This window comes from Sus scrofa, chromosome X (assembly GCF_054392235.1).
Source record: "Sus scrofa isolate SSC_HxYL_T2T_F1_AM1 chromosome X, Sscrofa_HxYL_maternal_Yorkshire_Landrace_v2.0, whole genome shotgun sequence".
Lineage (NCBI taxonomy): Eukaryota > Metazoa > Chordata > Mammalia > Artiodactyla > Suidae > Sus > Sus scrofa.
Window position 1 is genome coordinate 96,711,565 of NC_139401.1, and position 288,358 is coordinate 96,999,922.

At 36.4% G+C, this 288,358-nt stretch overlaps 3 protein-coding genes and 1 pseudogene across 23 annotated transcripts; 3 read left to right on the forward strand and 1 right to left on the reverse strand.

Moving 5' to 3' along the window:
* Positions 1-48,343: 48,343 nt before the first annotated feature.
* On the forward strand, positions 48,344-177,207 carry NRK (Nik related kinase). Of its 19 annotated transcripts, none has more exons than XM_085008028.1 (30): positions 48,344-48,703; positions 55,736-55,801; positions 102,039-102,095; positions 103,936-104,007; positions 111,843-111,968; positions 115,346-115,456; positions 118,156-118,246; positions 121,361-121,491; positions 123,130-123,184; positions 128,320-128,398; positions 129,723-129,898; positions 131,491-131,554; positions 131,960-133,127; positions 135,296-135,403; positions 138,700-138,767; positions 140,568-140,662; positions 143,651-143,748; positions 144,882-145,246; positions 146,783-147,119; positions 149,806-149,992; positions 150,556-150,711; positions 154,854-155,021; positions 156,601-156,744; positions 158,927-159,085; positions 163,481-163,579; positions 165,164-165,309; positions 165,593-165,742; positions 168,791-168,950; positions 171,567-171,706; positions 174,075-177,207. In XM_085008028.1, the coding sequence occupies exons 1-30, from the start codon at positions 48,647-48,649 to the stop codon at positions 174,168-174,170; spliced, it is 4,929 nt and encodes a 1,642-aa protein (XP_084864154.1). In that variant the 5' UTR covers positions 48,344-48,646; the 3' UTR covers positions 174,171-177,207. The 19 variants fall into 19 exon arrangements, with proteins under 19 accessions (XP_084864154.1, XP_084864155.1, XP_084864156.1 ...); XM_085008029.1 differs by having other exon boundaries at positions 168,815-168,950; XM_085008030.1 differs by having other exon boundaries at positions 145,008-145,246.
* Positions 177,208-222,519: 45,312 nt separating this feature from the next.
* Positions 222,520-248,244, reverse strand: SERPINA7 (serpin family A member 7). Of its 3 annotated transcripts, XR_014834585.1 has the most exons (6): positions 228,170-228,199; positions 225,588-226,223; positions 224,803-225,005; positions 224,254-224,527; positions 223,386-223,533; positions 222,520-222,787 (listed from the first exon to the last, which is right to left on the reverse strand). XR_014834585.1 is itself a non-coding variant. In XM_085006311.1 (5 exons), the coding sequence occupies exons 2-5, from the start codon at positions 226,204-226,206 to the stop codon at positions 222,590-222,592; spliced, it is 1,239 nt and encodes a 412-aa protein (XP_084862437.1). In that variant the 5' UTR covers positions 226,207-226,223; positions 248,121-248,244; the 3' UTR covers positions 222,520-222,589.
* Positions 248,245-261,878: 13,634 nt separating this feature from the next.
* LOC146394729 (uncharacterized) lies at positions 261,879-263,824 on the forward strand. Its single transcript, XM_085007420.1, has 2 exons — positions 261,879-262,516; positions 263,602-263,824. Exon 1 carries the CDS (start codon positions 262,157-262,159, stop codon positions 262,511-262,513), a length of 357 nt encoding a protein of 118 aa, XP_084863546.1. The 5' UTR covers positions 261,879-262,156; the 3' UTR covers positions 262,514-262,516; positions 263,602-263,824.
* On the forward strand, positions 262,562-263,525 carry LOC146394730 (nucleosome assembly protein 1-like 1-A; annotated as a pseudogene).
* Positions 263,825-288,358: the final 24,534 nt, after the last annotated feature.

A 288,358-nucleotide genomic window follows, 5' to 3' on the forward strand; every position in this document is an offset into this window, starting at 1 on the left:
CTTAGCAGCTGTGGGTTTTGTGGGTGCATGTACACGGGGGCTTGGCCAGACCAGGGTCTGAGCTGCCTCCATATTTCTCATAGTGGGTCCAGGTGCACAACTATTGCAGTCCAGGAAACTGACTGCAGTGGATCAAGGCTGATGACCTTGTGAAAACAACACCTGAGAGATACCACTGCTGATTGCTGGCATTCCCACAGTTGAGGTGGGACCAAGGGCAGTGCCAACAGTGGTGTACTTTGTGAGCCCACATAACCAGTGTCAAGTGACATAACAGAGCACACTCACCAATAAACATCTCCAGTGGGGGAATATTCTGTGGCTCCTCTCCCAGTGGGATTGCTCTAATACCACCTACCTCACACCACAGCTCAGGAATGGATCTTGGGGTTTTATTAACAACAACTAGGGAGCCAATCCTATCCCTTATAGGAAAGTGACAACCATAGAGCAACAACGCAGACAACTCAATATCCAGTGCAGGCTCTGGTCACCACAACACCAGTCACACCTCCTGTCAAGGGGATAACAGCCAGCATACACTGAGGAAAGAGGTGGCAGGCATCCATACTAAAAACAGCCCACAGATGAAAAAGTTAAATAATAAACCCATGCAGGACACACAGGGACGTTTCCAAAACTAGCTTAACAAGAACACAATAGATAATTATTTTCTTTGTTCTATGATTTTAGGAGAAACATAAGCAAAATGAAGGAGAGGAACCACTCTTGAATAAAAAGTCAAGGGAATTCCCATCAAAAAACAGTGGAACAGACTTTTTCAGTCTAATAGACACTAAGTTCAAAAAGGAGATAATGAAAATAGTGGAGGAATTAAGAAATGATATCAATAGAAATGTTGGTTACTATAAAAAGAAACTAGAAATTACAAGAAGGAGCCAAGAAAAATTGAAAATTCATTTGCAGAGACAAAAGCCAAAAAAATTTCAGAGATGGAAGATGAGCTAAAGGCAATGAATATCAGAATGAATAATGCAGAAGAACAAATAAGTTATCTGGGAGATAGAATAATGGATATCACTCAATGAGAATAGGAGACAGACACCCAAATGTAAATAAGTGAAAGCAATATGAGAGACCTGTGGGATAATATAAAGCATTTCAATCTATACACAATAGGGATCCCAGATGGAGAGGAGAAAGAATGGGGGATTGAAAATATATTTGAAGAAATCATGGCTGAAAACTTCCAAAATCTAAAGAAGGAAACAGATATCCAGACAAAGGAAGCACAGAAGGTCCCAAACAGACCTATGTGAAGACATATTACAATAAAAATGGCAAAATTTAAAGATAAAGAGAGGATTCTAAAGACAGCAGGAGAAAAACAAAGAGTTAATCACAAGGGAACCTTCAAAAGATTATCACCTGATTTCTCTATAGAAATGTTTCAGGACAGAAGTGAGTGGCAAGATATATTCAAAGTCCAGAAAGAGAAAAACCTGCAACCTAGGATACTCTATGCTGCAAGATTATCATTTAGAATAGGAGAGAGAACGAATTTCTCAGACAAGCAAAAACTAAAAGACTAGAGCAATACTAAACCTATCCCAAAGGAAATACTGAAGTCTATTCTAAACAGAAAATAAGAATTTGCAGGAAAAATAAACTCACAATTGGAAATCAAATCACTTAAGCCAGAAGACAGCACTACAAAAAATCAAAAATTTTCTGTGAAAGGAAAGATAACCATAATAAACAGCGAAAGGATGAACACAAGATGTAAAAGAGGACATCAAAATCATAAAATATGGGAGAGGAGAGTAAGAAAACATAGATTTTTTTTCTAGAATGTGTTTGAGCCTATATGACTACAAGTATAAAGCAAGCAGATATAGCAAAGGGTTAACATATTTCAAAAACATGGCAACCCCAAATCAATAACATAATAGATTCACAAAAACCACAAAGATAACATAGGCATAATACAACAGAAAATCATCAAAACACAAAAAGAAAATAAAGGGACAAAGAAGAAATATAAAATCAACAGGAAAACAAGGTTTAAAATGGCAATAAATATCAATAATTACCTTAAATGTCAATGAACTAATTGCTACAATCAAAAGACAAAGAATAGCAGATTGGATTAAAAAAAGAGCCTATAATATGTTGCCTACAATAGTCTCTCTTTAGGGCAAAGGACACATAGATTGAAAGTGAAGAGATAAAAAATGTATTTCATTCAAACGGAAATGACATGTAAGGGGGGGGTCACAATATGGGTATCAGATAAAAAGAGATGTTAAAACAAAAAGCCATGAAGAAAGATAAAAACACTATATAATGATAAAAGGATCAATACAAGAAGAGGATATTATACTTGTCAACATACATGCACCCAATATAGGAGTATCCAAACACATAAAACAAATACTAACAGACATAAAGAATATAGAAATAATAAAGAAAAGAAATTAATGGGAATACAATAATAGTAGGAGACTTTAACAACCCACTGACATCAGTGGATAGTTTTTTGACACAGAAAATCAATAAGGCAACAGAGATCCTAAATGATACAATAGAATATTTAAACTTGATTGATATTTTCAGGACATTACATCCAAAAAAAGCAGAACACATGTTCTTTTCAAGTACACATGGAACATTCCTTAGGCCTGACCACATAGTAAGCCACAAAACAAGCTTCAACAAATTTAAAGTCTAGAAATAATTTTAAGCATCTTTTCTGATCACAACAGCAGGAAACTACAAATCAACCACACAAAAAAATAAATGAGGGGGAAAAAACAATAACATGAAGACTAAACAACATGCTCTAAAACACCAGTGGGTGAATGATAAAATCAAAGCAGAAATTTAAAAATACCTTGAGGGAGATGACAATGAAAACAATATACAATATACAGGATACAGAAAAAGTAGTTTTTAGAGAGAAGTTTATAGTGATACAGAATTTCTTTAAGAAATAAGAAAAATCTGAAATAAACAACCTAACTCCCTACCTAAAAGAAATAGAAAAAGAAAAACCTACAAAATCGAAAGTCAGTAGAAGGAGATAATAATGACCAGAGAGGAAATAAGAGTTTTAAAAAAAATAGGGAAAAAAATCAATAAAACCAAGGGCTGGTTCATTGAAAAAGTAAACAAAATTGACAATCTCTGGCCAGGCTCACCAAGAAGAAAAAAGAGGGGACTCAAATAAACAAAATAAGAAATGAAAGAGAAGAAATAACAAACTATCCTGCAGAAATAGAAAAAAAAAAGAATACTATGAACAATTATATGCCAACAAATTCTACAACCTAGAAGAAATAGATGACTTTCTAGAAACTACAGCCCACAAAAACTGAATCAAGAAGAGATAACTTGAAAAGACCAATCACTAGAAGTGAAATACAATCTGTAATTAAAAAAAAAAAAAACAACAACAACAAAAAAACACATCCCTGCAAACAAAATTCCAGGACCAGATGGCCTCATTGGGGAATTCTATGAAACATACAGAGAAGAAGAACTTACACTGATCTTTCTTAAACTCTTCCAAAAGACTAAAGAAGGAACACTCCCAAAGACATTCTATGAAGACATCATTACCCTGATATCAAAACCAAAGCCACTACCAAAGAAGAAAATTATAGGCAAATATCTTTGATGAGTATATGAGTATGAAAAATTCTCAGCAAAATATTAGCAAACTGAATCCAAGAACACATTTTAAAAAAATCATACACCAAGACCAAGTTAGATTCATCCCAGGATCACTAGGATGGTCCAACATATGCAAAATCAATATGGTACACCACATCAAAAAAAGACAAAAACCACATGATCATATGGATAGATGCAGGGGAAAAAAAGCATGTGATAAAATTCAACTTCCATTTGTGATTTTAAAAAAAACCCTTACAAAAGTGGGTTTAGAGGGAATATATCTCAACATAATAAAAGATATTTATGACAAAATACAGCCAATATAATACTCAATGGAAAAGCTGGAAATCCTTCACACTAAAATATGAAATAAGAAAAGGATGCTCCCTCTCACCACTTCACTTCAACATAATATTGGAAGTCACAGCAATCAGACCAGAAAAGGAAATAAAAATGTATTCAAATTGGCAGAGGTAAAATTTTCATTATATGCAGATTATATGATACTATATATAGAAAAACCTTAAAGACTCCACACAAAACTACTATAACTTATAAACAAATTCAGAAAAGTAGCAGGATACAAGATCAACACACAGAAATATGCTGCATTTCTTTACACTAACAATGAAATATCAGAAAAGGAATGTAAAAAAATCCCTTTTAAAACTGTATCAAGAATAAACATCACTCAGGAATAAATCTCACCAAGAAGATGAAAGACATATGCCGATATAACTATAAAACATTAATAAAGGAAATTGAAGATGATTCAAAGAAATGGAAAGATATTCCATGCTCTTGGATTGGAAGAATTAATATTGTTAAAATTGCCATGCTACTCAGAACATCTACTGATTTAATGTGATCCCTATCAAATTACCCATGACATTTTTCACAGAACTAAAGAAATAATCCTAAAATTTATATGGAACTATAAATGGCTCAGACTTGCCAGGGCAATCCTGAGGAAAAAGAACAAAGCAGGAGGCATAATCCTCCCAGACTTCAGACAATACTATAAAGCCATAATAATCAAAACAGCTTCGCATTAGCAGAAAAACAGACAAATGGATCAATGGAATGGAATAGAGACCAGAAATAAACCCATACACCTATGGTCTATTAATCTTAGACAAAGGAGGCAAGAATACACAATGGAGAGAAGACAATCTGTTCAGCAAATTTTGTTTGGGAAAGCTGGAGAGCTGCACTTAATCAACAAAGTTAAAACACACCCTCACATACACAAAAATAAACTCAAGATGGCATAAAGACTTAAATATAAGACAAGACACCGTAAAACTAGAAGAGAAACATAGGCAAAACATTCTCTGACATAAATCTTATCAATGTTTTGTTAGGTCTTCATCCTAAGGCAATAAAAATAAAAACAAAAATATACAAATGGGATGTAATCAAACTTATAAGCTTTTGCATAGCAAAGGAAACCATAAACAAAATGAAAAATCAGTTGTTCCTGTTGTGACTCAGCAGGTAAAGATCCCCATGTTGTCTCTATGACAATGAGGGTTCAATCCCTGGCCTTGCTCAGTGGGTTAAGGATCCAGTGTTGTCACAATCTGAAGTATAGGTCACAGAAGTGACTTGGATCCGGTTTTGCCATGGCCATGGCATAGGATTGCAGCTGCCTGGGAATGTCATATGCTGCAGGGGCTGTCATAAAAGGAAAAAAAAAAAGACGATATATAGATTGGGAGAAAATATTTGCAAATGAGGCAACAGACAAGCATTTTGTTTCCAAAATACACAAGCAGCTTATACAATTCAACAACAAAAAAACAGAAACAACCCAGTCAATAAATGGACAGAAGACATAAATAGGTATTTCTCCAAAGACATTCAGATGACCAATAGGTACATGAAAAAATGCTCATCATCCCTAAATAATAGAGAAATGCAAATCAAAAGCTACGATGAGGTACCACTTCACACTGATCAGAATGGTCATCATCAAAAATCTACAAATAATAAACGCTGGAGAGGTTGCAAAGCAAAAGGAATCCTCTTACATTGTTGGTGGGAATGTAAATTGGTACAACCACTATGGAAAACAGTATGGAGTTTCCTTTAAAAACTAAAATAGAATTGCCATATGATCCAACACTGCCACTTCTGGTCATATATCCAGATAAAACTATAATTTGAAAAGATACACGCATCCTAATTTCATAGCAGCACTATTTACAATGGAAGCAACCTAAATGTCCACTGACAGAAGAATGGATATAGAAGATGTGGTATTGAAGTCCCCATCGTGGTGCAGTGGTTAACGAATACAACTAGGAACCATGAGGTTGTGGGTTCTATCCCTGGCCTTGCTCAATGGGTTAAGGATCCGGCATGGCCATGAGCTGTGGTGTAGGGTGCAGATACAGCTCAGATCCCATGTTGCTGTGGCTCTGGCATAGGCCAGAGGCTACAGCTCTGATTAGACCCCTAGTCTGGGAACCTCCATATACCGCAGGAAGTGGCCCTAGAAAAGGCAAAAGGACAAAAAAAAAAAGATTTGGTATTTATGTACAGTGGAATGTTATCCAGCCATCAAATTAATGAAATAATGCCACTTGCAGCAATGTGTACAGAGCTAGAGATTATCCTAGAAGGTGAAGTAATCAGAAAAAGAAAGACAAATGCTGTATGATATCGCTGATATGTGGAGTCTAAAATACGATGCAAATAAACATATCTCAAAACAAAAACAGACTCACAGACATAGAGAAGAGATTTGTGGTAACCAAAGAGAAGGGGTGTGGGGAGGGGAAGTCTTGGGAGTTTGGGTAGGAGATTCAAACTATTATATATCATATGGATAAACAAAAAGGTCCTACTGTTGCACAGGGAGCTATATTCAACATCTTGTCATAAACCATAATGGATAAAAATATGAAAAAGAATATATATAAATATATATGTGAGTAACTTGGATGTATAGCAGAAATTAACACAATGTTATAAATCATCTATACTTCTAAAATTAATGTTTTTAAAAAAGAAAGTACAGTACAGAATTTGGGGAAACATTTCATGGTTTCCACCACATATATTTTACCCCATTGATTATTATAATTACCCTGTAAGATAAATATTATCCTTTATACAGATGAGAACTTTAATAAGGCTCAGTCTCTTTTGTTGTCATTTTTTTTGCTTTTTAGGGCTGCACCTGCACCACATGGAAGTTCCCAGGCTAGGGGTCAAATTAGAGCTACAGCCACTGGCCTACACCACAGCCACAGCAACACGGGATCCAAGCCGTGAATGCAACCTATACCACAGCTCACAGCAACAACAGATCCCCCACCCACTGAGCAAGACAAGATATCAAACCTGCATCCCCATGGACACTAGTCAGATTCATTTCTGCTGGGCCACAACAGGAAGTCCCAAGGCTCAGTCTGTTAAGTAACATTTCCAGAGTTAAAAAACTGCTTAGGTTGGGTAGAAAGTATTGTGATTATTATGGCATAACCTAGCCAATAGTAACTGAGATATCAAGGGGATTTTACAAGTTGGTAAACTACTAGAAGAATAGCAGTTAGATTTTAAATTCCTTGAGGATTGCATACATGACTATTTCCAAAGGTACAGTGATGGTAATCACCTGAATTTTCTTTAGGCATTATGGGGTTTATCTTCTTTAAGCTGATCAAGATACTGTAATTAATACACTGATAATTTGCATAGATAAGTACAATACAGAAAGAAATAAATGTCTAACAGTGAGATCACTGACCTTGATTATACAAATGGCTGATTCAATAAACCAGCTGATCAGATACTAGAAATGAGAAAAGAAAATGATTTCAGTGAGTCCTAGTCCTATATAAAGTTGGAGAAAATTTTTTTTTCTTTTTTTAATTTAATTTTTTTTTTTATTTTCCCACTGTACAGCAAGGGGGTCAGGTTATCCTTACATGTATACATTACAATTACATTTTTTCCCCACCCTTTGTTCTGTTGCAATATGAGTATCTAGACAAAGTTCTCAATGCTATTCAGCAGGATCTCCTTGTAAATCTATTCTAAGTTGTGTCTGATAAGCCCAAGCTCCCGATCCCTCCCACTCCCTCCCCCTCCCATCAGGCAGCCACATTTTTTATAACCAAAAACCAAGACTAGTACTTAAATTTGATTTTAACAAAGAAAAGTATAATTCTAGTTCTCTTGTGAGCTCAATTTCCCAGCACCTTCTCAAAGCCAACCAACTACTTTCCAGCTAGACCCTTAAGACCACCACAGTCTCTTGAGTTCCTAGTCCCAAGTTTCCTTTTCTTTTGCTGCCCAAATCCCAATGTGACACCCCACTTAATTTTATCTTGATATTTTCTCTATTCTCTGCCTTCTTGTTTTCCCCCACTTTTCCTTTGCTTTATCTCTCTCTCTTTTTTTTCCTCTGAATGACTCTTCTATGAGAATGGGGAACATGTCTGTATGAAAGAAGAAAAGGAAAATGAACAAAACTTACTCGTATTCCTTTTACCCCTCATTTCAATTCCAGGCTCAACTTGGAATATGTCTATTATTGTACCCACTGAGCTGGGGCCCAAATGATTCCTTGACTTTGGTTAAACTTAATCATTAAGATTCTCTAAGTTCTCTGGGATATTTTGAAAGAGAAAGCCTCCATAATCAATCTGTCTGCATACTTCTGCATGTTAAGTTTACCACCTCAACTTTGCAGAAGCCCTCAGATCTATGTTTAAAATATGGGTAGGCATGTAAACCTAATGCTGATAGGCATCACAGAAAAATCCTTATAACTGGGGCTGCAATGTAGGAAGGCTGAGCTATGGCTATAACATCTATGATCTGTTATTTACACTTTGTCCTACATAAGTAATTAAACCATGTTTGTAATAGAACCTTGAAAGCCTCTTACTTCTGGAAGAGCTTCCATGAATGTCTTAAAAGGCAAAAGAAACATAGAACATAAGGGATACTTGGAAGATAATGCCTAGTTTGGAAAGGCAAGAATATCATTAAGACATGAAATCTTCATTTTTTAGTTATAACCAGAGATGAGGTTGATATCAATAAATATATGTGCATTTCAAGCATTCTAAAAGCAAACCTTGGAAGATAACTGATGTGTTAAGGTCCACATACAGAAACCACTGGGCTCTGTTATAGCTAAGCCCTACTTTGCTAGGAAATGGCCTATCAAATTTACCTAAACATATTAAAATATCAAGAGCTACTCAAAGGCAACAGAAATATCAACACACATAGAAAAAGTTATCAGAAGTGACAATGCCTTTGTTTGGAGGCTTTTTTATAGGAGTGCTCAGTTGCTCCCATAAGCTTAATGAAAGAACATTCTTCTTTCTGAAGGTTAGTTTCTTCCAACATGTGTGCAGTTCCATGAGAGATCCATAAGGAAAACTGAGCAATGCTTTACACTAATCATTTCAATTTTCATTATAAACCAGCCTTGGTAATCACCATCTTAACCAAACTGCAAAATCCAGACGATACTTAGGGGATCTTGACATTTTGCAAAAGTAGGATTCAACAAGTAAGACAAAATAGAGTTTCTACTTTGACAAAGTGTTCTTCATGCTTTTCATGGCCACCTACAATGGTACCAATGGGGAGGGACCTACATCGCATTAAGTACCTACTGTGTTCTACGCACTGTGCATTTATTTGCTTTTCATATCATATTTAAACCTCTCAATATTTTTGTAGATATCCTTTCTTTTAGAGAAGAAATCAAAGCCCATAAAAGTAAGTGACTAGTTCAGTGATAACACACAGGTAGAAAGTGACAGAAAATAGAACCAAGAGAGTCTGGGTCAAGGACTAATGCTCACAGCATGTCGCTGCTGTGGTATGGGTTCAATTCCTGGCCCCAGGAACTTCCACATGCCATGGACATGTCCAAAACCAAACAAACAAAAAAGATGAAAATTATAAGTGTACTTTTCATGTGGGCCTTTTAGTTTTTGCTATGTTCCAGAACCAAATAAATAAACAAATAAATCTTTTAGAAAAATATTTCAGGAATGTCCACATCTTTGCATTTCTGTCATACTAGCTTCTATTCCTTGTGAAAAATATCCATCCCAATTAACACTCCTTGTTTCAACTTGCTTCTTCCTTTTTCTTTTGATCACTTACTTTCATTTTTAAGTATCATTAGAGTACCACCCAAGAAGCTTTGGAAAGGGACCACTATGACCTGAAAGGTGAGCATTTGGAAACTACAATGTAAGCCTCATTATTCTGAATTCTATTAATTGGAGGAAATATATTAACCTTGGAGTAGAGATAGTTAATATAACCTATAGCATTTTACTTCAGTACGGTAAAAAGATAGCAGATAGAATGTCCCTTGTGTGAAAGTAAAAGAGAAAATAAAGGAAATTCACTGTTGGTCCTTGAATGCTATAAAAATTGCAAAAAGTTAGATTTTTTTAGACAGAAAAGTAACTATCTCAGTTTTTATCTGAATAAACCTATCAGTAAGCAAGTTCCAAACTTATGTCTCTGAAGTTAGAGCCCACTTAGAAAGAAGAATGTAACATTTAAATGGCCTTCAAAAGAGAATCTAAAATGAGTCTTTAAAAAGAGAAACTAACATTCTCTAGGATTGATGACAATCCGGGCCACAAATCAAGCCTCAATAACTTTAAGAAAACTGAAATCATATCAAGCATCTTTTCCAACCATAATGCTATACAATGGAAATCAACAAGAAAAAAACTGCAAAAACACAAACACATGGAGACTAAACAACATGCCACGAAACAACCAATGGATCACTGAAGAAATCAAAGAGGAAATTGAAAAATACATGGAAGCAAATGGCAACAAAGATACAACACTCCAAAACCTATGGGATGCAGCAAAAGCAGTTCTAAGAGGCAATACGAGCCTACCTCAGGAAACAGGAAAAAGCTCAAACAACCTAACTTTACATCTAAAGCAGCTAGAGAGAGAAGAACAAACAAGACCCAAAGTTAGCAGAAGGAAAGAAATCATAAAGATCGGAGCAGAAATCAATTAAATAGAAACGAAGAAAACCATAGAAAATATCAATGAAATTAAAAGCTGGTTATTTGAAAAGATTAACAACATTGATAAACCCTTAGCCAGACTTATCAAGAAAAAAAGTGAGAGGATTCAAATCAATAAAAATCAGAAATGAAAAAGAAGTTACAATGGGCATCACAGAAATACAAAGGATCATAAGAGACTACTACATGTAACTATTTGGATAGTTGCATGCAATAAAATGTAAAACCTAGACGATATGGACAAATTCTTAGAAAAGTGCAACCTTTCAAGACTAAACCAAGATGAAATAGAAAAGATGAATGGACCAAACACAAGTACTGAAATTGAAACAGTTATTAAAAAACTTCCAACAAATAAAAGTCCAGGACCAGATGGCTTCACAGGCAAATTCTATCAAACATTTAGAGAAGAGCTAACACCTATCCTTCAGAAACTATTCCAAAAAATTGCAGAGGAAGGAACACTCCCAAACCCATTCTATGAGGCTACCATTACCCTGATAACAAAACCAGACAAAGACACCACAAAAAGAGAAAATTAAAGACCAATTTCACATAGATGCAAAAATCCTCAACAAAATACTAGCAAACCAAATCTAATAATACATTAAAAATATTGTACATCATAATCAAGTGAGATTTATCCCAGGAATGAAAAGATTCTTCAATATCTGAAAACCAATCAGTGTGCTACACCACATTAAGAAACTGAAGAAGAAAAACCATATGATCCTCTCAAAAGATGCAGAAAAAGCCTTTGACAAAATCCAACACTCATTTCTGATAAAAACTCTTCAGCAAGTGGACATAGAGGGAACCTACCTCAACATAATAAAGGCCATACATGACAAACCCAGAGCTAACATTACTCTCAATGATGAAAAGCTGAAAGAATTCCCGCTGAGATCAAGAACAAGACAAGGATGTCTGCTCTCACCACTACTATTCAACATAATTTTGGAAGTCCCTAGCCTAGCCACAGCAATCAGAGAAGTAAAAGAAATAAAAGGAATCCAAATTGGAAAGGAAGAAGTAAAACTATCACTATTTGCAGATGACATGATAGTATGCCTAGAAAATCCTGAAGACGCTACCAGAAAAATCTTAGAGCTCATCGATGAATTTGGCAAAGTGGCAGGATACAAAATTAATACACAGAAATCAACTGCATTTCTATATAGTAACAATGAAAGATCAGAAATAGAAATTAGGGAAATGATCCCATTTACCATTGCATCAAAAAAATAAAATAAAATACTTAGGAATAAACCTCCCTAAAGAGACAAAAGACCTGTAATCTGAAAACTATAAAATGCTGATGAAAGAAATCAAAGGTTAAACAAAAAGATGGAAAGACATACCATGCTCTTGGATTGGAAGAATCAATAATAACAAAATGACTATACTATACAAGGAAATTTACAGATTCAATGCAATCCCTATCAAATTACCAAGGACATTTTTCACAGAACTAGAACAAAATATTCTAAAGTTAGTTTGGAAGCACAAAAGACCAGAATAGCCAAAGCCATCCTGAGAAAGAAAAATAGAGCTGGAAGAATCAGGCTCCCTGATTTCAGATTATATTGCAAAGCTATAGTCATCAAACCTCTATGGTACTGGCACAAAGACAGAAATATAGAGCAGTGGAACAGGATAGACAGCCCAGAATTAAACCCATGGACCTATAGTCAACCAATCTATGACAAAGGAGGCTAGAATGTACAATGGAGAAAAGACAGTCCCTTCAATAAGTGGTGCTGAGAAAACTGGATAGCTACAAGCAAAAGAATGAAATTAGAACACTTCATAACACCATACATAAAAATAAACTCAAAATTGGTTAAAGCCCTAAATATAAGACCAGATACTATAAAACTCTTAGAAGAAAACATAGGCCAAACACTCTCTGATATAAACCACAGCAATATCTTCTCAGATCCACCTCCTAGACTAATGACAATAAAAACAAAAATAAACAAATTAGACATAAAATTTTCTGCACAGCAAAGGAAACCCTAAACAAAACAAAAACACAACCCACAGAATGGGAGAAAATATTTTAAAATGAAGTGACTGACAAGGAATTAATCTCCAAAATTTATAAACACCTTCTGCAACTCAATACCAAAAAAACAAACAATGCCATCAAAAAATAGGCAGAAGATATAAAGAGACAATTCTCCAAAGAAGACAGATAGTAAAAAAACGCATGAAAAGATGTTCAATATCACTAATTATTAGAGAAATGTAAATCAAAACCACTATGAGGTACCACCTTACACCACCCAGAATGGCCATCATCAAAAATTCTACAAGTAATAAATGTTGGAGGGGGTGTGGAGAAAAGAGAACACTATCACACTGTTGGTGGGAATGTAAATTTGTGCAACCGCAGTGGAAAACAGTATGGAGATTCCTAAAAAAACTAAAAATAGAATTACCGTTTGATCCAGCAATCCTACTCCTGGGTATTTATCCAGAGAAAAGCATGTCTTGGAAAGATACATGTACCCCAATGTTCATTGCAGCACTATATACAATAGCCAAGACGTGGAAGAAACCTAAATGTCCATCGACATTGGAGTAGATAAAGAAGATGTGGTACATATACACAATGGAGTATTACGGAGCCATTAAAAGGAAAGAAATAACGGCATTTGCAGCAACATGGATGGACTTAGAAATTACCATGCTAAGTGAAAGTAGTCAGACACCAAGACATTGACATCATATGCTATCACTTACATGTAAAAATCTAAAAAAAAAAAAAAAAAAAGGACATGATGAACTTCTTTGCAGAACAGATACTGACTCATGGACTTTGAAAAACTTATGGTTTCCAGATGACAGGTTGAGGGGTGGAGGGATTCACTGGGGATTTGGGATGGAAATGCTATAAAATTGGGTTGTGATGATCATTATACAACTATAAATGTAATAAAATTCATTGAGTAGTAAAAAAGAGAGAAACTAAAAAAGAAATAATTCCAACATAGTTTGCAAGGTGGGAAAAGGGGGGAGGGAAACAAGGTAAATAAAAACAAGTAACAACGATATGGAAACCATTGAGATAGGCAATGTTTAATATTATATACTGCTATATCAGGAGGGGTAGCCCACTTAATGTGTCTTTAATTGGGATAAATAGGCAAAATTGTTGATTTTATTCAACCTAGATTCCCAGTTTGCTCTCCAATCTCCAAAAACATTCATATATTTCCTCCCCACTTCTTCCTCTTTATATTTCCTTATCCTGTGTCATAGTATTTTAGCAGCCTGTTTAATACTAGATATAATATGATAAAATTCTATCAGCTAAGGAAGTAAAGGCTCAGAGTGATTTATTAACTCCCACATATATATAAATTTTAACAGGAGTCTTCAACAAAAATAAAATCCAAAGGATCAAAGGATATTCTAAGATGGGAATGTCAGGCACTGGCACAGACTGACTAGAGAGTCATTGGGGAGCAGAAAGGGATGGATTTCAGCATATTTCAACACATACCATGGAATATTACACATAGGTAATATACAAATTGCTGAGAAACAGGGCCATTTTAAAGTTGATAAACTACACAAGAAAACAAATACAATAATATAATAGGGTTAGAACCATTGCATTAGGCAATAACTTAAAAGTTCAATACTAGTCAAGTCTTGGGGAGGGGGAGAACGTATCTCCCAATAACATCTATTTCCCACCAGCTATCCCCAAGTCCACACATAAGCAACGCATTTTTTTGGCCCTTGCCTGGAAAGAAGAGCAAAAGGAATATCCAGGAAGAGGGATCTTGGAAGTGGGCAGCTTCCAAGTCAAAGACCAGAGCTAATGTCACCAAACACAGAAGCAATGCTCTTCCTGGTCTATTATTATTAAACCAACACTTGCAAGTACTAGGATCCCTACCACTGGGCTTGGCTAACTGAAAATACATATATATAGCATGAGTGTCCTGTTTAAAAATACACACAAAATAATAATGTTTCTTCATAATATGGCAAGATATTAAATCAAGGATGAATCAATCAGGCTGTGAAAATTCAGGCAACTCTTTTGCCCAAGAGGACCAGGGTGTTAAACAGAATATAGTAAACACATAAACAACCATTCATATAAAGCTACTCATCCTTAAATGGGTATCCCCAGTGATACTGAATACAGAGCTAAGCTCTCATTTCATCTTCTGAGGCCATCTAGCTAACGATGTAGGCACTCAGATATGATGGGGGTTAGCAGGGTGCTTCCTTTCCTCATAAAGTTGCTGTCATCACATTGCTAACAGCCAAGTGACCAAATAGTTTATATAAAAATTAACATTGGCACCAAAAAAGTCAAATAAAAGGATATTAAAAGTTTCAATTCAAGTTGAGAATAAAAACAAAATAGAATGTCTTCTTTTCCCCATCAGAATTTCTGTAGAAAACATTTAGACACCAGGGTGAAATATTTTTCAAGTAAATATTTAGAGAAAAACATTCCAAATATATGTTTAGAAAAAACCAAGTACATAATGAGGGAACATTTTCCTTTCACTGCAAGTAAGTTTATCCTGATCCTATAACAATATATACATCCCGTAACAATACAAACAGTTATACATTAGAGTGAAACTGCATTAAATAAACAGAGAAGGTAGCTATGCTAACCATTATACCAAAAACACTTCTGCATTAAATGAACCTAGAAGCACTTTTTTGTCCTTTAGGAAACAAAGTATAGTATTTGTGTTGATGAGTTTGAGGATTCTTTTTATGGCAAAGTACTTTGTTTTAAAGACACTTTAAGAGTATTTAAGTAATGTTACTGAAAATTTTATTTTAATCTATAAATTTAAAATACTTAATATTTGAAGACTATTCATCCCAAAACAGAAAAAGCTCTCATTAGCTGGGGTTCTCATTTACAAATAAGTTTACATTCCAAGCCAAGAGCATAGACCAAAGGAAGCCGAATCCTAGCCCAGTACGCAAAAAATAAATAAATAAAAAATAAAAGAGGAATTTGATAGTGACACAAGCCTGTGCAAACAAATACTGTTGAGAATGTCCCCAAAGGAAATTTCACTGTGTGTGTCTGTAAATATAAACAGAAAACCTCTAATGACCAGTGTTACTTGAGAAATAATGTCATGACATTGTGGGATAGAATTTGAGCATAGAAGCTATGTTGAACACATACATACACACACAAACACACATATACACATATACATATCTCTATCCTGAGAAACCTGGAAACATCACTGAAAATGCTACTTTGCACAAATTTAATTGGTGGTGTTTTTGAATAAAGCACCAAGGACTACCTTGTCAAGTGACTAAAGCATGGTGTGATTGAAACTTGGAGCTCAAGTTTGGCTAAGGAAATAAAGGCAACAAAGGGTACGATTTGATTAGCATATTAAGGCCCTCTTCCAACTTGACTCCTTCAACAGGGAATACTTGGGGGAAGGGAAAAACAGAACTTGTGAAAAATTTTGAGGAATTCATTGAAAAAAACTCCAAATTTGAGAAAAATAAGATTTGTTTAAAAATCACCATCTACTAAAGTAAGGATATTAAATCACAAGTAGCAACATTTCTTCTGTTAGTAGATCCAGAAGAAGAAAAGGCCAATTGTTTTTTTTTCCCCTTATTAATGTAAGACCAACGTAATTTAAGATCCCCAAAGTAATGCCCATACCACCTAAATCAGAATTCAATATATTCTTCTGGGAATTGGGATTATTTCATTCACCCGCATACTGATCATGGCACAATGATCAAAGTGGATAGAACCCACAAATCAACAAGAGTAAGCTTGAGTACACTTTTGGATTGTTGCACCATCTGAGCGATGTTTATTCACTTTCAAAAGGTGTTAACAAGTCAAAGGTTAGTGTCAAGTAGTATATAGATTTAAGTCTTTTGGGACATATGCTAACAATTCTCTAGAGAAAAATCTTTTTTCCTTTTCTCCAAAATAATATGATTTAGTATTAGAACCAGCTTGTTTTGCTCATGCGTAGAATCACAAAATATTTTCACCCATTTAATAATGATCTAGACCAAGAGACACTGGGCTTGGAAGAGCTATTCTTCATCATTATGAGTAGTGATCAGAATAGGCAACTTAAATCATGGTGTCATTATGAGGATATCATGAAGACACCTCTGTCTCCTTTCCTTTCCCTTACCCTGCAATTATTTCCCTCATCTTGTTTGCTGATATCTAAATTTCAGTTATTGCTTTATCTTTTTGGCTTAAGGCACAGTAGTATTGGTTAAGAACACAGACTTAAGATTCATTCAAGATTGTATTCGAATCTTATCTTTACTACTTATTAGCTGGGGGGCCTTCGGGAAATTATTCAATCTCTCTGAGCCTATTTTCCCAAGTTATAAAATAAGCATGGTGCTAATAATAATAATGCCTACTTTATTGGATTATCATGTAGGTTAAATGAGATAACACTTAACAGCATCATGTACTAAGTCTGGAATACATATTAACTATTAGTATTATTAGAATTCCACCACCCCCAAGAGAGAAAACATATTTAGCTTTATCCATAATTTTCTAATTAATTTAGCAGCTCTCTTTCTTTAGAGCAGGCCGTGAGGAGGTAAAAATCCAGAGAGGATGCCAGGTTATGGAGGGAGCAGCACAGTCACTCTAGGTGAGGGGAGAGGATGCATGAAGATAAATGCAGAACTTAAGATATGCCCTCAACCTCACAAGTTGTCTAGGGTTCAGCCTTTCTTCTGCTTCATATATTTTCCAGCTACTTAAACAAATCAGGTTTGTGAGCACTGATTTTGGGGGTAGAACTACAAAATCTCCATCCTTATAATGAAAATGTTAAAAAAACATATCTTGAAAAAATAGATGTATTAAAAACAATGCCTAAAAGAAAGGGATGTTTACATAGGAGGAGCATTTCACTTCTCGCTAAGCCTCCCTTGTGACTTCTGGCTTATATTTTCTAGGGGAAATGGCATGTCTTTTACAAAGGAAAACACAAACACCTCTGTCTTATTCATTTGTTTTTCATTTAAAGAGTGATCTTGTTTTACTGCCTCACTTTTGATCCCAGAAAATCTGGACCTGGACTGAAGAAATATGAAGACCCAACTGAAAGATTAGTAATTTCTTTCAACCTGACCTTAAGACAAAGCCACTTTAGGAACACAGTGGTCCGTATTAGTCTAATGCTTGACAAGAAGAGTAACTCGTAAAAAATTATCAGGTGGTGAAAGTGTGTATCTGTAATTGACTAGCCATGTGACTTGAGTTGCTTAAGCTCTCTAGGCCTTGCTTGCTTTCTTCATAGGATAATAGCAATTCCTAAAGGAAATAATTGTGGATGAAGTGAAATCATGTCCCTAAAGCTTGTTAGTGCAGTAGCCCCCTCCCAAATGTAACAATCAGTATTCTTGCTGAATTAACTCACAATACTGGGTAACATCATGGTATAATGACATGAACATGGTATAATGACATGAACATGGTATAATGACATGAACATGGTATAATGACATGAACATGGATTTCAGAGGCAATCAATCTCAATATGCTTTTTTATGGCTGTGCCTGCAGCATATAGAAGTTTCCAGGCCAGGGATTGAATCCAAGCCACAATTGTGACCTATGCTGCAGCTGTGGCAATGACAAATCTTTTAACCGACTGCAGCAGGCCAGGAATTGAATATGTGCCTCCACAGCAACCCAAGCTACTGCAGCTGGATTCTTAACCCAATGCACCACAGCAGTAACTCCCAATCCTAATATTTTTTTTTTTTGCTTTTTTTTTTCAGGGCCACACCTGTGGCATATGGAAGTTCTGAAACCAGGGGTCGAATCAGAGCTACAGCAGCTGGCCTATGCCGCAGCCACAGCAATGCAGGATCTGAGTCACGTCTGTGACCTACACCACAGCTTACAGAAATGCAGGATCCTTAACCTGAGTGAGGCCAGGGATCGAACCTGCATCCTCATGGATACTAGTCAGGTTTGTCACAGCTGAGCAACAATGGGAACTCCCCCAATTTTAATTTTGAATCCCAGACTCCCATGTTACCTTGGGTGAGTTATTTTACCTTCTTGAGTCTCAGTCTGGTCATCCACAAATGGAAATAATAACACAGACTACCTTGAGCTCTTTGAGGAAATAAATATAATGAAATAGTGTATGTGATGAGTCTGGCTTGTGGAAAAGTCTCAATAAATGTCAATTCCTTTCCTTTCTGCATAGACCTTAAAAAATGCTAATATCTAGGTATTATTCCTATAGTAGGAAAAATTCTCATTTAGAAAATATTCTCCCCAACTCAATAAAACAGTTGCACTTAGAGTAAAATGAGGCATGAAACATACCTATCAGGTATTATTCCCAGCTAAATGACACCTCTTCACTGAGGCTTTACTTTTACTACATTATATAAGGCGAGTCTCATAATTATTCTTTCTCTTATCCTTTTTATTATTTCCCTAGCACGTGTTAAAAGACAGGGATTTTTTTGCTTATATGACACATAATAACAGGTACCCCATAAATATTCCTTAAATGAATGAAACCCACCTATTTCAAGAAAGTGTAATCAGTGCCTAGAGAAATGGCAGGTAGTTTCCTTATTTTTCACACTGAAATAATAATCTACTGTCACTTCCCACTTACTTTAATTTCCCTTCAGAAACCTTATTTTTATTTCCCTTTGAAAATCTTTTCCAGGGTGATGAACACTTCTAACCCAGCACCACTAGGAAGAAATAGGCTTTGAACTTACTTTAAGGTAGTAGAGGAGGGTTTTATATTGAGCTATTCACACACATTCTGCCCATCTTGTGAGGAAAGCAACAGATACCCAAAGAGTTGACAATGGCTAGTGTTGCAGTCTGTAATTCTGGAACACAACAAAAACTAAAAGGCCCACATGAAAACAACATCCATAAATTTTATCTTTTGTTCATTTTGGCTTTTTGACCATGTCCATGGTATGTGGAAGTTCCCAGGCCAAGGATCAAATCCATGCCACAGCAGTGACCTGTGCCACTGCAGTGACAATGCTGGATCATTTACCAACTGTTCCCCAAGAGAACTTCCTCATTTTATTAACTTGTTACTTCTCACACTTATTCAGATAAGAAGAGCATACAAATCAAAGCCAAGCCTACAGGCACCAAGAATTGACTTCACAATCCCCCTTGCCAGATAGTAACGCTGGCCTAAATGATGATCTTCAAGTTATCAAGTAACTTGGGGGACTCTCCACCCCATCAATCACTAGAAGTTGTGGAAGATGAGTCAGTACCATTCTAAAGTCCCTGTTTTCTGGCCTAACAGGGAATCCTCTAACAAAGAAAAAGCCTTGAAAATATCTGTTTTTCTTCCTCCCAAAGCTTTAGAATCTCTATGATCTGACAGCATTTTGGGGAATAGTAAATCCTTTTGAAGAGACTGTCATGTTGTGTCTCATCAAAATCATCAAGGCCCATGATCTGATGAATGTGCAAAATTTCCAGATAACCTGGGAAGTTTAATTCAGTCATTTAAAAAGTGAGCACCTATTCTATGAGAGGCACTGTGCTAGACACTGGTGAGCAAGACATATTCTGTCATTGATCTCATTATCTCTCAGTATTGAGGGATATACTGCAAAAAATAATGTTTAAAGCTATCAGGAAAAAAAAGGCTTTTCTTGGAATATATGGCATTGTCTAAGGGCTTTTTAGTAAGTTTGTCTACTGTTGAAATCATTGACAAAAGTATAATCCTTCAATCACTCTTAATACTTAAAAAGTTACATAGTTGTTATTTTTATAAGTCATTAATTGTTGTGTAGAAGATGCCCTTAAGCTGTTGGAGGATGAATATGTTATAGAACAAATGTTGGCACGGTGGGTAAACCTTTGGCATGGTATGTGAAATAAAGAAGAGCCAGGTTTGAAAAAAAAAAAAAAAGAAAGAAAGAACCCAATAAATACAGGCTTGTTCAGCGAAGGCTAGAACATTTGAATAGATCCTTAGAAAAGGATCACTTTGTAAGAGATAAAATCAGTACATATATGGTACTGAATAGACAAACATCTCCAAAAAAAAGGCTTAGATGTAGGCATGAACGATTGACCATATTGAGCTATTAAGGGAAAGTTAATGGCTGACACAGTCTTTCAATTATGTGCTTGATAAGCTCTACAACCTTTGAGATGACATAGATTAGGGGTCAGCAAACTATGGCCCCACAAGCCAAATCTGGACCACCACTTCTTTTTAGATGACCCATGACCTAAGAACAGTTTTTACATTTTTAAATGGTTGAAAGAAAAAGAAAATGTTATTTCATGACACATGAAAATTATGTGACATTAAAATTTTAGTATCTGTAAATAAAGATTCAGTGGCACACAGCCATGTTCATTTGTTTATTTATCACCTATGGCTGTTTTCCTGTGACAATTAGTTGCAGAGACTATATTGTCTACAAAGCCAAAAATATTTACTATATGACCATTTATAGAAAAAGTTTGCTGACCCCTGCCATAGACCATAATAGCTTTAAAGTTTCACAGATTTGAGTTCAAGTCTTCAGTCTATCTTGGGCAAATTAACTTCTATGAGCCTCAGTTCCCTGTACGAAAGTTGAAATATTAATAGCCCTCTCATAGAAATTATATGAGATGATTAATGTAAAACATTAGCCCAGTGCTTTTCATGATTTAAGCATTCAATAAATCAAACGTATTACAAATAAACTTCTCTGGGTCTGAGAAAAAATACTGGGCTGTATGGCCCATGAGAAAGCCATAGGTGACAGTTATGATGTTTTTACTGAGATCCTTGACCAAGAAGTTCTAAGCTGAAATCTGGAAAACCAATATTTGTTATTCTTTTTCTTACCCCAAATTAAGCATCTTCTTTTTAGAAAGTTGTTAATCTCCTTGATAATCTCCATAAAAGCATACCACTACAATGATAATTTCATTCCTCAGTGAAGAGATGATCATTATGCTAGTCCAGCCAGGTGTGTAAAAATATTGACTCTAAATTTTGGCTGGCACATTGGCAGTGTTAGTTGAGAATCTCATCAGTCTACCAGTTATGCTAACATCAGACACCAAAGGGATGAACTGAGATTTCTGTACAGTTAGATAAAATTAAGTGAATGATAGGCCTCAAAATAATAATACTTTTCACTATATTTAAAACACTTTCCCCCCACTATCACCACCCCCTCCCACAAACCCATACTACTGAAAGAAGAATAGCAATAGATTTAAGAACTTTTTCTGTATGTAAGGTGTTTGGAAATCACCACTCTAGCAAACAAGTAAAAAGCTGAACAGTTCAAAAAGAAAGAAAAATCCAACAACTCTTCTTAGATCCATAAGAGAAGGGAGGACACAGGTCAAACCACTGCTGCCAAAGACTGGAGAGACAGGCAGAATACATAAAATTGCAGCTTATAGGAATGGAAATTCATGAGCAGGAATTGCTGTGGGAACCAGCGCCTGGGTAGAAAAACCTGAACTGTAAATGAAGAATTGCTGGAGGCTTCGTGTGGACAAGTCTGAGAGTTAAAACTCCAAGGGGATGCAGTCAGAGGGGCCCCAATGATATTGTGAAATTTACCTCCAGGAGCTTGAACAGGTTCTCAGTAAATACTGGAGAAAAAACCCTTGTGCTTCCAGCAGGGAGAGAGGTAAAGAACCATCTTGAAATCTATCAGAGTACTCTGTTCTAAACAATGCCCACCCTCATGGGAAACTTGTTAACCAGAGCCTAACCTTCCAGGGTATAATCAGAGCTTAATTGACTAGGGAGAAGTGAAATATCCAATTCCAGCCCATTCTAACCATTCTGTCCCATCTAAAAAACAGGCAAAAAAAGAGAGAGAGAGAGAGAGAAAAAAATCACATGAAAATAAATGCAGGAAAAAAAGTCATCATAATGGACAAAATCCAAGACCTGTTTGTGATAAAAACTCTCATAAAATAGAAATAGATTGGAACTTTCTTAACTTGATAAAGAATATCTACAACAAATCTATAGTTAACATCATATTTAATGAGAAACTAGACGCTTTTCCACTAAGATCAGGAGTAAGGCAAGGATGTCCTCTCTTACCACTCTGTTGGGTTGCACCCCAAGGTCTTGTAGTTCCACAGCCTCAAGGAAGAGCCTGGAGACAGAAACAGAGACACAAGAGGTCTATTGGACAGAGGTACTTACACATGCAAAACAAAGGTTCTGGAGCAACACCCCACTATAGACAGCAGACAGGACATGATAGCAATATTTGCTACTCTAAGAAGAGGGAGTCTACAATTTAAAGGGGAAATTGACATCTGGTAGGCTCATCAGTTACCAGGGAAACCAGCAGCTGGAACAGGAAGTAAGTACATAGGCAGTTACTAATTAACCCAGATAGTAAAAGGTTAGATTTTCATGTGAGAGAAGCAGGAACTGGTTGAGCGGGAATGTACAGAGAGCAAGAGAACAGCCATCTTGAGTGGCCTGATCATACACTCCACCTGTTCATACCCTGCACAACCTTTATAATCTTGGTCTGGCCCTTTTCCATGATATCCCTGGGGTCAGGTATGTAGAGGTGCACTGCAAGCAAATGCCAAAGTTCAATGCAGACAGCAGCTAAATAGTACCAAGAGTCCCAAAGGTAGGCAAACTTTGGAGCCAAAACTGCTTATTGGGTCAGATTTTCACCGAAGTACAGAAGAGGACAACAGTGCCATCTCACTGTAGACCCAGCAGTCAAACTTATTTCCTGGCGAGACCACCATTTTTGCCCAGATTCCCTCCAATTAGGAACAAAATGTAAAATGTTTAACCAGCACAATACAGAGAATGTCATAACCATTAAGCAAAATACAAGCAGTAACAGAATCCTCAGATAATTCCACCCATAACTGTGGCTTTTGTCTTAGTTTGCAGTTCCACACCTCCTATCTACCTTCAGTCCCCATGGCCACTGTCGAATATTGGAGAAGCAGAATAATAACAGACCACAGGTTAATATAATGGTGACTTTCTCCATTAGGAAGCCCTGATTAATTACCTTAGTAGCCTTAGGTGGAACTGGGTAAAATACAGGTAAAATCTGTAAGTACCTTTCAATTCTATTACCCATGAGGCAGCATACCCAAATCTTCGGGGATTTACCTGCCAGTCCTAGGGCCATTCTATAATGTGCTCCTCTGGGAGTAGATCCTGTAGCAAATGGAAAGCAAGTTACTGTCCTGACAGTAACAGTCTTTGGTGGTCAACAGTTGAATTCAGATGGTGTGCTTCTGGGTTAAAATGGCTAAACAGGATAATTGCTCTTGGGATGTTCAGTTATAGTACATAGGGCTTTAGTTAGCCTCCTGGTCCATATGTTGAGAGAGCAGAAGTTTCCTGTCTCATTTGTTATGTAGTCCACTCATACCTTCAATTAGCCCAGCAGCAGTGGGGTTGTAGGGCAGTTGAAAATGCCAGTGAATGTCATTTTATTGGCCCATTCCTGAAGTTCATTGCAAGTAAAGTGGATTCCTTGGTCACTATAGATATCCATTGGGGTCCTTTATGTCACATACAGCTGTTCTAGACTCCAAATAATGTTTGTTTTGTTTTTTTTTTTTTTTTGCATTGCTCAATGACTTGGGTAGGCTCATTTGTAATGTCCTCCACCTGTTGTAATGCATGTTAGACCGCATAAAATTGTTCCATCACACTATACTATTGCTCCGCCTCCTTCCACAGCTGAGACCATAAGATCAAGGGTACTCTTTTATAATTCTGCCATTACCACAGGCCCCAACCAAACTCTTCTGCGTAACTGGCCATGTCCAATTCACAAGCCTGTCTCTGTAATTGTTTAGGGGTGGTACATTGAGTGTATGCTTCTCTTTTGTAGATAATACAGGTTCTTGTGTTTTGTCTGCCTTCACCAGCCATCCCTTTGCACTCAGATGAGCCACAAGTATGGGGCTGCAACTTTTAAACTAGAAAGAGGCTCTGAGGTAAACATGATATCATCAACGTAATGGAAGATAAATACATTTCTCATGGTAGTCAGCTACCACAGGCCCCCTTATGCTAGTGGACAGCCACTTTGAGATCACCCCCAGCACCTTCCCATTCCTTGTCTTTATTTTCCCAACATCTTTGTGCTCACAGGAGTTTCCTCGACCTCCTGGCTGCCTCACAAATTGTTGGGCTATACCCCACAGGCCTGCAAGACTTGTAGTTGCCCAGCCTTAAAACTGAAGAAAGAGCCTGGAGACATAGACATCAAAGGTTTACTGGACAGGGAATCTTACATGTCTGAAAAATGGAAACTGGAACAACTCACCATAAAGAGCAATTAACAAGTAGTAAACGGCATCCATCTTTACTACTTGGGGTAGAAGAAGGCTACTATTTATAGGGGGAATTGATGTCAGATTGGCTCATCAATTACCAGGGAAACCAGCAGCTGGGGCAGGAGGCAAATTTGTAGGCAGTTACTAATCAAGCCTTATAATTAAGAGGATTGAATGGTCATGTGAGAGAAGCAGGGACTGGTTGAGACAGGGATGTAAAGAGAATGAGAACAACTACCTTTTTTTATTATTTGCTGGTAATTTATTTTAGCTTTTTCTTTTTTAAATTTTTTTCAAATATAATTGCATATTCTTCATTATTTTTTTAATAGATATTTCCCAAATAAATTTTTGTCTACAGCATGGTGACCCAGTTATATATACATGTACACATTCTATTTTCGTACATTATCATGCTCCATCATAAGTGACTAGACATAGTTCCCAGTGCTACACAGCAGGATCTCATTGCTAATCCATTCCAAAGACAATAGTTTGTATCTATTAACTCCAAGCTCCCCAACCACCCCACTCCCTCCTCCTCCCCCTTAGCAACAACAAGTCTATTCTGAAAGTCCATGATTTTCTTTTCTGTGGAAAGGTTCATTTGTGCCATATATTAGATTCAAGATATAAGTGATATAATATGGTATTTGTCTTCTTCTTTCTGACTTAACTTCACTCAGTATGAGAGTCTCTAGTTCCATCCATGTTGCTGCAAATGGCATTATTTCATTCTTTTTCATGACTGAATAGTATTCCATTGTGAATATATACCACATCTTCCTAATCCAGTCGTCTATCGATGGACATTTCGGTTGTTTCCATGTCTCGGCTGTTGTGAATAGAGCTGCAATGAACATGTGGGGTGCATGTGTCTTTTTCAAGGAAAGTTTTGTCCAGATATATGCCCAAGAGTGGGATTGCTTGGTCATATGGTAGTTCAATGTATAGATTTCTAAGGTATTTCCATAATGATCTCCATAGTGGTTGTACCAGCTTCCATTCCCACCAACACTGCAGGAGGGTTCCCTTTTCTCCACAACCACTCCAGCATTTGCCATTCGTGGACTTATTAATGATGGCCATTCTGACTAGTGTGAGGTGGTATCTCATGGTAGTTTTGATTTGCATTTCTCTAATAATCAGGGATGTTGAGCATTTTTTCATGTACTTGTTGGCCATCTGTATATCTTCCTTGGAAAAAAAAATGTCTATTCAGGTCTTTTGCCCATTTTTCCACTGGGTTGTTGTATTTTTTGCTGTTGAGTTGTGTAAGTTGCTTAAATATTCTAGAGATTAAGCCCTTGTCAGTCACATCAATAGAAAATATTTTCTCCCATTCTGTAAGTTGTCTTTTGCTTTCTTTTTGTTTCCTTTGCTGTGCAAAAGCTTTTCAGTTTGATTAGGTCCCATGGGTTTATTTTGGCTCTTATGTCTGTTGCTTTGGGAGACTGACCTGAGAAAATATTCATAAAGTTGATGGCAGAGAATGTTTTGCCTATGTTCTCTTCCAGGAGTTTGATGGTGTCTTGTTTATATTTAAGTCTTTCAGCCATTTTGAGTTTATTTTTGTGCATGGTGTGAGGGTGTGTTCTAGTTTCATTGCTTTGCATGCAGCTGTCCAGGTTTCCCAGCAATGCTTGCTGAATAGACTTTCCTTTTCCCATTTTATGTTCTTGCCTCCCTTGTCAAAGATTAATTGACCATAGATGTCAGGGTTTATTTCCGGGTTCTCTATTCTGTTCCATTGGTCTGTCTGTCTGTTTTGATACCAGTACCACACTGTTTTGATGACTGTGGCTTTGTAGTATTTCTTGAAGTCTGGGAGAGTTATGCCTCCTGCTTGGTTTTTGTTTCTCAGGATTGCTGTGGCAATTCTGGGTCTTTTGTTGTTCCATATAAATGTTTGGATTGTTTGTTCTAGTTCTGTGAAAATTGTCATGGGTATTTTTTGCATTGAATCTGTAGATTGCTTTGGGTAGTATGGCCATTTTTACAAAATTAATTTTTCCAGCCCAGGAACATGGAATATCTTTTCATTTCTTTACATCTTCTTTAATTTCCTTGATTAATGTTCTATAGTTCTCATCATACAAGCCCTTTACCTCCTTGGTCAGGTGTATTCCCAGGTATTTGATTTTTGAGGGGGTGCAATTTTAAAAGGTATTGTATTTTTGTATTCCTTTTCTAATTTTTCATTGTTAGTATACAGAAATGTGACTGATTTCTGAATGTTAATCTTATATCCTGCTACTTTGCTGAATTTGTTGATCATTGCAAGTAGTTTTTGGGTTGAGTCCTTAAGGTTTTCTATATATAGTATCATGTCATCTGCATACAGTGACAGTTTGACCTCTTCTCTTCCTATTTGGATGCCTTTTATCTCTTTCATTTGTCTGATTGCTGTGCCTAGGACTTCCAAAACTATGTTGAACAGCAGTGGTGAGAGTGGACATCCTTGTCTTGTTCCAGATTTTAGTGGAAAGGCTTTCAGCTTTTCTCCATTGAGTAGTATATTTGCTGTGGGTTTGTCATAAATGGCTTTGATTATGTTAACGTATATTCCCTCTATACCCACTTTGGTAAGAGTTTTGATCATGAATGGATGTTGGACTTTGTCAAATGCTTTTTCTGCATCTATTGAGATGATCATGTGGTTTTTGTCTTTTCTTTTGTTAATGTGGTATATGACATTGATTGATTTGCATATGTTGAACCATCTTTGTGCCCCTGGGATGAATCCCACCTGGTCGTGATATATGATCTATTTTATATGTTGTTGGATTCAGATGGCTAAAATTTTGTTGAAAATTTTTGTGTCTATACTCATCAAAGATATTGTACTATAGTTTTATTTTTGGTGGAGTCCTTGTCTAATTTTGCTACTAGGGTGATGGTGATATCATAGAATGTCTTTGGGAGTGTTGCTTCTTCTTCAACCTTTTGGAGAAGTTTAAGGAGAATGGGTACAAATTCCTCTTTGTATGTTTGGTAGAATTCACCTGTGAAGCCATCTGGTCCTGGACTTTTATTTGTAGGGAGTGTTTTTATGACATATTCAATTTCATTTCTAGTGATTGGTCTGTTCAGTTGATAGCTTTTTTTGATTCAGTTCTTGATTCAGTTTTGGCAGGCTGTAAGTCTCTAGAAAGTTGTTCGTTTCTTCTAGGTTGTCAAATTTGTTGTCATACAATTGTTCATAGTATTCTCTCATGGTTTTTTGTATTTCTGTAGTATCCGTTGTGACTTCTCTTTTTTCATTTCTGATTTTGTTTATTTGGGTTTTTTCTCTCCTAGTCTTGGTGAGTCTGGCCAGAGGTTTGTCAATTTTGTTTACCTTTTCAAAGAATCAGCTCTTGGTTTTACTGATTTCTTCAATTGTTTTTTGAATCTCTATTTTATTGACTTCCTCTTTGATTTTAATGATTTCCTTCCTTCTGCTGACTTTAGGTTTTGTTTGTTCTTTTTCTAATTCATTTAGATGTTGGGTTAAGTTGTCAATTTGAGATTTTTCTTCTTTTTTGAGGAAGGCCTGTATCACTATGAATTTCCTTCTGAGCACTGCTTTTGTGGCATCCCATAGATTTTGAGTGGTTTTTCTCCTCATTATCATTTGTCTCAAGGTATTTTTTAATTTCCTTCTTGATTTCCTCATTGACCCATTGGTTTTTTAGTAGCATGTTGTTTGGTCTCCATGTATTTAGTTTTTTCTCATTTTTTCCCCTTGATTGAATTCTTCTTTCATGCCATTGTGATCAGAGAAGATACTTGAAATAATTTCTATATTCCTAAATTTATTGAGGTTAGCTTTGTGCCCCAGTATGTGATCAATTCTTGAGAATGTTCCATGTGCACTTAAGAAGAATGTATACTCTGATTTTTTTGGATGTAGTGTCCTGAAAATGTCGATGAAGTCTAACTTTTCTATTGTGTCCTTTAGGAACTCTGTTGCCTTATTGATTTTCTGTCTAGAGGATCTGTCCATTGTTGTGAATGGGGTGTTAAAGACTCCTACTATGATTGTATTCCCATCAATTTCTCCTTTTATGTCTGTTAGTATTTGTTGAAGGTATCTGGGGGCTCCTATATTAGGGGCATATATATTGATGATTGTAATATCCTCTTCTTGAATGGATCCTTCAACCATTAAATAGTGTCCTTCTTTGTCTTTCCTTATGGCCTTCATTTTTTCTGATATGAGTATTGCTACTCCTACTTTCCTGTCTTGTCCATTGGCATGAAATATCTTTTCCCATCCCCTCACTTTCAATCTATATGTGTAATTTGCTCTAAGGTAAGTTTCTTGTAGGCAAGGGTTGAAGGTTTTTGCTTTTTTTATTCAATCTGCCACTCCATGTCTTTTGATTGGAGCATTCAGTCCATTGACATTTGAGGAGATTATTGATAGATATGCCTTAATTGCCATTTTAAACTTTGTTTTCCAGTTGATTCTGTTTCTCCTTTGTTCCTTTCTTTTTTTGGTTGGATGGTTTCCATTTATTTTATGCTTGAGTACTTTTCTTTTCAGTTTTTGCAAATGTAATCTTTGGTTTTGATTTGTGGTTGCCTTATCTTTTAAGCACGTTAAGCCCTTCCTATATCTGGTTGCTGTTGCCTGATAGTCATATAGGCTCATACACATCATTAAAATTAAAAAAAAAGAATCTATATTTTATTACTTTCCTTCCCCACATGGTATGATTTTGATGTCTTCTTTTTTTTAACATCTTCATGTTTAGATCTGTATGCTGGCTTACTTAAGTGATTGCTTTCCAATTGTGGTTTCCACCATCCTAATTCTTCTTTTTCTCTATTTTTTCTCTGTCTCTTTTTTAATTTAGAGAAGCCTTTTCAGTATTTCTTTTAGAATGGGTTTAGTATTGCTGTACTATTTCAGCTTTTGTTTGTTGGAGAAATTCTTTATTTCCCCTTCTAATTTAAATGATATTCTTGCTGGATAGAGTATTTTAGATTGCCAATTTTTTCCTTTCATCACTTTAAATATATCTTGCCACTCCCTTCTGGCCTGTAGTGTTTCTGTAGAGAAATCAGCTGATAGCCATATGGGGCTTCCCTTATAATTAATGCTTTGCTTTTCTCTTGCTGCTTTTAGAATCCTCTCTTTATCTTTAAATTTTTCCATTTTTATTATAATATGTCTTGGTGTGGGCCTGTTTAGGTTCAGCTTGTTTGGGGCCCTCTGTGCTTCCCGTATCTTGATATCACTATGCTTTAGACTTGGAAAGTTTTCAGCCATAATTTCTTCAAATACATTCTCAATCCCCTTTTATTCTTCTTTTCCTTCTGGAATTCCTATTGTATGTAGATTGCCCTGCTTTATATTATCTCACAGGTCTCTTATATTGCTTTCATGTTTTTTCACTTAGTTTTATGTATGCTGTCCTGATTGGGTGATTTCCATTATTTTATCTTCCACACCACTAATTCATTCCTCTGCATTATTCATTCTGCTCTTTATTGCCTTAATCTCAGTTTGTCTCTCTGCAAATGAATTTTCTAGTTTTTCTTGGCTCCTCCTTATATATTCTAGTTCCTTTCTAAAGGAATCTGCATTACTGTTAATATCCTCTCTTAATTCCTTCAGAATTTTCAATACCTCCCTTTTGAACTCAATGTCTGTCAGACTGCAGAGGTCTGTTTCATTGTTGTCTGCTTTCCTTGAATTCTCCTATTCCTTTAACTGGGAATGGTTTCTGTGCTTCTTCATCTTGCTTGTGTTTTTCTTTTTCCATAAGTCTGGGGAAGCCAAACTGTAGTCTTGTAAGGCTACTTCTATTCAAGAATACCCCTTTGTATTTTTCTGGGGGGTTACTATTTATTTTTGGTGTGGGAGTTTGAATATTTGCTGTCTCTTTCTTTGGTGTGAGAAGGCTGTTGTTCCGAGGATGCTCAGTGTGTTTTCAGGGAGAAGGAAGAAATGGGTAGGGCCAGCAGTCAGTGCCTGGTCATTGGGCTCTCAATAGCAGCAAGGACCTCCAGAGCCTGAGTCTCAGCACCCAGCCCCCGCCTGAGCATCTCAGGCTATGGTGTCCAGGCTGGTTGTTCATATGGTCTGTGCAGCTCTCACTCTGCCTTGCTGTTCTCAGTCCAGCTGTTATGCTTTTCTTGGCACCTTTGAGGTCCCACCGACTCAGCTGATATTTCCTCATTTAGGTGGCTTCCCAGGAGGTGGGTTCCTTTTCTCCTTCACGGATCCCTCTCAGGAAAGCTAGCCCCATCCTGATTCCTTTTCTCTCTCTCATTTTCTTTTATTCTACCCAGTTATGTCAAGAGTTTCTTGCCCTTTTTGGAGGTTTAGGATCTTCTGCCAGCACTCAGTTGATCTTCTGTGCAAGTAGTTTTACATGTAGATGTATTTTTTTGATGTGTTTGTGGGAGAAGGTGTGCACAACCTCTTACTCCTCCACCATCTTGCTCTATTTTCAAGAACAACTATCTTGAATGATCTAACCATACATACTCCTTTTCAACATCACACTGCAAGTCCTAGCTAATGCAATAAGACAAAAAAAGGAAAGCAAAGCTATAGAGATTAAGAAAGAAATGAAATACTTAGCTATACATCTAAAAATATATATTAAAACCTGCATGACAAAAACTGCATAAATGTGATAAATGAAATCAAAGAACAAAATAAAAAGAAAGATGTTTCCATTTTCATGGAGAGGAAGACTCAAAATTATTAAGATGTCAGTTTTTCCCAACTGGATGTATAGATTCCATGCAATCCCAATCAAAATACCAGCAAGTTATTTTGTGAATATTAACAAACGAGCTGTAAAGTTTATATGGAGCAGCAAGAGACCCAGAATAACTGACACGATATTGAAGATCAACAAAGTTGGAAGGCTGACTCTACCAGAATTCAAGACTTAATATAAAGCTACACTAATCAAGACAATGTGATATTAGTGAAAGAACAGACAAATAAATCCAGGGAACAGAGTACAAAGCTAACAAAAACCCACATAAATATAGTCAACTGATCTTTATCAAAGGAGCAAAGGCAATACAATAGAGAAAAAATAGTCTTTTAAACCAAATGTGCCCAGGGAACTCTACCCAATACTCTGTGATAATCTATATAGGAAAATAATCTGAAAAAGAACCAATGTGTGTATATGTATAACTGAACCACATTGCTATACAGCAGGAATTATCACAACATTGTAAATCAACTATACTTCAATAAAACTTTTTTAAAAATTAAAAGAAAAGATAGGTAGGAGTAGAAGAGATGCAGTCTTGTCAAAATTCACACTCCTGGTGCAGCAACCTGAAAGCAGGAGAGAGATCACAACCATAAATATCTGCTCCAAGTGACAAGGGGACTGAGTCCCATGTCAGACTCCCTAGCTCAGGGGACTGCATGGGGAAGATAGTCTCACATCATGTGTGTGGCTTTGAAAACCATATAGACTTATGTATAGAAGAGCCAGAGGGCTGTGGGAAATAGAGACTCAATTCTTGAAGGGTTCACATATATACTCACTCACTCCAAGGTCCAAATACAGATGTAGCAGCCTAAAGAGTCCCTGAGTTGACTGATTTTAGGACATGTGCTAGAGGGGCAGGAATATAATGGAACTTTCTCTGAGGCTAGAAGTGCAAATAGGTACCATTTTTTTGAAAAAAAAAATCTCCATCTGCCTAGCTAGCCTGGCACTAATAGATGCCATTTCTGTCATTCTCAACCAACCTAAATATTACCACGTTCCCACCCCACTGGCCCCAATTCTTCCTTGCTGCACCCAGTGGGCCACCTTGGCTAATACCAGTGCCCCTCCAAATGTGCTTTTTATCCAGGGGGCCAGCCCTATACACCAGCATGCCAGGCCTCATCATCAGAAGAGCCAGGGACAGGCCCCATCTACCAGGGCATCCATAGAAGTCGTGACCAAGCCACACAGCCAGCAGTACTGGAGACCAGTCCCACACCCACAACAACAGCAAGCAAATCACAGAATACCTGGAACACCTGGCTTTGGCGACTGGGAGAATTGTGCCACTGGGCCCCATAGGACATTTTCCATATACAGCCACCCTTTTAAGATATACCTAACACATAGAATCAAACACAGAGAGTTAGATGGATAAAATGAAGAGACAAAGGAATACTTTCCAAACAAAAGAACAAAACAAATTCACATAAAACAGAACTAAAGGAAAGGCAGGTAAGCAATTTACCAGAGAAATATTTTAAAACAATAGTCATAAGCATGCTCAACAAACTCAGAAGAATGGGTGAGTTCAGTGAGAATTTCGCTAGTTGGAACTGAAGAGTACAATAGCTGAAATGAAAGTACAATAGAGGGAATCAACAGCAGATTAGAGCATGCAGAAGAATGGATCAGCAATCTGGAAGACAAGGTAGTGGAAATCACCCAATCAGAACAGAAATCATCATTAATATTTTGGCTTACTTGCTTTCAGAATTTATTTCCATTATGAAATTACTGACATTTGGTCCTTTTTGACCTACAAAAATCTTAATTTCATGTGTTTGCCCTAATTTATCTAAACAATGTCATATACATAATATTTTTCTTAAAGGCATGCTAAACAGATTGTTTTTTACTTTGATTTTTCTCATTTAATATTATAATTTGTGTTTGCTCATTATATAAATTTTTTTGAAAACATTATTATGAATAACAATTATACTCTAATGTATGAATGTAACAAAATTTATATAATAATTCCCCCACTATTGGCCATGTCAGTTGTTTTCATTTGCAACTATTACAAATAGTGCTCTGCTAAACATCTCTATGTACAACTTTTAAAAAAAGAATAGCAAGAAGAAAGAAAAAAAACCTTTAAAATGAAGACAGTTTAAGGGACCTCTGGAACAACATCAGTCATACTAGCATTCACATTATAGGGTCCAGGAAGGAAAAGAGAGTGATAGAAAGGTACGGGAAACCTATTTGAAGAAATAATGGCTGAAAACTGCCTTAAGCTGGTAAAGGAAACAGCTAAGTCCAGGAAGCACAAAGAGTTCCAAACAAGATGAACCTAAAGTGACCCACACTAAGACAAATTATAATTAAATTGTCAATACTTAAAGAGAGAATTTTAAAATGAGCAAGAGGAAAGCAACTATATACAAGGGAATTCCCAGAAGACTACAAGCTGATTTTTCAGCAGAAATGTTACAGGCAAGAAGGGACTGGAATGATGTATTCAAAGTTCTAAAAGAAAAAAAAAACAAACCTTACAACCAAAAGTATTCTACTTGGCAAATTCGTCCATAATTGAAGAAGAGATCAGGGATTTCCCAGGCAAGCAAAAGCTAAAGTAGTTTTTCACCACTAAACTGGACTTATAAGAAACATTAGAAAGACTTATTTTAACAGAAAAGAAAAGGCCATATCTAGAAATAAGAAAATTATGAAAGGAAAAGGCAAACATATAGTAAAAATAGTAGGTCAATTAAATATAATGCTAGTATGAAGGTTAAAAAGCAAAATTAGTAAAATCACCTATGTCTAAAATAATTAGTTAAGCATAAATAACATTAAAGATGTAAAGTATGATGTTGAAAACATCAAACATGAGGGGGAGAGAGAAAATATAGTGCTTTTAAAATGTGCTAGAACTTAAGCAAACGTCAAGTTAAAGTAGACTGCTGTTGTTATATGTGAATCTCCTGGTAACCTCAAAGCAAAAACTTATAAGACATAAGCAAAAAATAAAAAGAAAGGAATACAAACATAACACAGAAAGTCATCAAATTACAGGAGAAGAGAATGAGAGATGAAAGAGACAGACAACTACAAAAATAAGCAATAGTAAAACAACCAAAAATCAGTTAAAATGATGGCAATAAGTACCTGCTTATCAATGATTACCTTAAATTTAAATGAACTAAATGCTCCAATTAAAAGATATATGGTGGCTGAATGGATATAACATAAGACTAATATATATGCTGCCTGCAAGAGAATCATTTCAGAGCTAAAGACACACACAGACTGAAAATGTTGGGATATTCCATGAAAACGGAAACCAAAAAAAAAAAAATAGTTGGGGTAGCAATACATATATCTGACTAAATGGTCTTTAAAAGAAAGACTGTAGCAATAGACAAAGAAAGAAGGCCCTCATGCAATGATAAAGGTGTCAATCCAACAATTGGATATAACACTTGTAATCTGCTGGGGTTGATCATGATAGAAAAGAATATAAAAAAGAATATATATACATGTAAAACTGAGTCATTTGCTGTACAGCAGAAACTGGCACAACATTGTAAATCAACTATAATTTAACTAGAAAGGAATAAAGGAAGAGAGGAAGAAAGAAAGGAAAGAAGGAAGGGAGGGAGGGAAGGAAGGAGGGAAAAAGGAAGGGAGAAAGAAAAATTCCATCATGACCTATTCCAACAAACTGGATATAGTTCCCTAAGTTATAAGTAGGATCTTGTTGTCTATCCATTCTAAATGTAATAGTTTGCATCTACTACTCCCAGACTCACAGTCCATCCAACTCCCTTCTGCCTTCTTCTTGGCAACCACAAGTCAGAACAAACAATCTTAAAATTTGTATAGCCAAGGCAATCTTAAGAAAAACAAAGGTGGATATTGTAAATAGTGCTGCAATGAACATTGGGGTACATGTGTTTTTGCGATTCATGGTTTTCTCTGGGTAGATGCCCAGGAGTGGGATTGCTGGATCAAATGGTAGTTCTATGTTTGGTTTTCTGGGGAATCTCCATACTGCTTTCCACAGTGGCTGCACCAATTTACAATCCCACCAACAGTGTACTAGTGTTCCTTTTTCTCCACACCCTCTCCAGCACTTATTATTGTTTGTAGACTTTTGGATGATGGCCATTCTGGCTGGTGCAAGGTGGTACCTCAGAGTGGTTTTGATTTGCATCTCTCTAATAATGAGTGATGTTGTACATCCTTTCATGTGTTTCTCAGCCATCTGTAGGTCTTCTTTGGGGAACTGTCTCTTTAGATCTTCTGCCCATTTGTTGAAGCCTTGTTTGTTTGTTTGTTTGTTTGTTTTTTGGTATGGAGCTGCAGAAGTTGTTTATAAATTTTGGAGATTAATCCCTTGTCCATCAATTCACTTGCAAAGATTTTCTCCCATTCTGTGGGTTGTCTTTTCCTTTTGTTGAGGGTTTCCTTTGCTGTGCAGAAACTTTGAAATTTGATTAGGTCCCATTTGTTTATTTTTGTTTTTGTTGTCAATACTCTGAGAGGTGGATCTGAGAAGATGTTGCTGTCATTTATGTCAGAAAGTGTTTGGCCTGTGTTTTCCCCTAAGATTTCCTCTAAGAATTTTATAGTGTCTGGTCTTATATCTAGGTCTTTAATCCACTTGGAGTTTATTTTTGTGTATGGTGTTAGGGAGTGTTCTAATTTCCTTCCTTTCCATGTGGCTGTCCAGTTTTCCCAGCACCACTTATTGAAGAAGCTGTCCTTTCTCCACTGTATATTCTTGCCTCCTTTGTCATAGATTGGTTGGCTGTAGGTGCATGGGTTTAATTCTGGGTTTTCTATCCTGTTCCAGTTCCACTGATCTATATTTCTGTCTTTGTGCTAGTACCATGCAGTTTTGACGACTGTTGCTTTGTAGTATAGTCTGAAGTCCGGGAACCTGATTCCTCCAGCTCCATTTTTCTTTTTCGGGATGTCTTTGGCTATTCTGGGTCTTTTGTGCTTCCAAACAAACTTTAAAATATTTTGCTCAAGTTCTAATGGAAACAACCAAAATGTCCATTGACAGAGGAGTGGATCAAGAAGATGTGGTACATATACACAATGGAATATTACTCAGCCATTAAAAAGAACGAAAGACCAGCATTTTTTACAACATGGACAGACCTAAAAGCTATCATGCTAAATGAAGTCAGCCATACAACGAGACACCAACATCCAATGCTTTCACTGCCATGTGTAATCTGAAAAAAGGACAGACTGAACTTCTTTGCAGAACAGGTGCTGACTCACAGACATTGAAAAACTTACCATCTCCGGAGGAGACAGTTTGGAGGGTGGGGGGATGTGCTTGGGCTGTGGGATGGAAATCCTGTGAAATCAGATTGTTATGATCATTATACAACTACAAATGTGATAAATTCATTTGAGTAATAAAAAGAAAAAAAGAAAAAAAAAGAAAAAAAGAAAAACAAAGGTGGAGATTTTACATTCCCTAATTTTAAACTTTACATGCAAAACTATAGTGATCAAAACTGCATGGTACAAGCACCAAAACAAAGGCAAATGCATTGATCAATGGAACAGAAAAGAGAGCCCAGAAATAACCTATGCTTATATGGTCAAGTAATTGATGACAAAAAGGCTGTAAATATTCAGTGGGGAAAAGACACTTTCTTCAGTAAATGATGTTGGGAAAAGTGGGTATCTACATGCAAAAGAATAAAAGTGGACCACTTTCTTATTCCCTACACACACACAAAAAAAAAACCTCACACTGTATCAAAGACTTAAATAGAGATCTGAATTATAAAACTCCTTGAAAAAACCATAGGCAATATGCTCTTTGATATTTGTCTTAACAATAATTTTTCGGATCTGCCTCCTCAGGAAGGGAAGCAAAGGCAAAAATATACAAATGGGACTACATCAAACTAAAAGGCTTTTGCACAACAAAGTAAATCCTCAACAAAATGAAAAAGCAACCTATGATATTGGAGAAAATATTTGCAAATCATATGTCTGACAAAGTGATAATATCCAAAATATACAAAAAACTCATTGAATTCAATATAAAAATTTTGATTAAAAATGTGCAGATCTGAATAGACATTTTCCCAAAGACATACAGATGCCCAGGAAGTACATGAAAATATGCTGAACATCACAAGTTATCATGGGAACACAAATCCAAATCACCATATCACTGTATGCCTGTCAAAATGTCTATTACCAAAGAGACTAGAACTAAAAAGTGTTGGCAAGGGTGAGGGAAACCTTGTGCACTGTTTGAAGGAAAGAAAATTGGTACAAACTCTATGGAAAAGTGTATGGAAATTCCTCATAAAGTTAAAAATAGAACTACCATATGACCCTTCAATTCCACTTCTGGGAGTTTATCAAAAGAAAATTAAAATACTAATTATAAAATATATATGCACCCCTATGTTTATTGCAACCTAACTTACAATACCCAAATATGGAAGAAACCTAAGTGTCCATCAATAGATGAATGAATAAAGAAGATGTGGCTTTTATGAGTATGCTATTATATATATATATATATATATATATATATAAAACAGAATATATACCCATAAAAAAGAATGAAATTGTGTCATTTGCAACAATATGGATAGACCTAGATGGTGTTATGATAAGTCAAATAAGTCAGTCAGAGAAAGAAAAATACCATATGATTTCACTTAAATGTGGAATCTAAAAAACAAACCAAATAAAACAGAAACAGACCCACGGATACAGAAGAAATAAGTGATGGTACTTAGAGAGGCGGGAGTTGAGGAGTTGGATGAAATAGGAGAAAAGGATTAAGTAAAAACTTCCAGTTATAAAACAAGTAATTCACTGTTAAGTAATGTACAGCATAGGAAATATAGCCAATAATATTATAAAACTTAATATGGTGACACATTATTACAGTCATTGTGTGATCAATTCATACTGTATAGAAATGTCAATTGCATATATTGTACACCTGAAACTAATTTAATGTTTTTAAGAACTATATATACCTCAACAAAAAAGTTAAAAAGAAAAAATAATATAAAAGAATAGCTTTTGTTATGGGTTTGTTTAGGTTTGTAAGAGCATGGAAAATTGTGCAGTAAGTAGTAAATTCTATTAATGCATGGAAAGTGAGACTGCAAATGTAAAACACTTTATAAATGCTATTATGCTTTATATACCTGTATTTTATAGTTTTACTATTTTACCCTCTTTTTACAATGAAATTTTATTACTTTCACAATTTTAATGAAATATACTTTTTCTCTGGATTTACATTTCCCTGACTACTATGAAGTAGAATACGTTTTCATATATTTATTGATTACTTGTTTATCTTCTGTGAATTTTCTATCCATATCTTTTGCCCATTTTTCCATTGAGGAGGTTTTATTTTGCTATCCATTTTAGCAGCTCCTTGTCTATTAGTAATATTAATAATTTATATATTAATGATATATATTATAAATATTGTTCTAGGTCAGTTTTTATGTGATCAAACCTATCAGTAAAAGCTCTTAAAACAGTGTTAGATCTATATGTTCTGATATGTATAACATATTCAATGAAATAAAACGAGTTGCTGAGTAATATGATAGGAACAGTATGATCTTGTCCTCTTATTTGTAAAAGAGGAAAATAGATTGTGTATTTTGCATATTTTTTTTATGAGCAAAGATAAATGTATGGAAAGATAAAGCCCAGGCTGTTAACACTGATTGTCTCAATAGTGTGAGATGGGAGGAGAAAAGATTATTTTTTCTTTACACATCCCTTGTTATAGCAAGTATGTCTAATTATTGGATTTTTTAAACATCCAATCAATGGAAAAATAATAAAGAATACTATCAAAGTGCTTTCAATATCTTCCTTGGATGAGAATGTATATCAGGTAGTACACGTACTACTCTCACAGATTTCTCTTGGAATCACTATAAGAGAAATAATTGGATTTGTTCCATAAATTTTGCTTGTGAGAATTGCATAGTCATTCAGACACATTCCGGAAGGTAAGTACCCCCTCGACGTGCGCATGTGCAAGCGTGCATGCATGCGCGCACACGTGCACGCGCACACACACACACACACGCTATACGACCTTAAAGGCTTTCTGTAAAGTTTCAATACCACAAAGAGAAAAACAGAAGAGTTAGAAGTAGATATTTTCAGATTGTGATGAGAGTACACTTTGCATGGTAACGCCTGGGATCAGGAGGAGGCTGAAGTGAGAGGGAAGGAGTGGTGGCAATGTTTGCATTGCTTGGCACTTGCTCCACGTATAAAAATAGCTAGTTATGTCTTTGCATTCTAACCAAGCATAGCATTTGTTCTGTGACTTTATATAAAATGTAGTTTCATGGGTATGATTTAAGGATTCTACAGGTCCCTAAGTTGGAAACAGAATAGCAATGTCTTCTGAGTGAATAGCCAGAGACCACAATACATGGAGGAAAAGAACAGTAGTTGCACACTTTCTCAGAACCAGAAAGGATTTAGAGTTGCTTTAGTTCAATCTATCTTCTAATCCTTGAGTTCTTTGTACAAATCCAGGGCAGATGATCATGTAGGCTCTACTTGAAATATTTCCAGTTAGAGAGAGTTATTTCCTTTATAAAGCAGTTAATTCTTTATAGTGATAACTATTAGAGTGATCTTTCTTAAATTGCTGTAAGTTGTAACTTTTTGAAACATCTATCAATGTTTCTTTCTTATGACTTCTCATTAAAAATATATGAAGACAGCTACTCCATCTCCCTAACTCTTCTCAGAAGGCTAAACATCACCAGTCCCTCAGCCTTTCCAAATGTGATAATTTTTAAGTCATTCACCATAATTCACTTTCCCTAGTTTCGATACCATTTAATTTGCTTAAAATGTAATACTGGAAAATAATCACCCCTCTCCAGGTGTCTTTACCGGGGTACAATTAATAAAATTGTCCTTGATTTGGTTATCTTACTGGTCTTTCCGGTATCACTGCAATGTTAGATTAACGTTAACTTTTAAAGTTAAGGTTCTCACTTCATGTGCTTATGGAATTGATTATTTGTTTTGCAACCTGAAATGCAAAATTTCACACTTGTATCTGTAAAATGTCATCTGGTTGGTTTTGGCCAATAATTCTAGGCTCTTGCACAGTCTGATTCTTTATAGAATATCCCTGCAACTTTAATGCTCTAGCCCATGCCAGAGGGAATGCAAAATGTCATAAGCAAGAGCAACCAGAGGAACAAGACAGCCCAAAACCAGCAAGAGCTGGTCTTTGTTTGTGCTTATTTTTTATTCTCCTTCGGTTTGCCCCCACCTCCCTTTCCTAACCCCCTGCTCATTCATCATTCAGCTTCTTGGCAGCTTCAGTCTCATCTCTAGTTTTATCTTCTAAGCTTGTCTGCTTCACTGCCTCCCAAACCTATGCCCAATTTATTGCTTGTCTACTCTACCCTGTTCTGGCCTTGGGACCTTTCCTTTGAATTAACCCTAAAGACTACCTTACATCTCAGCCCAATCACCTCCTTAGCTCTACTCCCATCTTGCTTGATCTTGGATTGGCAGGCCCAGGAAAAATGCTGTCACCCTATATATTAAAAATTCTTTCCAGTTTGGATTAATCAACAAAAGTCATATACATGTCTTTCATGCTGTCACCTAAAACATTGATAAATAAGTTGAACACCTAGCCAAGGACAGATGATCTATATCACGTTCCTTTTAGAGTTTCTACCCTTAGAATTCTATTTATGTTTCCACTAAACTTTAAGAAACCTCATTTCTTAAATCATATAATATTGCACTGTCCCATATAGTGGCCTCTGGCCAGTCTATAATTTTAAATTTTACACTGTATTAATTATGCAATGTAAAAATAAATTGAAAATTACCTTAATTAAATTTAAATAAAATTAAAGATTCAGTTCCTAAATTGTAATAGCCACATTTCAAGTACTCAGCCAAATGTTTCTGGAGGATATCATAATTAACAGTGCAGATATATAATATTTTTACCACCGCAGAAGTTCTATTGGACAGTGCTACTCTGGAATATATATTTCACTATGCTCAACATATCAGTATCACAAATGCTCTTCAATTTGCTATTGATTCATTACTCAACTGTTACGTTCAGCTAGTCATGCCTTTCTTTGCTATTCCAGCCCACATTTTTTTATCTATCCTGAAATAAAAATACATTGACTATATTAGTATCCTGATCTACTTGGCGAGCAACTCATTTGATTAGTTATTTATTGCTTTGCAAAAATTCATTCCAAAATGTTGTGGTCTAAAACAATAATCTTTCCTTATCTCTCACATTTTCTGTAGGTTAGAAATTAATCCTTAATGGCTTAGCTCAGGGTCTGTCATGAATTTGCAGTCAGATGTCACCGGTGAGTATCATCTCAAGGCTTGAATGGGGCTGAGAAATTCACTTCCGAAGTGACTCATTACATAATTGGCAAGACGGTATTGGATGTTGTCCACAGGCCTCACGTAGGTTTCACCACAGGGCTGCTTCAGTGTCTTCAATCCCTGGCAAATGGTTTCCACGAGCAGTCTGAGCAGCCTAGATAGAAGCTTCAATGTCTTCTATGACCTAGCTTTATAAATCATATATTATCACTTCATATATAGTCTACTGGCCACACAGACCAGCCCTCATTAATTGCGGGAGGATACCACACAAGGTCAGGTCATGAATAACAAAATGCCTAGTTCATTGGGGTTGGGGATAACTTGAAGTTTGATATTCCATCATTCAAAATAGAACATGAGCTGGTTTCTCATGTTTCCTTATTAATGTAACCTCGAGTGCTTGCTCCTGGGAAGCACCTTCTAGGAGCCATCTATATAATATTCTGTTAGAATTCCCTTAGAACCAAAATCAGGCTTACTGGTCTATAGTCTCTGGAATACATCTTGTTCCATTTGGAAAATTGGAATTTTGCCTGTTTTCAAACTTGCCATGCTTCTTTTATGTTCCAAACATCACCACAATCACATATGCATGTGTTTTTTTTTAAGTCTGTCATTTTTATGAGCCTAGAGATTTGCCCCTAAACACAACAGATGAGGACTCTATATAAATTATCTTTCTTCTCCTATTGTGTAGTGTATCACAGTATTGTTTTGTTGAAGTAATGTTCCCCTGGAACATTCTTGATTCTGTGCTTATGCGTGTATGTGTTGCACTCTACAAAACAGAACCATGAACAAGAATCCAACTTTTTGAGATATAAGAGAAAAAAAGGATAAGGAGAGAGAACTATGTGGGTGTGTGTTTTCCTAAAGTTAATTGCCACAGAGAATGGTGTGGAAGGATATACACCAAATAGTTAACATCTTGGGAGAGGGGGTTGTGGTGGTAGTATGTGATTGGATGGACAATGTAGAGACTGTTACCTCTTTCTACATTCAACTTTGAGTTGTTTGATTTATTACAATGACTTTATATTTCCTAATACAATAATATATGACATTAAAAATATACTATCATTATTGCTTCTGCCCCCAGTGACAGTGCTGTGACCTAGATTTAGGAAAGCATTGCCCATATATTTCCTGTCATCAGTCTGTAGCATACTCTCATAATGATCCCACTTCCGTTTCTTCTTACCTTTTAATCCTCAAAAGATATCCATCCTACTTAAAATGTACTCCTTTCTATATAGATATTTAATTTCTTAAACTCCAGTACTATTTATCTTTTCCTTCTTTCATTTTTTTCTCTTTTCAAAACGCCCACTATCTAGTTGTGGATTGATAGTTGTAACTCATTTTGTCAAGTCTCAGTAATATTGTGAAGACTACATACACACCCACATTCACACACATATATATTTCCACTTTACTATGCTCTCTATAAATTATGCATTCAGGGCCAAATCCAAGTTCTGTTGGACATGAAGCCTTTATAATTTGGGGAGCCCACTTCAAACTAGAATATAAAATTGCCAATACAGAATTACTAGTACCTCTCCCAGGCCCTCAGAAGTACAAGTGAGGTGTCTTGAAGTGTAAACTTCATTAACATCACAATAATTGTGTTCCTGTGTGCATCAGTGCTGAGCAAGGGGGGTTGGCTAGCCTGGAGCTGCTTGTTGGGAATTCTAGAACTGGGATGGTATGGCCTTCAGAGAGGGCAAAGTGTGGGGAAAAAAAGGAAGCTCCATGGCTAACTCCAGAAATTCTTCTGATTTTTGGTTTTAATTTCTCTGTTTTGGTTCTCTTTATAAAACAATTGTCTTTTTTTAGAGTAGCATTCCAGTTTTCAATAGCGACAAGACCCATGTTCAGCCAGGATCAGATTTCCAGGGCCCCATTTTAGAAACAAGCATAGCTCAAATCATGCCGAGCTTAAGAGCATTCCATGACAAGTGACAGAAGCTTTGCAAACTATGGTCAGAAGGCACATTTCATGACCTTTAGCCTGAGAAACATCAGGTGTTTTTTTTTTTTAATTTTGCTTTGTCCCCAGAGGAGTGGCACATAGGAAAAATCAAAAGAAGCCATAGCAAGGTTGTTGGGGACCGTGGCAGAAATCAATCCTACAGTTTCGAAGTTGTCTCCATAAAGAAGAATGAAAACCTTAAGAAGGTCCTTTCACCCAGTGGTTCCCAAAGGAGGTTCTTCCCTCAAAGATACATTCCTGAGACTCTTAAAGATAGGCTTCCCCAGCCACTCACATGTATACTTGGAGATACTGGACCTTGAGTATTTACAATCACAAATGCGAGAAAGGATCTTTTCAAGAAGATTGCTACGTAACTTCATTCCATTATTCCCACTCAGGGCCAGTAGTGTAGGCAGCAAACTTGTGTTAACATATAAGTTTACAAGATATTCATTTTTATACCCAATGTGTCAGAATAGAGGAAAAACAATAAACAGCATACCATTTTATGTGTTTAAATGCTTAATAAAAGTGTAATAAAGCATCTTATGAGATTCATTTTAGTGTCTATTAAGATATATACGGCAAATATAAATGTATAAATAAAAAAAACAGCCTAACATCTTTCGAATCTGCATTTTTCATAACACACACATGCTCTTATAGCATAATTTCTCTGGATTATGGTAATAAGCAATTTATATGAAAAAAATGAATATGCAGTTCTTTGTATACAAAGATGAAAGTACTGATTTTGGAGGTTTTTTTTTTTTCCATAAAGCCAACTCTGGCTGGCCAGAGGTGAGGTGCCATCAAGGGCCAAAGAGGAGACAGATGCACACTAGCCCTCTGGAGGATCAAACCCATACCCTTGGCACCATGTCTGCAGTACTCTTACCAAGTGAGCTAACTGGCTGTAACCTTGCCATTTAGCATCTCAGGTCTGCTAAGCACGATTGCTCACAAACACAGCCTCCTTCAAGTCTTCACTGAATAAGGTTTGTTGTCAGCCAAAAAAATCTCTGGAAGGAATAGGAATGGATTTTAATAATTTCTAAGCATTGAAAATCACTGGTTTTTTTCCTCCGGAAGTTTCCTATGCTTAAATTCCATGATCTTTTCCTGTGAAGTGATCCACTTAGTAATCTATGCTCAGACAGGTAGGTCACTGGCTACTCTTGGGTTATAGCTGGGTTCCACTTCTTTTTATAAAGCCCTTGTTATTTCTGTTAGGAGGGCTTGAAGGCTGAAAGGGGGAAAGGGGAATTGGATAGCTCAGGGGCCTAGCTTATGTCATCTGATCTCATTTACCCTGAAGCTTTTTTGAATTTGGCTCCTCTTCACACAGTCTCAAAATATGCACAGGCCCTTCAACAGTCATTGACAAGTGGGTTCTGAAGTCAGACTGCCTGAGTTGGAAGCCAGGATCCTTCAATTACTAGCTGTGGGGCTTTAGGAAAGTTACTTCATCTCTCTGTGCCTCATCTTCTTTGCCTATGAAATAGAGATCATTTAAAAGCTGGAAGAATCACTGACAAAATTAAATGAGATAATATACACAAAACACTTAGTCCAGAACATGCAGCAAGTACTCAACACATTTTAGCTATTAAAAATTAACAACAATCAAAAGTTACAAAGTGCTCAGGGCCTTAAGATAACCAAATGAATTGTAGGAAAAAGGGATGAGATACATATGGGACATAAAGTCTTGGCAGAGAATTTATTTCCGGGTAAAACACAATATGACAAGTTCCTAGACCCTGGATTGACTGGGGTTATTTTTATGCAGTTTGAGGTCAGGAATGAAAGAGAGAAAAAGTACTTTGGAAGGGGGAAGGGGAAGTAATGGTTGTGGGGTGAGGGGAAAGAAGTCTTGAAGTTGGAAAAAAAAAAGTGCCCTACTTCTGGGTTTCTCTGAGCCTCAAGCTTGGGGGGCATCTATTTGCCTTCTGGTCAGCTAGCCCGACTGACCTTCCCCAAGCTGGCCACAAAAATCCCCATATTGCCAGCTTACAAGGCAACGTTTCCATGCTTTTCCATGACTCCTTTTTCCTTGAAAACGTTAATAACTTTTAAAATGTGTAGGTTCTCTGTCAAGTTCTGGTCAAACACCTAGTTTCCCCTCCCCCCAAGACCTGGGTCCCACCCGGAGATGTGGCTAATCCCTATGGAGCCATGAAGCCGCTAGCCTCCCACGGAGCCCTGCAACTAGAGAGCCCAGTGATCTAGACTGGATTCTTTTGCCTGGTCTGGACTTGTCCCCTTAGACAGGCTAAAACAGTCTCTGCCATCGGGGGCCACGGGGCATTTCCCTACACTCTGCAGTCAGCAAACCGCATTGTTTTTTAAAAAAAAAAAAAAAAAAAAAAAAAAAGCTTAACACTTCTTCCCTTTAGCAAAGATTCTCTTCAGATTCTCTTAAGATTTCCTTTAAATGTTGTATTTCTTGACTCAATTTCTAAGACCTAGATATGCATTAAAAAGTGTAACTTTCCATTAACTAGCTCACCTGCCTAGCTCTACTTATGAAATGTTATTTTCAGGTGAATATTTAGCAAGATCTAGAAGAGTGTTACTGATCATCCAGAAAATCTTAAATTGTTTTTAAAAGGGCAAGATTTTGTGCGGTGGAATTGTGAAGATTTGAATTCTTGGAAAATATAATTTGCTTGGTTTACATCATATTTGAATTAACACGAAAATTCGATCCAGAACACCAGAGTCCCTTTTGGGGGGGACGCAGTAGTTGCTTTTCCCCTCACCCGTTCACAGAGGATTTTCTTTATTTAGCTAGACCGGGTTCCTCCGTCAGACTGTGGGCTATTACAGAACTCGCTGAAGCTCGGAGGTGAAGGAATGTAAAGAGGTCAAACTCGGAAGTTGAAACAGACACGAAATAAACAAAATCCACCAGTATATAAAGATAATAATTACAAAAGTTAGAAGTGTGGGTCAGAAATGGTGAACCCCAGGTCTATGGGAAGAATTATTCCTGTAGGTCTTCCTAGAGGAGGTAGAAATGTTTTACTTGAAAAAGAAAGAAACAGGAAACGAACCCACCTCGCATTCCGACCCCTGAGTGCGGGTGCGCGAACGCAGTAGATCAGCTCGGGAAAAATAAGCAGATTTGGGACGTTTTCTCAAGTGTTCTTTGCAGTGCAAGAGCTTAGAATGTGGTTAGTTTTACACACCGACTCCCTTTTCCATAAACTCTTTTAAAAGGTGCCTTACTTCTCAAGGTTAAATCACCTTTGTCAGATTCTTTAAACCGTGTATCGGACCTCCTGCGCTTGGTGGGGAAACGGAGGCGAACAGCCTGGGCGCCAGGAAACGCTGTGCAACGAATAGAAGAATGAATGAAACCCGGCCTGAGAGCTGGAGACTGGGAAAGACGCAGGAACATTCTCTGCGCTTTGCGAACGCGGCGAACTGCAAACTCGAGACCCCGGGTAACAAGCAGGACTTCAGAGACTGTCTCTCATAAATCCCAGCACCTGTGAACAGGTGCGGTTCCGACTAAGCGGCCCGGGTCTGGTACCAACTAGAACGCAGCCAGAAGAGACGTGGCCTGCCTCGAGGGGACTTCACAGCGATGCCGTCCACGCTGCGCTGCCCTCGGCCAGTGGCTTCGAAGGCCAAGCTGTGGTAGCCCTGCGGCGCACTTGGTGTTCTCTCCCCGCCCCGCCCGCACAGGGGCTCGCCTAGCTCTGATCCCTAACCCAGGGCCGAGTCGTTTCCTTATCTAACTGGACGGATCTCTGCAATAAATGGGAAAATAACATTAGGGGAGGATAAAAGAGAAAAATAGCTGACTAGAAAAGTCACAAGGGTTTCGCGGAGAGATGAGGGCGCGGGCTGTTTGGACTGTGGCAGGGCTGTGGGGCCCAGACTGGGAGCGGCGCAGAGCGGGACCGGTTTTCCGGGGCTGGCAGCTGCCTCGAAAAAGTTTCCTGTGGAACGCTCGCCAGCGGGGGCGGGGGCGGGGGCGGCGGGAGGGTGGGGGGAGGCCGCCGGGGGCCGGCTCGCAAACCGTTATAGTCCTTCAGCACCTCCTTCGGCCAGCGGCCCCCCACGCCCGCCTACCCGCCGCGCGGCTGCCCACCTGGCGAAGTGACGCTGCACCAATCCCCTTCGAGCTGCTCCCGGCCCCCCCCCCTTGCACCGCCCCCCTCCCCACCCTGAAAGAGGCGCACCCTGCCGGGGCAGACGCTGAGCTCTCGCCCGCGGAGCACCCGTCTCGCTCCTTGGTCTCCGGGACCGACGCTCAGACTTCTCCTGTCTTAGCCAAGTTCACTTTCCCGCCTCTCAAACTCTGCGTTCCCTCCACCCCTCGCTCTTTCCCCTCTACTGTCCCCTTCTCTGTCTCCCACGCCGCAGACCCTGGTTCCCCCCTTTCTTTCCCTGGCCCCTTCCCCTCCCCTCTTCTCCTTCGACTTCTGTCCACTTCCACCTCAGAATCCCCGGAGCGTGCCTAGCTCAGTCGCCCGCTCCCGTTCGGCTCGAAGCCATGGCGGGACCTGGGGGTTGGAGGGACAAGGAGGTCACGGATCTGGGCCACTTGCCGGTGAGTAGAAGAAGCCCGTCGCCCCCCGCAGTTATCTCTCCTGCGGGTTCTGAGCATCGAGGACGGGGACAGACATCCGCAAGGCTAGCTAGGCCAGAACTTCGATTGAGACCGCGAGTGCGGGGAGGGAACCCCCTGGAGCGGGCTTACAGTAAAGGCGCCCCCTGGGCACCCAGGTCGCTCCAAAGTCAAGGAAAGGCAAAGGGCCAAGGCCTGAGGTGTGGTGGGGAGAGGTGGCCGTTGGGTGGTGCGGGCCAAACACAGCGGGACATTTTCTAAATGTAGCCCGTTTGGTCTAGTAGCGCTCTGGTACTTGTCCTACCCAACTCAAGAAGAGGCCAAAGAGCGCGACGACGCATGGCTTCCTAACAGCACTCCTTTCTGTCACCCCGCCACCCTGTCGTTTTCTTCTTCTTTTGCCAGAAGAGATGCCCACTCTCAGTGTGACCTTTCCTTTTAGGTGATTGCGGGCCAGAAAATTGGACTCTCACTTTCTAATCGTTACTTTGGAAAACCTTATTCTGCCAGGGCACTAGTCCCAACTTAGTATTTCGGGAGTGAAAGAACTCGACGCCGCTTGGGGAAGAAGTGAATTCTGCACATACTCGATTTTTTTTTTAAGTATTGCGCTCACTCGCTAACGAGATTTAGCTTTTGCTGGTGGTTTTCATTTGCGGATTCTCCTTTTCCCGAATACCCAGCTTTCCTCCAGAGTTGTAATTGATTGGTGAGCTATTATTGCCACCGTTATTAGTAGACTTATTATTTTAGCGGCGCCGTTTATTTCATTGGCATCTGGTTTCTGGCAGATATTGGATCCCACCCAAATCCATTTTTCAAGTTCCCTTTTTTAGATTGGCATTTCACTCGCATCCTCTCTTAAATGCGAAGGGCCCCTGTACACTCTGAAAGGGAATAAGCGTGCACCATGCTGGAGTGATCGCCACGCAACTGTAGTTCAGAGCAGTGGCCTGCTTGCTTTGGAAAAAGCTAAATATTAACCTTGAGGTTATAGAACTATTCAAAGTCGCAGTGCCTTATTTTTATGCATATTTACATTTAAATGTTGTCTTGTTGATGATAGCAGAGGGCTGTCCCTTTCAAAAATGGGGCATTCCCCAAGCCTCACCTGTATAATTTTACACTAAAACGATGTGAAAGGGGAGGTGGTGCACATGATAATATTTTAGCAAATTGTTATCAGCCTTTAAAAAAAGGAGTCTCAATATAAACATGTTGAATTACAGATATTAGCATTGTGGCTACTGATGAAGCTTCATAAAATAAAGAGAATTTTTAAAAGCTGAATATTTTTCCACTATGCGTTCATGCAGTGTATACATGAGATTTCTGGAATATGGAGGCCTCGATTGGTGGTTTCCTTTCTGAACAACCCTTTCATATTCTGACTAGATTTGTTCCCAAGTAAAAGTGTAAAACCAATGAATGAAATGTTACACTCCTCCAAAATTCTCTGTGTATGATGGGGGAAAGGGGGGGGGGAAGGACACTAGGGCAAATATGGAAACCACACATAGGCAAACTGAAATAAATTCTTTTTAAAATTAACTAAAGGGAAAATGGGAAATACCTCCTAGAAATGATAGAGCAAGGAATCAAGGAATTCCAAACACAAGGAGAAAAAGGAGAAAAGTTTTGATTGCCACAAAAAATGGGGGGAAATGGCCCAGACTTACTGACCCGGTCATGGCCCTGGGATATAAGAACTTGGTGAGAGCCAAGGAGATAAGGGGAAAGTCTGCAATCTTTACATTGCAGTTCAGTGAAATATTAGTTTTCTGGGTGTTGGTGGGATGTGGAGGGTAGAAAGATGAGGTTAGTTTTTAATACAGGAGTAAGAAGACACAACATATTGGCATTGCTCTTTGGCCTCATTTTACAGACTTCGTGAAAGTCTCAGAAAGTCCTCAATTTCTAACAATTTCTAAATTTCTACTATATAGGAGCCATTTTATATCTGGAGATGTTCACCATGTGAGCAGATTATGCATATTTCTCCCCTCTCCCCAAACATCCCGATCTAAACCCCAAGAAATCTAGCAGAAGAGCGTGTCCTTTAGAATTTTTTTTTTTTTTTTTTACATAGATGCTTGAAAAGTTCACCATTGCTTTGGTCACTGAGGTATCTTTAGTGATTCTGGATTTCTTTACATTTGACTTATTTTCTAAGCCGCTGAAGATAAAAGAGTAAATGAAGAGGCCAAGAGACTTCTAAGTTAGCTCTTTGGAAGTCTGCATTATGATGTAAAGGAGAGATGATAAAGCAAGCAAAGAAAGTTGCATATGGTGAGATCCCTTGTGATAATTATCCTCAATAGGATATATATGAATGTCAGAAAGCTGACATCTGTCAACATGGAGTATAGTAATTTGACAACAGCCAGATAATGAGGGAGAATTCAGATTTTTGGAGTTTCACATTGAGGAAAAATGAATCTTGCAGAGTATAGAATAATTAAATACAATTAAATACAGGTCTAGTTTAAGATTGGTATATTATGTCCTTTCTAGGGCTGGCCAGCTAAATGACCACAAGACATGGACCCTTGAGAGAGGTCAGGCTGGCTGTGCAAATTGCAATTTAAAGAAAGTGGTAGAAGTGTATTTGGAATTTTTGTTGTTAGATATTTTTAAAACCTAAGGAAGTAAGCAAAATTGAAAGCTTGGGGAAGCAGGAGTGGGAGAGGGAATTGTAAAAATTTTTTGCATGATTTCCTGAAGTTAAAGATGTAAAATAAAAGAGTGAACAAACGTAATAACCAGAGACTGACATTTTCTTTGTTCATTATTGGGTTATTCTCATTTTTCCATTTTTCCTGACTTACTATTGAATAAATATTTCCTGTAGGTGACAAAACAGAAAAGAAAGTACAGAGATGTGTGGTTTGTGCTTCCTTTCTAAAAAAAGAGTTGCAAAATTCTTATGTTTTATATACATGTGTGTGTGTGTTTCACATTGCCTGCCAGCAGCAATACGTGGGGAGATTTATATATATATATATAACATATATATAACATATATATAAATAATATTATATATATATATATATATATATATATATAACATACACACACACATATAGTTTTTTTTCCCCTAGTATACATATGTCACTCAATCCTTGGGACTGGAAACTATTTCATCTCCAAATCTGGCATGTCTTTCACTATGATTGTCCCCTTTGCCTTCTGTGCCCAGTATGGTAATGACATTCCTGATTGCTGTGGCCTTGGTATTTGACACTGCCATGTGTAGTCCTAATCTATATTGGGGTCAGGATTAGACAGGCCTGGAGGACAGTAGCGGCAGAGGTGATCTGAAATAGCACATGATCCAAAAAACTATATTTGAATTACATTAGGTTTATATTTAAATATAACTGCCAGCTCTCCCAGTCTTCCACCACCTGGAACAAGATTGCTTTCCACACTCAGTCATGAGAACCTTCCACTTTAAGTCCCTTAGCCCCTTACTTTGAATCAATTATATCTTCTGGTCAAGAGAATTGAAGTATTCAGCATTTCCTCCATTAGGTATTCTAGAGCATCACCTCAACATGATATTGTACTTCAGTCTGTTTTCTCAGTCTTTTCTCTCCCTAATTTATAGGGCAGGAAGTTTTATGCTAGTGCACCAAAACAGTGCACAAGGATCATCTTGGATCTTGGGACCCATCCACAGAAATTCTGATTTCATAATTCCATGGCTGGAACAAGGAAGCTGTATTTTAAACAAGATTTCCCACATGAGTCTCATGTAGGGGGAGTCTGTACAGTCCACAGTTTGAGAAACACTAGTCTAGAGGAAGAGATTTTCCTCTCTAAATTTTCCACTGAATTGTGAAGCCCATTCTTCCAAATATCTCTGAAACTTACTCTGGCACTTTTTGTGTTTCTGCCCCTTTCAGGTTCTTTCTCCTTAAAGTCTTTTTGTAAAATCACTATTTCTAATATTTTAAACAAAAGAACAATAGCCCCTGCTACTATTCCTTATAAGCACTGTGCAATCTCTTTCCTTCCTTTAGCTGTCTGACTACTCTTTTACTGCCCTAAATCTGAAATTTATTGCTACCTATGTTGACCATATATTGGTTCCCCTTTGTTCTTAATTTCTGCTGTCTTTGGTTCTCTGCTATCGAATCTCTTTCATGACCAGCAGACACTGCCTTCTAGTGGTTATTTTTCTTCCTGTTACCCCTACCCCCGCCCTTAATAAAATGACCTATCAAGGTGTTCATTTTTGCCGCCTTATTGACTTCAGAAGACAGAAACGACTCCCCCAAATTCTGGATTTCATGGGACAACCAGACTAGGACTTTTAAATTGCAGGAGTTAATTTAGATACATAGAAAAATATAACAAAGTATAGACTATTTGCCCAACATTTGTGGTTCAAAAATATTTGAAAACTTAGAATTTTAGTAATATCTTTTGAGAGAAACTTTCCACAAATTAAGATTCCTTGTTAACTTATTTAAAAAAAAAACCAAATGGAACATTGAAGCATTCTGAACTACAATATTCTCTAAATTGATACAACAGTCATAAATATAAAGATCTTTCCTCTTGTTTTCTTAGCTCCAAGGAATAGGGCAGAGGAGAGAAACAAGTAATCATAGAGACTCATCTGATGAGAACTTTTAATTTCACAGTGATAAAAAAAAAATGTTGACTTCTCAGTGCTTCCTTCCTTGGGAGCTCAGAATAAACTTTCTCTGACTGTAATTCAGTGGAAAATCTGATATATGAAATTGAGTAATATTACCATAGTAATTAGCATAGTTCCCCTCCTCTTTTTGCCCAGTATGACAATCATTTAGTCTTAAAAGATATTAGTGTGGATATGGGAACCAAAAAAAATTGCGTAAGACTAATGAAGAAAATACTCTTAGAGTAGATGAATAATAAATTGAGCTGCCTTTAACAACAGAGAAAAAGGTTTTAAAACCTTCTTTTATTAAATGTGTATATAAGGATAATTAAGATGTTTTGGTAATGTGTGAGCAGGGAAAATTTTCTAAACAACATGAATATGGCCTCCAAGAATTCCATAGGCATTTTATTGTCCCGTTCATTTTCTTGGTGTCTTTTTTGAGTAAGTAGATGCCTGAGTTCAAATATGAGTATGATACATATGTTATTTAGCACTAGAAAAAGGATTAAAGAAATTAAACACTGTGCTCACAGATTAAGAAATTAAGTTTGTTCAGATAATACGTAATTTTTTGATATATGGTATCATTTTTTAATTAAAATACAGCCTTAACTGTAACAAAGAATGGTTTACTAATAGAAACCAGCTAACATATTTCTTTTGACAGATGATCAGAGGCTGTTTCTCCAGAAGTCATAATGTCTAATATAAATTCCTGAAAGATCTGCTTTAAAGAAATATTCAAAATTCATAGTCTTCAAGCTGAAACTTAGGAACTTCTTTGTTGACTTTTTCCCATAAAATTTTCAAGGAGTTATAACAATAATAATATGCTTATTATCGAGTCCACTATAACAATCTAATTTTACTTTTCTTGAATGCTCAAAATTATCATTTTTAAAAAAGCTTCTGTAATTTGGTTGGGAGTATGGTCCCTGAACTATTTTCTTATAATGATACTGTGCATATTGTGACATTGATTTTAATGATAATTTTAAGAAAGTAGGCTACTAACAACTGTCATATCAATGCATTGGATACATCTGGATTTTAGAATGTAGGAATCTGACTTTTTCCTAAAGAATTTTAGAGCAAGGAAATCACCTAACACTGCACCTTTATTTTATATATGTGAAAACTGAGTCCCAGGGGGAGTAAATAACTTACATAAAGTTATATAGTTAATTAATGGCAGAACTGGGGCTAAAACTTCAGTCTCCTAACTCTGTCCAGTTGAATACTTGTTGACTGAAGTAATCCCAGAGCTGTGTCTTTTTCCTATGACAGTTTTGCTAGATTACACAAATATCACACCAGTTTAAAGGAGTCTATAATTTCAGTCATATACATCTCATTTACTCAATAGATTTTCTGTTTAGCCCACATTTAATCACAGTGATAAAAAAAATTCTCAAACAAGGTTAAACCAAGTTTATGTGTATAAAATGTGCTTTCTATAAGGCATGTCAATTTCCAAGAATTTGCAAGTGCTTCTAATACTTTGTGTGTAAATTGGCATATACTCATACTTTCTATATGTTTTGCTAAAATAGCAAAATAAGCTGCTACAGTAAAAGTTTAAATGGTGATAAAATTCAAGGAACCACATTTTGTGATGAACAAGCAATGAATGTCCATATTTTAAGGTAAGGAAACAATGTTTAAGGATGAATATGGAAACCTTAGGAATCTGTCAATAAACATGTTATATTCTGTCTCCTGTAATGCCACATTTAGGCTTAAGACACAGAAAATATCACCAGTGATTTTGTGCCATAAAAACAATCGGCCAATGTAAAGATTAACTTAAAAACAAACAAAAACAACCCTGTCTAGTTTTTTTAAAAAAAACAATGCCACAATCTCGTTTTTTTATTCACATTTAGTAGCAATATTCTTTAAGAATTACTTTTATACAAACAATCTAAACTTTGTATCAAATATCCACTCAACATTACATATCTACTCAGTATTACCATTGCTGTATGGTAAACTTTCTGCCTGTCTGGTTAGCATTCAAAAGATGGATATCAGAATATTTCAATTGCAGATAAATGAAATCATTTCTATTATGATAGCCTTTCTAATTACGAATATGTCTCAATTAGATATAATTTTACATTTCACAGTTTTAAGATTAATTGTACAACTACTTAATGTTCACATCATTGCTTCTTTTCTATAAATGACTATACTCCATCCAGGGAGATTGTGACAAGTCTGTTCTTTGGTAAATGACACTAGGTTCTTCCCATGGAAATTCTAAGGGAACAAGGCAGATTGAAAATACCATTCTAGATAGTTTAATGCTTGGCTGCTTTTCCAAGAAAATAGACTATTTTTATTTTACATTTTTCCAGGATCCAACCGGAATATTCTCACTGGATAAAACCATTGGCCTTGGTACTTATGGCAGAATCTATTTGGTAAGTGGAGTTGCGTTATGTATTCATTCTTAGTGTTCTAATAACAGCAGTGATTATAAATCAAAACCCTACACTGTAAATCTAGTAACACCAAAACACACTTCACTTTGAGAGAACAATCAAGTTAAGATAGCTCAGTAACAGCTGTGAGAATTATTACAAAAGGAATGGATTGGAAAGCTATAGTGAAACACGAGATCTAAATACTATTAGCAGAAATTAATACCAGTCACTAAAGGAAAAGAGAACTAATGCATTTAAGATGTACCCGAATAGAAATATCACTCATTTTATATTATTATGTCCATACCATTCTAATTACTCACATTCAGCTTTTAAACTGAATGTTACAAAAAATTTCCATAGCACTCTATATCATACTATGTACATGAATGTGCACATGTATGTGATAGCATTTCCCAAATAATTTAACAAGAAAATATCTGCATTTGTTTAATGATTTTTTATTAAGCATAAAGTATATCTCAGGCACTGTGATACTCTTTGGAGATAAAGTGGTGAACAAAATAGACACTCCCTGCCCAATGTGTGAGTGATTAAATATGTGTGTATGTGTGTGGAGAGTGAGGGGGTTGGGGTGGCACATATACAGATAAGCCCATGAATAATTGTATGATTGCAATTGTAATATATTTTCTGTAGAAAAATTCCTAGTGATATAAAAGCAAAGAACAAGGAGGCTTGATTTAGATTGAAAGGTCAGCCTCCCTGGAGGAATCACTGGTAAACTGATACCAGGAGGACAAGTATGAGATAACTATGGAAAAGTATGGTTATGGAAGATGATGTTGATGCATTCTAGATAGAGCAGGGGCAGTGTTAAGTGCCAGATTGGAAATGGGGGTTGCTTTAGTGGCCCTATCATCCTGATCAGGTGCCTTCCCCCACTATCTAATATGGTAAATAGACATTTTCTCAGTCTTGTATAATGTTCTATACAAATGCAGGGTTCCTCTTCCCCAGGCATTTCCCTCAAAATCCAGTTCATTGTCCCTAGGCTGATCCTTACTGTAAACTTACCACAGGTCCTCTACATATGGGTCATGTATAAGTGTCCTGGAATGGGTCCAGGGGAAGAGGCTTCTATTTCAAAGTTGCCCTCTGCCTGCCAAGCCTTGTACCCTTAGGGCTGCATCTGCCCACAGAGTTTCTTTTTAAAATTCATATACCCAGGTGGGGTGGGGGAGATGTTTAAAATTTGCACAAAGGTGCCTAGTGCATAGAAGTTGAGTAGTAGAAATAGCATTGTGGAAGATTGTTAAAGGCAGAAAAACTTGTTGTGTATAAGGAACAGAGAGAATACCAATAATCATGATAAAATTATCTCAAACCATTTTGACCTTACCTGTTAACAGAAACAATAAGCTATGGACAGTGATGTGATACAGACACACATATACTATTTATGTTATCTTAATTGCATTCAAGACTGAATGATTAGTTAACATTTATGTGATCTAAGCAAATTTTGCCACCTTATGCATAGATACCTACACTTTATACATAGAAGTTTCTCTATGCACATTTACGGTCTCCATGGATATACACACATTTTAATTCCTAAGATGTGTGTGTGTGTGTGTGTGTGTGTGTGTACTTGCTTTGATTTTAAGATATAGAGCTCTCTCCACCATCAGATATTAGGAATAAAAACCTCAGTTATGTAAGGCAAAAAGCAAAGGTAAGGTTAGATAACATAGAGGTGGTTTCTTATCAGCAGTCATCAGAATTGTGATGCTATAAAAAGAAGAGGGTAAGAAGGTGAGTTGTGCATGATAATTCTCTTTTTTTAAAAAAAAACTAGGACTTATTGAGGTATTGATTACATTTGGTAAAATTCATCCTTTTAAGTGTACAATTTTATGACTTTGGACAAACATGTCCAGTCACATAACTACCACCACAATCAAGATTTTTCAATATTCATCTTAAATTACACAGTATACCTTCAAGTAATATTCTACCACTTCACTATGTGGTGTCCCAACTTGTGTATATGGTTATGGTTGTTATATATTTTGTTTTTATGTGTGATGTAAACCTACACTACTGCTACTTTGTTCCCTCTACTCAATACTGCTACTACTTTTTATTTAGTTAATTAACTTTTAGAGCAATTAAAAAGAAAATTTATATTTATACTCACTTGAGATATTTTTGGAATCTTCATTTCTTCAAGTAAATCTGAGTTTCTTTCTGAGTATGATATTCCTTAAGCCCAAAGAACTTGCTCTGACATTTCTTATAGTGCAGGGCTTCTGGTGATGAAATCTCTACCTTTGCGTGAAAAGTCTTCATTTATCCTTCATTTTTGAAGCATATTTACACTGGATATAGAATTGCGGGTTGACAGTTACAGGTTTTTTTCTTTCAGCACTTTAAGAATAACACTCTGTTGCATAGTTTCTGAAGTTGGTCGTCGTTCTTACCTTTGTTCCTTTGTGTTTTTCTTCTGGCTGCCTTTAAGTTTTTTTCTCTTTAACTTCTTTTTTCAAAAGTTTAAATATGAAACGTCTAGGGATTTTGTTTTTATATTTGTCTGGTGCGGTATTTACCATCCTCGAGGTTCTCTGAGCTTCTTGGATATGAGCTTTAGCTCTTCTTTGTGCTTCTGTGCTCCAAAGATTTCTTACTCCATGCTCTTGTGCCTCCCCTAGTGGTACATTGCTATTGCTTCTTACTAAGTGCTTGTCAGCTTGGTGGGGTAGGGCAGGGAGTTCTCTGTTTTCCTGGTTCTACCCAGGCTTAGGCAAGATCCTGTGCCTCTAGGTCATGAGAGTAGGACTTTCTTACTTCTCCTGCCCCTCTATGAGTGATAGGACACTTCTAAATGGTCTGGGCCCAGGATTAATTCCTGCCCCTCCCCCAGAAGTAGAGGAATTAGTTTTCTTTTTACATTTTCCCCAGTATTTTAGGTCTTCATCTGTATTCTGAGGAAAACAGGGTTTGATGACCTTTCACTAAAGCTTAGGGCTTTTATTCTATAGTGGGGGAAGAAATTGGATATGGTTTCATGCTCTCTCATTTTGCTATAAGGACTTTTTCTCTCCGCCAGGTCGGTAACATAAATCCATGGGGGAAAGCCTGTGACTGTGTATAAATTCCTCTTGTACCAATGTTTCCTGAGAGTATTGTACTCTTTGGCTAGCCCATATTTAGCCTTTAGCAGTTCATTAAAAATTCAACTGAATTCTTTATACTAGCTTCTATGGTGATCTTGTCTTCCCTCTGTAGCCAAGGTGAGCCAGTGCTCATGTCTAAGCTCTCCCTGCAGGTAGGTACTTATATTTTTTCAGACTTCAGGCTGGTGGGTTGCCTTGAGACCTCTCTCTGGGTTCAAGAATATTTATGATTTCATAGATAATGCAGCTTTTTATTATTGGTAGTGGTGGAAGTGGCACACCCTCATCAGGAGCCAGAAGCTCATGTCAATTTCTTTTAATTGAATCTTCATGAAGCATCTACTATAAGCTACATCCTTTACATGTTTATAATTCCTAAGAATTTTATATGTACCTATTCACATCCAAAGATAGAGGACAGATCTTCAAAGTAGAAACCTCTGTGTTACAGAAGGTGGATAATTACAGGTGCTTTGTTTACATTAGACAGACTTTCTTTTCTACCTCAGATTTATTTCCTTCTGTAAAAAGTTTTGGGATGGTGGCATTTTGTAGCAATACCTCCTTCATGAAAAACAATCTTGAGTATGTAGTAAATGCTTTAAAAATGTTCATACCTGGGAATTCCCTTCATGGCTTGGTGGTTAATGAACCCGACTAGGCTTCATGAGGATGTGGGTACGATCCCTGGTCTCACACAATGGGTTAAGGATCCGGCGTTACCTTGAGCTGTGGTGTAGGTCACAGACAGTGCTTTGGATCCTGCATTGTTGTGGCTGTGGTGTAGGCTGGCAGCTGTAGCTCCGATTTGACCCCTAGCCCAGGAACTTCCATATGCCACAGGTGTGGCCCTAAAAAGCAAAAAAAAAAAAAAAAAAAAAATTCATAGCCTTTACACCAATAATTACACTTCTGGAAATTTGTGATAAACATCAAAAATGTAGAAAAAAATAAAGATATTCATTTTAGCAGAAAGGTAGCATATTGTGGTAAAAAGTAAGCCTGCTTTGGAACCAGACAGACCTAATTCAGTGCGTACTAGGCCATTAATTAGCTAAGACCTTGAGCAAGTCGCTTAACTTCTGAGTATAAATTTTCTTATTTATAAAATAGAGTTAATAATACCTACCTTGCAAGATTTTATAAAATTTAGAAACAATGCATATAAAGTACTTGGTACCTGATAGCTATCTTTAAAAGATAGTTACTGATATGATTATTAATGTTCCTATTACATATAAAAGACAAATTCAGCAAAATCCTAAATAGTAAAATATAAGATGAGTTATCTTAACTCAGTCAATATATCATTGTTCTGAAAAGCAATGTTTATGAAGATATCTAGCAGCATAGAACTATGTTTAAGATGTTAAATATTGCATGTTTTTATATATATTGCATATATAATATGCATATTTAACAAAATGCATATATATATATTGCATATTATGTATTTCATATTTTACAATATACTGATTGAAGCTATGTTAAAACTTGCACATGAAAAATGTTGAATTAAAAGGCTAGAATAGGGAGATACTGGATATACTTTTCTAGTCTATGTTTTTAAATTCTATATTTATAATGATTATAATGTATTATTTAGGTAAAGAACATATGTGTGTGCATATGTATGTATATTAAATGTATATACATATATATGCATGTATATATATATACATGCACATATACATATATGTGTACATGTGTGCATATATATACATATATATACACACACACACAACCCAAATACTGTGAACAACAAAATGGAAGCATGATACCATTCAAAATTAATGTCGGAGTGACTCATAGAGTCCTTTGCTTTTTCAGCACTGCCAACCACATCCCCTGCTGGTGTTTGTTTTGGTTAAAGTCTCTCCAATGTCTTCCAGCTTGTTTCCAAGGCCTCGTTCTCTGGCAGGTTTCCAGCTGTCTGCTGAGGTCTGTGCTCGTTGAAATGAAGTCTGAGTCGCACACTCCACATTGTAACCCTTTTCCTTTCCTCCTTTTCCTTCTAATTAGATGCCCATCTTTCTACCCTCTCCTACCTCCTGCCAGTACAAACCTCACTTAAACTTGTGGGTTTTATTTTTCTCTCTCTTTTTAGGAGAAAGTACTGTTCTTCCTTTTTTTCCTCTAGTAGAGTTTTCTCTTAACCTTTTTAACAGTTTTTAACCTTTTTAACAGTTTTTACCCTTTTTACCCTTTTTAACCTTTTTAACCTTTTTTTAACAGTTTTCTCTTAACCTTTAGCTGCTAGTCTCATAGCTTAAGAATTGTCATTTGAATTGGAAGAATATATAGAATTTGCCCCGATGAGACCATATTAGCAAAAAGAAATTAAGTTGAAACTTGTTTTTTTTCATGTTACTATTAAAAAATTAAACAATTTCCCAAAGAGAAATGTACACAGGAGACCACAGTTATTTTAATGAAATATTAAGAAAGAGCCCAAAACCCTTTAGGATGGCTCAGTGGGTGGAAACCTGACTCTCCTATTATCTGACATTAAACTTATAAATTGACTTTTCTGGGCCTATTTCCTCGAATATAAAGTAAATGTATTTGACTAGATAATGTATTTGACTAGACATCTCCAGCATTTCTTCTGACTCTTTAATAATATACTAAGCACAGCGCCTGGAACCCAATAAAATGTAAATTGTTCTTATTTGTAATGTCGTTAGCATAACAATAACTATCTCATAGTGCTTTCACCACTTTGGAAAATAGAAGTTGATTATTGGCTATTCATTGAAGTAGTTCTTAATTTAACCAAATAAAAATGATTTTCATCATGTTTTTCCATTCTTGTCTCTACTTTACTACCTGGTAGCAAGACCTAATATTTAGCTCAGTAATTGCCATGTTACTCTTATCTAACACCTTTTTGTTACATGGAATACTAGTGGGGCAAGACAGTGAAGTGAGTCACCAGAATGAACCAGTTTGCCTTGAACTTCATGAAGTCTTGCTATATTTCTAACCTGAATCACCTATTTCCACATTGTCATTTGCAGATGGTGAGGGCAGGAAAAAGAGCAGGAAAAGTTTCAATGGACCTATTTCAAGCAAAGGAAAAACTCACCTGGAATGGGGTGAAACAGTTGGGTCTAGAGCTTAATTGTTCCATGTGCCTAATGACTAGTTGCAACTCAGTTAATGCCGGTGGAAGGAAGTGACTGGACCAAATATCTTATTGTTCTAAAACTTAAAAACATACGTTGGGCATAAGTAAGCATCCATCCTTGAGAGATATTAGAGCAGTCAGCTGCCCCTTGGTACTCAGCAGATTAAGTCAGATATAGAGGGTGTGGCATTACAAGCACAAATTCCCGAGTTGCTTACACTCTGGAAGTGCATTGTTGAATATGGAAATTTCTTTTTAAAACACTGTTCCAGTGCATCACTGTTAAGTTTGATGGTTTTTTAAATCACTGCTGGACACATTGCTTTTACTTGGAAATTTCACCAGACAGGTGAGATTTAGGTTTACTAGTTATGTTTTCTGGATTTTAAATTGGGACAGGGAGTGGAAACAGAAAGACAGGAAAGAAATGTCCTCAAAGTTGATGACATAGAATTTATGATATTTTAAATTAAGTTTCAGAAACATGGTGCTGACATTTGGGTTGCCTGGCCACTAGGCCTATTGGATAGGGGCTTGAGTATTTTTCCTTTTAGGGCTGAAATTATACTGTTTATTTGCCTACCAAATGTCTAGCACTGTGAATGCTTTCCTTTTAGGTAGGAAAGTTTCCTCACATCCTTGCCATTTTGCAAATATAGCTCAATTAAGTCAGCCAACAAATATTGCTTGAGTGCCCATAAAGTGCATAACACTGTGCATTTCATTATACATTGCAAGCCTTAGAAGCAGGAGCTGAAGTTGAAGCTAAGTTGAGGCCACAGGCTTACTTGGTTGTTGTGTCTTCCTGGTGCAGTACCATAAGTCCAGAGCCATCTCTTGGTTCCACCTTCTTCCTGTGACATTGCTTCCTTGTGATTTTATGCCTCATATGTAGCGATTGTACTTTCTTAAGTAACCCTCAGACTGCTTTAGCTTAGGAAATATAAATTTATCCCTTAAATAGAAACATTACTTTGAATATTTAATTTTCCATAATGCAATAAAATAAATATTTCTTGAATGCTCACTGTGTCCCAAAAACTGTATTAGGTACTAGGTGCTAGTTAGAATGATCAGAAACCATTGGGGGGAGTGGTCATTTTTATTGATTTAGTTTTAGTAGACAGAAGGAAGGAGGTTATTTTCCCTATGACTGTACTTCTACATTGAGGAGGGAATGAAAAGAAAGGGAGAGCTAGGGGGAGATTGGGTAGAAGGAGAGAGGAAATAGGGATGTTCTTTTTTCCCCTAGATGTGGAAAGTCTACAGGACCTTCTAACTCACACTCTAGAGAAAAATTTTTTTCCTCAATCAGAGGGCTGAGGTTGAATATTTGCAATGGAGGTGAAAGAAGCAACGTACACTAAATAAAGTGAGACTCGGGGGACCAAATTAGCAGAGAGTGATGAGGCCTAGAAACCTTGGAGAAAATGGAATATTTCTATCTTGGCCATGTCATTTCTCCAACTGTGGACTATAACCCAGGTTCTGAGTTGTAGGTTTGTCTTTTTCTTTTTGTGTTGTACCAAAATTGACTTCTGCCTCCTGATAAATTTTGAGGGAGGAAGAAGCAATAGCATGATAGAAATTAAAGGTGAAAATAAAAGTCATATGTAGAATTTTTGTTCTCAAAGGGCCACAATTAAATTTTTTCACAACTACTCTAATCTGTTTAATAAGTTCACATATATATATGGGGAAAATTTGGTATGTTGAGGTCATGCAAATATAATGGTCTCATGTCTTCAGATATTTGATCCAGTTAATTCTATAAATGGGTTCTAGGAGCAGAAAAGATAAATTTAAATGATTAGAGGCAAATATATATTTCTAAACAAAAGCCAAGACTAATAAACCATAGCATGGTGGCTTTGGTCAGTGAGATAAAAGCATCCCAATTGTAATTTTTTTTAATAAAATATAAATCTCTGTGTGTAGGGGGAAATAATGTAGTTACTTTAAAATTGACCTACATAATTGGATAATTGATACTTAGCTTATACACTTAAAGATGTTTTTAATATATCAGTCCTAGGAAAATTTATGTGGATAAGCCCATTTTAAAGAGTGATAGTTTTTAGAGTAAAAAACTAATGTACTCTTTGTCTAATATGTTGAAAATCAAGTAATTTTTATCTTGCATATACATGCGCATATATATTTATATATACTGTATATGAATATAAATACATAGGTATATACATATAAACATATATATTTGTATGTATACACATGATACATACTATATACTTATATGTAATTATAATATATATTCTATATTCTATATAGTATTATATATATATGATTGCAGTCAGATTCTCAGCAAATTCAGTGATTCAGTGAAGGTGGTTGAAGTATCAAAAGTTCTTACTTTCCTTGATCTTCTAATAGTAGAACACTAAAAACTAGTTACTTAAGTCCTCTCTACATTTCATGAAACAGACACTTTGGAAAATAGCATCTAGGCAATTCTAACTCTTGAAAATAAGAATGAGCCCTAATTTGGTTTTAGGACTTTTCAACATTCTCCCATATTTGTGTATTTATTATTCATGTCTAAGGTAGTTTTGTGGGTGATGCCAAGATTGCATTTGGAAATTAATATGCCACTGTAGCTGTCTGGAGGTGCCAAACCAAAAATGGAAGCTCTTACATGTTTTATATTGTTGGGGCTACATTAAAGACAGGCTCTTATAAAGATGCCTATGAGTAAAATGATGCTAAAATATCAAAGAATATCAGAATATGTCAGCAGTTCTTTAACCTGTACTCTTATTTTTCTCTGCTCACCTACACTCAGGAATTTGTATTCCTCCTCTACCAGAGCATGGAGAAAGAGAGGAACAATGAAGCATAAATTGTGTCTTTTTAATTGAAGAAATAATAATATGGAGGTAGTTTATTTGTAATTTGTGTTGGAAAAACCATAAAGCTCCTTTTAGGTAGGTCATTTATAGGCAGAGTGAGTCCACTTATGACTAGGAAAAGGAGGTTGGGTTATTCAAGGTCCCCTGAGGGAAAAGAAGATTGATTATATTCTAAGCACTTACCTGTAACATTTTGTATAAATCATTAACTCTGAAGAGAAACAAAACAAAACAAAGCAAAACACCATCAAATCAAAAAGGAGACGTCTGAGAGTTCTCGGTGAAGGACTCCTTAACTCTGAGAAAAAATTAAACTAAAACTTTCGTTATATAGGAGTTCCCATCATGGCTTAGTGGTAACGAACCTGACTGGTATCCATGAGGATGTGGGTTCGATCCCTGGCCTCGCCCACTGGGTTAAATGATCAGGCATTGCCATGAGCTGTGGTGAAGGTTGCAGATGCAGCTCAGATCTGGCATTGCTATGGCTGTGGCCAGCGGCTACAGCTCTGATTCGACTCCTAGCCTGGGTACATCCATGTGCAAAGGATGCAGCCCTAAAAAGAAAAAAAAAAATGGTATATAGAGTGTGGGAGGGAAAAAAAGATGGAGGATGAAATGTTAAGTCACTTTAGAGATAGTGAGCTCCATGTCCTAAAAATTGCTAATATTCACTGAGTGCTTACATTGTGCCTAGTGCTTAATTTATATTGCATCATTTGTATCTGATAAGTGTTTTGAGGTGGATACCACTGTCGTCATCTCCCTCATCTCATAAATGAAGAAATTAAGGATCTAAAATTTGAGTTACTGAACAAAGGTAGTGAGTTGCAAAGTCAGGAGTCATACCAAAATTCGCCTGGCCACCAGGTCTTTGTTCTTAATTCTGCTATATTATATTCAGCTCAACAGGTACAAACCAGAGTCAAAAAGTACTAAACTGGATCAGCCAGTTAAAAGATATATCTGCTCAAATATAAAAGTTTACAGGAAACTGGTGAGGGGAGGTCAGTGATAAGGATTATTTATATGTCCCTCCAGCATATTTGTTTCCTTCACGATGGGCACTAAGGCACACACTAGTCCCTGGAAACTTAGCAGAATTCTAAAAGTGGATGGGGACAGGCATGTGGGCTTTATAGAATACTTGAAGCTGATGTCTGGAAAGCTCATGACCAAATCCCTACTCAAACCCCTAGAAGCCCTAGGAAGGCAAAGAAGTGCTGACTAAAGCTCTACTCTCTTCTGGTGAGGTAAGCCAGTGGTATTTTGCCTCAGTTACTGCTCTTACTGGGAACTCAAGGGAAGAGGGAAGCAACAAATCATCATTGAAAATCAGCACCTCTCACAGATGAAACAGAACCTAAGGATCTCCTTTGTGGATGGTTGGTTTCTGATTGGTGGGGACTTTTTAAATTAACAAATTAAAAAATAATTTGTTTATTTTCCAATGCACCTCTAGGAATATGAGTAAAATTATATATAATATAATTGTTCCCTTCATAAGAACACAACCTCTCCTACAGTCTCGGCTGGAATAAATTATGTGTAGGGGCTAAGTGGCCATAGCTTGGAAGGTTAGAGGCTGGTAGAGGAAGAGAGTCGAACAGGTAGATAGAGGAAGTTTTCTCATCAAGATAAGGCAGTGTCTTCTAGGTGTGCTGCTTAAATAAAATTCTTCTTATACAATCCCTTCAGATGGAGATGCAGGTTTCAAAAGAACTTAGAACTTGAGGCTTTCATTGTGGTTAACCTCTACAAGAATTTTGCAGGCAACCAAGTTCCTCCCACCTTGTCACAAAATAATGTGTTACAATGACAGTGGAAAACCAGCTATAAGCCTTGGAGAGGATGCTGAACGATTCATCAGTCTTTAACACGAGTTCACAAATTTCTTAAGGGGCATAGACCAGGACTTTTTCATTTTGGTTGTACTTCCAGAGCACTTTGTCAAGGCACAAAGAGCATCAGGGATATATGCCAAGCAAAAAAATTTGATGTAAATGTCTTAATATGTTTTGTATTGCCTAAATTCATTTTTTCCTTTTATTATCACTGTTGTCATTCTACGAGTAGGTATTATGAAAAAAATTAGGTGTGCCAAGAAAATCTATCTGAATCGCCTTTGTAATCTCTTTGGGACTAGCAGAATATCTTATATATGTGGGGGCTTGACACAAGTTCTTGTGGGGCTAAAAAGATGTGTGCAAAAATGACCCCCTTCCAAATGATATTTTAGTAAGGGCTCTCTGCAGATGTGCCTTGATGGAAAGGATTGACTAATGACACCCCATTAAGCCAATGCTGGAGACAGGTTGGCCTTTCAAAATTATACCACCTAAGTAACTTTCTACTCTGACTATTAAAAAAAAAAGGTGGCACTGTGTAGAGATAAATATTTCCAAAGGATGGAAATATTAGCCTTACTCTTTTTATTACTTTCAGCTGAATGAGTCATTTAGGAAGCTTGAAAGAGTATATTTTTTCTTGGGGTACTGTAGTTTGCTGTAGTGTTGTTGGCACAGCCAAGTGTAAGGATGGTTCAAGAGAGCCTCATACCTTCAGGAAGATGTCTAGAACATGTGCAAATATTTCCTGACTTGGAAGATTGGCAGCCATTAGAAAGAAAAACACATAAATAAGAGCCTACAAATGTCTTGCTTTTCTCAGCTTTCTACCCACGCTTGCCAGTTGCTGTAATGGGTTTTTAAACTACCTTAAGTTTTAGTGAGTTTCAAAAAATTAAATGCCCCAAAATGTTAAACTATAAAAGTTTTAGTAATATGGATTTTGCAGGCGCTACACTGATATATAGATATAGATATATATTTTACAGGCACTACACTGAGATACACACACACATACACATACACACATATACACATACTTACACAAACTCACCTTGGTTTCATTTGTTAGGTTACATTTCTGCTCCCCATGTCTTAGGAAGCTTCCATCAGTCAGGGACATCATACATCTATGCTTGATTTATACCTTTCCATACTTGAGCAGCATATTGTATTAAGAGATAGCTATATCATCCCTTCAGCTATACTCAGGACAGAACTAACAGATGGGACTGGAAAGGTGCAAAGTAGTTTAAGAGAATTGAAAAACAAAGTGGTGATATTTGTAGGGAGCCAAATCTATGCTTACTCCAGGCAGCACACTGTGAAAATTGGGTTTGACTGATTTCTTCACCACCACTACAACCCCCTCCAGAAATCTGATAGAATTGACTGATTATTTGACAGAAATTACCAAAATGTTTGTTGGCATCTAGTCGCATAGCCTTACTAAAATGGAAAATGGGTGTTTTAAATTGTATCCAAAACGCTTTTTAGAAGGGCCTTCTCAGACAGGTCTTAATGCTTGGACATCAAGGGAGGGAGATTAGAGACCCATAACTCAGTGTCAGCCTACCTCCCTGAGGCTCTTCAGATGGGATGCTCTGGTATGAGGCCAGAACTTCCCAGATTAACTTCTCCCTACTTCCCTTATATTTTTGGATCTGTGAGTGGCATGGGCGATAGGTGAGTTGTGTTGGGAGAGGGTTTATAAAAATCAATTCAAAAATGGCCCGTTAATTTATACAAGATAATTAATTTGAAGAAATAAACATCAAAGTAACTATTTCCATGATTCCATTGAGATTGAGTTGTAAAGCCTTCCTCACTCTACAAATGAGGAGAATTTGTATTTTTTTTTTTTTTGAGCAGGCAAGTAATCTGCCTTTCTACAGTAATTGCTAAATATAGTAATGTGCTCTCAACTTCCTTATAAACACTTATTTCTTTTGATTTCTGTTGGTGCTGTGAATTATATTGCCATTTATTTGCATCTTAGTATCATTATATACTTGATAGAGAATGGCAGTGCACTTTGAATGAGTTACAGTAACAGAGATTTAGTGGCTAAGGATATATCTCAAGTTTATACAGAAGCAAAAGCCACTTGAATCTTTAAGGATGGAACTTGCCTGTTATGTGCATTAAAACCTGCAGAATGAAATGTGGACCCACGCAACTTCATGTGGCCCCAATCAAACTTTTCATTGCAAAAAGGCTGTGAAGGCAGGGACTAGATAAGATAATTGTTTCTTTACTATCCCCTAAAGTAGCTCTATGTAGAATGACATTTTGTTTGTTAATTCTATATTTTGTGATTCTCTTTATTCAAATTTTATATCCCAGGGCCCTGATGATCAGATAGGTGAGAGGAGGGAAATAGGAAAAAAGAGAGAAATAGAAGGATGTAGCTATAGAGGCCACTGAGTACAAGTGTGTAGTTTTCTCCTTACTGAGTGGCTGAGTAGAGGAAAGAAGGACAGTTTTCTCTTTGACATACCAAGGAGATCATCTTGCCTGCTTAGTCCCCTGGGCTGGAGAAGAGAATCAATATCACTTTTTTTCTTACTCCAAAAGTGGAAGGGCACTGGGCTGGTGATTTAATTAGTCACTCTCCAGTTTTATTATGCCCAATATGGACCCAAGCATCTAGTGTGATTGCAGCCAATATTGGTCAATGATATATGTTTGTTTTGTTTTGCATTGAACAATCTTATATTATTCTGTTTTCAGGCCAGGGTATCACTAACTTCAATTTATAATATTGTTTCTTCACAGGAAGACCATTTGTGTAGTTCAGAGCCCCACTGCATGTAGTCCCTTTCTTTTTTAAAAAATTTTTATTACAGTTTGTTTATGATGTTGTATTAGTTTCAGGTGTACAGCAAAGTGAATTAGTTATACATATACACATATCCATTCCTATTTCCCTTACAGAACATTGAGTAGAGCTTCCTGTGCTATACAGTAAGTCCTTGTTAGTTATGTATTTTATATATAGTACTGTGTAAGTGTTAATCCCATCCTCCAAATTTACCCTCTCCCCACACACATTTTCATCTTGGGTAACCATAAGTTTGAGTTTGAAATCTGTGAGTTTGTTTCTGTTTTATAAATGAGTTATTTTGTATCATTTTTATTAGATTCCACATATAAGTGATATATTTGTCCTTATCTATCTGATTTATTTAGTATAATAATCTCTCTTCTTGTTTTGAGTTGTGAGTTAAATAATTTTGCCTGTGATACTGGGAGGTTTACCTTAAAGAAGGATATATAGGGCATGACTGACCTACAGTGCAAAATAGAAAAAGATTGCCAACAGAACTGTTTAAATCCAACAACCATCACATCGCACTGCTCCTTATTCCCTCAGAATGGTCCAGAGTTACTCAAGGACAACTGATAATCACAAAGGAAGAACGCTTCTTCAGATTTTAAAGAGATTCCAAAAGGGGTAGTGATGTAATGGAGGTGGCATTGTTAATTATGCCCTGTCTGGATTTGTTAAGAGTCCCCAGTAGAGAGAAAAATAGAGCCTGCAATGATGTCACCATCTCCCAGCTCTCTCTGAGGCTTCATTTGTTGGACCTTCTGCCATCATCAACTCCTTCTAGTCCTTTAGGAAAAGCAGTTCCTAAATAATAAGTGAGGAAGTCCATGCACTGCAGTGTACAGATACAAAATGAATCAGTCTTGAACTATTGCCAAAAATAATTCATTACCATTAAGTGCTTACTATATACAAGAAACTATTCTATATACTTTATAGGCATTAAATAATTTTGACCCTCATAGAAATCCCATGCAGTAGATTTTATAAATCGTGTTCTTGTTTTGTATATGATACTGGGGAATAGAGAAGTTAACCTGTGTTAAGTCATAAAATAAGTGGATAAGCCAAGTTTAAAACCAGATCTCTCAGGCCTGCAAAGCCTCTTTTAATAATTCTCTATAAAACTATGCTAAATACAAAAAGAATACCTTTCTACATGATATAGTTGGATCAGTGAGAACCTGGAAAGTGGTTCTACCAAGCCTCCTAGGAGTGTTTAGGATAAGGTGCCAGTGTATATAATTCTCCCACTTTAAGTAGAATTATTGTTTCCCTCCAATCAATTTCAGAGAGCTTTTTTGATAAAGTTAGAGAATTAGAGAATTATCTTTTCAGTCAGTTGACAAAGCCAAATTACATGGTACATTTTATGGGGAATATTAGAAGCTACATGAGAAATTAATTAGCCATTCATGAAGTCCCTGTTCTGAATAGTAAATATTTAAGAAGTGTTCAATTAAATTTTCTCACTGAGGGATGGCTTTTATTTTTAAGAATAAATTTTATGTAAAATCCTTCAACAGCAAAGTGTCTGGTGCACAATATAGGCTTTGGAACCAGCCAGAACAGAAATAAATTAGACATGCTATCGATATTGTGCTATACAATTTCAATAGGAAGAGCTCTTCTCTCAAAAAACTAGACAGTAGACACACTATTTAAAGGACTAATCCCTCTGATAGGACCCAGGAAGGTTTCAGTTTAGGTTCATAGAATAGATTCCAAGTAGTCAGCCAAAAATTCATGTAGGGACTTATATTAACACAAGTATGAAGTATACAGCTTCCATCCTTGTATAATCAAGTCTGTCTAGTCCCCTGCCATGCCACAGTAGGAGCATGTGTTTTGGTGTCACACAGATATGAATTTAACTACATGAAGTGAGTGACCAGGAGGCAGGTCACTTAACATCTCAAACCTGCAGTTTCACAAAAATATTGGGGATAATAAACCCACTATGCAGCGCATCTGTTATTATCCCCAGGAGAGAACATGCAAAAAGCCTTTCATCAAGACTGAAAGCACTACAAAAATGTTATTACTATTGAGAGTGCAGGAGTTGATGGAGGAATGCCTTTTTTAATATAAAAGTTTTTTTAATATTCACTAGTCAGAAAGCTGAGGCAAATGAGGAAGAATCAAACTCTGCTGCAAGACAGAGCTGGGAGGACTCCCTAGAGGTCAGATTATTTACAGATGATGAAACTCAAGCCCTGAGATGAGATGTGACTTGCTTAAAGTCAAATATCTAAAGGTGTAAAGCCTCATTTTGTTATAGAAATACCGTGTTCCTGTCCCCTGCTAACTCAAACTCAGTAGTTCAAGACTTTTCAGATATTAACTAATGCTGTAATTTCCAAATAGTCACCCCCTGGGTATGCCACTTCTTCCTAGGGAGCCGAGATGAAATATCTCCTTTTTCCCTCTCATACAAGATTATGAATAATTAAAATTGTGATAAAGTTTATAGTTGTAACTATTGTCTTATTATACCAGTGAAACTCTATTTTTTGAAATCAGAAATGACAATTCAAATGTACCTTCACACTCTTCTGAGTGACAGCTAGGAGTAAAGGATGTTATTCAGTTTACATTAAGAAGGCTTATTGGTATTTATCAAAATGCAGGGAGAAAAATATTTCATAAATCGGGCTTTAGTTATTCCAGCCTCTGAAAAAAGAATCCTCTATTTTCAGCTCATATCAGCCTCACTTTACGTCTTTTTCTCTTAACAAGTTCTTTTATTTTTGTTTTATATCCCCTCTCATTTTTTCTTTAAATACTAACAATTCTAAGTGTGGTAAATGACCTTGACTGCCATAAGTCTCTAATTTGGGGGGACAGAATCTGGAGAAATTTAAAAGTAACTTATTAGTTGGATTTACAGTCACTTTGCACCATGCTTATCTCCATATGCTTTGTATTATTATGTAAAATTTTGTGTAATTTGTCCCATATATATTAGATGGCGATGAACATTTGAAAGCACTGCAATCAAATGAAGGCCTGGCCTGCCTCATCTTAAAACATCTCTCTGTATTGTTCCTCATGGCCCTGTAGCAAGTCAAATAACCACTGATTTATGCAAAGGGGTGAGAGGCAGTGAGGAAGACAGAACGAATGAAAGAATATATACTCATGGTTTTCAATGTTGCATTTTTTTTTCCAGAGCAATACATAATTTGACATGAATTGAGAAACATTGTTTAAGCAGCATTGTGAGCAAAGGCAGAATCAGGCCTGGACTTCCTGCTTTCTGATGGAACAGAAAGCCCTGACTTCTGTATTTCTATGGTTCTCAATCAGGAGTGCCTATCAAAATCTCCTGGAGGAATCATTTGAAAGTGCAAATACTAAAGGCTCACTCTAAAAGATTCTGATTGGGAACCACTGCCTAGGTGAACTTAAGTCTACATGTAAACTAGAAATATCAGAGAGTGTTGATTACTTTTTCCGTAACTGGAAAAAATTAAGTATATGTGCTGGGAAGTTAGAGATTTGACTTAGTATGGTATGAGTTTCAGGAAAGATATCCCAGACCAAATATGCTTCCCAGAGACAAATCTACCACATTCCTTGAAATTCCCATTATTCAAGAGTCATTTCTCTTGACTTCTTACCAGAAATCACCTGTTTACATGCTGTTATAAATTAAGTAATACATTAAACTACTAATTAACACTTTAGCACAGATGAGATTAGGTCTCGTCCTAATCCCAAGGGAAATGAGGCACAAGGCATGTAAATTATTTTTGATGGCTGTGAGAGAGAGAAGAGGGAGGGTTTTGTAACATGGGGAGTTGTTCCTAAGGTAAGCAAAGCCAGATGTAGTACCTCTAATAAGAGAGAGCATTAAGGGCAACATGGGAGGAGTCAGTGAAAGGGAGACAGGGGATATAGGCAAAATACACTTTGCCAGGAGTTATCCATTTGCCCTTGATGGAGGGGACCTGTTTCTCTCACTCATACAGGCTCAAGTCTCTTTTGCTTAGAATGACCCTCCACTGACCCTGGTTCATTTAAATGCAAAGCAACAGAAGGAGAAAGGCTGGAGGGACTTAACCTTTCCTTTTAGGTTACACAGTATTTAACAGCTGATTGGTTTGGCCTATTCAGTGAAGAAAAAAACATAACATACACGCGCGGGTACACACACACACACAAGCACACACACATGCACGCATGCACATATTCAGAGCAACTTTAAGTTTGTTAGTTCAAGGAAATTAGTTAAACTATGTTAGATCAATGGAGAAACAACTTTCTCAATCATTTTGCAAATACCATTTTCTGTTTGCTCACATGACCCTCAGAGACGTTTGTGGGCCTTACTAAGTCCTCCGGCAGATAGGGGAACTGACTCAGGTGAAAGAAACCTTTCAGAACCTTTCAATATGGTGAAAATGCAGGTGCGGGGATCTAGGCTGAAGGCTAGATGGAAGGGATGGGGAAAATGGCCATGTACATTTGGCTGTTTTAAATTAACTGAAAAATAGTGACAAAGTGAAAGATTTGATTTGATTGAAAAGAAGTTTTAGGACATTGGTAATCATGAATTCTACTATGACTTTTATCTTTATTTCCAGATATCAATAAAGATGTCCTGAGCAGCATATAGTTAAGAGACTATGTTTCCTTTAAAAATATGGTTTTGATTCATCTGCTCTTGGATCATCTCATTGCGCTTTGGTCAGATGACTTGAGTCTTGGACTTTTTATTATTTTTTTCTTTTTTATATTTGGCCATGTAAAAGAGGGATTAAAGCACATATCAAATCTAAGCAGCAGGATTTAAACCAAGCCAAGTACATGAACTCTCTTTTTTACTCCCCCCTGCTCCCAAGTTAGCATCTAGTCCCTAAAGCAGCACTAGTGTTTTTAATTAAGAAAGCCAGCTGAAGTGGCATGAGTGGGGACCACTTTCTTAAGGGGAGCCAGAAGCCAGTATTGAAGTCTTGGCAGATAATATAGTAGAATTAAAATCTAGTCAATACGGATTTACTGGAAATATGCTCAACTTCCTCAAACTCCCAAGACCTTAAGAGCCTAGATGGCAAAGGAAGTGATTGAAAGATAGTATTTGAAAAAAATTTTGAATACTATATTACACCCTTGTGAACTTCACAACTATCAATTAAGTAATGAAATTAATTTTTGTTCTTCCTCTCATTTACCACTCTCGCTTTGTAAAGTTCAGTGCAGTGGCCCAGTGGTCCTTGAAATGACTCTAGTTTTTACTTTATGACCTTTTGGAGCAGTTGATTCACATATTCTGCTTTCATATGTTAATACCCTTACAAAGTGGTTCCCAAATTTGGCGTCTGGGTCAGCAGCATCAGTACCACTCAGGAACTTGTTAAAAGGTTAAATTCTTTGTTGCCACCTCAGAGCTACTAAATAAGAAACTCAGACTCTGTGGAAGAAGTGCTGGTTGTGGGGGCAGACAATTTGTTTTAACAGATGAAGTAATTCTGATGCATGCACCAAACTGATGGAGCCACTGCATTAAGCACATTTCTTAGTTATATACCATCCTTGAAGGTACTCTTTAATCCCTCTGTTGCACATACTATATGTCCCCATGTCAGGCACTTGAATTTATATAGTTAACCTTCAGATTAAGTTCTTAGAGGCTATAGACTTGGGGAAGGTATCTAAGACTCTCTTTCACAGTAAAAATAAACTATAAACTATGAAAGCATGTCCTTGGGCATTGATAAAAGCAAATCTCCTGACTCCTCTACTCCCACACCACAAATCCCTAAAAGTTTAGAAATACATGTAGCTCTGGTTTTGATTATAGAATTAGTTACTTTTCCTTGCTTTGCATATGTATCCTGTTAGTGAATTGGAAACTTAAGCAATTTGTTCCTAACATCTTAATACACAGTTGAGTAGCATTTGGGGGCTGTCTTCACAAAGTTCTTTCTTGGCAAGTTAGTGGTGGCAGCTTAGTGCCATGGTTTGGAGTACTGTAACAGCATTCTGCAGTAAATTTCCCTGTGATGATGGGTTAGAATTCACTAAATATTTCTGCAGAACTTTCAGATGTGGAAACCTGGGCAAGATTTCTCAGAAAGGGCAGAAGTTGAGGATGGTAATGGAGAGAGTTGTATGATCCTCTCTCCTGGTAAGATTTACAAAGCAAGATACTTTGCAGATGATTTTAGGACTTTTGTTATTTTGATGCCAAACTGATTGTTCTATTCCAGTCAGTTTAGTCCATCAATTTAATAATAAAAAAATGTCAAACCAGTTGTCTGACTAAATTAACTCTTGATTAACTATAGAACTGGCTATTTCTTTCAAGACCCAATAGCCACAAGACAGCCTAAGTTTGATATATTTCTAGAAAGAAACAGAGTAAACAGTAACATCTGCAAGCCACGTGAATATAATTTTATACTTGGTTAATGGGCTTCAGATGAAACTTAAGCATTTGAGTCACAGGAGGCACCAAATCTTTTATGGTAAAGTACACTCCACCTATGTTTCCTTTAACCTGCACCCAAGTTGACTAAACCCATGTTAACTATGCTCTGGTACATAACATTATAAGTATATATGTCAGATGATGAATGTTCTTCTGCTCTCTCTGAGGTTGAGTTTCAGTATTTGCAGGAGAATCCTCAGTTGTATTACCTCTCTTTATTCTTATTTTAAATAAGTGAAACCTGGATTGCCTTCAGGAGCTGCATAGTATATTGCAAAAAGCATGAGCTTTGAGGTTGCTCAGACCTGGGTTTTAACCCTAACTGTGCCACTTTCTGCGTGACCTTAGGCAAATTACTTAAACCTTCTAAACCTCAGTTTTCCTCATCTGTAAAATTAAGGATGATAAAACTTTCCTCACAGGATATAGTACCTGATAATTAAAGAGTAAGGATACAGTACCTGGTACTTAAAGATACTTAAAAAGTTAGAAGAACTCAGTAAATGTTAGTTACCACCTTTTAGGACAAAGGAATCTATACTGAGAACCTAATCTTAATTAAGAGGCATAAACACTGAGTTGTCCCAGTGACTTGGAGGGAGTATACTGTTTGTCTTTCTGACAGAATCAGTCATGAACTATGCACATGGTAATATATAAGTTGTTGAACAGAGAGGAAGAGAAGGGAAAAGGGCCTGAGGCTGGCATCTCTGTGCTTTGATTCAATAACAAGGAAGAAGAGTTTTGATTCAATAGAATAAAAAATATCACATGGTTAAGTGGTAGTACAGAATTCTCAGGGAAGAAGCCAAAACAAGAATTGGGAGGAGGAGGGGGAACGTATCTTCATAATTGAACTAGGAGAGAATTCAGAAATAATTGTAGTACAGTGCATATTATAAGTACTTCGAAAGGAGCTGTGAAGACTTTGTGGGAGAAGAGGAAGGAAAGACATTGAAATTATTCTGATTGAGAAAACCAGGGGCAAGGAGTTTCTGGAAGCTTTCTCTTCAAGCCCTCTCACCTCCTCTATCTGGGAGACTAGTCTGCGTTTGCAACATACATAATTGATTATCTCGTCAGGTGACTATCTCCTGAATAATGATCTTTATTTAACATATAAAACAAAAGAATGAAGGAAAATTATTGGCAGCAGAGATCTATAGATAATCATGCCTCACTTTTTGTCAAGACAATAATATTTTTTAATTGTGCTCTGACTCTGACAGAAGATAACATGAAATCCACCAAACCACTGAAGATACTGTATTTTTGTGGAAGATAAAATATGTAATTAAGGTATTAACTTATGCCTTGCTTCTTTGTTCACGCCTCAATTTTTACACCACTGTAGTGTACCTAACATTAGGGGAACAACAAATTTAATAAATAAACTTAGGAAAGGGAACCCTCCTGCACTGTTGGGGGGAATGTAAACTGGTACAACCACTATGGAAAACAGTATGGAAGTACCTCAGAAAACTAAATATAAAACTACCATATGATCCAGCAATCCCACTCCTGTGCCTCTATCGTGACAAAACTTTCATTGAAAAAGATATATGTTCCCATATGTTCATTGCAGTGCTATGAACAATAGCCAAGACATGGAAACAACCTAAATGTCCATCAACAGGTGAATAGATTAAGAAGATGTGGTGAATATACCCAAAGGAATACTACTCAGCCCCGAAAAAGACAAACTAATGCCATTTGCAGTAACATGGATGCAGCTAGAGATTCTCATACTAAAGTGAAGTAAGCCAGAAAGAAAAAGACAAACACCATATGATATCACTTATTTGTGGAATCCAAAATATGGCACAGATGATCCTAACTACAAGACAGAAACAGATCATGGCCAAGGAGAGCAGACTTGTGGTTCTAGGGTAGGGGGTGAAATGGATGGGTAGTTCAGGATTTTGGGATGGAAACTCTTATCTTTGGAATGGATGGGCAATGGGGCCCTGTGGTACACCACAGGGAACTATGTGCAATTGGGTCACTTTGCTGTATAACAGAAATTGAAGAAACATTGTTAATCAACTAACTTTAATAAGTAAATAAAATAAGGGTCGTTAGGATGACTAGTCACTCTCTAGCTGATAGTCAATAATCATTATGGTTTTCCTGTGAGCCATTTGATCCATGAAAATAATTTTTATATAACTTTTACCATTTTTCTTCAAGTTTTATGTTTATCAACCACACTCAAAAGTAACATCTGGTATAATAACTTTTTGTTGCTTCTGTGGATCTGTTTCCTATAATCATTCCTCTTTAATTAAAAAGAAATCTTTCCGGATGGTTTCTCAAAGCCTTGGATTGATACCTTATGAAAATATACCTATTTTATTTACATCTATTAATAGTTGCTTACAAAAATTTGAAAACCAAGAAATTTATGAGAAAGCTCTGTTGAGGAAGTACCTAAGTATCTAACAACTATCAACAATGATCACTAGAATTCTTGTTCTTAAAGGAATTCCAAACTCCAGGACTGTGCTTATTTTTCACTTTTGCCACTTGATCTTCAATGGTATGTAAACAGTCTGTAATAAAGTTACACTAATGCTTCTGGAATGTCATGAAAAATCTCATTTTAGTCCACCGTGTCATAGGGTTAGTGCTCATGTACATAAGATGCTAAACATCTGGATGTTTGATTGCAGCATCACATCAATATTACCAATGTACATGCTTCTTATTTAAGACTCTTCACGGATGCAACAGCAGTAGAGAACAGCATCAGTATTTATTATGTTAGAGGGCCATTCCAATTAGAAAAAAATAATATACTAAACTAAGGATACCAGTACTACAAAAATAGGCACCTCAAGACCACGTATAGTGCTAAAAGGGCCTGGTTTTTGTAGATACTGCAATATCTAAACTTAATTATCCATGTATACACAGCTGTTTAAAATAAATGCTAAGCCAATAGGTTTTATCAGTAAGTGAGTTGTTGGCATTCAGTTAAGAATATTATTTGACTCAACAAATACTGAAAGGCAGTACTGTATAATCATTCAAAACATAGGATCTGGATTTTTGAATTTGTATCCTGACTCTGCCACTTAAGTACCTATGTGCTCTTGGGCATGTGAACTCTTAATTTTCTTATCTGCACAGTGGGTATAATGCCATTTATCCCATAAAGTATTAGTGACAATTGACTGAGCTTACACATGTAAAAATTCTCAGAACAGAACCTGGTACATAGCAATCTAAACTTTTCATTTTTATAATTGTTATTAGTTATTTGAGTCTAATGGGTCTTCGTCCTGCAGTAACAATGAAACAATGGCCAGCATATTAAAGAAATTAAGATTGATTTATTTCCTTTTTTAAAGCAATCATTATTCTTTATTGCTGTAATCTACTATCAAGAAAATAGTATTGCTTTATAATCTTTGATTAGAATCACATTCATAAAATATGGGCTATCAATTAAGAAGCAAAAGGTTGGTACAGATTCACGTTCCACATCACTCTTTTTAGCCTGTTACTAAGCAGACAGATGTAAATAATTTATAAATTAAACCTCACCTTTTTCAGAGAATTTGAGATAATTTATAATGTTAATATGCATTGTTAAGATCCAAGTGAGAGACAGAAATCAATTAGAAGAATAAAGATAATTATCCCAATAATCTAAGATAAGAAAATGAGTTCATATGAATAGTAGACATGGATTTCTTTTTTTAACGGCCACACCCACAGGATATGGAAGTTCCCAGGCCAGGGACTGAATCCCAGCTGCAGCTGCAGCAACGCTGGATCTTTTGACCTACTGTGCCATGCAGAGGATCGAACCCAAACCTCTGGAGAGACCCAATCCCCTGCAGTTGGATTTTTAATCCACTGCATCACGAACTCCAAGATAAGGATTTCTTGACATTCGAGGCCAAGGAAAGGGAAAAAAAAAAACACTCTTCTAATCGAGATGGCATTTATGTGATTTGTAGAACCCTATTTTTTCAAAGAAAGAAAACTAATTATTTTGCAGTCACATCTGATTGGTTAAGCTCAACCTGAGGGAGCCTTAATATATTGGGATTTTGTTACATAAATAACTTGTAGGACAAGGAGGAAAATAACAAAACAAGCATAAAGGGTGTTCTCGTTGTGGATCAATGGGTTATGAACCCGACTAGCATCCATGGGGATGCAGATTCAATCCCTGGCCTCACTCAGAGGGTTAAGGATCTGGCATTGCCATGAGCTGTGATGTAAGTAGCAGACCCAGCTTGAATCCTACATTGCTGTGACTGTGGCATAGGCTGGCAGCTGCAGCTCTGATTCAACCCCTAGCCTGGGAACTTCCATATGCTGTAGGTACGGCCCTAAAAAGAAAGTTAAAAAAGATAAAAAGCTATCTGTAGGCATTTGCTGGCAGGCAAGCACACATTGCTCTGGGTTTCACAAATCCTCTGTCGATAGCAGCCTTCAAAACCAACTGTCTGCAAAGTATATGAATAAGCAAAATTTCCTTTGCCATCTCCCCTTCCTCTTTTTTTGCTCCCTCCTTCCTTCTTTTCATTTGATAGAGTCCCTCTCAGGCTTGTCACCTGAGGAACCCTATTTGATCAAGGAAATTGGTCTTTTTCTCCTGCCTTTCTCTTTTCTGTTTAATAAGGCAGCAAATGGACTCTTGCATTTCACAAACCTTTACAGTAAAAGTGGAACAAAAGTTGTCTTTGATTACCTCACAGTTAAGCATAATATTTAATCAAACAAAACCTCCATTAATTGCTAAGTTCATTATCAGCACTGCCAATATGGTAAGAATAAAGTGCCACCAAAGGGAATTTTCTGGCTTTAATGATACTATTCTATATCTTGACTGTGATGGTGGTTACATGACTGTGTTTTTCAAAACACATAGAAATATACACTAAAACAGGTAAATTTTACTAATGTAAATTATACTTCAGTAAACCCGGCTCCCCAAAATGTGCTTCATCTCCAATTTTTTTTCTTCTTGGTATTTGAAAAGGGTATTTAAAATATATGCGGATGGATGAATGGATAGATATATAGAGATAAAATTATGCAGTTATAGAGAAGTACTGAGACTGAGGCCCCAGAAGCCTAATTTCAGGCTCAGTCACACCACTTGCTACACCCCTCCTCCAAGTGAAACCACCAAGTTTACTTACACTTTCTGGAGATTTCTGCCTCTTAGAAGCTTAAGGTGTTGGACTAGAACCTCATTAAGGTCAGGCAATTCTCTGTTGAGGTGACCTGATTTGGGGGGAGAATGGGAGGAGCAGTTAAGGAGATTTGTTTAAGTATCAGAAAGTAAATCATCTGTCACAAAACAGGTGGAATGGATAATATCATGTGAAATTTGAGAAACATCTGTTCTCCTACAGCAGTGTCTGGGTCAAGATGGAGCCACCTGGGTTGAAGTGATATATCAGGTTGCCGAAATCAGAATCTAGTTGACCCAAGATATTTTGGCCAGTGTAAAAAAAAAAAAAAAAAAAAAGACTATCATCAGTTTTATAGTTTTTAGGATTGTTTTTACTTTAATTGGGAAATGTTTTCTGTGTTTTATTTGGGGGAGGGCAGTGGGGTAGGAGGAAAAGTTAATTAACGAACAGTTATTCTCAGTGTAAGAGAATCATACTCAGAAGAATAAAGATTGCCTCTAAGAGGAGTAGGTATTATTTTATGAATATTTTACTGTCTTGCTTTCCTATAATTTTTGCTTGAAAAGATCTCTTTCAGTTAGTGAAATGAGCAAAACCTGTATCATTGATTGTCCCAATATTGAATGTGAAAAAGTAATTCATTGAGCAATATTGGTATGTACTATAATATAATGTAATCAGGCTTTGGACACCTGATTTCAATTTCCAAGCACTAACAGACGTATTAAAATAGTAAAGTTGTTGAGATGATGATTTTGAAATAGAAATAAGAGGAGCCAAGGCAAACTATGTTCTCTTGTTAAACTTGGTTGTCTTCAATTTAATAAAGAGTTTCTATAAATGGAACCTACCAGATAAGATTCTCCAGTGATAAATTAGAGTACTTTTATGTCAGTGACTTGTCAAACAATTATGTATAGCTGGTATCAGCATGATTTGGGTGACTCATAACCCAACAAGGGTGTGGTTAAGATAAAAGGTGGCTTGAACCTAGAGAACAGCAGCAACTGAGAAGTCTGCATGTATCTCAGAAACACACTGGAATGTGTTCCTCAACAGAGTGCATGAAAGCCAGGCTTCTATTGTAAAATACTTTTAAAAATATACTATAGATAACCCCAGTGAGAAATAACTGCTTTAATAGTGTTCACTTAACAGCATGAACAAGTAGAACTCTTTGTACAAACTTACTTAATGTTTCTATAATCATTTATGTGACAGTGGGGGGTAGGTTGATGCAGAATTCTTCTAAGGAGGTAAGTGGGTAGTTAGGTAGCCCGTGCTACACCGAAAGCTTGGAAAGAATAATAAACCTGGTTTATGGTAATTTTTAATAGCCTAGTTGACCCTGAACCTCTTGAAGGTGAAGTCCTTGACTTAATATGTTTTTAAAGCTCAAGTGCAACACCTTGCATTGAATGAATTAGTTCTGTTTGCTTTAATATGTTTTTTAGGGCTTACTTTGTGTCAGGCGTTGTGCTACTCCTTTGATGTGTGGTATTTCTTTTGCTCTCTAAAACATTCCCGTGAGAAAGCTATCAGCATTCCTATGCTACATGTGAGAAAATTGAGATTCAGAGAAGTCAGGTAACTTGCTTAATAATTAGGTGATACATCTGAAATTCAGACCAACATGCTCTTTCTACCATACCAGAGCTTGCATCACTATCCAAAGATATTAAATATATATATATACCCAATATATTATTAATTATTATTAAGCTCTTTTTTTGATAAATTTTTCTATTAGGACTAAAGGAGATTCATACTTAATGTTCCCACAGTCATTATTTTACTTATGTTCATTTTTAAATAACAGCTTTATTGAGATAGAATTAATATAACTTTCACCTTTTAAAAGTGTATAATTCACAGAGTTCCCATTGTGGCTCAGCAGGTTAAGGACCCAATGTTGTCTCTGTGAGGATGCAGGTTCGATCCCTGGATTCACTCAGTGGGTTAAGGGTCCAGCATTGATGCAAGCTGCAGCGTAGGTCACAGATGTGGCTTGGATCTGGTGTTGCCATGGCTGTGGCATGGGCCAGTGGCTGCAGCTCCAATTTGACCCCTATCCCAGGAACTTTATATGCCACAGATGCAGCCATAAAAAAAAAGAGGGAGTTCCCGTTGTGGTGCAACAGAAACAAATCCAACTAGTGACCATGAGGTTGCGAGTTCAATCCCTGGCCGTGCTCAGTGGGTTAAGGATCCTGCATTTTTGTGGCTGTGGTGTAGGCTGGTAGCTGTAGCTTTGATTCAACCCCTAGGCTGGGAATTTCGGTAGGTCATGAGTGTGGCCCTAAAAAGCAAAAGAAAGAAAGAAAGAAAGAAAGAAAGAAAGAAAGAAAGAAAGAAAGAAAGAAAGAAAGAAAGAGAAAGAAAGAGAAAGTTGAAAGTGTATAATTCAGTGTTCTTTAGTGTATTCACAATTTGGTGCAACCATGAGTACTATCTGATTCCAGAAGCTTTTCATTACCCACAAAAGAAACTCTGTACCCATTAGCAATCACTCTCCATTTCTTCTTTCCTCAACCACTGGCAACCATTAATACACTGTCTCAGAATACTTGTATATTCTAGAAATTTTATATAAATAGAATCATACAGTATTTGTGCCCAGATACTTTCACTTAGCATACCATTTTCAGGATTCTTGATGCTGTAGTATAAATGGGCACATCATTCTTTTTTAATGACTGAATAATATTCCAATGTGTGGATATGTCACATTTTGTTTATCCATTCTTCAGTTTTGATAGAGACTTGAGTCATTTCAATGTTTTTGGCTATTATGAATAATGTTGCTATGATGATTCATATATAAGTTTTTGCAAGGATGTATATCTTCAGTCCTATTGGGTATACACTTGGGATGGAATTGCTGGATCACATGGTAAGTATGTGACTTTTTGAAGAACTGCATGACTTCCACAATGGCTACAACATTTGACATTCTCATAATAGTGTATGAAATTTCTGATTTCTTTCCATCACTTTTTTTCATGAAAAAATATTATAGCCATCTTGGTGGATATGAAGGTATCTCATTGTGATTTTGATTTCCATTTCTCTAATGACTAATGATGTTGAGTATATTTTAATATTCATATTGACCACTTGTACAGGGTAAATGTCTATTCAAATCCATTGCTGATATAAGTACCTGATCAGATATATGATTTGCAAATATTTTTTCCCATTCTATGGATTTTCTTTCCATTTAATTTTGATGAGTTCCAGTGTATCTATATTTTCTTTAGTTGTTCTAAGAAACCATTACCTAATCTAGTGTCACAAAGAATTGCTCCTATGTTTTCTTCTAAGAATTTTGTAGTTTTGGCTTATATCTAGGTAGGTGATCAAGTTATATCAAGTTAATTTTGGTATATGGTATAAGGGAGGGATAGAACTTCATTCTTTTGCAGGTTATCCCGACACCATTTGTTTAAAAAATATATTATTTCTCTATAGTTTTCTTGACATTCTTGTCAACAACCATTTGACCATAATTATAGACATAAGGGCTTATTTAACTTATTTTCATGTAATTATCAAAAATTTCATGATGCCTGCCATGAATTTAATTTAGATATTTGAGCTTCACACAAAATAAAATAGTGATAAGATACAAACTTACTTGCTCTGAAATAGTTTTTGAAAGAATTTTGTCATCGAGGAAGAAAAAGTGAGTGATTTCTAATTTTGAAAATAATTATGCTTGGATCTTTGTTACAGTAAATTATTACTTACTATAGTTTCACCTTAACTGTTAAATGGATAACCCAAGAGCTAGTTTTGAATATAGTAATACATAAATGTCATCATTGATTACCTTCTTTAAAATATTTTTTACTGGTTAGCCACTAAAATTACAAAGGAGAAAAGAAAAACCAGCCAGATAATTATCCTATATGAATGAAACATAATCATAAGACACTAAAAAAAATGAGAATAAAAGGAAAATTGTCACACATCTCCAAAACAAAGAAGATATATGTTTTATAGTCTCTGAAGTGCCTTCCTTAGGACTTTCCTTTGGCTGAGATTATTCAGGTATTTGTTTCAAAGAATAGCAATGGGTGACAGAATATTTTGGTATTATGATATGGATCATTTGATGTACAAACAAACTACACAGAGAAAAAGTTGGTTTTAAAGTGGGTGTGTTTGTGGCTTTAACTTCCCTAAGTCAACATTTATGATGGATACAATTAGTGGCAGATGTTAAAACCAGGGTGGAGGAACTTGTGTTTACTGTGCTTTTAATGAATTGCAGCTAGTTGATTAAATTTGTTTCCAGTGAGCAATACATTTGTGTGAGAGAGGCTCTGCATAGTACTTAGCAAATTCATACTTGAACTGTCCTTAAATCTTCCAAATGGTGAGTGGCTGGTTTGAGATTTAGGATTTTTATTCACCAAAAAATTAGAAAATAGCAGGAGAGTTTATCCTACATAATAAGCCTTCTATCTTACAAGATAAGCCTAGGGAAAACAAAAGCAATGGTGGACAAGAAATAATAGTTAAGCTATGGTATGGTATGATATATAATTTTTTATGAAACCTTAGCCCAGTCATTTACTACATTGATTACATTTCCTGAAAGGTAAGAAGGAAATTCACTATGAAAACACAAGGGATGGTTCTAAGAATGCTGAAGTCACAAAAGGTAAGAAGGCAATTGTATAATTGAATACTATTACTATCAGGGAATAGAGAGTTTTGTTCCAACACCAACACACTCTGTTTAGACTGGCCAAATTTCAAGCTTTCAAGTAGGTTACACACACACACAGAATTTTTAAAAATCTCTGTGAAAAGAAAGTGACCCATTCCCATGTGTTATCATTTTAATTGTCAAATAATTCTTGCTGCTGTTTAGTCAAAATCTTTCCTGCTTTAATTAAAGCCTATTTCCTTTTCATCAGTTTCCTGTACTTACAGCAGATCCATGACCTTCTGTATATTTTGAAGACAATCTTCCAGGTTACTATTGAACCTTCTTTTCTCTCAGCTTCACAACCTTAATGCCTCTAAACTTTACTGGAAAGATTCACTTACCATCACTTCAGTGATTTCTGTTGTTCTTTGTAAAAGAGTATTCTTATCTTTAAAAAATAATAATGCTCAAGCTTGCCTATGTAGAGTCTTTTTAGGAGTCTTTACTTTTTGTACTTTTTCGGTGAAAGCATCCCAACAATCTCAAAATTCTATCTAGGAGACTTTTATTTCTCATTCTGACATTTGTCAAACTGTTGTCTCTCACCATGTGTGGTCATATCTGAAAACTATGTAAGAAAAGCTTATGCCAAAGCATCTCTCAAAGGCTTCTGCCATTGGAGTCAATTTGGTCATTAACATAGGAGAACAGTGTGTTTAACCAAATTGAGTTGCTTTTGCAAGAGGATGATCTTCTAAGCTTTCCTTTATTCATGGTCATTCATAGTCATGTGTAACAATATAAATTTGTAATTTGGATGGAGAATTTTTTCCCTTGTGGCATAGCAGGTTAAGGATCTAGCACTGTCACTGCAGCAGCTCTGGTCACTGCTATGGGACCTATTCAATCCCTGGCCTTAGAACTTCCACATGCCTCAGACAAGATCAAAAAGTGAAAATTTTAAAAAGGGTTAAAAATGTTGTTCTACATTAATGTAGCCATATTTAGAATATATAATGTAAGGGCATGCTGAGTTTAATTTATATATCAGAAAGTAAAGAGTGTAGAGTTACAGATCCTTGTAGAAAGAACCTTACAGTTCTCAATGCTGCTTAATTCCAAAAATCTAAGTGGGACACAGATAAAAGACAGATATTTAGTCTGCAATGTTGTACAGTACATCTTGTTACCTTGTAAACATAGGGGAAATCATAAAACACGTATGGGCCTCTGCTGAGTTATATTTGACCAATATTGCAAATGTATTCACCCTATTTGTTAGAAAAATCTCTTCCTATTATTTGAGCTGAAAGTTTCTAAATCCTTTAAAATTAAAATGAATAAAATAAGTGTTATTGGAAATACTCTGAAATCATCAATGTGCCAAGCAGAGGAAGAAATCAGATCTTTATAGAAAAATAGCATTTATTTTAGTTGGTGGAAAACGTACCAAGCCATCTGAAGTTTAATAAATACAAGCCTATTAAGTGAAACACACATATGCACACGTATATGAATTTCACTTTTAATTATCACAAGAGTGAGCAGTCTGTATTTAAAAAAGCAATTCTTAGCGTTCCCGTTGTGTCTCAGCAGGTTAAGAACCCGACTTGTATCCATGAGAATGCAGGTTTGATCTCTGACCTCAGTCAGGGGGTTAAGGATCCTGCATAGCCTTGAGTTGCAGTGTAGGTTGCAGATGTGGCTCAGATCTGGCTTTGCTGTGGCTGTGGTGTAGGCTATTGGCCGGCAGCCGCAGATCTGATTCATCCCCTAGCCTGGGAATTTCCATATGCCACAGCAGCAGCCCTAAAAAGACCAAAAAAAAAAAAAAGTAGTTCTTAATCATTAACTAATTGATACTACATCCTACTTGCTGGACAAAATAAATTTCCCCCTCTAAAAGACAAACAAGCTAAATTTTAGCCTTCGAACTGAAATTGCTTTAAAATACAGTTTATTCTTAGGCAAAACTGAGGCTAAGAATAGAGCTCTATTTCTCTATATCTGTTGCATACTTACTTAGTAAAAAGATATTGTTCTTACAGCCTTGTAGACATTACTATGGCTACATTACTAGAAGAATATTTTCTTCTTTTAGATTCTACCAACAAAGCCACTTGTCAGTCAGTTCAGGGGAAAAACCAGTTCAGTCAGTATTTTGTTTTCAGAGTTTGGCCCAAGGAACACTGATTATCCTGGGGAATACTCTAGGTGGCATAGCTCTCAAAAAATGTAAGTCAGGTGCTTAAAGCAAACCAAAACAAAGAGTAAGTAATAAGAATGGTTTTTTTACATGATAGGTTTTAATTTTTGTTATGTGCGCACATGGATATTTTTCCTCACTTACATATATTTTTATTACTGATAAAACAAATGAATTAAAATGTAATAAATTAAAAATATTAAAATATCAAAACTTCTATGCATATACGCCTAAAATATACTCTAAAAGTAAGTGAAGCTAAACTGATAGAATTACAAGGAGAAGTTGGTCCATTCCCAATCACCTGTCTCAGAATTTTACAGACCAAGTCGACCAAAGAAAAATTAACGAAAATACAATTAGCAAGCTTGATTTCTTAGAAATAAGTAGAATTCTGCAACCAGCTATTAGTGAATAAACATTCTTTCCCAGAACATAGACATTTTGAAAAATTGGTATGATACTTTTGGCTATAAAGAAAATCTTAAAGGATCTGTATCATATAGAGCATGCTCTCTGGCCAAAATTCAATACAATTTAGGAAGCAACAACAAAATGATAACAAAAATCTTCATGTATTTAGAAATAAAAAACTTGCATATATAAATAATTCATAGGAAAATTTGCTTTTTAATATATACTCAAAAATATTTATTCAGTCACGTTTATCCAATTCAATAATATTTTTGATTAAATGGGAAAGGGCTGTTTTGAACCTCCATGCATATCAAATAATAGTAGTAAACAAGTAGCATAATAATTCATAGTACTTGGTTGATTGGGATAAAATGTATTAAGCAAACTAATGCAATAGACAATCATAAGTAGATTATTTAATCTATTTAGAATAACAGTTTTTTTCAAGTCCTTTGGTAGCACACACTTTCTAGCACAATGCTTTGCAAACAGACTTTCAGTTAATTTTTCTTGAATTGTATACAGTAGAAAATAGTGAAAAACTATACCTTGGTATAGTCTTGAGTTAATTAAAAATCATTCTTACCCAATCATTAGATTCTCTAAGGCTGTCTATTTGGCAATCTGGATAAATATACTTAATTTATTTCAATTTAGATTTTGAAATAATTCTGATTGGCCTTCCTGAAATTCTGCTAAATTAATGACACATAATATACTTAATATTTTTAAAAGGCAAAGTGACTACCAAAGCTACATGTTACAGATGCTCTCTTACCCAAGTCAGGTGTGGGTGAAATGTCTTCTCTGGACTCCATACTCTGATCCTAAGCCAGGTATGATGTATGGTTTTTAAAAGGTCTAATGATTAGTCAACTGAATTTGCTAAGGTTATAGATAGGCCACCTAAATATAGTGGCCTAATTCCCGACTGAGAATTAGACCACAGTCCCTGACTTATACAAACCCACCTTGAAAATAAATCTCATCAAATATATTTCTTTCATTTAGTAAGTTTCAGGATAAGAAACACTTAACTGGTTGAAATATTTAAACAGCACGTGTGCCTACATTCGAATTCACAGAACTCTTTTCTTTCTTCCACTATAAATAAAAATTTAAAAATAAAAAATTCAAATAGCCTGTTATGTCTGTTGTTTTCCTTGTATCTTCTAAGTATTAACAATTTGCTCCATAAGATTTAATTATGAATCCATCCTGAACCTTATGATTATAGCAGTAGTATATGGCATTGCCATCAGTATGAGACCATATAGAACCCATGACCTAAGAAAATGTAGCTGTCCTGTATGAATTCAGACATGCTAGAAATTTGAAAATAATTAAATATATAGAGTCTCATTGATTTTGGGGAATGCTGGTCTGGATTTTGTGGCATATCCCAATGCTTTCAAGGACCATGTAATTTTTCATTTGCACCCTTATAAACGTTGCCACTTTGTACTGCATTTTGATAGTTTGTATACCTTTATTACTATTTTAAAAATTTTTTAGAAGTATAAACTGTAACTAATTTTTATAGTGTCTTGCCTGGTGTCTAGCATATAGGTGTGGTTTAATAAATACTTCTTAAATATGGAGGTTTATGAAGGAGTGAAAGGAGCAAGCAGACTGGGAAGAGAGTCTCGGGCTTAAGCTTAATTGTGGCTGTGCTGCTAATCTGAGGGGCTGGTAGTGGAGAATACAGCAGGAAAAACTGACAAAACTATTTGAAGGAGAAAAGAAAAAAGTCAAAATTGTGAAAAAGACAGAGTTGATTTCTACATGCCCCAATGATCCTTTAGATCTCTTTTTCCTTTCCTCCAAATCAGCACACACACACACACACACACACACACACACACACACACATAGATTTTATTGAAATAACGAGATATTTGGTATAAATGTATGTTTTCAGCCTTATTTTTTAGCCTTTTTATTGTTTTAGTTTCTTACTTAAAAACTAAGTTTCTTAACCACATCACCTTGCTGGATTGACTTGCCTCAGTGACTTTCCTCTTTTGGTTAGCCTTAAGATCTTCCTGTACTTTTATTTCCCTCTGTACTAGCATTGTTATCCTTTTATCATGTTACAGTTTTCAACTCGGCATTCTCTGGGAGGTTATATTCCAGTATCCTTTCCCCCTACCTGCCCCTGCCACACAAGTGTGAGGGATTGGTTCACTGGGAGGTTTAACTTTGAGCCTTTTAGCTGATTTCACACTCTTCATATTTCATTTCTGCAGACTTGATGTAAACAACCTGTTATTGACAAATCCAACACTATAGTTGCTAAAATGTGCTGCAATTCCTGTTGCCTACATAATTCCTTAGATTAAAAAAAAAAGAGAGAGAGAGACCCTCCAAAAAAGCAGACAGGGCCTGTTAAAATGTACCTGTAGTACCTTGGTGAGAAGGGAGGTCACTAGATGAGAACTCCCCAATATGTCAGTAAGCTAAGGCTTTGACTTTGAAAAGGCCACAGCAGGATACTAATGAATGGGGTAGCAGAGTGGAGTGTTAAAAGAGTAAACATCTAGGGCATGGAGCATTGCCCACAAAGATCTATTCAAGGTCAGTTCAAAGAGATGTAGGTTTAAGTGGTCTTAGGAGCCAGAATGAGGACTCCCAAATTTTTTGAGACTGCAGGGCCCAGGAGTTAGTGGTAAATTACCAAAGTAATATTAGTGGAATTTTTTTTAATTTCTTCACATCTATGCTTTAAAGTATTGATTAGACCTTGAGGGTTGTTGGTGTTTCTTGGCCTGTCTTCTGTGAAAGCCAGTTTTTTCTCCTCATCTCCTTTCTCAGTCTTTTCTGTGCCCTGCTTATCTTTTCACTTCCCCCACTACTCCTTCCTTCTCCATTTTTCCCTTCTTCCTGGCATGTCCCTAAGTCTTAGTGTCCATCCCAGTCAAATACAGGTGCTCCTAAGGTGCCTTTGAGAACCGCTAATTACTGCTATAGATTAAGGAGACAATTCAGGTTTTATGGATTTTTATTTTTTCCTTTAAGAAAACTTCTTATTGACCTTAGCTTCAAACTGTGGGTATTGTGTTTTTACCTCTGTGTATTGACAGACCCGAGTGATTTCAGTATCCTGTTTTGATTGGGTAGATTTTGAGCCAAAGCAGCTTCTTTTGGTTGTGTCTCTCCTTACCCATCTGTCTCAGTGCTTTTCTTTCAACTGGTTGTGCTATTTGATGGAATTGAAAACATTGCAGATTACATCTGTCTGAGCAGATGGAATGCATTTTGCATGAGTGTTAACTGATTCATGCACAGCATAAAGAAAGCAATCTGTGTTAAAACATTGTGACATTGCAAAGAAGCATTATCTGGTGTATGCTGGAACCTGTTTTCTTAGAGAGGATTTGATTCTTTGCCCTTGCCCATGCCTCATCAACTACCCCATAGTCAAGCCCAGATAAGCCTTAAAGAAAGAAAGAACACTATCTATGACAATGGAAGAAAATGGGATCTAAAAGGAAAAAAATCTGGATACAAAAGTGGTTTCTGGTAGCTGAGTTCCTTCTTTATTTTTGTAATATATGGTCCTTCTTATGGGGGAAAATATCATTGTGGGGAAGTTTCACACATAGAGAACTAAATCATCATCTCTCACTTGAGCCTGACTTCACTATACATTATAGACAATATGTTTGGAAGTGTTTTCAGAGCATTTGACTTAGCATGGACCCTAGTCTCACAGAGTTCCTACACAGTTTCTTCAGCATGAACATAGTTCTAGACTGTGTCTTTAAACCTGAGTTGTGACCAGCATCAAAGGTTTTATGATGTCACCCATTTATAGCACACTCAATGGCTTTGTACTTGTGTCCCCCATGGACACTGATGTGCTTTTCACATAGCAGTTTATTGAGATCACACCTAGTTGCCTACTAGTAGCTGTTCATTTATTTCCAGCAAAAATTGTATGTATCCTTCAGCCAAGAACATAGAACTTTATTGTCCATTTTGTGCAATTTACTCTTTGAATGTTGTAGTACAGTAGAGAGCTATTCCATTTGCAAATGATGTTACTACATATTTTGACCTATTTTTCCCTGCATGAGTAATAACAAGGGTAGTAAAACTCAGTTGAAGCTGCTGTATAAGCACACGTAACTGCCTCAAATTGCAGAGCAGTTTCTAAGCTACATAGCCACTGAAACCACAAAGGCCCTCTTCCGACTACTTTCACAGTTCTAACAAGCATGACCATGAGTGTCCCATATTTCTGGATGAGGAAAAACATTATTCTGTTGGATTATGCTGGTGGTTAGTAGCTTTTTAACTACAAAATTTCTGTTTCAGTACATATTCTTTGTCTCCATTTAGCCAGGGTTTGGGTAATTTGGGGGTTTGCTAAGAAAAAAAAAGAGGTGAGGAACTTGGAGTTTTCACCATCTCATGTACTTGTAGTAGATATAACCACAAGAGGCATAAACAGCAGATCTTTATTGAAGAAACTTTGGAAGTAGTATCCATGAGTTAGGGGAAGCATGGATAAGAGTTAGGTCATTTCTCCTGATAAACAAAACATGTACCAATTTGGCAAGAGCCTTGGCACTTCTATTACTTATTTAGGATCCTGCCCTCTGATCTCAACCAGCACATATCTCCTCCTTTGTGGATCTCTGACTGAAGAGAATTGTGAGGAACGTTGAGTGGCTTCACAGTGGAACCACAAAAAAAAAATTTGTGGGATCAAAAACTGAAATTCACCTATGGACAAATAATGATCTTTGAGTTCCTAGAGGACCCTGCTGCAGTGCAGCATTTCAGTCTTTTTTAGAAAACCCCAGTGTATCATGGGTCACATTGGACCCTGGGCCTCCTTCAAATCTTCTCCCATATAACTTGGCATAAACATTATCTTTGCACCCCCCACCATTACACACACACATAATACATACATACCTTTGCCCATGCATATCCTCACCTATTTAGAGCTCCATATGGAGACTGACTTGGTTTAGTTCAGCACATATTTGCTGAGTGATGGTGACATGCCAGGCTTTGTGCTAAAGATATATAGAAAGGAAATTTGCCTTTAGAGAGCTGCCAGTCTAATAGTGGAGATGGGTAGATAAATAGACGAATTAGGTAAAAGGAATTTATGAAGCCTCAGGAATGTAAAGTCCCAACTTATAATGTGTTTCAATTATGTTGCTGAAACAACATGAATGCAAGTTAAATCTCATGATATGTTTATAAGGATATGATACTTCTTCATGGGGACCTAAAAGTGGCAACTGTGCCATAAACAATATAAAGTCCATCAGCAATCTCTTTGTTACTATTCTTGAAGGAAGTGTAGCTCCTCTTTCCTTCTGCATTGCAAGTTCTGAAAGTTGTAGCAACTTGATTGTATAAGCCTTCAGTCCTAAAGCATCAGGGTTAAAATAGTATTTATTCAACCCAAGCCTCCATCTGCTCAAAGCCATAAATATCTTCTACTTATTCTGAATTCTTTCCAAAAGGAGAAAGTCATGCCCAAAAAATGTTTTCCAACTTTGATGTGTTTGGTTGTATCAAGACTTTTGTGATGATGGGGTTCTCATGCAAATATCAAATCAGAGAATCTCTTTAGTGCCCCTTGTCAGTTAAATGACTATGGCCCCCTCAAATTAAATGAATACAAGTTTTGTGGCTTAGCACTGTACTAGGCTTTGTGGAATTACGCTTGTGAGTCGTAATAATTTGTCAATCATCAAATAGCATTTATCAAACATCTACGTATCTATCTATGAGTTCCTTACAACATTTTAAAGCAAATCTTCAGGTAAAGTCTATGTAATTCCTTTAAGGAGCTCCCCAAACAGGCTGCATCTCTTCCTTTGGCAATCTTTACGATAAATAAATCTTCCTAGTGGCTAAGTGCTGAGGTGTAGGGTGATTGACATGTTCCCTTATATGTCCCCCAATACTACCTACTTACCACTACTACCAGTCTGGACTAGATCCTCTCCAATCTTGGCCAAACCTCTAAATCTTGACTGCTCCAAATTCATCTGTCCCTTTAGGGTTGTGGAGCTTGTTGGTGGTGAAGACCAAAAAGAAAAATAAATGAAGATTTTCAAATAAGAACCAAATCACCATTATTTCTCATTTCAAATATTGGTTAAGGAAAGTTCCTGCTCAGAGGCAGGAATATGGACTTGCTAATCTATGAAAGTTCTTTCTAGCCCCATGTCATTGTTTTTCTGCATAGACACGATGCTGACAAAAAAAATCATCTTGTTAGCCACATTGTCTTATCCCTCCACAGCACAGCATGGAGTACTTGGCTGCTGCTGTTTAGGGTTACACTCTTGTTGGCCTTGAAGCATCACTCGGTTTGTTTGCTGGGAGAAAACTGGCACTCAAACAAATGACTAGAGGACAAACCTGTGTGAATGAAAAACAAAGTTACCAAATGGACATGAGTGTAGTGAGTGCCTTGTGGCCTTCTGCCACCACAAAACCAATTGAAATGAAAAGAAGAATGCCCTGGGGATTATGTGGTTTAAATTTGCCAACAGAAGGCAAAGCAAATAACTAGAAGGACCATGTAGGAACTGCCGAATAGTCGGCAGTCTTTCCACAACAATTTCCTTAACTGCATGATTAAAAATAAAGTTTTTAGCCTAATCAAAATTACAAGGCCATCAAGGACTGTCTTGTATTCTTTCTGGGGAAAAAACATGGTAATTAAGTGCTGCAGAATGATGGATTTTTTCCAACACAGCTGTCACAATTGCTATTTTAAATCATTTGTTATGGTTTAAAATGTGTAATCCCCAAGAAATTGATCATTACTACAATTCAGTGCTAGTTTTTCAGTGCCTTAACCACCCTGAGCTTTACATTAGACCATTAACTAACAAAATCCAGTCATAAAGTACTATACTACTAATGGCTAATTTCTCATTGATCATTTCTGCCTTCTTTTAAATAAGATTTTCTTTTTTAAAAAATTATGCTGAAATTTCTGGTGTGACAAAAATAGGTGCACCCCCATATTCTCTCCTTTTCATCTTTATTCTCTTTCCAGCCACTCCCACTTTTTCCTTTTCTTTTCTTCTTCTGTGGTTGTGCCTTCTTAATGGCATTACTTCATAGCCTTTGTTCATGGTGTGTCACTTACTGGGTTCACCCTGCCCATCAGAATCTGTTCAAATGTTATGCTATCTTCATGGTCCAGTTGATATTCTAACTCTTTCAGGAAGCCTTCCCAGTTACTCTATTCATACTCACAGAGCTAGTGTTTATTAAAAGGGTCTTACATACCAGCCATTGTGCTAGGCACTAGAGACACAAAAATGAAAGAAATATACTCCTTCAAGAACTTTTATTTCTCACCCAAGTTTATTGATGGAGTGACTAAATCCTTGATATGATTATGTGCTTCAGAACTAGACTTTATTGCCTTAATTTATTTTTCCATTGTAATTGTCTATATGTAATTAATTTACCTGCATATCTTACTTATCATTGTCAGTGAGGTTCTGTACTTATAAAGGATTTGAGAAAATTGGGCCCTACCTGAGGGCATCACCTGTTTTGTGCTCTACTACCATCCCTCTCTCTACTCTTCCTTCCACATCTACATCTATCTCCTATATTTCCTAACAAAAATCATAATAAATAACTGGAATAACTATTTATCTCCATCTGAATAGGCCCAAAGCAGGGAACAGGCGTATCAAACAAAAGTGGAAATCTTGAGATGCTGTGGGCCAAAAGGAAGTATGGTGGACTGGTTGGTCCACTAGAAGTCAGTAAGTCTAAGTTTCAAGTGACCAGGAGGAATCTTCTGCAATCACTGGGTAATCTGTAGTTTGATTCTTGATTCCCTAATGTACAAGTTCACCTTGCTTTATTACTTTTAATATATTCCCCCAAATTGGAAGTAATTTGAAATGTGGTAATTTGAATTTCCAAAAATAAATTGAGGAGTTTGGCATTTAATGAAAACTAGTACAAGTCCATTTGTAAACCAGAGAGTTATTTTATGGTCCTCTCTTCATTTACTTTGTTACATATGTAAAGATTTTTCCTGCAGTGTTTTTTTTTTTAAAGCAGACACATATACCTTTTAACAATGTTTTAAATATAACTAGTGTCCTAAATTCAGGCATAGGTCACAAACTGTTCATAGAACAGATTCCCAATGCTAGCATTCAGCTTGGAGCCATTGAAGAGCAATAGCACAGTAATAAACTCTGTTTTCCTGGGGAAAGCAGACTAAATAATGCTGCTTATTTGGTTATCTAAATTAATTAATAAGAACAGAAATCCTTGCCAAATTGAAATCAACACATTGAGTAATTTATGTTCTTTCATGGATAATTTTAAATGGCTCTGGGAAAAGACTACAAGTTTGTCCTAAGTAATATATTTTGGAGTACAACCCTAGAAAACAGTTACTTGTAAGATCATTAATTAGGGAAGTTTCTTAGGACCTTATTTAAGACTTCATATGATAACATATATTTATTCTCTTCAACACTCTCATCTGTATTTAGACTGTATTTGGGACCCAAGAATTCCTGCTGTTACCTAGTCTTTTCATTTGGTTTCATTCTTTAATTGTTGCAGGTGTCTACATCTTAAACACTGAATTCTTCCAGTAAAGTTGTGACTTGGCACATTTTGTCTCTTCACCCCTCCACTTTGCCCTCTGTTTTTACTCCCTTCACACTTTGAGAATCACTTCTCAGTCACCTTTATCTTGCTCCCATTTTATTTTATGTTCATTTATTTATTTATTTTACTTTTTAAAGCCGTACCTACAGCACATGGAAGTTCCCAGGCTAGGGGTTGAATTGGAGCTGCAGCTGCCAGCCTACACCACAGCCACAGCAACAAGGATCTGAGCCATGTCTGTGACTTGCAGCAATGCTGGATCCTTAATGCCCTGAACAAGGCCAGGGATTGGAACCCACATCCTCATGGATACTAGTTGGGTTCCTTACCACTAAGCCACAATGGGAACTCCTTTGCTCTCCCGTTTAGGCAACTGCTACCTTCATTATGGCTGAGAAGCAATCTCTCCTGGAACTCCTGAGATTCTAGCCCTTTCCTTCCTCCATCGATATTTAAATGTTTATTGCCATTCTTATAGTTACCTAATCTGATCATCTAACTCATGCGTTAATGATGAATGATAAATCAGTGTCTTTTTTCTCAGCTGATAATTGAATAATCAGAGTTTCATTACTTTAATAAAATTGAGGCCATAATAATGAGTTTTATACTTTGTAGTAGGTTATAAACTGTAGTGGAGGGGTATTTTTTTGAGAAGCTGGCTTTCTGTTGCCCCTAAAATCATATTACATGAACTGCATCTATTAATAACTAAACTTAAATAAGTTGAATAAGCTTGGTTACAAGGCAAAAGGTTGCCTGAGGTAAAAATATAGGTGACTTGATGTGAAATGTCAGTGGGGTTGGGCCTAGAGTTAGGAATGGCTACAAAACATTGTTACTATATATCTTCTGTTACTCAAATGTGAGAGCACCTATGAATGTATGCAAAAGATTTAAGCAGAAACTTCTTATGATAGGAGATTTTTCTTCTTTCTCTGTGATGTGTGTGAATTAAAATGTCATTCTCTGCATGCAAACTCTTATTTAAGGGAGTATTATTAATCCAGAGCAGTTAGTAGCTCTTGTATGATATTATTGGTATTTGATTGTAGGAAAATCAGAGCCCCCAAATCTACATTTATAGTTCAAGGTTTTTCCTATATAATATTCACTAAGATCAGTGGGAAATGTAAGATTATTTAACATTCAAAACCAAACTCCTTTATTAGCATTCTCTATGTGTATTTTCAAAAATGGTATTCTAAATTAATTTTTCATAAAACGTACATTGTGATGGAAGAAAGTCACATCCTAGAAATTGAATTTGCTGGTCCTGAATGAACCTCTCATTTGGGAAACAGTCTGTTTGTGACAACATGACTTTGAGCGAAGATCACAAATCAATTTCTGTGTAGTTAGTGAATCACAAGATGGCATCACTGAACAAATAGTTTATCCCAAGATGCCTTCTAGGTTCTCTAGATAAATGCTCAAGAATAGTATTATCCCTCTTCAAAACCAATGTTAGTCACTTCTGATGAATAGAATATGAAAGGGGAAAATAGTAACTTTACAATGAAGAAAACTGAGAGACATCACTCAAACCAGTGTTGTAAATTAACATCACCAGTGATCAGTCATGGTCATATCATGTATCCCTGACATGATATAATGAGCAAGGACACTTTTTTTAAAAAAAACCTTGCTGGTTTATCCAGAGTACTTTTATTTATTTATTTATTTAGTCTTTTTAGGGCCACACCTGAAGCATATGGAGGTTCCCAGGCTATGGATCCAATTGGAGCTGTAGCCACTGGCCTACATCACAGCCACAGCAATGCAGGATCTGAGCCGCATCTGTGACCTAGACCACAGCTCATGGCAATGCTGGATCCTTAACCCACTGAGCGAGGCCAGGGATTGAACCTACAACCTCATGGTTCTTAGTCGGATTTGTTAACCACTGAGCCACAATGGGAACTCCAGCAAGGACGCTTCACTTCTGTGATGTCCTTTCCTCAAACCCATGACCTCAGTCTAATCATGAGAAAACCTCAGATAAACCCAAACTGAAGGTATCCTACACAATACTTGACCAGTACTACCGAAAAGTGCCAAGGTTGTGAAAAATAGGAAAGAAGGCTGAGGAACGGTTCCAAGTTGCAAGAGCCTAAGGAGACATGACAGCTAAGTGAAATGCAGAGGTCCCAATTTGGGTCCTACATAAAGGACATTAGTGGAAAAACTGAGGAAATCCCAATAAAGACTACAACGTAGATAAGAGTATTATACCAATATTAATTTCTTAATTTTGACAATTGTACCATGGTCATATAAGATTAACATTAAAATAAGCTGGGTAAGGAATATACAAGAACACTTTGTACTACCTTTTGAAACTGTTCTCTAAGTCTAAAATTATTATTTAAAACAAAAAATATTTTGAAAGTCGAGATACAGAATGGAAATCTCTGAAATACTAGGTTAATAGTCAACAATTGTTCATTTATCTATTATCTACATATTCCAGACTTCTATGAAAGCTTGCATAGTGGTTAGGCGTATCAACCATGTGCATGGTTGCAAGATCATAATTCCTCTATAGACACAGTGAGCATGTTTCAAACCCCACATTATGATACCTCGTCTGATGAAATAATTTTGTCCTGTTTTCAAATGAGATAATAGCCCACAGTGAATATAGGACCAAGTTGATTTTCTCTGTTCTGTGGCAGTTGGTGGCACTATTTAAAGACATTCAGTTATCACAATAATATATGTTGTGAGTATGATGACTGTGTATTCCAGAATTTTTAAAATTGTGTGGCTTACGAACAATTGGTCAAATAAAGCAATATGGCTAATATCTTTGCTAACATGCCAAATATTTGTGTGGCATAGGGTAGTTTGGCCCACAGCCTCTTAGAATCAAGGAAGGAAACATTTTAACTCCTCTAAAGGGTGTGTGAAAACAAGTTTCCAACATGTTGTGTTTGTGCACACAGATTTGGGTAAAATTTGACTAGAGTATGTTTATGTGAATAATTAGAAAAAATTCCAAGTCATGATAAGGGCTAAAAAAATTAAAGTATTAATATATATTTTCTCCCAAAGATGTAAGTAAATGAGAGTCTCTAACATATTTACATTTACACATGGAAAAGAATGAAATTGGACCCCCATCTCAACCACTTATAAAAATTAACACAAAATAGGTTAAAGATTAAATAACCTGAAACTGTAAAACTCTCAGAAGAGAACATAGGGGAAAAAAACGTTTTGACATTGGTCTTGGAAAAGATTATTTTAGCCATGACACCAAAAGTGCAAGCAATGAAAGCAAAAATAATTGTTACTACATCAAACTAAAAAGCTCTGAACAGCAAAAGAGACCATCAGCAACATTAAAAAGTCAACCAACAAAAAGGGAGAAAATACCTAACAAATCATCTATCTGATAAGGGGTTAATATCTAAAATGTTAACTACTTTTCTCTGATCAGTCCATAACCTACAACCTTTTCCTTTTCTTTAAAAATTCTTGTCTTTGGTAGCTGTTATGCTCCACCCAAAACTGCTCACCTAATCCTAGACATTTCTTTATACCTTGATTATTAGTTTCTGAATTCTATCCCAAGTCCAGGCCCATTCCCTTGCTTAGTTTCTATTCTGTTAGTCTTGTGAACTAGTTTCCTAGGTCTGCTGTAACAAATTACCACAAACTGGATGGCTTAAAAGAAATTTATTTTTTCCCAATGCTGGAAGCTAGAATTTCAAAATCAAAGTGTCCCTAGGGCCATTCTCCTTCTGAAGGAACTAGAGAGAAAGCCTTCCTTGCCTCTTCTAGTTTTGGTAATTGCCAGCAACGCTTGGTTTTCCTTGACTTATATACACACCACTCCAATCTCTGCCTCTATCATCAGATTGCATTCTCCCTGGGTATCTGTGTCCGAATTTTCCTGTTCTTATGAAGTCACTAGTCACTAGTTTTAGAGCCCTCAATAACCCATTATGACTTCATCTTAAGTTGAATCATCTGCAAAGACCTTATTTTTGAAGAAGGTCACTATCTACAGTTATGGGTGAATCTGACTTCTGGGTAGACACTGTTTAACCCAGTACAGCTGAAAATCAAATCTTCTGCTGGAGAACTATCAGAAAAAGCATTCTGTTTTCAGTTCAAGCCTTATTCACATCAATACCAGACCGATGTTTTTTTCTGACGACAGCTTGAAATATTTCAAAAGGCACTAGCCACAAAATAAGTACTCTGATTCCAAACCTCTATGTTTTTTTGGAAAATTATAAATCTGTAACTTGTTTGCATTTTGTCTAAGACTAAGTTCTTAGAACTGAGAGTGTTTTCAATGAGAAAGAATCTTTCAGAACTTCTATTCATACATATATTTGGTTTCATATGATTGAAGGCACACTAAAAGGTTTAGAGGCCATTGAATTATGAATTCTTATCTGTGATCATTATGGAAAAAAACATTTTTAGTATATAAAAAGGGGTTCAGTGGAAAGGTATGTCTGCATAATACCACATAATAAATTAGGAAAATGTTCAGTAGAATATTTCCTTTTTTCCCATCTCCAGTCTGAAATTTTTACTTTTTATCTGGATGCTTTGGTGCCATGTAGACCTAGATTAAAATTACTAAGAAAGCAGTACTTTCAAATGTGCAATCATGTCCACTACTCAAACCAGACATAAAAAGCAAAACTACATAAAATTGCTTGATTTTTTGAGTGAAATGTTTGGGGTTTCTTTGAAATGTTCATAATTTAATATTTCTGTTCTCTATGTAGTACCTTAAAATTCATCTCTATATAATATTTTATATTTAATAATAGGCTACAATGTCTAACCTTATTTAATTTCAATATTTTTACTTTGCTTCTTGATTAATGGATTATATAGCCAGCATTTGATGTTTATTACTATCCTATGTTTTAGGGACTCCATGAAAAGACTGGTGCATTTACAGCTGTTAAAGTGATGAATGCTCGTAAGGTAATATTATATCCTGTCTGTATTCTGTTCCCTTAGTGGACTATGATCTTGGGGTAAACAGCTCAGAAAATATTGTATTTGTTTCTTATATCATTGTTTTATATAATTATCTCAATCTGGATCTATTATGCATATCATTTAATATTATTTCTATCATTAGCATATTATTTTTATTATTGATTTTTATTATTGATTTATTTTATTTACACATAAAAACTTTTACTCACAGAAAAGGTGCTATATATTTTAGTATTCTACCAAAATGAAAAAATCTGTATTCTTGTCTATTTGTAGTTGATTGTCTGTTTGCAGGGACAGTAAAGAATAGGTTTCCTCTAATATTTGTTAATCTTTCTACATTTCACCATAGTTTTTCACTCTCCAACCATTACTTTTAATTTTGTTAAAATCTTTTTAGGGCTGCACCCATGGCACATGGAGGTTCCCAGGCTAGGGGTCGAATCGGAGCTGTAGCCGCCAGCCTACACGACAGCCACAGCAACACAGGATCCAAGCTGTGTCTGCAACCTACCACAGCTTGTGGCAACATCGGATCCTTAACCCACTGAGCAAGGCCAGGGATCAAACCCGTGTCCTCATGGATGCTAGTCAGATTCATCTCCACTGAACCACGATGGGAACTCCCAACCATTCCTTTTAAGAACTGAAACCATTAGATACTCAGTGATAGGTAGAAAGAAATAACTTATCTGGGACGCACATTTTTTATGTATTTTCCGACAGATGAGCAAGAGAGACAGCTTAATTGGCCCTGTTCCTGCTAAAATTCATAAAGCTGTGTTGCAGTTCATCACATAATTTCATAGGATTTGCTAAGCCCTGATCTCTTTCCTCTTTCTTTAACATGAGTGCCTCACTTTCTCAAGATAATATTAGTGCAGATATGGCAAAGGTCAAAACATCTTCACTTCAGTGCACTCTAAAGGAAAATTTTCAAATATTATATTTGAAAAACTGTGCATATTCACTGAATTGTCAATGCCATAAACTGTTCTTTTCCAATTTGTGCAGAAAGTGAATTTTTGAAATTTTTTTTTTTTTTTTATGGCCACACCGATGGCATATGGAAGTTCCTGAGCCAGGGATTGAATCTGAGCTGTAGCTGCAGTCAGCTGCATCAATACCATATCCTTTAACCTACTGCACCAGGCCGAGTATCAAACCCATACCTTCATAGCAACCTGAGCTGCTGCAGTCAGATTCTTAACCCACTGTAGTACTGCACCACAGTGGAAACTCCTACTAAAACTTTTAAAAGTGTTGCGTGATTTTTGTTTTGCCAGTAAATGTCAAATTTTGCAAACCAATGTGAGTTTCAATGGATTTTAAGGGTTTTTGGATATATTTTACCTTAATAACCATGACTTCCAAATAACACTTTTTGAGAAATATTATTTCTTTTTTTTTAATTTCAGAGACTTCGACCGACATTTAATCTACATTTTAGATACTCTAACTCGAAATAGTTATCCTTAAGTACTTTGTGTTCCTATTTAACTAGTTTAAGTTAGAGTATAGTTTTCAGCTCATAGATAGTGTCAATTATCTTGTTTTGTTAGGGGAAGTAGCACTTTACTAACATTGAATTGTAATTTCCCATTAATATGGCAGTTAATTCTGTTACTGCAAACTTGATGCCAAGTTTTTCTATATATATATAAATCTGATTTTTTAAATTAAAACTATTAGTGAAAATTGAGAGAGGAACACTATTATGTTCCTCTTCCATATAATACTAAAGGAATACAAGGCACTTAAGAATAAACCATTTTCACAGTATACCAGTGGGTCTAATAATATTTTGTTCTTGGCTTTGCAGACCCCTTTACCCGAAATAGGAAGGCGAGTAAGAGTGAATAAATATCAAAAGTCTGTCGGGTGGAGATACAGTGTGAGTACTGAAAGTCCTTATTAGCCCCTCCAAGCTGTCTTGCCTTTAATTTTCAACTTTAATCTCTTTGTGTTGTATTATTATCTTTAGAAGACCACCACTAAAATGTTCTTGCTTAAAAGTGATATCATATTCATGTATTTTAACATGTTTACATAGATTCATTCATCATATTTGAACACTAGCGCATATCAGAAAACAGAGCCTGGGAAAAAAAAGGTTCCCTGAGCAAGGAAGTATTGACTGTGGGTGAAGGACTGAGTAAATCCACAGCACATAGAGCCCTCTAGCTGAATAATAACAAAAGAGATAATGGGAACATGAGTGAATTTTGCCTAAAATTGGCCTTGGTGAGTTCCTTTTCACACCATTTAGATGGTTTTCTGGACTAACTAGATTTCCTCCCCCCCCCCCCAATTATGACTCTAAGAAACGTTGCCATTGTATATGAGCCAAATGAAGACTAACTACTCTTTTTTGTGTAAGAACAGTACAAGACAGAAAACTGACAGGTTACCCAGCCTAAGAATGTTCACACACCTGGCACAGTACTTGAATACATGAAGGAGTGTGAAGGTGCTTTCTACCTGAGGCTTTTTAACTGACTTATAAAGCAAGCTCTAATACTCTGATAATTTTCTGGCTCTAGAATAAGCTCTGGCAAAGCAAATTCTTTTTCAGTAGATGTTGATAATGTAGCTGTTAGTGGTCTATTGAAATATTCTGTGGGCCTAAATGTAGAATTTTGCTCTTATCAATATAATTAATTGATGTATTTTTTCATAATTTTCTCCCCTGCAGTTAACTATCTAGTATTCAATATTTTCAACATTCTTTGTCTTAATAAGTATGCTCTCAGGCACATTAAAAATAATCTTTTCCTTTAACAATTATACTCAGAAGAACTTTCTAGTTATATTAGGAAGGTATTGGTAAACAGTTTCATGATTCATTGATTAATACTATTTTGTTTACAAAATAGGCTCCTATTTTAAGTTTCTATTTTGTTTGCAGGGTATCTTGGGAGCAAAAGCATATCCAAACATAAACAGGTAGTACTGATTAATAACATGCTTTGGTAGATCAAGAAGCTATGAAAGTATGAAAATTTCTAGTTACATCCATGATGCAAACTATTACATTTAGAATGGATAAGCAATGAGGTCCTACTGTATAGCACAGAGATAGAACAATGGGAAGATAGTATGAGGAAAAGAATGTATATATATGTATGACTGGATCACTATGCTGTACAGCAGAAATTAACGCAACATTGTAAATCAACTATACACTATTAAAAATTTTTAAATACAAAAATGTTAAAAATAAGATAAAAAAAGAAGCTATGAAAGCTAAGGTATGACAAATATAGTTGTTTGACTAACTCTGGCTTCATCAAACATTTGTGTTAATAAACTTCTTTAAATATCATCTCCAAACTGGCTCTGGTATTTTTTCTGTAGGGAAAAGGATTTTGATTCTAGAATTGGGTGAAGTTGCAAAGGAAGTTTTGGCATCTTTGGGCTGCCTCTTCTTGACAAAAAGCAGGATATTCTAGCCACGCTGGGATCAACTGGCCCTGAGCCAGGAAATACTGTAGCGTCATATTACTGGGATATGTGTGAGCGTTTTAAATTACCCACTTGGCCTGATGGATATAATGTACTTATATGTTTCTCACAAGCTCAACTTCCTGTTAATTGAGAATGGCAAACATACTAATGCTTTCCAAACATATCTGATCTTGGTTTATTGGTTTTGGGAGAGTTTACATTTATGTGGGAAACCCACTCTTAAAAGTTTTTCTAGTTGGGAACTTTGAATTCTCTGATTATATTTTATTAAGAAAAATAACTGCAAACTGATCAGCCAGTTAGTATCTTGAAATCATCCTGAATCCTTTGGGATAAGTTTGTGATTTGCACAGACATCACATTAAGTCAGGGATTTATGGAAATAGCAATGATGTGGAAAGCCAGAAACTGAATTCAAATGCCAGGTCTACTGGTAAACAGCTAAGAAGTACTTTGAAAAGTGGTCTTACCTCTCTACGCTTCAGGTTTCTCATAGGTAAAATGGCACCAGAATATTTGGCCTATCTATAACAGAGTTAAAATATGGTTAAGTGCAACTACATAGCTGCCTGGACCCCAACAATTCTCATTCCTGCTTGGGAACATGAAATTTCGAACCCAGAAAGAAAAGGAAACTAGCTCTTTGATATCAAACTACTAAACAAATTAAAGGACTCAATCTTATCTGTGTTTCTCTTTAGCCTGTTTGTTGTGTTCTTATCTGCACACCAACATCTCATTGTTATATGCTGCAGTCTTTATGAGTTCATATTTCTCTCAGCAGGACTTTAGTGCCTTGCTAGGAACTAAGAGTGGCCCTGTACATATAGAATTGCTAGTTCCTGAGGTTTATTTCTATATGATGGCACATACTGTTACCATTTCAAAGAGCCACATTACAAGGGAAGAAGAAAGTTTAAGGGTCCTACGTGGCAAGAATGAAAGCCACAAGGATCAACTTCTAGCTTTGTAGAAAACAGGTTAAGGGAATTTGAAGGAAGCTTAATAACCGAGCTTCTTTGGGAGGCTGAGATGAAACTGGAAACTGAATTTGCATATAATACTCATGCTACAATTTGATTGTTTTATCATTCATGCCTTTATCACACAATAAATAAAAAGAGACCATGTCATGAGGCTTTCTAGCTGAAGAAATAAGGCTCCATCCACTCCCTCAAAGACACACATGTGCCCAGATTTTTTTTCTAGTAGTTGAATGTTTATGGATAAATCCACTGGAAAATCCTAGGGAAAGGCTAAAGAATGTTCTACAGATATATTTCCCCCATCTCCAGGTCATCAAGTCAAGGTAAGTGAGGGAAACTCGGAAGAGTTAAACATAGTTAGAGGTTTACCCCTTAATGGCTTTTAATGACAATTGGCCCTGTTCTAATTCATTGCCCAAAAGAAGTCGAAGGTAATCTTTTTCACTGGATTTCAGAATAGGAGATTAACTATATCTTTAATTTAAAATATATTTCATATGCTGTAAATATATTTCACTTTGTACAATAAGAGTATTCCTGAAAAATTATATAATTGAACTTTTATAGGTGCTTTTTATATTTCATTATTTTATTTTTATTATTATTAAAGTATAGTTGATTAACAGTGTTTCTTCAAGTTCTGTTGTACAGCAAAATGACCCAGTCACACACATGTCCTTGTGCTGTACAGTAGGGCTCCATTGCCTATTCATTCCAAACATAGCTGTTTGCATCCAAAAAAACCCCAAAATGCCCACGCCCTCTCCTTTCCCCCTGGGAACCCTAAGTAACCTAAATGTCCAACAACAGATGAATGGATTAAGATGTGATACATATATAAAAAGGAATATTACTCAGCCATAAAAAGACAAACTAATGCCATTTGCAGCAACATAGATGGAACTAGAGATTCTCATACTAGGTGAAGTAAGCCAGAAAGAAAAAGACAAATACCATATGATATCACTTATTTGTAGATGCTTTTTTATTTACAATGAAAATGAAATTTACAGTAGGAATTCACAACTGTGGTTGTGAATCCATTTGTCAGGTGCAGGATCATGTTCTGATTCATTTCACACAACCCTCAACTTCATGATGCACCATCTAGTATTCATCAATGGCTATGTCGTTCATGCATGTGACCCTTACTTCCTTGTATGTAAGTTCCTTTAAGTTAGGGCTATGACACCTAAATACATAAAGCAATGATATATTCATTGGAAATTCCAAACTGTTTATCTCTTTGTAGGAATTCCCATTGTGTGTGGCACAGCAAAAATGAATCTGACAAGTAACCATGAGGTTGTGGGTTCCCTGGCCTCACTCAGCAGGTTAAGGATCTGGCATTGCCATGATCTGTGGCGTAGATTGCAGACGTGGCTTGGATCCTGTGTTGCTGTGGCTGTGATGTAGACAGACAGATGTGGCTCCAATTCAACCCCTAGCCTGGGAACCTCCATATGCTGCACGCATGGCCCTACAAAGAAAAAAAAAAAAGTTATCTCTTTCTAAGTTAATATTTTAAGAAATTTTACAAATTATTAGGAAATGAGCATTTTTTTTTTTGGATTGGCTAAGAATTGTTACAGGATTATGGAAACTACTTGGTTGGTTGTCATGGTACAAGCAGACATGGCCGAATCTTAGGGAGATGGAATTCCTTCTCATTTCACTCCACTATAACAAATGTGCTGGAAATGAAAGTTTTGAGAACATGTTTGTAGATTACAGTAAGAAGTAGAGAGAAAAGTATACTTCTGATAATACTCTATTTTATTTTATTTTAATTTAATTTTTTTTTTGTCTTTTTGCTATTTCTTGGGCCGCTCCCGTGGCATATGGAGGTTCCCAGGCTAGGGGTCGAATCGGAGCTGTAGCCACCGGCCTACGCCAGAGCCACAGCAACGCGGGATCTGAGCCTCGTCTGCAACCTACACCACAGCTCACGGCAACGCCGGATCGTTAACCCACTGAGCAAGGGCAGGGACCGAACCCACAACCTCATGGTTCCTAGTCGGATTCGTTAACCACTGCGCCACGACGGGAACTCCCACACTCTATTTTAAATGCATAGGTTAAGTAATAGAGAAACGGTATGCTGATACCTTGCATTTACTGCATTCTCCTTCCAAAGATTTCAAAATACTTTGTGTATTACACCATTTGATTCCACTAACATTACATGGATATAGGTAATGGCTGTCATCTTCTATAATATTTCTGAGGATAAATCAAGCCTATGCATTTTTATATATTTACCATCGTAGTGACCAGGGAAATAAATGAATTTAAACACATCTTTTAAAAATATCAGCACAGGAGTTCCCATTGTGGTTCAGCAGTAACTAACCCAACTAGTATCCATGAGGACATGGGTTTGATTCCTGACCTTGCTCAGTGGGTTATGAGCTGTGATGTAGGTGGCAGATGCGGCTCAGATCTGACATTGCTATGGCTGTGGTATAGGGAGCAGCTGTATCTCCAATTCAACCCCTAGCCTGGGAATTTCCATATGCTGCGGGTGCAGCCCTAAAAAGACAAAGAAAAATCAGCACAAATCAATCCAGTACCTTTAAAATGCAACTAATCACAAATTAAACAAGACCTTGCGCTACAAGCATAAGGATAGATACATAGATCAATGAAATAGAACTATTTCCATATATCCATGGTCAACTAATTTTTGACATGGGTGAAAAGATGATTCACAGGGAAAGCCTAGTCTTTTCAACAAATAATGCTGAGACAACTATATACCAACATGTAAAAGAATGAATATGAAAGAAAAATTCTACTTTATATGAAAATTAACTCAAAATAGATCAAAAACCTAAATGTAAGAGTTAAAACTATAAAATGTTTAGAAGAAAACACTGGAGTTCATTTTTGTGACCTTGGATTTGGCAATAGATCCTTAGATATGATACCAAAAGTATAAATAAGAAAACTAGAAATTGATAAGTTGGACTTCATCAAAATTTTAAAATTTGTGCCTCAAAAGACACTGTCAAGAAAGTGAAACAACTTATAGAATGGGAGAAAATACTTGCAAATCATATACCTTTCATAGTACTTATATATAGAATATATACATAAATCTTAAAATTTAATGATAAAAAAAAGAAACCCAATTTAAAAATAGGGGCAAAGATTTTCCATTAGACTTGCCTCTGATAATCATAAAATGGCCAAAAAGCCCATGAAAAGATCCTTAACATCACCAATCTTCAGGGAATTGCAAGTCAAAACCACAAGATACCACTTTACACCCACTAGGGTGGTTATAATAATAAAATAGAAAATAATGTGTTAGTGAGCTATAGAGAAATGAGAACCATCATTGATTTAGGAATGTAAAATCATGTAGCCACAAAACAAAACAAAACAAAAAAAGGAGTTCCTGCCATGACTCAGTGGTATCAAACCCGACCAGTATCCATGAGGATGAGGATTTGATCCCTGGCGTCCCTTGGTGGGTTAAGGATCTGGCGTTGCAGTGAGCCGTGGTGTAAGGTCGCAGACGCAGCTCGGATCCCAGGCTGCTATGGCTGTGGTGTAGACCAGCAGCTGCAGCTCCGATTTGACCCCTAGCCTGGGAATTTCTATCTGCAGAGGGTGGAGTCCTAAAAATCAAATCCAATCCAATCAAATCATGTAGCCGCTATGGAAAACAGTTTGGCATTTCATCAAAATGTTAAATATAGCATCACCATTTACTTTAGTAATTTCACTCCTAGGTATACACCAAAGGAACATGAAAACATGTATCCACACACTCAAAAAAATTGATGTGAACCCTCATAGCAGCATTTTTCATGATAGCCCAAAGGTAGATATAACCCAAATATCTATCAAGTGATGAATGGTAAATGAAAAGGAATGAAATACTGGTGTGTACTAAAACATGAGTGAATCTTGGGGGGGGTAAGCTAGTCATAAAAGTTCACGTAGTATATCATTTTTTGTTTATATAAAATGTTAAGGATAGATCTATAGAGAGAAAATATCTCAGTGGTTGCTTAATTCTGCGTGTGGAAGAATTTTGGGGTGATAGCAAAGGGTATGGGGTTTCCTTTTGGAGTGATAAAATGTTCTAAAATTTATTGTGGTGCTGATTGCATAATTTTGTAAATATACTCAAAACCATTGAATTTTACGTTTTATTGGGGTGACTCCATTCAGCGACAACTTTATACAATGAGGAGTTCCCATCGTGGCTCAGTGGTAAAGAACCCAGGTGGTATCCATGAAGACATGGATTCAATCCCTGGCCTTGCTCAGTGGGTTAAGGATCCAGCATTTCCGTGAGCTGTGGTGTAGGTCGCAGACTTGGCTCAGATCTGGTATTGCTGTGGCTGTGGTGTAGGCTGGCAGCTACAGCTACAGCTCTAATTAAGCCTCTGGCCTGGGAATTTCTACATGCTGCCAGTGCAGCCCTAAAAAGACAAGGAAAAAAAAGCTGTATGGTTACCATTGCTGCTGGTCCAGGTATCACACTTTGAAAACCACTGAATTAAAAGATATTTAATTAGAGTTCCTGTTGTATCTCGGTGGGTTAAGAACCCAACTAGTATCCATGAGGATGCAGGTGGGATCCTTGGCCTCACTCAATGGGGATCTGGCACTGAGGCAAGATGAGGTGTAGGTCATAGATGCAGCTGAGATTTGGTGTTGCTGTGGCTGTGGCATAGACCAGCAGCTGTGGCGCCAGTTCAACTCCTAGCCTGGGAACCTCGATATGCTGCAGGTGTGGCCCTAAAAAATAAAAATAAAAAATAAAATGTAATACTGATAAATTTTTTTTGTCTTTTTAGGGCCGCACCTGTGGCATATGGAGGTTCCCAGGCTAGGGGTCTAATCACAGCTGTAGCCACTGGCCTACACCACAGCCACAGCAATGTCATATCCAAGCCATGTCTGTGACCTATACCACAACTCATGGCAATGCTGGATCCTTAATCCACTGAGCAAGGCCAGGGATCGAACCGGTGTCCAACACTAGTCAGATTTGTTTCAGCTGAGCCACAACGGAAACTCCAATACTAATAATTTCTAAAAAATGTATTTAATTAACCTTTATTTTCTCCCAAATTCCCAATTAATCAGAGATCTCCATTCTGACAATTCTATTTGAGATTTTTTTTTATATCAATTGCTGTGAGATATAATGGGTTGTCCTAGGATCCTCCTTCTTTGATCTACTGTAGTTTAGGGTTCCATAGTCATTGAATGGCATAGCTTAGGACCTCTACTGTCTATTCTTATTCTGCAGGATGAAGAAGAGGATCTCAGGATTGAACTCAATCTTTTGAAGAAGTACTCTTTCCACAAAAACATTGTGTCCTTCTATGGTGCATTTTTCAAGCTGAGCCCCCCTGGCCAGAGGCACCAACTTTGGGTGTGTATTTAGTTATTTCAATTTTATTCCACAAGACTTAGTCTTGAGCACAGACACTTTCATAAGCTGAGATGTCACTTTTATGCACCTACAGGAAAACTTAAGTATTCAGCTACTCAAAATGATATGAAAAAAAAAATGTACTCAGATTTCTGGAAATGGGAGTGATAAAATGTGGAAAAATAAGTTTAAGTTAAGTGCCTAGCAAGGGGCTCAGGGATAGGATTGGAGAAGACTCAAAGGAACACTGGAAATACCTAACAAATTTTTTTCCAGATTAAGTTTTGCTGCTTTTCACTTGATGTAATTACCACATTTGCTCATAAATTAAAGGTATATATAGCTAAGGAAAATACCTGATGGACTTGGGAATAATGACTCGATCAATATCGATTCTAGTTAGCATTTGAGGTGAGCATATGAGTGCATTTTAAATGTTTGCTAAATATATGTACTTATGTTTAAGCATAATTCCTAGAAACTGTTTTCTAAATGGTTAGTTGATCTTTTTCTTAGGCTTCATGCCCATAGTATCATGAATTACAAATCAATGAGATATATGTTTTAGATGCTAACTGAAACTCATGCTGCAGTTAAAAGAATTGTTACTGTTACATGCTGCAGTTAACAGAATTGTTTATGTCTCCCACAAACAGGAGACATAATCAAATCACAAGAAAATGGGCTTTGATCAAGGATATCTTTATTTTAAAAAGAATATTTAGAACATAATCTGTGGTCAGTGTATACTTGCTTACATTTCGATTTCTAGTCCAAGAGTAGTATTTTTTAAAAATAATCACTGAGACTTTTCGTGATCTTCAAGAGTCAAGGACAGACTGTTATATTTTATATGTGGAGTTTAGGAAATAGGATGGTGAACATTATAGAAAGATTTTCAACAAGGGATTGAATTGAAACAATGGTTCTCAAACTTTACCCTGCATCGGAATCTCATGGAGATTCTGATAAAACACAGATTTCTGAGCCCTACCCTGTTACTGATTCAGTTGGTCTGGGGTGTGGGTCCACAAATTTGCACTTGTTAACAGGTTGAGGAGTTCCCTTCATTGGCTCATGGAAATTTATCTGACTAGCATCCATGAGGACGCATGCTCCATCCCTGGCCTCGCTGCTCAGGGGGTCAAGGATCTGGGGTCGCAGTGAGCTGTGGTGTAGGTTGCAGATGTGGCTCAGCTCTGCTGTTGCTGTGGCTGTGGTATAGCCTGCCGGCAGGTACAGCTCTGATTCAGCCCCTAGCCTGAGAACCTCCATATGCCGTGGGTGCGGCCCTAAAAAGACAAAAAAAAAAAAAAAAAATTGAGAGGCGATTTTGATTCTACTGCTCTGATAACCCTCAAACTTAGAGATTTTTCAATTTAACCCTATTTTAATTTTAACCCTATTATAATTTTAAACTCAAATGTCGGTTAACTAAGTCCTCTATTCTCTGACAATTCCAGTTCAGATTTTATTAAGTATCACTGCACATCTTTAACTGCTACAATTTTTTTCTTTCCTTTTCTTTTTTTTTGGGCATATACTTGTCTTTTAATATATATTTTACTTACACATTTTTTCCTCTGACCATAATAAGGTTGTCTCTTCACTAGATCTATTTCTTAGTTTATTCAGTCTTTCATATATCAAACATATATCAAAATTCATCTATTTGCCAGGCTTTCTGCTAGATACTGGGAATACAATGATAAGCTGAACTGACATGTCCCTGGCCCATTAGCGCTTACAGCTATTTGTGAAGACAAATATCAATCAAATAATCACACAAAAATGTATAATTGATCATAAGGGAAGTAACATGCTTCTGTGTGGGCAAATGACAAAGGAATATAAATTAAGTTACAGAATAGGAAACTCTTCCTTGAGAAACTTTTTCTTGCACTGAGATCTGAAGGATGAATAGGCAGTGCATGCAAAAGTTATTTGTGGAGGTAAGAATTTTCATGGGACCATTCACACTTTGTTGCCAATGTAAATTAGAATAAATAGAAAGTAAATGACTAAATAATTACCATTTATAAAGTGTATGTGCCAAGCATTGTGCTTACAAAACCAGGAAAATGAGAATGCCTTGCATTCCTTTCACAGTAGAACGCTTCTGACTCCAGTAGTACTAGCAAGATTTTCCAACTGTCCTTCTTAGTAAATGGCTTTAATTCAGGTTTTTCATGGTTCAGAATGAGCCCCTTGCATTACCACAGTTGTGCCCATTCTATATGGTTGACATGAAAATTAACCTTTTGTGGTTTATCTGTATTGTTGGTTTTGTCAGGCTGTTTCTTCTCTTCTTTTTTGAGAGAGCATACTCAGGTAAAAGACATGTGATATACAGTTTTGAACAAATATAAACTAAGGGAGTAATTTTCTGAAAAGAAAATCTTAGTATTCCAAAAGGAAATAAGGTAGACTATTTGAATATTCATGATTTGAGGTTCATTCTTTTGCTTCCTTTCATCTATGGTAATAATTAACTTACTTGCCTTTAAAAAAAAGAAGATATGTCTTGTTTTATTGACAAAGCAGTATTGGCATGGGCACTAATGCATAAACCTGTGCTTAAAGAAAAGTTTGCAAAGTTAATTATAATAGTTACACTCTCCTTCACATTGGGTCAGTCCTCTAGTTAGCTAATCTGTGGAGGAAATTTACTAGTTGGGCACCTGTTTCATTAGTGGCAAAAATAAATTTCCTGAGAAATTAAAATTATTAATAAAGTAAAATTCTGGAGGCCAAAATATTAGCCTTAAAATAGACTTCCCTTAGCAATAAAGTCATTGGGAAAAAAATGCCCTATGGTAATTCAACTGACTGTTTTCCAACTGGAGTTGTATTTTACCAGTATTTGGGTGAAAATATACTAGAATTTGAAAATAAAAACAAAACAACAATAAAAAACAGATCTAGTATTAATTTCTTAAGTGTAAATTGTTTTGATATCCTTTATATCCTGCTTCCCTACCTGCAAACTGTTCCCTCAACTCTTTCCAGTCATCACTCAGGTTTGTCTCTGCACAGGCTTCTTTCTAAAGGCATGTATTCATTCTGTTTTCAATAAATTGAATGTTCATCCCTCTCAGCATGTCCAAACACTACCTATCCTTCAAGGCTTAGTTCAAATCCCACCTCCTGGTTTAAAAATCCCTAGTGTAGTACCCGCATTCTCTCCCTCCACAGCTATTTGGGTTTTTTCCATTTCTTTCTAATTCCACTAGCCTTCCACCAGACAATTGAGCCAGTCTTTGCAGTGCCTAAATGTCTAAACATTACATACAAATACAAGCCATATGAACTAAAACTTTCCAGATAGTTTGGAGAATTACTTTCTAAATTTTGATACTTTGCTGACTTCCCTGCAGATGGTGATGGAGTTATGTGCAGCAGGTTCAGTCACTGACGTAGTGAGAATGACCAGAAATCAGAGTTTGAAAGAAGACTGGATTGCTTATATCTGCCGAGAAATCCTCCAGGTGAGCACTCATACAGTCATTCTCCCCTGGCCTTGAAAAAGCCTGGGGGTAAAATATACAATGTACCTTTTACCTGCTCATATAGGATGGTTTAAGAATTCTAAACATAACATCTGGATCAGGATACTGAAAAGACAAAAAGGTTTGAGAGAAAACAAATTTTCAGGTGATATCATTAAACTTTAAGGTAGAACACCAGATGGATAAGCAGATCCTTCCAAATCATGGCCTTTAATGGCTCTGTCAAAGTCAGACTATAGTGTTCAAAGGATCATGGATATAACAACTTGGAGTATTTATCAGGTTATTATGATTTATAGAGTTCTTTAAAAAAAAAAAAAGCATAGCACTGTCATTAGAGATTCAGGAAGTCGAAGAAGCCAGTGTTTTACCAATGGCCCCAAACTGTGCACGACTGTTTTGCAGAAAGATATCCTCTCCAAATAATGTCTTACTTTTAAAATGTCCCTTATTTTGAATACCAAATTGGATGAAGGTAGCAAATTTCTTGATCTACCAAACTCATATTTTTGTGTCTCCTATGCTTAGGATTACCTAAAAAGGATATTAACAGAACGGAATAGCACCACTGAGAAAATGTTAGAATATTTTTTCATCCCATCTTAATTGGATTCACTTGTGGTAACAGTGTAACTAATTAAGAGTACAAACTCTGGACTGAGTTTAAAGTCTGGTTCATCATGTATTAGCTGTGTGTCCCTAAGTCAATTACTTTTTTAAAAATATTTTTTATGATTTTTATTTTTTCTATTATAATTTATTTATAGTGGTCTGTCAATTTCTAATGTACACCAAAGTGACCCAGTAATACATATATACATACATTCTTTTTCTCACATTATCCTGCATCAAGTTCCATCGCACAAGACTGGATATGTTTCCCTGTCCTATACATCAGGATCTCATTGGCCATCCACACACTCTAAATGCAATAGTTTGCATCTATTAACCCCAGACTCTCAGTCCATCCCACTCCTTCCCCCTCCCCCTTGGCAACCACAAGTCTGTTCTCCAAGTCCATAAGTTTCTTTTCTGTGGAAAGGTTCATTTATGCTGTATATTAGATTCCAGAAATAAGTGATATCATATGGTATTTGCCTTTCTCTTTCTGACTTACTTCATTTAGTATGAGAGTCTCTGGTTCTATCCATGTTGCTGCAAATGGCATTATTTTATTCTTTTTTGTGGCTGAGTAGTATTCCATTGTGTATATATATATATACCACGTCTTCTTAATCCATTCATCTGTCTATGGATATTTAGGTTATTTCCACGTTGTGGCTATTGTGAATGGTGCTGCAATGAACATATGGGTCCATGTGCCTTTTTCAAGGAAAGTTTTGTCCATATATATGCCCAAGAGCGGGATTTCTGGGTCATATGGTAGTTCTATATTTAGTTTTCTGAGGTACCTCCATACTGTTTTCCATAGTGGTTGTACCAATTTACATTCCTCCCAACAGTGTAGGAGAGTTCCCTTTTCTCCACACCCTCTCCAGCATTTGTTACTTGTGGACTTGTTAATGATGGCCATTCTGACAGGTGTGAGGTGGTACCTTATAGTAGTTTTGATTTGCCATTCTCTAATAATAAGTGATGTTGAGCATTTTTCTCATGTGCTTGTTGGCCATCTGTATATCTTCTTTAGAGAAATGTCTATTCAGGTCTTTTACCCATTTTTCAATTGGGTTGTTGTTTTGTTTTTTGGTTTTTGTTTTGTTTTGTTTTGTTTTTGTTTTTTTTCTGCTGTTGAGTTGTATAAATTGTTTGTATATTTTAGAGATTAAGCCCTTGTCAGTTGCATTGTTCGAAACTATTTTCTCCCATTCCATAAGTTGTCTTTTTGTTTTTTATGGTTTCCTTTGCTGTGCAAAAGCTTGTCAGTTTGATTAGGTCCCACCTGAGTCAGTTTTTAATTTCTCTAAATCTCTTTTCCTCATCCATAATTTGGGGTGGTGTTAGCACCTTCTTTAAAGGGTCGCTGTGATGATTTAATAATTTACTCAATAAAGCACTTAGCATGGTGCTTGGCAAAGAATAAGAACTCAATATATATTAGTTGTTTTTACTGTTACTTCTATTATTAATGCCTGGTTAGTATCTAGAGCAATATCAATGAAGCCAGAGCACAGATTAGCCAGGACACAGGTTAGTTTTAGTGGTGAATCGTCCAGAGACAGCATGGTAAGACAAAACAAATTGCAAATGCTTTAAAATGAACTTCCATACCCCCCATCCACAATTCTCATCCTACAATGTTGACTAGAAAATATTGTGGACTAAACAGATGGTTGGATGAGGAATAGAGTAAAATAATGGCTGAACTATGATATTTAAGCTCTCTTTTGGTTAGTTGGAAAAATTGAGGCTATAAAGGAAGGTAAATGGCCCAATGTATACAAACATTAATTTTTCATGTTCCTTTTATTTGATGGGTGTCCTGATTTATTTTCCTTTCCTTATAGCCAAAAGTAGTATTTCTAGGAATTGGTTGTAGTAATTCCAGCATAAAGAAAGAATTTTGTCTAAAAAATGCAAATCTGGGCTTTTTTTTTTTTTGGCTTTTTTTTTACCAAAAGTTTCCCCCAAAATACTAAGAACAGCACCAGAAAAAGATTAAAATATATATTGATGTTGCTTTTTTATATTAATGTATATATATATATATATACATGCAGGGCTTAGCTCATCTTCATGCACACCGTGTAATTCACCGGGATATCAAAGGTCAGAATGTGCTACTGACTCATAATGCTGAAGTAAAACTAGGTAAGTTTATTCTTATAATACCTTAAGTGAAGCCCAAAATATCTTTTTTTTTCTTTTTAGAGCCACACCCACAGCATAGGGAGGTTCCCAGGCTAGGGGTCAAACTGGAGCTGCAGCTGCCAGCCTACGCCACAGCCACAGCAACACAGGATCTGAACTGCATCTGAGACCTGCACTGCAGCTCAGGGCAATGCCAGATCCTTAAGCCATTGAGTGAGGCCAGGGATCAGATATGCATCCTCATCCATACTAGTCGGGTTCCTTACTGCTGAGCCACAATGGGAACTCCCCAAAATATCTTAATGGAGAAAAATCCTTTAAGATTGCTGTGTTTTCTACCTTGTCACTAACAGTCCCCTCTACTTAGTTAGGCTAATGTCTTCCATGACTGCAAAACAAGTCAAAATTTGAAAATGCATTTGGGAAGGGAGGTGGGCAAGAGAAAGATACACCGAACTGCTATTCTGAAGTCATATAGATAAAAATAACTTTTGAAGTATAATGGGAGTTTTACATTTTGGTCATTGCTTTACCCTCTGTTAGACTTAGCTATTACATTTATTTCAAAAAGTGAATTGAGTATTTACCACGTGCAAATTTCTGTGCCATAGAAAGGGATTAAACAAAAAGACAATTCTTTCACATCACAGAGCCATGTTTTCCAAAGAATATCAAAGAACTTTTAAATTAAGCACAAATTACCTCACTGGAATTTTCCTTGAATATTTAAAAAGCCACTATCAGTTAAAATGATGCTCCAGTAATATCCAAATCAAATTCAAAATTAGAAATCAAAAGGCCAAAGAGTTCCTGGCATTCTATTCTGGAGTCCAGAATCACATAATTTATTGGAAAATAACTACATATATTGTCTCACAAGCACACAGGAAACAATGTATTTCACTCTTTAACATTTAAAGTAAATATTGTTGGTTGTTTTTTAAATAATAGCATATGAATAATGTCAGTATTATGTAATGGTAGTTGACCTATTGATATAGCATAAACCACTGGTATCAAATCCTGTATTATTTTTAACTATATTAATTATTGCCTACCATATCTCTGGCATGACCTTAAGATGATTCCCATTTTCCTGCTAAATCTCAAAGTTCATTCACTGAGAACACTTTTCATTGAATATTTGTGGAAGAAGCATGAGGTAATAATTGTTCTTGAAATAAGTGAAGACTATTTCAACAAAATATGTCTTTTTTGTCTAAAAGCTACAAAACTAGAGACACCATTTTAAGACACTGTTAAAATACATGAGGGTCATTTGGATCTCACATTCAAATACAGGGTAGGTAGGATATTACAAGGCTACACTGTATGTTCACATGTGGCAGCACTCCCATATATTTGGATGAAGTTGCTGGCCAACACTGCCATTTGAAACAGAAGAGAAATTATAAGTGAAAAGCCGCTCTAAAATCTGTCACAAAGTCCATGCCCTAAAGATCATGTTCTTGACTCTGTAGGAGAGACCTTTTAGCACTAGATTTGATTTTAACAAAGCTTATTATATACATAATCCTTATACATTTAGTTTTAGATTTCTTAAACCCTTGTATATTTTAAAAAACATATTATAAGAAGGTTGCAGAGGCCAAACCAAATGACAGCCAAAAGGAATGACAGAAGGGAAAGAGACTGAACAATGACTGTATTGCAACTGCAATTGATCAATAATCCTCATATTCTGGTCCCTAGGTCATTAAAGAAAAGATTGGATGAGCCACTGTTGAGGTCTCATCTCCAATTTTTTTGTGTTTTTTTTTGGGGGGGGGTTCTTTTTAGGGCTGCACATATGGAGGTTCCCAGGCCAGGGGTCCAATCGGAGCTGTAGCTGCCAGCCTATGCCACAGCCACAGCAACGCGGGATCCGAGCCATGTCTGCAACATACACCACAACTCACAGCAAGGCCAGATCCTTAACCACCTGAGCGAGGCCAGGGATCAAACCTGCATCCTCTTGGATACTAGTTAGATTCGTTTCTGGTGAGCCATGATGGGAACTCCTCATCTCTAGTTTTAATTTCAGCTTTTCTTTTTTTTTTCTCTCTCTTCCATTCATCACTCTTTCTTCTAGTCTTTTCTCCTTTCATTTTCTTCTCCGAAGGTCATGTATTAGTTTATAACCCTCATAGGTATTTCCTGGTCCTTAAAGTTGGCCTCAGGGATAATGAGAATGCTGAGCTCTGATGTAACCTATTCTCAAAAAAATATCCAGGTAATGAGATTTTGCAACACCCAATGATGATTTTCATGTATTATGAACATTTTGTCATTGTTCTTGTTACTCTTTCCTTTAACACTGCCTTAAACCCTTAATTTAAAATTTTTGTCTTCTTTTCCTATATTATTTAAACTGCTTTTCAGTAAAGGTTGTTTGCCATCCTCCGGATTCCTGGAAACCATTCTAAATTAGAGAATCTATTTCATTTTTCATCCCTGTCTTATTTTTTCTGGACTAAATAACCCGTCTACTTTAACCTTTTTTCTGTCTGTTTCTGAGGATACCATACTAAATATTTTCATATAATATATCCCACAGATGGATAGAAGACTGAACTTTTATGGTCTAAGCTATAAAATACCACAGTAAATATATGGATACCACAGTAAATACTTGCATCTGATTCAGAAGATCTATAGAAGAACTTAAACTAAATTTTAGCATAAAACTCATTTTTCTTTATCTGTGTGATAGGACTTTCTAATATCATGAATGAGGTTTCCTAATAAAGTACTAACAGGTTTTGGATTTCTTAGATGTTGCTTATAGTGCTAGTTTTCCTCCAGCTTGGTGGCAGGTCCAAACACTACATATGTTATCACTTCAGAGGTTCAGGGTGTACTGATGGAACTTTATTTTTAATATTCATGGTAAACATTCAGTCAAAGCTACTGTAGACTTATAATAGCACTGCTGAGTCTTTTTCCAACATAAATACCAGCAAAATCCTATTTCCCAGTATTCATGGAGTAGACTTCATGGTAAAGTTTGCTGGGCTGAAATGAAAATCTGTTATCCATTGTGGCTTTTGTATTGGCAATAACTTATTGCGCTTTTTGTTACTGATTAATTATTTTGACAAATGAATTTTGCAGTGGATTTTGGAGTGAGTGCCCAGGTGAGCAGAGCTAACGGGAGAAGAAATAGCTTCATTGGGACACCGTACTGGATGGCACCTGAGGTGATTGACTGTGACGAGGACCCCAGACGCTCCTATGATTACAGGGTAAGTGTGAGGATTCGGATAGTAGGAATTAAACTTTGGAAAGGACTTTTGACATTTTATTTTAAATTATAAAATAAAAGAATAAAAATCAGAGAGCTCTTTCTTTAACATAGACTAATAGGAAATGCAAGCCACTATTCCTATGTGTGGTTTGATTATATGCATAAAAATTATATTTTCTAAGAATGTAGACAGAGTAGACCACTGGGAGTTATCCATATTTGAGGAGGAATGTCTAGTTCATATTACTTGCAACTTCTTGGTAAAAACATTATATAATGTGGCTTTATATGGAAATTTAACTTCCAGGGAAAGAGTGCTTTGTAAACTTAAAAATGACTAAATGTAAAGTCAATTATTAATCCTCCCAGTAACTTAGCTCCAGAGAGAAAAAAAATAATAATTTGATTACTCGGGGTAATGGAGAAAATCTTTGGCATGGTTCACCTCCAAACCACAGAAAATCAGTGGAATAGACAAATTAAGTAACAATTCATGCTGTTTATTAAAATTTCCACTGAAGCTGCAATTTGGACAATATACATCTATGTACACATTTCAAAAAGCTGATGTGGAAAGAAAACTCGCCATTTGCTATAGACTGGAAAAACCACACTCACTCTCCACATCATAAGTCATCCAAACAATTCATTGTGGTTTCGTTGTGTGGAACCTAGGACTCAATACTTGAAGTTGATTAATTCAAGTTTCATCTCTTTTCCCTTTCCCTTAAATGCCCTCTGCTTGATCTGCAAGCAGATCTACTGAGAGCTTATTATAGTCCAATACTATTAGGAGCTATGGAGACAATGGAAACATAATGTTCTTTAAGTGGCTGGCTGTAAAAATAATACTATATAGCTGTACAATTTCTGGCAGTCTTCCAAGGACTCTAAACCCATATTAGTTATATTTTTAAGTTTTTAGTCACATGTAACTTAAAGAAAGCTTAAACTTAAACCATCACAACAACCCTTTGAAGCCAATCCATGTATAAACAGGTGTTTTAAAAATTCAATTAACCTGTTTAGGAGTCATTAAGCCAAACAATGTACCTCTAGGTCTGTGCCCTTTCCTCATTCTAAAAAATCAAAGTACAGTTAATAGTAGTGAAGGTCATTTCCTAGAGCCTCCCAGAATGTAATTTCCTAGAATTATAATACTTCTATCCTCAGTTTACTATATTCAAGGAACTACTGAGAGTGCTTATATATATAATTTCATCTAATACTCATTCTAGTTCTATGACATGGATACCATTATCATCTTCACTTTATGTAGAGTGAAACTGAGGTACAGAGAGTTAAATCAATTTACCTAAGATTTACTGCTGGTAGGATAGGACTTCTTTACAATGAATTCCTTTTGTTATTTCAGTTAAGGTAACAATAGCAAAATGAATTTTCCTTAGCACTGAATTCCATCCCACATCAACTTGTTGTGTAGTGCAGTACTGGTTGGTCACAAGCTCAGATAATATCTTCCTATAACAGTCTATAATTAAGCTTCATTATAGAAAACCCATAAAATGACTCAGGCATTGACACCTCCTCTCAGCCAAAGATTGTTTTGAGATTCTAAATACTATCAGTTTCCTGTTTTTAAGTGACATTTTTGGGGTCATCTTTTCCTTTATAGAGTGACGTGTGGTCCGTGGGAATCACTGCTATTGAAATGGCTGAAGGGGCTCCTCGTGAGTAAAAATATTTGATTTTGTTCAAAGTTAGGGAAACATGCTGTACAAATCTACCACTTGTACTAGCCAGTTTGTACTGGCCACATAGGTGTGCCATACTATGTGCCAAAACTATAAATGGTAGCCTTTTCCTGATTACCAAATGCTATAATCAAAATTGCCAGATATGTCTATGAAAGGAGTTGATATTTTTTCCCTCTTAAGATATCTCATTTTAGGCTGATTGACTTTTGTTTCACTTTAGCCTCAATAACATTTGGTCCCGAAAGTCCTGACAAAAAAAAAAAAATCTAAAGGCATTCCAGTATATATTCCCACTGGTAAAATATTTAGGTTCCAGAACATGTACAGCTATACACTGCTACTACTTCAGACTATGACTGTTTAGAAAATCCTCCAGTGGTTCATTTTAATTGAGCCAATCTTCAACAATGTTGAGAAGTAAGCATTTTTTTTCCTTTGGAGAAACTCCAGCTCATCACTGGTGCCTTCCTTACACCTTTCAGCCCCTCCATTGCCCGTAATTTTTTCAGAAGGTTCCATTTTCTCTTGTTTCCCTCTCCTTCCCATCATTGAAATGCCTTGTCAGCATCCTGTTCTCTCGACACTGATTTCTGGTAGGAATTGAAAATGGAATGTGAACTTGGGCATAAATGATTGATAACCATGTAATGTATAACCCCATATGCAGAACATACTTGCTGTCCTCAATACCTAAATCCAAGGATATAAATGATAAACACATCCCTAGTATTGATGAGAAGTGAGAGAAATGCCTGGAGTACGTGTATGTCAGGGGGCAGGGGTTGGATTTGCTTTGCTTCTCCCTCTCCAAGCAGATCTTGTGGGTTCCCATGTTCCTGCATGCTTCATCTACACAATATCTACCCAGCAAGCTTTATAAGCTTGGACTATCTTAGCACTATTGTTCAAGGCTAATGAGAGTAATTTCAAAGAGTAAAAATAGCAGTGACATAATTGTTAAAATTTCTGGTGTCCCTTGGAATATCACAGAAGGCGCTTGAATTAAAGCTGGACCAGATATGGAGATCAGGTCATTGCTGCCTCTCTGCTAGTGACAAAAAATCTATTAAGTTCCTATATTGGGTGAGTTTTAAAATGATGGAAAAACCATTTATTCCACATATGTAAAATCGGAATGAGACTGGGAAGGTGCATGTTATTCTTCATCATCTCATGTTTATTTCTCTTTGTGAAACATGCTTAGATTATGTTAAATTGAGCTGCTGCTTCTCTTTCCCCTCACCCTTCCTCCTCTACCCTCCCCTTCCCTCTCCTCCACTCCCTTTACCCTTCCCCTTCGACCCCTACTTTTCCTACTTCCCCTCCCCATCCCCTTCCTTCCATTCTCTTTAAATACACAATATGTATTTCATGAGTATTGATGCATGTATTCAGTTGGGATCCATGACTGCATCAAGTAATATATTATTTCTATTATCTTTTCAACAAGACTAGCTTTCTACATTTTGCAGATTTGTTCTTCTTGATTCACCTTTTCTGTTTCACTTTTATTCTAAAATGTTAAATCATGCTAGAAAAGAGGGGTAATGAGCAAATTTGCAGAAGTAGAGAGAGGGAGGTTTACCACAGATTGCACAAATGACAGCTTTTTTTCAAAAGGCAGGTGAGGATCAGGAGATTCATAACTCACAAGAGAAAAAGTACCAGCATGCCAGGATTAGTAGTCATTGCAATGATGCAACTTTGGTTACGAGCAACTTGAAATAGCCACACTGCTAAAACAATTGTCTTTCACCAGCTTCCTTTATTGCCTGGAGTATTAACTTTGGATGGGAATGGTTGCCATCAGTTTAACTGCAGAAATCCTCCAGGTTGTTATAATTAGTATCTTAGAGAGAATGGCCTTCCAAAGTCACCGTTATGTAATAATTGCCTCTGGGGTCAGATAACAAAATCCCCTTCTGTCTTTGATGAGCCTCTCCCAGGGTAGCAAAAAGAGAGAATATCTTCTCACTGAAAAGGTGCGATAGAGGCTCTCAGAGGAGAGACCAGCAGGACCATTGCACACCAGGACATTCTTAAGGCTATAACATGGCTAATAGTTATTAAAACATCAGCCTATCATAGGTCAATTAATATTGAGTATGTGTGGTTCTTAGTTTCTTTATTCTTCATAGAGAAGTGAATCTCTGCCTGGTGGAAAAGCAGAATAGGATTGAGTTTTCTCTGACTCTCCTTCGTTGTTCAGGATCAACACCAGCCAATTTACCTTAATCTGAACTGTGTCTTTCTCTATATTAGCATTCTCCTTGGCATTGTAGAGATTATTTTTAATATTGTCAGCCATGCTTGTTTATAGTCCTACTTCTATTCCTTGTAGTGTCCTTCTTTCATATCCCAGATCAATCTTTACCTGAGGGTCTTGTGACTCAAATTTATTTAGTATTCAGAAGATTCCTTCAGATCTCAACATATTGTAAGAGTAAAGCACATCATTTAAAATAATTCAGGAGTTCCCGTCATGGCGCAGTGGTTGACGAATCTGACTAGGAACCATGAGGTTGCAGGTTTGATCCCTGGCCTTGTTCAGTGGGTTAAGGACCCAGCATTGCCCTGAGCTGTGGTGTAGGCCGGTGGCTACAGCTCCGATTCAACCCCTAGCCTGGGAACCTCCATATGCCGTGAGAGTGGCCCTAGAAAAGGCAAAAAGACAAAATAAAATAAAATAATTCAAACTACACCCAGTTTAATGTGTAGTTTAAATTATTTTACTACACAAGAGATATACTGCAGTAAAATACACTATCAAGAGAAGTGTTTTTAAAGTAGATTTATTGTTTCAAAGGAATGAGCCTCCAATGGTCAAAATTTAGGCAATGTTAGGAGATATGGGGTGAAGGGGTCATTAATTGACATTCCTGGAATTAGACCTTATAGGAAACCTCCACAATTGCTGTTTGACATAGTTCTTTCACCCATGCTATGCTTTATTCCTTTGTGGACTTCTCCTTTCCTTTAATGAAAACTCACCTAGTCTGTGCCCTAACTCTTGACCTTGAAGATGTTTTTAGTTGACTGAGATGCTTATATGTTAATAAAAGACAACTGCTTGATATTGTACAAATTCACTTATAATATGTTTAAAGGACAGAATCTGGGGACTGATTGTACACAGTAAAGGAATGAATAGAATCAAATATGTTCCTGATATTTTGAGCTTGGGGCTAATTCTTCCCTCAATTATATACCTGCACCTTCTGTTAATTTATACCCATGTAATTGAAAAAAAGACTTGACCTTTGAACAATTAATTGCCTTTACATCACTCTAATGAAATTACCCGGGGAGTTACTTTCTACTACTGTGAGAGGCCAGTTTGGCACTGTATTTTTCTGGAGATATATTTTGGGAGGGGAAAGATGACTCTAAAGAGTCATTAATATCAAATTATCCTCACATGAATGACACGCTTATAGTGTTAGATGGAATTTACACTATGGTTCTCCTATGGATAATTTTTGCATTGCCAGTTTTCTTTAATCAAAACACAAGAGGAAACAAGTGAAGTGAGACATATTTAAATGCTTAGAGCAAAGCCCAGAATTCCCAAACCAATGAGGTAATGAATTTATATAACACATATTGGAATAGGCTTTTCTTTGTATGGCTGTGTGTCTGAAAAAGAGAATGAAAGTCCAGTAATTTGGCACAGAATTATGGTGCCAGATAGTTAAAATCTTTCTTATAATATCAATAAATAGTATTTATTAAGTGCTTACCTCTGTGCCAGACACTTTTATATGTAGGTTGCCATTTAATCCTCACAGCAAGTCTTTGAAGGAATTCTTGATATATTTCCTGTTTTTAAAATGAAGAAACCAAGGCAGAGAGGTTAAGTAATTCACCCAAGGTCACAAAAGTGGAATTAGGATTTGAATCCAGGTGATCTTACTCTAGAGGGTATGCTCTTAACAGTTACACTATAACCACCCCTTTTCCTAAGATTGCCAGTTTCCAAAAGATTCCTCTCACCTTTTTAGATTACTAAATCATTCTTTATTTTTGGAAAATGACTTTTTAAATTTTTTAAAATTTTTTTCTACTGTACAGCATGATGACCCAGTTACACATACACGTATACATTCTTTTTTCTCACATTATCATGCTCCATCATAAGTGCCTGGACATAGTTCCCAGCAGGATCTCATTGCTAATCCATTCCAAAGGCAATAATTTGCATCTACTAACCCCAATCTCCCCATCCACCCCACTCTCTCCCCCTACCCCTTGGCAACTACAAGTCTATTCTCCAAGTCCATGATTTTCTTTTCTGTGGAAAGGTTCATTTGTGCCATATATTAGATTTCAGATGTAAGTGATATCATATGGTATTTGTCTTTCTCTTTCTGAATAACCTCACTCAGTAAGAGAGTCTCTAAACGGGAACCCTCCTGCACTGTTGGTGGGAATGTAAGCTGGTATAACCACTATGGAGAACAGTATGGAGGTACATTAGAAATCTATACATAGAACTACCATATGACCCTGCAATCCCAATCTTGGGCATATATCCGGACAAAACTCTACTTAAAAGAGACACATGCACCCGCATGTTCATTGCAGCCCTATTCACAATAGCCAAGACATGGAAATAACCCAAATGTCCATCGACAGATGATTGGATTAGGAAGATGTGGTATATATACACAATGGAATACTACTCAGCCATAAAAGGACAAAATAATGCGTATTGTGCTTAGTTACCCGTCTGGTTGACTTTTTCAGCCTGTAAAATTCCAATTTTACAACTGTAGATACCTACAATACAAAAACGCAGAAAGATGCTTATCTCTGCTTGTATTGTTTACTTCTCTAAATATAGAGCATCGATCACACATTTCAAAAGTTTTGTCTAATGTAATTTATTATTATTTGTCACACCTGGCAATAGCGAAGCTTTAGGACCTTATATAATGGATTGTTTACATTAAAGTCAGCTTTTCACCTAACTGCATTTTTTGTATCTATTCTTTAGTGTCTATTCAATATGATATGTGAAAGGACACTGAGAATCCCCGCCAGAATAAAAACTGTGTTCTGTAGTTACCCATCTTACTCATCCTAAACTTATCCATTTTTCTTTGCAGCCCTGTGTAACCTTCAGCCTTTGGAAGCCCTCTTTGTTATTTTGCGAGAATCTGCTCCCAAAGTCAAATCCAGCGGATGGTAAAGATGAATGACTTAATCTCTTAAAAACATTAACTGGCTATTTTTATGCAGCAAAGAAGTTTTAATTCACTTGATCAGTCCTGCTTCACCATTCCTGTTGGAAAATATTTCCTAAAAACTAATACCTTAAGTAAGGGAGTCTAAGTGACTAATATTGATTAAGAGCTAGCTAGCCAGCTAGAAATAATACCTTCCATAGTATACTATGATGAAATTACTGTCCTGGCATAGTGGCATATTCAGTTATTTCTCAAGTAAGGGATGGACCAGTGGAAACCATTTTGAGGTTTCTCACTGAGTCTAGATAGGCCACTGGTGATTATGATATATACCCCAGTCATTTGACCCATTAAATTAAACATCCACAGACCTAGAGAAGATGACGTGTTCCCTACTAAACGGGGAAATCTTTCTTATTTATTTATTTATTTATTTATTGTCTTTTGTCTTTTTCTGAGGGCCACACCAGCAGCATGTGGATATTCCCATGTTAGGATCTAATCGGAGCTGTTGCTGCTGGCCTACACCACAGCCCCAGCAAGGTCAGATCCAAGCCGAGTCTGTGACCTGCACCACAGCTCACGGCAACACAGGATTCTTAACCCACTGAGCAAGGCCAGGGATCAAACCCACAACCTCATGGTTCCTAGTCAGATTCGTTTCCACTGAGCCACGATGGGAACTTCTCTTTCCTGATGAAGCTTTTTGATCTAGCACCTGAAACTCTTGCTTATTCTTAGTGTTTATGGCTTGTTCTGATAGAAGTGGTTACTATGATTTGATTGCTGACATTCTTCCTTGTGATTAAATTTAACTCTTCCCACAGATCCAGCTTTTCTGATCACATCTGTTTGCATGGACCATTTTAAAAGATCAGTTAGTGCTGGTGCTATTAACACCTTTTCCTGGATCATTACATTGACACCTTTATAACTCAAAATGCACATAGTCAACTGAAATACTCCGACTTCAAAGTATGACTACTGTGGGATGACCAGTCTGGTTTTATGGCCTACAGAAATCACATCAACCACTTAATTGCCATTCCACCACTTGACTTTTTACTTTTTACATACTTCCAAACTCATTGAAGTTTCCCCTATTATTTGAGTAGAAAATGCCATTGACTCTGGCCTCTTCTGAGGTTTGAATGACATTTCTGTGTAATATATGTTGCCAAACTGCAGGATATTTGGCAACTGCAAAGACTATAATAGCTAGTGACAACTCTCTCCAAAAATACCACCTTCAGAGTGGCATGTGAGTAGAGGTGGGAGGAAGTTTGGCAGGCCTGAGAATGACTTTGATTGATTTCTTTTAGGTCCCGCAAGTTCCACAATTTCATGGAAAAATGCATGATAAAGAATTTCCTATTTCGTCCTACTTCTGCAAACATGCTTCATCACCCATTTGTTCGGAATATAAAAAATGAAGGACATGTTGTTGAGTCATTAAAGAAGCATCTTACCGGAATCATTAAAAAGAGACAGAAAAAAGGTAGAGCATGTGCATCTTCATTTTTACTGGAATGAATATTCAAATGAGAGCAAAATTTATTAATTTATTTTTTCAGGAAAAATAGTATTTGTTTAAGAATTAAGGTGAAAGGGAAATTCTGAGGCCTTTCATATTTAGATTTTCCACTAATATGCCATGTGCATTTAATTCATTCTCTCTTGCCTGATCATCTGTGTACATAAGATTATAAATTGTTACCAGTTACAAATGGCAGGTGTTCATATTTACAAAAACCTTTGAAAGCCTCAAGAAGAATTTCATGATGTGCCAATTTTATTTTAAGAAAACTCCTAACTGAAGAAATAAACAAAAGATAGCAAAATATATATTCTATTATTCTTTTTTGACTAATATGGTAATTAACTCCAATGAGATAAATGAATTTGTAATTACCATTTATTGACTGCTAATTTTAATGTAATATCTGGGTACCATACAAAGTTGATTTTATGTGTTAGTCTCCATCTTTAAGATGCAATTAAAGGAACAAATTTATACAAATAAAAGTAAGCTTCTAGATATTAATGCCAAAAATGGTAGGATGGATGTTCATCAAATCCAGAGGAAACTACTTAGGAAGTTCTAATTTTATAGGTTTTATGCCACATGCTGCATTTGATTGGGAGTACCATAGGCAGGATTGAGTAGTAATGGAGTAAAAGAGAGAACCTGAAAAAGATAGCAAGCATTTTAAGATTCACTGCAGGATTGATTGCAACAGAATCCCTTCCATCTGCATAACTATACATATCTTATTTTGAAGTGAGAGGCAGAGGGAATTAATTTATTTAACCATGGTGGAGAATGTATTGGACCAGCATCACAGAAGCCAGCCAATCTCAAATGTGTACAAGAAGATTCCCCCCCCCAATCTATTTGAGAATTCAGTAATTTCCAGAATTGCAAGATTTCCAGAATGTAACCTTCAGGAAAAGTCACATATAGAGATTACATGGAAGAAGTAAATGTAGTTGTCCAAAACTCTTTAATATAAGAAATTGAAAAGAAAACTCTTTTGTTTTGTAAGCTTCTATATTTCAGTATGGCACAGCCAATAGGAAAGAAGCCAAACATTTTCAATATGTTAAGTGTAAAACCCAGAATTTAGATCTTTACCTTCTCTTTGAAAGGACCAAAGATCTCGATCCTCATTTTCAAAGATCCTCACTGAAAGAACTAAAGATAGATGTGGGCTCCAGCCATAAAGTCCTTACACCAGAGCATATACCTATAAGCCATGCTCACCAACCATTTAGAGTTTGTCTTGGCCCTTTATCTTTTTGCCTTTCTCAAACTTTTCTCTTTAGAATTGCAGCAATCAGACTGCTAAATTGTCTTTCCTAAGCCAAGAGAAATTAGTCTGTATGGAATAGCTGCACCATGCTGCAAAAGTGGGCCTAGGAATAAGGATATTGTCTACATCAACAACCAGGTATAATGTTAAGGGTTATAGTCCTCTTATCCTTGTAAATTCACTTGGCATCCTGAGCAGTAAAGGGTACAAATTGAATAAGGTAGATATATTAATCTCTACTAATTGTTATGCTTTATTTTTTCTATTTCATAAAAAGGAATACCTCTGATCTTTGAAAGAGAAGAAGCAATTAAGGAGCAGTACACCATGAGAAGATTCAGGTACATTAGACATTACATATATAATTTGATGTTACCAATTTATGTAAGACAGTTGATTCTATACTCTTGCATTTGACTCAGAAAAACCTTAATCCTTTCTGATAAAATAAAAATAAATCTCTATTTTCAAGAGATATTTGAGTGGAAATGTTAAAGAAAATTATTACTACTCAAAGAAGCCTTAATTTCAGCAGTAGAATCATTGAGTAGGTTATCATACCATTAATACTGACCATGTTAGTAATACAAAGACAATTTCAGACATTATAGATATGATTCAGGATTCACTGAAAATATCTTTGTGCAGAACATATTTATCTTTTAAAATAAAAGCATTTCTCCTGAATGAATTCACTCTACTGACAATTCCAATTGTATGGCAATCATTCATTTGTTTATTTCCAGGGGACCTTCCTGCACTCATGAGCTTCTGAGACTGCCTACCAGTAGTAGATGCAGACCACTTAGAGTCCTGCATGGAGAACCTTCTCAGCCAAGGTGGTTACCTGATCGAGAAGAGCCACAGGTTAAGGCACTTCAGCACCTGCAGGGAGCAGCCAGGGTGTTCATGCCACTACAGGCTCAGGACAGTGCACCTAGGCCTCTACAGGGGCAAGCCCAGGCACATCAGAGACTACAGGGGGCAGCTCGGGTGTTCATGCCACTACAGGCTCAGGTTAAGGCTAAGGCATCTAGGCCCCTGCAAATGCAGATGAAGGCACCTCCACGACCTCGGAGGACAGCCTGGATGCTGATGCCACTACAGGCTCAGGTTAAGGCCCCTAGGCCTCTACAAGTACTGGCCCAGATACCCAGAGAGCAGCAGGCTCAGACCCAGCCCCAGGCATCAGAAGGGCCACAGGATCTGGACCAGGTACCAGAGGAATTTCGTGGGCATGATCAGGTACCTGAGCAGCAGCAGAGGCAGGGCCGGGTCCCTGAACAACAGCAAAGGCAGAACCAGGTACCTGAACAGCAGCTGGAGCAGAACGGGATACCTGAACAGCCAGAGGTGCAGGAACAGGCTGCTGAGCCTACACAGGCAGAGACTGAGGCAGAGGAGCCAGAGTCATTACGAGTACATGCCCAGGTGTTCCTGCCCTTACTGTCACAGAATCACCACGTGCTGTTGCCACTACATTTGGATACTCAGGTGCTCATTCCGGTAGAGGGGCAAACTGAAGGGTCACTTCAGGCACAGGCCTGGGCACTAGAGCCCACACAGGCAGTTGGCTCAGTTCAAGCACTGATAGAGGGACTATCGAGAGACTTACTTCAAGCACCAAACTCACATAACTCAAAGCCACTTGGTCCACTGCAAACCCTGATGGAAAACCTGTCATCAGACATGTTTTACTCTCAACCAGAACAAGCACGGAAGAAAAAATCAAAAGTTTCCAGTCTAAGGCAAGCATTGGCAAAAAGACTATCACCAAAGAGGTTCCGGGCAAAGTTGTCACGGAGACCCGAAGAGTTTGAGCTCTCAGATTTAGAAGCCCACAGGCAAAGGCGCCAGCGCAGATGGGAGGATATCTTTAGTCCGCATGAGGAAGACTTGAGACAAGTTGCAAATGTAAGAGTTTCTGATATTTTTACTAAATCAAATATGCAGACAAAATATGCTAGTTCATACTCATGTGTTCCTTCTATAAAACCAAATGAAGTAAACATTCATTGTGTCCCAAGATTAAATAATTTGTTCTTCAAATAAATTATCCTGAAATTTCCAGGTAATTGTAACTTTAAGAAAGAAAAAATTTTGCTTAAGTGATCCAGGTAATTGCTTAATATCATTGTAGAGATATAGCTTTAATTATTTGTTTATTTTCTACCTATTATTCCCTTAGCCAAAAAAGGGACATGATTATGCACATTTAAAGTTACTATTTTGGATTTTTAAAAATTATTTTCATGAATCAAAGTTTCAAATATAACTCATTAAAAACAAATATAGTTTTGTTCCTCTAGCCTCTAAGTTAGTTTATTTTGCTCTTTTTTTCCCATAGAATGCTGAATTGTACTATTTAAGAGAATTGCATTAGTTTTTGTAGTGCACCCGCTGTACATGGAAGTTCACGGGCCAGGGACTGAATCCTTTAAGACATTGCACAGGGCCAGGGATCAAACCCATGCCTCTGCAGTGACCCAAGCTGCTGCAGTCAGGTTCTTAACCTACTATGCCACAATGGGAAATCCAGGAAGATCATTTTCTATATAGTTTCCATAAGTACTACTTGTCTCACTAATTTTCCACCCATTTTACATAACTAATCAATGAAGTGCCTGCATAGAACATCACACAAGTTAAAGATTCATACCTTGCACTCTTTTGAAATGTGGGGTAATTATGTTAATCTATTATAGAAAAATGCTTTAGTCAATAAAACTTTATTCTTTCAAAATTCTCTAATATAAGTGGATATAATTTGGCTGGAATTGATAGATAGATGCAAGCTGGCAAATCTAATCTGATACTGAAGGGTTTGTGTCTTCATAAGCAAATTAAAGAGGTCAAAAAGACCGGTAGAGTAGTTGTTTTCTAATATTTCACAGCATCCATTTACATAAAAGGACTCATCCTGAGTGTCCTAAATTAAACCCTGGTATCAGCATCCACCTATCTAATAGTAAATGAACCTTGTCTGAATGTGTCTGAATAAGGAAGCCTTTTGATTTGTGTCCATTGAGTTAAATGAGCAAATACTGACTCCCTTACATGTTTAACATGACAAAAGTTAAAAGCAAAAAGAGAATAAAGGCCCCAAAGGGGAAATGAATGTCTGGTCCCCAAAAAATCTGACAGATAAGAGCCAAAAGAAACCAGATAGAGAAGGGGTGGCATGAGTCTAGAAAGCTGATATTTGCTTGACCTTAGGGCATCTAAAATGCTAGTGACTATTCTCAATTTGCCCTAGTAATAATTGGATCTGATGAGTTTTGCATTTTTGAAAAAGACTATTATGCATCCCTGTAAGACATAATATTAGTAGCATGGCACATACCTATTGTCATTCAGTGTTTTAAATATATATGTGAGAAGCCATTCTAAAATAGAAGAAAAAGTCAATGAATAATAGTTACCAATCCCATGACCTTAGGATTTTGTGCAGACATTCCTATCTTTATGTGTAGCTCTTAAAGAAAAAATAAAGAAAATTATTGATGTTATAGTCCAAGTATCAGACCTGAAAATGTATCAGAGTTTAAAGACATATGTGAGTGCTTCAACTCACTAGAAGGAAAGAAAACACATTTCCATTATTCTCTTTGAGTTGAAGAAATAATATTGATTGGATTAAATGGGAAAACTGAAACTTTCCTTAACTCCCAGGATTCAGTTAAGGAGAAATATTTGCACTGCTGCATTGCAAACCTTCCACTGCACAGGAGGAACAAACTTTCTAGTTATAACTGCTTACTAAATGTGACAGTTTGGGGTTATGAGCTAAGCTTTAGACCAGAGATTTTTTAACCTGGGTCTTAGATGAGTTGCATGTGGTCAGCGATCCCCCGAAAACACATGCAGAGACGTGTGTCTGTCCATATGCAATTTCCTACAGAGAATCTCTAGCATTCATCAGACTCTGAATGGGATCCAGAACCAAAATTATTAGAAACTACCAGCTTAGATTGATTTGAATATTTGAAAATTATTTTTTATTGAACATTAAGATAATGGGAATTGCTCCTATTATTTATATTTTAACAAGTAAAATATTTATTTTCCTTTTTGTTTCAAAGGACAAAGAAGATGAATCATCAGATAATGATGAAGTATTTCATTCAATTCAGGCTGAAGTTCAAATAGAACCATTGCAACCATACATTCCAAATCCTAAAGAAAACGAAGTAAGTTTTTCCGTATGAGTTTCTGTGACACTACTAAGTGCCTAGAACTTAAACTTTTGGTCTCAGGATTTCTTTATATTCTTAAACACTGAAGACCCCCCAGAATTTTGTTTACTTGGATTGTATCATCATTCAATGTATAATGTATTAGAAATTAAAACTAAAAAATTAAAGTATTTATTACTTCATTTAAAAAGTAACACAATGATTAGCTATTAATATAAGAAAAAAATTTTAATGAAAAATAACTGTTTTCCATCTTGCTTAATGGAAAACAGCTGGATTCTCATATCTGCTTCTGCGTTCAATCTTTTGCCATCTATTGTTTGTTTATTTTATTTTATTTTTTGTCTTTTTGTCTTTTTGAGGGCCACACCCACGGCATATGGAGATTCCCAGGCTAGGATTCTAATAGGAGCTGTAGCTGCCAGCCTACACCAGAGCCACAGCAACGCCAGATCTGAGCCACATCTGTAACCTACACCACAGCTCACAGCAATGCCAGATCCTTAACCCACTGAGTGAGGCCAGGGATTGAACCCACAACCTCATGGTTCCTAGTCGGATTTGTTTCCACTGCACCGCGACGGGAATCCCCTTATGTTGTTTAGGTTGAAGTATATGAGTAAAGCTGGCTTCTCTCATATAGGTGGTTGGAAAAGGAGAATTTTCAAAGATTTTTCAGATAATTGTGGATATTCTTTGATAATGCACCACAACTAGAGAAGAGAAAACCATATCAGTAAAATTTTGTATATTAAGTAATATTAAAATCTGTAAGTCTGTTGTGTACTATCAATATATATTTTGGTCATACATAATTTTGTATTTTTATCCATTGGTTAGTTGGAAAATATTGGTTAATTGTTTATGTATTTTTTCCAAATATTTACACATTTTATTATACAGCACCAAAAAACAGCATTTCTTAATATCAACTTCATCATAAAAATTACTGAGTATTGATAAGCTGTCAAGTGCACAGTGAGAGATGTGTTTCAAATTTTAATTTTCACTTGAAAGCTCAGTTTTATCATTGCTAACAAATAACATCAGTTGTTTTTTCCTTGAGTTGACAGGCTTACTTCTTTGATTTTTAAATAAAATGCCTGCCAGATACCCAAGTTGAATAATTGCAGTTTATCTTGCCAGTCATTCTTTTAAGTAAAAGTATTTCCCATGAAAAATTTGGTAGTTCAGCTTGTAACACAGTCACACATACCTTTTCCCTTGATTGTCTATGTTCTGAGATGTAGTTTATGACAGGGTCTGAGTCATTTAATCTATAATTTATTTTCTTACATTTATGGGAATAATCGAGTCATTCCTATTGTCTAAGTTGATTGTTGTTCTCATGAGTTTATTAGCTATTAGCACATGGTATTGATGAGGACCACGTGGCAGTTTCAATTCGTATGTAGACAAGAGAGTGTCATTATAGACAGCATTTCCTTATAGCCAGTCATCTAAAAATTTCTTGGTCACTAAGAGCAGCTAGGTGAATGGGTAAAGAACTTAGAAATTCTTGCCTTTCTTTTAGTGAGTCAGAAATCTCATTACTGTTCTCAATCAGGACAAAGCCCCCCCACCCCGATCACTCTATTTCTTCCTTCAAGATGCTTCATGGTAGTCTTTTTTGATGTATTTCATGGACAGTCATCCTTTTTAAATATGTTCTTTGTGATATTAACAGTCCTCTGAAGTGAATAACAGAGTATTTCTTTATAAATACTAATCACTGGCAGAAGAAACATATGCTGAATTGTATTATTTAATTATAAGACAATATATCCCTCTCTGCCTTAATAAATGATGACTAATTTTACTTCCAGATAATAATTATTACTTTAAGTAAGATACCTTAAGCTAAAAATATAATGAACTATGTCTGATTGGTTTAGAACACGTCATTTTCCTTAGTATATGCAATTCTTACTAATCATTTTCTTCTCCCTATTTTTCAGACCAAATACAGTAAATTCATATTGGGCATTAGCCTTTCTTATTTTTGGCCTTTATCCTTTCTGAGTAATTTTGGCCTTCAGTTTACTGAAATCAGCTTCATGAACCAAGAGGCCTAGACTGGGTCAATATGATGCCAGTTATCAGATTGAAAAGTGGAAAAAGTCAGTCAGATGCTTATCTTGCATACTGCCAAACATCTGGTTGTATTTGAAAACATTCATTAGCAAAACATGTGAATTATTGACAATATTTTTCATTTCTAATCTTTCTGTTGGAGTATAAAGACAACTTTGATAAGTCACTACATAAAAAAAGAAAAAAGCATAGTAAGGTTAGTATAGTTTCTGGAAAGTTCAGAGTGATTTTTATCAGCATGAAAATGCTAAATTTATTTTTTATTGTGACATGTTGAATTTTCCCTTCTAAAGAACCCTTGTGACTGCCTTTGTTGAATGTCAGAATGTCCTATTTTGGGGAGTAGCTAAAAACTATTTTGAGTAGAAACCTAGAGATATAAAATTAAATGAGGCAAGGCAATGCTGCACAGCCCTATCTACTAATGTTAGCAGCGAGTAAACTGCACTGCTGATAGAGGTTGGCTCATTATATGTGATCTTTCTCAAGTCTTTTGCTGTATTAGATAAATGAATAATTAATAAAATTCAAATTTATTTAAGATTTAAAGTGATTATGACACTGATTATGACAGTAAGGTCAAGTTGTAAAGTGAAAAAAACATGCTTTCTTAAAGATGGAACACTTTGGACTCCTGAGAGATTTTAGGATGTGTATATGTGTGTTACAGTTTTTAAACATCTAGTATTAGCTTAAAAGTGTGAGCAAATGAGAAGTTTGAGTTTCAATTCTGCCTTATAAATTTGAACTTGATATAAAAATTAATATGAAAGGATAAAGAGAACATTAAAGTAGCATGTGGGAGAACTACATTCCGATTAAAGATATTCTTTGACTTTAAGTAAAATTATTTGAAAAGTTATTTTCCATCTCTGAGCTATAGATTCCTCAATAATAAAATCAAGATGTTTCATTATATGATATCCAGAATCTGTTACTATACTAAAATTCAGGAATATATTTAAAAATTATGATTGAGCAATTCTTTTTTAAAAATGTTTACTATAGTTGAATTACAATGTTGTATTAGTTTCAGGTGTACAGCCTGAAAATATAGCCTATTTATGAAAATAAGGTTTTATAAGCTGGATTTTTAAAAGATATCTCTATGTGAAGAATGACATTTTCTCATGAATTAATAACTCAAAAAATTTACGATTGAGAGTTCTACCAAAGTATTGTGTTGTGTTTCTAAGGTCCAAGAGATATCTGCTTCTGTGCCTTACAACCAGGATCGTGTACATCATGTCAAGTTCTCTTCAATGTATGTAACTCTGATTTCTATATTCAAATTACTCATTATTTACTATCACATGGAAAATTAAAGCCTATTTATTTGACACTAACTTCTGTGTAAATTCAAAACTAAAATATTCGTGAAAATATAGTCACCAATGATACCATTGGCTCATATTTAAAACCTTAAAATTGCAACAATCCACTAACTAGATCCTTCACATTTGCTCTTAGTACAATCTCGATATTATTTAGTTTGATGACTAGTAAGATTCACAATTTAATAAAAAGAAACAACAGTGAATTCTTTGACACCTTTCAATTAATAATTTACAAAAAAGATATGGAATTTCATGGGTATCGTATACACTTCAATTATATGTATCCTCATGTAGTACATCACGAATGTCATGTACTACATGATAAAATACTAACAAAAAACTCAGTAATCTCAGGAGCTAATGTTACAGAATGGATAAACCTGAAATGACCTATAGGGAAAATCAAATCTAAAACTCAAAATTATATCAATATTTTATACCTGTGACTATATTTTTAACTCTGTAGTATTGATGATCTTCAGTGATTTTCAAAGATCATGTTTCGTATTTTAGATGTTGTATGCAATGTGTTATATTTTAAAGCTAAATTTTAATGTTTGTGCTCCTTGAAAATCATATCTCCTACAAGTCAAACTCATAATGGAGAGAACTTAGCTTATATCCATTCACTCAAACATTCAGTAAATACCTATTGAGTACTTACTGTATTCAAGATTCTGAAAAGTATGGCCAGATGGCATAGAATTGATGGTATGTAGTATGTTTATTCCTGTCTCATTATTTTTTAAAACCCCTATGCATTCATGTCCTTATATTTAACTGGTATGCAGAAATATTGAAAAATTGTAAAGCAAGATTAGGAATGTTCTCTTACTATGCATTCAGTGAATGAGTTGTCATGATCCTTCTGACAACAAAGGAGGAAAATCAGTTTAGTTTTACGTATCTGTTTTTGGTATCACAGAGTATGATATAAAATCAATATAACTATTAAACTATTAAATGCAGGGTATATAAAATCAATGTTGCTGTTAAACTGGAGTTGGTTGTTATAAAATGATTTTTTTAAATTTATAAGTAGCAAATATATTTACTTTAAATATCGTTACATTTATAAAATTAACTGAAACTTGAGTCTTTCCTGAAATTGGGGTCATAGAAAAGACTCTTGTCTGTTGTAGGCCTAAATCCATAACCAAAGTCTTTCCTATATAGAAATTCCAAACTAACTATAAAATAACTGTTCCAAAGAAATTTTCTAAATATTCTCTGAATTTGAATAGTAAAAACAAAAGTGTCCTATCTATCTATTCATCCATCTATCTAAATCAGGAACAGGACATTAAAAAAATCCCGCAAATTCCAAGCATTTGAAATCAGGATGAGAATAGTGAAATATTTAACAATAACTTAGGTTTTTATGTTAAAATCCTCACATGCACTATAAATTTATGTTTATTGCTGTGTTACCCAGGTAATAATAATGTCTGAATGTTAGCTTAAAGAAAGTTTATAGGAATTTTTAGAAAAATTATTATATGTGATAGAAACATATATGGAGACAATTTTTTATATTTTGGAAATTGTTTCTCTGTTCTAGATAAAATAGCAGGCTTGGGGAAATTGGAAAATATTACTTAAGCTCTACTTCTTTTCAGTTTGATATATACCCATATACTTAAAACTTTGATTGGTCTTGATGTTGAGTTGTACATTCCCTTTATGAATGTTAGGACATGGCACATGCTTTTCTGTCTTTTCATTAGTGTTCCTCAGCGGTCTCTTTTGGAACAAGCTCAGAAGCCCATTGACATCAGACAAAGGAGTTCACAAAATCCTCAAAATTGCCCAGCAGCATCAGGTGATTCAAGGCATAAAGTTTAAACAGTCAAAACAGAGTTAATGTTTAATAGTTTATATTGCAAAAGTCAAGAAGGAATTTCAAGAAGGGATGAATCAGTAGTGTCAGTGAAGCCAAGTAAGGTTAAGACCAGGTGGCCTTTGGATTTTGCAATTTGGGTGATCAGTGATGACCTTTGAGAAATGGAAAGTAATTTTTCTGAAGTTTCTTTTTTCAGTTGGATAGTAGCTAAACATGTCTAGGGAAGCATGGGGGGTGGTGGTGGTATCAACTTTAGTTTCTATACCATGTGTGAAAAATGTAGGAAAGGAACTTGAGAGAGGCCTCTCCAACAGGATAAAATTTATAGACAGTCTTTAGAATATTGAAATTTTAGATGGAGTAGTGTGGGCATTTGTTTTATTTATCAGTTTTTTATTTCACCTCCCCAATGTAAGATATGTACAGCATCTCATAAATATCTCTATATGCTAAAATTTGATGTTTTTATTCAAAATGAAAAATTAATAAAACCATAAAAAATAACTTCACAAACTGATATGAATTTCAAATAAGTATTTTTATTATAATGTGCTTTTGAGAGAGTTTAAATGAATTATAGATTTGTGAAATATCAGAATAAACAAATCAAAAGTTATGGCTTGGGTCATAAAATCTGGCATTATCTACTTTTAAACAATTCAAGTACATTAAGCAAGGGAAAAATGTCCCCAAGTCATCTCTAAAAATACAGCGTATAGATTTTATTAAAATGTTAATAATTAAATGGACATATAGGTATACTGTATGAAAATCAAATATTAAAAGATCTGAATTTTAAAATCCTATTCTTCATAGGAGACTCAGGTAATGGAATAATTTTTTAAGTAATAATGTCCCTCATGCAGAAATTTTATCTTGTAAGAAATAATATAAACCAGTGTGAAGAGAAACTTTAGGAATTTTTTTCCCAGAATCCTTCCTGGTTTGACTAGGGCTAATTTTGCTAACAATTGAACAAACAACTAAAAATGTAAGATTTTTTTTTGTCTTTTTTTTTTTAGGGCTGTACCCATGGCATATGGAGGGTCCCAGGCTAGGGGTTGAGTTGGAGCTACAGCTGCCACCTACACCACAGCCACTGTAACGCCAGATCTGAACCACGTCTGCAACCTACACCATGCCGGATCCTTAACCCACTAAGACCAGGGATGGAACCTGCATCTTCGTGGATGCTAGTCAGATTTGCTTCCACTGAGCCCTGATGGGAAGGTTTATTCATATTGCATATTTTGAAATAAGGAAATTCTGGACTAGGCCCCAAAGAAGTTATGAATAGTGGTGGGAGGGAGAAGGGGAGAATATCTGTGTAAATAATAGCTAAAGTTCTTTTCAGCTCTAAAATTCTATCATTATTTTTTTAACAGCCACATCTGCAGCATATCAAAGTTCCCAGGCCAGAGATTGAATCTAAGCCACAACTGTGATTACACCACAGCTGCAGCAACACTGGATCCTTTAGCACACTAAAGCTGGGCTGGGATCAAACCCAAGCCTCTGCAGCAAACTGAGCTGCTTCTGTCAGAATCTTAACCCACTGAACCACAGTGGAAACTCCTAAAACTCTATGATTTTATTGTGTGTGCTACATAGATGATTTGAAGTTTCCATGAGATTGCATACTTCATGAGGCAGGAAATCAGAACATCTTACTACAAATTTGCCTCAGAATTTCAAACATTCGCCCAAACTTCTTACTTAGCCTAATAACACACCATAAGACTTAGAGAAAATAGTTTACTACAGAAAGATAATAAACTATGAAATATAATAGTTGTCAGAGATGCAGATACAAATTGTAAGATATGTTCCAGTATAATATTCTCAAAAGATGTCAGTGTTTTCAAATACATGCTTTTTGAAGTTGTAGTGTCAGTACTTTGGCTATATATATCAAGGCAGCAAATAAAAGAGGGATAGTACTATTTATCTTTAAAATCCAAGAACACAAACATAATAAACAAGGACTTGAGAGTCCCCTTAGTGACTTTTTTCTAAGTACACTCACCCAGGTCTACTGATCTTTGAGCCTAAATATTCCCACTCTATTTTAGCTATAGATGTTATTTACTATACCAAATCTTAATATCAAAAATCCAGACTGCCAATCCAGAAAAATTTGCATGTTAAGTGAAAGTGTTTACACTATAGAATTGAGCTTTGCATTGTGATATAACTAGCAAATATGGCTATTAAAATTAAAACTAAAATGAAAATGAAAGAAAAATTTAAATTCCTCCCCTCAGATACACTGGCCGTATTTCAAGTGTTCAATAGCCAAGTGTGGCTAGTGGCTACTGTATTGGACAAGGCAGATACGGAACATTTCTATGACTGCAGAAAGGTCTATTGCAGAGTGCTGCTACAGAAAGTTTCTCAGCTTTATAAAAAGGACAAAGATTTGTCACTCTTCAGTTGTTTACTTCTCAACTGTACAGAAGCACCTGAGAATATATTGGGGGTAACACCTGGAAATTGGGGGATTAAGATTATAGACCCAACTCTCCTCTCGAAAGTTTTATCTAATCTATCATATTCTAATAACACTGTTGGACTCTTTTACTACTGGTTAGAATGGGAGACCAGAGGTACCACTCAGCCCTTCTTATTCTTGATACTTTTTTTTTTTTTAAAAGAAATGGGGCTATCTGTATAAACATCTTACTGTGTGCCTTTTTACACAAATAGAAATATTTAGTAAGTGTACACTTAATATTAAAAACAAAAGAGCCATGTAAGTCTAAAAGAGTAAACCTTGAGCCTGTCACTACCTCCGAAAACAGAACATGAGATCTTGGCCCCGTAAGAATTTGTCAGGTGATATCCCCTGAATGTAGAGGCTAAAAGAAAAATACCAAAGGATTGAACTGATGTACTGTAAAAATGAAGTCGATGGCTGTGATCAGCACTGTTACTAATGTTTGTTTTTATTTTTTTGGCATTCCACAGAATCTTCTTCTGAGGAACAGAGTCCCGTGACCAGGAGGAGATCCCAGTCATCACCACCTTATTCTACTATTGATCAGAAGTTGCTGATTGACGTCCATGTAGGTTTCCATCTTAACTCCTAACATAATGACATCTGTTCTATTTAATTTTTGATTTATTTTTGACTGACATATTTTCATCTTCACTTGAAAGACAGGTTAAAGTGTTTAGTTTTTTATTAATCTTTTAAATACAGGTTTCTGTTGCTATGTCAGTATGTAGAATATGAAATCTAGAAATTAAATTTGAAATGGAAAAACATTTAGTTGATCATAAAATATTTAATTTTCACATTCTTGTGTCATAACATATTCAAGAGAGGAATGATAAAAAGCTGTTTATAGAAGCTAACCTCAAATTAAGGAGTAGATGCTCAATTTTTTTCCTACAACATGTGAAAGTTCCTAGGCCAGGGATTAAACTTGAGTCACAGCAGTAACCTGAGTCATGGCAATAACAATGCCAAGTCCCTAACCACTAGGCACCAGGGCTCCTAGATGCTCAATTTTTGTCTAATATCATTTCTTGGATGGTGAGGCAATGCACAAAGATAAAACATTTAGTGAAAAATACCTTCTAATTTCGTAAAGAAAAAGTCCTTCCAATTATTTTTGCAGTATGCTTTCAGATCATTCATTTACTTTTGTAATTACCTCTACCCTACTACATATACCCCTTTCAGATTGCCCAAAGCTTGCTTATATGACACATATCATATGTAAAGGTGGATTCATATTAATTTACTACTTAGAAGAGTTTGCATTACTTTAAGACAACCTATGTTGAATAAAACTAGAGCTGGGAAATTAATGTATCAATTTTAAGAGCTATGTGTTAATCCTAATATCAGAGAACAAAAGAAAAAAGTGACTGTATTCTAAAGAGCATCAAATTATCTGTTCTCTTCTCCAGCACCAAACTAAATGTCTACTTCTTATCAGATAAGTAGGGCTAATAAAAAACGAAGTCAGTAAAACTTGCCCTGTGTGATCCAGAAAGGCCATTAATGATCACAGCCTGAGGTTTGGGTTTCGGCATCTCATCCTCACAAAAATGTTGACTCTATCTTATGAGTGAACATCTTCATTTCAACTGAAAATATATTTTAAAATATTGTCAGCTTGGAAGCTTTCCAATTTAGAAGAAAATGAAAGGCTACTGGAGACTACATTAACCTTTCTTGTGCACACAGGTTCCAGATGGATTTAAAGTAGGAAAAATATCACCCCCCGTTTACTTGACAAATGAATGGGTAGGCTATAATGCACTCTCTGAAATCTTCCGGAATGATTGGTTAACTCCCGAACCTGTCATTCAGCCACCTGAAGAGGATGGTGATTATGTTGAACTCTATGATGCTGGTGCTGATACTGATGATGATGATGACGATTCTAATGATGCTTATGAAGATACCTACGACCGTGACAATGGCAGCGATGACTTGGACAATCAGGTTGATCAGGCTCATAGTGTTGGTGAAGACCATGATGTTGAAAACAATGATGATGTCATTGATGACAAAGGCAATAATCCTGATGATGCTCCTAGCTGGCCAAGGTTAGTTTTTCTAGATTACTTGCACTGTCCATGTTTTAAAATTTCAGCACTATTTGCATCTTTGATGTACTTTCAAAATTTATTACCAAGAACGTGAATGAATTGCACTTGCATATTGGTAAATGATAGATTTTCAATAATAGATTTTAAATTATTTTAATGCAAAACACTTAATTTTGCACTTCTCGCAATACTATATTTTATTAAGTTTACTAGGTTCTTTATAACTGGAATCATCTGGATGTTTCTGTTAAATTTAGTGTTACTGAATCATCATACCCTGTCAAACCACAATGAAAATGAGAAATGGGGTGACAGACTAACTAGTGTGCTACTTAACAACTGTCCATTGAAGCCTTGATGTTTGTGAACAAAATTTCTAAATTTGTTGAGAAAAATGAATTGCAAATTTGACACTCACTTGATAGTTTAAGGCTGCAATTTACTAACACCATTATTCTTGGGATTCTGAAAACTGCTATAAGTAAATTTAGTGCACACTCAACTTTATCTTCTTATAGAGTAGCTGCCCCAAGTGATAATATTTAGTGAAGTTGTGTTTTTGGCAGACCACCAGTTGTTTGTTGTATATATAATTACTTGCTCCCACTCTATAAACAGCCAGTGTATTTTTAATTATATATGCTATAGTTTGTATATAAACTGCTCTCAAGAATGATTCATTAATACTATATGTTTTTATATTTTTAGAAAAATACTTAACACTGGGAAGATCATTTGCATTACAATATTGAAATCCACATTTTGTTTTATTAATTTTCAAGTATTACTGGGGGTATACATGACATAACAGACTACAGATCATTCAACATTTTTTTTCTTTTTTTGCCACCTAAAAAAATTACCAGGAATTTTGTTCTCAAATTTATTTGCTTTTAGAATTATCATAGGTATATATGTATGTCATCTCTTATGCAAAAGATCATCAGACATTTTGCTAGGCTTTGTGTTCTTAGCAAACATCCTCAGCAGCTATCTTAAATGAGATCTATATTACTGAACTTCCTGCTGGTAGTAGTAGAATAATCAATGGGAATCTGTTGCAAAGCAGACAGTGTACATGTTAGAAAATCAAGGCACATGTTTAACATAAATTAGATCTGTTACAAGAATTATTCAAATATGTTGTGGTTGAGCCAAAAATATGGGCTTGATAATTCATGTGGCTATGAAGTTGTTAATGCATGAAGTAGTCTATTATTTAAGAAAAAACATATTATTGCTACTAACCTAACACATGTTCCTAATAAAGGATGCATCTGCCATCCAAATGCAGCAAGTAATTAACAGTGGCTATGATGTTAATGTGATATTTAAGATTTGCTGAAGAAAACAACAGATTTACTGGACATAGGGGCATATTTCATATCTATATCATGACAGTACACTCAAATAGAGCAAAAACAGTCCTGGATATGGTACAGATGTATAAGGCATCCAAATTGTTTCATTTGTTGACTTTCAAATATGTTTTTGTTGGGTGGCTTTCTATCATTAATTGGATCTTGTCATCAGGCCAGGCTATGGCAGAGGTGGTAGCTGCAAGCAAGATGGCAAATATGGAAGTTATAGAAGAGAAGGAACTTTCAACAACTATGGAAGCCAAGGAGCTAGTAGAATCCACAGAGAAAGTGCAGCCAGTGGAGACAGTGCAGACATTGGAGACTATGAAGGACACAGAGCCAGTATAGGTAGTGGAAGAAGAGGCAAGGAGGGTAATGGAAATGATGGAATTAGTGGAACCAATGAAGAGAGTAAAGCCCTTGAACTCAATGGACAAGAAAATTCCTCAGAGACAGATGATCCAGTATTAGAGAGACCAGCATCCCAGGAATTTGAACATCAGCCAGAGGTAATGTACCATTTGAAAAGGAGAATGAATTTCTCTCCTTGTGAATGTGTTTCTTTATTTGATGTCGTATTTCCAGCCATTCCAAATGTGTTTTAAATTTCTATTCTAAAGACTTAAACATTTTTAAAAATTATATCTGTAGATAGATCTTTATTTCCTCTAATTTGGATGGTTTCTATTTATTTCCAGGGACAACAGTGTCTTCTTTGTTTACCTTAATGACTCATATCCTATGCTTAGGATAGTATCTCTTAACACATACATTTTTTTTTCCTGGGAGTTTTTATTGTGATAAAATATACATAACATTTTACATTTTAATTGTCTTTAAGTGTACAATTCAGTGGAATTAAGTACATTCGTAGTGTTGTGCAACAAATACTACTGCTCATTTCTGGAAATTTTTATATCATCTCCAACAAATAAGTTTCCATTACCCCTCCCCCTAATCCCCAATTACCTCTATTCTACTTTCTATCTGGGTACATCACTTACCATAATATTTTCAAGGTTCATCCATGTTGTAGCATGTATCAGAATTTCCTTCCTTAAAAAGGCTGAATAATATTCTAGTATGAATATATCACATTTTGTTTATCTATTCATCTACTGATAAACATCTGGATCATTTTCACCTTTTGCTGCAGTGACTATTGGTGTAAAAGTATTTGTTGTTGAAGTCCCTGTTTCCAGTTCTTCGAGCTATATATATATCTAGGAGTGGAAGGAATTTTTAGATTCTAGTTTAACTTTTTGAGGAACTCTTAACACAAGCAATTTTAACAGAATTAGTGTATTGTGTTTAGACAATGATTTTGTCATTGAAAAACATTTACTGACTTTATGGATAGTTTAAAAATACTCAAGTAGCTTCATAGATGCTAGATCTATAGGAACTACCACAGAGAAGATTTTCTGGAGCATGTAGCTATTTGAAATAATTCTCGATGAATGGGGAGTATCTGGATATCGGAAAACACAAGGGAGATTCCAGACAGAGGAAACATCATGCCAATTTACTTTCCCAGCCTATTGTCCTATCATACAAACAGCTTAGAAGATGCCATGATCTTTCATGAACTGGTGACCTTGTGCAAGCCGTTTCCTCTGTCTATAAGGGTTCCCCCTCACCTCATCTCTGTTTTTGAGCTAGCCATCCTTCATGATGCAACTCATATATCATCTTTGACTTCCCACTGCAGAATTATACACCCCTTCATCTGTGCTTATAAGCATTTTGCCATCATTTTATTTTAGTACTTATGACATTATAATTTATTTATTTGTTTACTTAATCTTCTGTCACAATAGATTGTGAACTCTCAAGAGGCAGGAACTATGTTTAATCCATCTTTGATTACTTTTCTTTACCCACTCACCATCCCAGGGTCCAACCGAGGGCTTGGTCTATGGTAGGCACATAATAATTATAGGAGAAATCAGTAAAGGAAGAAAATGAAGAAAACAAGGAAGGAAGAAACTCCCTAGATGGTTTCCAATGTGAAACCAGTGTCAGTGGGAAACTCACTAGATGGTTTCAATGTGAAAACAGTGGATGTCTTCCTGTCTGTCTGTCTATCTATCATCTATCTATCTATCTACCTATCTATCTATCATCTATGTATCTATTTTGTCTGTCTTTCTATCTTTCCTTTCATCCATCCATCCATCTATCCATCCATCCTACCTGCATATTTACCTACATAACTACTTATCTTAGTTAAAGCATTAAAACAGGATGTCCCAGCACAGTTTTCATAGCACTCTGGGTATCTCCAGTTCTCAAGAAATGTCTTTAACATTTACAGAATGAATGGCTCTTCCTTCCACTTTTAAAAGTACATATTGTCATATAACACTTTTGTGGCAGGAAAGGTCATAAAAACAAGTCTTTAACTGTATTAATGCCAAAAATCACTGTTTAGACACAAAGAAATGCTTATCAACAAACAGGCTTACCAAAAACAGTTGGTATATTTGTCCACGGTATATGGCATCCCACATAAATTGTCACATATTGTGACTTTTATCCTTGAGTTTCTTCTCTGTAAGTTCTCTGAAAGCTGGCTTGATTTTCACCTAAGCTTGTTCACACTCTTGAATTTGCATTGGTTGATTTTTCATCATTAGCTTTGTCATTTGATAAAATGAAATTGAATCCACCACAATGGTGCTTTTTATTTTTTCAGTGTAACTGTTTGGCATAGCATAGCTGAATTAAGCTTTGGAATCAAATAAACTTTGGCTTCAAACTCTGATCCCCCTACTTATGTCTTTGACCTGGAATAAATTATTTGACCTCACTAAGCTTTAGTTTCCTTGTAAGTAAAATACAGATGATCATACTTACTTTTTGGGTTGTTGTAAGAATTCACAACAATGTCTAAATAAGATGCCTAGCAAGGTATATGATGCACAATAAAAAGTTCACAAATTTTAGGTCCCGAAATTATCAATGAAATATTTCATGTTCCTTGAATTTTTATTCTGACATCAGTTGTCTCAACACAGGTTAATTCTTTCTTTGCTGATAACATTGTTGAGTTCTTCTGGTAAATGATTTTATAAGGACAAGGAATTATAGATGTTACAAATTTTGCATTCTCTTTTTCAAAAGACCCCTAGGCATATTTTATTTCTCACATTGCTAATTTCCTAATAAAGTCAATTTTCCATCATCTTTTAGGGGTCTGGTCTTAGAAGAGAGGCCTCAAATGCCGTTGCCTCAGGCGCTGCACCCATAGCACCTGATGATGAGAATAACAGTGTGGACATATCAGAAGTATCAGCAGAATCGGGTTTTTCTGCCACCCATTCATCTCCTTCCAACGGTTCTGAAAGGGCTGCAAATGCTGACTTTGCTGGTGCCATCTGTAAGTATATTTAATATAATCTCCAACTGCTGCAGTCTGTTCACATATTAGTGTTTGATCATTGGTCCATTATCAGAAATAATCAAATCACTCTGATTTCAGTTGACATAAATTCAGATGTGTATATATATATATATATATATATATATATATATATATATATCCCTGTGGGAAGATGCATGTATATGTGTGTGTGTATGTGTGTATATATATATATATATATATGTATGTATGTATATATATATATATATATTTTAATCTACTCTTCACTAAATCATTATGATACCTAAATTTGAACTACAGTTGAGAAACTGGGGCTCTTATCTGGATTTTATTTGCAACCTGATCACAGTAACCCAAAATACATTCATATTCAGGAATGTATTGGACCATCTTGGTTTGTGTTATCTGATGGTTTAGGAGTTGTAGAAGTGATAATGCCAATAAAATATAAAAGGCAATAAAGGAAAAGGAATTTTTGTAGGCTGTGTCTCATTTGTGGAAACACTCAAATGCATATGGTATATATTCTAGTAAGTTCTCTCAATATCTTCTCTTCACAGTATATGCTGGATTTGTGGAAGTACCTGAGAAATCACCTAAGCGACCATCTGAAGTCAACGTTAACCCACTATATGTCTCTCCTGAATGTAAAAAGCCACTAATCCACATGTATGAAAAGGAATTCACTTCTGAGATCTGCTGTGGTTCTTTGTGGGGTGAGTTATGTTTCTTAAAACTGAGTTGATTTTAAGGAATATATTTTTATAGAAAACTTGTGAAAAAATCGTAGATGTAAAACACGTGTTTGCTATTGACAAATAATTTCCAAGTATACACACACACACACACAGTAGTCAACTTGCTTATTTGTGTGTTTTAACTCAGTGCAGTTTGATGTTTGAATTGCTCCCTCCCTTTTTTTATTCTGCTTTTATTTGTAATCTGAATTAACTTGGCTAAAATATAAAGTTGGACTAGATTATGATTATTTGAAAATTCAAGCTTAGTATTTTTAATTTGTGGTAGTGTGCAGCATATGATACTTAATGAGGCATTACAAAAAATTCTTCAGATTCTTATTTTTAAAATATCTTGTGGATCTGTAGAGAAAGTTCCCTCTATAATATCTTAACCTTGGTAGACTTTTTCAATCCTTTGTTCCAGAAAAATTATAGCCACATTGGTAATGCTGAGACAATATTTTACCTCAAGCCAGTCTGAATCATAAATGAAACAGAATAAATGAATGCAAGGAAGGGAAAAGTCCAAAGCAAATGCCAACCTCCAACCTACAATTTCATAGACTTTGCTTAATGTGTGATTGAATGGGAGATAGAATTTTAAATTAAAAATAGAGCAGTGTAGCAAACATTATAGTTAAGTGAATTAAACAACTTAGGGAAAAAACATGCCATCCTCAAAGTTCTGCTCATATAATGTGTCAGCTAACAAGAAAGCAAAGTTTACTTCATTATCATTTCAGTCAGGCAACTAGCCAGAAATGAACTTCATCTCTAGTAATTCATTTTTATAACTTGTGGTTTTATATTTTGAAAAGTAGAAGATTATTGTCAAAATGTATTGTACTTCCCCTTCTCTGTCTGATTCCCCTATGGGAAGATGCAGTTCCTAAATCTACCACTAAGCATTAATTAGGTAAAGGATGGAGTGGGGAAATGAAGGAAGAGACACTTGTCTTTTCTCCTCATACCCTTGGAGAACAGGTATTGTCCAAGTAGACTGGAGACACTGAAGTATTCTTGTATATTATTTTTCTTAGTTTTCTCCTGTGACTCAGGCAATGGGGGGAGGGGAACTCCTGCAGTGGTTTGAAGTGTATTTTTTAAATTAAAATATAGTTGATTTACAATGTTTCATCAAGTTCTGTTGTACAGCAAAGTGGCCCAATCACACACAGTTCCCTGTGCTGCACAATAGGACCTCACTGCCAATCCTTCCTAAATGTTATGATTTGCATCCACCAACCCCAAAGTCCCTGTCTATCCCACTCCCCACCCACCCCCCATAACATCGTTAGTGTACAATATTAAGTTCGTTTCAGGTTTGCAGCAGTGATTTGACAGTTAAATACATTATGAAATGATCACTATGATAACTCAAATAACTATCCCCAAATTATTATTATTCACCATATTCTTTATGCTATATATAATAGCCCTTGACTTATTTCATCATTGGAATTACCTTTGAATCCCCTTCATCTATTTCATCCAAACTCCACCCTCCTTTCTGGTAACCACTCCTTTGTTATTTGTATCTATCTATGTTTTCATTTTTTTTAATTCCATTTATAAGTGAGATCATATAGTATTTGTCTTTGTCTGACTTAATTCACTTAGCATTATAAACTTTAGATCAATCCATGTTGTCACAAATGGCAAGATTTCATTCTTTTTCATGGCTCGGTTATGTGTGTGTGTGTTTTTTATCCATCCATCTGTTGATAGTCACTACTTAGGTTGCTTCCATATCTTGGCAATTGTAAAAATGCTGCACTGAACATGGAGTGCATATATATCTTTTTGAAATAGTATTTTAGTTTTCTTTAGGTAAATAAATATTCAGAATTGAAGCTACTAGATCATGTGATAGTGTTTTTTTTTATAGTCAGACATGCACTCAACGAATATTTGTTTTTTTTAATACAATTGTTTTCTACTGTACAGCATGGTGACCCAGTTACGCATACACGTACACATTCTATTTTCACACATTATCATGCTCCATCATAAGTGACTAGACATAGTTCCCAGTGCTACACAGCAGAATATCATCGCTAATCCATTCCAAAGGCAATAGTTTGTATCTATTAACCCCAAGCTCCCAACCATCCCACTCCCTCCCCCTGCTCCTTGGCAACCACAAGTCTATTCTGCAAGTCCTTGATTAGTTTTATATTTAATTTTTTGAAGAACTTTCATACTGATTTCCACTACAGATGCACCAGTTTACAGTCCTACCATCAGTGCACCAAGGTTCCATTTTCTCCACAACTTCACGAATACTTGTAATATCTTATCTTTTTGATGATAACCATTGTGACCAGTATGAGGTGATACCTCATTGTTTTTATTTTCATTTCTCTAGTAACTAGTGATGTTGAGCAACTTTTCATGTGCCTACTGGCCATCTCTATGCCTTCTTTGGAAAAAAAAGTTCCTCTACCCATTTTTTTTTCTTTTTAGGGCCACGCTGTGGCATATGGAAGTCCCTGGGCTAGGAGTTAAATCAGAGCTGCAGCTGCTGGCCTACACCACAACCACAGCAATGGCAGATCTGAGCCACTTCTGTAACCTATGCCTCAGCTTGCATCAATGCCAATCCTTAACCAACTGAGTGAGGCCAGGGATTGAACCCTCATCCTCACAGACACTATATCAAATTCTTAACCCACTGAGCCACAACAGGAACTCCTACCTTTGCCCATTTTAAAATCAGACTATTTGGTTTTTTGATATTGAGTTGTATGTGTTCTTTATATATTTTAGATATTAACCCACTATTGGATATATTATTTACAAATATCTTCTCCCATTCAGTATGCTTCCTCTGGTTTTATCAATGGATTCCTTTAATGTGCAAAAGTTTTTAGTTTGATGTAGTCCCATTTGTTTATTGTTGCTTTTGTTTATCTTGCTAAGGAGACATATCCAAAAAGAATTTGCTAAAACCAATGTCAAAGAGAGCTTTCTTCTAAAAGTCTGCGTTCTTCTAGAATCTTTAGGGTTTCAGGTTTATCCATATTTCATTTCTTTTTGCACATGGTGTGAGAATGTGGTCAGGTTCATTCTTTTGAATGTAGTTGTTCAGTTTTCCCAACACCATTTATGAAGAGGATATCTTTTCCCCATGGTATATTATCACTTCCATTGTCAGAGACTAATTGCTCATTGAAGTGTGGCTCTTATTTCTGTGCTCTGTATATGGTTCCATTGATCTGTATATCTGCTTTGTGCCAATACCATATTGTTTTGATTACTATTGGTTGTAGTATAGTTTCGAATAAGGGAGCATGATACCTCCAACCTTGCTCTTCTTTCTCAAGATTGCTTTGGCTATTCAGGGTCTTTTTTTATTCATACATATTTTAGGATTGTTTGTTCTAGTTCTGTGAAAAAATATCATTGATATTTTGGTGTGGATTGTATCTAATGTGTAAATTGCTTTAGGTATAATGGATATTTTAACAATATTAATTCTTCCAACCCACAGGTATGGTGTATCTTTCCATTTGTCCATGTAGTTTTCAGTTTCTTTCATTAATGTATTATAGTTTTCAGTGTACAGATCTTTTACCTCCTTGGTTAGATATATTGCTAAGCATTATTCTTTTTGATGCAGTGGTAAATGGGATTGTTTTCTTAATTTATCTTTCTGAGAGTTCATTATTAGTGTATAAAAATGCAATAGATTTCTGTGTCCCAGAGGTTCTTTAAACTATCCTCTTTTTTACACCCTTTTTTCTTTTCTGTGTTCACCTTGGGTGATTTCCACCACCCTGTCTTCCAGATCAATGGTCAATTCTTTTGTATTTTTTATATAATCTACTTTTAATTCCTTCTAGTGTAATTTTTACTTCTGTTACTGTGTTCTTTAGCTTTGATTGGCTCTTTTTTATATTTTCTAATTCTTTGTTGAAATTCTCAGTATGTTCATCCATTCTTCTGCCAAGTTTGGTGAACATCTGTATGACCATCATCTTGAACCCTTTATCAGGTAGATTGCTTATCTCATTTCATTTAGTTCTTTCTCTGAAATTTTTGTCTTACTCGTTCATTTGGAACATATTCCTTAGTCTTTCATTTTGCATAATTCTGTTTTTATTTCTATGTTTTAGGTAAGTCCATTACCTCTCTCTCAGTCTTGGAGAAGTGGCCTTATGTAGGAGATGTCTTGAAGGGCCCAGCAGCATGCTCCCCTCTGGCCACCAGAACTAGGTGCTCTAGGGGTGTCCCCTATGTGAGCTGTATGTGCCTTTCTATTGTGGCAAAGCCAGCTACTATGGGTATGTTGGTAGGCAGGCTGGTCACTAGCCTGGCTGGCTGCAAGGGCCTGCCTCATGTGGTTGCTGTGGGACTGCTAATGCCTGCATGTTTGGCTGTGTGGCCCAGTGGCATGCAAGTGCTTTGGACTAACTTCTGAGTGGTGCAGCCTTCTTGCATGGCTGGCTGTGCAGCCTGGCAATGCACAAGTGCTGCAGATTTACTGGTGAACAGAGCAGCCTCCCATGCAAATGGCTGTACAGCCTGGTGGTATGCAATTACTGTGGCCATGCTGGTGGGTGGAGCAGGCTCCCAATACTAATAGCCTAGACGGAGGATTCCAAAACAGGGTTTGTCAAGACTGGTGTCCACATGGTAGAACAAGATTCCCCAAATGGCTACTGCCAGTATCTCAGTCCCCAGAGGGAGTCCTAGCTGCCTCTTGCCTCTCCAGGGGGATTCTCCAAGATCAACAAGTGGGCCTGACCCACCTTTTGAACTATTGCTTCTGCCCTGGAACTTGGAGTATGTGAGATTTTGTGCATGCTCTTTAAGAGTGGAGTTTCTTTTTCCTATAAACCTCCAGCTCTTCCCAACACAAGCCCCACTTGGTTTTCAAAGCTGGATGTTCTGGGAGCTCACCTTCCCAGTGCCAGACCCTCAGGCTGGGGAAACCAATGGGGACTCAGATGCCTTGCTCCTTGGGGAGAACGTGTGTGGTTATGATAATCCTCTTGTTTGTGAGTCATCAACCCTAGATATTTAACCACATCTGTGCCCCTCTTTCCCATTTCGTTGTGGCTCCTTCTTTATATCTTTAGCTGTAGAAAATCTTTACTGCTAGTCTTCAGGTCATTCTCATTGATAGCTGCCCTGTAAATTTTGTGCCTCCATGAAAAGAGGTGTGTTCAGGCTCTTCTTACTCCATCTTTATCCTGAATCCCTATTTGAAGTGTATTCTAACTTTAGTTCAATATCCTATTTTAGTCTTCTCATTCTGTCTTTAAACAGTGCTTATATTTGAATGAATACATCCTGCAGACAAATAATAGAGTGTAGGAATTTAAATACATGAAAATAAGAGTTAATTTTATAGGTATTTAGCAATGTAAGTTTTTTCATACATGCATGAACACAGAATAATTCAATTTAAAAACAATTTAGATACAGTTACTTTAAAAGCATTAAAACCCTGTTATAGTTAGGAATCAGAAGCCAACTGAATTGAAGACTTCACAAAAGTTAGGTATCTTGAATATTTAATGATAACTTTCAAAAGGGTTGATTGATATTTTTTATAAAGTTTGGGACCCTACAAATGGTTCTGAGCTACGTATTACGTTCTACTTGTGTGATAGCACACCAGACATCAGCCAGAACAGTATTGCCAGAGGGTATTATCTTCTGTATTTCAATGAAAATCAATTTGTTCTGTTGGTAGTACATTTTTACACAGAATGAAGTTAATATTAGCCTAAAATGATAAATGTCACCTTTTTTTACGTAGATCAGCACACTTGAGTAGCAAAAATACTAATATAAATTCAATTACAAAAATGTAATCTGAGATAATATAGCACTTTTCTTTTTATATATGGACAGGAGTGAATTTGCTGTTAGGAACTCGATCAAATCTGTATCTGATGGACAGAAGTGGAAAGGCGGACATTACTAAACTTATAAAGCGAAGACCATTTCGTCAGATTCAAGTTGTAGAGCCACTCAATTTGCTGATTACTATCTCAGGTTTGTTTAAGAACTAAAATTAGCTGAGTAATTATTCAGATTAATTAGGTTGCAAACTAGGCTAAAGACTTTCTCAGGTGAAAGCATTCACAGGAAAGCACTTTAAATATAACCTTTAATTAGGGCACCAGGCTTTCCTACTTGTATTTTCTTCTCTATTTACAATTTAAAATTCCGACTCTCCTTTGGTGTCTGGGTATTTGATTGTAATGTACCTATCCTAGGTCAGTGATAAGAAAAACCATGCCATTTGCATCCTTTCAGGTCTTTTCTGAGTAGCCGCCTACAATTTCACAACTCATAGCTTCACCCACCCACACACTCACAACCACACTAACCTCCACTATATACCTTTCCTGTTATGTGTTAGAAACAACGAAGAACAGAGTGCAATAATTAGATGAAAGGAGACTCTGTTGTCCCTAGCAGAGCCTTATCATGAGATCCTGCGGATAGGGTTGGTAACAAAAATGGATCCCCTAAGATCTCTCCATTCTTCCCACATTGTAGTTGAACTTCTTAGTTTTGGACAGTCTGAGCCTGAACCTTTGAATATGAGAGACCAAATAAATGGATGTTAATAATTATTGTGATTACTAAACAGTTCTTTGTATCAGAAAAGCACTAATATTAATGCTGACTTTAGGCCAAAAAAAAAAAAAAGACTCGAAAGATTATGGAAATATTTTTAAATGATTTGACTATAGAATAAAATGATGCCAATTACAGTAATTTGTGTTTATATACTTCCTGTCTATACATAATAGTGATATTACACATTAATTAATGATTATGTATAGTCCTACATATGATTAGCTTTGCTTTAAGTTTTGGTTAGAGAGAAAATCCTCTATAGATACACTAAAGCTTCCTGATTCTTTTGACCATGTTTCATGGTCATTCATTTAGAATTGCTTGAGGCACACAAATGCAACATTTAGTTTTTGAAAACATCTGCATGATTAGAGACTACACATCTGGATAACAGATTACTTTTTATCCAGATTTTTCTTACTCAAACGTGCTCTTTTTAATGCTTAACTTTCTCATAAATGAGCAGTTTTTTTGCATCAAATAGTACTGAGAACATCAGTGTAGAAAGATATCTGATAGTTTGGATCTCAAATTTGTTTTACCATTTAAGAATAGAATGGCAGTAGATACAGTTGCTTGAATTCTAACTAACTGCTTCAAAAATGTCATGTAGGAGTTCCCGTCGTGGCGCAGTGGTTAACGAACCCGACTAGAAACCATGAGGTTGCAGGTTCGGTCCCTGCCCTTGCTCAGTGGGTTAACGATCCGGCGTTGCCCTGAGCTGTGGTGTAGGTTGCAGACGCGGCTCGGATCCCGCGTTGCTGTGGCTCTGGCGTAGGCCGGTGGCCACAGCTCCGATTCGACCCCTACCTAGCCTGGGAACCTTCATATGCCGCAGGAGCGGTCCAAGAAATAGCAAAAAGACAAAAAAAAAAATGTCATGTAAAGACATATATAGGATTAATATATTAATAAGTAAGAATCTTATTGTTGGGCCTAGAAATCTTATAATCACAAACCCTAAAAATGAATGTACAGTCACTATATATGAAAAGAAATGTGTAATTTTAATGGCTTGCTTTTCCTAAAGGAATTGTAAGAATTTGATGGGATTTACAATTAGAAAGTTAACATTAAAGATAAATTGGGTTGTGAAAAATAATAAAAATGTTCAATTATTTCGTAAGCATACTGAAATGAAAGTGTATAGAGACTCATCTCACTGGTCCAGAATGCCTAACAATCAATACCTCAGACATCCTCATGTATACCAAGAGATATGTTCTGGGTCTCTGAATCCCAGAAAGGTCATAATTTAGATAAAAGCCAAGGTACAAATGAATGGATAGTAATTTTATTGCCTGCACAATGGCAATCTTAATCTGTTCCAAAGAAGTATTCTCATTTACTTCCACATAGGTCCTGGTAGACACTTTGCCTGTCTCTTGGAAGTGAGAGACTAAGAGATACTTTGCTATCACATTTCCAAACCCTAAAGGGAAGACTCCAATGCAGTATGGTTTCTTAAAAGTGCTTCTTACTTTAATGAAAACATTTGGTTAAAAAGATAAAATTCCTTTACCTTTTTTGTTCTTCTAATATATTTTTAAAAATAGACTGAATTGAAACATTGTATCTTATCTATCAGGCCGTAAGAACAGGCTTCGGGTATATCATTTGACTTGGCTGAGGAACAAGATTTTGAATGATGATCCAGAGAGTAAAAGAAGACAAGAGGAGATGTTAAAGACAGAGGAAGCCTGTAAAGCTATTGACAAGTTGACAGGCTGTGAACACTTCAGTGTCCGTAAGTCTCATTTCATGTTTACTATAGCTATATAAATTGTGCTTCCCTTCATTTGGCAAAGTGCATTACTGTGAATGGCAAAGTAGAGGAAGGAAAGAATTTACAATTACAAATACAAAGATGAGTGAATTTCATTGAGATATCTTTCAGATCTTTTATGTCACAACCATAGCTATTTTTGTGAAAATATTGACTGACTGAAATAGCTATTAAACTTGTTTGGTTTACTTTCTCATCTTTCTTCCCTTTCCAGTCAATCTAGTTCATATGAACTGATATTTCTTCCTGCTTCTATTAACTTTAATTATATAAATGTGGATGTATCTTTTTGTACATTTTTCTTTATTAAAAAATAAAGTTCTATTGAAATAATATGCAAACCATAAAATACACCCATTTAAAGTGTACGATTGTACATTTGTGGTATGTTTATAGAATTCTATAACCATCACTATGATCTAATTTTCATTATTCTAAAAAGAAAAGTCATGGCCATTACCAATCACTTCACATTTCATTTCTCTTACCTTATTCCTCTCATAGTCTTAAGTAACTACTGATCTATTTTCTTTGCTATAGATTCATCTTTTCTCCATAATTTTTTAAATGGAATTATATATTTTATGGTTTTACATAATGTTTTCAAGGTTTATAGATCCTGTAACCTGTACAATATGCATCAATATTCCTTTTTATTTTATTTTTATTTATTTATTTATTTTTGTCTTTTTGCCTTTTCTAGGGCTGTTCCTGCGGCACATGAAGGTTCCCAGGCTAGGGGTCTCATCGGAGCTGTAGCTGCTCTGGCCTACACCAGAGCCACAGCAACGCGGGATCCCAGCAGCGTCTGCGACCTACACCACAGCTCAGGGCAACGCCGGATCGTTAACCCACTGAGCAAGGCCAGGGACCGAACCCGCAACCTCATGGTTCCTAGTTGGATTCGTTAACCACTGTGCCACGACGGGAACTCCAATATTCCTTTTTATTGATGAATAGTATTGCATTGAATAAATATATAACCTTTTGTTTACACAAATTTTATACATCCATTGTTTATATATTTGCACTTTATCCACATTTTGACTATTAAGAATAATCCTGCTATGAACATTTTCATACATGTCTTCGTACACAACAGTGAATATTTTCTTTCCTCTTGGGTAGTACTGCCAGACTGATTTTATTTTATTTTTTTTATTTCATTGGAGTGTAGTTGACTTACAGTGTTGTGTCAGTGTCAGGTGTACAGCAAAATGAATCAGATGTACATAGATCCACATATCCATTCTTTTTTTCCCATAGAGGTTATTACAGAATATTGAGTAGATTTGCCTGTGCTATATAGTAGGTCCCCGTTAATTGCGTATTTTGTATATAGTAGCATGTATATGTAATTCCCACATATAAGTAATATCATCTGTTATTTGTTTTTCTCTGTCTGACTTACTTCACTTAGTATGAGAATCTAGGTCCGTCTATGTTGCTGCAAATGGCATTACTTCATTCTTTTTTATGGCTGAGTTATATTCTATTGTATATATGTAGTGCATCCTCTTTATCCATTCCTCTGTCAGTGGACATTCAGGTTGCTTCCATATCTTAGCTATTGTAAATAGTACTGCAGTGAACATTGGGGTGTAGGCATCTTTTTGAATTATAGTTTTCTCTGGATATATGCCTAGGAGTGGGATTGCAAGATCATATGGTAGTTCTATATTTTTTTAAGAAACCTCCATACTGTTGTCCATAGCAGCTGGACCAATTTACATTCCCACCAACAGTGTAGAAGGGTACCCTTTTCTCCACACCCTATTTAGCATTTATTGTTTATAGATTTTTTGATGATGGCCATTCAGACTAGTGTGTGGTGATATCTCATTGCCATTTTGATTTGAATTTCTCTAATAATTAGTGCTGTTGAGTATCTTCAATGTACTTTTTGGCCAACTGTCTGTCTTCTTTGGAGAAATGTGCCAGCTCTTTTTAAAAGTGGCTTTACCATTTTACATTGCCACATATATGGAGGCTCCACATTTCTCTTCATCTTTGGCAACAACACTTGTATATATCAGTCTTTGGATTCTAGCCATTGTGTAAAGTGGCAACTCATTTTAATTTTTATTTGCATTTACCTAATAAGTAATGTTGTTGAGTGTCTTTTCAAGTGTTTATTGGCCATTTGTATATCTTCCTTGTGTTATTTATCTTTTTGTGCAGTTGTAAGCATTCTTTATATATTCTAGATATTAGACCCTTATCAGATATATGACTTGCAAATATTTATTCCCATTATATACATTGCCTTTTCACTTTCTTTTATATATGTACATAATATGATGTTTATTTTTTTCATTGTAGCTGGTTTACAGTGTACTGTCAATTTTATACTGTATAGCATGGTGACCCAGTTACACATACACGTATACATTCTTTTTTCTCACATTATCATGCCCCATCATAAGTGACTAGACATAGTTCCCAGTGCTACACAGCAGGATCTCATTGCTTATCCATTCCAAAGACAATAGTCTGCATCTGTTAACCCCAAGCTCCCAATCCATCCCACTCCTTCCCCTTCCCCCTTGGCAACCACAAGTCTATTCTCCAAATCCATGATTTTCTTTTCTGTGGAAAGGTTCATTTGTGCCATATATTAGATTCCAGATATAAGTGATATCATATGGTATGTCTTTCTCTTTCTGACTTACTTCATTTAGTATGAGAGTCTCTAGTTCCAACCATGTTGCTGCAAATGGCTTTATTTTGTTCTTTTCGATGGCCAAGTAGTATTCCATTGTATATAACACATCTTTGGAATCCAATCATCTGTCAATGGACATTTGGGTTGTTTCCATGTCTTGGTTATTGTGAATGGTGCTGCAATGAACATATGGGTCCATGTGTCTTTTTCAAGGAAAGTTTTGTCTGGATATATGCCCAAAAGTGGGATTGCTGGGTCATATGGTAGTTCTATGTATAGTTTTCTAAGATATCTCCATACTGTTTTCCATAGTGGTTGTACCAACTTACATTCCCACCAACAGTCCTTTTCACTTTCTTGATAGTGTCTTTTGATACACAGAGGTAATAATTTTAATGAAACCCAGTAGTTCCCGTCGTGGCTCTATGGTTAACGAATCTGACTAGGAACCATGAGGTTGCAGGTTTGATCCCTGGCCTAGCTCAGTGGGTTAAGGATCTGGCATTGCTGTGAGCTGTGGTGTAGGTCACAGATGTGGCTCAGATCCTGCATTGCTGTGGCTCTGGCATAGGCTGGCAACTACAGCTCCAATTAGACCCCTAGCCCTGGAACCTCCATATGCTGTGGGGTTGGCCCTTGAAAAGGCAAAAAGACAAAAAAAAATTTTTAATGAAACCCAATTTATCTGTTTTTTTCTTTTGTTGCTTATGGTTTTGGTGTCAAATGTAAGAATCTATTTCCATGAAGATTTATTCCTATATTTACTTCTAAGAGTTTTATAATTTTAGCTCTTAATTTAGATCTTTGATCCATTTTGTGTTAATATTTGTATATGAAGTGAGGCAGGAAGTCAAACTCATTCTTTTGTATGTAAATAGCCAGTTATCCCAGTACCATCTGATGAAAAGATTATCCTTTCCCTATTGAATAGCCTTGGTACTATTGACTGTAGATGTATGGGTTTATTTTTAGACATTGAATTCTACTCCTTTCATCTATATGTCTATCCTACGTCAGTACTACACTGTTTTGATTACTGCGTCTTGTAGTAAGCTTTGAAATTGGGAGCTGTGAGTCCTCCAACTTTTTTAAAGATTGCGTTTTTTGGAGTTTGTTGGGGACTTTTTTGGCCAGGTCCATAGCATGCAAAAGTTCCCAGGCCAGGGACTGAACCCATGCCACAGCAGCAACCGAGGCCACTGCAGTGACAACACTCGATCATTAACCCACTGCACCACAAGAGAACTTCTCAAGATTGTTTTCACTATTTGGGCCCCCTTCCAATTCCATGTGAATTTGAGGATCATCATTTCCATTTCTGCATAGAGAGTGCATTGAATCTGATCACTTCAGATAATATTGCCCTCTTAACAGTGTTAAGTCTGACCATTCTTGAGCAGAGGAAGTATTTCCATTTAATTAGATCTGCTTTAATTTCTTTCGGCAATATTGTGTAGTTTTTCAGTGTACAATTTAGAGTATTCTTGAAGATTAATGCATAGCCTCCATAAGACTATATGGTATTTTTGTTACCTTCTTTTGGGCATCAAATTGTAACCAAATAACTTTCTAAAAATGTGTTATCTATGCTCTTAAATTGTTGTTATAACGTTTTCAATGACAAAGACAAATACTTGAGTGTTCTTGTTAACTCTGTGGCATTGTCGTTTCTTTGTATTTCGTTATTGCAGTCCAACATGAAGAAACAACATATATTGCAATTGCTTTGAAATCATCAATTCACCTGTATGCGTGGGCACCAAAGTCCTTTGATGAAAGCACTGCTATTAAAGTGAGTAGTCCCATTTTTCTTTGGTTTTTCTTTTGAGAAATTGTAAACAGAACAGTATTTTGGAATATAGGAGCAGAAATATATACCGTTCTTCAACAGTTAATGTCAATTGAACATATCATGTCAATAATTATTGTTTAACCCATTTTTTAGACAATTCACAGGCACCACAGCAAGGGAGAGTGTGAGCAAAATCCCTGACCTCTCCCCTTACAGGATCTCCTCACCAGCTCCTCACCCCCAATTCCTATAGTCAACATGAAGAACTTCTCTTTTAAAATACAAACACAGACATTGGGTGCCACCTCAATGACTTGAAGCTCAGAAAGTCCCTGTTCTGTCTTAGTGGGAGTGGTGAGCAGAGGGAATGTGTGACAATGGTAGAAGGAGGAACCCCACTGAAAGAGGAATGAGGGAAGAAAAAGCCTTTACTCTAATTATCAGGGCTACAGTAGATGGGTGTAAGGAGGAAAGGTGGCTTAATATTTTTTCCAAGCTGGATCTCTAGACATATTTTTCTCTACAGTTATTACAAGGAATTGTAGTTAAGTTTATTTGTATTATGAGTACTATTTCCACCCTTATGATTTAACTGAACTTCTATGGATCAGCCTCTTAAGGTAACCATTTATTGTCCCAAACAATTAAGTTTCTGATGACTTTTAATCACATCTCATAAACTGGGGACCCTTTTATCATTATTATCTTTTCATAATGCTCCAGAATTCAACATAAATAGGATTATTTTGTATTTATTCTATAGTAGTAAGGACTTATTATTGAACTGATGGCATTAGAGTCTAGTATCTCTTAATCTGGGATATACATAAGAACCATCTGGAGTATTTGTTAAAAGTTTAGGTCTCAGACCCAACCCCAGGCCAAATTAGTAGGTCTGAAGTTCAGCCTAGGAATTTATATTTTTAGCAAACATCCCAGGATATTTAGAACAATAGTCTATGGACAAGTTTTTATAAAGAACTGATAGGGACACATCATGATAAATCCCAGCAAGGTATTCATGAAACAGTATTGTATCTTAGGTCAAAATCTGTTTTCCTGGTGTATTTTATAGGCCAAAACATCACATATATGCAATAAAGATTGGTTAATGTTTATGACTGATCCCAATGTCTATTTGTACAATAAATACGTTCTTTTATAAATAGCATAGACTACTATATAGACAGTCTGGGTCTATGCTTACGCAAATCATATCCCTTATCTGATCTCCCTAAATTGGGCCTTGGGTCAGCTGTCAGTATTTGGATATGGGTTTGTTCTTGGGTGTCTGCTGATTGGTCAGAGCTGCCTGGTATGGAGCTAGAAAGTGAAGAAGGTAAGTACGAATAGTCTGTCCAGCCTGATACACAGTTCCTAGTCCAAGTCCTTACTCCAGTTCTTGAATCCTACCTCATGACTTCAGCATGATGAAACCTGTGATGCCCAGTCCTCTACTATGACCTGAACTTGGCAATGAATCCTGTTTGGCTTTTCGTTTCCTTGGACTAGGAACCATAAGAACCTAGAATACATCCAGTCTATGGTAGGTTAACATGTCTGGCCTTTTTCATTCCCTACCAAGTGTGCATTGATCAATCAGCAGACTCCGAAGGAGACTACATGTCCTATGAAGCCTATATACGAATACTGGCAAAAATACAGGCAGCTGATCCAGCAAACCGATTTAAGAGACCAGATGAGCTCCTTCATTTGCTGAAGCTCAAGGCAAGGAATTTAAAAGACAGCAAACAGAGCATAGGGCCATGCAAAGCTCTTAGGATCATTGGAGATTTGGCCTTCCAAGGAAAAATCAATATTTAGAACCTGAATATAATTGTTCTTGTTATAATAACAGACCTAAGAAAAGTTGTAATACATAGGTCTCAAAATATGTAATTTTAAAAAATCATTCTGGGTTTTATAAACCTGTTAAGCAAAAGGGTGGGGGAATTTTCACCTTAGAGTGTCATTTTTGGCCTTTTGGCCATATTTGGTTTTATATCTACAGGTGTTTCCAACACTTGGTCATAAGCCAGTGACAGTTGACCTGGCTATTGGTTCTGAGAAAAGACTAAAGATTTTCTTCAGCTCAGCAGATGGATATCACATCATTGATGCAGAATCTGAGGTTATGTCTGATGTGACCCTGCCAAATAACGTAAGATCCCCAGAAATTATTGAATAACACAATTCGAGTATTTCCAAATGTCCAAAATCTTAAAGGTTTAAAAATATAAGTGTTAATATCTATACTAGAATTTAGACATAAAAGGTAAGTGTAAAGTATCAAAAAGTAGTAATGGATAAACAAAAATCACTGATGGTTTCTTAGTCCAGGCAGCTAAGACTGTTTTACAGACAGTGGGGTTTTTTTGTTTGTTAGGTTTTAAATGGGCATAGTTTACACATAAAATATGTATTTCTATTGATAAATCAATGATCTGATGACATCAGACTCACATTACTATCTGGCCATAGTCAACTGAAACCAATTCGTGCCTACCCACTTTCAGATGGAATATATGTTATACATTCTCTATCCATCCACTTTGATATATTTAAAATAACTGGCAGTAGTAGGCATATGAGTTTGCAATGTTTACTTTAGTCCTCTGCACCTTTTAATGCATTAACAATGTTTTTTTATTACACCAGTATTGCAGCATTATTATGTGTATCCCCCTTCTTTATCCAGATTGTACTACTTTAAATATAATATATAGCAAATTACCATAAAGCATTCTCCTATAGTGTAAATTACACCTAGAATTTCTTTCTTTCTTTTTTTTTTTTTGTCTTTTTTTGCTATTTCTTTGGCTGCTCCCGCAGCATATGGAAGTTCCCAGGCTAGGGGTTGAATCGGAGCTGCAGCCACCGGCCTATGCCAGAGACACAGTAACGCTGGATCTGAGCCATGTCTGCAACCTACACCACAGCTCATGGCAACGCCAGATCCTTAACCCACTGAGCAAGGGCAGGGATCAAACCCACAACCTCATGGTTCCTAGTCGGATTCATTAACCACTGCGCCACGACGGGAACTCCATACACCTAGAATTTCTGATCAAAGGATTCAGCATTTTGAAAACTAATGTACTTCAAGTCTTAACTTTTAAATAATTATAAATATGAAAATATTGCACAGCACCTAAAATGTAGATAATTGTAAAAATACTATACAAAGAGTTCAAACATAACATAATACCGCTCACACACACACACCATACATAATATGATTTTACTGTATCTCAAATTTGATGGTGAAAATGAAAATTTACCTATTGAAAATTATTTGAAAAAGAAGGACTGAACCACAAATCTCTGCTTCACCCTTTTTAAATTCCCATTTTGTCGACTCCTAAAGTTTTAGCAGTTAACCATTATACAAAAGTCTACGAGAAAACTTTTATGTACTTCTAAATCACTGTAGTAATGCTATTTTGCACAGCTTTCAGAAATATCTCATATATCTGACAAATTACATAGAGAAATTATCAGGTCATTAGTGGAGACATTTTTTTTTAAGTTTTGGTCATATTTAACAATCTAATTAGCTGACCATTTGGTTGTCACCTATGATTATATAGAAATCACTGTTTATAATGTAGAAAATACTGAACCAAACTCAGCCAAAGCAACTTAAATATAAGTTCAGGTTAATTTCGGTATAAATATTATAGTACTCTTCACTTGGAGTGTCTTCCATCATTACTTTTTTTATGTCCATCAGATAGCCTTTATATTGAAGCTAGTGTGTTATTTAACATTACAATGTTGGTCCAAGTTTACACTTATTTGAAAAATGACTCAGGAAGATTGAATTCTGTGTTCCACTTGACTATTAAGCAAGGAGAATTATTTTCTTTTGAAGCCAATCAATTAATTATTGTAGAAATGAGTATGAGAGAAGATGAGTTTTTTAAAAAATCATTTTCTGTCCTAATTAGGATACCTTAAGTGTATTCAAAAATAGAATTTTTAGCTAAATGCCCTAGTGTCTTGACCCATTAAACAAGAAAGGATTCTAATATAAGGAAGGGAGGAGAGAGTGTCTTCTGAAGCAAAATATACTAAAAATAATATTTTTCCAAGAGTGCTAGATTACAAAAGCTGTAAAGTTACAAAGGAGCCGTGTTTGCTAGAAAATATGTGGTTACTGCAGGAATCATCTGAGAAGCAAGAGAATTACCTCTGAAACTTTCTGGATTTATAGCAGTCCAGCTTTATTCTGAACAAAATTTTTTGAGACAACCTTTTTTCTTGCAATTTCTTTTTCTCTCTTCCTTCATCTCTTTTCTGATTCAATTGCTCATGCGAGTGCCTAGGGAACGCATTAAAATTGCTTTTCGCCTCTGGATCCCCATTTTAGTTTTAAGAATTGTTGTTGCAGAGACATGGCCTCACGCTCTTGGCCTGAATACGCTGGGTTTGGCAAGTATAGTTTTTGACCTTTTTTCTTTTAATTTGCTGATTTGGGGAAATACTAGAGGAAGTAATTGTTCATTTTTAGAGAAATATGATTTATGTGACAATATCTACATTGCTTTATGCATCATGAAATTTAGAAATTCTTAGATGTTTCTTAGTATTTCATATTTTGTCACCTAATTCATCTCTGAATTGAAGATATTTTAAGATTATTTAAGTTGGATAAAAAATTCTGTGTTTTTGGTGAAGGGAGGATGACTTACAGTTAAAGCAGTGAAGCATACTATAAGACTGCTCCTTGTAAATATTTAAACTCAAGCAATTTTAAATTTAATTTTTTATTTCTGATTTGAATGAAATTGGTTGATAACCAGTGATTTTGTATTTGTTACTTGATTCACACATTATTTACTTAAATGTTCATTAATGCTGAGCTTAAATCAACTTGAAATCAAACAAGTAAAGTTTCTTCTATCATCATACATAATGCTTTGTGAAATTTCAGTGAATTTCTCTGTGTTGGAAATATATCTCTGCTTTTCTCAAACAAGTTTTTATCCTAAATATAAAGGAGAATAGTAAACAGTGACAATTTTATGACGTAAGGAAGGCTCTTTTCAAGTGTTGAATAGAATGCTGTTTAATACTGAAATGGAAGTTTCTTTCCTTCCTGCACTTTGAACCCCTTTTTGGTCTTTATTGCTCAGCCAAGCTGCTTCAATTAAAGTAATAGTGATAAAATGTTGGACATATAAATCCTTATGAAACATAATTCCAGCCCCTGGAAATCATTATACCACAGAATATCATCATTTTACCTGATTCCTTGGGAATTGGCATGATGCTCACCTTCAATGCTGAAGCCCTTTCTATGGAAGCAAATGAACAACTCTTCAAGAAGATCCTGGAAGTATGGAAAGACATACCATCTTCAGTAGGTATGTATAAAATTTCTCTTCTTTCAGATGAACTATTTCCTGAAGCAACACTTTTTCTCAAGGCATATAGGGTTAACTTGGGATACTGCATAATTATAGGAAACTGATTTAGCTGTCTTAATTTTTATTTTCAATAATCATATAATTAAAATAGGAAAGTAATTCCTTTCCATGGTCATCTATAATTTTGTTTTAACTCCTTTTGCTTGCAGATTTTACACAGATGTTGAAAATGCTTCATTCCATCACATTGATTTTGGGGGTTTACCTTTATCTTAGATTGCCAGATAGTCGTAAGAGAAGAGCAAAATGTTTCCATTTTATACACTCAATAGTTTTATGTTTAGCAAGTAATAGTCCTGTGAGGAATCAAACATAAACTGAATATGTGACATATTATCACTAAGATTTCATCATCCTTCACTTACAAAATATTCCAGTCAGATAAATATTACTGACTGGAATGCCTATTAGCTACTACCCAGATGGCAATATAAAGAAAACTGCCTTTTCATCTTTGTTAGACCAGGACATTTTTTATTCTTCCTGACCAATACAAGACTGCTGATCTGGAAATCTGAATAACTTGAGACTGTCATGTATGTCTCTGAGCCTTGGCGACTACAGGAATGATTCTAGACAAGGAACAGAATAATGCATATGAACAATAAAAATATTAGGGAGAGTAGAATGATTTGTGGAAGATAAATTCTCCTGGAAGGAGAAGTTTAAAGAAGCAAATAAAAGAGATGGGAGAGAGAGAAGGAGGGAGGGAGGAAGAAAGGAAGGAAGGAAGGAAAGGATGAAGGGAAGGAAGGAGGGTGAAAGAGACAGAAAGAAAAGTAGTTTATTAGTAGAAAAGCCAGAAGCTTCTGAAATCTCTGTAAAATGGCTAAATGTGATCTTCCACATGTGACTTTGAGGACCAGTTTAAAAAAACTTCTGTTTAATGGACAATTTTTTTTCATTATGGGATGATGGCACTTTGCATTGAATCTACAGAATCCTTACTTTTTGCATGCATAGTGTTAAGGATTGTCCTGAAAAACCTCCTTCAATTTCTTCAAACAAGTAAGAACTCGCAGAGGGTTTAAAACCATTTTGTGACAAAAGGTAAATGCTTACAATATAATTGACAGATCTGGGGCAAAAGAAACAAAATAATGAATCTTGTTCTAACCTTTACAGTGGTTGTGATCAATATATTAATCAGAAGATTGGAATAAGGAAACCTCAGTTTAAATGGGAAACTGAACCCCTATATTTATGCCATTAGACAATTATAGGACTCAAAGAGGTCTGAAAAGTCATCTGGTACAGCGCTTGCCCTTAGGCAGGACAATTTCTGACCTAAAACAATAAGCTGTTTTAAGTCACTAAAGTTTGAAAAGCATCTCTCTGTATGTAAGATAAATTGTAGCACTAGAAAACACAATATTTAGGTCTGTGTAGTAAGGTATTTTGACAGTATACTAAAGACTGCATTATAACACTAATATTAAGGAAGTAAGTTACTCTCTTTTTGCTGTATAAAATCAACTGTTTTATTGTTTAAAACTAACCTAAATCCAGATTTCCCCAATTTAAATTTTACAATTCCTTGAAATGTGATAAATGTTTTCACTGATAAGATCATTGCTTTGGATTTTCAAATAAAAACAGAGAGACTGCAATCACATCAAGTATCATCAAGCATTACCACTCTAAATCATTGGATTCCATCTCATAGGCAAGCTAGCCCAGTAGCTAGGTTAAGTGGCAGAATAATGTGTTTCAGACTTAAGATAGAAATTATGTAATCCTATATGAACTGTGTCCTTAGACTCAGCAAGTAGGTTATGCATTAAGTTTAGAAATTTTTGCTCTATCCAGTTGTTGAGAAAAAAACTGCTCCCTGTGTCAGAAAATATTTTACAGCATCAGCTGACTATATACTATTTTCATAATTAGGTTTTCTGCTTTAAAGCAATTGTCATAATATTTATTGTCACTGAGTAATATAAAACAGGGTCCAAAAGTTAAAATCTTAAAAATTTCCTGAGCAAGAGAAAGCCTTAATGGTATCAAATTAGCTTTAGTTCTACTTATAGCATGGTCATTAATTCAATTACATTAGAATTGCTAACGTCATTACTTGAGCAAGTTGTTTTTTAACAGTTTTAATTTTGAGGAATTAGTCAGATTTCCATGTATGTCACTTAAACACAAATACAAAACCTTATAGCATGTTGTACCTCAACCAGACTGTAAAGAATGGTCATGGCTAGATTTGACTTTCTACAAACAGGGTAAAATTAACTCTTAGTTTTTCTTATTTATTCTTATTAACTCTTAGTTATTCGTATTGTAGAATATGAATACAAAAGTTAACTGAAATCTAGTTACTCACAATGGTGAATAGTTGGTCAAAATGGTGACAGTACATAGCTGGTTTGAACACTACTGCTGAGCAGCACAGTGGCCAAATGACTGACTTAAAAGGAGGAAAGAAAAAGAATATATTTACCTGAACTGTAATAATGTCACTCTTAATAATCAAATGTTGACTGTGGTTATAGATTTCTATCACAATAGAAAGATTTGGTGTTTTTCTGACTTTTATATTTTTTATTGTAGCTTATGAGTGTTCACAACGAACCACAGGATGGGGCCAAAAGGCCGTTGAAGTCCGCTCTTTGCAATCAAGGGCTCTGGAAAGTGAACTGAAGCGCAGGTCAATAAAGAAGCTGAGATTTCTGTGTACCCGAGGTGACAAGGTATAAATTGCATCTCCCAGTTAGAGTGAAAATAAACCAAGTGATGAAAATTAACTAAGGAAAGCTAAATCCTTTTCTTTCTGTCTATAAATATATTTATGCTAAACCTCCCAAATTGCTATACTATTAATAATAATAATAAAATAATAAGAACAGTTCTGCAACTTACATTAGAAACATTGATTTGGTAAGAGAAATTTTGTTTCAAAAAGAAATCATTTTCAAAAATGTAAAATTTCTAATTATGTCCAAAGCAGAGCTTTATTTTGTTATAAATTCCGTTATTGTCTTTGATACATAGTCTTTTCACATTCATGTTAATATGACGTTTTGAAAAAAAATGGTTGAGTAAATTTGCCTTTTTTCAAGGTTTTCAACCTTATCCAATAACAGAAGAAGGAAAATGTACTTATGTTTGTTGAACACCTAATTATGTGGTAGAGTTTATGCTAAACACTCTAGAAGCTATCACATTTAATTTTTAACAAGTGGACATTATTATGTCCATTTTACAGGAAAGAAAAACAAAATTTATATTTGGCAATTATTTCTGTAATGTGATCAGTTTAACCAATTCATATAGTTTAGATGGAAAAACTAATTGCATCACATCATTATAGTCCCTATATGTTATGAGATATAATAGCCTGAAGAAATAATTCTAACAGGACTAGGAAACATTCACATTTGGAAGAGATTGCTGAGGATTTGAATTAACATCAGAACAAACAGGGTAAAGCCCTGGGCATCAAGAAAATGTGTTGGTTTGCAATATAAAGAGATACAATGGCAAGATCCAGTGTTTGAGGTCAGATAAACCTAGGATGCAGTCCTGGTTCTGCCACCTAACTACTTGTAAGAACCTCAAAGTTCGATTCCTCTTTCTGAGCCTTAGGTTTCTCATTTCAAACAATGGGAATGTTAACTGCTTTGGAAACAATTCTGAAATTATTGATAATGTGTACATAATAAGCATCTCACATATTGCCAAGCACATAAAAGGTGTTAAGTCAAGGGTAGCTAGTATCATCATCATCATTATTATGTCACACACCCTCCTAAGTATATCTGTTGTGGATGTTGAAAGCCTTAGTCCTAACAAAAGACCTCAGTTTTCTATTTCCATTCATGCACTGTCCTAATTTTCTTAATGGCACAGATCACATTTACACATGTTCATCTCTAAGCCAATTGGTTTAGCCCATAATATCAGTCTATTGATGTCAGGCTAGTCCATTGAAATAGAAAATTGCACCAAGTAAAAAATTTCAGTGGCCACTTAAACACTAGCAACAATAATGAAAAGGGGATAAATAATATTTTCCGTATATTAAAAGGGAAAGTCAACTTGAGTAAAAGTAGATTTTTTTTAAGCAAAGGAAAACTGTTAACCAAATCAATCAAGAAATTTAGCAGATGATTCCACCTAAAAAACCTAATTTTATTTCAACTATAGGAAGTACAATTATATAGAATAGAAAATGGTAAAAGAGTTTTTTAAATTATAATTTAGACTCTATACTAATTTATTTTTTATTTTTATTTTTTATTTTATTATTATTATTTTTAATAGTTATTTCCCCAATTTTTTTCCTACTGTACAGCTTGGTAACCCAGTTACACCAACATGTACACATTCTATTTTCTCACATTACCATGCTCCATCATAACTGACTAGACCTAGTTCCCAGTGCTACACAGCAGAATCTCATTGCTTATGCATTCCAAAGGCAATAGTTTGCATCTATTAACCCCAAGCTCCCAATCCATCCCACTCCTTCCCCCTTCCCCTTGGCAACCACAAGTCTATCTGTAAGTCCATGATTTTCTTTTCTGTGGAAAGGTACATTTATGCCATATATTAAATTCCAGATAAAAGTGATATGATATGGTATTTGTCTTTCTCTTTCTGACTTACTTCACTCAGATGAGAGTGTCTACTTCCATCCATGTTGCTGCAAATGGCATTATTTCATTCTTTTTTATGGCTGAGTAGTATTCCAGTGTGTATCTATACCACATCTTCTGAATCCAATCATCTGTTGATGGACATTTGGGTTGTTTCCATGTCTTGGCTATTGTGAATGGTGCTGCAATGAACATGCGGGTGCCTGTGTCTTTTTTAAGGAAAGTTTTGTCTGGATATATGCCAAAAAGTGGGATTGCTGGGTCATATGGTAGTTCTATGTCTATACTAATTTAAATGCTTATTCTTTAATCTGAGGAAAGCCCATTCTGAAAAAAAGAGTCTGACTTAATATTTTAATTGGTTAATGCAGATACACTGAAATTATAGTTATGTCTATCAAATATCAGGTTGCAATATATTAAATATTTACTAATGGTGTCTCTTTCTCTCTTTTTAAAGCTGTTCTTTACCTCTATCCTGCGCAATCACCACAGCCGGGTTTATTTCATGACCCTTGGAAAACTTGAAGAGCTCCAAAGCACTTACAGTGTTTAAAAGGTTCCAAATGTTTTATTATGACATTGACAAACATCGTAAATATGCAATTTGCATTTTTAAATTTCTGAGATTAAATTAGCATTCAGTTTTATTGGTAGGGAAAAATTAAATCAGATACTTTACTTTTAATGTAGCACAGAATAGTTTTAATGAGAAATGCAACTTTATATATAAAATTAACTATAGCAAGCTCTATGTACTCCACTGGTGTACAATGTCTTTTGCACAAACTTTGTAACTTTTGTTACTGTGAACTCAAACATTACTCTTTGGACAGTTTGGACAGTATCTATATTCAGATTTTACAATATGGAGTTAAGAAACCTGTAATGAATTAGATGCCAAGCACCTTTCAAAAGAATTGGCCCTGAAAGAGGTTTTTTTTTTTTGGAAAAAAATTTAAATAGCAACAAACCATATGCAAATTTGCAAAGTCCTATAAAGAACCAAAGGTTAGATTATGAAATGAAAATAATAAGAGTTGGTCATAAACCAGACTAAGGCTAAACAACCTGCATGCCTGGAGAAAACTGAAGTGATAAAGGGGAAAAGGTCACCCATTTCCTCATTGCTCCATGACAGTAAAGCTTACAGTTAGAGACCAGTTGTGTTCTTTTCATCCCTTGTTAAGCTGGTTTTCTCCTCATAAGAAAGGAAGAAAGCCTCAGATGCTTGACTTTCCTCAGAAACCCCAAAGACGTGCAATAGCTGTTTTATAAAACCACCAAATAATACACTTGCAAGCCTGAATACAGGACTGAACTCCTATACACATGTACTGTAGAATGAGTTGTGTTTTTTTTTTTTTTTTAGTACTTAAAGTAGGCGTCAAATTCTACCCCCAAAAGCAGATTGGTTGATTTATCAAAATGCTTATCTGGCCAACAGTGTGACCATCAGACAGCATTAAATATTTTCTGTTGTATCCCAGATTAAACTATATAAAAAATTCCCTCCAATTATTAAACAAAAAACAGTGAAATGTAACAACAAAAAGTTTTGGCTGCTAATACCTGTGTCTTTCATGTTTCTATTTCTGTAAAATCAGAAATTAATCTAAAGGTGATAAGTCCACTTGTGGGGACTTAATGTAATAGGTTAAAAGAAGATTTTGAAAAAAAAAAAAAACCAACTTTCATCAAATACCTAGGTCTACAAATTTATAGTAGTGAAAATTGTGGTAGACCATCACCCCAACATGTTATAGACGCCATAGATGGGTGGCGTTTGGTCACCTATGGTAAGTGCTACCTGGTGAAAAGCATAATTTCTGCATATCCATCCTCAATACCATGGTTAGTTCTGGGGCAGTAGAGAAGCAACAGAGCTACCACAAAGTATACCTCAGTATAATTCCTCTAGTTCTGCTTCTAAAATCTGAAGGCAGTGCTAGTGGGATAATAATTTTCAAACTACCTGGTTAACCAAAATACAAAAGCAGCTGACTATGTGTGATTTTGTGATAGCACATTATTTCTTGGCACCTTGGTGCCAGGAATGATGATTTGGATTTTCCTAACAACTTATATCAAGAATGTAGTAGCTCAATAATGAGAATTTAGGAGAACCTGAATCCATGAATTTTAAAAATAAATGTGATTCACATTTCTGTTACTGTGACACAATAATGTGATCTTTAAACTGGCTTATCCTTGAGTGTTTACAACTCGAATGACTTTTTAAATGCAATAGTTTAAAGAGAAAACAAACTTTTATGTCAAATTATTTCCTTAGAAGTAGTCTTCATTATTATAAATTTGTACACCAAAAAGGCGATGGGGAACTTTGTGCAAGAACCTCATCGCTGAGCAAATGGAGCTTGCTATGTTTGAATTTCAGAAAATTTTCTCATTTATGTAGCATGTAGAATCAAGTCTTTTAAGAATTCATTTCTTCTTCATAATATTTACTCAAAGTTAAGGTTCAAAAATAAGTTTTATCTTAAAATCATATTTTAACACAGTAAGTCAGTAAACTATTTTAGGAAGTCAACTCCCATAGTGCTCTGTGGCTGTTATTCTACTAAACCTACACAATAGCGAACCACATCTACAGAAACGTCTCAAAGTAAACAAGCAAGAGAGAGTTTGAATGTGTAATTGAGCATTAAATGATAAGATGCTAATGAGGAGAGGAAGCTGGGCACATATTAAGAAAGAAGATTGAAGTGCTGTATAGCCAACTAGGACTGAAAATATTTAAAGTGGTTTGTAGGTAATGAATATTTCAAATTCAGATGTTAATCCATCTGGAATTTTAATATCCTTTGCCAGCTGAAACAAGAAAAGTGAAGGGACAATTAAATCTCATAGTCAGTGCACAGTAATAGAAGAAATTATAACTATACCTCATCTTGTAGCAGTAGCACCTGGAAGCCATGACCCATCACAGAAGTGTTGAGAGGGATTCTTGAAAAGAAAAATTCCCTAGTCCTGTGACTTGAAGCATGAAAGTTCTGGCACGTTCTGAGTAACATTGGGAGAGAGTACAGTTTTATTTTAGTCTAGTTTTCTTACCAAAGCCCTTGTCCAAAATAACATGCATTATTGGAAATATTCAAAAACTAGAAAATGATTTATGCAAAGGGCTGACAAGAAAAGTTCAGCATGATTAGGTCTCTTGAAGTAAGGTAAGAGTCTCAGAGGAAACAGCAAGAGAGGATAAACATTAAGGTAGTAAAATAGGCAAAGCAGAATCCACACATGTGTGCACACACGCAAAATGTATTAGAATGCATAAATTTAAATATTTTCAGTGCTACAGTTTCTAGATAAAGTAATCACTAAGTGTTTTCTGCAAGGACTCATTTAATTATAAATATTCCATAAAACTAGGAATAATGCCACATGAATTCAATGGGATCTTTTAAGTACTCTTCAATTCTTTTCAAAACTGTGCTATTTGAATTGATTTGTATTCAATCTTCTCTAACTTTAAAAATTATTGAAATAATCTTTGAGACTGCTAATTGTTTCATCAGAAATTCTGCAGTGAATCATTGTTCAACCTCTAAAAATAAATTTTTTAAAATGTATTTGTTAGTGTCATTATTTGAAATACATTAGTCTAATACCTCAGAATTAAGGCTCATTCAAAGAACATTCATTTCTTTAGAATATGTAATAATGCAGTGATTATGAAGTGTTAGGGGTTCTGCCTGTTGTTCCATTAGGAATTGTAGCCAAGGAGAGATATATTGATCTGACTAAAATATTTCTGGGTACAGCAGTGAAATTAGAAACTGATTAATTTTCCTCTGAATGTATGATGCTTTACACAGACATGCAGACTCACAGGGTATGGGTAAAACCCGAGCAAGTTTTAATGCTGACTTCCTTCCCATCTCATCCCAGTGTCCTAAAGTCCAGTGGAGAAGAGTCAAAATTTATCCAGAGAGGAGTAAAGATTTGTACTTTATTGTCATGCAAGAAAGGTTTAGCGTGGAGTGATGGTAGAAAATAGAAAACAGAGTAAACAGGGAAGATTGTCAACAAAGCTGAGTCCTTCAACTGGGGTCAGAAGAGGAATAGCACTTCTTTCAGCAGGTCACAAAAGCATTAGAGGAATGGTCCCATGAAGATCCTATTATTTTGGAACACTCTGGAGAGATGTTCATCAAGCTTTCCTGTTAGAACCAACTGGGTATGGTCTTATTTATCAAGTATGGTCACGCATTCAGGAGTTGGGTTACTTGGACATGACAAGCTTGCCTAGGCTTTAAGAGCCTAAATTCAAAGAGTTTCACTAAAATCAAATTAACTCATTCAGCTTGAGACATAGGATCCACAAACTTCAACTACTTTAAGGGACAGTGTTATGAGCCAAGGAACAAAAATATTATCACAAATTGGAATTAGAATGGGCATGTGGTGCCTTAAGGCTAAAAGATGGCATTTTCCTGGGGACCCTTTACCAAAGCATGGGACAGGGTAGGTTATAAGTAGAAACAGCTATTGGTAATTTGATCACTCTCAAAGGGAGCTGTGGATTTACAGACACCAACACTGCAAATCTATTAACAATCTTTTTCAAATTTATTAACAATATTTTAATAACTTTTTTATTCACAGGCCCTTAGCCCACAACTAAGGATATTCAGGTTGAGTGTGGGTCCTCTTCAATAGGCAGCTAATGTATTAAAATCCAAACATGTTTCAGAAAATATTGTCATGTATCATGTTTTATGTTGCTTACAACCATATCAATCGATTGAAAAAGAAAAAAAAATCCTAAGGGAGTAAAATTGATTTTATATAGATTTATATTTTCAGGAGCTAGTGCACAGCCTACTTTGTAGATGAGTGAAAAGTCATGTTCGGGATTAACTTTTTCTTATAAAGTTGCAATCCTAAATGTCAAAGTGCTCATTGCTTATACAGCAAGGGTCAATAAAAGCATGAGTTGAAAGGGAAACGTGAGCCTTTTTTGCTTTGATTGTCCTTTGTGCTGTTTTATTTACAACAGCCTAAAATTAAAACTCAAAAATCCGGGAGTTCCTGTCGTGACTCAGCGGGTTTCGAACTCGACTAGTATCCATGAGGACGTGGGTTCCATCCCTGGCCTTGCTCAATGGGTTAACGATCTGGTGTTGCCATGAGCTGTGTTGTAGGTCACAGACATAGCTTGGATCCAGTGTTGCTGTGGCTGTGGCATAAGCTGGCAGCTGCAGCTCCGATTCAACCCCTAGCCTGGGAACTTCCATGTATCACAAGTGCGGCACTAAAAAGCAAAAACAAAACAAAACAAAATAAAAAAACACATCACAAATCCATTTGTTTCATCAAAGTACCATCTGTGTTCCAGTGACCAAAGGATAATGACCTATTTTGATTAACTTCAAATGATTTTACCCTAAAAACCTGAAATGAAATAAAGGATAGGTCAAATTAAAATTAATGTATTATCTTTTAAAATTTTGTTTAGCCTTAAAAGCAACTCATAAAGTACCACTATACCCCTTTAGTAATTAGTCAATGATTATGAGAAATGACAAAGGTTGTTTAATTTCATAAAAACAGCACAAAAACAAGCCACATAACTCTGTTTCCCACAGATATTTGGTTTAAATGTGATTCTTTTCCACAAGAACAACACTGCAGCATCCTAATACATATTTAAGGGTCATCAAAGCTTGTCAATATATTTCTGATCCCTAAATTTTAAATTATGTTCCTATAAACCAATATATCAAATTCTAGGCATTTCCTGAAGGTACTTTTTTAGCTGATGAAAGAGTGTCTGACTTAGAAGTGGGCAGGCAGCCATTAAAATGCATACCAAATAGAATGATCTTTCCAAAATTCTAAAAGCAAATTTGCAACATTGAAAATGAGTCTCAAAAATTCACATAATAAGAAATGAATATAATGAAGTTCAAAGCAAATTGGACTACACAAAATAAAGATCTTCTCTCTACAAGTAATAATTAATATTATATGACAGGCTGGGAAAATAGCCACTTCATTTGATGATGTAAAAAGTACTTATGAATTTTATTCCACATGCTTGTATGTGCAAAAACAAATCCAAAACAAACAAAAAATGGTTGTTTGAACTCCAACACTTATCCCACCAGTCTGAGAGGAAATTTAAGCTTAATCATTATTTGGATTTTCCACATTTATCCATTGGGTTTGTATAAAGGTCTGAGGGATCAGAAAAAATAGGGGTACCCCACTGGTCTTTAGCCTACACTTATAAATATTGATACACTCATTTCTCACTTAGACTCTTGCAGTGATTCTGAAACTTATGTTTCTTGGGTGGCCATGGAAATCTTTGTCAAAGTAGGAAGCCCAGATACCTAGGTTTATATCCACTCTGGTCACAGTGCCTCCTTGGGTGCTGGGTGGCATGGGTCCCTGCTGTTTTAAGTTCCTCATATCCTTTCCTATTCCTGGTGAATCTACCCCTCTCTCTCATCTTAAGCCCTTGTACTTCTGTCCCCACTTATCCCATATAAAATGAAATTACCCATTTCCAATTCTTTTCATGAGAATAGTGTCAAAGATCATAAGCAAAACAAACATAAATCCAGCATGAGATTTTGAGACAATTTTTGCTTTAAGTTCCACTGTATAGCCTCTGTATCTGCCAGAGGGAAAGGAACCATCCATAACCTTGGAGACAGCAAATTCAGTTAGAGCAAATTAAGACCACAATTAGTTGTCTTGTCACTTAATACGAAAAAAATTCAACTTAATGTACTCAAAGAAATGAACATTTTAAAGACTGAAACGCTATTCTTTCCATTATGAGAAAGTCCAAAAATTTCTAATCACTTCTCATTACCTTCTTTATCATCCCCTTCCTAGAACCATGACCCTTTCCTTTCTGCTCCTTTGTGTTGCAGCTTCCAAACAACTGTCCCTTCTAAATCACTGCCTCTGTCTCCTTGATGGTCCCCACTTTTGAATCTCTTGCTATCAGGCCATACTATCCATTACCCATCTTTGATGAAGTCATAAATAGACCCCTCCACACACATCATTCCTCCTCATTCTTTAAAAAGTTTAGCACTGGCTGGTTGTCATTTCCTCTGACACTATTTCTAATTCTTGATAAAGTTAACATCTACTTAGATGATTCTGTCAACATCCTTCCTCCTGCAATCCATGACTTCCTACCCAGTTAAACTTGACCACCAGCTCCCACAGGAATGCACTCTAGACCAAATCATTACCAATAACTATACTTTCACAACCTTAGTTTCAATTGTTCCACTCACTGCCACCTTCACTTTCCAACTGTCTCCTCCTTCTATCGCTGGACTCCAAAAATTCTTTAACTTCATATGGACCCACAATTCAATGGTCCTAACATCTTCTTACTGCCCTTCAACCTCACTCAAAGTTCTCAATCCTTATTGGCTCAGCTAAGATTTCATGGTGTATCAACATAATCAATCTTTAAATGGACCCTTAACTTCATTGCCTTTATTTAGCTTAGCAAAATTACAAATTTTGTTGAATTAAACTCCTCGTCTCCTCCACACCTACATCAGTATAGCTGATCGTGGCTATAGAAAACACACAACTTTGTTAAGTGGTCTCATTTTGAATTCATATCTGAAAGCCACCAATAAAATTACCACTCAGTAATTTATATTACATTTCCACTCCTTCTTCCCACTCACATATAGGAAGATGAAAAATTCCTATTTTCTCTTCTATCCTTAATCTTCTAAAATCTCCCCTGATTTGAATTCTCACCTAATGAACTCATCACTACTTTACTGAGAAGATAAAATCAACCAGTAGCTCCCACCATCTTAATCCACCCATATATCAAATTGATTCCCTGCAATTCCTCTCCTACAAGAGGAATTGTACAAGAGAACGCTCCTCTTCTATAGTTTTGTATTAATTACAGTCAGACTTTCACTCTCACCCCTCCACAAAGAGCTGATGAGTTCTTTTCAAGGTCATCAATAACCTCTACATCGTTAAATACAATGCCAGTTATTCCCAGTCCTCTTTCATTTAATGTATCAACAATGTTTGGCAAAATTGATCAGTCCCTCCTCCTTGAAACAATTTCTTCTTGTGGCCACTGAGATACCACTCTTTCCTGATTTGTCTACAAAATCACTGGTACAATTGATTGTAGCTCTACAGTCATGTACAACTCTTATAACCAGTATCATTTCTTCCTGTCTCCTTTTCTGGTTTCTTCTCATCTACCTGAACTGTAAATGCTGTATTGCCCCAGGGCTCGGTTCTAATACCTCTCTATAATTTTTCTTCTATCTACAATTTCTCCTTAGGTGATAACATCTTTTCTCATGCATTTTAATATCATCTATATACTGACAACACCCAAATAATTTCCTCCAATATGAACCATTCTTCAGAGCTGCAGAATCATACAATCTACTGCTTACATGATATATTCATTTTTTAAAACAGCTTTATTGATATATAATTGTCATACCATATACAATTCAGTGGCCCTTAATATATTTATATATAGTGTGTGCATCACCATAAACAAATTATAGAACATTTCACCGTCCCAGAAAGAAGCATCATACCCATCAGTAGTCACCATTGCTCCTCCACCCCTTCACAACCCTAGTCAATGATTAATACGCTATCTAGCTCTATAAATTTCCCTATTCGGACAGTACATATAAATGAGATAACACAATTTTGTTCTTTTTGATTGATTCATTTCAGGGAGCAAAATATTTTTGAGGTTAATCCATGTTGTAGCATGTATCAGAATTCATTCCTTTTATTGATGAATTATTTTCATCATATGGATTTTCTACATTTTATTTATCCATTCATCAGTTGATAGACATTTGAGTGGTTTCTATTTTAGGCTAATAGAAATAATGCTGCTAGGAACATTCATGTACACATTTTTGCGTGTATATGTTTTCACTGCTCTTGGGTATGTACCTAAGAGTGGAATTGCTATGGCAAATGGTAACTCTATGATTAACTTTTAATTATGCCAACCTATTTTCTAAGGTGGCTGCACCATTTTACATTTAACTATAGCTATCCTAGTGGTATCTCATTAGAATTTTGATTAGCATTTTCCTAGTGACTAATGAGGTTAGTATCTTTTTATGTATTTTTTTACTTTTTTTTTTTTTTTTTGGCCTTGTATGATGCTTGCAGAAGTTCCCAGGCCAGGAATTGAACCCACACCACAATAGTGATGACACACAGCTCCTTAACCCATTGCACCATGGAAGTCCTTTTTTCATGTATTTAATAGCCATTTGTATATCTTCCTGGAAGAACAATGTATTCATATCCTTTGCCCATTTTAAATTGGCTTTTGTCTTTTTGTTCTTGTTGAGTTTTAAGGATCCCTTACATATTCTCGATCCAAGCCATTTAACAAATATGGGATTAAAAATATTTTCTAGCTTTCCATGCATAAATTGTTTGGTTTTCTTAGTGGTATCATAGAAGTTATTAATTTTGATGAACTCTGATTTATATTTTTTTCTTTGATCATTGTGCCTTTGGTGTTATATCCAAGAATATTGCCAAATCCTGTGTCACGAAGTTTCCCCCTATTTTTTTTTAAGGGTTTGATAGTTTTAGCAAATACACTTAGGTCTTAGATCCATTTTGAGTTAAGTTTTGTGTATAATGTTAGGTAGAAGTCCAACACACTTTTATTTTTTGCATGTGGATATACAGTTGTTATCCAAAAATTTGTTGAATATATTTTTCCCCAATTGAATTGTCTTATTTCCCATGTTGAAAATCAATTGACCATAAATATGCTTTTTTCTGAACTCTCAATTCCACAGTATTGATCTGTCTATCCTTATGCCAGTACCATTCTGTTTTAATTACTGTGTAGTTGTAGTAATTCTTGAAATTGGGAGTGTCAGTCCTCTAACTTTGTTATTCTTTTTCAAGATTGTTTTGGGTTCCTTGCAGTTCAGTATGCATTTTGAGATCAGCTTCTCAATTTCTGTGAAAATTGGAGCCAGGATTTAAATAGGGATTGTGTCAAATATGAAGATCAACTGGGCTGGGGAAGTATTAATATCTTAATAATATTGTCTATCAATATTATTGATATTGAAAGATTGCCTTTCCATTTATTTAGGTCTTTAATTTCATTCAGTGATATATTATAGTTCTGAGTGAACAAGTCTTGGGTTTTTTTGTTAAATATATCCCCAAGTAGTTCAGGTTTTTTATACCATCGTAAATGGAATTATTTTCTTAACTTTTATATCAATGTTACCTAAAATTGTAGGTTTTTAATTTCTCAGTGAATAAATTCCAAATCTTTTATACCTGTGCTTTATTGGCCACCTAGCACAATATTAATTACATAACGTTTAACAGCTATTAGCTAAAAATTCACCATGTGCCAGGAATTGAATGCAATGAATAAAAAAAATAATATTTCACATCCCATAACACAGAGAGAAAAATTAGACATTTTAAAAGGTTACAGTTATTTACATATTTGTACTCTCTAACATTCAAAACTGTGAGCTACTAAATTAAAGAAATAAATTGAGCTGAACCCAAATACTTCAAAGTAAATTCAGAGACAAAAGGGAGTTCCCATTGTGGTTTAGCGGAAGCAAATCCAGCTAGTATCCATGAGGATGTGGGTTCGATGCCTGGACTTGCTCATTGGGTCGGGGATCCAGTGTTGCCGTGAGCTGTGGTGTATGTCACAGACTCAGTTCAGATCTGGTGTTGCTATGGCTGTGGCAGCTGTAGCTCCAATTAGACCTCTAGCCTGGGAACTTCCATATGCCATGGGTGCAGCCCTAAAAAGAAAAATAAATAAATAAACAAATAAATAAATTCAGAGACAACAATAAATATATTTTAAATGTTTGGAAAAGTAAAAGATTCACCAGAAAATCATGTCTGGCAATAAGATAGTATGAAAATTCATCTTCTATAATACAAGTTCAATTACTATATTTAATTTTCTGAAATTTTCACAAATGGTATGTTCTGAAATTTTATTTTTCAATTATTTATTGCTACTATATAGAAGTATAATTGAACTTTGTTTATTGACTTGGTATCCTCTCACCTTGTGAAGTTAATGTATAGTTTTAGGAGCTGTTTGTAGATTCCTTAAGATTTAGTGTGTACACAATTATTTTCTAAGAAAGACAGTTATATTTTTGTTTCCTTTTTAGACTGTTTATTGTTAGTGTTTAGAAATACAACTGATTTTCATATGTTTATCTTGTATTCTACAATTTTACTGAATTCCTTTACTAGCTGTAATAGTTTTTGGTAGGAGCTTTATGATTTTCTATGTATGAGATCATGTCAAATGTGAATGGAGATGGTTTCACTCCTTTCTGTATGATTTGGATGCCTTTTATTTCCTTCTCTTGCCTAATTGCCCGGTCTGTACTTTCCAGTACAGAAATGGATAGAAGTGGTTATAGTGAACATCCTTATCTTGCTCTTAGTCTTAGGGAACAAGTATGATGTTAGTTGTTGTTTTTTCATAAATTCTCTTCAAAATGCTGAAGACATTGTCTCCTACTCCTAGTTCGTTGATAGTTTATGTTATGAAAACACATAAAATTTTTGTCAAATATTGGGATTTTATGCCATCAATTGATGTGCTCACATTAAATTTTTCCTTAACTTGTTTATATTATAGAATACGTTGTTTTCTTTTATCTTTTTTAAAATTATTTCCCCAATAGATTATTTTTTTTCCTACTGTACAGCATGGTGACCCAGTTACACATACATATATACATTCTTTTTTCTCACATTATCATGCCCCATCATAAGTGACTAGACAAAGTTCCCAGTGTTACACAGCAGGATCTCATTGCTAATCCATTCCAAAGGCAATAGTCTGCATCTATTAACCCCAAGCTTCCCATCCATCCCACTCCGTCCCCCGCCCCTTAGCAACAAGTCTATTCTCCAAATCCATGATGTTCTTTTCTGTGGAAAGGTTCATTTGTGCTGGATATTAGATTCCAGATGTAAATGATGTCATATGGTATTTGTCCTTATCTTTCTGACTTACTTCACTCAATGTGAGAGTCTCTAGTTCCATCCATGTTGCTGCAAATGGCATTAGTTTGTTCTTTTTTATGGCTGAGTAATATTCCATTGTGTATATATACCACTTCTTCCTAATCCAATCATCTGTCGATGGACATTTAGGTTGTTTCCATGTCTTGGCTACTATGAACAGTGCTGCAATGAACATGTGGGTGCATGTGTCTTTTTCAAGGAAAGTTTTGTCTGGATATATGCCCAAGAGTGGGATTGTTGGGTCATATGGTAGTTCTATGTACAGATTTCTAAGTTATCTCCATAATGTTCTCCATGGTGCTTTTACCAATTTACATTCACACAAACAGTGTAGGAGGGTTCCCTTTTCTCCACACCCCCTCCAGCATTTGTTATTTGTGGACTTATTAATGATGACCATTCTGACTGGTGTGAGGTGGTATTTCATGGTAGTTTTGATTTGCATTTCTCTAATTATCAGTGATGTTGAGCATTTTTTCATGTACTTGTGGGCTATCTGTATATCTTCTTTAGAGAAATGTCTATTCAGCTTTTTTTGCCCATTTGATTGGTTTTCAAATGTGCAACTAAGTTTAGATGCCTGGAATAAATCTGATTGTTGATAGCACATAATTTTTCTTTTTTGGCCGCACCTGTGGCATATGGAAGTTCCCGAGCTAGAGATGAAATGCAGCTGTGACCTACACCACAGCTGAGGCAATGCTGGATCTTTAACTCAAAGTTCTGGGCAGGGGATCAAACTCATAGTGCCTCAGAAACAAATCTGAATCCTTAACCTGTTACACCACAGTGGGAACTCCAATCATGCATAATTTTTTATATACTATTGGATTGAGTTAGCAAAGATTTTGTTGAAAATTTTCGCATATAAGTTCATGAGAAATATTCATCTGTAATTTTCATTTGGGGATTATATTTGTTTGGCTTTGGTATCAGAATAATACTGACTTCATAAAGTTATTTGGGAAAAATTTCCCCACTTTTTATTTACTGGAAGAGGAGTTGCAAAAGTTTGAATTCTTCATTCATCATTTGGAAGAGTTCTCCAGTTGTAAATCAACTATACTTTAATAAAAATTAAATTAAACTAAGAAAACCATCCTTGTCTGAAGATTTCAGGGGGTAGCTTTGAAAATAAGAATTGTTTTTTAATGGTTATATGGCTATTAAGATTGTTTAATTCAAGCTTGTTGATTTTTAATAATGTATTGTTTTTAAGGAATGGTCCAATTCTTTTAAATTGCAGTATCCTTAGTCGTATTCCCTGCCTCAGTCTTGGTAGTGGTGATTTATGCCTTCTATCTCTTTATTTTTGTCTGTCCTACCAAAACTTTATCAACTTCATTGAATTTTTTGAAAATCTTGTCTTTGTTTTGCTAATTTTCTATATAGTTTTCCAATTTTCATTTTCATTGATTCTTGCTCTTATTTTTATTATTCTCTTCCTTCGGCTTGCTATGGATTTATCTTGCTCTTCTTTTTCTATTTCCTTGAGGTAGGAACTTAGATTATTGATTGGAGACATTTCCTTGTTTACAATGTAAGTTTCTAGTTCTGTAAATATTTTAAAGCTTAATTATATCATTGCATTAATTTTGTTTCCTATAGTTCTGTCTTCTATTGCTCTCTTCTTATCTTCCTATGGACTACTTGAATATTATTATGATTACATTTTGGTTTATTTATAATGATTTTGGATTTTTGTTTGGTTTGGTTTGGTTTGGGATTTGTTTTTTGTTTTGTTTTTGTTTTTGCTTTTTATGGCCTGACCTGTGGCATATGGAAGTCCCCAGGCTAGGGGCTGAATCAGAACTGCAGCTGCCAGCCTACACCATGGCTCACAGCAATGCCAGATCCTTAACCCAATGAGTGAGGCCAGGGATCGAACCCGTGTCCTCATGGCTGCTAGTTGGGTTCATAACCACAACAGGAACTCCTATAATGATTTTTGGTGTATTGCGTTGTATGATTTTGTATATCCATAAGGATATTTTAATATTCTGTGTAACAATATCTAATCTTACATCTAATGATATCAACACTTGATGAATTGAAGTAAAATATGAAAATCTTACTTCTATTTAGATCCTTTTGCCCTCCCCATTTTAAAATGTCATTAGCTTGATTATCAAATTGTGTTATAATCTTTTCAACTATCACTTTAAATAAAGATACGTGAATATTATAATTTATACAACTCATGAAGGAAGGAATAGTTTATTGTATTATATTTCTGGCTCTTTCCTTTTTTCTTTCTTCTTCCTGTGACTACAGATCCCTTCTTGTATCAATTCCTTTCTGTTTGAAAAACTTCCCTTCACCAAACTTTCAGAGTAGTTCTTCTAGAGACCAATTGTTTTAGTTTTCTTTAATCCTAGAATCAATTTCTTTATTTCGACCTTCATTTCTGAAGAATATTTCCAAAGGATATAGAACCCAAAATTGACAGTTATCTTATCTCTGCACTTGAAAAATATGAACCACTTCCTTTTTGGCCTCTATAGTGTTAAGTGAAAAATATACTCTCATTCTAGGTGATGCTTTGTTTCTTTCTGGATCCTTTCAAATATTTCATTTCCCTCTTGTTTTCAGAAGATTAATTATTTTTGAATATCATCAAGGTCCAAGATGGAAAGGAAAGAGAGAGAGAGAGAGAATAGTATGGAAAATAATCTAAAGAAATAATGACTTAAAAAGTCCCAAATATGGTGAAAGACATAAGCCTAAAAATTCAAGAATCTGATTAAAAGCTTAGAACTGTTTTATTGTTTGGTTTTTTTTTTTTTTTTTTTTTTTTTTTTTTTTTGCTATTTCTTGGGCCACTCCCATGGCCTATGGAGGTTCCCAGGCTAGGGGTCCAATAGGAGCTGTAGCCACCGGCCTACACCAGAGCCACAGCAATGGGGGATCTGAGCCACGTCTGCAACCTACACCACAGCTCACTGCAACGCCAGATCCTTAACCCACTGAGCAAGGGCAGGGACCAAACCTGCACCCTTATGGTTCCTAGTCGGATTTGTTAACTGCTGCACCACGACAGGAACTCCTAGAATTGTTTTTATAGCATCCCATAGGTTATGCTATGTTGTTTTTACATTTTTATTTTTAAGATATATTTTTTATTTTCCTTTTGTATTCTTTTTTGACTCATTGATTGTTCAGGACTGTGTTGTTTAATTTCTAAATATTTGTAAATTTTACAGTTTCTTGGTTTTGATTTCTAGATTCATACCATTGTGTTTGGAAGTCATACTTGGTATGATTTCAGTCTTCTTAAATTTACTAAGATTTGTGTGACTTATTATATGATGTATCCTGGAGAATATTCCATACATGCTTGATAATAATGTGTACTCTGATGCCGTTGATAGAATTTCTGTTAGCTTCATTTGTTCTAAAGTATGGTTCAAGTCCAATGGTTCCTTGTATATTTTCTGTCTGGATGATCTGCCCATTGCTGGAAGTGGGATATTGAAGTTCAACCTTATTATTGTTTTTTTCTCTATTTTTCCTTTCAGATCTGTTAGTATTTGCCTAATATATTTAAGTGCTCTTGTGTATATATTTACAGTTGTTTTATCTTCTTGTTTAGTGGACCTCTTTATCATTATTTAATGACCTTTTTGTCTCTTGTTATTGTTTTTAGCTTAAAGTCTATTTTGTCTCATGTAAGTATAGCTACCCCTGTTCTTTTTTGGTTTCCACTCACATGAACTATTTTTTTCCATTCCCACTTTGAGCCTAGGTATGTCTTTTAAACTGAAGTAATTCTCTTATAAGCAGTAAATAGTTGGATCTTATTTTTTTATTTTTTAATCCATCCAGCCATTCTGTGCCTTTTTATTGGAGAATTCAATACGTTCACATTTAGAATAATTATTGATATATTAGGACTTACTAATATCACCTTATTCATTGATTTCTGACTGTTTTGTAGTTCCTTTATTTCTTGCTGTCTCTCTTACTGCCTTCATTTTTGAATTGGTAATTTCCCATCTTGGTATGCTCTGATTCCTTTCTCTTTATTTTTGTGAATTTACTATAGAATTTTGCTTTGTGATTACCATGAGATTAATACAAAATATAACAATCTGTGTTATGTCAGTAACAACTTTACTTCGATCACATAGAAAAACTTAACCCTTTTATTCCCCTATTTTTTGTTTTTAATGTCACAACTTACCACTTTTTATATTGTGTATTCATTAGCAAATTATAGTGGCTATATTTATTTTTGATGCTCCTGTCCTGTAACATTTATACTATAGTTAATTGGTTAAGAATCATCCTATTACAGAATTAGAGTTTTTGTTTTGTTTGGTTTTTGGTTTTTTTTTTTTTCTTTTGGACATCCTGCAGCATATAGAGTTCCTGGGCCAGGGATCAGATCCAAGCCACAGTTGTGGCCTATGTGACAGCAGTGGCAATGTGGAATCCTTAACCTGCTGTGCTGGGCTAGGGATTGAACCTGCATCCCAGCACTCCAGAGATGCTGCTAATCCCATTGCACCACAGTGGGAATTTCAGAATTAGTTTTCTTAATCTAACTGTGTACTTACCTTTACCACTAAATTGTGTATTTTCACATGTTTTTATTACTTTTATTTCTTTTTGCAGAACTCCTTTCAACATTGCTTGTAAGGCATGTCTAGTGGGGATAAATTTTCTGGGCTTTTGTTTGTCTGGGAAAGTCTTTATTCTCTTTAATTGTTGAAGGATAACTTTGCCAGATGGAGTATTCTTCATTAGCAATTGTTTTTTCTTTTCAGCACTTTGAATATATCATCCTACTCTCTCTTGGCCTGTAAGTGTTCTGCTGAGAAATATGATAGCCTAATGAGGATTCTTTCATAGATTACATTTTTTTTTACTTGGCGCCTTTAAAATTCTCTCTTTGTCTTTGATTTTGGCAGTTCTATTGTAATGTGACTTGGAGAAGATTGTTTTAGATTGAAATAATGAGGTCATCTATTAGTTTCATGAATTTGGGTATCTGAATCTCACCCCAGTTTTGGGAAATCTCAGCCATTATTTATTTAATAAGCCTTCTGACTACTTATTTATGTCTTTGCCTTCTGCAATTCCAATGACTTGGATATTGCTTTTTTTTTTAATGATCTCCCATCAACCACATAGGCTTTTTCTGCTCTTTGTTATTGTTGTTCTCTGACTGGTTATTTCAAAGTTCCTATTCTCTGTCTCACTGATTCCACTGATTCTTTCTTCTGTTTGATCTACTCTGCTGTTTATGTTCTTTATTGCATTTTTTTCATTTTATTCATTGAATTCTTCAGCTCCAGAATGTATATTTTGTTCTTTTTTATTATTTCTATCTCTTCATTAAATTTCTCATTTTGATTATGTATTGTTTTCTTGATTCCATTGAATTGTCTTTCTGTGTTCTTTTTTAAATCACGGTGTTTCCTTAAAACAGCTATTTTGTTTTTGTTTTTCTTTTTCTTTTTCAGGCCACACCTGTGGCATATGGAAGTTCCTGGGTTCAGGGCTGAATTGGTGATGTGGCTTCCAGCCTACACCACATCCATAGAAACATGGGATCTGAGCTGCATCTGTTAGCTACACCACAGCTTGCCACAACACCAGATCCTTAACTCACTGAGCGAGGCCAGGGATTGAACCCGCATTCTCATGGACACTATGTTGGGTTCTCAATTCACTGAGCCACAATGGGAACTCTAAAACAGATGTTTTTGAAGTCTTTATTGTGTAAATCAATCATAGATCTCTATATCTTTGTGTTTGGTTACTAGATGATTAGTGTGATCTTTTGGTGCTGTCATCATTCCTTGATTGCTCATGTTCCTTGGAGTTTTATGTTGCTGTTTTCACATTTGAAATCACAGTTACAGCCTCCAATCTTTCCTAATTGAATTATGAATAGAAATCCTTTTCATCAGTAAACTCTGAGGCTCTCTCAGGCCTAGTATGGATAGAACTGCTCCATGCTTCTTGTTACTTCTTGTGGAAGAATTCTTAGTCTTGTATGTCTTCTCTTGATCCTACAGTGTATCAGGCCAGCTGCTAAATAGGCTCTCTTTTGTTTTCTTGAAGTGGGTACTGCAGCTCAGTTTTGTGTTTTCTCCCTTGCCCACAAATTCTGGTCTGCTTTCTATTCATGTTCCCTAGTCTCCTTCCAAACCTCACTCTCATGGCCACCATGGGAAGTGAGCTACAGAGTTGTAGGAAGTGTGAAATTTTTATGCAGTACACTGTGGGTGTCTGTGGGCCAGTCCAGGGGATTAGCAGTTGAGATTTCCCTGTCAGCTTATGGGTATATTTCATAATGGCGTCCAGAACGCAGTCAGCAGGAACCATGTCCCTTTAATACCCTCCAGGAATCTTTTATGCCACTCCCTTGATCTCCCCCCCCAACAACCCCGCCTCTGTCATGGAGCTCCCAAGTTAATACTTGATGCTGTGGGAGAGAAATGAGTCTCTTTGGCAGTGTCCCACGCAGCTGGGGAAGCCAGGTGTTTACTCACCCACTCTCTCATTCTCCCCTGAGAGAGATCGCAGGCTGATTTATTTAGCCCTAAGCTGTGCTGCTTTGGGAGGGGTAATGCTAGCAAAGTAAAGTTTTTTTTCTTTTACCCATTCCAATGTGTACAAACTTGTATTTTTTTTTTCTCCAAGGGAGTGCTGTAATTTCTCTCTGGAAATCTGAACTTTCCACAAAGACTCTCGGTTTCACTGCCCAAGTGTTCTCCAGTTGCTCCCACACCATAGTCAAGAGGGACTAGAACCAGTTCACAGTCTCCTGCAGTTTCCTCAACAAGTACCAAGGTCTGTCTGACTACCAAATGCACAGATGGGTGACACTCATCCTGGGTCCTATGGTGCTGGATCTCACAATTCCCACAGAGAAGATTTTGTTCATGGATAGTTAAAGTTTTGTTGTTAAAGTAGGGGGACAAATAAAATGTACCATGATAGTGGTGCCCAGATGACTCCGACATTTGATTCATCTTACTTTTGGCAATTGTTGATCACTTTTTCTTATTCAAGTTATGATTTCCCTGGCTCTTGGTATGACATATTTATATTGTTTCCTATATTGTTTATTTATTATGTTTTACATCCTATTTAATTCTTTTATCTAAGCAGGCAGCCACCATGCTTAGGTTTAACACACAAGTCCTGGTCTACTTTTGTAGCGTGTAGTTACAATGACATTTTATTTATTTTCAGAGGCTTTGCAGTATTATTTTGGTCTATTTGGTCTATCTAGTAATGCTGTAGTGCCCACTGGTACCTGCTGCTGGTGTGGAAGATGTTTCCCTAAGCCTGGCTATATGGTTTCTCTGAGTAAGTGTGGGGAGTCTCAGGCCATGCACCAAAGAGGCTGCCCTGGCAGTGAGGGCGTTGTGGCATGATTTCCTCAGTGAATGATGGAGAGTACTTCTCTCTCTGGTGGGCCACTTGTTGTAAGAACTCTTCTGCTAGTTACCTAATGTCTCCAGCTAGGGAGGAGGAGTCTCATGCTAGTGGAAACAAAGAACCTTTCCAGGCTGGGCTGATTCTTTTGATGGAACCCCTCTTAATGGAGTTGCCAGACTACCCCCAGTATTTTCCAGTGTGGGATTTGAGTCTCTGGCCCAGTCAGGAAAAGAGTGCCTCCCTTGGCAACATTTTTCCTCATGAGGGTCCTGATATATCTCCTTTTCTAGTAGTGTTGAGCTTTCCTGATGTTGTCAGAGGGACTCTTATTAGATCTGTGGGGAAATCAGCCTATCTGGGCTACCTCTTGTTACTATTTTGGGGGTTGGGAATACTTAAGACAACTTGCCACTGTGTTGTTTCTCCAGTCTTGAGAGTCCCAAACCACCCTGCCTTCTTATTACCACCTTTCAGGACTCTTCTTTGGTTGCCAAATACATTGAAAATTCAGAGTTTATAGTTACCTCTGGTGGAAAGGGATAGGAAGAAATGAGTCTGCTCCATCTTGTCCCTAAAACTTTCAGTGACCTAAATAATGCCTCCATGCTTCCTTTTATTGTCTTTCCTTCTTCTTTTTTTCACTCTATTTACTCCCAAACTCCTGCTTTCTGAGGTCATCTCTCAAATAAACTATATGAACCCAAATCCTTGCACCAAGTTCTGCTTTCAGTGGAGCCAAGCTAAGACAAACGCAGTAGGCTAAAATAGGCTAAAGACGTGACTGATATGGCCATCAAAAGAAATATGAATAACTTCTAAACATATTAAAATATATTTGGGCTACTCATACTGAAAAAACAAGAATGAGAACAAAGATAACCATTTTTATCAGTCAGATTGGCAAAGGTTAAAGATTTTGCTATTACGCCACTTGTATATGCTAATGTTGCAAACCGCAAGGCAATTTAACAATAGCATTCAGCACACAAATTGCCTTTGAACCAGCAGTCCTGCTTCCAGAAATATGCTCACACATGTACACAGTTATGTGCACAAGAATGTTTGTTGCAGGATAGGTTATAATAAAATACTGGACTGGGGGGAAATACTGAATTTCCATCAGTAGGTGAGTGCTTTAAAAAGTACAGTAAAGCTATACAGCAGAAAATATGCCATTAACAAATTGGAGCATATCTATGTGAGCCAATATGAAAAATCTGTCAGATTCATAAAAGGATTACACGAGGTATAAAACGTACATAATATAATTAAGAATTATATTATCTATAGTACCTGTTACAGGACATAATAACTTTTAACATTAGCACACAATGTCTCTGAGAAAAGAAAAATAATTTCTAATTGGCTAAAATACTGTTTTTATATCACTTCATACATTTATATTTTTTTTTCTTTTTGTCTTTTTTTTTTGCCTATTCTAGGGCCACACCTGTGGCACATGGAGGTTCCCAGGCTAGGGGTCTAATCAGAGCTGTAGCCGCCGGCCTATGCCAGAGCCACAGTAACGCAGGATCCGAGCCGCATCTGCGACCTACACACAGCTCACAGCAACGCCGGATCCCTAACCCACTGAACAAGACCAGGGATCGAACCCACAACCTCATGGTTCCTATTCAGATTCGTTAACCACTGAGCCATGATGGGAACTCCCATACATTTAGAATTTTTAGTCATACCCATATGTTACTTTTCAATATTAAAAAATTCACCAAATAATAGATGTTGTGTTCCTCAATTGTATTTGAAATTAATCTTCAGTTTAATTTTGTCTATTGGTTTCTATAGAGCTTGTGCATGGAAAACACAAATGCGCACACAAACACACACACCCCAAAACATTAAAAGTAATTATCTACATAGAGTTAGGACTATGTATTATCTTATTTATTCTTCATACTTTTCTGAATTATTTAGAATTTGTATGTATTACTTTATTTTTTATCATTTATTTATATGTATATTTTTCTCCTGTACAGCATGGTGACCCAGTTACACATACGTGTATACATTCTTTTTTCTCATATTACGTGTTCCATCATAAGTGACTAGACAGTTCCCAGTGCTACACAGCAGGATAATTATAATAAAATGACAAAACCCTCTCCCTCAAAAAATATTTTCATAAAATCTGCATGGCATCCTGTCTGGTGGTACCATCACCCTCCTCACTGGAAAACTCTTTTATCATATTACCAGCTATTCCTTTTCCCTTGATTCCTCTACCTTCATCTAACTGCTGCCTTTGAAGCAAAATCAAGTAGTATAATAGAGAAAAGGAGGCAGTTCCCTTCGTGGCTCAGCGGTTAACCATACCGACTAGGATTGATGAGGGTGTGGGTTTGATTCCTGGCCTCGGCTCAGTGGGTTAAGGATCTGGCATTGCCTTGAGCTGTGGTGTAGGTTGCAGACATGCTTTGGATCCAGAGTTGCTGGGGCTCTGACGTAGGCCAGTGGCTACAGCTCTGATTCGACTCCTAACCTAGAAACTTCCGTATGCCACAGGTGCAGCCCTAAAAAGCTAACAAAAAATAAAAAGAGAAAAGGACTTCCCTCACCTGGTCTTGAGCTTAGACCTCTAATGCAATATCTACCAAGGGTAATACAATTTTTCCCTGAGATTAGATGAAACTTCAACTGTTTGATATTTGTATTATAGTTCTGCTGCACTTGATTATTTTCAATAAGTGCAGTAACAAATCAAAAGTTAGAAATAGCATCTGTTTTCCTATTACACTTAAGAAGACTACTCCTAACCTTGCTTTTCCAATGAAACATACTGGCCACTAAGTGGAGCTATAGGCTCAAGTATGAGAAATGATGGTCATACATTTCATTATTTTATGAAAATAGATACAGTGATGTTCTTGGAATCCTCTAAGAAAAATGACAAAAATTCAAGCCTATTTTCCTCCCAAAATTTTACTCCCTTGCTCAAAAGGAGTTTTCAGAATCTGAGATGTTGAAGAGCCAGATGAGCTCACTAGAAAGCTTAGGGGTGGGATACACACTTTGTTTCATTATTCTGCTGCATCCCAAATTATTTAAAACAAATGCAGTATTATAGAACGTACAACAATTTTAGTATCATAGAATTCTTTTCCCTATAAAAATCTCACCTTCTGCATGCCATTCCACAATGTGCCTGTGATTACTAAAAGACTTATATAATTTTACACACCAAAGACTAGAAAATAAAAATGCTTTAAGTTTATGTCATATTTAGTACAGTATTTATTAAATGGTTCATATTATAAATTTATAACTCTTAGCATTTACTTTTCCAATATCTTATTGCCTAGCATACGTGTTCTCAACTGGGGGCTGTTTGGTGACCCAGAGAACATTTGGCAATGTCTAGAGACAATTTTTATTGTCACCAGTGAGTGAGGTGGGTGCTACCAGCATGTAGTATATGGAGACCAAGCATGCTAAGGAGGATGTATTTTACACTTTCCCTAATGCATTTCCATTATCTTTTGTGATCCTTGCTACTACAACACAAAGAAGAAAAAAGAAGAAAGAGAGAGAGAGAGAGGGAAGGAAGAAAGGAAGGAAAAAATAATAAGTGAATTGCCCAAGGCCATCTGAGTTAAAACTCAGATTTTTTTTTTTTTTGTCTTTTTTTTACCTTTTCTTGGGCTGCTCCCGCGGCATATGGAGGTTCCCAGGCTAGGGGTCGAATCGGAGCTGTAGCCGCTGGCCTACGCCAGAGCCACAGCAACGCTGGATCCGAGCCGCGTCTGCAACCTACACCACAGCTCAGGGCAACGCCGGATTGTTAAACCACTGAGCGAGGGCAGGGATCGAACCAGCAACCTCATGGTTCCTAGTCGGATTCGTTAACCACTGCGCCACGACAGGAACTCCAAAACTCAGATCTTCTAACTCTTGGGCCCTTTAATAAGACACACTATCACTGTGAAAATTCATACACAATACTACAATTTTGAAATTAAAGTTCGGAGAGTTTCCATATGTACATCTTGGTGAGTTTTTAATGTGAATAATCATGCATATATGTATAAATAACACAAACTTCTATTTGTCGAACTTACTATATATCAAATACTGTGCTTAAGCAATTTGTATGGATTACTGATATTAAAATTGCAATATCCCAAAGAGTTAGTATTTTTTTCTGCTTCATAGATGGCAATTTAAAGTTCAAGGAAGTGAAGTAACTTATCCAAGTCACAGAGCTTGTAGGTGGAAAAATCGGTGTTTAAATCTGAGGTCTGCTGACTCAAGATCATGATTTTTTTTCTATTTTAATATAATTTACTTTTAGAGCAGTTTTAAGTTCAGAGCAAAATTGAATGGAATAAAGTCCTTGTTTTTAACCAATATCTCGTCTCATATCGTCATTCCCATAAAGGCTACAACTACTACACGTGCACACACACATATACCTATAGATGTTAACAGTACTACACACATATATAATGGAAAAGTAGTTTAATTGAGAAGGGTGGTAGCAGAGACTGCTCCTAAAATCCATACTTTTCAAGCCTGATATAGACCCTTTGGTTCAATCATACAAATAATAGTATTTTTAGTTGGAAATGTAGCTCCCTAGAATAAAGAATAAATTTCTGAGTCTCCCTACAAGTGACATGTGATTAAATTCTGGCCAATGAGATAAAAGTAGAAGTGCCATGTGACATCTTCAAACAAGCTTTAAGTGCTGAAGGTTCTCCTTTGTGCCTTCTTCTTCATAGTTTCTTTATCCTGCTGCCTGGACTGTGGTTGATGCTTTAGACCTAAGGTAGATAATGAACTAGAGGAGCTTAAGTTCTCTAAGATTTAATTGGTCAGAGCTGCCATGTCACCACTGTCAAACTCCAGATTTTACATGAGAAAAATACATTTCAAAAATATGTAAGCAACTGCAATTGAGAAAGTTTTTAGTCCCTGGCCACAGATCCTAATCCTAACCATCATAAAAATAAAGCGTTTTTCCAAAAAAGAATAAAGGCCAGGAATGCAGCCAGGCCTTAGGCCCTATGGATTATACGAGACACTGCTTTCCCAGACAGGACCACCCAGTCTTCAAATTTGTGGTGCATTTTCCCCAATGATATTGCCCCAGATACAGCTGAAGAGATATTCAGTGATTCATTTTTATTTGATACTGTTGGAACACAATCTTTCTAAGAAAAAAACCATCTTGACTCCATTAAACTAAATCTGATTTCATTTTGTCATATAAATGCTGTTCTAGACACATTTGCCAGATATGCGGAAGAGACTAAGTCTGTGTTGACTAGACCTTAACAGTGCCATCTTCTTTAAAGGCCCTTATTAGATATAATTTATCTCTAGGAAAGAACTTGACTTTGTACACTAATGGTTTATATGCTCTGCATAGATGCACATCTGACAAATGATATGCAGAGGATATGACAAAAGAGAATGCAAGGCCCTGAAGGTGAACCCAATATGTCAGAATATAGAGTCTAGCAACATGAGTCAACCAGGTAAAAGAGACGGAATTTAGAGATGGTTAAGTATTGGTATAATATGTGGCCTTCTGATAATATTAAAGCATATTCAATCCAAGATTATTGAACCCACTTTAACCCCACCACAGGAAACAATTTTGTGTCCTAGGAGAAGAAACTAAATGTGAGCATAAAACTAAATGTGTTATAACACAAGACTTATTTGCTTATCTACTATTAGATCTTTCTTAGCATATTTACTATTAGATCTTCCTAAACCAGCACAAATGTGTGATAAAAAGGCATTTCCTAATCCTGTGAAATCAGATTGTTATGATCATTATACAGCTACAGAAGTGATAAATTCATTTGAGTAACAAAAAAGGCATTTCCTTATAGTTCTAAGAATTTGAAGCCCAAGAGATGATTATAACCAATGATAATATCAAAAGCACATTGTGACTATGAAGATAATAGCTCAGGCAAACTCTAAGTTGTAGTTTGGAATACTATGTTGCATAAATGACCAGAGGCATTTGAACAGACAGGAGTTCCATGAAACTGGACATTGGACAAGTTTTCCCCAAATGGTGACAGAAGTAATTAGCACTTATGGATATAGAGTGTCAATCAGCAATAGTAATCACACGAGTCTGTGCAGTGGCAGCAAGATAACAAGAGTGAGAATGGATGAATTCATGGTGTGACACATGTCAAGGTTAAGAATAGCCTTGAAAACAGTCCAGGTGCATCTTAATTCAAATTTCACTAACTTTTCTTGAGTATCTAGTATTTTTGAGTCTCCCTTCTAGATGCTATTGACATAGCAGGGAATAACAGAAACAAAAATCCTTTATCCTCATGGGGCTTATTTTCTAGAGGAGTGAGATACTAAATAGGCAAAATGAATAAGTAAATTATATAGTATTTTAGAAGATGAAACATGGAAAAACAAATCATGCTAAAAGAAAGGAGTGCTGGAGTAATTGTCTGCAGTTTTAAAGAGGGTGGTCAGGGTAAGTCTAAATAAGTTAATATTTGAGAAAAGATTTTAAAGAGGTGAGGGAGCCACTCATGTATCCATTTCAACAAAGAGCATTACAAGAAGAGGAAACAGCAAGTACAAATGCCCTGAGGTGGGAACATGCCAAGTGTGTTCAAGGAGCAAAGAGGTTAGAGTTGAAATTACATAGGGGGTGAGTGTAGATTGACAAGAGAAATGGTCTAAGAATTGAACCCAGGAGCTCTCCAAACTTTAGATGTTCCAGTGACTAGAAGAGACAAACAACAAAACTAAAAAGGAGTGACAATGAGGCAAGTAGAGAACCAAGAATATGTGGTGTCCTGAAAGTCAAGTGAAAAAAAGTATTTCCAGGAAAAAGAAGTGAATCAAATTAAAATCTGATTAGAGTTGATTAAAGAGGGTGGAGGAAAGGAACTGGAAACAGTGAATAAATGCAAAAAACTATTTTGAACAATTAGGATGCTGAGTAGGTATACAGCTATGGCGGCATTTAAGAGATGGAGAGGAATAGAATGGAAGGATGCCCATGCTCCTGAAATTGCTGTATTTGTAAACCTGTACTTTGAGGAATATGATCCTAGAGGATGAGCTGGACAAACATAAAGCTTCCTTGGAAATCTGAAGGAGAAAAATGTTTACATTTTGAGGGAGCAGGAGCATATATTAATTTGAGGCTTGTTGAAAACTTGAGAGTCAAGATTTAAAGATGGCCATGTCTTCTTCTAATATAGATAGTGAATCACTGTTTTGAAAGGCAAAGTGCTTGACAGCTAATGCTGAGTAAGAGCAAAAGTTTAGATAAATGTATAAACCGTATGTGTGGCCACTGTGAAGAAACTACATAGATACTCTCGAGAAGAGGATCCCTAGGATCAGGAGCCTATAGGTAGACCCACTCTGAGTTATGTTAATATTAGAACTATTAACCCATTGCCAACAGGGCAAGAGGAATGTGAGAGACACTATGTGGTTCAAACTTGAGCTCCTGGAGGGAAACATTCTTCAGAGCTGGATATACCTTCGAGAAACAGTGATACTTTTACTATGTATAAAATAGATAAGTATCAAGGGCCTACTCAATACTCTGTAATAAGCCATATGGGCAAAGAATCTGAAAAAGAATGATGTATGTTCATGCGTAACTGATTCACTTTGCTGTACACCTGAAACTAACACGAATTTGTAAGTCAACTATACTCCAATAAAATTTTCAAAAAAGAAATACAGTGACACTTTTATAATCCTTACTCTGCTTTATTTGACAAATAGTTTTAAATTCATAATGTTATGTTATAGTTTCTTGGAATACATCAGGAACAAAACAAAAATATTCATGCCCTCATGAAAATTATATTCTAGTAGGGACAAAAAATAAATGTAATAAATATATAAATTATATAAAATGTTGGATTGGAATAAATTATATGAGAAGAAATAAGACATAGAGTAGGATTTAAAATGCCAGGAAGAGGGAGTTCCCTTCGTGGTTCAGCCGTTAACAAACCTGGAGGATCCACGAGGATGCGGGTTTGATCTCTGGCATTGCTCAGTGGATTGAGGATCCAGCATTGCCATGAGCCATGGTGTAGGTGACAGACACAGCTTGGATCCCTCATTGCTGTGGCTGTGGTGTAGACCAGCAGCTATAGCTCCGATTCAACCCCTAGCCTGGGAACTTCCATATGCCGCAGGTGCAGCCCTAAAAAGCAAAAGAACAGAAACAAAAACAAAGTTAAAAAATAAAATAGCAGGAAGAGATAATGTAGGGAGAGTCTTTCTACCTTTCACCCTGTTTCCTACAGCGGCAGTATCTTTTGATACCTTATAAAATCACAACCAGAATATTGACATTGATACAATCAAGATACAGAACAGAATCATGTATGCATTCTTTTTTCTCACATTATCATGCTCCATAATAAGTGATAGACATAATTCCCAGTGTTACACAGCAGGATCTCATTGCTAATCCATTCCAAAGGCAGCAGTTTGCATCTGTTAACCCCAAGGTCCCAGTCCATCCCACTCATTCCCCCTCCCCCTTGGCAACCACAAGTCTATTCTCCAAGTCCATGATTTTCTTTTCTGTGGAAAGGTTCATTTGTGCCATATATTAGTAACTGGTCACCATGCTGTACAGTAGGGAAAAAAATAATCTATTGGGAAAATAAAAAAATAAATAAAATTAATTTAATTTTTTAAAAAAAGATACAGAACAGTTGTATCAACATAAATATCCCTCCTATTGCCCTTTTATAGCTATCCTTTCCCTCCCCTCACCTAGATATCCTTGTGGTGAGGGAACTGTTCCATCTCTTGACTATATCAATATTAATATTCCGGTTGTGATGTGCTATAATTTTGCAAGATATAACCATTACCATTTGGGAAAAGCGGATAAATGGTACATGAAATCTCTCATATTATTAATACTACGTATGAATCTACAATGACATATAAAAACAGCATTACTTTAAAAGCCTTCTTTATATAGTTCAAATATATCCAATTTAGTTTTACGTAAGTTTTACTTCAGTAAAGTCAATTTTTAAAAATGAACTTGATTTTTATAATAGTTTTAGATTTACAAAGAAATGGGTAAGATAATATAGTTTTTGTATAATCACACCCAATTTTGCCCATTATCCACATTTTACATTAGTATGGCACATTTGTAACATTTAATGAAACAATATTGATGCTTTATTATTAACAAAGTTAATAGTTGATTCAGATTTCCTTGGGTTTTTAGAAAAATGACCTAATGTCCTTTTTTTTTTTTTTCCAGACTCTCATCCAGGATATCACATTGCATTTACTAGACATGTTCCTTCGGCTCCTATTAGCTGTGACTGTTTCTCACATTTCCTTGTTTTTGTTGACTTCTTTCAGTACTTGTCGGGTAATTTTTAGACTGTCTCTCCACTGAGATTTTTCTTATGCTATTCTTATTATTAGAGTGGAGAAATGAGTTTTGTGAGGAAGACAACAGAGGTCACGTTCTATTTTTATCACATCATGTCAAGGATTCCTATGATCAACCTGACTTATCACTGTTAATGTTGATCTTGAGCATCTGGATAAAGTAGTGTTGTCAGGTTCCTCCACTATAAATTTAACTTTTTTCTTCTCTCTTTCCATTCAGTATTTTCTGGAAGGAAATAACTATGTGTAGTCCATACTTAAGGAGGAGAATTTACATTCCACTTTCTCGAGGGCAGAATATCTACACAAATTATTTGGAATTCTGTTACATAGGCTATCCCCTATTCTTCCCCATATCATTATTTACTAAATAATTTATGTATATCAGTATAGAATTATGGATATTAATTTTATACTTTGAGTTACAATCCAACACTACTTATTTTGCTGCTCAAATTGCTCCAGCATGAGCCAGTAAAAAATATTTCAATTGACTCCTATGTATCACTGACATACTCGCAACACTGTGTTTGTGTTGAGCACTTCCTTACTTTCTGTTGTTACAAAATGCTAAAGGCTCATATATTTCCCACCCCATTCCTAGAAGGATCCATTGATTCAAGAAGTTCTGTATCTTTTTTTTTTTTTTTTTTTTTTTTTTTTTTTTGGAGAGCAGTAATAGAAACCAAGATCTGGGCAATAGGTGTGCTTATTGCTACTGAAGTGTCTTTGTTTCCAGGTCCTCCCAACTGACTGACAGAGCGAGGAGAGGTGTGTATATCCTAACCAGTGTATGTATGTATAATGGATATTACACATAAAGATTTCTTCATGTAACCATCCATATCAACATTGAGTTAAGCATGAGTTTGTATTGATATCTCAAACTCTAGTCAATTACCATGTGGATCATTCCAATCTCTTTGCTTATTTCTAAACTCTTACTCCAATAGTGAGAAACCTAGTTCCTACCATCCACCATTCATATACTTATTTGCTTACTTTCAGTATTACATACACTTGGCTTTAGAATTGTTAAGCCATAACCCCATGTCGAGGGGTGGAACTTTATCACCTAAGTAGAGTGCTAATATGAAGTTCATCTCATCTTTCATGTTACAGACTCCAGTCTTTTCTAAAGTCACTTAGGTCAGCACTTTCCTATCCAACCCTCTAAAGTGAAGTTATTTCATACATTGTTAATACAATTAGATTCTCTTTTCACAGTCTGCATTCATGCATGGAGTCCTCTGACCTCTTAAATCACTTTAAAATTTGGATACATTAACATTCAATCTTTATGCTGTAAATCTTAACAGATTTTGAAAAATGCAGAATGTCATATATCCAATCTCAGTATCATACAGGATGGTTTCACTGACCTAAAAATCACCTATGCTTATCTGTGATATTCCTCTTCTTCCTGAAACACTGACAACTACTGATATTTTTACTCCTGCAGTTTAGTCTTTAACAGAATGTCATATAATTGGAATCATATACTATGTAGCCTTGTCAAATTAGCTTCCTTCACCCGGAAAATTCAACAATTTCTTTCCATGGCTTGATAGTCTTTTCTTTTTATAACTCAGGTATATCCTATTGTATGCCTTCCCCACAGTTTATTTATTTACTCACTTAAATAAAGATATCTTGGTTGATTCCAGTTTGGGGCAATTATAAATATAGCCACTATACACTTGCATGTAGGATTCTCTGTGGACACAAGTTTTCAAACCAGTTAAGTAAACACCCACGAGATCAATTGCTTCATCGTAAGATAAGACAATATTTACCTTTGTATGAAATTGCCAAAATGTCCTCCAAAGTGGCTGTACTGTTTTTCATTCACACTTTAAATGAATTAGAGTTCTTATTGCTCTACACTCTCACCAGCATTTGGAATCAGTGTCTTGGATTTTAGCCACTCTAATGTTTTATACTAGTAACACATTGCTTTAGTTTTCAATCCCCTGATACCCAGTGATGTTTATCATATTTTCATATGCTTACTTTCCACCTGTATATTTGGGGGGTGCGCTGTTTGTCTGCTCATTGTTGAATTTTAAGTGTTATTTGGGCACAAGTCTTTTATCAGATATGATTTTGCAAATATTTTTCCTAATCTGAATTGTATTTTCATTCCCTTAACAGGGTCTTCTGAAGAGCAAAAGTCATTCAGTTATTAAAGTCCAACTCAGCAATTTATGTTCACTTGGATTGTGTTGTTGATTCTGAGTCTAAGCAATTACCCTAAAACCTAAAATCTCCTAGATTTTTCCAATATTTTCTTTTAGAAGATTATAGTTTTATGATTGATATTTAGGCCTGTGATCCATTTTGAGTCAGTTTTTGTGAAAGGTGCATCATCAGTGTCTACGTTCATTTTAAAAAAAATTTTTGTGTGTAGACATCCAGTTTTTCCTGCACTGTTTGTTGAAAGACTATTCTTGCCACATAAAATTACTTTCGTCCTTTTATCAAAGGTCAGTTGACTATATTTGTGTGGGTCTATTTCTGGGCTCTCAGTTCTGTCCTATTGATCTGTTTGTTTATTCTTTTGCCAATACCATGCTGTCTGATTTATAATACCTTTATTCTATGACTTCAAATTGGGTAGTTTGTGTACTCCAACTTTGTTCCTATTCTTCAACATTACTTTGGGTATCCTAGGTCTTTTGCGTTTCCATTAAACTTTTTTTCGGAGTTCCCATTGTGGATCAGTGGTAATGAACCTGATTAGTATCCATAAGGATGTGGGTTCGATCCCTGGCCCTGATTAGTGGATTAAGGATGCGGTGTTGCTGTGGTATAGGTCACAGATGTGCTCGGATCCCACGTTGCTGTGTTATAGGCCAGCAGATGCTGCTCTAATTAGACTCCTAGATTGGGAACTTCCATATGCTGTGGGTGCAGCCATAAGAAAGACAATAAAATAAAATAAAATGTGATATTGATAACTATTTTGTTATTTGTCTTCTGGTAATTCTTCTACGTTCTTTTCATCTTTAATCTCTTCTCCTGTGGTTTGATGATTTCTTTAGTGTTGTTTTTGTTCCCCTCTATCTAGTTTTTGTTTATCTATTGTTAGATTTTGTTTTGTGGTTACCACGGAGTACATATGTGTTGACCTACATCTACTTAAACTTATAATCATTTAAGTTCCAACACATTCTGAAAGTTCTACATTTTTTACTCCCCTTCTCATGTTTTGTGGTTTTGATATGTTTTCCATATTCATGTTTGTCTCTCTTAACTGTTTATTATAGCTATATTTGATTTTATAGGGTTTTTTTTTGTCTTTTAATACCTATACTAGCTTAAGTGGTTGCCTACACCAGTAGAATTTTTCCCTTTCCTATAGCTTCTTTTTTCTTGTTATAACCTTACCTTTTTCACTTAAAAAAGACCTTTTTAGCACTTCTCCTAAGTTTAGTTTAATACTGATGAACACTTAATTTTTGCTTGTCGGAGAAACACTTCATCTTTCCTTCAATTCTGAATGATAAGACTTTTTCCTTTCAGCACTCTAAATATATTATGCCACTTCCTCTGGCCTGCAAAGTTTCTGCTGAAATATCAGCTGATTTTGTATGTCTGTGATTCCTGTATGTGATTCTTTATTTTTCTCTTGCTGCCTTCAGAATTGTGTTTTTATCTTTAACTTTGCTATTTTAATTATGATATGTCTTGTTGTGGGTTTCTTTGGATTCATCTTGTTTCAAACTCTGTGTTTCCTCTACCTAGATATTTTTGCTTCCTTCTTCAGGTTCAGAAAATTTTCAGCCTTAATTTCATCAAATAAATTTTCTACCTTCTCCATCTGGGACCCCTGTAATGTGAATTTTAATATGTTTGATGTTGTTCCAGAGGTCCCTTAAACTTCTAATTTTTTTAAATGTGTTCTTTTTTGTTTAACTGTTCTAATTGGTTGATTTCTATTATTCTCTTGGGCAGATCACTTTTGCATTCTTCTGTATCACCTAATATACAATTAATTTCCTCTAGTCTATTTTTTTTGTCTCTTTGTTTTTGTTTATTTTTAGGGCTGAACCCATGGCATATGGAGGTTCCCAGGCTATGGGTTGAATCAGAGCTGTAGCCACTGGCCTACACCACAGCCAAAGCAATGCCAGATCTGAGCCGTGTCTATGACCTACACCACAGCTCACGGCAATGCCAGATCTTTAACCCACCAACCAAGGCCAGGGATCAAACCCACATCCTCATGGATACTAGTCAGGTTCGTTAAACACTGAGCCATGACACCAACTCCCTCTAATGTATTTTAATGTCAGTTATTTTATTCTTTATCTCTGTCTAGTCTGTCATAACTGCAGCTTGGATCTGCTCCTTGGCCTAGGAACCCCATATGCTGCAGGGTGTCCAAAAAAACCCCTCCTTTTCTCTTTACTTTTTATTTTGATAAAAATACTTATGAAAAGTACCATCTTAACTGTACAGTATATGTTGACTATATACATATTACTATGCAACAGATCTCTAGAACTTTTTCATTTGAAAAACTGAAACTCTCTATTCACCGAACAACTCCCATTTTCCATCTCCCTCCATCCCTTGGTAACATTCATTCTTTCTGTTCCTTAGTTTGACTACTTTATATTTATCAAATAAATGGAATCATGCAATATTTGTCATTTGTGACTATCTAATTTTATTTAGCATAATGTTCTCAAGGTTCAAACATGTTGAAGCTCATCAAAGGTTTTTTTAAGTCGAAGAAATGCCCATGGAAGAAGCAAGTTGCCGTGTTAGCTTTTCTTGGATAGATCTTTTTGAGAATTTGACTTCTGATCTAATAGTTGAAGGAATTTTGCAAGCCTTAGACAAGTAAGCATCTGGGAAAAAATATTCTAGTCAGAGGGAAGAGCTAGAGCAGAGATCCTAAAGAGAGAATGTGCTTGGCATATTTAAGGAATTGCAGGGTAGCCAATGTGGATGGAATGGGGAGATTAAAGAAGGATAATAATAGAAGAAGAAGTTATATAGATAATGGCACCTGGAACAGGCAGAACGTGAAGGCTCTTATGGATAAAGACTTTGTTTTTTTTTTTTCTGAGTGAAATGTGAATCTATTGTAGTGTTTTTGAACAGAATAATTATATAATCTAATTTGTGTTATAAAAAGTCATTCTGGAAACTGTGTTGAAAATACCTTGTATGTGTTGTGAAGGGGATGTGGTTAAAGGTGAAAAGAGAGGAATTAGTTAGGAGGCTAGTGCAGTAACCAAGGAAGAGAAAATTGTTATTGTAACAGAGTAGTAACAGTGTAGGTGGTAAGAAATGGTTGAAATTTGAATATATTTTGAAGTTAGAGCCACAGAATTTGCTGATATATTGTATACAGGCTGGAAACAAAAGCAAGAGGTATATGATGAATCTCATGGCTTTGCCCTATGCAAATAAAAAGATGTAGTTTCTATAAACTAACATGGGGAAGTCTCTGGGTGGACCTGGTATCAGTTAGATTGAGAGTTCCTCTGGGTAAGTTGAGGTGTTACATATAAAAGACATTCAAGCAAACATATCAAGGAGGCAGTTGGATTAACAAATTTAAAGTTTGGGGGAGACAGGGGGTAAAGTCATAAATTTAGTTTCTTTCAGTATATGGATGATATTTAAAGCCACAATACTGCATATAAACAAGGGAATGAGTATAAATAGAGAAGAGGAATAAAGACTGAATCCTGGGAAATGCCAACGCTAAGAGGTTAACAAGAGCAGGAACAACTAGAAAGGACGAAGGTGTCAATGATGTTGGAGAAAAAAGAAAAACACAAGAATGTCATTTCTTGGAAATCAAGGGGAAAAAGTTTGGAAATTCCTTTGCAGTGCAGTGGGTTAAGGATCCAGTGTTGCCACAGCTGTGGTGCAGGCAGTAACTGTGGCTCAGATTTAGTCCCTAGTCTGGGAACTTCCACATGCCATGGGCGTGGCAAAAAAAAAAAAAAAAGTCTATAAAAGAGAACTGTGTCAAATGCTATTGCCAAGTTAATTAATATTTAGATTGAGAATTTAATAGGATTTAGAAACACAGAGGTCATTTGTGACTTTTTATTTTTTTGGCCATGCCCATGGCATATGGAAGTTCCTGGGCCAGGGATGAAATCTGTGCCAGAGCAGTGACACAGGCTGCTACAGTGACTACACCAGATCCTTAACCCACTGCACCACAAATTAAACCACATTTATGAGAGCAGTTTTGGTGACGTGATGAAAGAAAAGGTTTGGAGTGGGCTTCTGAAAGGATGAAACTTCTGTTTCTCAGGAGGTTAATAAAAGAACACAAAAGATCTTTGCTCTTGTGGAACTAGCAAAGGAATTCATAAATAATTTTATAGGAGAGAGAAGGAAGAATCACTGGGGCTTAAATAAAAGTAGCTAAAAGAACATGTGAGCTAACGCAAAAAAAAAAAAAATGGTTTTAGAGAAGAGGAAAGAAAGATCATCTCAGCATTCCCATCATCACTCAATGGGTTAAGGACCTGACATCTCTGTGAGGATGCAGGTTTGATCCCTGGCCTTGTTCAGTAACTTTAAGATCCAGCATTGCCACAAGCTGTGGCATAGGTCGCAGATGTGACTCAGATCAAATATTTGTGTGTAGGCTAGCTGCTGTAGCTCCAATTCAACCCCTGTCCTGGGAACTTATGCTGCAGGTGTGGCCATAAATGGGGAAAGAAAGAAAGAAAGAAAGAAAGAAAGAAAGAAAGAAAGAAAGAAAGAAAGAAAGAAAGAAAGAAAGAAAGAAAGAAAGAAAGGGAGGAAGGAAGGAAGGAAGGAAGAAAGGAAGGAAGGAATGAAGAAAGGAAGGAAGAAAGAAAGAAAAGGAGAGGAAGGAAGGAAAAGAAAGAAAGGAAGGAAAGAAGGAAGAAAGAAAGAAAGAAAAGGAGAGGAAGGAAGGAAAAGAAAGGAAGGAAGGAAGGAAAGAAAGAAGGAAGGAAAGAAAGAAAGAAGGGAGGGAGAGAGGGAGGAAGGAAGGAAGATCCTATCTGTACAAGCAGAAAGAGTATATAGGCATAGATGCTGCTAAGTGGATAGAAGTACTGATAAAGTACATGGGAATTCCCCTTTTAATTGTTTCAATTTATGGCAAAGTAAGAAGCAAAGTCATCAGCTGAAAAAGAAGATGGGGAATATGATATTAGAGGTTGGAAAAAAAAGAAGCTGTGAAATAACCACCTGTGTGGATGGGAAATTTAATGGACTTAAATCAAATAATAAGATATTTGGCTATTTCCTTTGGAATGAATAAGCAATTAGATCTTGCTGTATAGCACTGGGAACTACTTCTAGTCACTTATGAAAGAGAATGATAATGTGAGAAGAAAGAATGTATATATGTATGTGTGACTGGGTCACCTTGCTTTACAGTAGAAAATTGACAGAACACTGTAAATCAGCTATAATGGAAAAAAATAAAAATCATTTAAAAATCTTTTTTAAAAAGATATTTGGCAGCATTAAAAACACACTTTGGGGAGTTTCTGTTGTGCTCAGCGGAAATTAATCTGACTAGTATCCATGAGCAAACAGGTTCAATCTCTGGCCTTGCTCAGTGGGTTAAGGATCTGGCATTGCAGTGAGCTGTGGTGGAGGTCACAGACACAGCTTGGATCCTGCATTTCTGTGGCTGTGGTTTAGGCCAGCATCTACAGCTCTGATTAGACCCCTGGCCTGGGAACCTCGATATGCCGCAGGTGTGGCCCTAAAAAGAAAAAAAAGCTTATCATGGTTGAGCATGAATTTGAGGTGAATAGAATACCCAGATATAGAGACTATTATTATAATAAATTTCCTAAGAAAATGGCTTCATAAGGAAGGGTCTACACTTTAGAAAAATATATAATTATAAAAGTATCACATGTTCATTCTTTTTTTAAAAAAAATGAAATGTTTTTGGGGTTCCCAGGTCACTTACCAGGTTAAAGGTTCAGTGTTGTCACTGCTGTGTCTCAGGTTACTACTGTAGCATGGGTTTGATCCCTGGCCTGGGAACTTCTGCATGCCATGGGCACAGCCAAAAACAACAACAAAAAATTAAATGTATAAAATATAAATTCAAATACTTAGCATCTATACCTCCACCCCTCACTACTCAGGGCCAACCACTATTAAATATTTTGTGTGTGTGCCTGCACATCAAAAATGTAGTTAATTTTCAAATCCTCTCCCTACAAATGCAGAATTTTTTTTTGGTGAGTGAAAGGGCTGCATTCCCAGAAAGAGAAAGGTTTATAGCTGAATGAATGAATAAATAAATAAATCCAAGATGTCACAGAATTAATAAATTATGGGAACCTAAATTAGGATAAGTGATAGGAAACAATGTTCCTCTAATCATTAAAGTCACTTTTACTAAAAGCAGAGAATTTTCTCAGATAGTTCTGTTCTAGCACCAGAGAAAGAGACATTTGAACCTGGTCTTTAGCAAAATTTGTTGCTGCCAGATGGAAAAGGTAAAGTAAATGGGGAGAGTTTAAAGGTCCTTAATGTTTTCAAAGTAAACACTAGTTAAATAATACTGACAAAGTGCTTTAGAACTCTGAGGCAGGCCAATGGGAATATTATGAATCATTCAGACTATTCGGGTCAAAAATTCAGCATGTTGGTAACGAAGACTTAACTACAGAAAACAATAGGGAAATGAGCACAGCTAGAGGAAGTACTGATGGATATTGCCTAGGAAAAAAAAATATATATATATATATGGCAAAGGGGGCAAGACAGAATATTTCAGCTGAACCTCTCAGGAACACATCAGGAGAAGAAACCACCCCCATCATATCACTCACACTCACATACACACTCAATTTATTTTAATTAATACAAAGTAAAGCTTACTGTCTCTGATCAGTTACATCACAATGTTATATTCCAAAGACTCCAGGCCAATAACCAAAAATCATTGAAAATCAATTTGAAAGAAATACCTCCTGACCCTTTCCCAAGGTAAACTGAACTAATCTTTTCAGGTCTTTTAGTTCTGAAACTCTATTCATTATTCCAATCAGCACAATCAAATCCCATATCTGGGAGCTGCCCATGCAATAGGGGATACCTTCTAATAAAATGGTAATGAAGGACAAAAGGGTAGGAATACCTAAGTCAAGAAAATTGAGTCAGTTACATTGTAGAAAAAGCTAATATTTTTTGGACAGTTATCACACAATAACTCTATGATGTAGGTGCCATTTTTATCATCCCCTTTTTACAAATAATGAAACTGAGATCCAGAGAGTTTAAGTCAGTTGCAGTACCAGAATTTAAACTCATGCCCTGATGCTAATACCCATGTCCATCATTGGTTTATTATACTGAAATTCTTTACATTTCTTAAAAGACAGTAAAACATAAACTTAAAAAGTGAATTTGCTATAATGATATTAAGATATCAGAGAGCCAACAAGAAACTAGACAGATGGACAAGGAAAAACCAAAAGTGGTGGTGTAGCACAGTTAGTCTGATAAGGATATTGACACATTGATTGCTCAGACCCCAGACATTTTTAGTCTTGTGTCCCTATAAATAAGATCTAAAATGTAGCCATAGAGGATTCGATTATTCTAATTTAGGTCAAGATACACTTGTATCTTGGTTAGAGGAAAGAAGTGCCATTGATTGATTTAAGTAGATTTAATACAAAGGACAAAGAGTACTTCTTTAAAAGGAAATTGGAGAACAATCAGGAAGGGGAAATTTGATGTTGGGTTGCCAAAAAGCAAGACATGTCTGTTAGAACCCATGGTTAGGGCTGCCCAGCATCTTCATACCCTTTATTCCCATATATGTTCTTCCAAAAATAATCTCGTCTGAAATGATACAATTATCTTATGTATAATCCAAAATAAATTCTGTAATTTCCCAACATCTCTTCAGTCACTTCACTGAGCTCCAATTCTAGGATCTATGGGTAATATCCATACTTCCTTTAGATTTATTGTGATTATGTTTCAATATTTCTCAAACTGTTAACAAAATTTAGCCATCATAAACATACTTTACATACAACTTTGGGAGAAAATGAATATATATTAATCAAAATATATAGGTATAAACCCATGACCAGGAAGAAAGAGCCAACTTGCAAAGACAAATGCTCTCAGTTCTATAGCTGGTATTGAGTTTGTATTTGGTATTTATGACTTCCTTCTGCCACTCTCCATTTAATTTCTACCAGCCCTTAGCAGTTGGGCTTTATTGCTCAGTGATGTACTCAAACTTTAATTCTTGACTGATCTGAGCCCTTGGATGCTCTGAGAAGAGTTGCATTGTTTTCCATTCTGGTGCCAACTCCTCAATCTAGATAACAATTTCAGATTTTTTTCCTAGCGTTATATCAATTTCACACTCTTCAGGCATTAAGTGATTTGCCAAAGTTCCTATACCCCAGTAAGTGATAGAACCAAGGTTTAAATTCAGGTTCCTCTGAATCCAAAACTCACACTTGTGTTGCTAGTCTGGCTCCTTGAATGAATAAGAAGAGACTGAGATGAGACAGGAAAGTGGAATAACATCAGGAGTCAGAGGTCCACGGTCAGCAAAGAGCAGGCCTGTTGGGTGGGCAGTAGAGAAATGGAAAGTAGATAAGACAGTTTCCACAACAGGATGGAGGAAGGGAGGTACAGACTGAGAAAAACCCTTGCAAAATCTTACCTTGCAAAGTTAATAATTTACAAGGAAATAAAACAAATAGGTGATGGGGGAGCAAAAATCAACTTAGACCTTGTGAGGGTGTTTCATCTCAGGTTCTGAGAAGTGTGGTATATCAAATAGAAAGAGTAACCCTTGTTTATCCAACCTGCAGAAAAGGACGATTATGTCTGAATTGTTGTAGTTCCTTCTGCCCTGCTTTATTCTTCTACATTATATCACCATGTAAAATCTCATATATTTTACTTATTTAATTTACTGTCTGTCCTTCCACACTTGGACTGTAATCTCCACAAATATTTTTGTTTTCTTGGAACAGACCCTGGCATGTGATAGGCCCTCTATTTATGTCTGTTGAATAAATGAATGAATGAATAAATGCATCACCAAGATGATTTGTGGGTCCCACCCCATTTCTTGGCTCTAATACCAAGTTCCAAATTCCCAACTGACTTCTTGGAAATGTGTGGCTCCTTCTCAAATACTCGTGAAGTTTTGACCGCTTTTGTTTATTTCTTTCTATTTACCTTGTGGGTGGCCTCCTGCTATAGCAGGAAGTAACTTTGGACAGATACTGGTACTGTTGGCAATGCTCTTATTTCTACTATTTTCCAGGAAAAAAAGTAATATCCTAGCCAAGAGCAGAAACTCCAGAGTAAGATAGTATGGCTGAGAATCCTGGTTTCAACAATAAAAAGCTATTTGCCTTTGGGATGTTACCCTAAGGCCCTGAACTTTTATTTCCTCATCTATAAAGTTTCCTTAGCTATGTATACCTGTATGCACCTTCCTCCTCACATCTAGAATATACTGATTCCTTCTCCAAAAAATATAAGCCAATGTTCTCACCAGTTACTATATTCATCTCAAAATCCAGGATATCTGGGTGATGTGTGGCCTTCTCCATCAAGATCACATGTGGATACTTTTGAACTAAAAGTTAAATTATCAGTCTCTCCCACACCCGCAATATACAGTGGTGGAATAGGGACAGAATATGCTGAATAAAAATTCCCACCATGAAAATGGAAGAACAAAAGATGTACTGTGATCACTTGTTCATAGCAATGATGGAATCTTACTGACAATGTACTCTGTAGACACTCTGCCCTGGTAGTGAGGGAGGTTCCCTGATTAGATACTGATTCTCCTGTCTATGGGAAACTCCCTTGTCCACTGCTATCCATAGACAGATCTCAAGTGGGATTGAAGGATATTTCCCTCTTTGGTGGATACACAATTTTCCATGACACTTTTCTTGATGGTACAAGTTTGCGGACCAGGCTATATAGTCATGAACTCTTTTAGAACAAGTTTGTGATTTCTTTGTCAAGGCAATTAACTCAAAACTCAATAAGCTTTCAGTCTATTTGCTTTCAATAAATCCCATGTGACAGCAACCATATCCAACTTTTTTTCTAGACACAATTAAGCCTACCTTATTTCTTTGCTTACTCTCTTTCTGCCAATGTTTTTCCTTATTTAAGGCCATCTAAATCTATTGGGTTGGGTAAAAAGGAAACAATCTTTATCTGATCTTTGATAAAAGACTAGTACATCTGTTTAAATGTGGCTTTAATATGGCTTTTTTGTTCAAAGATCTTTTTTTAATTGAGTTAATTAGGACTTTTTCTATTTGGCTTTAATTTTTGTATATGGTGTGAAGTAAAGGTCCAATTTCATTCTTTTGTTTGCAGATATCCCATTGTCACAACATCATAGGTTAAACAGATTATAATTTCTCAATGAATGATCTTGGGACCCTTGACAAAAATCAACCCACTATAGATGTATGGATTTATTACTAGATTCAAGTTCTATTCCATTGATCCATATGCCTATCAATACCGGTACCACATTGCTTTGATTACTGTAAATTGGCATAGGTTTAGAAATCAGGAAGTACAATTTCTACATCTTTTTTCTTTTTCAAGATTGTTTTGACTACTTAGGGACCCTTGTACTTCCTTATGAATTTTAGAATCAGCTTTTCTGTTTTTGCAAGAAAAGGTGGTTAGAATTTTGATTAGGATTGCATTTAATCTGTGGATCCATATTGGGGGAGTAATGCCATCCTAATAATATTAAATCTTCTAATCTGTGAAACCAGAATAACTTTCCATTAATTTATGTATTCTTCAATTTCTTTCAAATACATTTTAGTTTCAATGTACAAATATTGCATTTCCTTAGTTAAATTTATTCCTAAATATTTTAATCTCCATGATGCTAATTGTAAATGAAATTGTTTTTTTAATTTTCTTTCAGATTGCTTATTGCTAGTATGTAGATAGACATTTGATTTTCATGTGTTGGTATAATAATCCTACAATGTGACTGAATGCCTTTATTAGTTCCAGTAGTATCTTGTGGATTCTTAAGACTTTTCATCTGCAAATAGAAATTATTTATTTCTTCCTTTCAAATCTATATGATATTATGTCTTTTTCTTGCCTAATTGTGTTGGCTAGAAATTCCAGTAAAATATTGAATATAAGCAGTGAAATTCAGCATCTTTGTCTTTTTCCTGATTCAGAGAGAGATGCTGCCAGTTTCTCACTATTGAGTGTGGTATTAACTTTGGGTTCTTTAAAAAATGTCCTTTAAAGGGAGTTCTCATTGTGGCTCAACAGGTTAAGAACCTGAGACAGTGTCCAGGAGGATATGGGTTCAATCCCTGGCCTCGCTCTTTGGGTTAAGGATCTGGCATTATCACAAGCTGCAGCAGAGGTTGCAGATGTGGCTCAGATTTGGTGTTGCCATGGCTATGGCCTAGACTGGTAGGTAGTTGCAGGTCTGATTCAACCCCTAGCCCAGGAACTTCCACATGCCACAAGTGCAGCCATAAAAAAGAAAATAAATAATAACTAAATAAGTAGATAAATAAATAAATAAATAAATAAATAAATAAAAGGTCCTTTATCATATTGAGGATGTTCCCAATGTTCTCTTTTATTCCTACCTGGTTGATTATTTATATTATTAAAGGGGTTCAACTTTTCAAATAATTTCTCTTCAACTATTGAGATGATATTGTGTTTGTTTACTCGTTTTATTAATATGCTATGTTATATTGATTGAATTTTATTTGTTGAACCACCATTGCTTTCCTGGGATAAATCTCCTTTGGGCATGGTGTATACTACTTTTTCTACGTTGCTGAATTCAGTATTTTATTAAGTTCAGTATTTTATTAAGTATATTTCATCTATATTTATAAATGTATTGGTATTTATTTTCTTTCTTGTGGCGTCTTTGTCTAGCTTTGGTATCAAGGTAATACTGGCCTAATAGAATGAGTTAGAAAATGCTCTTTCTTCTACATTTTTGCAAGATTTTGAGAATAATTGATTGTAATACTTTTGTATAAAAATTTGATAGAATTTGACAGAGGAACCATCTGGGCTTTGGCATTTTGGAATTTCATGTATAGATCTGTTAAGTCTATCTTCTCCAATGTTTCATTTAAGGCTAAAGTTTTTTGGTTGACATTTTGCCTGTGTGATCTATCTATTGATGTAACTATGCTGCAAAATTCTGCTCTATTATTGTGTTGCTGTAAATTTCTCCCTTTAGGTCTGCTAATAATTGTCTCATGTATGTGGTATTCCTGGGTTACAGGCATACATATATTAATAACTTTCCAGCATCTGGAAAAATTGATTCTAAAAGGTTTTGCCAGTTTATTAGTTATTTTTATGGGAAAAAAATGGGCTTTTAAGTTTCTCTATTCTGCCATTTTCTCTCTAATTGAAGAGACTTAATCAGCTTTTTTTCTTGAAGACTTTTTCAAACAGAAGTCTTTCTATTTAGAGTCCAGAGTAGTTGGCCCTGGACTGAATGTGTCCCTCTAAACTCTATATGTTGAAACCCTAACTTACAGTGTTACGGTATGTGGAGATAGAGCTTTTAGAATATAGTTAATGTAAAATGAAGCCATAAGGATAGGATCCTAATCTAATAGGATTGGGAGATGTACAAGAAGAAAAAGAGGGAGATCTCTCTTTATATATACACACTCAAAGAGAGAGAGAAAGAGAGAGAGAGGCTATGTCAGGACAGAGCCAGAAGGTGGCTACCTGTAAGCCAGGAAGTTAGTACTTTATTATAAACCATTCCTGTTGCGCCTTGTTCTGGAACTTCCAGCATCTCAAACTGTGGGAAAATTAACTTCTTTTGTGCTACCCAATCTATGCCATTTTTTTTTATGGCAGCCCAAGGAGACTAAGACATTTTTTGTTAGCGAGAAGTGGGGTGTTGATACATAGCAAATACCTAAAAATGTGGAAGTGGCTTTGGAACTGGGTAATGAATGGGTAGAGGTAGGAAGAGTTTTAAGGTGAAATCTAGAAATACATTAAAGGTGACTCTACTGAGGCCTCAACTGGAAATGAGCAACATATGTAATGTGTATGAGATTAATTGATTGATCTTACCGAAATGGATCACAAGGTTGTGGAAGCTGGCAAGTTCAAAACATGCAGGGCAGGCTAGCAGGATAAAGACCAGGAAAGAGCTGATGTTGTAGTCTTGTGTCCAAAGGTGATCCAGAGGCAGATTTTCTACTTCATATTCCTACAACTCTGGGCTCTTTAGGGTTTTAGTTCATGATCCCCAAAAGGCAAACATTTCTTGCATGAATCCCAGCAAGGGTTTCATTGTACTATAAGCTATGGATAAGCTATGGATGTTTCCTGGACACTTCAGAATTCTTTTGCTCAGGAAATTGCAAGCAAGATGAGGAGTCATCATGTATTGTAGCCATCCCACAGATACAGAATAGACTCTGGCTCAAGATTTGTTTCAGATGTGAACTCTGTGAACACACACACACAGTGTTATTACTTACATAATAAGGCTTTTTCAAAGGAGCAGGACAGGCTTCTTCTTAACCTGGTACCATAATAACTTTAGAGATCTGGGAAACAAAATGGCTTGGGGTTTTATAGTGAGCAGGGTGTGGAGATTCTTTTGCACAAGCAGGGGTTTGTGTGGTTTGAACCTCCCATCAGCACCAAAGGAGGAACACCTTGATTTCTTATAAGCTTGCCAAGGTGTGGTAATATACAGGGAGAAAAGAGAGAGATGAGGCTTAAAAGATGTCAGCAGCCAAACATTAAAAAATGGGTTCAGACTATTATATCATTTAGAAAAACTTAATTGACTCTATCATGAGGAGGAAGAGATATTGTTACACAGTGGGAGTAAGCTGTATAGGCTTGGCATAAAAGCAATCCACATGATGCCTTTTGATACTCCTTTGACCCATTTTGATGGGAAATGGACATATGTAGTAACCTTTGCCAGAGAAGAGCATGGCAACAAGTGGCTCAAGACTTGTCAGGGATGAGGGTCTCAGTCATGTAACCAAGTGAGATACAGAGACAAGGTGAGAAGTAGAAGAATCTAAAATGGATAGTGAAGGACTCTGGAGGATCTGTTTCCTGGAAATACATGAAGAAGTAGGTTTCAGCAGCATAAGAAGTAGTAGATTGTGTTGAACATCTGGATGGTGTACCATACAAATGTCTCTTCAAGAAAGGATTTATTTTTTCCAGATTCTAGGTGTCCTGTTAGTAAAAAGTCTTCAGCTTTTAGACCTTTTTAGGACAGCTTCAGTTTTATAGAGCTGCCTGTCCCATATCCAATGACTGATAGAGGTGGGTATGTGAAGACACATCCGTTCCAAGGCATCAATCCCATGGACACTCCCTAATAAACATCCTGTATGATGAACTCTGTCTGCTTCCTGGAGAATATAACCTGCAACATCCCCACTAATGGTACCAATTTCTGTGTGACTTGGAATAAACCTGGTGTTATGGATTGAATGCATGTACTCTCTCCATGCATATTTTGAAGCCCAGTATGGCTATATATGGACTGAAGAAATAATTAAGTTTAAGTGAGATGACCAGAATGGGGCCCTGATCTAAGATTAGTGTCCTTATAAGAAAAGATGCCTGATAGCAAACTCACTCTTTCCATATGCATGTATACATGGGAAGAAAAGCCATAAGAGGACATAGCACAAAGACTTCAACTAGAAGAAAGATTTCAAAAAAAAAAAAGAAAGAAAACTTCTAGCCTCCAGAACAGTGAAAAAATTAATTTCTCTGAGTTTGTTTTGTGGCTCAGTGGTTAACGAACCAGACTAGGATCCATGAGGATATGGATTCACTCCCTGGCCTTGCTCAGTGGGTTGGGGACCCAGCATTGCCATGAGCTGTGGTGTAGGTCAGTGAATCGGCTTGAATCCCAAGTTGCTGTGGCTGTGGCGTAGACAGGCAGCTGTAGTTCTGATTCAACCCCTAGCCTGGGAACTTCCACATGCTGCACATGCAGCCCTAAAAAAAAAAATTCTCTTGTTTAGGCCAATCAGTTTGTGGTATTGTTATGACAGCCTAAACAGACAAATTCAGCCAGGCTGCTTAGTAAATAGACTCAGTAATAAATCTGACTCTTAAAGAAGACAAACATTTATTTCCGGTCACCTAATAACCTGGGATAAAAATTTAAGGTCAGTGGCCACCTCTCTTCCATGTCAGTATTTAGATATCAAGTTATTTTCCAAACTATTATTCTGCAAAGGCAGAGTTTTTAACCTGGAGTTCAAAAAAACCCCAAAGAAATCTAGGGACAATATTTCAAGAATTTATAAACTTGTCGATGAGAAAATTTTATATTTAACTTTACTAGCCTCCAACCAAAATTTAGCATTTCATTCATTTATAAATGTGGGCCACAAACCACAGTAGTAGCAACTGTACCTGTGATTTTTGTCACAGAAAAGTTCACATAATTACAAAGCACATTATTATTGTTGTAGATATCTGAAAATATTTATTACTTTGGAAGGAATATATTTATTATAACAGTTATAAGATTTTATTAATTAATATGTTATGATAGTTGCATACATATTACTATACTCAATCGTATTATTTTTATAATTATGTTAAATCTTACTAATGGCCTTTGTAATCCTAAATTTTTTGACACTTAAAATATTATTCTCCAAAGAGACACATACATTACACCATACTGCCAAATAGCTCCTGAGTTACCTGGTGGTAAAACTAAATCATAAGTCCACAATTCAGTTTAGAGGAGATGGAAAAAGAGTGAAGGAGGTACCCAGTTATTATAATGTCCTGGCCAGTAAATGCCACACACCACCTACACTCATATTCCATCAGTGAGAACTTAGTCTCTTAGGCACACTTAATTGTATAGGAGTCTAGGAAATGCAATATATCAGGGAAGTCTTGTGGTTAGGATTCTACTACAATGGAGAAAGGAAAACAGAATTGATGAACTTCATGCAGTCTATGCCACTACAATTCTGTATCCTGTCCCTAACAAGTTTTCTCCCTTTCGTTGTAAGCATTTGTCCCACAGATTTTTCTTGGTTTTTCTGTATAAACAGATTTGTTCCCTTCTTTTCACTCTGTTTTTTATAATGCTTATTTATTTTCCTTATCTTGCTGCATTCACTAGGACCTCCAGTATAATGTATAATAGAAACAACGATAGAGAAATACTTGTATTTTTCCCAATTTAGTAAAAATTCTTCAGTGAACTTTCGGTACTAAGTTAGATATTGGTAGAGGTATTTTATGGTTAACCCTTATGAAATTAAGGAAGTTGTCTTCTATTCCTAGTTTGCTAGAATGATCTGAGATTTATAAGGTAAATAATGATAATCCTTCATGATCTGGTGGCAGGAATGAATGATAGAATGAGGTTTATTCTCTAACAAGATACATGAACTGCTTGAAAGACAGGGTCTTGGTAATTCCCAATTTTCCCCCAGAAAAACTGATATTCCTCCCAGAACAACCTCTGATCCAACTCATTTGAGGGGGTTCAGGTAGGACTGTATGGCATTTACTCAGGCCTCTGGAGGTAGGGTCTGAGCTAGAGCATATAAATTTGCAAACAGGAGACCCATACTACAATCTTGGCTCCAACACTAGGCTAATGTTGACCAATAGGAATAACAACTAATATTTACAAGGCTTTTTATCAGTTGCCTGGATCTGTGATGAGAACATTACAAATTTTGCATCATGTTCACAAAATCCTGATTACATGGATATTATTGGTGTTCCCATTTTACAGATGAGGAAAACAAGGTGCAGGGATTAGGTACCTTGTCTAAGATCACAAAACAATATAAGTAGCAGAACCAAGGTTGTAATGTAACTTCAGTGAAATCAAACCCCATGTTAGCAATGATTCTTCTGTGCTACGAATCTCATTTCTTCTCTGGGATTCCAATTTCCAATCTATAACACTAAAATGTAAACCATACCAGGAGTAAGCAAACCTCCATGCAAATGAGCCTAATAAAACATTAGAATGTTTGCAGGCTACATACTTCTCTAAACATACATACTGATTTCAATATAGATGCACAATATCTGCAAAAAAAAGCTAGAATTTTAGACACCTTATGATTAATAGTCACTGTACTATTTGCGTGTACTGAATTCTAATACTGGAGTTCTGAATACTTATTGACTGAAACGAAGTCTAGATTGGTGTATGAGAGTAGAATGGTATGTACAGACAAGGGGAGGTTACCGAAGGATCTGAGGATAGGGAGGTATCAAACTTCAGTGAGACTAACCTAGAGATTTATACTTGAGCAAGTGGGACATGTGTACAACCTTTGGAAAGGAGTCTGATTAGAATACAGAAAAGAAAGGGCTATGAGATATAATATAAATGAATCACCTTCCTTCTCCACTTCCAACTTATAAATTAGTGATAATGAAGCTTTTTTTAAGGGGTGAGGTGGGCTTGTACAGTGAAGTTCTTTTGTCCCATGCTTCTTAGGTCAAAAAAGCCATATCCCTAGCAGTAGCTCCCAGTCTGTGACTCAACCCTGTAGTGATGAAAACACCTTTTTATAACCCACCAATGACAGTTCTGGCAAGAACACAGAGAACAATTTGATGGGGTGGAAGGAAGGAGTGGAGATATACACATATAACCCACTGCATTTACATTGTTTTATATTCATTGGACTTATTATTAGAATAATAGGGTATGAGGAACTGACCTGCATTTAAACTATTCACCAAGAGGGCAGATGACAAAAGCTTTAGTCAGTTCCGTAAAATTCCTTGGAGCTAACTAACTGGGGTCGTGGTGGGGGGAGGGTTCTGACAAAGAGGAACACATTGATATGTAACCTTCCTGTGTTTTAGGTAATGAGTCACTCATTGACTATCTGAACACAAGAGTGGCCTCTTTCACACCCAGGGTAGTTCGGCTATGGTCCAGTCTCCACCCCTGCACAAAGGAAAGCACATCAAATACCACATCAATCACATCAGGCCATACTATTTATTTATTTCCCATTGCAATAAGCACACGCAATTAGTCAATGGTGTCTTTCCCAACTACACTTCTGTTGGGTCCACAACTTTCCCTAGAAAGAGAATACTCCTGGTGCTTTTCTCCAATATCAACAACAGGAAGGATCTATCAAACTGGATGATAGGATGAAGAAGAGTTATCTTAGGCTGATTCAGGAATGTGACTTCAGGTATAGCTTCAGTTCCCTTTTCACCAATGTTCAGCACAGCCTTGTGGGCAGCCTATGAAAGGAGAACATACACTGCTGATCCCTTGAAGAAACATGAAATACCTTTGGAACAGTTTTGAAGCTGGGAAGTAGAAGGAAGGACAAGGCTAGCCCTTTTCTGTATTGTGTTGATATTGCTAGAATATGAACGACACTCGTCTAAGTGTAGTTAATGAATCTCTGGTGATTTTAGAGCTAGCTGTCAAGGAACCGCCTCTTTCTCCATGGCTTTCTTCCCCTAGAAGTCACTCCTTAAGCTTTCCCTACCCCTGCCATCCCCTCAAGAACTGTATCTTATCAGAGTCAATTCTAATGATCCTTCTATAATCATATATAAGTTCATATATGTTTATATATATATATATGTTCATATACATATATAAGTTCTTCTATAATCATTTTAGGACATGAAGATCAGGAATGAATGGAAGTAACTGGTATAGTGACTTGTTTGGGGCTAATAAGAATGATACTGGAGTGAATCTGGCGTAGGAGGAGTCATTCTGCCTCTCTAGACTTAAGAATCATCACTGATTAAATGAGAGAGATGAATTCACTGCCTCTGAATGACCCTTCCTCATACATTAAATGACTCTAATCTACCAACTTACATTGGAAAGTTTAAGACCATTGTCCTTTGTGAGTCCAGAAAAATCGGCATTGTCAGCAAAGGCATCCTGAATGCCCATCTTCAGAAGAATGTCTCCAAGGTCATATGTGGCAGACATGGAAAACTTTGGAACAAACAAGTCAATCCATCTGTGGGGAAAGAGGGAGGAAACACATGACTATCAGCATACCAAACTCATGATTCCCTCCCTCTCTGTCTCCACGGTATTGTATTGGACTCTGCTCCTCTCTTAGGTATTGACAAACACTGCTATGCAGGTCAACATGTGGCATGAAAACTTCAGATGTTATCATGGAAGGAATGCTCGCTGGTTCAGCCCATGTAGGACTACAGCTATGGATGTTGAAAGATGTGACCCTTTTATAATAAAAGAGAAACATCTCTAGGGTATTCACTAAGGCTGAGGGGTGGCATTGGCATGAATGTCAATGGGTAGTACCAGGGAAATTTCCTGGTTTTCCACCCAGCACTTCCAGCCGAGTATGCAATGTCTTTCGATATCCTACCCATTCCTCCAAGCTTCAGCTGGCCTCTGGGAAGGCATCAATTTACTATCTGACTGACTTTGGATAGCTTGTTTTATTTTTCTATTCCTGATTTCTTCATCTGAAGAACGCCAATGATTCTATATCCTTTGGAAGCTTGTTGATGTCCCTAGATGAAACAAAGTATGTAAAGTGCCCAGCAAAGGGATTGGCAAAAAGTATATTCTCACTACACTTCAGTGGTCATTGCACAGCTCTTAAATAATTCAGGGTGATTCTTCTACCTCTGGATTTCTGTTGAACTCAATCTCATCTGTGCCATTATGCCTACCCTCCACTTGTCACATCATCTAAGCTGTTTACCCCTTCTGCAGTAAGCGGTTCCATTTCTTCAGTATTTTAGATGACATGGCCCCTTCTACCCATTCCATCTGGCCCTCATTGGGAAGGACAAAGAGTGCCAGAGCATTCTTGCTGTAGTCCATTTGCAGTACTGTGCAGTTCAGCTCTGTATCCACCAGGTTATAGTATTGTTCCATCTGGTGCATCATGGGCACTTGCACTGTTGTAGTCTTGTCCACTAAGAAGCTGGAACCCTCTTCTGTCTTGGACGGATCGAAAGGATTTGCCCACTGGGCTTAAAATACAAAGAGAAGAGGGTTGTTTGTTTTAAACCAATATAGTTCCAATGTGAACTTTTCCATCAGTCATCTAATCTAGTAATTAATACCACCACAGAGGCAGGTACTTTCTGTCAATCAGTTTTACAAATGAGTAACTGAGGATCAGAGAGAGAAAGTAACTATACATGGTTTCCCAGGTAGCTGGTGGCAGAGCCAGGAGTCACACCCAGGACTGTTGGACTCTATGTTTAACAGATGTTCTGTCTGTGTTCAAAACCACTGTACTTACACCAAACCCACCAGAGCCACAGTTTCCTCTTCCGTAAAAAGGTATAAGCACATCCAACACACAGGGTGAAATGAGACAACAGATCTGTTCTGCCGTTTTATCCGTCTACAAGTGTCTGATTTGTGGCCAAGAACCGTTCACTTCTCCACCAAACGTGGCTGACATGTGCTGTAGAACCAGGAGAAATCATTTGGGCACAGCACCTTCAGAAAAGAGTCACATGATTCTTGTTGTTACAAGCACCAGCTGTAGAATCCGACAAACCTGGGTGGGAATACCAGCTCTGAAACTTATTAACTGTGAACCTGGGCACTTGTGAAGATTAGATGAGACTATGTGTATAAACCACACATGTAGCACTGTGCTTAGTATAAAGTGGATACGTTGTACATGATAGAAGTGTTTATATAACATGCACCCAAAAATGAACAGCAAGTGAAGGTCAAGGTAAGGTTTAAACCTGATTTTGTTTACCTGCCAAGTGCATACCCCACCTCACCAATTCTTTCGGAAACCATAATTATCTAGCTAGATGTGAGCAGGGTGTCCATAACACAACTCTCTGAAAATGCCCTATCCCCATAAACTTCCTGGGCTCATCCATAGAATTATGTGTCCCTCCTGGGAGATTCAAAACTACACACAGCTATGTCCAGTGGACAGGCCACTGTGGTATGAGGGACACCTACTGCTGCCAAGTGAGAAGACACCATGAGACCCCCCCACCCAGCACCCCACCAAATTATTGGAACACTGAATAAGAAATGGACATCTTAGAACCTCACCTTTAAAGCAAATATAGTTCACCAGGACCATGATGGTGTTTGGTTTGAGGTCTGGGATGAGGCCAACAATTTTTCCTTTGGTTTGCCTCTCCACATGACTATTAAGCTCCTGCTGAGCTGCAGAAACATTGGAGAAGTCAGTAGAAAAGACTTCAGTCTCGTAAAGGTTCTTAACATCATCCAAGAACTTTGCCAGTGGTTTCAGCTGCTTCTCAATGAAGAGGGCATTCCCCATCTGTAATTCCAGCTCCTTCTTTGGAAAATTCAGTGAACATATCAAGTGCTGGAAGCCCTGCTGGATCTCTGCCATTGGCATTTCTGTGAGGTTGTACCCCAAGCTTTCCAGGATTTGAGTTTGGGTGCTGGAACAGGCCCCAAAGGAGAGCATGGCCAAAGCTGCAGAAATGCTCACAGGGGAAAAGAAGATGTTCTGATCTGGAGTCTCCACCGCGAACCTCCGGTACAGGTTGAATGCAAAGTCAGCATTGATAGATGACATCTTATGGAGAGTGGCATTTTGTTGAGGGGAAAGGCAGGAGGTTACTTTGCCTTCAGAGATGTTAGGTTGTACACAATGAATCCCAAGTACCAAGAGAACCATATAGAGAAACAGTGGCATTTTGGAAGGGAGGTAATCTATAAGAGATGAGGTGAGAGAACCATTGGAGATATTAGCTGGATGAAAACTCTGAACCAGAAACACATAATAATCTCTCATTGTAATTAGTAAAACAATAGAAAATATTTAATTGTGTGCTCCCCAAGGTCTGTGAGGAAGCTTTTCTCCCCTGAAAAACTGATGACATATCTAATAGGAGCAGGAATCGGTGGCTTGCTGGGGCCACAGAAGTAAAGGTAAGGACTGCCATTCAGATGTAATAGAGACATATGAAAACTCTGACAGTAAATTGAATTTATGGAAATTGAATTTGTTTGAACCACAGTCAGCCTTTTTAGAGAGGGAAGAACTTTTAGATAAAATTAGCTCCCTCTCTTGACATTATATTTTGTAGATTAGAATTTTTTGGGTTTTTTTATTTGGCATTTTTCTTAGGATAAAAATCTATAAGAGATAATACCAGTACTTTTCCTTGGATAAAAGACAAAAAGAATAATTTTCACAAGATAGGTTTAGTTGAAATGGAAGAGTGGTAGTTTATGGAGCTATATACAAGATCACGAGCTGATAATTAATATATTCATGCAACACATAGAAGTCACAAGAGCATTTCTAAACAACAGAAATATGAAAGTGTAACTTTCTGCATTTCAGATCTCTCCCACCATGAGCATCATCTAAAGGGTCATTTCTAAGTTGTAAGTCATCTTAACACTATTATTCTTTTTTTAATAAGCAATTTTATTTTTATTTATCTTTTTCCAAGTTAAGTTTTATTTATTTTTTTAATTGTTATTCCCCCAATACAACCTTTTTTTTTCCTCCTGTGGAGGAGTAAGAGGTCGCACTCACCTTCTCCCATAAACACATCAAAAAAACACATCTACATGTAAAACAACTCACACAGAACATCAACTGAATGCTGGCAGAACTTAAACCTCCAAAAAGGGCAATAAACTGTTGACATAACTGGGTAGAATAAAAGAAAAAAAGAGAGAGTGAGAAAAGGAATCAGGACCGGACTAGCATTCCCAAGAGGGAGGTGTGAAAGAGAAAAGGAACCCACATTCTGGGAAGCCACCTAATGCTATGATTCTTAAAAGTCATTCATGTTATTTTTTCATTATTAGAGCAGAAGTCAGAAAATATGACGTAAGATTCTCTGAGCCTGGAAGAGTACAATGCAACCGAGCAAGGAAGTCAGCTGTGGGATACAATGACCATGGACATGAATGATATGATGGAAGAAATTGATTGAGTCAGGACTGGACTCCTCCCTTAGCCCTCCATTCTATTCCTGAGTGATCTCATCCACTTGAAGGAAATGAACTGCCATTTCACAATACTACACACTGTAGTGTAGACTGCTCTCCTGTGTTCCTGCCATTTGTCCACCTGTCTAGTGCACATATCCACCAGAAGGTTCCACACATACCTCAGTTTCAATTTGGAAATCTCAGTTTCCAAAGGCAAACATGTCATCTCCCTGTTCTTCAAGGCTGCCTCTTCATCGTCATTCCTTGCCACTGTCTATTGAGGCTCCCATGTCGGAAACCTGGGAGTCATCCTAGGGGCTTTTTCATTCTCATTCCCCACATCTAATGAATTATGATGCCCTGTATTTCTACCATCTAAATACCTCTCAAAAGTTTTCGTTTCTATCCCTTTGTGCTGCCACTGCCTCAGTTCATGGACTGAACTATCTCACCACCTCCTAGCAAGTCACACTGCCTTCAATCTCTCCCACCTCAACCCCCCTCCCCCACTTTTACACCTCTATCCAAACTCCACATTCTCACCAAAGTTCTTTTTCTTAAAAAAGTCACATTGGCTAATAGGAGGTAAATTACCACTTAGACCTTAGCCTCTAGAGCTAGGAGTTTGGAGCACGTAGTTATTTGGGATTCTGACTTGCTGATATAGATGCTCAAAGTTCCAAAAGAGAAAAAAAAAAACTACTTACAATACATGCCCAAGAAGCCACTTGCATCTCTCAGAAAGCTAACTTTTTCCACTTTTATAATGTGCCCTGTATTGCAAAAGTAGAGCATTCTTAGTTACTCATTAACCCCAGGCATTAGCCCTGGGATTATATTTTCAAAGCTGATGTACAAAACCAAGGCCAAAAAAAAAAAAGTGAAAAATGATTAGGATGGATCTTTGAATGATTGTTTTACTGTCACATCCTTCATCTATAACAAAAGAGGAAGAGGATTGTCAGAGTTGGGAGGGTTCATGTTCATACTAGGAAATGTGCTTTTTCAGTAGGCAGGATGAGGACCAGGGATAAAAGTGCAAGAGGCAGCAAGAAAAAGACTGTTTTCCCCATCACAGTTCTGGGATCAGCTGTCTTTTGAAGGATAGGTACCAACGGACAGAGGCTCAGTGAACCTTTTTAATGGGTACTATAGAAATTAAATGACTTATGCATTGGCTTAGAGGAGATGATGTCAAAGGTAGCTTCCAACTGTAGACTTCTGATGCTGTACACATCTATGTCTGTTCAGGGAGAAACCAGATCTGTCCGCTGATCACTGAAATCACCTGTGCTATTCCCTATGCCACAGGAATCCAAAAGAGGAGCCAAGAAGAGTGAAATCAAATATTTCACTATTCAGTATTCACTATGTACTGACCTGTTTGCTCCAAAGAAGCAATAGGAGCAAAGAGCAGCGAACTCAGTCAGGGCACCTGAGTTCAACCTTGCCTCTGCCAATTTCTAGGTCTAATAGTAGAAGTAAAAGGAGGAGGAAGAGTAATAGCAACTCCTTATTATTTACCATGTGCATGGCTTAATGTGAAGCATCTAATTCCACTCACTGCTTCAGGACTACATTAAGGATGTGTGTATATTAAGATTAGGATGAGTGTTGGGGAAAAGGGGACTGGTTTGAGATAAGTCTAGACCACAATCTATGGTGGTACTTGGAAGCCAGGTTAAATAGTGCAAACTTTACCTTGGGGGCGTTAGAAAATTACTGGGGGATTCTGACAAGGCAATAACTAGATAGAGCAACTGTACTGTGCAATTGTTTCTTCTCAAACACAGAAAGAGCTTATGAAAACGACCACACTAAGCACTGGGGTTTCAAAGGTAAATGCTAACTATCAGTCCTGAATCCAAGGGATCTTGCTAACTACCTGACACCCTCGGCCCAAACTAAATAGGAGAGGACACACCTCACATATGGGAGGTGTGTCCTCACATATACACATGGGTGTATTTGTCCTGCAGCAAAGCAGTGGATAGCTCAGATCTCTCTATACTGAGGTCAGTCCATACTCACTTCTGGTATACAACACAGCCTGCTCTCTCAGCTATAGGTATTTACTTCAGAAGAAATAGGCAGACTGTCTAGAGAGAAAACTTCCAAAGTTGTGCCCTCTGGTGGCATAGCCAGATAATGGCACAACTTATTTTCTGCTCTATCTGCGTGCTTCAGCTAACCTTTGCTAGCAGGTAGCAACTGCAGGATCCCTTGCTGACAAATTGCTGACTCCCCTTTTCTGGGCCCTAGATTCCTGCGCTCCTGTCATGACTTTGCTATATAGGAACTGTGTAATTTGAGGCAGGTTACTTAATATAATCTTAACCTCAGTTTCCTCCCCTCTGTAGTGGAATGACAACAATCCCCACATCATGTGGTTATTAGGAGCATCAAGTGAAATGTAAAGGTGGTGTCTGAAAGCTCCTATACAGTGCCTGGCACATAGTAGGGATCCAGAAACTCATATTTCTCTTCCCCATCATTTACTATCTTGATTCTTTTCCCCCACACCAAATCTCCACAGTCCCTGTAGTCCACCTTCCTCCCATTCCTGGCTACTGTTCAGTTCTGCATTCTGAAAATGCATTCTTCCTAGGATGAAATTGATTGACTGTTAGTATGTAAGATCTTCTCTAAAACTTCTGTTTAAGATAACCACTCAGTCTTGTGTAAATCTGCTGGAGCTAGCATGTTGACTACAGAATCTCTAGGAAGTACAACCGTATCAATAAACTTAACAAAATCTATTCACAGAACTAGAACAAACAATCCAAACATTTCTATGGAACCACAAAAGACCCAGAATCGCCAAAGCAATCCTGAGGAACAAAAACCAAGCAGGAGGCATAACTCTCCCAGACTTCAAGAAATATAGCAAAGCCACAGACATCAAAACAGTGTGGTACTGGTATCAAAACAGACAGACAAACCAATGGAACAGAATAGAGAACCCAGAAATAAACCCTGACACCTATGGTCCATTAATCTTTGACAAGGGAGGCAAGAACATAAAATGGGAAAAAGAAAGTCTATTCAGCAAGCATTTCTGGGAAACCTGGACAGCTGCATGCAAAGCAATGAAACTAGAACACACCCTCACACCATGCACAAAAATAAACTCAAAATGGCTGAAAGACTTAAATATACCACAGGACACCATCAAACTCCTAGAAGAAAACATAGGCAAAACACCCTCTGACATCAACATCATGAATATTTTCTCAGGGCAGTCTCCCAAAGCAATAGAAATTAGAGCAAAAATAAACCCATGGGACCTCATCAAACTGAAAAGCTTTTGCACAGCAAAGGAAACACAAAAGAAAACAAAAAGACACCTTCCAGAATGGGAGAAAATAGTTTCAAATGATGCAACTGACAAGGGCTTAATCTCTAGAATATATAAGCAACATATACAACTCAACAGCAAAAAAGCCAACCACCCAATGGAAAAATGGGCAAAAGACCTGAATAGACTGTTCTCCAAAGAAGATATACAGATGGCCAACAAGTACATGAAAAAATGCTCAACATCGCTGATTATAAGGGAAATGCAAATCAAAACTACCATGAGATACCACCTCACACCAGTCAGAATGGCCATCATTAATAAATCCACAAATAACAAGTGCTGGAGGGGCTGTGGAGAAAAGGGAACCCTCCTGCACTGTTGGTGGGAATATAAACTGGTACAGCCTCTATGGAGAACAGTTTGGAGATACCTTAGAAATCTATACATAGAACTTCCATATGACCCTGCAATCCCACTCTTGGGCATCTATCCGGACAAAACTCTACTTAAAAGAGACACATGCGCCCGCATGTTCATTGCAGTACTATTCACAATAGCCAGGACATGGAAACAACCCAAATGTCCATCAACAGATGATTGGATTGGGAAGAGGTGGTATATATACACAATGGAATACTACTCAGCCATAAGAAAGAACAAAATAATGCCATTTGCAGCAACATGGATGGAACTAGAGAATCTCATACTGAGTGAAATGAGCCAGAAAGACAAAGACAAATACCATATGATATCACTTATAACTGGAATCTAATATAAGGCACAAATGAACCTTTCCACAGAAAAGAAAATCATGGACTTGGAGAAGAGACTTGTGGCTGCTCTGGGGGAGAGGAAGGGAGTGGGAGGTATCAGGAGCTTGGGGTTATTGGATACAACTTGGAATGGATTTACAAGGAGATCCTGCTGAATAGCCTCAAGAACTATGTCTTGATACTTATATTGCAACAGAACAAAGGGTGGGGGAAAATATATACATGTAAGAGGAATTTGGTCCCCATGCTGTACAGCGGAAAGAATTAAAATAATAAAACAAGAAAAAAAATTCCTACCAAGCTCTGAAAAAAAAAAAGAAGTAATAGCCAGTTTCGCAGCTGTCTAAAACTTCACTTCTGCTTAGTGTCCAGTACTCAACTAAAACCTGTTTACTGATCTGTGTACTTTTCTCCCTTTTTATTTATTTAGGGAGAAAAATAGTACTACAGTCCAACATCTTTGAGAAAAATACTCTGTTTCTGCACCAGTTCTATGAACTTGCTATTAGGTGGCATTAATATTTAGAGAAACAGATCTGCCTATTTTATAACTGCTTTCAGTGAGATTAAGCTAATCTATCAGACCAAAAAAAAAAAAAAACACAAAAAGCAAAAACAAAAACAAAATCTAAAATGATGTATCTCCCTTATAATTCAGAGGACCACTTAGTTTCTTTGTCATTTAATTTCATATTCCCTTAATAGAATAAAAATTTGTTGTCTACTGCCTTTACCTCTACTGGACCAGATATCCAACTTCAAAGTTTCATAATTTCAGTAATGTTTATTGCATGAAACCTCATTCCTCATGTTGATGTGTCAGAGTGTGTGGCTTTAAAAAACAGTATCTGCTGTAGGATAACTTTAACAGAAAAGACATTTTTGGATAATATGAATCTACACAAAAATTAAAAGAATGCCAGAGAATCTTTCTCCTTTTGCATGAAAGGAAATGTGGAGACAGAATTATAAATCTAACCTGATTCATGGACATTGGGTAATGGCTTATCTGGATGTTCACTGGAAGCAACATGATTGCAAAATAGGTAATAAAATGATGAAGAGAAAAATATGTTTGTAGACATCTGCAAATGGGAACAGAGTGTGAAGGTATCTGTGTCCCATTTGAAAGCTTACCAGAGAACATCAGCAGAGTAGAAGTTTAATAATCTGGAAAAATAAGATGATGCATTCTGTGGATGGCAGTTGGAATTTTTCTCCAAATACTCCTGTGTTAGTCTAATGCATTCATACAGAAAATGGCCATGCAGCTGGGATGGAATTTATACATGGACTCAGAAACACGGACCTCCATTTAACATGGCTGATCTGTTAGAGCTACATCGGATATCAACACAATATGGCACTATTTCCCAGAGGTCTAGTAAGTTACCTTTTTTCAAATTGATTACATGAGATCACTTCTATCAAGGAAAGAGCATTGCTTTATTCTCAAAGGAATAGACACTGATTTCGAATATAGCTTCATCTTCCTTGCCTGAAATTCTTCTGCCAAAACCACCACTCAAGGACACATGAACTACCATATCCACCGCCATGGTATTCTACACAGCATCTTTTCCAAACAAAAAATAAAAACAATTTCACATCAAATAAAATATGGAAATAAATGGATATTCATGAAACTCACTGGTCTGACCATGTTTCCTGTCACCTTAAAACAGCTGGCCTAATACAGAATGGAATAGCATTTTGACAACTCAATTACAGAGCCAGCTAGATGAAAACACAATCTCCTAGATGACAACACAATATAGGGTAAAACAATGTCTTTTGTTATGTGGTATAAGCCCTAAACCAGCATTTAAAATGTGGTGTCATTTCTACCATAACTGGATCCACAGGTTGAAGAGTCAAGGAATGAAAACGAGGGTGCATCCTCTCATTATTCCCTTACTAATCCATCAGCACAACTCTTGCTTCCTGTTCCAATGAACTAGGCTCCACCTGGTTGAAATGGATGAGTGCTTCCATCGAGCAGTGCAACAATGGATCCACCTAACTTGTAGCTGAGATTGCCATCTGGCCACCTTGGGTTACTCATGTCACTGAATGAATAGGAAAAGTAAAGGGGTTAGAGTACTGGTCGAGGTGTACATCCTGACTATTTTGTTCATCCTGACTATTAAAAGGAAATTTCATTGCTACACAAAATGGGGGTTTGTAATGCAGGAATTTCCCAGAGATATCTCTAAGTACTCCCAAGTCCTGTAATCAAAGGTAGAGGGAAAATGGTAGAGAAAGCTTGGTCTGGTTCTTTCAGATTCCCTCATTCGGGGCTATCTACTTTCTCTGTGGCTGGCTCATTAACCTTCAGTTGTCATGTCACCCCACTAGTTGGATAAAAAAGAAGCAATCTTGTTTAAATGCAGATTAGGCATCAGGAAATCTTGGATGGAGACTTGATTCTGCCATTAATTTGCATGACTTTTGGCAAGCCAATTAGGTGCTCTGGGACATTGATTTTTTTCTCTGTGTCTAGTTAGTTACCTTACCACGTTCCCTTCAAATTTAAATCAAGGGGTTCCCCTTGTGGCTCAGCGGTTAATGAATCCGACTAGTATCCATAAGGACATGGGTTCGATCTCTGGCCCAGCTCAGTGAGTTAAGGATACAGCATTGCCATGAGTGGCTCAGATCCTGTGTCGCTATGGCTGTGGTATAGGCCGGCAGCTACAGCTCTGATTCAACCCCAAGCCTGGAAACCTCCATAGGCCACATGTGCAGCCCTAAAAAACAAAAGACAAAAAAAATTTTAATCAATATTTTTTCACAATACCATGCTTCTTTCTTTCTTCCTTTCTCTCTTTCTTTGTCTTTTTAGGGGTGTACCTGCAGCATATGGAGGTTCCCAGGCTAGGAGTAGAATTGGTGCTATAACTGCTGGCCTACACCACAACCACAGCAACAACAGCAGATCCAAGCCACATCTGCAACCTACACCACAGCTCATGGCAACACCAGAAGATCTTTAACCCACTGAGTGAGGCCAGGGATTGAACATGTGTCCTCATGGATACTAGTCAGATTTGTTTCCACTGAGCCAGGGCAGGAAATCCCCATGCTTCTTTCTTGATGTGAGATCAGAGACAAACTTCAAGATCCAACATTTTTATTCCACACACCCCCAGGTTTTATGTTTTGGTGCCATATGATCGTTATCCTTCTTCTGGGTATTTATCCAAAGAATAAGAACACACGAATTTGAAAAGATATATTCACTCTTATGTTCATGGCAGCATTATAATAGCCAAGATATGGAATCAACCTAAATATCCATCAACAGATGAATGGATAAAGAAGATTTTCTGCTGAATAATCTATCATTGATATGAGTAGGGTTTAAAGTCCCATACTGTTATTGTTTTACTGTCTATTTCTCCCTTTATGTCTCTTAACATTTTCTTTATATATTTAGGTGCTCCTATATTAGGTAAATGTGTCTATGAATGTTATAGCTTCTTGGATTATCCCTATATCATTATATAATGGCCTCCTTTGTCTTATTATAGACTTTGTTTAAAATCTATTTTGTCGGGAGTTCCTGTCGTGGCACAGTGGTTAACGAATCCGACTAGGAACCATGAGGTTGTGGGTTCGATCCCTGGTCTTGCTCAGTGGGTTAACGATCCGGCGTTGCCGTGAGCTGTGGTGGAGGTTGCAGACGTGGCTCGGATCCCTCATTGCTGTGGCTCTGGCATAGGCCGGTGGCTATAGCTCTGATTAGACCTCTAACCTGGGAACCTCCATATGCCGTGGGAGCGGCCCAAGAAATGGCAAAAAGACAAAAAAAAAAAAATCTATTTTGTCCGATATGAGTACCAGTGCCCCAACTTTCCTTCATTTCTATTTGTTTGCAACTTTCCTTCATTTCTATTTGTTTGGAATAATTTTTTCCATCCCTTCACTTGTAGTCTGTGTCTGTCTTTAGATCTGAAGCAGTTCTTTGTAGACAGCATAAATGGGTCTTTTTTTTTAAATCCAATCAGTCACCCTATGTCTTTTGATTTACATTTAAAATTATTATTTGTAAGTATGTACTTACTGCCATTTTTTTTTTTACTTATTTGTTTCTGTAGTTCTCTGTTTTTCCTTCTTTTAGTCTCTTCCTTTGTAGTTTGAAGATTTTCCTCGATGTTATGTTTGGGTTCCTTTCCCTTTGTTATTTATCTATCTATTGTAGGTTTTTGATTTGTGGTTACTATGAGATTCATATATATTAACCTATAAAAATATCTACTTGTTTTAGACTGATAGTAATTTAAGTTCAAACACATTCTAAAAGATCTAACATTTTTACTCCCCAAACCTCCATGTTTTATATTTGGGTGTCATATTTTACATCCTTATATGTATCCCTTAACTCTTTATTATAGTTAAAGTTGATTTTACAGTTTTTATCTTTTAACCTTCATGCTAGCTTATTTAAGTGGTTGACTGATGCCTTTACTATATGTTTACATTTACCAGTACTCTTTTTCCCTTCAAATAGTTTCTCATTTCTTGTTATAGCTTTTTACATTTTTCTTAAAGAAGACATTTTAACATTTCTTATAAGGCTGGTTTAGTGGCGATGAACTCTTAGTTTTGCCTGTCTGGGAAACTGTCTCGCCTTCAATTCTGAATGATAATCTTGCTGGATAGAGTATCCTTAATCATAGGTTTGCTTCAGAAAATTCTTTAAACCAACTTCTCAGATGTACAAGACCATTCTTTTTACTGTTCCTAAGATGGTTTATAGAGATAAGTCACTGACCAAATTAGACCCTAAAAGATAACCTGTCAGGCACTAGCCCTTCAGTAAATATTGTGTTTATATATAAGGAAACTATACGAAGAACTTAAATCTTATTGTAAGAGATCTCGCAAAAACTATAATAATTGAAAATTGAAAAAAAAAAGAAAAAAAAGAAAATTGACCTCAAGCCTTTGCATACCAGATTTTTAATTCAATCCTTACGGAAACGCTGTCTATTGATAAAAATGTCAATGAACTGTTAAAAATAATTTTTTTTCTAGAGAAGCTTGTAGAACTGATTGAAGATATTGGACTTCACATGGCAGGAATATTTTGCTTGCATGATTTGCTGTCCTCAGATTAAATGTGAAGACTGGTCAAATCACTGAAGGGAGAGAGAATGCAGGATGCTTTTGGACTAAGGCAAAAACATTGTCATTACTATTGAAATTTTGCATGTTGTACTTCATACTGTTTTTATTATCTTTGGTGCCCAATAATAAGATAGACTTTATCTCAGATTGAATGCAGAATAGGAAGGCTAATACAGAAGAGTCTTTATAACTAATTCAACTCCAGTGAAATTTTTTATGTACAGGACATCTGTGTTTTGTAAAGAATTATTGTTCTGCACTATTAGCCCCATCAACACTTCAGAAAAGCCACACTGCCTCAAAAAAGATTGACCAACAACGCCAGCCCTCAGGCAATATTCCACGGCAGTGACAAGGCAAACACTGCCCATAACGGAGAGGACAACTCCCTCAGGAGAAAGAAAACAACAAGCAAGATGAAGAAGCTGAGAAACCACCCCCAGTCAAACCAACAGGAGAACTCACCTAAAACAGTCAACAATGAAACAGATCTCTGCAGTCAGACAGACCTGGAGTTCAAAAGAGAAATAGTGAAAATACTGAAGGAATTAAGAGAAGATATGAACAGTAATGCAGATACCCTCAGAAAGGAACTAGAAAATATAAGGAGGAGTCAAGAAAAACTACAACATTCATTTGCAGAGATGCAAACTGAACTAAGGGCAGTAAAAACCAGAATGAATAATGCAGAAGAACGAATCAGTGATATGGAAGATAGAATAATGGAAATCACCCAATCAGGTCAGCAGACAGAAAACCGAATCAAAAAACAGGAAAGCAATATAAGAGACCTATGGGATAATATAAAGTGGGACAATCTACGCATAATAGGAATTCCAGAAGGAGTAGAAAAAGATAAGGGAATGGAAAATGTATTTGAAGAAATTATCGATAGAAACTTCCAAAATCAAAAGGACACTGGGTTCAAGATACAAGAAGCACAGAGGGCCCCAAACAAACTGAACCCAAACAGACCCACACCAAGACACATCATAATAAAAATGGGAAAAGTTAGTGATAAAGAGAGGATCCTAAAGGCAGCAAGAGAAAAGCAGAATGTTACCTACAAGGGAACCCCCGTAAGATTATAAGCCGATTTCTCTACAGAAACACTACAGGCCAGGAGGGAATGGCAAGAGATATTTAAAGTGCTAAAAGGAAAAAATATGCAACCTAGAATACTCTATCCAGCAAGAATATCATTTAAAATAGAAGGGGAAATAAAAATTTTTTCCAACAAACAAAAACTTATAGAATACAGCAACACAAAACCCAGGTTAAAGGAAATATTGAAAGGGCTTCTCTAAACCAAAAAGAAAGGAAGGAAAGGGAAGAAAAAAGAAAAGGAAAAAAAAAAAGAAGAAGAGGAAGAACTAGGACTGAGGAAACCACAGTCAGAGAGCAGTCACTCAAATAAGCCAGCATACAGATTTAATCATGAACATGCTTCAAACAAAATAAAATTAAAAAGAAAAAATAAAGAGTCATCAAAACCATAAAATGTGGGCAAGGGATGTTAGGAAATAAATAGACCCTTTTTGTTTGTTTGTTTGTATGTTTCTCTTCTTAATTTTAATATAGTAATGAAGTGTTTGAACCTACAGGACCATCAGGCTAAAACACACAATTATGGGAAGGGGTTAGCATACTTAAAAAACAGGGCAACCACAAGCCAAAACCAAATATTGCATTTGCAAAAAATGAAAAAAAATACACTCAAGCAGATAATAACAGGAGACCATCCAACCAAAAAAAAAAAAAAAAAAAAAAAGAAAGGAAGAATGGAGAACCATAGAATCAACTGGAACATGAGGTTCAAAATGGCAATAAATAATCATCTATCAATTATCACCTTAAATGTCAATGGACTGAATGCCCCAATCAAAAGACACAGAGTGTCTGAGTGGATAAAAAGGCAAAAACCTTCAATATGCTGCCTACAAGAAACTCACCTTAGGACAAAAGATACATATAGATTGAAAGTGAAAGGGTGGGGAAAAATATTTCACGCCAATAGACATGACAGAAAAGCAGGAGTCGCAACACTCATATCAGACAAAATAGACTTTAAAACAAAAGACATAAAGAAAGACAAAGAAGGACACTACTTAATGATTAAGGGATCCATCCAAGGAGAGGATGTTACTATCGTCAACATATATGCCCCAAATATAGGAGCACCCAGATACATACAACAAATATTAACAGACATAAAGGGAGATATTGATGAGAAAACAATCATAGTAGGAGACCTTAATACCCCCCTCGCATCAATGGACAGATCCTCTAGACAGAAAACCAATAAAGCAACAGAGATCCTAAAGGAAACAATAGAAAAGTTAGACTTAATTGATATCTTCAGGACACTACATCCAAAAAAAGCAGAATACACATTCTTCTCAAATGCTCATGGAACATTCTCAAGAATCAACCACATATTGGGACACAAAGCAAACCTCAATAAATTTAGTAGCATAGAAATTATCTCATGTATCTTCTCTGACCACAATGCCATGAAATTAGAAATCAACCATGGGAAAAGGAAAGAGAAAAAACCTACTACATGGAGACTAAACAACATGCTACTAAAAAACCAATGGGTCAATGAGGAAATCAATAAAGATATTAAAAACTACCTTGAAACAAATGATAATGAAGACACAACCTCTCAAAATCTATGGGATGCTGCGAAAGCAGTGCTCAGAGGGAAATTTATAGCAATACAGGTCTTTCTCAAAAAAGAAGAGAGATCCCAAATTGACAACTTAACCCTCCACCTAAATGAATTAGAAAAAGAAGAACAAAAAAGTCCTAAAGTCAGCAGAAGGAAGGAAATTATAAAGATCAAAGAAGAAATCAATAAAATAGAGACTCAAAAAACAATAGAGAAAATTAATAAAACCAAGAGCTGGTTCTTTGAAAAGGTGAACAAAATTGACAAACCCCTGGCCAGACTCACTAAAAAGAGGAGAGAAAGAACCCAAATAACCAAAATTATAAATGAAAAAGGAGAAATCACAACGAATACAGCAGAAATACAAAAAACCATAAGAGAATACTATGAACAACTATATGGCAACAATCTGGAAGAAATGGACAACTTTCTAGAATCTTACAGCCTGCCAAAACTGAATCAAGTAGAAACAGACCAACTGAACAGACAAATCACTAGAAATGAAATTGAAGAGGTCATAAAATCACTCCCTACAAATAAAAGTCCAGGACCAGATGGCTTCACAGGTGAATTCTATCAAACATATAAAGAGGAATTGGGGCCCATCCTCCTTAAACTCTTTCAAAAGGTTGAAGAAGAAGGAATACTCCCAAAGACATTCTATGATGCCACCATCACCCTCATTCCAAAACCAGACAGAGATACCACCAAAAAAGAAAACTATCGGCCAATATCATTGATGAATATAGATGCAAAAATTCTCAACAAAATCTTAGCCAACCGAATCCAACAACATACCAAAAAAATTATACACCATGACCAGGTTGGGTTCATCCCAGGTTCACAAGGATGGTTCAACATACGCAAATCAATCAGCATCATACACCACATTAACAAAAAAAAAAAATCAAAAATCATATGATCATCTCAATAGACGCAGAAAAAGCATTTGACAAAGGCCAACATCCATTCATGATCAAGACCCTCGCCAAAGTGGGTATAGAGGGAACATTCCTGAATATAATCAAAACCATTTATGATAAACCCACAACAAATATAATCCTCAATGGGGAAAAACTGAAAGCCTTCTCACTCAAATCTGGAACAAGACAGGGATGCCCACTCTCACCACTGCTCTTCAACATAGTTTTGGAAGTCCTAGCCACAGCAATTAGACAAACAAAAGAAATAAAAGGCATCCATATAGGAAGAGAAGAGATCAAACTGTCACTGTACACAGATGACATGATACCATACATAGAAAACCCTAAGGACTCAACCCCAAAAACTACTTGAACTGATTAATAAATTCAGCAAAGTAGCAGGCTGTAAGATTAACATTCAGAAGTCAGTTGCATTTCTGTATACCAGCAATGAAATATTAGAAAAGGAATACAAAAATACGATACCTTTTAAAATTGCACCTCACAAAATCAAATACCTCGGAATACACCTGACCAAAGAGGTAAAGGACCTATATGCCAAGAACTATAAAACTTTAATCAAAGAAATCAAAGAAGATGTAAAGAAATGGAAAGATACTCCATGTTCCTGGATTGGAAAAATCAATCAATTGTAAAAATGGCCATACTACCCAAAGCAATCTACAGATTCAGTGCAATCCCTATCAAATTACCCATGACATTTTTCACAGAACTAGAACAAACAATCCAAACATTTCTATGGAACCACAAAAGACCCAGAATCGCCAAAGCAATCCTGAGGAACAAAAACCAAGCAGGAGGCATAACTCTCCCAGACTTCAAGAAATATAGCAAAGCCACAGACATCAAAACAGTGTGGTACTGGTATCAAAACAGACAGACAAACCAATGGAACAGAATAGAGAACCCAGAAATAAACCCTGACACCTATGGTCCATTAATCTTTGACAAGGGAGGCAAGAACATAAAATGGGAAAAAGAAAGTCTATTCAGCAAGCATTTCTGGGAAACCTGGACAGCTGCATGCAAAGCAATGAAACTAGAACACACCCTCACACCATGCACAAAAATAAACTCAAAATGGCTGAAAGACTTAAATATACCACAGGACACCATCAAACTCCTAGAAGAAAACATAGGCAAAACACCCTCTGACATCAACATCATGAATATTTTCTCAGGGCAGTCTCCCAAAGCAATAGAAATTAGAGCAAAAATAAACCCATGGGACCTCATCAAACTGAAAAGCTTTTGCACAGCAAAGGAAACACAAAAGAAAACAAAAAGACACCTTCCAGAATGGGAGAAAATAGTTTCAAATGATGCAACTGACAAGGGCTTAATCTCTAGAATATATAAGCAACATATACAACTCAACAGCAAAAAAGCCAACCACCCAATGGAAAAATGGGCAAAAGACCTGAATAGACTGTTCTCCAAAGAAGATATACAGATGGCCAACAAGTACATGAAAAAATGCTCAACATCGCTGATTATAAGGGAAATGCAAATCAAAACTACCATGAGATACCACCTCACACCAGTCAGAATGGCCATCATTAATAAATCCACAAATAACAAGTGCTGGAGGGGCTGTGGAGAAAAGGGAACCCTCCTGCACTGTTGGTGGGAATGTAAACTGGTACAGCCTCTATGGAGAACAGTTTGGAGATACCTTAGAAATCTATACATAGAACTTCCATATGACCCTGCAATCCCACTCTTGGGCATCTATCCGGACAAAACTCTACTTAAAAGAGACACATGCGCCCGCATGTTCATTGCAGTACTATTCACAATAGCCAGGACATGGAAACAACCCAAATGTCCATCAACAGATGATTGGATTGGGAAGAGGTGGTATATATACACAATGGAATACTACTCAGCCATAAGAAAGAACAAAATAATGCCATTTGCAGCAACATGGATGGAACTAGAGAATCTCATACTGAGTGAAATGAGCCAGAAAGACAAAGACAAATACCATATGATATCACTTATAACTTGAATCTAATATAAGGCACAAATGAACCTTTCCACAGAAAAGAAAATCATGGACTTGGAGAAGAGACTTGTGGCTGCCTGATGGGAGGGGGAGGGAGTGGGAGGGATCGGGAGCTTGGGCTTATCAGACACAACTTAGAATAGATTTACAAGGAGATCCTGCTGAGTAACATTGAGAACTATATCTAGATACTCATGTTGCAACAGAAGAAAGGGTGGGGGAAAAATGTAATTGTAATGTATACATGTAAGGATAACCTGACCCCCTTGCTGTACAGTGGGAAAATAAAAAAAAATAAAAAAAAGAATTATTGTTCTGCCACAAGCAGTTTTGACTTGCAGTCACACTGGAATTTATAATAAAAAAGAGATTAAAATGGAAGAGCTTTGTTTTTTTCTGTTTGGTGTTGGAAGTGAATTTGAAGTCACTTTCCTATTACTTTAAGATTCACATCTCAATAGAAGTTGCCAATAACAGTTACTTTATTTTTCCTATTAAGGTTTATAACCTCTTTACATTTTTTACCTGTATTAGATTATAGTTTCATTGTGCATTCCAAATAGTTGATGTGCTTCAGAGTTTTGGGGAAGTAGTCAATTTTTAGTTTTTTATTATACACTTGAATGTCATTTTCCTACTTTTCCTGTTTACATATCATATATATATATATATAATATATATGTTTTAAAGTGATCTCTATTTTCAGTCCATGTTTCATTTAGAAAGGTGTGTATTTATACTTTATATAATATTATACTGTAGGTGAAATCTTTCAAAAATAAAGAGATTGAGTAGATAAGACTATGTGAATGACTAATACTCAAAATATTTAAACCATTGTGATGGTATATATTCCAGATAGTAATATCTTGCAATGACAAACAGAAATAATGGATAAAGGTATACCTCAGACTTCACTGTGCTCATGAATTTTAAAGAAGAATGGGTTTAGTCACATTTGGGGCTTGACTTGGTTACTGTTGCCTTTGCTTTTCTCCAGAAATGAAGTATTCAACATGTTGACCCAGTATTTTTAGTTATTTTGCATGGGCTTGTAATACCTCTGTTATGTTCTTGGTTATAATCAACTAAAATTATGTGTAACACTTCCAGTAACTAAATGTGGCTATAAATACTCCTATAGCACAGTACACATTCAAGCCACCATTTATTATATATATTATGTATTAATATATTTTTAGAAAATAAAATATATATAAATAAAACCATAAATATTTATATAAAAATATGTATTTATATATATTATATATTATATAATACAGAGGCCAAATAAAACCCTTCGTCCCCAAATATCTTCATTCCAAAAATTATCACAATGAGATACTACCACACACCAGTCAGAATGGTCATCATCAAAAAGACTACAAATAAAAATTGTTGGTGAGGATGTGGAGAAAAAGGGACACTTGGAGTCTCCACTGTGGCTCTGTGGTAACAAACCCAACTAGTATCCATGAGGACATGGGTTTGATCCCTGGCCTTGCTCAGTGGGTTAAGGATCTGGCATTGCCATGAGCTGTGGTGTATGTTACAGACAAGGCTCAGATCCTGCATTGCTATGGCTGTGGCTCCAATTCGACCCCTAGCCTGGGAACTTCCATATGCCACAGGTGTGGCCATAAAAAGAAAAAAAAAAGGAACACTTGTACACTGTTGCTGGGATGGTAAATTGGTGCAAGCACTGTGGAAAACAGTATGGTGTTTAGTCATAAAACTAAAATTAGAACTCCATACAATCCAACAATTCCACCTTAAAAAAAGGAAAGAAAAGCCATTCATTTAAAAGATATATGCACACTAGTGTTCCTTGCAGCATTATTTATAATAGGCAAAATATGGAAGCAATCTAAGTATCCATTGATAGAAGAATGAATAAAGATATAGTGTGTGTGTATATATATATATACACGTGTGTGCGCACACATGCACGTGCACACACACACACACACACACACACACACACACACACAATGGCACATTACTCAGCCATAGAAAAGAATGAAATACTGCCATTTACAACAACATTGATGGGCCTTGAATATTATGTTATGTGAAATAAGTCGGACATAAAAAGACAATTACTGTATGAACTCACTTATATGTGGGTTCTAAAAAAACCAAACAAACAAAATACAAACAGAGTCATAGATACTGAGAAAAAACTAGTGGTCGCCAGAGGGGAAAGTAGTTGAGGACTGAGGAAAATAGATGAAGAAGATGCAGAGGTACAGATGTCTCAGAGTTCCGGCTGTGGTACAATGGATTAGGAATCTGACTGCAGAGGCTCAAGTTGCTGTGGAGGCATAGGTTTGATCCCTGCCTGGCACAGTGGATTAAAAGTTCGGGCATTGCCCCAGGTGTGGGATGGGTCACAACTGTGGTTCAGATTCATTCCCTGGCCTGGGAACATCCACATGCCATGCATGTGGCCTTAAAAAAATAAAATAAATGTCTCAGATATGTAATATACAGCATAGAGAATATAGTCAATAACATTGCAATAACTTATGATGACAGATTTTGCTACACTCATTGTGGCAATTAATTTGTAATGTATATAAATGTTGAATCACTATGTTGCAGATCTGAAACATAACTTTGTATGTCAACTATACTTTTATTTTAAAAAGAAGAAAAGAAAAAGAGACAATGGAGGCCAGAAGACAGTAGAACTCTCAAAAAAATAACCAACCAATAATCCTATATCAAACAAAATGATTTTTCAAGAATGAAGGTGAAATAAACACAGTCCAGACAAATTAAAGAATTTGTTGCTACCACACTTGCAGTACAAGAAATACTAAAGGGAGCTCTTCAGGCTGACAGTGGGTGACTCCAGATGGTAATTTGAATACATACACACACAACAACAGTAACTATGCATTTATAAAAGCATATTTATTCACATTTACTTTCTTAATGGATTTAAAAAAACTGAATAAAAATATGTACATAATATATTGTGAGGCTTATAACATATAGAAATACATTTAGCAAAAATAGCACAATGGAGGTTGGGGAACCAAAGCTATATTGAACTAAGGAAATGACTCCAGACAGTAACTTGAATTCACAGAAACAAATGAAGAGAATGGGCTATGATAAATAAGAAGATTGATATAACAAAAGCTATAAACATATGCTTGTTCTCCTCTCAGATTCTTCAAGAGATATACAACTATATAAAGTAATAGTTATGATAATGTATTCTTGGGTTTATAACATTTATTAGTTAACATGTATGACAATAATACTATAAAATAGGTTAAAGGGAATATAGCTATATGAAAGTAATGTTTCTATATCTAACCAGAATTAAATAGTATAAAATCTGAAGCTGATATTAAAAAGTTAAGATGTATATGTTAAGCCCTAGAGCAACCACTTAAACCAAAAAACGAACCAAAAAACCCTACTAAATTTTTTTGGTTTTGATTTTTTTATTAAAGTGTAGTTGATTTACAATGTTTCTTCAATTTCTGTTGTATCGCAAAGTGACCCAATCACACACAGTTCCCTGTGCTGTTCAGTAGGGCCCCATTTGCCATCCATTCCAAATGTAAGAGTTTGCATACAAAAACCCAAACTGCCTGTCTGTCCTACTCCCTGCACCACTTGCCCCGCAGGAGCAATAAGTCTGCTTTCCTTGGCTGTGATCTGTTTCTATGTTGTAGATAGGATCATCTGTGCCATATTTTAGATTCCACACCTAAGTGATATCGTGGTGTTTGTCTTTCTCTTTCTGGTTTACTTCGCTTAGTATGAGAATCTGTAGTTGCATCCATGTTGCTGCAAATGGCATTAGTTTATTTTTTTATAGCAGAATAGTATTCCATTGTGTATATATACCACATCTTCTTAATCCATTCATCTGTTGAAGGACATTCAGTTTGATTCCAAGTTTTGGTTATTGTGAACAGCACTGCATGAACATACAGGTGCATGTATCTTTTTGAACAGATGTATTGTCTGGATACATGTCCAAGAGTGGGATTGCCGGATCATGTGATAGTTCTAAATTTAGTTTTCTGAGGTAACTCCATACTGTTTTCCATAGTGGTTGTACCAATATCCCACCAACAGTGAAGGAGGCTACCCTTTAATCTACACCCTCTCCAGCATTTGTTATTTGTTGAGTTGTTAATGATAGCCATTCTGACTGGTGTGAGGTGGTATCTCATAGTAGTTTTGATTTGCATTTCTCTAATAATTAGCAATGTTGAGCATTTTTTCATGTGCCTGTTGGCCATCTGTATATCTGCTTTGGAGAAATGTCTATTTAGGTCTTCTGCCCATTTTTAATTGGGTTGTTTGTTTTTTTGTTGTTGAGTTGTATGAGTTGTTTGTATATTTTGGAGATTAGGTCCTTGTCTGTTGCATCATTTGCAAAGATTTTTTTCCCATTCTGTGGGATGTATTTTCATTTTTTTAATGCTTTCCTTTGCTGTGCAAAAGTTTTTGAGTTCAGTTAGGTCCCATTGTCATTATTTCAGGAGATGAGTTAAATAAGATATTGCTGTGATTGATGTCAAAGAGGGTTCTGCGTATGTTTTCCTCCAGGAGTTTTATAGTATCTGGCCTTATATTTAGGTCTTTAATCCATTTTAATGAAAATACAGATTCTGGCTCCTTGTTAAAAATCTATATGTGATTTCCAGGCCTTACCATAAGCAACTACAAAGGCTTAACTGACAGACCTCACAAGAGAACACTGCTCTCCCCACACCAGACATCTTGTATAACCAATGCTTTGAAATCTCTGGAGGGAGTTACTATCAAAGAATCCGCCTTCCCTGGCTGGTCATGCTCTTACACATGGCTGCATTCCTAGCCTGGGCGCCTCCACTTGGAGGCCTCTTTATCAGGTGCCTTTGGCAGAGGCCTTCTTCTGCTTAAATCTCCTTGTGTGGGGGATGGAGAGGGAAGGAAACTTTAAGATACTTTTTTCTCATTTCTGAGTCCGTGCACATTGTATTTTTACCCTTCCCTCTTTTCTATTCCCCAGCTCCTGGGACCATAAAACCACAGGAGCATTTTGTTCAGGGCTCCCTCCACAGTGAGACAATTTCCATGTCTGTGTTCATCCATCTGACTCTAATGCTGGTACTGGTCTGTGGGCAAAATGGAAAAGAGTGCCGTCAGCACTTTCCCCAGTTTAGTTTTTGCTTATCTATTGCAGTAAGTGATTTAACGATGGCTTGAGTGTTAACTTTCATTTTGGCTTGTTGTCTTAAGCAGCTACTCTGACTTCTGGCAGTTCAGCTTTCTCTCCAGCTCAACTGAGCTCCTGACAGATTGGTGTAGTGAGCCAAGCAGTCAACCACAATGCTATCCTGGAAAAGCAAAAAGCCAGAAGATCCCACACAGTACCTTTGGGAGATATTAGCAAAGTCTGCAGGGCATATTAGAAGGTTGCTAGAGGATTATTTATAAGAGTTTAAATGTCCCATGGGGCACATTGCTGGCCATGCATATGGGTCTTGAGGAATGCTAAAGGAAGCCAAAGGGCGTTCTTAGAGGGTGTTGGCATATTTTTTATATAAATTTTTCAGTTCTGAGGGCTATTTCTGATCCCCTTTAGTGCCTGACTCCCCTGGCTGGTCAGGTAAGTGATCCAACACGGGTGTTCAAAGAAAGCTAGGAAAACAATATCCTAGCCACCATTTTAGGGCTCTCCAACAATCAGAAGGGGGTGGGGGCTCTCCCACAAGCTGAGTAACTTGAAGTATATGTTCCTGGTGCCAATAAACACCCCACAGTCAGCAAGTTGTTGAAACGTCAAGAGAAAAAAAAAAGCGTAGTACCTGTCAAGATTACTTTGTCCTGTAGCCTTAAGGAGACTTTAGAATTCGATTCCTCCAGAGGGAAGCTGGCTAAAGTTAATAAACGGAGGGTGGCACAATGTGGGGTGCCTTACTCCAAACCCTGTCCTTCAGTGTGCCCTTATGGCAGCCGTTGCCAGGATAACAGAATGCAAACAGCAGCAGCAACAGCAGCTGCAGCCTTCTGGTTACCACCTCCCACCAGGGCAGCCTGGCTCTGCTTGAACAGGCCCACCGTGCACACCCCCTGGAGTCCCAGCCAGGAAACAGCTATCCACTCCAGCCAGTTGCCTCACCCACTCTCTGATCTTTCTCTCTCTCCTGCTCCAGAGAACTTGTGACCACATCTAGGGAGGTGGCCCTTGCTGGAGTCTGCACATTGTCAGGTGCTGTGACTAATGCGGATCGTGTTCCCTCCACCCCTGCCTGTGGAGCTGGGGATAGATCAAAAGACCCAGCAGCTTTTGTCTAGACCTCTCAGAATTTTTTTTAAATTTAAGGTCTAATTGACATATAACGTTATATTAGTTTCATGAGCACAAGTTAATGTTTCAGTGTTTGTATATGTTGTGAAATGATCACCACAAAGGGTCTAGTTAATGTCACCTTACATAGTTACGATTTTCTTTATGTGATGAGAACTTTTAAGATTTACTTTCTTAGCAACTATAGCGAACTCTACCCAGTATACTGTGATAATCTGCGTGGGAAAATATTCTGAGAGAGAATGGATATGGGTATATGTATGACTGGGTCACCTTGTGGTACAACAGAAATTAGTACAACATTTAAAATAACTATACTTCAATAGAACATTTTTAAAATTAAAAAAATGAAATAGAGTATTAACTATATATAGCCATTATATTGTACACTACATCAGCATGAGTTATTTTATAACTAAAGTTTATACCTTAGGATCCCTTTCACCCATTTCTCCTACCCCTCACCCACCATCATTGGCAACCACCAATCTATTCTCTGTGAGCTATGAGCTTGGGGTTTTTTATTTTGTGGGGTTTTTTTTGCTTATGTTCCACATATAATGATACGATACAATACTTATCTTTTTAAATTTGGCACTTTTCACTTAATGCCCTCAAGTTTCAGCCATGTTGTTGCAAATGGCAAGATTTCATTTTCTATAGCTGAATAATACCACATTATATATATATATATGTAAAGTGTGATAACTATATATAGGGAAGTTTTTAATTACTGATATATATTTAGTTATCATACTTTATATATATATAATATAATTATATGTAGTTAACACATTTTTTTCAATTCTCTGCTGGATCATATGATAATTATAATTTTTTGATGAACAACCATACTGTTTTACATAGTGAAAATTGTCTATTCTGATTTTCTGCTATTTTTTTTTCATTTTTTAATCTATTTTGGATATTAACCCCTTTTCAGATATGTGATTCACAAATATTTTCTCCTGTTCAGTATGTTGCCCTTTCATTTTGTTAATGGTTTCCTCTGCTGTGCAAAAGCTTTTTAGTTTTATGTAGTCCCACCTGGTTTTGTTTGTTTGCTTTTGCTTTTGGTATGAGATTCAAAAACTATCACCAAGACCTATGTGAAATAGCTTACCATCTATGTTTTCTTCTAGTTTATGGTGGCAGGTCTTACATTTAAGTCTTTAATCTGTTGAGTTAATTTATGTGTAAGGTGTAAGATAATGGTCCAGTTTCCTTCTTTTACATGTGACTATACTGTTTCCCCAACACTGTTTAGTGAAGAGACTGTCTTCACCCCATTGTATATTCTTGGCTCCTTTGTTATAGATTGACCATTGTAGGTTTATTTGGGGGTGCTCTATTCTGTTCCACTGATCTATGTATCTGTTTCTGTGCCAGTGTCATAATGTTTTGATTACTACAGCCTTGTAATTTACTTTGAAATAAGGGAGCATGATGCCTCCAGCTCTGTTTTTCTTTCTCAAGATTGCTTTGGCTATTCAGGGTCTTTCATGGTTCCATACAAATTTTAGGATTGTTTGTTCTATTTCTATGAAATTGAAATTTGATGGATTTTTTTTTCTTTGTAGGGTCACACTTGCAGCATATGGAAGTTCCCATGCTAGCGGTCAAATGGAGATACAGCTGCCAGCCACAGCAGGATCCGAGCCAAGTCTGCAACCTACACCACAGCTCGTGGCAACTCCTGATTTTTAACCCACTGAGCAGGGCCAGGGATTGAATTCACATCCTCGTGGTTACTAGTCTGGTTCCTTACTACTAAGCCACAACAGGAACTCCCAGAATTTGATGGAATTTTGATAGCAATTGCATTTAATCTGTAGATTACTTTGGGTAGTATGAATGTCTTAACAATATTAAATTTTCTAACCCATGAACATGGTATAATTTTCCATTTTATTGTGTCTTTTGCAATTTATTTCATTAATATCTTGTTGTTTTCATTATGCAAGTCTTTCACCTCTTTGTTTAAATTTATTCCTAGGTATTTTATTCATGTTGTTGCAATTGAATGGGATTGTTTTCCAAATTTCTCTTTCTGATAGTTATTACTGAATAGAAACACAATAGATTTTTGTATATTAATTTTGTATCCTGAAGTTTATAGAATTCTTACATTAAGTCTAATAGTTTTTTTAATGGATTCTTTGGTTTTTCTATATATAACATCATGTCATGTGCAAATAGTGACGGTTTTACTTATTCCTTTCCAATATGGATGTTTCTATTTCTTTTTCTTACCTAACTGCTCTAGCTAGAATTTCCAATATTATGTTCAATAAAATTGGTGAGTTGAGTAGGGATCCTTGTTGTTCCTGCTCTTAGCTTTTTACCATTTAGTATGATGTGAGCTGTGGAATTGTCATATATGAACTTCAATATGTTAAGGTACATTTCCTTCACACCCAATTCGTTGAGAGTTTTATTATAAATGGATGTTTAACTTTGTCAAATGCTTTTTTGCATCTATTGAGGTGATTGTTATCTTTAATTTTATTAATGTGATATATTGCATTGATTAATTTACAGATGTGGAACCATCCATGCATCCCTGGAATAAATCCCATTTGATTATGGTGTATCATTCTTTTAATGTATTTATTGTTGCATTTGGTTTGTTTGTATATTGTTGAGGATGTCTGTGTCTATGTTCTTCAAGATACTGGCCTATAATTTTCTTTGATTGTATGTCCTTTCCTAGTTATATCATAGTAATGCTGACTTTGTAAAATGAGTTTGGAAGAGTTCCCTCCTCTTCTATATTTTAGGAGTTTGAGAAGAGTTGCTCTTAATTCTTCTTTTAAATGTTTGATAGAATATATCAGTGAAGCTTGGGGTTTTGTTTGTTTGTGATTACTGATTCAATCTCCTTACTAGTAATATGTCCAGATTTTGTTTCTTCATGATTATTCTTTAGTAAACTCTATATTCCTAAGAATTTATACACTTCTTCTAAGTTCTCAGATTTATTGATATATAATTGTCAATAGTAAGCTCTTATGATCCTTTGTATTTCTGTAATATCAGTTGTAACATATCTTTCCTTTATGATTTTATTTGAGTCTTTCTCTTTTTTTCTTGGTGAGTCTAGCTAAAGTTTCATCAATTTTATCTTTTTCAAAGAACCAGCTCTTAGTTCTACTGATCTTCTCTATTGTCTTTTTATTTTCTATTTCATTTATTTCTGCTTGCTTTATGTTATTCTCTTCCTTGTACTAACTTTAGGCTTGCTTGTTCTTTTTATTGATCCTTTAGGTTTAAAATTAAGTTGTTTATTTGGCATTTTTCTTGTTTCTTGAGGTATGCATTTATCACTATGAACTTCCTTCTTAGAACTGCTTTTACTGCATCACCTTAATTTTGATTAATTGTATTTCCATTTTTGTTTGTGTCAAGGTATTTTTTTTATTTTCTTTGATTTCTTCTTTTATTTGGTACTTCTATTTTCCACCACTTTGTTGAAGTTCTCACTCTATTCACCCATTCTTCTTCTGAGTTTGGTGAACATCTTTATGTCCATTATTTTGAACACTGTATCAGGTTTAGATTACTTATCCTCATTTCACTAAGATCTTTTTACTGAGATTTTATCTTATTCTTTCATTGGGAGCATATTCCTCTGTTTTTTCATTTTGCTTGATCCTCTGTATTGGTTTCTATGCATTAGATAACCCAGCCACCTAAACCACTACTGAAGTAGTGGCCTCATGTAGAAGATGAACCTTGTCATTCAACTCTTCCCTAACTCTTGGTTATGTCTCAAACCTTTGTGATTGCCCAAGAAGTCTATTATATTTTAATAGCTCCAAGTATTTGAGGGTGTGTCAAGACTTGCCCACATCCCAAATGGGAGGATCCCATTAAGCACCTAGATTTGGGATGATTGAAATCCAGACCCTCAGGCAGCAGCTTTTAAAGTATGCAAATATGTACAAGCATGTGTCCTGCTGGCCACCAGAGCCAGGCAATCGAGGTGTCCCCTGAGCAGCAGTTTCAGAAATTGGAGCTCCAGATAGGTATATAAGCTATTTTATGGGAGATACTGGCAATCTGTAGCAAGACAGAGGGAAAGCACAAAAGTGGCATCCACTGTCCCACATTCCCTGAGAGCAGCTCCATCAACCCCTAGGTTTGGGCCAAACCTGAAGCCTGCTCCTCAGGCCAATGCTCCAGGACAAGCAAATAAACTTTTTTCACAGAAAGCCTGGAGTTGTATTTAAGTCCACTGTTTGGGCAATGTCCTGGGAGTGCTAGCCTATGGAGAAATGTCTCTCTGATTGTTAATGCCCAGTGGGACCCAGGAACACAAGCTTCCATGCCCTCCAAAATCAGGTAGTCAAGGAGTATCCTCTGGGTAGCAGCCACAAAAACCAGGGCACTGGACATGTGTAAAAGCCACCCTCTGGGAGATATGGTTGCTCATGAGCAAAGAGTAGGGAGAGTATGAAGATGGCATCCACCATCTAAAGTCTGTGGAAAGGATTCAGTCAGCCCTCAGATGTGTGCTTACTTAGAAGCTTGCCCCCTTCCCAGTCTGCATCTGTGATGATTAGCTAATAGTCTCTTTCAGAGAGACTGAGTTCCGGGATATGCTGCCTTTTTTTTTTTTTTTTTCCCTCTATGGCATATAGTGTAAGGGTGTAAGGGTATAAGCTCTTTCTGGGAGATATCAATGAGCTGGAGTGAGGCAGAAGGAACGTGCAAAGACTGTGTCCACTGGCCGCTGTTCCCTGAAATAACTTCTTATGGAATTAGATGTGAGTCAAACCAGAAGCCAGTCCCTGAGACCAAAGTTCCTGGAAAAGAAAATAGGCTTCGTTCACATAAATATTAGGGTGTTTTTCAGTCTACTATCTGCACAATGCTCTGGGAGTAATAGGCTGCCAAGAGCTGTCTCTCTGATTGAGTCCCATGGTTCCCAGGGACCAGGGAATTTCTCTTGGCCTCCAGAACCAGGCAATCAAGAGGCATACCGTGGGTAGTAGCTGCAAAAATCAGGACACCAGATATGTGTGTAAAAGCTCCTTTCCTTGAGATACTGATGCTCTGGAGCACAGCAAAAGGAGAGTGTGAAAATGGTGCCTTCTGGCTGTAATGAGGCAGGGGAAATCATAAAGATGGTACTCACTGGAGACAGAATCAAGAGGATAGTACCTGCTGATTAGAGTAAGGCAGAGGGAGAGTACAAAGATGGAACCCAACAGTCTATTCCCAGAGAATATTCCAGCAGGATCTTAGATATGTGTGTATATCTAATATCTTGGGATACAGCATAATGGAAGATAATATGAGAAAAAGAATGTGTATATATGTATGACTGGGCCACTATGCTATACAGCAGAAATTGGCACAGCACTGTAAATAAACTATACTTTAACAAAAAATAAATAAATAAATAAATATTTTTAAAAATTAGATGCTCGCCCCCTCAGGCCAATACTTTAATGTATATAAATCTCTTTTACTTACTCCAATTAGTCTCTGAGTGCAACTGGCTACCTCTGATCTAGGCCTTAGTGAGTTGAGCCCAAGCACACAAACTCTTTTAGAGCTATTTCTCAGATTACTACACACTTGTGGGTCCCATGGACCTGAGCTCAATTGGTTTTCAAACTTAGAAGTTTTGGGCATTTGCCTCTCAGGTCTTAAAAGTTGTGGTGCCCAATGTGGAGTTCAAACATTTTGCTCCTCAGGGAGAAGTGTTGAGTTTTGAATTCCCTCCCAATTGTGGGTCACCATGCTGGGGATGGGGTTTATGGCAAGATTGTGTTCCAGTCTCACCTAAAAACCCATTTCTATGTGGTTTTCTTATTTGCTAGCGTGTAGTCATTGCTCAACCAGCCTTTAAAAAAATTTTGGACTAAATTGTTCATATGTAGCTGTAGATTCCATGAGTCTGTTGGAGAGGGTGAGTTCAGGATCTTCCTACATAGCCATCTTGAACCAGAATCTGACCTCTCACCTTTCAAAAACAAATAAGACTGGGGTCAAGCCAATGTCTCTTTATTCCTAGAGGCACCAGAGTTCCTATGCAAAGGTTAAAATTTAATAGAAAAGAGAAATTTTAAACTCCTTGGCTTTCTAAATATCATTTCATAACTGACTGTTCTTCACACAACCACTGGCACAAAGATAAGGGAAAAGTAATATGCTTTGATTTGGAGTCTAAAGCCACCACATGAAGACCTTTGTGTAAGCCTGACTACGAGTGGATCCCTTGGAGCTTCTAAAAATCACTAATTTTATGTCCCCCACAAATGAATATGTTATCAGTATTGACATATTATCTATGTACATCCCTGCTAGCCTTTGCCCTCAAGCCCTGATGGGAGTTGCTGCAATTATATTCAACGGGACATATAGAAAACCATAAATCTATGTGACTCTAAGGTTATAGCTAATGGCTTGGAAATTTGATCAGGCCACTAGCAAGCTTCAGACTGGCTTATAAAACAAGGTTCCTTGTGGGACAGAGGCATATAAATAAAAATCAGTTCTGCTTTTAATAAACATTTCATTACCCATTCAGATGCTCACTAGAAAAATCTCTGACAATGACTAGGGAAAACATAGTCAATGAGAGACTGTGCTGAGATTGAAGTGTTTTCTACCATAAAGCAGGTAGATTTGTGATAGGTTGCTTTCTGGATAGACCAGAGATCACCCGTAGAAATTCAAACATAATCTTAGGCTTTGTCTACACACATAGACTTCCACTGACATCAGAAAATGAAACAGCATGGAAAAGCTGTTATACCTGCCAAACACTGGCCAACTGCTAAAAACACTGCTCAGGGACAGATTCCCCAAGCAATAGGCCAAAACGTTTTTAAGTTAATCACACTGAGTCTTTGATCCCATCTTCAGGGGTTCACTGGATGCTGACTGCTGCTGACACTTTCTCTGGGGTTTGGCTTAGCCATTTCAATGTATTTCACTGACTTGGCCATATTATCCTTGACCTACGAAACAACATTTGTTTCCACAAGCTTTCCTGAACACATTGTATCTAATAAAGTCTTCAGATTTGTGACCAAAAGTACACATCAGTGGATGCTTCATATCACCCACAAGCCATAGAGATGATTGGACAATTTAAAGGATAATTAAAAGACAGCCTTAAGCAACTGACAAGATGGGTCAAAATAATCCCAGTTTGGACTACATATCTCAGGTGAATAGTCTGGGATATCAATACAGCACGTCCCCAAAAAAGCCCTTACGCTCATGTTTGATCAAGCTATCTGGCCCCTTCCTTCAACTGTGTTCCCTTCTTTCATAGTATTTACACTTTGGTATCTATAATAGAACCTGAATGGGCGTTCCATATCCTCTTACCTTTTTCTAAAGACCCAGATAAATGGGAAATAAAAATAGAAATTAAACATTTACTTGTTTATTATAAGGGATACAACACAGGAATTGTGAAGTGGCATAAACCAAGATATGGAGTAGTTGCATGGAGCTTTCATGCCCTCTCCAGGCATGCCACCTTCCCAGCACTTTGATGTGTTTATTCCAATAAAGAAACTTCCCAGACCCTGTTGTTTAGGGAGCTTAAACGGAGATTTAATTATGTAGGCATGATTGACCAAATCATTGACCACTGATGATTGAAGTCAAGCTCCAACCCCTCTCCCCCTCCCTAGAGATTAGTACATGGAGCTGAATGTTCCAAACCTCTAATAATGGCTTGGTCTGTCTGGCAGCCAACCCCAATCCTAAAATTATCTAGGGTCTAGCCAAAAGTCACTTCATTAGTATAAACTCAGGTAGAGTTGAAAGGGGCTTATTATGAATAACAAAAAAAGTTTCTATCACTCCTTTGACTCAGAAAATTCCAATGGTTTTAGGAACTCTGTGCCAGAAACTGGGGACAAAAAGCAAATAAATATTTCCCATTATATCATACTTGCACAACTTTCTTGTCCTTTCAGGACTTACTCAAGCCAAATCCTCTACTTCCCAGCTATACCACTGTCATTTGTTGATGAAAGGCTGCTGTTCACCCCAACTTTAAAGTGTTAAGCAATATTCAGTTCATCATGACTATTTCAGGTTACATGAGAGTTTGGTGGCCCATGATTAAGCATCAGTTTGTCTAGAGTTTGAGATCAAAAAAGAAGCTGCTTGAGTTCCCACTGTGGCTTAGTGAGTTAAGAACCCAACATAGTGTCTGTGAGGATAAGGGTTCGATCCCTGGCCTCGCTCGGTGGGTTAAGGATCTGGCGTTGCTGTAAGCTGTGGTGTGATCTGGTGTTTCCATGGCTGTAGCACAGGCTCCAGCTGCAGCTCCAGTTTGACCCCTAGCCCAAGAACTTCCATATGCCATAGGTGCAGCTGTTAAAAAAGGACGGTGATGAAAGAACATCTTCTGTGTCCACAATGTCAAGTAGTGCACCAGATTACTTATTTTCATTTTCACTCAAAAGAAATATAAGTGGAGATTTGCATCACGGACATTGGTTAATGGTTTACCTGAATGGTTGGGAACATGGAAAGGACATGAATAGAAAACACATGGGCAAGGCATATGTGTGTAACTCTCTGCAAATGATCATGGAGCATGAAGATATTCATGTCCCACATGAATCCTCATCAAAGAGCAATTCAGCAGGGTAAAAGTTTAATAATCAGGTGAATAAGATGATGCAGTCTGTGGACATTAATCAGCTAGTTTGTCAGATATCCCTGTATTTTTCAGGTGATATCATGAGTAAAGGGGCTATGCCAAATGAGATAAAGTTAATGCATGAACTGAGAAATGTGGACCTCCACTCAACAAGTTCAGTATGTATACAGCTGCAGCAGATATAGCAGTGCTTAGATCCAAATTGGGCACTGCACCTTAGGGGAAATAGCAAGCTGTTTGGTTTTACCTTGATTACACTACACCGTGTCTACCACGGAAGGGGCATTGTTTTGTTCTTACAGGAAAATACACTGACTCTAAATGAGGTTTTGCCTTGCTTACCTGCCAAAACTATCATCTACAGACTGGTTTATCTACCATCATGATATCCTACATAGCATAACTCCTAACCAAAAATACTCATTTCACACTAAACTAAATGTGGAACTGGAATGTTACCATGAAACATACTGGCTTGATCATGTTTACTTAAAACAGAGTGAAATGCCCCCCCCCCTTTTTTTGGCTTTTTAGGACCACATCTGCAGCATATGGAAGTTCCCAGCCTAGGGTCGAATTGGAGCTACAGCTGCCAGCCTACATCACAGCCACAGCAACACTGGATCTGAGCCACATCTGCAACCTGCACCATAGGTCACGGCAATGCTGGATCCTTAACCCACTGATCAAGGCCAAGGATCAAACCCACATCCTCCTGGATACTAGTCAGGTTCATTACGGCTGAGCCATGATGGGAAATTGGAGTGGCCTTTTGATGACTCAGTTACAAAGCCAGCCAGCTAGATGACAACACCTAGTAGAGTGGAACAATGCCCTTTGTTATGTGGTATATACTCTAAATCAGTATCCAAAATGTGGTGCCATTTCTCCCATAGCCTTGATTTATAGGTAGGGGAATCAAGGAGTGAAAATGAAGGTGCATCCTCTCATTATCCCCTTACTAATCCACTAGCACAATTCTTGCTTTATGTCCCAGTGAACTAGGCTCTCTGGGTTGAAATAGATGAATGCTTTCATTGAGGGGTGCAACAATAGATCTGCTGAACTTGTAGCTGAAATTGCCATCTGGCCACTCACCTTGGGTTACTCATGTCACTGAAAGAATAGGGAAAGAAAAGAGTTTATAGTATTGGTTGGGGTGGTGTACCCTGGCTATCAAGAGGAAATTTCACTGCTACACAAAATAGGGATTTGTAATGTAGGAGTTTCCCAGGGATGCCTTTTAATACTCCCAATGTCCTATGGAAAAGCCAATGGAAAACACAGCAGACCATACAAGTAGGACTGCTAATGGTTCAGCACCCCAGGAGTGAAAATTTGGGTCATCCACCAGGCAAGGAACTATACCTAACTAAGCAACTTGCCAATAGCAAAGAGAATATAGAATGAATAGTGGAAAAAGATAGTTGAAAGCACCACTTATGATCACCAGACCAGCTGCAAATGCCAGGGTGTAATGGTCATGAGTATTTTTTTTCTTGTTTTGACATCAATATATCTGTGTTTATGTTAACCATATACTTTCACCTTCCTTTTCTTCTGTTCTTTCACCTTCCTTTTCCTCTGTTCTTTCTTATTTATATAAAAGATGAAAACTAATTTTTATTTTGGTGAACAAGTTAAAGGATATCAAAGTGGTCTGAGAGTGAGAATCGAGCATCACCCAAAATGGATAAAGGGAATTTGTATCTTCTTTCATGAAGAAAGTCAGCATGTTCTCATTTTTACCTGGGAGAGTTGCATCATGATAGACTGAGGCATGGCTTTGCTCTTTAGCTGCAGTGTGTACGGGTGCCAAGTTGACAAGGGCTGGACTGTGAAAATCTCTGTAATGTGTCATTTGGGCTAAGCCAAGCTACATTTCCCAGAATTGTTTACTTTGCACATTGGGAGTTAGAGTTGGCTACCATAAGATTGTACCTAATCTCTGGAAAGCAGAAATGAAACAGTACAGTAGTCATATTTTACTCCTGAAAAGAAGATGTAGGTCATGCACAAGGCTGTAGATCACATGCTTTGTTGTGCATCTGCTGGTTCCCCTTGTTGACAATGGCAGTATCCAGACTCACAGCTCCAGCCTCCACAGTCATGATTCTTTAGCACCTCTAATTTCTGGGCCAAAGTCAAGAGAGACTGTGTGGCAAGAGTTACATTTCTTTTGTAGATCATGCTTGACCATAGACAAATTCTGACACAGAGTACAATGAAAGAAAGGAAAGATACAGGTTCCGTCTTGTTTGCATGTTTCAACATTTCCCTACATTTTGCCAGTTAATATTCATTCTTCCTTCCTGCCCATGTGTCCTGTAAATTGAGGAAAAGCACCAGATACCCAAAAAAAAGATGAATCAAAATTGTTTTACCAGTTCCCACAGCAATTTAAAGTCAAGACTATTATATTTCCCTTCTTTCAGAGAGAAAGTCAACACTCTGAGAGGGCAAGGGCATTTTGAGGTGGCAGAGTGAAAGCTGTCCTACCAACTCAGAGGTCTGCTGCCTGTATTATGGTGTCCACCTTAAGTCCTTCTTCCTCCTTTCTGGAGAAAAGCCCACCCACTGTGACCCCTCTTAACTCTTTCAGCTACAGAGTCAGTAGTAAATATATTCCATGTAATGATACTTTAGTTACAGATCCACTTCACATTTAGCCTTCTCTCCCAGCCAGAGTTTGAGCCTCTTATTTTTTGAGACTGTGGCACCTCTTTCTCAGTCCCTAGCAATGTTTTTGATCAAAGATGGAGGGATAATGGCAGAAATAGCTTGGTCTGGTCCTTTCAGATTCCCTTAACTGGGGCCACTGACATTCTCTGTGGCTGGCTAATTAACCTTCAGTTGTCATGTTGCCCCACTAGGTGGATAGAAAAGAAGCAATCTTGTTTAAAAGCAGATTAGACTTCAGAAAATCTTGGATGGAGGCTTAACTTTGCCATTAATTTTCATGACCCTTGGAAAGCCAATTAGGTGCTCTGGGACATTGATTTTCTCTGTGTCTAGTTGATTACCACATTCTCTTCAAATTTAAATCAGTATTTTTTTCACAATCCATGCTTCTTTTTTGAGGTGAGACCAGAGACAAAATTCACTGCTATATAATCCAGCTATCCGTCTTCTGGGTATTTATCCAAAGAATATGAAAACACAAATTTGAAAAGATATATTCACCCCTTTGTTCATGGCAGCATTATTTACAATAGCCACGATATGGAAAAAACCTAAGTGCCTATCAACAGATGAATGGATACAGATGTATCATATATATATATATATATAATTAATGTGTGTGTGTGTGTATATATATATATATAGTGCTTATCCATAAAAAAGGAAATCTTACCATTCGCAATATAAACCTTAAGGATATTATCCTAAATGAAAAAAAGTCAGAAAGAGAAAGACATCTATCATATGATTTCACTCATTACTGGAAAAGAAAAAACAAACAAACCTAATAAATGGGGCAAACCAAACCAAACCAAAATAACCACCTATATACAGAGAACAAAATAGTGGTTACCAGAGGGGAACCACTGAGAGGGAGGGTGAAATGGATAAAAGGGGATTAAATTATGGCAATGGAGGGAAACTAAATTTTTGGTCATGAGCACACTGTTGTGTAGTCAAAAGTAGAACTACAATGTCATAGAGATGAAGGTTATATAATGTTATAAACTCATACTACTTCAATAAAAATACATTAACTTTTTAAATTTAAAATTTATAGAAATTGGGTTGGAGGGATAAAAAGGATTTATCTGTGTTATTTTTCTGATATATAATATTTTATAATTCATTTCCTATATTTAATTTTCTTAAATATTTTTCACTTACAAAACATCCTAATTTTCAGAATAAATACCAAAAAGTGATCTATCCATTTTTTAAGAAATTTTTTACACTTGACTTCTTGGTTTAGTGGGTCTGAAAGCAACAGAAAACCTTAGCTTTTTCAGATCATCCTAGGAAATCTGTCCTTTTAAAGTCTTTCATGGTTGCCTTAAATAAGTGTCCTCTTTTCTGTATTCCTTCTTTAGAGGCTTGATGTGTTTTGGGGAGTATTTATTAAACACCTTCCAGCTCCTGTTTTTAACATTTTTTCAAACCTCTGTTTTGATTTTAACTTTATATGTTCTTTACTAAGGACTTTGAACAAGTCCAAAACCTTTTCTCTCTCTCTCCTTAGAGACCATTGCCACTGTTGGGATCTGAGCTATAGAATTGTTTATGACTCTGTCCCTACTGACATCAACTGTACTTAGAGAAAAATGGGGAGAGAGGATTACAGTTCCTACACTGCAGGGCACAGTCATATCGAAACACTATAGATTTGTTGACAATGGTGAAATTAAATGAACAGGACTTGTGGACTTACATGGGCCTAAAGGGTAAACAAGGACTCTAAGATCTCAAAGATAAGGAGATTCTGAGCAATTCTGTTCTGAAGAGCCTTGATAACTCATTGGATCCCAGGCATGTCAATCCTCACTTCTCAGCAAATGAGCTCAGAACTCCGTGATGACGGAAGCAGTCATTTGTTGACCCTTCAAGCCCCGCCTCCTATCGCCAGCCCTTTGCAATCTTTCCGCCTTGACTACCGTTGCCTCGGCCACAATCAGTGTAGGGCACTCTTCTGGCCACTCCCTGACCTTCCTATCGTGAGACCCCCCCCCCAAAAAATACTTTGGTAGACTCTTGTCCCCTGTGCAGCGGGCTTCTCTGCCACCCCCACCACCTCTCTGTGGCCCCGCTGCCCAAAGCCTCCCATCAGCGGCAGTTGGGTTTGGCGGCCCCCACCTTGGTGGCAGTTGTCTTGGTGGCCCGCACTGGGTTACAGTTTAGGTCCAGAAACACACTAGTGGCTCCTTCCTGCCATGGCTGCCACTGAGAAGCAAGACCCAACTCAAAGTGGCCAGGACAGTGTTGATGTTGGGATAGACCGTGACTCTGGACTTGTCGGGGTCCCCATGGCTCCCTGTGCAGAAGGGTCAGATGGACTCCTGGGGGCCGCAGCCTTTCTGGCTTCACAGGCAGTTGCCAGAGCCCTTCTGGAGGAGGAGGGTGGGCAGGGGACCAACCAGCTCACAGTGGAGGAGGACAAGAATGTCTGGTCAGCAGAGCAAGAGAAGAATGTGGAGGAGAGGCAGAAGGAAGGCAAAGAGAAGAAAGAGGAACAGGACTACCACAGTGAGGAGGAGGAAGATGAGGATGAAGGGGATGGCCATGATTAAGAGGTACAGTAGGGTGCAGCATTTGTTGTGCGGGCTGGCGAGTTAGCCATGACAGAGTTTCAATCCCTGTCCCGGGAACTGGTCTGTTCCCTTCAATGTTGTATCCATTATAATGACCAGGCCTTGGTTTGGCCCCATGCTGGCCATGTGATCAACAGGTGTTGTTCATAAGAGCCCAAGAATCTGGGAGAGAGGCCCATACCTCAGCAGGGTGAGCACCTGGCAGAAGGAGCAGAGAATTGGGAGAGTGAGTAGCAGTGCAGACAGGGGGAACCTCCCCGCAAGTGCCCAAGGAACATACAGAGTGGGCTGCATCCCAGAAGGCAGAAGCCAAGGTCTGGGAGGGCAAAGCCCTGGCTGATGCCTCTGAATCTGGGAAGGCCGGCAAATGGTGGCCGAGTTCTTCGGCTATTTCTGCCCCTCTTGGGGCCTCAGGTTCCAAAGCTGGCCAGGCTCAGCACTTGCCTCTAGTGGTTCAGCAGTGGGTCAAAGCTCTTAAAAACCTTCAGGCACAATTTGCACATCTAGAAGCCCAATTCTATAAAGACCTTTATGATCGGGAGGAAAAGTATGCTGCCTTCTACCAGTGAGAACTGACATCCTCACTGCACTTCATGAGCCCACAGAAGGCAAATGTCAGTGGGAAGAAGTAGGTGTTCAGGAAGGGACTTGGGAGGAAATGGAAGGAGAGCCTGAAGGAAAGGGGCCAACAAATGACATACCTCACTTTGGGTTGACAGTTTGTAAAAATATAAAGGTTCTTGGTAAAATGATCCAAAAAAAAGATGAACTTGAAAGATGTAAGAATAAATTTTTCAGGGGTGGAGGAACCAATGAGCCTCACCACAGAATTTATCGTTACATCAAATGAATACTTTTCAACAAAAGTTCTAACAAAAACATACCAATGGTGATCAGACCAGATGATTCTGATCCCTTCTCCAAAGTGCCAGAAATCATCTACAGAATAGGATGTGATATCTACTGGAAAGAGGAGAAAAAGTCATTGTGATAAGATTGACTGTTTTAGATTTAGAAAGTTATTGGTGTATATTAACTGTTCAATTTTTCTTTTATTCTTCCTACAGTTTGAAGGCATAGAAAGACATGGATGAAGGAGAAATTTTAAATTGGTTCTTCATGTATTTGAGATTTTCTGATTTTTTGGTTGTCTATGGGAAGTTTGATCAACACTGGTTTGTTCCAAGGTTCATCTCCCCAAAAGTAACATCCATTAATGTCTCATTTTTCTCTTTTTTTCAGACATAACTGAAATATATGTTCAAGTTAAAAATAAAAGTTTGTTTAAAATGAACAAGCCAAAGATTTTTTAGATAAATAACTCTTATTGAAATCTTTGGATCTTTCTTTTTGTTTTGGCCCACTTTACTATAATTGAAAGGGATCACTTTCAACCATGTTTGAAGTTATTTTATTGCATCTTATAATTAATTAAAATATCAAGTTATAAACAATTTTTATAAAGAAGGATGGAGGTCTAGCCCCTACTGCATTTCATTGAAAGAACCTTATGGATGACTTAGCTTACCTCAAGACCAGATGGCACTGGACTTAATACTGGGCTGACGTGGAGCAGTAGCATTAGTGTCATCTGGGAACTTATTAGAAATGCAAATTCTCATGCCCCACTTTAGACACATTGAATTGGATATTTGAAGGTGGTACAGCAATCGGAGTTTTACAAGTCCCTTAGGTGGTTCTGAAACACACTAAAACTTGAAAACCACTGTTTTAGGCTTTATCTATGTTATGTTACTTCACTGACTGGAGATTGTTTCAAGTAAATTGAACAGGATAATAAAGGCCGAGCTGGAAAAGAGACTAGAATTCTCAGGGATAGGGACCAGGTGCAAAGATTGGGTGGTAGCAGTGCAAAAAAAACCATGGATAAGGGGAAAAGCTAGTCCCAGAAGTATACAGAATTTATGATGCCTTGTATACGAAGCTTAAAAACATTTATTTACCCATAATCATGTAGTAAAAGAAATGCATAAGAATTATACATGCATATGTAGCATGCAAAAAGTTGTATATGAGAATTAAACAACTTGTTTAGGATAGTGGCTATGTCTTGTAGAGAGAGAATGAAGAAAATCTAACCAGGGACAGTTACATGATGGTCTTCAACTCTGCAAATGGCCAAGAGTCCAGTATATGGGGTTAAGGGGATATGCATACTCAGAAGCTTTGCCCCCCATCTCAAACCGTGATCCATATATATCTGGGGCCCTGAATTTGTTTCCCATATAGCCGCAAGTCCTAAGCCTCAAGAGGGCTGCATGGTCCTCTTCATGGTTCTATGCTTCTGAGAGTTGAGTTCACTGCCAAAACTCCCAGGAGTGAGGTGACCAAGAGGTGATGGGTGTAGGCAGGGAAGAGAGGACTAGTGAGATACATTACATATGCATGTTAAGCCTCTTGAAGTGAGGATGGAGCTCTGTGTGTGTAGAGAAGTGATAAAGGAGAGGCTGAGGACCTTGGGCCTAGGGTGGGGCCTCCATTCTCCCAACATCACTGGAACAGAATTTAGAGATGTTTGAGTATGGTGGACAGACCAAAAGCTTGGCCCCCAATAATCCCCTAATCCCCACATTCTGGTATTCATACTCTTGTATAATCCCTTGCTCTGGAGTTTGGCAGGACTAATGATTTCCTTCTAGCTAAAAGAACATGAAAAAGGTGATTAAATATATGTGTTTGTATGAGAAATCTTTTGGTAATTTATTACACAACATTATAAAATACACTGAATTTAGCACAGGGCAGCCCTGGCAACAGGTATCTGGATATGTGATCTTCAGTACCACCCAACCATTCATGACATACACCTGTTACTAACAGTAATTTCCTCAATAATCTCTATAAGGAAAAACATCAAAATAAACCAACTATTCAAATTCAAACCTGGCCGTTCAAGTTAATATGAAAATATTCAACAGTCTATTAGTTGATTTAAACCTTTCACATATTTTAAATATGGCATTGTAGGCCTCAATGAAACTCTTGCCCTAAACCTTTAAATATTTCAAATGTTAACGAGTGGACCAGTTTAAATATTTGATCTATTATACCTTCCCTTTCCTCATTCCCTGCCACACTTTGTTACCTAGGCGCAGAAACAGTGTTGCTTCTTGCTTTGGAAATGATCTCTGCAATTTCCCATAGTCCATCATTCTACATGGTTGGACCTGTGGACCTAGTCTCAGCAAGGCTAAAGTATAACCACCAGCCATCTTGTCCCCCTTCCCAGGCCTGACCACATACAAACTCTCTCCTACTCATTTCTCACCTTCTTTGCACATATTGTATGCATAAATCTTATTCAAAGCCACTTCTCCCCAAAGCAAATAGTCATCTTGAGGCTGTAGCCATCAGCTTACTTATGCACAGCTGTATGGAGCCAATTTAGGATCATACAGAACAATCTTTTTCTTTTCTTTTTAGCGCCACACCCACAGCTTATGGAAGTTCCTAGGCTGGGAGTTAAATCAGAGCTACGGCTGCTAGCCTATGCCAGAGCAATGCCAAATCTGAGCTACATCTGCCACCTACACCACAGGTCACAACAACGCCAGATCCTTAATCCACTGAGCGAGGCCAGGGACTGAATCCACATCCTCATGGATACTAGTTGGGTTCTTACCCACTGAGCCACAATGGGAACTCCACTAAACATTCTTAAGAACATATTACTTCTTAAGAATATTTTGCTCCTCTGACAATATTCCAGTCTGACTTGTCAATATCCTATTTGATTTCTGTTACTCATAGATTGAGATAGACCACAGAAGAGTTTCTGTTTTTTAAGTGTAGTTTTTCACAGAGCAAAATACTCAGGAAGCTTCTAAGAAGCTGAAGACTTGTCAAAATGTGCCTCTGAATTTAAAAATTAACCTCTTAATTTAAAAAATTATATTACTAATTTTGAAAAATGAAATATTAATGCAGGAATTGTCAGAGTGAAAATAACTTTATATAGGCCCCCTCTGAAAAAGAAACAGAGTTGGGAGGTGTAGCAGTTAGCATGCCACAATTATCTGGGAAAGGGTAGCAAACCAAATAAACTATTTGCTATGGGCATTTGAAGGAAACATAAGCAAACTATCACTTACAGAAAGAAGCATGGACAGCATCCTGATTTTCCATGGTCACTGCAAATGCCACTAGAGCTGCTGAGCCATACTGACCAAGTAGAAAAGCAGTTTGCATGGCAGCCTGGGAATATTGTAGATCGTTTTCTCATTCTGGGCCCCACTCAAAACTGGCAGCCTTTTAGGGTGCTCAGTAAATGAGTAGTATTATCACTCCCAAGTAAGATACATGATACATTTTTAAAAAGATATATACCTTCAAAATCAAAAGAAGCCCACTAATATGGGCTAGGTGCAGTGACTTGTCCTTCCTCTCGAAGGAACATTTCAATTTTCTCTAGATCACTGAACCCCTAAAAGTTCACCAAGGAAGCCAGTCTTTCAGTTTCTATGGGGTTCATTTCCCATTCTCTGGCATGCATTTTTATGACCTAGATGTCTAGGGTTGTTGCTACATCAGGCTCATCAAGTTCAATTAGCATGATATCATTGATATAATGGGACAATTTAATTTCCTGTGGTATGGAGAGGTAATCAAGCACCTCAAGGATTAGTTTTTAACATAAGGCTGGAAAGTTGGTATAGCCCTGAGGCAGAATGGTGAAGGTAACTTGCTGACCCTGACAGCTGAAATCAAACTGCTTCATACTATCTTTAGTTCCAAATACAGAGGGGAAAAAAGCTTCACACCAGGTGCCAGGGGATATGTTGCTTTGCTTCAGCAAAGAAACCACCTCTTAAATAGCATCTACAATTGGATTTATCATTAGACTGCTTTTATAATAATCCACTGTTATTCTTGAAAATCCATCTCTCTCCTGCACAGACCATAGGAATGTTGAATGGGAATGTGACAAGGAACTCCACTCCCTGAATATTTGAAGTCCTTCATGGTGGTGCTAATCTCTGAAGTTTCCTCCAGGAATGCAATATTGCTTTTGGTTTACTATATCGGTAGATAGAGGCAGTTTTAGGGTTTTTCACTTGGCCTTCCCTGTAGTAATATCCCTTATTTTATGGATCAGGAAACAAATGTGGGGATTCTTTCAGTTTTGTAGTATTCCTGTTTCACTTGCGCATTCTGTAATGGGGATAACAGCAGGATAGGAGTTGTGTCACTCACTTGTATCAAAACTATACCAGTCAGAATGGCCACCATTAAAAAGTCTACAAATAATAAATGTTGTAGATGGTGTGGAGAAAACATAACCCTCCTACCTATTTGCTAAGAATGTAAATTGATGCAGCCACTGTGGAAAACAGTATGAAGGGGCCTTTTTAAAAAACTAAAAATAGAACTACCATATGATCCTTCAGTCCCACTCCTGGGCATCTATCGGGAGAAAACCATAATTCAAAAAGATGTATGCACCCCAATGTTCAGAATAGCACTATTTGCAATAGCCAAGACATAGAAGTAATCTAAATGTCCATAGATAGATGAATGGATAAAGAAGATGTGGTATGTATACACAATGGAATATTACTCAGCCATAAAAAGAATGAAATAATGCCATTTGCAGCAACATGGATGGACCAAGGTATTATCATATTAAGTGAAGTAAGACAAAGACAAATATCATATATCACTTATTTGTGGAATAAAAAAATTATATAAATGAACTTATTTACAAAACAAATAAACTCACAGAGATAGAAAACAAACTTATATGGTTAACAAAGGAGATATCAGTGGAGGGAGGAGAGATAAATTAGGAGTTTGGGATTAACATATACACATTATTAAGTATAAAATAGGCCCACTCTCACCACTGCTCTTCAACATAGTTTTGGAAGTCCTAGCCACAGCAATTAGACAAACAAAAGAAATAAAAGGCATCCATATAGGAAGAGAAGAGATCAAACTGTCACTGTACACAGATGACATGATACTATACATAGAAAACCCTAGGACTCAACCCTAAAAACTACTTGAACTGATTAATAAATTCAGCAAAGTAGCAGGCTGTAAGATTAACATTCAGAAGTCAGTTGCATTTCTGTACACCAGCAATGAAATATTAGAAAAGGAATACAAAAATAAGATACCTTTTAAAATTGCACCTCACAAAATCAAATACCTCGGAATACACCTGACCAAAGAGGTAAAGGACCTATATGCCAAGAACTATAAAACTTTAATCAAAGAAATCAAAGAAGATGTAAAGAAATGGAAAGATACTCCATGTTCCTGGGTGGAAAAATCAATCAATTGTAAAAATGGCCATACTACCCAAAGCAATCTACAGATTCAGTGCAATCCCTATCACATTACCCATGACATTTTTCACAGAACTAGAACAAACAACCCAAACATTTCTATGGAACCACAAAAGACCCAGAATCGCCAAAGCAATCCTATGTATGTGTGTGTGTGAGTTTTATAGCATGTATAAAAGCAAAATTTGTGCTAACAGTAGCACAAAATTATGATTGGAGAACTAAAATCATATTGTGGTAAGGTTCTTAATACACATACGAAATTGAATAATATAATTTGGGAGTACACTATGTCAAGTGTGTGGCTCTAACTGTAGCAGTGGGAGTTCCAGAAGCCTTGGTAACCCAGCTCTTGTCTGTTCTGATCGCCATAGCTTCAGGACATTCGTGTGCTTTGTCTCTGATGATGGAAGTGGAAGGTGACTTCAAGCAAGTGGGTTTCTATAACATCAGTGTTGCTCTCTCACACACATGAATACAGACAAACACACTACACCTTAAAATAAACTAACAAGGAGAATATGTTGGTCTTGTGGCATTATCATGGTACTCTTATAGTTCTTTTCCTTCCAGTAGATTCCTTGTATGAGGCTTCCTCTGAATGATCCCCACTCTTTTCTTCACGCTCATATCTCCTTTGCAATCTCATTGACAAGTTTCCTTCTTTGGTGTAAGACATTCCTTTGATGATTCTTCTGTTCTGTACTGTTCTGAACACAGTATGTTCAAATTTGTCCATTCAAAACAAGTTTTCAAGTTTCCTTGGAGCTTTAGGAGGAATAGACAAGGGCCTCAAAGGTGAGAGCAATTAATTATCCTAAGTAATCCTGAGGAACAAAAACCAAGCAGGAGGCATAACTCTCCCAGACTTCAAGAAATATAGCAAAGCCACAGACATCAAAACAGTGTGGTACTGGTATCAAAACAGACAGACAAACCAATGGAACAGAATAGAGAACCCAGAAATAAACCCTGACACCTATGGTCCATTAATCTTTGACAAGGGAGGCAAGAACATAAAATGGGAAAAGAAAGTCTATTCAGCAAGCATTTCTGGGAAACCTGGACAGCTGCATGCAAAGCAATGAAACTAGAACACACCCTCACACCATGCACAAAAATAAACTCAAAATGGCTGAAAGACTTAAATATACCACAGGACACCATCAAACTCCTAGAAGAAAACATAGGCAAAACACCCTCTGACATCAACATCATGAATATTTTCTCAGGGCAGTCTCCCAAAGCAATAGAAATTAGAGCAAAAATAAACCCATGGGACCTCATCAAACTGAAAAGCTTTTGCACAGCAAAGGAAACCCAAAAGAAAACAAAAAGACAACTTTCAGAATGGGAGAAAAGTTTCAAATGATGCAACTGACAAGGGCTTAATCCCTAGAATATATAAACAACTTATACAACCCAACAGCAAAAAAGTCAATCGCCCAATGGAAAAATGGGCAAAAGACCTGAATAGACTGTTCTCCAAAGAAGATATACAGATGGCCAACAAGTACATGAAAAAATGCTCAACATCGCTGATTATAAGGGAAATGCAAATCAAAACTACCATGAGATACCACCTCACACCAGTCAGAATGGCCATCATTAACAAGTCCACTAATAACAAGTGCTGGAGGGGCTGTGGAGAAAAGGGAACCCTCCTGCACTGTTGGTGGGAATATAAACTGGTACAGCCACTATGGAGAACAGTTTGGAGATACCTTAGAAATCTATACATAGAACTTCCATATGACCCTGCAATCCCACTCTTGGGCATCTATCCGGACAAAACTCTACTTAAAAGAGACACATGCGCCCGCGTGTTCATCGCAGCACTATTCACCATAGCCAGGACATGGAAACAACCCAAATGTCCATCAACAGATGATTGGATTGGGAAGAGGTGGTATATATACACAATGGAATACTACTCAGCCATAAAAAAGAATGACATAATGCCATTTGCAGCAACATGGATGGAACTAGAGAATCTCATCCTGAGTGAAATGAGCCAGGAAGACAAAGACAAATACCATATGATATCACTTATAACTGGAATCTAATATCCAGCACAAATGAACATCTCCTCAGAAAAGAAAATCATGGACTTGGAGAAGAGACTTGTGGCTGCCTGATGGGAGGGGGAGGGAGTGGGAGGGATCAGGAGCTTGGGCTTATCAGACACAACTCAGAATAGATTTACAAGGAGACCCTGCTGAGTAGCATTGAGAACTTTGTCTAGATACTCATGTTGCAACAGAAGAAAGTGTGGGGAAAAAATGTAATTGTAATGTATACATGTAAGGATAACTTGATCCCCTTGCTGTAGAGTGGGAAAATAAAAATTAATTAATTTAATTAAATATATAAAAAAAGAAAATAGGTAAATTACAAGGACCTACTGATTAAAACAGGTAGCTATATTCAATAACTTGTAATAAACTGTAATGGAAAACAATCTGAAAAAGAATATATATATATTCTTTTATTACATTTATATATAATCTTTTTGCTGCACAATTGAAGCTAACACAACACTGCAAAGTTATACCTCAATTTAAACAAAAAATCCACAGTGGCATTTTGGGTCTCAAGAATTAGGGTTACTTCAGAGTTGATGTCTAGTAATCCCTGAAAAGTTTGATTATTTCCCTCCTTCCTCAATGAATTACCCTGATAAATGGATGAAAGTCCTTTTATGAAGGACCAGATGAAGATTTATAATATTTATATTGGCTGGGTGGTAGAATTCTTTTTCAAGGAGATATGGCCTCCACTTTGTTCATAGAACATTCAATCTATAAAGTGTCATCAAGTATTGTAGCTGAGCTTAAGAGGGCCTCTGACTATTTTAGTGTTTCAAGTTATATTTCAATTTATACAGAGCTATTTAATTTATAGAGAGGAAGAATAATTTAGTAGGCTACTCATCTATTTTAGTTCTAGGGACAATTCAATCAACTTGTCAACACCAAAGCTCACTGAGAGTCAGAAAATTCTTATTACTGCTTAAGCTCTACCATCTATTGCAGTAACCATAACCATCTTGTCTCTGGCAAATACATGTCACCACTTGGCTCCTTCAAAACCAGGAACTCAGTGTCCCCTTTCAATGCAGGAAGTTCAATTTGATGGCAGAAGTTCCCACTCTCATTTATGCCCTACAAGGTTTGTACATCACAGAGCCTTCAATGACACTGAGGATCCCCTTATTAACATGTTTCTGATAGCTTTGGTAAAGAGAGTCTTCTCGATTTTTCTGGATATGATAGTGGAGTGTTGAGAGGAGGTCATAAGTGATAATCCACTCTCTTTTCAAATCTCTAAACCTTTAAGTACCTTCATCTCTAGTGTTCTAAAGAAGGGCTAACATTTTGACTTTATTTACTATAGGATACCTTTGGGTCCAGGTTTCAGTCAGCCAACTAAGCAAATTGTTATGGCCACTCTCTCCACTCGAACTGACATATTAAATATGGAATCTCTACCGAGTAAGACCATAACAATAATTTGGCCCAATCCAACATATCATTTTACATTCTGATCCAACAACTTTAGGATCTATTGCCACACTTGTACCCCAGATTTCATTAATATAAGAAGACAATAGCATATAACTCTTTTGTTGTATATCGTAACTTCTCTTAAGCTACACTTTTTAACCTCATGCTCTGGAAGCTGCTAGGAATTGAGTCTGGTTATAGATCTAAGAGCAATAGTAATTATGTGACATTACGGATGTGTTAGCTAACACTACAGTGGTAATCATTTTGTCATAACACATATATCCTAAACTTACATAATATTATATGACATCTATATCTTAATAAATGCAGAAAAATACAAATAAAAGCAATCATACATGGTGTGAGTAAGTCCTGAGGAGGATTAGTATTCCCTTGCAAGGTAATTACCTCAGGTAAAGCCATTACAGGCTTTCATACTAGGAAATACTGATCTCCTCAGACACAAGTGTAATGGCTGCTACTAATAGCAAAGGTAGATTGGCAGAATTTATGGTTTCATGGACTTCAGCTTCATCGTGATCTTCCTACATGCTCCTGTCTAAATTTTCATTGTTCAATTACTTTCCTATCAATGTTCAAATTTTAACATAAGAGAATCTTTAATGTCTTTAAATATAAACAGTGCAAAGAACTAATTCAGAGAATCCATCCTTAAAGTAGTTCCTCTGGAACCACTTCTGATATCTGTTCTGGTTATTATTATGCCTAACAAATAATACCAAAATAGTGGCATAATATAAAAATTTATTATGCTATTATTCTAAGATCAGGACAAAGGCCCTTATATGGTTAAGTAAGAGTTCATAAGTAGGTATGAGGTTATGTTTTGTTTAAAGCTGAGAATGAGTTTTAAAATATGGGAATGTCATCCTTCCAGAGGAAGTGGCCAAGGATAACAGGGTAGTCAGCTACTGAGCTCACCTCCTCCCATAGGCACACTACAATTACAACTATTTATAGAACAATCAATGAGAACAACCTGAAAACTAGCAAAAAAAAATCTTCTACAACTAAATATATAAATAAGCAACTACAATGAGATAGGTAGGAGTGTAGAAGACACAATATAGACAATACCGACAATCCTTGGCTGGCAACTGATAATGAGCAGGGTAATCACAATTGCAGAGGTTCTTTCCAAGGTGTGAGGGGTCTGAGCCCAACCTCAGGCTCTCCATCCTAGTTCCCTGCACTGGGAAGATGAGCTTCCAGAAAGTTTGGCTTTGAAGACCAGCAGGGCTGGATTTCACAAGAGCAAGATAACTGTCGGAGACAAAGACTCAGCTTTTTAGAGTGCACACAAAATCTAATACACTCTAAGATCCAGGGAAGAAGCAGTAATTTGAAAGGAGCCTAGGTCAGACCCACTTACTGATCTTGAAGATTGCAGAGAGGCAGGACTCACCCTGAGGACACAGGTACTAGCACCAGTCATTTTGGGGAGCTTATTCTACTACAAGGACTTTTTAGAGTCCTCCCTCTAGCTTATTGGCTCCAGGACATGGCCGTACCCACCAGCTAGTTAGCTCCAGTTCTGGGACCCAATAACCCAAGTAGTTAACCATGCAGAAACATAGCTCCACTCTCCATAAGGCCAGCAACAGCTGCAGGTCTTGCTGAGCACTCCAGCCTCCCCAAGACCTTACTTCACCCACCATTGGACTAGTACCAGCCCCAGGACCCCAGAGTCCCAGCAGCCAGCTACATTCTCATCCAGCCCCACTCAGCCACAGGCTGAAACCATCTAGATCAGAGACCCCAGGGCTCTGTAGCCAGCCACCTCAAGACATGGCCCTGCCCACCAGTGGCCAGCAGCCTCCACATTAGGTAGGGCCTGGCAACCAATGAGAGTAGGGCCTAGCCACACTTAGCAGCACACCTATAGTAGTCAGTCCCACTACAAAAAAGGCCCACGCAGCCCACATAGGGGGCACCCCTAGAACATATAGCTCTGGTAAACAGAAGGGAGAGGGCTACTCTGCCCATAGAACATCTCCTACATAAAGCTACTTCTCCAATATAAGGAAACATGCCTGATCTACCTAATACATAGAAATAAAAATAAATAAGCAGGCAAAATGAGAGAACAAAAGAAAATTTTTGAAGTGAAAGAACAAAGTAAAACCTCAGAAGAAGAGTTATACAAAGTGGAGATGAGCAATCTACCCAATAAAGAGTTCAAGGTACAGATTAGAGATTATAAACATGCTCAGTGAACTTGGGAGAGGAATGGATTAACACAGGGAGAAGTTTAACAAAGAATTAGAAAACATAAACAGGAACCAAACAGAGCTGAAGAAATTAAAAATATACCAGAATCAATAATAGATTAGGTGATACATAGGAATTAATTGGTGAACTGGAAGATGGAGTAGTGGAAATCATTAAAGCTGAACAGAAAAAAGAAAAAAAAATAATGAAGAAGTTTAAGAGACCTCTGAGACAACATCAAGCATATTAACATTCATATCATAGGAAAAGATGTGGAGAAAGGAGCAGAAAACTTATTTGAAGAAATAATAGCTGAAAAACTTCCCTAATCCAGAAAAGGAAACATACATCTAGGTCTAAGAAGCACAAAGAAGACCACACCAAGGCACATTGTCATTAAAATGGCAAAAAATAAGGATAAGGAGAGAATAGTAAAGGCAGCAAAGGAAAAGCAATTAGTTACTCAGAAGGGAACTCCCATAAAACCATCAGCTAACTTTTCAGTGGAAAATCTATAGGCCAGAAGGAAGTAGCACAATATATTTAAAGTGATGAGAGGTAAAGATCTACAACCAAGAATACTATACCTAGCAAGGTATCACTCATATTTAGAGAAGACATAAAGAAGGTATAGGCAAACAAAGGCTACAAGAGTTCAGCACCTCTAAATTCACCTTACAAGAACTGTTAAAGGGACTTCTCTAATCAGAGAAGAAAAGATTATAACTAGAAATAGGAAAATTACAAAAGCAAAAATCTCATTAATAAAGGCAAATAAACAGTGAAGGTAGATCAACCACTAATAAAGCTAGTAAGAAGGTGAAAAAACAAAAATAGTAAAATTATCTATATCCACAATAAGTATTTAGGGGGTACTCAAAACAGAAATATGTAAAATGTGATGTCAAAAAGCATTAAATGTTGGTTGGGGGTAAAAATTCAGGATTGATAGAGCTTGAGATCATCAACTTAAAATAATTCTGTGTGTGTGTGTGTGTGTGTGTGTGTATACATACATATATACATATCAAGGAAATCTATAATAGATACACACAAAAAAGAGAAACCAGAAATCTATAGTAGATACACACAAAAAAGAGAAAGGAATACAAGCATAATACTAAACCGGAAATCTGTAATAGATACACACAAAAAAGAGAAAGGAATACAAGCATAATACTAAAGCTAATCATCAAATCACAAGAGAAGAGAACAAAAGAAAAAGAACCAAAAAAACTACAAAACAACCCCAGAACAGTCAACAAAATGATGATAAGGAAAACCTATCAATAATTACTTTAAATGTAAATGGTCTAAAAGCTCCAGTCAAAATACATGGAGTGTCTAAATGGATACAAAAATAAGACCTATCTATATGCTGCCTATAAGAGATTCACTTCAGATTTAAACACACACACAGACTGAAAGTGAAGGGATGAATAAAAGGATTCCATGCAAATGGAATAAAAAAGAAAGCCAAGATAGAAACACTTGTATTAGACAAAACAGAATTTAAAACAGAGATTGTAACAAGAGACAAAGAAAAACATTACACACCACTACTGAGTATTTTATCTGATTAGAAAAGATACATGCACCCCTATGTTCATTGCAGCATTATTTACAGTAGTCAAGATATGAAAGCAAAGTAAGTGCCCATCAATACATGAATGGATAAAGGAGATGTGGCATGCATATACAATGGAGTATTACACAGATATAAAAAATGAAACCTAGCCATTTGCAACAACATGGACTTACCTAGAAGTTATTATGCTAACAGTGATAAATCAGAGAAGAACACATAATGTATGATTTCACCTATGTGTGGAATCTAAAAAACAAATCAAATACATAAACATAAAATGGAAGCAGTCATAGAGAGGACAAACAGATGGTCACCAGAGGGAAAGGGAATGGAAGGATGAGAGAAATATGTGAGGGATATTAATAGGAAATAAATAAATAAATAAATAAGAAGTATATGAATGTCTGTGAGGGAGTGTATGAATGTGAAAGTCTAAGATGTGAAAGTTTGTGAACAAGAGTATAAGAATGAATATGTGAGAATACTGAAAACAGTGAGAAACAGTAAGAATTTTCCAAAACAGTTCATCAAAGTCATAAAATTAAACAAATATACACTGAAAGTATAATCACCAATTTTTTCATTCTATGGATGAACATCATTCTCATTGCTAAAACAAAGACTGATTCCTTACATAGGATTGGTGGGGGGGGGGAGTGGTGGAGAGAGTACACCTGACTTCTATGGAGGACACAGACCTTGATCCAATATGGGCTCTTCTGCTTCACATCTGTGTGACAATGGACACATGCCTGAGAGTGACCATTTCCTCATACTCTTACTAATGGATAGTAGGTCATTCAAAATAGGTTTAAAATGTAGAATGAGTGAGTTCCTGTTGTGAATTATCATAAACAAATATGACTAGCATCCATGATGATGCAGGTTTGATCCCTGGTCTAACTCAGTGGGTTAAGGATCCAGCATTGCCATGAGCTCTGGTGTAGGTCGCAGATGTGGCTCAGATCTGACGTTGCTGTGGCTCTGCCATAGGCCCCCAGCTATAGCTCTGATTCAACCACTGCCTGGGCGCCTCCATATGCCATGGGTGCAGCCCTAAAAAGACAAAAAAAAAATGTAGAATGACATTTCTATGTATTCTCTCAATATTTTATTTCTGAAGATGTCTCTCTTTTTATTTATTTCTCTCACCAAGACAAGTAAAAGCAGTCATATTTGTCTACGTGTGTAATCTTGTCCTGGATGTTCTTCTTTTGTGGGTCCCAGAGGTGTGACATGGCTTCATCTTGTTTAGAAAACCTAGGCCTGAACAGAAAGGGCTCTGTGTTATTAATCTTCCTATTAGTAAAAATTAAGATTAAAAATAATTTTCTTATTATTTCCCCAAATCAATCAAGGCCAATTTACAATTCTGTCTCTCTGACTGGAATAACATGAATTTGTGTTAGAGTGTCCTCCCTTATGTAGTCTGATGATGAGGTTGTGAGGTCTCTGCTAATCTACTTACTTTTTTTCTCCTTGTTTCATCAGAGGTTGATAAAAAGTTTCTTAAGTCTAGGCATCATTATACATTTGCCAGGTATCGATTTTAGCATTGCTTGGGAAACACAATTTCCTAGATATGGCAATTTTTAGACCTGTGGTTACAAGAACATAGGATACTTTTTAGAATATGTTGATTTTCTCTAGGAGCTTGATCTTTTCTCCACTATCATCAAAAATGTTTGACCCTGGCATTGCCTCACTGTGGGTTTGTTTTCTCTGAACATGTGGGGGTCATCTTCAAGTTCTCTCTCCCTTATTAGAGTTTTGGTGACTGCTATAACTAGGTCATTTTCACTCTTATATTAATCTCTGCTAATAAGAAACTTGAATGTATTACTTAGGGTTTCCTTTCTCACCTCAGTCTTCTCTATTTCCAGGTTCTAAAATTTTCACTTTTACTTCATTCATTCATTAATTTCTATCTTTGGGAGAAATGCATTAGTATTGAGAAGTGTTTTAAGGCACCACTTGTGAACGTGCCATAGAAAGAATATGTTAATCTTTTAACCCAAGTATTTGTATGTGTGTATATGTGAATCTTGGGACCCATTTTAATTTTAATTTTTATGTTGCCTGGAATGAATTAATTTATACCTGGTAGGCCAGTTATTGAGCCCAGTTACACAGTGAAATTGTATGCCATGTACCAAGCTATCTAGAATCCTTAATGAATATCCCAAGTGTTAGGATCTGCAATCCCAATATTTGAAGATTTTAATGCATATGTTTGCTTGGGGATTGAGACTAAGGGCTTGAATCCCCTTGGCAAGTAATTCAAATATGAGGCCTTTAGGGAAGGTCATTAGACATAGCTCAGGCAAATCTCAATTCTCACCATCTGTGAGATTTGGAATCAATCATGGAAACTGAGTGTTGGGATTAAATTTGGGGCTTTGTGGACTTTTTAAAAGGGCCTGAAACCTATGTCTATGTGTCTACTGGAAAAGACAAGCTTGTTCCTTTGTGTCCTCCATAACCCACTATTTGAAAAGCTTTTTTCCTCCAATGCTTTTTTTTTTGGAGAGTTTCTGATATTATTCTTTAATATTTTATTTATTAATTCATTAATTGGATTAGAAGGGTGATAAATGGCTGATTCTATATTAAGGGGGACCTCTGAGGATGAATTTGTATTTTATAATTTCCATAGAAAACTAGCAATAAGCAGAGCTTTATGACATTCTGCTTTATATGATGTCTGGGGTATGCTCACATATCCTGGCACCAGAAATACATAGCAGAGTATTTGCATTAGATGGTAGAATACCTCCATAAAAGGTAATACCTCCATAAAAGAAAACATAAACAGCACCCTCTTAGGGGGTAGTATTTGAGAGTTCCTGATTTTTAGTTGTCTATGGGACATTTTAGCAAAACTGGTTTGTTCCAAAGTCCATCACCCAAAAAGTAATACCCACTTATATCTGATTTTTCTCTTTTTTCAGATATAACTGAGAGCATATGTTCAAGTAAGATACATGATGTCTTCAAAATCTATCCTGTTCCAGGAGTTCCCATCGTGGCACAGCAGTTAATGAATCCGACTAGGAGCCATGACGTTGCAGGTTCAATCCCTGGCCTTGCTCAGTGGGTTAACGATCTAGCATTGCCGTGAGCTGTGGTGTAGGTCACGTGTAGGTCACAGACATGGTTCAGATCTGGTGTTGCTGTGACTGTGACGTAGGCTAGCAGCTGTAGCTCCAATTCGACCCCTAGCCTTGGAACCTCCATATGCCAGGGGTGCGGCCTTAAAAAGCAAAAAAAAAAAAAAAAAATCTATTCTGTTCCACTAGTGTGTCTGTCTGTTTCTGTGCAAGTACAAAACAGTTTTGTTTACTGTAGCTTTGTCCTATAGTCTGAGGTCAGGGACAGTGATACCTCCATCTTTTTTATTTTATCTCACTATTGCTTTGGCTATTCTGGGTCTTCCATGGTTCCATATGAATTTTTAAATTATTTGTTTTAGTTCTGTGAAAATTGTGGTATGTTAATAAGTACTTCATTGAGTCTGTACTTTCCCTTGGATAGTATGGCCATTTTAACAGTATTAATTCTTCCAGCCCACAAACACAGGGTGTCTTTCCATTTTTTGTATCATCTTCAATTTCCTTCATCAATGTTTTATAGTTCTCAGAGTATAGGCCTTTTATCTCCTTGGTTAAGTTTATTCCTAGTTATTTTATTCTTTGATGTTATTATGAGTGGAATTGTTTTCTTGCTTTCTCTTTCTGACAGTTCATTATTGGTGTATAGAAAAGCAGCAGATTTCTGTGTATTAATCTTGTGCCTTGACTTGGAGTCTGGTGTTAATAGATGCAAACTATTCCATTTGGAATGGATAAGCAATGAGATTCTGCTCTATATCACAGGGACCAATATACAGTCACTTGTGATGGAACATGATGGTAGATAATGTGAGAAAAAGAATATATATATATGACTGGGTCACTTTGCTCTACAGTAGAAAACGACAGAACACTGTAAATCAACTATAATGGAAAAATAAATATCATTTAAAAAGAAAAAACCAATCTTATTTCTACATATTAACAGTAAACATGTGGAGTTCAAAATTTTTAAAAATATATATACATATAATTTACATTCCCTCAAAAGTAAATGAAATATGCAGGTATACATTTAACAAAACAGGTTCTGTATCCTGAAAATTACAAAATACTGATTAAAGAAATTAAAGAAGACAAATATTTGGATAGTCATTCTGTGTTCATGGACTATAAGTCTCAACACAGTAAATATATCAATTCTCCCCAGATTAACCTATAAATTTATTTCCTATCAAAACCTCAATGTGTTTTTGCAGATATATACAGGCTTATTCTAAAATTAAAATAGGTAAGTTCCCTTATGGGACATCAGTTTAAGGATCTGGCATTGTCACTGCAGCAGCTCAATTGCTGCTGCGGCACAAGTTCAATCCCAGGCTCAGGAACTTCTACATGCCATGGGCACAGCCAAGAAAAAAAGAGGGAAAAAAAAGAAAAGAAAATTAAAATGGAATTGCAAAGGAATTGAAATACCTAAGTCACTCTACTGACATTAATAACCAATATATAGTTATAGCAATCAAAACAGTGTGGTATTGGCAATGGGACAGACACAGAGATCAATGGAATAGAATGAAAAACCCAGAAATAGAACCACATAAATACTTGACTGGGTGTTGACAAACAAAAGCAATTTGATGGATGAAGGATAATCTTTTTCAACAAATGACCATGGGTAAATGGACATCCATAGGCAAAGAAGTGAAAATAATCCTAAACCTTACACTTTGTACAAAAATTAGCTCAAAATTGACCTTGTGCTTAAGTACAAAATGTAAAACTATAATTCTTTCAGGAAAAAAATAGAGGGAAAAAAACCTTTGGAATCTAGGGCTAGGCAAAGTTGTTGACCTTGAAAATAATTGCACAATCCATAAAAGCAAAACATGAAAAATTGTCCAATAAAAATTTAAAACCTTTGTTCTGATAAACACTAATAAGAGAATGAAAGGATAACTTGCACACTGGGAGAAAATATTTGAACACACATCTGATAAAGGAAAAATATCTTGAATATGTAAAGGACTCTCAAAAGTCAGTAGTAACAAAGAAGAAATCCAATTAGAACATGGGCAGACATTTCACTGAACAGGGTTAGAGGTGGCAAATAAGCACCCAAAAGAGAAGTCACCAAGAAATGTGAATTGGCACCATGATATGATAAGAACACACATAAATTTGGATGGATAAATTTTTTGAAAAGTGTTGATATTTAATGCCAATAGGTATTCACAAAAACTCTATATGTTGCTGCCAGGAATACAAGATGATACTCACTCTGGAAAATAGCTTGGCACTTCTTACAATATTAAATATCCACCTACCATATAACTCTACAGTTGAACTCTTAAGCATTTAACCCAGGTAAACAAAAAAAAAATCTGTACATGATTGTGGTATCAAAAACTGTAAATAACCCAGATATTCATTCTTTGATGTCAAATGATCAAATAAACATGGTACACTCTTACCATGTAGTATTACTCAGAGAAAGAAGAAAGAGAGAAAGAGAGAAAGAGAGAAAGAAAGAAAGAAAGAAAGAAAGAAAGAAAGAAAGAAAGAAAGAAAGAAAGAAAGAAAGAAAAAAGAAAGAAAGACAAAAGAAAGAAAGAAAGAAAGAAAGAAAGAAAGAAAGAAAGAAAGAAAGAAAGAAAGAAAGAAAGAAAAAGATTTATGCAAATAAAAATTTGGATAAATATTGAGGGAATGATGTTGAATGAACAAAGTCAACCCCAAAATATCACAAACTGTATGATTCCTTTTATGGAACATTTCTTGAAATGACAAAATCATAAAAACGAAGAAAAATTCAGTGATTTCCAGTAGTCAGGGATAGTGTTGGGGAGTAAGCTGGATGTAGCGCAAAAGAATAGCATGGAGGAATCCTTGTGATGATAAAACCATCTTGTTTTCTTGACCACATCCATGTCAACATCCTAATTGTAATATTGCACTATATTTTTGTAAGATGATACCATTGGGAAATTGGGTAATAGGTACATAAAATCTCTTATAACTGCATGTGAATCTACAAATCAAAATTAAAAGTTTAATAAGAAAAATTAATTGTGTGGCAACTTACACTGTGGATCAAAATTTAGTAATATTGATTTGACTGACTGTTTTTCCTGAAACACCTATAAATCCAGACAAAATATATGCATAAATTTTTTATTGAAGTATAGTTGATGTACAATATTATTTAGGTAATAGTTGTACAATGTAGTGATTCACAATTTTTAAAGGTTGTACTCCATTTATAGTTATTTTATTGGCTCTATCCCCTGTTTTGTAAAATATATCCTTATGGCTTAGTTATCTTATACACAATAGTTTGTACTTATAGCATTGGATACCAGATACCAAGAACATTGATCCTTGAGATACACAAAATAAATTATTTGAGCCCTAACATTATTCCACCTTGCTGTTTGGAGAGTCTACAGGCCTCTAAAAAGGGAAGGGGTAACCAGTTAGCCTCCATGACTTAAGGAGACAGTATCTTGAGTCAAAGCCAAAGCTAGAGTTGAGAGAGCATAGTTCTGAGGAAGAGCTAACTGCAAAAAGACAACTCTAGACACCTGGAGCTATTTCTGCTTTAGTCTTCAGCTGAGTAATGATCAGCATGTTTGTGTAGGATATCGTCTCCTGGCAAGGGAAAAAATCACATGAACTGATTAGAGGGAATAATACCCATAGCTCAAACAAGGCAAGTAATATTTTCTCGCCACCAGTTAGAGTGAAAAACTTTGTCAATCCAAAGCACAGTTAAAAATATACAGAAGGCTTTGCAAAATTAGCTTTAGATTACAGGCTACTTTGATTCCAACTAGAAAAGTTTAAAAACAGGACCTGAAAGAATCAAACTATTTTTAAGGACCATAACCACATTCTAGAATAATGCACAAGAATAGTTGTAGGAATATAAAATATTGGGCACTTAACAAGGTAAACTTATCAGTGTTTAGCATCCAATGAAAAATTCCAGGCATGTAAAGAAGGAGGGAAATATGACTAGAATGAGGAGAGAAACAAAATTGACCCTGAACTATTAGTGATGACAGGACTGATAGACAAATACATTAAAAGAATCTTTATAGATTCACTCATGTGTACCAAAAACCATAGAAATAATTGAATGAAGTAAGTAGAGATGTGAATGAAAGACCAAAATCCAACTTCCCCAGATAAAAACTACAGCTTCTGAGATGGAAAATACACTGGAATGGGATTAAGACCAGATTAGATACAATATAAAAAAGATGATTGACCTTGAAGACAGAGCAATAGAACAAAGAGAGAAATATGGGGAAAGTGAGATTTCATGAGATGTGAAATAATTTCAAGTGACCTAATATAAGTTTAATTGGAATCCTTTAAAAAGAGAGCAAGGAAGAAAATATTTGAAGTTATAGTTGAAATAATAATTGCCTCAAATTTTTTTAAATCTGATGAAAATAATAAATCCTCATATAATCCCAAGCATATGAACCATGACAAAAACTACAGCAGGTCATATCATTACCAAATTGCTTAAAACGAATGATGGAGACCAATTTTAAAGCATGAAGGGAAAAAAAAAGGCAGAAAGTAATGATATCAGATTTCTCACTGGAGACAATGCAAATTAGATAACAATAGAGCTACTAGTTTAAATTAATGAACGAAAAAATAAACAAGCTAGACCTTTAACTCAGTGAAGATATCTTTTAAAAGCAAGTGTGAAATAATTTTTCTGATATACAAAGCTGAAAATGGTAATTACCCAGCAGAATTCTGCTATAAGATACATTTCTGGAAGTCCTTCAGTTGATTCCAAATGGAAATCTGGATCCACACAAAGTGGTCAAGTGTACCAGCAGTGGTACTATATTAGTGAATAATTTATTATTTAATTATCTTCAAATCATTTTAAAAAATAAGATATTTTGAGTTTTATAGCATGTATTGAAGCAAAATGTGTGCTAACAGTAGCACAAAGATTGTGATTGGAGAACTAAAATCATATTGTGGTAAGGTTCTTAATACATATACGAAGTTGGATAATGTAATTTGGGAATACACTATTTCAAGTTAAAGACGTATATTTATAACCCTAAACCAATCAATAAATAATATAAGGAAGGGAAATAGGTAATAAACTTACAAAGAATACAAAATGGAATCATAAAACATAGCCAATTAATTCAAAAGAAGGAAGAACAAGAAAAAACAAGGAACAAAGAGCAGATGGGTTAAGAAGTTCCCGTCTTGGCTCAGTGGTTAACGAATCTGACTAGGAACCATGAGGTTACAGGTTCGATCCCTGGCCTTGCTCAGTGGGTTAAGTATCCGGCATTGCCGTGAGCTGTGGTGTGGGTTGCAGACGCCGCTCGCTCGCTCGCTCGCTCGCTCGAATCCCGCGTTGCTGCGGCTCTGGTGTAGGCCGGCAGCTGCAGCTCCGATTGGACCCCTAGCCTGGGAACCTCCACATGCTGTGGGAGCGGCCCTAGAAATGACCAAAAAAAAGAAAAAAGAGTAGATGGGTTAAATAGCAAGATGATATATTTAAACACAATCACATCAATAACCACATCAAATATAAAGGGTCTAAACACCCCATAACTAGAGGCTGAAAGATTGAATTTTTAAAAAGCAAAACTCAATTATATGCTGCCTACAATAAACCTATTATAAAAATAAAGGCACACCTAAAACACAAGTAAAAGGACAGAAACAATATGTCATGCTAATGCTAATTAAGAGAAAGATGAAATGGCTGTATTGATATCAGACAGCATAGATTTTAAATAAATTGTGTCCATTGATCAAGACGCTTAATATTGTTAAGGTCTCAGTTCTCCCCAGATTGATCAATAGATCCACTACAATCCCAGTAAGCAGCTCAACAGTCTTTTTTTTTATTTTTAGGAATTAACAAGCAGATTCTAAAATTCAGAGAGAAATGAAGAGAAATTTGAATAGTCACAACAATTTTAATAAAGCACAAATTTAGAACACATATCTCCAAACTTATTATAAAGATATATTAATCAAGATATTGGCATGTTACTGCAAATATAAACAAAAGGAATAGAAGAGAGAGTCCAAGAACAGATTACACTTACCTGGACAATTGATATTTTACAAAGGTGCAAAGACAAATCTGTGGAGAAAATTTAGTCTTTTCAACAAATGATGCTAGAGCAATTGAATATCCACATTTTTAAAAAATGAACTGGGATTTAAAACTTATGCTATGCACAAAAATTAATTTAAAATAGGTCATAGAACTAAATTTGAAACTTAAGCCTATAAAAATGTTTATTTATATATTTATTTTTATTTATTTGTTTGTTTCGGTCTTTTTAGGGCCGCACCTGTGGCATATGGAAGTTCCCAGGCTAGGTGTCCAATCAGAGCTACAGCTGCCAGCCTACACCACAGCCACAGCAATGCCAGATCCAAGCCGCGTCTGCAACCTACAAACAGCTCATGGCAATGCCAGATTCTTAACCCACTGAACAAGGGCACAAATCGAACCCTCAACCTCGTGGTTCCTGGTCAGATTCATTTCCACTTTGCCACAACAGGAACTCCCCAAGACTATAAAATTTTTTAAAGAAAACTTTTGTGACCTTCAATTAGACAAAAATTACTTGGACATGAGATCAAAGCAGAATCTATATGAGAAAATACTGATAAATCAGACTTCATCAAAATGTTTCACTTATGCTCTTTGAAAGACACTACTCTGAGACAACAAAAAGACAAGTCACAGACCATCAGCAAATATTCGAAAGGACTTCTATCCAGAATGTATAAAGAGCTCTGGAAATTAAAAAATAGGAAAATAAACTATCCAATTTCTGAAAAAGTGGGCAAGGGATTTGAATCAACACTTTAACAAGGAAGATTTATAAATGGCAAATAAGCTTGTGAAAGATGCTGAATGTCATTAGAAATGAAGGAAGAGTAAATTGAAACTACTGAACACATAATAAAATGGCTTTAAAAATGTGTAGACCAAATGTTGGTGAAGATATGAGGGACTAAACTCTCATATATTACCGATGGGATAGTAAAATGGTACAACCACTTTGGAAAGCAATTTGACAGTTTCTTAAAATCTTAAACATACACCTACCATATAATCTAGGCATTCACTCCTAAAGCACCTACCCAAAAGAAAAAAAAAAAAAGCATGCATCCATACAAATTTGTACAGGAATGGCAGCTCTATTTTTAATAGCCCCAAACTGGAAACATCCGGTGAATAAATAAAATTGTTGTATGTCCCTTCAATGGAATATGAATCAGCAATAAAAATAACAATAATGAGAAAGAAAAAATGTTGATATACACAACTAAGAAAAAATTGCAAAATAATTATTCCAAGCAAAAGAAGCTGATAAAAAGATTGCTTCCTATATACATACATATAAATAAATTTCTAGAAAAAATCTATAGTGACAGAAAGCACCTCAGGGACTGACTGCAAACTGAGTAGGGAAGGGGAAGGACAATATGGTGCAGGGAAATTTGGGAATTTGACAGATATGTTCATTATATTGATTGTAGTGTTAGTTTCATCAGTGCAAACATATGTCAAAACAATTGTAAAACTTTAAATCTGTGCAGTTTATTATATGTCAGTTATACCTCAATAAAGCTGTATAAAGAAAAGCAGGTCAGGAAACTCTAAGTAGAATGCTCATATACTAGATATTTCAATACATATTTGCTGAAAAAATGAATTGGCATATATAGTAACATGGAAACATGCCATGCTGTTATTTTTTTTTAAGAGCAAAATGCAGAATGGCATGTATTCCATGGCCCAATTTTGTTTTTAAAAATATATTTTATTAATTGAAGGAATAGTGTAAGGATGTACTTATTCCATTATATCACATATTGTCTGGTTTATAATGTACAAAGGAGAAATTTCTTTCCTGAACACCTAACTTATTTTTAGCTAGGGACAGACAATGTCAATCTTTTTTTTTTTTTTTTCAATCCTTTTAGGGCTACACCCGCAGCATATGGAAGTTCCCAAGGTAGGGATCAAATCAGAGCTACAGATGCTGGCCTACACCACAACCACAACAAAATCAGATCCGATCCATGTCTGCGAACTACACCACAGCTCATAGCAATGCTGGATCCTTAAACTACTGAGCAAGGCCAGGGATTGAACCCATGTCCTCATGGATACTCGTCAGGTTCATTACTGCTGAGCCACAATAGGAACTTCCCTGATAGCCCATTTTTAAAAGTAGAATACATGTGTGGGGATAATGTGTAAAAAATCTGGAAAATATATGACAATAATTAACAGATGGCCCGCAGGAGATGGGGGTAGAGATACAGAACCGTATCAACTTCTATATTATACAAGTCTATACTGTTCACATTTTCTTTAGAAAACCTGCATTATATTTACTATCAGAAAAATGAAATAACATTTTAGAAACATAGGGCTATCTTGTTAAAACTACCTTTTAAGCGATGAAAAATAATTTTTATGTGAAAGTGTTCAAATATATCATTGAATAAAATAATCCTAGTTTCAAAGAGCATTCACATATATATGTATGAAAATTTATGAAAGGTAAAACTACAGACATTAACAGTGAGTATCTCTGGTGTTTTATACTAGACTATATATATATATATATATGTATGTGTGTGTGTGAGTTTTATAGCATGTATAAAAGCAAAATTTGTGCTAACAGTAGCACAAAATTATGATTGGAGAACTAAAATCATATTGTGGTAAGGTTCTTAATACACATACGAAATTGAATAATATAATTTGGGAGTACACTATGTCAAGTGTGTGGCTCTAACTGTAGCAGTGGGAGTTCCAGAAGCCTTGGTAACCCAGCTCTTGTCTGTTCTGATCGCCATAGCTTCAGGACATTCGTGTGCTTTGTCTCTGATGATGGAAGTGGAAGGTGACTTCAAGCAAGTGGGTTTCTATAACATCAGTGTTGCTCTCTCACACACATGAATACAGACAAACACACTACACCTTAAAATAAACTAACAAGGAGAATATGTTGGTCTTGTGGCATTATCATGGTACTCTTATAGTTCTTTTCCTTCCAGTAGATTCCTTGTATGAG

Bases quoted from the DNA above. Each gene is read 5' to 3' on its own strand.
- NRK (XM_085008028.1), top strand. From the start codon at position 48,647: ATGGCGGGACCTGGGGGTTGGAGGGACAAGGAGGTCACGGATCTGGGC. The intron at 115,457-118,155 runs GTGAGCACTCAT...ATATACATGCAG, and splicing joins TCTGCCGAGAAATCCTCCAG to GGCTTAGCTCATCTTCATGC. The intron at 165,743-168,790 runs GTAAGATCCCCA...ACATAATTCCAG, and splicing joins ATGTGACCCTGCCAAATAAC to CCCCTGGAAATCATTATACC.
- SERPINA7 (XM_085006311.1), bottom strand. From the start codon at position 226,206: ATGCCACTGTTTCTCTATATGGTTCTCTTGGTACTTGGGATTCATTGT. The intron at 223,534-224,253 runs GTAAACAGCTTA...CTTTCCCCACAG, and splicing joins AACCGCTTACTGCAGAAGGG to ATGGATTGACTTGTTTGTTC. The intron at 222,788-223,385 runs GTAAGTTGGTAG...CTCCTTTCATAG, and splicing joins ATGGTCTTAAACTTTCCAAT to GCTGCCCACAAGGCTGTGCT.
- LOC146394729 (XM_085007420.1), top strand. From the start codon at position 262,157: ATGGCTGCCACTGAGAAGCAAGACCCAACTCAAAGTGGCCAGGACAGT.